Source organism: Rhinoraja longicauda, chromosome 16 (genome assembly GCF_053455715.1).
Source record: "Rhinoraja longicauda isolate Sanriku21f chromosome 16, sRhiLon1.1, whole genome shotgun sequence".
Taxonomy (NCBI): domain Eukaryota; kingdom Metazoa; phylum Chordata; class Chondrichthyes; order Rajiformes; family Arhynchobatidae; genus Rhinoraja; species Rhinoraja longicauda.
In genome coordinates this window covers 31,908-281,841 of record NC_135968.1, presented here as the reverse complement: position 1 = coordinate 281,841, position 249,934 = coordinate 31,908, and the positions used below count along the sequence as shown (strand labels likewise).

Here is a 249,934-nt window from a genome sequence, read left to right as displayed (position 1 = left end):
ATGTAAATCATGTGCAATGTGATGAATATGTTTTTTTATACAAGAAACTGTTGAATGAGATATTTAAAGATTTAAAGATGTCAGAGTTTGCATGAGATGTCAAGATAAATTAATTTACACCGTTCAAATAGACTACTCAGTAATTAACTCAGATTAGAATGAATATGTACATGTAGGTACCTTAATTTCTTTTCAGCATAACACATTAATTGAACCAATGTAAAAATAAATACACGTACATCATTTGATGTTCATCATATCATATCATATATATACAGCCGGAAACAGGCCTTTTCGGCCCACCAAGTCCGTGCCGCCCAGTGATCCCCGCACATTAACACTATCCTACACCCACTAGGGACAATTTTTACATTTACCCAGCCAATTAACCTACATACCTGTACGTCTTTGGAGTGTGGGAGGAAACCGAAGATCTCGGAGAAAACCCACGCAGGTCACGGGGAGAACGTACAAACTCCTTACAGTGCAGCACCCGTAGTCAGGATCGAACCTGAGTCTCCGGCGCTGCATTCGCTGTAAAGCAGCAACTCTACCGCTGCGCTACCGTGCCATGTGGTAGAACATGACCCCCCTCCCCAGGCACTTTCCCCTGCAACCGCAGTAGATGCAACACTTGTCCCTTTACCTCCCCCCTCGACTCCATCCAAGGACCCAAACAGTCTTTCCAGGTGAGACAGAGGTTCACCTGCACCTCCTCCAACCTCATCTATTGTATCCGCTGTTCCAGATGTCAACTTCTCTACATCGGTGAGACCAAATGCAGGGTCGGCGATCGTTTCGTTCAACACCTTGGCTCAGTCCGCCTTAACCAACCTGATCTCCCGGTGGCTGAGCACTTCAACTCCCTTTCCCACTCCCAGTCTGACCTTTCTGTCACGGGCCTCCTACAGTGTCATAGTGAGGCCCACCGCAAATTGGAGGAACAGCACCTCATATTTTGCTTGGGCAGCTTACAGCCCAGCGGTATGAACATCGACTTCTCCAACTCTAGATAGTTCCTCTGTCCCTCTCTTCCCTCCCCCCTTCCCAGCTCTCCCACTGTCTTCCTGTCTCCACCTCTATCCTCTCTTTGTCCCGCCCCCCCCTGACATGTCTGAAGATGGGTCCCGTCCCGAAACGTCACCCATTCCTTCTCTCCCAGATGCTGCCTGACCTGCTGAGTTACTCCAGCATTTTGTGATACCCTCATCCATGTGGTCACAATGTCAAAGCCATCCTATCTGCTTCCCAAAGCTTCAACAGTTCAAGAGGATGACCTTGGGATGGCCAATAAACTACCTGTGATCTTGACAAACTGAAATGAAATTGAGGCTAAAAAAGGGGTGGAGGGCGAGAATTTTTTTGATCTGCAACAAGAAAAGCAGTCTACCTTGTACATGGAAACAACACATCCTGCAGTCTCCTTTCATATATCACACATCTGAAGAAGGGTCTCAACCCGAAACGTCACCCATTCCTTCTTTCCAAAGATGCTGCCTGTCCCGCCGAGCTACTACAGCATTTGGTGTCTACCTTCGGTGTAAACCAGTCTCTGCAGTTCCATCATTGACTTGGAAGCACATACCTGCTCCAGGGGTTTCACCAACAGGTCATGTGGAAATTAATGTAGACATGTGGAGGAAGTAGGGAACGGATTTTAACTCCACGGATCCTCCCCGCACAAAGACTATACTTGACTTGGTGTACTATGTTTACACATTCTGTTGTGCTGCTGCAAGTAAGAATTTCATTGTTCTATCTGGGACATACTACGATAAAACACAAGATAGATCTAAAATGCCGGAGTAACTCAGTGGGACAAGCAGCATCTCCGGAGAGGACTGGGTGACGTTTCAGGTCGAGACCCCTCTTCAGACTGATGTCAGGGGAGAGGGAGATACACAGATAAGGAAGTGTAGGATGTGAAAATAGGACAAAGGGAATGCTCAAGGAAAAAAATGTAGAATAGATCATTGTTAGCTGGAAGAAGGTAACAACAAAGCAGAGATAAAATACAGTCAGAGACAGCAAGACTGGTCGGAGAACTGGGAAGGGGGTGGAGAGAGAGGAAAAACAAGGGCTACTTTAAGTTAGAGAAGTCAATGTTCACAATGCTTGGGTGTAAGCTGACCATATATGAGCTGCTGTTCCTCCAATCTGCGCCAGGACAGAAAGGTCAGCGTGGGAAAGGGAGGGGGAGTTGCCAAAGTGTGATAAAGATGATAAAACACTCTTGACTCGGTGACCGCGATCATCCAGCAGCGGGTGAGGAGCCGCCGCCCCGCGCTCGGACACGGTGCCCCGCGGCTGAGCTGGTCCCGCGCCGCCCGTTGCCACCCACGCAGGGCGGGGCGGGACAGGGCAGCGTAGTGCGGGACTGCACGAACCCGGCGCCTGTTGCCACCCACGCGGCACAAACCCAGCGCCCGTTGTCACCCACGCGGCACAAACCCGTTGCCACCCGCGTGCTCCGAATATCGTTCCCGCGCCCTGCTGTTCAAACTCGCGCCGATACTTACGTCGCCAACTGCCGCAGCCGCCTTCATGATAGTCAAAAATGACTATGTCTACACTGCATGATGCTGTGTAAATATAATATTCTGGAGTATTTTAGGAACTGTTTTACTTTAATACTGCTTTTACATGGATGTGATTGAATTACAGACAACGTGGATGAACAGGCTCCTGCAACCAAAAGACCAATGACTTCAGCAGAGAAAATGAGGAGACTTTGAGCAAAACGGAAACAACAAGATCCTGACTTTTCTTCTAAGGAGAGTGGAAGCACGGAGCAAGAAACACTTACAAGAAACGACAAAGAGGCAGATGACTGCATATCGCGAAGCTGCTGCTGCAACAAAGCAAAAGTCACATGAAAACAAACTCAAACAGAATTATCAGAAGCTGCACAGAAAGCCGCAAGAGTCCACAGAAAGCTTCTACCCAGGTCACCCAGGAAAAAGGAGGTAATCAGCAACCTGGCAAACAAAGTCATTGCAAACTTCATGTCAAACTTGGTATGAAAGTCATACATTTTCTTTCTTGTCTGAATAAACTTTGAAACAATCACAACACCTTTCTTCTTTTGACCTTTTGACTTAATTAGTTAAAATCATGAACAGCAATAACTAGACAGTTAAGTCTTGTTTAGTACTTCGTGTCCACTACCCACATGCTGCCATATCTGTACATATTTCCTCCATGCGTGTCATGTCACACATGTGACCACCCAAAATGTCACACACGTGACCAGCCGTCATGACCCTAAAGTAATACATTAAAAAATTATTGTAAGAGATTAATCTTATTCATTGCTATTGTCCTACCAACTGAACTATGTATGTCTGCTAAAGATATGAACATTCTAGCTTTTTTACATTTAGAGTTTGTAGGATAAAACTGACGTGCAAAAAATGCTTCTGTGTGAGGTCACACACGTGACCAGTCATATATACAGTAAAGAACAATATACCTGTAATACATTCAGAATTAGAAGAGATGTATTCCACAATTTTTTATATTTTTGCTCACACGCGTGACTAAGTATGGCCCCATCACAGGACTGATGTGGAGGCTTTGGGGAAGGTGCAGAGAGAGTTTACCAGAATGGTTTAAAAACAAGGAACTGCAGATGCTGGTTTACAAAAAAAAGGACACAAATTGCAGGAGGAACTCAGCGGGAACATGCATCATCTCCGGAGAGAAGGAATGGGTGACATTTCAGGTCAAGACTGAAGAGGGTCTCACCCGAAACGTTACCCATTCCTGGCAGCACTTTGTGTCGACCTAAACAGCGCCTATCCACGGCGCGGTGTGCCACCACGCTGGAGGAGCGGGGAAAGGCCTTGGAACAGAGTGGGCAGGTGACGGGCCGCTCGCCGGTGTGGGTACGCCGATGGCTGCCACAGGTGAAACTTGCCACACTCAGTGCACTCAAAGGGTCTCTCTCCGGTGTGTGTCCGCTGATGCTCCCGCAGCCCCCGTGCGCTCTTGAAACGCTTGCCACGGTGGGAAGAGCCGCTCGCCGGCGTGGGCCCGCCGGTGCTGCCGCAGCCCCCGCGAGTTGTCAAATGCCTCACCACAGTACTGGCAGTCGTAGGGCTGGCCACTGGTGTGCATGCGCTGGTGATACAGAACGTGGGAGGCCACGGCAAAGTGCTCGCCTCTCACTGGGCTGGGAATGGGACGGTCTCCGGCGTGCACCCGCTGGTGCCTCAGCAGGTTGGAGGAGCAGATGAAGCCCTTGCCACAGTCGCTGCAGGTGTACGGCCGCTCCCCAGTGTGCAATCGCCGGTGTACCTTTAGTCCAGGCGAGGACTTGAAGCCTTTTCCACAATCGGAGCAGGTGAAGGGTCGCTCACCGCTGTGCACCCGCTGGTGCCTCTGCAGGCTAGTGGCGCGGGTGTAGCCCTTGCCGCACTGGGCGCAGGTGAAGGGGTGCTCGCCGGTGTGGATGTGCCGGTGCTCCAGCAGGCTGTAGGAGTGGGTGAAGCCCTTGCCGCAGTCGCTGCAGGTGTACGGCCGCTCCCCGGTGTGCAATCGCCGGTGCACCTTTAGTCCCGGCGATGACTTGAAGCCCTTGCCGCAGTCTGAGCAGGTGAAGGGCCGCTCACCGCTGTGCACCCGTTGGTGTGCCCGCAGCCCTGACGGCTGGGAAAAGCCCTTGCCGCAGGTGGAGCACCCAAAGTGCTTCTCGCCCGTGTGCGCCCGCCGGTGGTTCTTCAGGTCCTGCGCCGTCTTGAAGGTCTTGCTGCAATCGGAGCAGTCGAAGGGACGTTCTCCCGTGTGCACCCGCCGGTGGGTCTCCAGGAGGCATGGGTGCTGCCAGGCCTTGCCACACTCATCGCACTCATAACGCTTCTCCTTGTTGGGCCCCGACATATGGTCCTACACTGAAGCTCGGCCCGCACACCGAGCAGATGAGGGGGGGCTCACTGGCACCCTGGCCGGCCTCAATGGCCACTCACATCCCCATCTCTCCGTCCACAGCAACGGCTCCTAAATCCTGCAGGAGGGCAATACAGAGGGTTAACAAGCTGGCAAACAGGACATTACTAACACGGACATCACTAGTGTTTGAAGTGGGGGGGAGGGGATCAGGGGGGTGTGGGGAGGAGGGGGTGAAGGGGGAGTGGGGGGAAGAGGGAAGGGGATGTTTTTTGGGTCTCGACCCTTCTGGAGACTTGAAACGTCGCCTATCCACGTTGACCAGAGATACTCCCTGTCCTGCTATGTTACTCCAGCACTCTGTCTTTTTGTGCGTGAACCAGCATCTGCAGTTCCAGGCTTTGCCACACACGCCGCACTTATAACGCCTTTCCTTGTTGGTCCCCGTCATGTGGTCCTCCATCGAAGCTCAGCTCGCACACCGAGCAGAGGGGGGGGCTCACCGGCACCCTGGCCGCCCTTAATGGCTGCTCACGTCACCGTCTCTCCGTCCACAGTAACAGCTCCTAAACCCGGCAGGCGGGGAACACAGAGGGTCAACAAGCTGGCAAACAGGACATTACTAACACGTGAACATCAGTAGTGCTCGAAGGGGGTGAGGGATCGGGGGGTGTGTGGGGAGGGTGAAGGGGGAGTGAGGGGCATGAGGGAGTGCGGGGAGTGGGGGGTTAGGGGTGTGGAGGTAAGTGGGAGATTGAGGGAAGTGGGGGAAGTCACGTCAGGGCAGCAGCATGCATCATGGTAAGAAGTTCACAGAGTTCTGGAGTCACTCAGCGGGCCGGGTAGCGTCTGTGGAGAACATGGATAGGGGACGTTTTTTGGGTCACGACCTTTCTGCAGACCTGAAATGTCCCCTATCCACATTGACCAGAGATGCTGCCTGATCTGCTATGTTACTCCAGCACTCTGTGTCTTTTTGTGTATGAACTAGCATCTGCAGTTCTTTGTGTCTCCCAAAGATAGGCACAAAGTGCAGGGGGAAAAAAAGTCACAACCGCAGGGCAGGGGTATGTCACGGCTGGCAGATGTACAAGCTCGACGCAGTGCCCAGATGCTTGACGCTCCCAGGTCGGTGCGTCCCCCCCTTCTCCCCTTTGACTCACCTCCTCCTCACCCCCTCCCTTCCCCTCCACTCTCACCCCCGTCTTGTCTTGTCGATACTGCACCAACCGATGCTGTTGGGCTATAAACATGCAGGCAGTTGCAGATTTAAAATTTAGTGTTTGCAACAGTTTAAAAGATTTACTATCAGCAGCAGATTTTACATGCGGTGGCAAAGGATCCCAAACAGGGATGGTTCTGGGGTACAGAATGTAGCCGAAACTGCTTTATTGGTCTGGATGGTTATATAATTCAAGGATTGGTTTAGTCGAGTTCCTCGTCTGATTGTATGAAAGATGGGCAATGTTGGATGGAGTTAATGAGTGGGTTTATATGTAGACAGCAGTGAGCCTGGTAATTATATGGCGTCTTTGGAGGGCCCTCCTCCCCCTCCCCTTCAAGCACTAGTGATGTTCACGTGTTAGTCATGCCCTGTTTGCCGGCTTGTTGACCCTGTGTTCCCCTCCTGCAGGGTTTAGGAGCCGTTGTTGCGGACAGTGCGCCGCGGCCTTCAACCGACAGCGGTCGCTGCAGACAGAGGAACAAATTCGGTGCGTCGCGACCTCCCGCCGCCAGGGGGCGCTGAGATCGGAGGACCCGTGGGCGCCTAGACCTCCCTCCCTCACATCCCCCCGCGCCCGCACACCTCGGTCCCCGGCTCCTCGGGACGGCGGCCGCAGGAGCGCACTCGAGAATAAAGGAGGGGGTGGGGGGGAAGGACGCGGCGGCGGCACTGAGCGAGCGGAAGCCTCGTCCCGTCGCGCCTCACGTGACCGGTGACCAGGTCCCGCCACCTCTCTGACGGGCAGCGCCAGCGGCCAATGGGAGCAGGTCTCGCCTCCGACGTCACAAAGGACCAGGGACCGTACCCTCCCAGCGTCCGACCAATCAGAACCGTGTCCCGGTCCCCTTTCCCCCCCCGGGCGCAGTTGAGCACGTCCTATAGGTTGAGCAGCGGCCCCGCCCCTCGGACAGACAGCGCCCTCCACCAATCGCAGCCTCCCACCCTTCCCTAGCAATGGTTGCCTGGGCACTGCCGGCCAATCAGGGGCCACGTCCCGCCCCCGGGCCCCCAGAAACTGTAGCGGGGCAGCGGGAGCGCTGGTGCTTCAGCAGGTTGGAGGAGCGGGTGAAGGCCTTGCCGCCCTGTGCGCGCAGGGGAAGGGGCGCTCGCCGGTGTGCAGGCGTCAGTGCACTTTCAAATCCGGCATCGACTTGAAGCCTCAGCCCCGACGAATTCAAAAAGCTCTGGCCGCGGTCGGAGCAGTGGAAGGGGGTGGAAAGGGGGGGAGTGGGGGTGAAAGGAGGTTGAGGGGAGTGGGGGAAGGAGGGGAGAGGGAGAAGCGGAGGGGGGAGGGGGCAAGTGGGGGGGGGGGGGGCTGCACCGACCTGGGGGCGCCGAGCAGCATCTGGGCACCGCGTTAAGCCGCCTGCACGTCCGCCAGCCAGCCGCCCAGCGCCGTGCGTGCGGATGATGTCACGCGCGGGTGGGAGGATCTGCGTAGTGCCCGGATGCTCGGCACCCCCATGTTGGTGCGGCCTTCCCCCTCACAAATCCACCCACCTCACAGCCCCAGACCCCTCCTCCCCACTCGTCCACTGCCCCCCCCCCCCCCCCTTCAAGCACTAGTGATGTTCACGTGTTAGTAAAGTCCTGTTGACCCCCTGTGTTCCCCTCCTGCAGGGTTTCGGAGCCGTTGCTTTGGACGGAGAGACGGGGACGTGAGCAGCCATTGAGGGTGGCCAGGGTGCCGGTGAGCCTCCCCCCCCCCCCCATCTGCTCGGTGTGCAGGCGCAGTTTCGTTGGAGGATCACATGACGAGGCCCAGCAAGGAGAAGCGTTATAAGTGCGACGTGTGTGGCAAGGCTTGGCATCAGCCAGGCCTGCTCGACACCCACCGGCGGGTGCACACGGGAGAGCGCCCCTTCGACTGCCCCGACTGCAGCAAGACCTTCAAGACGGCGCAGGAGCTGAAGAAGCACCGGCGGGTGCACACGGGCGAGAAGCCCTTCACCTGCTCTACCTGTGGCAAGACCTTTGCCCGGTCGTCGGGGCTGAGGGAGCACCGGCGGGTGCACAGTGGTGAGCGGCCCTTCACCTGCTCTGACTGCAGCAAGACCTTCAAGACGGTGTGGGGCCTAAAGATACACCTGAGGGTGCACACGGGCGAGAAGCCCTTCACCTGCTCCACTTGTGGCAAGAGCTTTGCCCAGACGTCGGGGCTACATCATCACCAGCGGGTGCACACGGGCGAGAGGCCCTTTAGCTGCTCCAACTGTGACAAAAGCTTTTCATCGTCGTCGTGGCTGCGGGCGCACCAGCAGGTGCACACCGTTGAGTGGGCCTTCACCTGCTCCGACTGCGGCAAGGGATTCAAGACGATCCCGGAGTTGAAGGTGCACCGGCGGGTGCACACCAGGGAGCGGCCGTACACCTGCAGGGACTGCGGCAAGGGCTTCGCCCGCTCCGATGGCCTGCTGAAGCACCAGCGCATCCACACCGGCGAGCGCCCATTCACCTGCACCCAGTGCGGCAAGAGATTCACCCAATCTTCCAACCTACTAAAGCACCAGCGGGTGCACGCCCGGCGGACGCCCCTTCACCTGCGCCCAGTGCGGCAAGGGCTACACCAGCTCCTCCCAGCTGCTAAAGCACCAGTGGGTGCACGCCGGCGACCATCCGATCCCCAGCCCGGTGAGTGGAGAGCGCTTTACCATGGCCCTCCCTGCCCTGTCTCACCAGCCCGTGCACACCAATGCCCAACCCTAAAACTGCCAGTACTGCAGTATGGCGTTTTACAGCTCGTGGGGGCTGTGGCAGCACCGGAAGCCCCACGACGGCAAGCGGCACTTCCCACTGCGGCAAGCGTTTCAAGAGTGATCCATATCCTTCCATTCCCTGTATATCCATGTGCCCGTCTAAAAGCCTCTTAAACACCCAGTGGCACAGCGGTAGAGTTGGAATGAATGTAAATTTTCCCCAGTGTGCGTAGGATAGTGATTGTGTGCGGGGATCGCTGGTCGGCACGGACTTGAAGGGCCTGTTTCCATGCTGTATCAATAAAGTCTAAAGCACATGGGGACTGTAGGAGCACCAGTGGTTACACACCGGAGAGACACCCTTTGTGTGTGCCGAGTGTGGCAAGGGTTTCACCCACATGTCCAGCCTGTGGCAGAACTAGCATACCCAAAGCGGTAAGCGTCTCTTCCCCTGCCCGTCCTGTGGTAAGGGCTTCACCTGCTGGAGCACCGTCGGGTCCACACCGGTGAGCACCCCTTCACCTGTCCGCTCTGGCAAGGCCTTTCCCGCACCTCCAGCCTGCTGGCTCACCACGCCGTGGATAGACCCAAAATACTGCAAGGAATGGGTAACGTTTTGGGTCGAGACCTTTTTCAGTCTCGACCCGAAACATCACCCATTCCTTCTCTCTGGAGATGCTGCCTGTCCTGCTGAGTTACTCCAGCATTTTGTGTCAATAGACAATAGGTGCAGGAGTAGGCCATTCAGCCCTTCGAGCCAGCACCGCCATTCAATGCGATCATGGCTGATCACTCTCAATCAATACCCCGTTCCTGCCTTCTCCCCATACCCCCTCACTCCGCTATCCTTAAGAGCTCTATCCAGCTCTCTCTTGAAAGCATCCAACGAACTGGCCTCCACTGCCTTCTGAGGCAGAGAATTCCACACCTTCACCACTCTCTGACTGAAAAAGTTCTTCCTCATCTCCGTTCTAAATGGCCTACCCCTTATTCTTAAACTGTGGCCCCTTGTTCTGGACTCCCCCAACATTGGGAACATGTTTCCTGCCTCTAATGTGTCCAATCCCCTAATTATCTTCTATGTTTCAATAAGATCCCCCCTCATCCTTCCAAATTCCAGTGTATACAAGCCCAATCGCTCCAGCCTTTCAACATACGACAGTCCCGCCATTCCGGGGATTAACTTAGTGAACCTACGCTGCACGCCCTCCATAGCAAGAATATCCTTCCTCAAATTTGGAGACCAAAACTGCAAACAGTACTCCAGGTGCGGTCTCACCAGGGCCCGGTACAACTGTAGAAGGACCTCTTTGCTCCTATACTCAACTCCTCTTGTTATAATAATAATAATATATTTTTATTTTTATTGTTATGAAGGCCAACATTCCATTGGCTTTCTTCACTGCCTGCTGTACCTGCATGCTTCCTTTCATTGACTGATGCACTAGGACACCCAGATCTCGTTGAACTCCCCCTCCTCCTAACTTGACACCATTCAGATAATAATCTGCCTTTCTATTCTTACTTCCAAAGTGAATAACCTCACACTTATCTACATTAAACTGCATCTGCCATGTATCCGCCCACTCACACAACCTGTCCAAGTCACCCTGCAGCCTTATTGCATCTTCCTCACAATTCACACTACCCCCCAGCTTAGTATCATCTGCAAATTTGCTAATGGTACTTTTAATCCCTTCGTCTAAGTCATTAATGTATATCGTAAATAGCTGGGGTCCCAGCACCGAACCTTGCGGTACCCCACTGGTCACTGCCTGCCATTCCGAAAGGGACCCATTTATCCCCACTCTTTGCTTTCTGTCTGTCAACCAATTTTCTATCCATGTCAGTACCTTACCCCCAACTAAAAAGGCAATACGGGGAGAAAAGATGAGGTACGAGGGTAAACTAGCCAATAATATAAAGGAGGATAGCAAAAGTTTTTTTAGGTACGTGAAGAGGAAAAAAATAGTCAAGGCAAATGTGGGTCCCTTGAAGACAGAAGCAGGGGAATTTATTATGGGGAACAAAGAAATGGCAGACGAGTTAAACCATTACTTTGGATCTGTCTTCACTGAGGAAGATACACACAATCTCCCAAATGTTCTAGGGGCCGGAGAACCTAGGGTGATGGAGGAACTGAAGGAAATCCACATTAGGCAGGAAATGGTTTTGGGTAGACTGATGGGACTGAAGGCTGATAAATCCCCAGGGCCTGATGGTCTGCATCCCAGGGTACTTAAGGAGGTGGCTCTCGAAATAGTGGAAGCATTGGAGATCATTTTTCAATGTTCTATAGATTCAGGATCAGTTCCTGTGGATTGGAGGATAGCAAATGTTGCCCTAATACCATGTGCCCTAATTTTGCCCACTAATCTCCTATGTGGGACCTTGTCGAAGGCTTTCTGAAAGTCGAGGTACACCACATCCACTGACTCTCCCCTGTCAATTTTCCTAGTTACATCCTCAAAAAATTCCAGTAGATTTGTCAAGCATGATTTCCCCTTCATAAATCCATGCTGACTCGGAATGATCCTGTTACTGCTATCTAAATGCTCAGCAATTTCGTCTTTTATAATTGACTCCAGCATCTTCCCCACCACTGATGTCAGACTAACTGGTCTATAATTACCCGTTTTCTCTCTCCCTCCTTTCTTAAAAAGTGGGATAACATTTGCTATCCTCCAATCCACAGGAACTGATCCTGAATCTATGGAACATTGAAAAATGATCTCCAATGCTTCCACTATTTCGAGAGCCACCTCCTTAAGTACCCTGGGATGCAGACCATCAGGCCCTGGGGATTTATCAGCCTTCAGTCCCATCAGTCTACCCAAAACCATTTCCTGCCTAATGTGGATTTCCTTCAGTTCCTCCATCACCCTAGGTTCTCCGGCCCCTAGAACATTTGGGAGATTGTGTGTATCTTCCTCAGTGAAGACAGATCCAAAGTAACGGTTTAACTCGTCTGCCATTTCTTTGTTCCCCATAATAAATTCCCCTGCTTCTGTCTTCAAGGGACCCACATTTGCCTTGACTATTTTTTTCCTCTTCACGTACCTAAAAAAACTTTTGCTAGACTCCTTTATATTATTGGCTAGTTTACCCTCGTACCTCATCTTTTCTCCCCGTATTGCCTTTTTAGTTAACTTTTGTTGCTCTTTAAAAGAGTCCCAATCCTCTGTCTTCCCACTCTTCTTTGCTAGGCTTTGTCCAGCCCCCATTTTTTTATTCCAGTTTTCTCCCTCGACACCATCAGTCCAAAGAAAGGTCCCAACCCAACATGCCGCCTGTCCATTCTCCTCCAAAGTGCCGGTATAACTCAGTAGGTCGGCCATCCGTGGTGGGAGACGGATGGAGAAGTGTTCCCAATATCAGCCCCCCTTGGCTCTGTCGACAATGCGGTGTCCATTCTTGGGAATTTGGCGCTCTGATGAGCTCCGGCAGCCCTGCACCCCTGCCTGTGTAGCAAAGCAGGAAAAAGGAACTGTGAAATATAAGTAAGATCTTTTCATTAAGCCCTAAGGAAAGGCACAAAGTACTAGAGTAACTCAGCAGGTCAGGCAGCAACCCGGGAGAACATGGACAGGTGATGTTTTGATCCGGGACCCTTCTTCAGATCGGTCTGAAGAAGGGTTCCAACCCGAAACGTCGCCTATCCACGTTCTTGAGGGATGCGACCTGACCTGCTGAATTATTCTGGCATAAGTGTCTCTGCTATGAACCGGCATCTGGGGTTCCTTGTTATTACAAACCCCAAGGAACAGTGGTTTGTGTGTTCTGCGGCTGGTATCTGGTTTATCATCCGTCATCAAAAGAGCATCTATATACTAAAACTCTCGTTCATTCGTTCGTTTGTTCCTGAACTACAGCCAAAACGGTGCACAATAGCGTGACAATTTTAGGCCCACCTTACTCACCGTAGTCACTTTGATGGTAATGGAAGAAGTTTCATTGAAATCAGAGTTATATTTTTAAAGTTATTCACACTTTAAAGGTTTTTAATAACCGTGCATGCGCAGTCGCGGGGCCCCAACACTTACGTAAGATGGCCGCCAGATCCGTGCCTTTTCTTACGTTAGATGGCCGACAGGTGACTGCGCGTGCGCAGTTGGGGGAGGGTTGCCTTTTTTTCATCAGCTCCCGTGCGTGTGCAGTTGGGGGAAGGGTCGTCATTTTGCGTTCAGCTCCCACTTCCCGCGTGACGCCCGATTGGTCCACGTCCCACGTGAAGGGAGCGTCACCGCTCCCGCTCTGAGCTGCGGGCGTCTCCTTCGCCGCCATCACCACTCAGACCTCTGCATTTTCAAAGAAGCATTTTGATTGAGATTTATTTTATTTCAAACAGAAAAATGGCATTTTGATTTAATGCTTCCATCTCGATGAATAAATAGTATTTTATTTAGAAGTTAATATATACGTCCTGATGAATATCTCTCTTTTTTACATCAGGAGGGAGCAAACGCCACAGCGCGGTCAAGGAAGGAACGCCACAAAGTCATTGAGAGGCGGTGAGGAGCAGAAAGGAACAAGAGAGGCGACAAGAAATAATTGAAAATGTCGAGGATCAACAGGAAAGAACGCAAAACAGAAACTGACGTTACTAAAATAAATCTCATCTTTAACGCCCAAATTGGTGTTATGTTTTGTTATTCACATTTTAAACTTTAATAAGTCCCTTTTCCACTTGCTGTGCCTGTCAGCCACGCATGCGAAGTAATACCTCCGTGTTCGCCGTCACAATGGAAACGTGACGGGCGGGAACGGCGGCGCTGCTGGAGAGCCCCTAAGAATGGAGGAGGTGGGATAAGGAGGGATGCAGTGGGATGGGAGTGGGTGGGGGTGGAGGGGGGGGGATAAGGGGCGAATGAGTGGGGGGGGGGGAGGGGAGGGTGTCAGGCCACCGCAGAACAAAACACCATTTTAAAGAAAAATCGATTTTCATTGAGATTTTCTTTTCAAAGCCATTTATTTTAAAGAAAGAACGCGATTTTCCTACGTCACAATGGCAACCCGAGTTGTGAGCCGAACGGGTCCACTTGGTCTAGAAGAAACATAAAATTATGAAAGGAATGGACAGGGTAGATGCAGGAAATATGTTCCCGATGTTGGGGGAGTCCAGAACCAGGGATCACAGTTTAAGAATAAGAGGTCTGCCATTTAGGACTGAGATGAGGAAAAACTTTTTCACCCAGAGAGTTGTGAATCTGGAATTCTCTGCCACAGTAGGCAGTGGAGGCCGATTCAATGGATGTTTTCAAGAGAGAGTTAGATTTAGCTCTTGGGGGTAACTGAATCAAGGGATATGGGAAGAAAGCAGGAACGGGGTACTGATTGTGGATGATCAGCCATGATCATATTTTATTAGCCAAGTTATATTTTGCAACATACGAGGAATTTGATTTGCCATATAGTCATACCAATAAAAAGACACACAAAACACATTTTAACATAAACATCCACCACAGTGACTCCACATCCCTCACTGTGATGGAAGGCAAAAAAAAAAGTAGAATCTCTTCCCCTCTTTGTCCTCCTGCGGTCGGGGCACTTGAACCTTCCGTTGTCGAGGTGATCTTGGCTCCCATAGCTGGCGGCCAGGCCTCCTGCGTCGGGGCGGTCAAGCTCCGGCATCCGGGGATCTCAGCACCCTGCGCCGTGCGATCAGACCCAGGGTCGGGGCTCATCGAACATCCTGCTTCATTAGTTTGTTGTCCTGCACACCGACCGAGAGGCGATGAAATCGCCCGTTCACACACAGCCACCAGAGCAAACAGTGCACATGTGGTGATGACAAACGCAATATCCAGTCCAGAATAGTGCAAGATTGTGTTGTACAAAGCACGGGGTAGCACGGACAAGAGGGGCCGAAGGGCCTCTCCGGGCAGGGTGACCACCGGCGCTGTCTGTGTGGAGTTTGCATGCTCCCCACACCCCCCCCCCGGTGGTGGACTGGATGCGGGTCGGGGCAGAGGAGGCAAGCTCAGCCTTCCAAGCCTCAATCCGAGCACAGCCTTCCTCCCACGCATCCTAGCCCCGATGGGCCGAGTGCCGCCGCCATTCCTCCACAGTCAATAACTTGGGGGAAAAACACAGAAAAACACAGAAGAACCCCTCAGGGAATGCCCCTGCCCTGCCTTTGAAATCAAGCCTTCACAATTGTGCATGATCAGTTAGCATTTTTCTTTATTTTTAATATATACAGATGCTCCTCGACTTACGATATTCTGACTTTACGATGGTGCAAAAGCGATACACATTCAGCACGGTAGAGTTGCAGCGCCGGAGATCCGGATTCCATTACGACCATGGGTGCTGTCTGTATAAAGGGTGGAGAACGAGATGCCACCATTCGGAGTTGAGGGGGAATGGCCGGGGTACAGGAAGCAGTGACTCCGGATTAATCCCGAAGCCTTTTGCCAGCGAGAAGACAGAGGAATGACGAAGAGATACCGCTCGAAGGGGTGGCTGTCGATGGCTGGTCAGGTGGTCCAGGCGGGTGTAGCCCTTAACACTGGATGGCAGGGGAAGGGACGCCTCACCTCTGTGGGTACGCCGGTGCTGCCACAGGCTGGACATATGGGTGAACAATCCCTGTTCCAGACGTACACTGGCCCCATCCCCGAACTCTACCTCCGCTACATCGACGACTGCATTGGTGCTACCTCTTGCACCCATGCAGAACTCACTGACTTCATACACTTCACCTCCAATTTCCATCCTGCCCTTAAATATACCTGGACTATCTCTGACATCTCCCCCCCGTTTCTGGACCTCACCATCTCCATCACAGGAGACAGACTAGTGACGGACATTTACTACAAGCCCACCGACTCGCACAGCTATCTGGACTACACTTCTTCCCACCCGGTCCCCTGCAAAAAGTCTATCCCCTACTCCCAATTCCTCCGTCTACGCCGCATCTGCGCCCGGGATGAGGTGTTTCAGACTAGGGCTTCCGAGATGTCCTCGTTCTTCAGAAAACGGGGCTTCCCCTCCTCCATTATAGATGAGGCTCTCACTAGGGTCTCTTCTACATCCCGCAGCTCCGCTCTTGCTCCCCCTCCCCCCACTCGCAACAAGGACAGGATCCCCCTCGTTCTCACCTTCCACCCCACCAGCCAGCGGATCCAACATATCATCCACCAACATTTCCGTCACCTACAACGGGACCCCACCACTGGCCATATCTTCCCATCCCCTCCCCTTTCTGCGTTCCGCAGAGACCGTTCCCTCCGTAACTCCCTGGTCCACTCGTCCCTTCCTACCCAAACCACCCCAACCCCGGGCACTTTCCCTTGCAACCGCACGAGATGCAACACCTGTCCCTTTACCTCCCCCCTCAACTCCATCAAAGGACCCAAACAGTCTTTCCAGGTGAGACAGAGGTTCACCTGCACCTCCTCCAACCTCATCTATTGCATCCGCTGCTCTAGATGTCAACTTATTTATATCGGCGAAACCAAGCGCAGGCTCGGCGATCGCTTCGCTGAACACCGCATTAACGCAACTGATCTCCCGGTGGCCCAGCACTTTAACTCCCCCTCCCATTCCCAGTATGACCTCTCTGTCATGGGCCTCCTCCAGTGCCATAGTGAGGCCCGCCGGAAATTGGAGGAGCAGCACCTCATATTTCGCCTGGGCAGTTTGCAGCCCGGTGGTATGAACGTCGACTTCTCCAACTTCAGATAGCTCCTCTGTCCCTCCCTTCCCCTCCTCCTTCCCAGATCTCCCTCTATCTTCCTGTCTCCACCTATATCCTTCCTTTGTCCCACCCCCGACATCAGTCTGAAGAAGGGTCTCGACCCGAAACGTCACCCATTCCTTCTCTCCCGAGATGCTGCCTGACCTGCTGAGTTACTCCAGCATTTTGTGAATAAATGGGTGAAGCCCTTGCCACACTCGGCGCACACAAAGGGTCTCTCTCCGGTGTGTATTCGCTGGTGCTCCCACAGCCCCCATGCGCTTTAGTCCTTAGAGATACAGCGCGGGAACAGGCCCTTTGGTCCACCGAGTCCGCACTGACAGGCGATCCCTGCACACTAACACTATCCTTCACACACTGGGGACAATTTACATTTTTTCAAGCCAATCAGGCAACAAACCTGCACGTCTTTGAAGTGTGGGAGGAAACCGGAGCACCCGGAGAAAACCCACGCAGGTCACGGGGAGAATGTTCAAACTCTGTACAGACAGCATGCGTAGTCAGGATGGAACCCGGGTCTATGGCGCCGTGAGGCAGCAACTCTACCGCTGCGCCACTGGGTGTTTAAGAGGCTTTTAGACAGGCACAAGGATATACAGGGAATGGGGGGATATGGATCACTCTTTTAACGCTTGCCGCGGTGGGAAGAGCCGCTCGCCGACGTGGGCCCGCCGGTGCTGCCGCAGCCCCCGCGAACTGTCAAATGCCTCACCGCAGTACTGGCAGTCGTAGGGCCGGCCACTGTTGTGCACGGGCTGGTGAGACAGGGCGTGGGAGGCCACGGCAAAGCGCTCTCCACTTATTGGGCTGGTGATGGGACGGTCGTCGGCGTGCACCCGCTGGTGCTTCAGCAGCTTGGTGGAGCAGGTGTAGCCCTTGCCGCACTGGGTGCAGATGAAGGGGCGCTCACCGGTGTGGACGCGTAGGTGCTCTAGCAGGTTGTTGGAGCGGCTGAAGCCCTTGCCGCACTCGCTGCAGGTGTACGGCCGCTCACCGGTATGCAAATGCCGGTGAACCTTCAGGTGCTGCGATGACTTGAAGCCCTTGCCGCAGTCGGCGCAGGTGAAGGGCCGCTCGCCGGTGTGCACCCGCTGGTGCTTCAGCAGTTTGGAGGAGCTGTTGAATGCCTTGCCACACTGGGCGCAGGTGAAGGGACGCTCCCCGGAGTGCAGGCGCCAGTGCATTTTCAACTGTGGCATCGACTTGAAGCCCTTACCGCAGTCGCTGCAGGTGTAGGGCCGCTCACCGCTGTGCACCCGCCGGTGCACCTTCAGCTCCGACGACGACTTGAAGCCTTTGCCACAGTCAGAGCAGGTGAAGGGCCGCTCACTGCTGTGCACCCACCGGTGCTGCCTCAGCCCTGAAGACTGGGCAAAGCACTTGCCGCAGGTGGAGCAGTCAAAGGGCTTCTCGCCCGTGTGCACCCGCTGGTGATCCCTCAGCGACGATGACCGCGCAAATCTCTTGCCGCAGGTGGAGCAGACAAAAGGCTTCTCGCCCGTGTGCACCCGCCGGTGGATCTTCAGGTCATTTGTCGTCTTGAAGCACTTGCTGCAGTCGGAGCAGCCAAAGGGCCTCTCGTCGGAGTGCACACGGTTGTGCCGCAGCAGGGTCTCGTAGCGGGTGAAGATCTTGCCGCACTCTGAGCAGTCGAAGGGGCGTTCTCCTGTGTGCACCCGTTGGTGGTTCTCCAGCCGGCACGGGTGATGCCAGGCCTTGCCACACACTTCGCATTCATAACGCTTCACGTTGTTGGGCCCCGTCATGTGGTCCTCCACCGAGCACCTTGGCCGCCCTCAATGGCCGCTCACGTCCCCGTCTCTCTGTCCACAGCAACGGCTCCTAAACCCTGCAGGAGGGGAACACAAAGGATCAACAAGCTAGCAAACAGGATATTACTAACAAATGAACATAACTGGTACCTGAAGGGGGTTAGGGGGGGTGAGGGTGGGGGGTAGGGGATGAGGGTGGGGGTTGGGGGTGAGGGTGGGGCGAGAGTGTGGGGTAGAGGGTAGAGTTGCCAACTTCCTAATTCCCAAATACGGGACAAGATGACGTCAAAGCCCCGCGCCTCACGTGACCTCGCCCAGCCAGCGGCCACGTGCTCCCGCTCCACCAATGGCGGCCGCCCGGACCGGGAGGCGGGTTGCTACGCAACCTCCGTTAGGCGTCGTGCGCCCTGCACTGTGACGTGTCCAGAACAGGTAGGCACAGGTTTTAACCAGCTTCTGCAGGTTTTTTTACCCGTCAGATTCCGGGCTTACAGACCCTCCCCCGGGCCTAATACAGGACAAAGGAGGCCACTTGTTGGAGGCGAGGAGGGAAGTGGGGGTCGAAGGATGAGGGGTCTGGGGAGTGTGGATGGGTGATGGTGTAGGGGAGGGGGGGGGTCTGAGGGGGTGAGGGGGGGCCGCACTGACCTGGGGGCGCCGAGTATCCCAATTCTGGGGCGGGGGGGGTGGGACACGGCCGAGTGCGGGATCGCGGCTGTGATTAGCGGAGGGCGCTGTCTGTCCGAGGGACGGGACTGCAGCTCGACCTATAGGACGGGCTCACCTGCGCCGGGGGGGCGGGTTCACAGCCCTGATTAGTCGGACGCCGGGAGGGACGGTACCTGGTCCTTTGTGACGTCGTGGCCAGGGAGGCGGGCCCTGCTCCCATTGGCCCGTTGCGCTGCCCGTCAGAGGAAGGGGGTGCGGAATCTGATTGGTGGTCACGTGAGGCGGGCCGAGGTCTCGGCTCGTTCAGCTCAGGTGGGGAACAGCCGCTGCTGTCGTCGTCGCCGCCACTTGGCCCCGCGACTTTCCCCCCACCCCCTCCTCCCTTCCCGAGGGCGATCCTGCGGCCGGCGACCCGAGGAGCGGGATGTGAGTGAATGGGGGAGGGAAGGAGGTCTGGGCACCCTCTTGTCCTCCGATTGCAGCGCCCCTTGGCGGCGGGAGGGCGCGATACAGCGTCTCTGGTCAGTCGGTCGCAGCGCCCCTGGCGGCGGGTGGGTTTAGTTTAGTTTATTTTCATGTGAGTTGAGGTGCAGTGAAAAGCTTTCTTGCGTGCTAACCAGTCAGCAGAAAGGCAACACATGATTACAATCGACCCGTCCTCAGGTCGGTGCGGTGCCCCCTCACGAGCTTCCCCTCGACCCCCCCATCCCCACTCCCCCCCCTGACCCTCTCAACCCCACCCTCCCTCACTTCCCCCTCAACCCCCACCCTCACACCCTGATCCCCACCCCCTATCCCCCCCACCCTCCCCCTCACCACCTTTCCCCGCCTCCTTCAAACGCTAGTGATGCCAGCTTGTTTACCCGCTGTGTTCCCCTCCTGCAGGGTTTTGGAGCCATTGTTGTGGGTGGAGAGACGGGGACGTGATTGGCCATTGAGGGCGGCCAGGGTGCCGGTGAGCTCCCCCATCTGCTCGGTGTGCGGGCTGAGCTTCGGTGGAGGACCACATGATGGGGCCAAACAAGGAGAAGCGTTATAAGTGTGACGTGTGCGACAAGGCCTGGCAGCACCCGAGCCAGCTGGAGACCCACCGGCGGGCGCACACGGGAGAACGTCCCTTCGACTGCTCCGATTGCACCAAGACCTTCAAGACGGCGCGGGACCTGAAGATCCACCGGCGGGCGCACACGGGCGAGAAGCCCTTCACCTGCTCCACCTGCGGCAAGGGCTTTGCCCAGTTGTTGGGGCTACAGCGGCATTGGCGGGTGCACACGGGCGAGAAGCCGTTTGACTGCTCCACCTGCGGCAAGAGCTTTGCCAGGTCATCGGGGCTGTGGGAGCACCGGCGGGTGCACAGCGGTGAGCTGCCCTTCACCTGCTCCGACTGCGGCAAAGGCTTCAAGTCGTCGCCGGACCTGTTGATGCACCGGCGCCTGCACACCGGGGAGCGGCCGTACACCTGCAGTGACTGCGGCAAGGGCTTCACTGGCTCCAAAAACCTGCTGAAGCACCGGCGCACCCACACCAGTGAGCGCCCCTTCACCTGCGACCAATGCGGCAAGGGCTTCGCCCAGTCCTCCAACCTGCTGGGGCACCAGCGCATCCACACCGACGAGCGTCCCTTCACCTGCGCCCAGTGTGGCAAGGGCTTCACCCGCTCCTCCCACCTGCTAGAGCACCAGCGGGTGCACAGTGGTGAGCGGCCCTTCACCTGCTCCGACTGCGGCAAGGGCTTCAAGTCGAGGCCGGACTTGAACGTGCACCGGCGCCTGCACACCGGGGAGCGGCCGTACACCTGCAGCGACTGCGGCAAAGGCTTCACCCGCTCCAACAACCTGCTGAAGCACCAACGCATCCACACCGGCGAGCGCCCCTTCACCTGCGCCCAGTGCGGCAAGGGCTTCACCTGTTCTACGAGGCTGCTGAGCCACCAGCGGGTGCACGCCGGCAACCGTCCCACCCCCAGCCCAGCGAGTGGCGAGGGCTTTGCCGTGGCCTCCCACGCCCTTTCTCAACAGCGCCTGCACACCGGTGGCCCGCCCTACGACTGCCAGTATTGCAGTGAGGCGTTTGACAGCTCGCGGGGGCTGCGGCAGCACCGGCGGGCCCACGCCGGCGAGCGGCTATTCCCACCACATCAAGTGTTTCAAGAGCGCACGGGGACTGCGGGAGCACCAATGGATACACACCGGAGAGAGACCCTTTGAATACGCTGAGTGTGGCAAGGGTTTCACCCGGCATGCCCAGCCTATGGCAGCACCGGCAAACCCACGCCGGGGAGCGCCCCTGCCCGTCCTGTGGCAAGGCCTTTACCCGCTCCTCCAGCCTGCTGGCACACCTTGCCGTGGATGGGCGCTGTTTAGGTAGGCACAAAATTCAGACCCTATTCAGACTCGACCCGAAACGTCACCCATTCCTTCTCTCCAGAGATGCTGCCTGTCCCGCTGAGTTACTCCAGCATTTGTGACCTTTTTTGTAAATCAGCATCTGCAGTTCCTTATTATTAAATCATTCTGGTAAACCCTCTCTGCACCTTCCCCAAAGCCTCCCCATCAGTCCTGTAATGGAGTGAGCAGAACTGTATGCAATACTCCAAATGCTACCTGACCGATGTCCCTTAAAGCTGCATGTATACATTCCTCTCTCCTTGTCTCACACCTTTTTATCTGCTTGTTTTCTCTCACCTGTCACTCACTCCACCCATCTGCTGATCATCTGTTAATATCGTGTCAGTCTGAAGGGTCCCGACCCGAAATATCGCCTATCCATGTTCTCCAGAGATGTTGCCTGACCCGCCAAGTTACTCCAGCACTCCATGAAATGTCACCTATCCATGTTCTCCACAGACGCTGCCTGACCCGCCGAGTTACTGCAGTACTTCGTGTTCGAGTCATAGAGTGATACAACGTGGAAACAAACTCTTTCGCCCAACTTGCCCACACCGGCAAACATGTCCCAGCTACACTAGTCCCACCTGCCCGCGTTTGGGCACCCTATCCATGTCCCTCCAAACCTGTCCTATCCATGTACCTGTCTATAACTGTTTCTTAAACGTTGGGATAGTCCCAGCCTCAACTACCTCCCCTGGCAGCTCGTCCCAGCCTTAACTACCTCCCCTGGCAGCTCGTTCCATACACCCACCACCCTTTGTGTGAAAAAGTTACCCCTCAGATTCCTATAAAATCCTTTCCCCTTCACCTTGAAACTCTGTCCTCTGGTCCTCGATTCACTCTGGGCAAGAGATTCTGTGCATCCAACTAAATTGTTGAGACCTGGTGAGACCGCACCTGGAGTACTGTGTGCAGTTTTGGTCTCCAAATTTGAGGAAGGATATTCTTGCTATTGAGGGCGTGCAGCGTAGGTTCACTAGGTTGATTCCCGGAATGGCGGGACTCGTATGTTGAAAGGCTGGAGCAATTAGGCTTGTATACACTGGAATTTAGAAGGATGAGGGGGGATCTTATTGAAACGTATAAGATAATTAGGGGATTGGACACATTAGAGGCAGGAAACATGTTCCCAATGTTGGGGGAGTCCAGAACAAGGGGCCACAGTTTAAGAATAAGGGGTAGGCCATTTAGAACGGAGATGAGGAAGAACTTTTTCAGTTAGAGAGTGGTGAAGGTGTGGAATTCTCTGCCTCAGAAGGCAGTGGAGGCCAGTTCGTTGGATGCTTTCAAGAGAGAGCTGGATAGAGCTCTTAAGGATAGCGGAGTGAGGGGGTATGGGGAGAAGGCAGGAACGGGGTACTGATTGAGAGTGATCAGCCATGATCGCATTGAATGGCGGTGCTGGCTCGAAGAGCTGAATGGCCTACTCCTGCACCTATTGTCTATTGTGTTCTCTGCAAGATTCCAGCATCTGCAGTTTCTTGTGTCTCCCTCACCTGTATCCACCTATCACTTCTGAAGAAGGTTCTTAACCTGAAATGTCACCCATTCCTTCTCTCCAGAGATGCTGCCTGTCCCGCTGAGTTACTCCACCATTTTGTGTCCACCGACCACCTGCCAGGCTTTGTCCAGCCCCCATCTCTCTTTTCCATCTTCCTCCCTCTACCCTCTCTGATCAGTCTGAAGAAAGGTCTAGACTCAAAACGTCATCTGTCCATTCTCACTAAAGCGGTGGAGGAACTCAGTGGGTCAGGCCGCATCTGTGGAGGGAAGGGAATCTAAGACGATTTCCTGGTTACTCCAGGAGATTGTGTCTCTTTGTAAACCAGCATCTGCTGTTCGTTATACCGAGACTAGGCATGCATTTCACCCGACACTTGCACTCAGTCCGCCAAGGCCTGCTGGATCTCCCGGTTGCCAACCATTTTAACTCCCCTTCCCACTCCCACACTGATCTGGGCCTCCTCCATTACCAGAGTAAGGTGACACGCAAACTGGAGGAACAGCACCTCATAGCTCACAGCCCAATGACATGAACATTGAATTCTCCAAATTAAGGAGACCACCCCCCACCTCCTGATCAAGTCCTGGAGTCTGTCCCGACCTCATCTCTTTGTTCCAGCTTTATCCCCCAACTCCATCAGTCTAAAGAAAGGCCCTGACCTGACACGTCGCCTGTCCATTCCCCTCCAAAGTGCCGGTAGAACTCAGCAGGTCAGCCATCCGTGGTGGGAGACGGATGGAGAAGTGTTCCTAATATCAGCCCTCCTTGGCCCCGTCGAGGAGCAGACAATCAACAGTACCAGCATCTTCTCATTCATGCTGTCCTCAAGTGAAAATGCAAAAAGTGGGCCAAGCTGCCCACAGCCGACTGCTCACAGTACCAGCTGGCTGCGACTGGCCCGAAAACTAATAATAATAATAATAATATATTCCTTTATTCACTAAGGAAGACATAAAAAGTCTGCCGGAAATAGCGGGGGACCGGGGGTCTAATGAGATGGAGGAACTGAGGGAAATCAAGGTTAGTCGGGAAGTGGTGTTAGGTAAATTAAATGGATTAAAGGCAGATAAATCCCCAGGGCCAGATAGGTTGCATCCCAGAGTGCTTAAGGAAGTAGCCTCAGAAATAGTGGATGCATTAGTGATAATTTTTCAAAACTCTAGATTCTGGATTAGTTCCTGAGGACTGAAACATAGAAACATAGAAAATAGGTGCAGGAGTAGGCCATTCGGTCCTTCGAGCCTGCACCGCCATTCAATATGATCATGGCTGATCAGCTCAGTAACCTGTACCTGCCTTCTCTCCATACCCCCTGATCCCTTTAGCCACAAGGGCCATGACTGGAGGGTAGCTAATGTAACCCCACTTTTTAAAAAGGGAGGGAGAGAGAAAACGGGGAATTATAGACCAGTTAGCCTAACATCGTAGTGGGGAAAATGCTAGAGTCAGTTATTAAATATGTGATAGCATCACATTTGGAAAGTGGTGAAATCATCGGACAAAGTCAGCATGGATTTACAAAATGCAAATCATGTCTGACGAATCTTATAGAATTTTTCGAGGATGTAACTAGTAGAGTGGATAAGGGAGAACCAGTCGATGTGTTGTATCTGGACTTTCAGAAGGCCTTCGACAAGGTCCCACATAGGAGATTGATGTACAAACTTAAAGCACACGGTATTGAGGGTTCAGTGTTGAGGTGGAGAGAAAATTGGTTGGCGGACAGGAAGCAAAGAGTAGGAATAAACGGGTCCTTTTCGGAATGGCAGGCAGTGACTAGTGGGGTACCGCAAGGCTCAGTGCTGGGACCCCAGTTATTTACAGTGTATATTAATGATTTGGACGAGGGAATTGAATGCAACATCTCTAAGTTTGCGGATGACACGAAGCTGGGTGGCAGTGTTAGCTGCGAGGAGGATGCTAGGAGGCTGCAGAGTGACTTGGATAGATTAGGCGAGTGGGCAAATGCATGGCAGATGCAATATAATGTGGATAAATGTGAGGTTATCCACTTTGGCGGCAAGAACAGGAAAGCAGTGTATTACCTGAATGGTGACCGATTAGGAGAAGGGGAGATGCAATGTGACCTGGGTGTCATGGTGCACCAGTCATTGAAAGCAAGCGTGCAGGTGCAGCAGGCAGTGAAGTAAACGAATGGTATGTTGGCATTCATAGCAAGAGGATTTGAGTTTAGGAGCAGGGAGGTTCTACTGCAGTTGTACAGGGCATTGGTGAGACCGCACCTGGAGTATTGTGTGCAGTTTTGGTCTCCTAATCTGAGGAAAGACGTTCTTGCCTTAGAGGGAGTACAGAGAAGGTTCACCAGATTGATCCCTGGGATGGCGGGACTTTCATATGAAGAAAGACTGGATAGACTGGGCTTATACTCGCTGGAATTTAGAAGACTGAGGGGGGATCTTATAGAAACATATAAAATTCTTAAGGGGTTGGAGAGGCTAGATGCGGGAAGATTGTTCCCGATGTTGGGGGAGTCCAGAACCAGGGGTCACAGCTTAAGGATAAGGGGGAAGTCTTTTAGGACCAAGATGAGAAAACATTTCTTCACACAGAGAGTGGTGAGTCTGTGGAATTCTCTGCCACAGAAGGTAGTTGAGGCCAGTTCATTGGCTATATATAAGAGGGAGTTAGATGTGGCCCTTGTGGCTAAAGGGATCAGGGGGTATGGAGAGAAGGCAGGTACAGGTTACTGAGCTGGATGATCAGCCATGATCATATTGATCCCTTTAATATCTCAGCGCCCGGTGCGACTCGGCCGCGGGGACTTCCATCCCCTTGCGGGGACTGTGCGGGTCGGTCGGGGACGAGCTGTCTGTCCGTGGGCGTGGGGAAGAGAGTGGAAGTTTTGTTGCCTCCATCACAGTGAGGGGGTGTTTGGAGTCACTGTGATGGACGTTATGTGTTGGGGTCATGTGTCTTGTGTTCTTTTTTGTGTGTGACTGCTATGTGTTTCGTTCGGTACCTTGGTACCGAATGACAAATAAAGCTCTGTTGAATGGAGGTGCAGGCTCGAAGGGCCGAATGGCCTACTTCTGCACCTATTTTCTATGTTTCTATGTTATTTGTCCCAAACCGGGGAAATTTACAGTGTTACAGCAGCAAAGTGGAGAGCAAGAGATCATTCATTATAAATAAAAGATACGTAAATTGTCATCAGTTTTCTGTGCGTTCATAGCCGTTGTTGACTGGTCTGCTGAGAGCAGTGCTGGTTGTGCAGTCTCACAGCAGCGGGAAGGAAGGACCTCCTATATCTCTCCTTCGCGCACTTGGGGTGAAGGAGTCTGTCACTGAAGGAGCGTCTCAGTGCAGTGACAGTGTCCTGCATGGGGTAGGAGTCATTGTCGAGCAGCGATGTTAGCTTTGCCATCATCCTAAAGTGTTTTTTTTAAAGAAAGTCTTGACGCAATTGTGCCTTACTTAACAAATAAAGCAAGTTTCTCCCGACCTCACTGTGTTCTTCAGAATTTTTCAGAATTCATGTTGTGCTTTCAATAATGAAAGAAAAATGCCAGCCATCTCCAGAAATGATGAAAAATGATTCTCGCCTCCATGCATATCTGTAGCCGTGGGGCAGTCGGACACGTCCCCACTACTTCAAAGACAGTTCCTGCAGTTGGGAATATTGGGGGGGTGAGTGGGTGAGGGGAGGGGGCGCCGCGCCCACCTGGGGGCGCCTGACATCAGGCAAACGTTGCTAGGGCGGGGTGGGCGGCTCCGATTGGCAGAGGGCGCTGTCTGTCCGAGGTGCGGGGCTGCGGCTCGACCAAGAGGTCGCGGCTCTGATTGGTCGGACACCAGAAGGAGGCGGTTCCTGGTCCTTTGTGATGTCGGGAGAGGGGATGGAGTGGGTGAGGGGAAAAGGGATTGAGTGGGTGAGGGGAGGGGAGAAGGGATGGAGTGGAAGGGTGGGAAGATGGAGTTGGTGAGTGGGGGGGAGGAGGGGGGATGGTGTGGGTGGAAAAGGAGGGGGATGGAGTGGGGGGGGGTGGGCAGTGGATGTGGGCAGTGGATGGGAGGGAGCTTTGGGCCCAAAGAGTGGCTGTCGCATCCGCACCTGCACGGTTAGGGGTGGGTTGCCATTTTGTGTTCTGCTCCAGCGCGTGCGCAGTTGGGGGAGGGTTGCCATGTTGTCTTCAGCTCCAATGCGTGCACAGTTGGGGGAGGGTTGCCATTTTGTGATCGGCTCCGACCTCACGCTCGACTGTCCCAGGGCCCACGTGAGGGAAGCGCCAGCACTCCCCATTGTTCGCTAGCGCGTCCTGATTTGCTCCTGCCGCTCGCATTCATTGGCCACAACCTCCCACTCGACGCCCGATTGACCTGGGTCCTCAAGTCACGTTGAATGATTGGCTCCGACCTCCCTCTTGACGACCAATTAGTCCGGGTCCGACGTTGGGGGAGCGGTTTCTTCCTACTCAAAGCAACTGTCGTTGCAGTCGAGCTGACGCTGCTGCTGAATGAGGATACAGTCTCGAGGATTTCCAAGAGGGGATTTTAACCATAAAAAGCAAAAACATTCCAGATAAGATTTATATTATTTTTAAGGGAAAAAAACCATTTATTTTAAAGAACAAACGCGATTTTCCCATGTCACGATGGGAACCCAAAGAGGAATGGGCCCAACTGGTCCACTTGGTCTAGTATCTCTATATTAAAATTGTGTGTCTTTTTTTTCATCAACAGCAAAGAGACATCGAGAGGTGGTGAGGAGCAGAAGGGAACAAGAGACGACAAGAAAGGACTGAACATGTAGAGGGTCAATGAGAAAGAATGCAAAACAGAAACTGATAAGTTACTAAAATAAATCTCATCTTTAGCGTTCAAATTGTTGTTATATTTTGAGTTATTCATATTTTAAACTTTAATAAATCCCTTTTCCACTTGCTGTGCATGTGCAATAATACCTCCGTGTTTGATGTCACAATGAAAACCCGGCAGGCTGGAATGGCGCCCCCGCCAGAGAGTCCCTACGAATGGAGGGGGGGGGAGTGAGGAGGGATGGAGTGGGTGAGTGGGGGTGGAAGGGGGGGAGTGGGTGGGGAAGGAGGGGGGATGAGTGCAATTTTTATTGAGATTTTATTTTTAGTAAAGCCATTTATTTTAAAGAAAAAACACGATTTTCCCACGTCACAATGGCAACCCAATGAGTTGTGGGCCCAACGAGTCCAATTGGTCTAGTTATTCCCAAAAATATGTATCTGTACACTGTGGATGGCTCAATTGTAATCACGTTTAGTCTTTCCGCTGACTGGATAGTGTCGTGGTTTTCTTCAGCTTCGAAATTAAGACAGGCGACACGGAGAATTCTTCGAGAAGTTAAAAGCCTTTATTTGCAAACAACGGCTGGAACAATCAGGAAGTCAACCGCATGACTGCCCTGACTGTCCACTTAGTACATCGGGCAGTCTATGTTTATAGGATTATTCCAAACCTTATCTTCTTTACATTACCTCATACCCACATTCCTGCTCTATAATAATTCATTCTTTTGCAGTCCTCCTGTCTGATCTGCCGCCATTAAATCCCATTTACTGCCTTACCCTTATCTTAATACTCTTATCTCTTCACACTTCGCCTCCCTTATTTCCCTGCTAGTCCATCCCTCACATCCATCCATCACCCCAAGGCCTATGTCTTTCCATTCAAATATGACAAGGCAAAGAGATAATGGTATACAGGCAATCTCTAAGTCAAAGGTTACCAAAGTAGGAATGCCTAAGGATTAAGTCTAAGGACCAAATATGCAATAAGGGATCTAAGGACTGCTAACTGAGGAATAATGCCAGGCTAACTGCAAAATTGTCCCAAATGTGTGTAGAATGGAGCTAGTGTACGGGGTGATCACTGGTCGGCGAGGACTAGGTGGACCTAAAATCTAAACAATACGGGGTGACTTGGCCTCCACCGCCGTCTGTGGTAATGAATTCCACAGATGCACCAGCCTCCGGCTAAAGAAATTCCTCCTCATCTCCTTTCTAAAGGCAAGGGTGGGAAAGGCGGAGAGGGTTAGGGCCAGACGCGGGCATGTGGGACTAGCTTCGATAGGCATGGCTGTGTGTTTCTGTGCTGTGGGGCTGACGGGGCTCAACAGGGTAGTAGTTTAATGCTTCAGCCTGCAGCGACCCAGGAGAACTGCACTCCAGATGCTTAATTAGTTTGTTGTCCTACACACCGACCGGGAGGCGATGAAATTGCCCAGCCACCAGAGCAAACTGTGAACATACGGTGATGACAAACGCAATATCAAGTGCAGAAAAGAGCAAGATTGTGTTGCACAAAGCCCGGGGTAGCACGGACGAGAGGAGCCAAAGGGCCAGTCCCCGGGCAGTGCGACCACCGACGCTGTCCGTGTGGAGTTTGCCCGCTACTCCCCCCCGAGGTGCACTGGGTGCTTGTCGGGACAGGGGAGGCAAGCTCAGCCTTCCTCCCGCGCATCCTAGCCCCGAAGGGGCCGAGTGCCGCCACCATTTCACCCCAGAAAACAAAAGAGGGGAAAAACATTGTAGAAACCTCTTCCACCCCCCCCCCCCCCACATCCCCCAGGGAATGCCCCTGCCCTGCCTTTGAAGTCAAACAATAGACAATAGGTGCATGAGGAGGCCATTTGGCCCTTCGAGCCAGCACCGCCATTCAATGTGATCATGGCTGATCATTCTCAATCAGTACCCCGTTCCTGCCTTCTCCCCATACCCCCTGACTCTGCTATCCTTAAGAGCTCTATCCAGCTCTCTCTTGAATGCATTCAGAGAATTGGCCTCCACTGCCTTCTGAGGCAGAGAATTCCACTCTCTGACTGAAAAAGTTTTTCCTCATCTCAGTTCTAAATGGCCTACCCCTTATTCTTAAACTGTGGCCCCTTGTTCTGGACTCCCCCAACATTGGGAACATGTTTCCTGCCACTAACGTGTCCAACCCCTTAATAATCTTATACGTTTCGATAAGATCTCCTCTCATCCTTCTAAATTCCAGTGTATAACAGCCTAGTCGCTTTAGTCTTTCAACATATGATAGTCCCGCCATTCCGGGAATTAACCTAGTAAACCTACGCTGCACGCCCTCAATAGCAAGAATATCCTTCCTCAAATTTGGAGACCAAAACTGCACACAGTACTCCAGTTGCGGTCTCACTAGGGCCCTGTACAACTGCAGAAGGACCTCTTTACTCCTATACTCAACTCCTCTTGTTATGAAGGCCAACATTCCATTGGCTTGCTTCACTGCCCGCTGTATCTGCATGCTTCCTTTCAGTGACTGATGCACTAGGACACCCAGATCTCGTTGTACGTCCCCTGTTCCTAACTTGACACCATTCAGATAATACTCTGCCTTCCTATTACCACCAAAGTGGATAACCTCACACTTATCCACATTAAACTGCATCTGCCATGCATCCGCCCACTCACACAACCTTGTCCAAGTCACCCTGCAACCTCATAGCATCTTCCTCACAGTTCACACTGCCACCCAGCTTTGTATCATCTGCAAATTTGCTAATAGTACTTTTAATCCCTTCATCCAAGTCATTAATGTATATTGTAAATAGCTGCGGTCCCAGCACCGAGCCTTGCGGTACCCCACTAGTTACTGCCTGCCATTCTGAAAGGGACCCATTTATCCCAACTCTTTGCTTTCTGTCTGTCAACCAATTTTCAAACCTTCACAATTGTGCACGATCAGTTAGCATTTTCAATATATACAGATGCTCCTCGACTTACGATGCTTCGCTTTACGATATTTCAACTTTACGATGGTGCAAAAGCGATACTCGTTCGGCAGGTAGAGTTGCTGCCTTACATCGAATGCAGCGCTGAAGACCCGGTTTCGATCCCGACTATGGGTGCTGTCTGTACGGATTCTGCACGTTCTCCCCGTGGGTTTTCTCTGAGATCTTAGGTTTCCTCCCACAATCCAAAGATGTTCCAGGTTGTAGGATATTTGGCTTGGTAAATGTACGTTATAATAATAATAATAATAATGTATTACATATATATAGCGCTTTTCATACACTCAAAGACGCTTTACAGGGATTTAAAGAACATAGGGAAGTGAATAAATAGATAAATAAGTAAACGAACAGAGAAAGGAGACAGAAGGTGAGGTGACCTTCAGTGGTTGAAGGCAGTACTGAACAGGTGAGACTTCAGTGATGTTTTGAATGTGGTGAGTGAGGAGGAGTCTCTGACGGTTTGGGGTAGTGAGTTCCATAGGGTGGGAGCAGCGATGGAGAAAGCCCTGTCCCCCCAGGATCTGAGTTTGGTCCGGATGGGGGGGGATAGGAGATTGGCAGCAGCAGAGCGGAGGGTGCAGGTGGGAGTGTGCCTGTGGAGGAGGTCAGTCAGGTAGGATGGGGCCAGGTTACGGAGGGCTTTGTAGGTCATGAGGAGGATTTTGTACTGGATTCTCTGGGGGATGGGGAGCCAGTGGAGTTTGTATAGGACGGGGGTGATATGGTCACGGATCGGGGTGTGGGTGAGTAGACGGGCAGCGGAGTTTTGAATGTATTGAAGTTTACTGATGATTTTTGAGGGTGCGCCATAGAGGAGGCTGTTGCAGTAGTCCAGACGGGAGGTGATGAAGGCGTGGATGAGGGTTTCTGCAGCTGTGGAGGAGAGGGATGGACGGAGACGGGCAATGTTTTTGAGGTGGAAGAAGGCTGTCTTTGTGATGTGTTTGATGTGTTTGTCGAAGGAGAGGGTTTGATCCAAGATTCCGGATGTGAGGGGAGGTGGATACTGGGAGACCATCAATATTGAGGATGAAGTTTTGGGTGGATTTGGTGAGCGTTTTTGGACCAATGATGATGATTTCAGATTTGTTGCAGTTGAGTTTGAGGAAATTTTGAGGAAATTTGATTGAAGCCAAGATTTTATTTCAGTGATGCAGTTTGTCAGTGTAGAGTGTGTGGTGGTGGAGATTGACTTGGTGGAGATGAGGAGCTGGATATCATCGGCGAAGCAGTGGAAGTTGAGACCATGACGGCGGATTAATTGACCAAGGGGGAACAGGATGAAGAGGAGGGGGCCAAGGACTGAGCCTTGGGGGACACCTTGGGGGAGGGGAGCGGTGGGGGATTTACAGTTGTTAATGGAGATGAACTGGTGCCTGTCAGAGAGGTAAGATTTGAGGTAAGATTTGAACCAGGATAGGGCTGTGCCGGTGATGTTATGCCCATTATGCCCATATACGTATTCATCTCACAACAACCCCCTAATGTCCAAAAATAATACAGCAAAATACAAAATAATATAATATGCAAAGACAGCTAATAAGCACAAATGGCTCCTACACATAGGTTAGGTGGCTATGTTTGGTATGTTAGGTGTATTAAATGCATTTTCTACTTACGATACTTTGGATTTACGATGGGTTTATCGGAATGTAATCCCATTGTAAGTCGAGGATCATCTGTATATAGAAGCTTATCACAGTATAACACTGATTATTTGGGGGCCTATCCACATTTTTTTTTTGCGTAAAAAAAGACATTTATTTCATTGGAATACAACTTGGCTCCAAAGGGTTAACAAGCAAAAGTCCTTGTTTACCGCCGCCGGAGTCTGGCGGCCGTCCAAGGGCGGAGAGCGAGATGCCACCGTTCGGAGTTGAGGGGGAACAGCCGGGGAACGGGAAGCGGTGACTCCGGATTAATCCCGACGCCTTTCGCCAGCGAGTAGACAGAGGAATGACGAAGAGATGGCGCTCGGGGGGGGGGGTGGCTGTTGATGACTGGTCAGCTCGGACCTTGCATCCCATCCCGACAGGGCCAAGGAGGGCTGATATTGAGAACACTTCTCCATCCGTCTCCCACCACGGATGGCTGACCTGCTGAGTTCAACCGGCACTTTGGAGGGGAATGGACAGGTGACGTGTTGGGTCTGGACCCTTCTTTGGACTGATGGAGTCGGGGGAGAAAGCTGGAAAAAAGAGATAGGGGCTGGACAAAGCCTGGCAAATGCTAGGTGGACACAAAATGCTGGAGTAACTCAGCGGGACAGGCAGCATCTCCAGTGAGAAGGGATGGGTGACGACTGAAGAGGGACTCGACCCGAAATGTTACCCATTCCATGCAGCATTTTGTGTATACCTAAACAGCACCTATCAATGTAGCGGTGTGCCTGCACACTGGAGGAGCGGGAAAAGGCTTTGCCACAGAGCAGGCAGGTGAAGGGACGCTCACCGCTGTGGGTACGCCGGTGCTGCCACAGGCTGGACATGCGGGTGAAACCCTTGCCACACTTGGCGCACACAAAGGGTCTCTCTCCATCCGCTGGTGCTCCCGCAGCCCCCGTGCACTTTAGACTTTAGAGGTACAGGGTGAAAACAGGCCCTTCGTCCTGAGTCCATGCCAACCAGTGATCCCCGCACACCAATACTATCCCACACACACTGGGGACAATTTGCATTTACACCCAAGCCAAAATTAGCCTATAGACCCGCAGGTCTTTGGATTGTGGTAGGAAACCAGAGCACTTGGAGAAAACACACGCAGGTCACAAACTCTGTACAGACAGCACCCGTAGTCAGGATGGAACCCGGGTCTCTGGCACCGTGAGGCAGCAACTCTACCACTGCGCCACTGGGTGTTTAAGAGGCTTTTAGACAGGCACATGGATATACAGGGAATGGAGGGATATGGATCACTCTTGAAACGTTTGCCGCGGTGGGAAGAGCCGCTCGGCGGCGTGGGCCCGCCGGTGCTGCCGCAGACCCCGCGAGCTGTCAAACGTCTCACCACAGTACTGGCAGTCGTTGGGCTGGCCAGTGGTATGCACGTGCTGGTGAGACAGGTCATGGGAAGCCACGGCAAAGCGCTCTCCACTCACCGGGCTGGGGATGGTACGCTTGCTGGCGTGCACCTGCTGGTGCCTCAGTAGCTTGGAGGAATTGGTGTATCCCTTGCCACACTGAGCGCAGGTGAAGGGGAGCTCGCTGGTGTGGAGTGGATGAGCTGGTGCTCCAGCAGGTTGTGGAAGCGGGTGTAGCCCTTGCCGCAATTTCTGCAGGTGTAAGGCCGCTCCCCGGTGTGCTGGGGCCGGTGCACTTTCAGTTCTGACGACGACTTAAAGCCTTTGCCACAGTCGGAGCAGGTGAAGGGCCGCTCATCGCTGTGCACCCGCTGGTGCGTCCACAGCCCCGATGCCTGGGTAAAGCTCTTGCCGCAGGTGGAGCAGACAAAGGGCTTCTCGCCCGTGTGCACCTGCCGGTGGATCTTCAGGTCATTCATCCTTTTGAAGCGGTTGCTGCAGTCGGAGCAGCCAAAGGGCCTCACGTCAGAGTGCACGAGGTTGTGCCGCAGCAGGGTCCTGTAGCAGGTGAAGTTCTTGCCGCACTCCGAGCAGTCGAAGGGGCGTTCTCCGTGTTGGGTCTGGACCCTTCTTTGGACTGATGGAGTGGGGGGAGAAAGCTGGAAAAAAAGAGATAGGGGCTGGTCAAAGCCTGGCAAGTGATAGGTGGACACAAAATGCTGGAGTAACTCAGTGGGACAGGCAGCATCTCCAGTGAGAAGGGATGGGTGACGACTGAAGAGGGACTCGACCCGAAATGTTACCCATTCCATGCAGCATTTTGTGTATACCTTCTTCCACCTCAAAAACATCGCCCGTCTCCGTCCATCCCTCTCCTCCACAGCTGCAGAAACCCTCATCCATGCCTTCATCACCTCCCGTCTGGACTACTGTAACAGCCTCCTCTATGGTTCTCCCTCAAAAATCATCAATAAACTCCAATATATCCAGAACTCCGCTGCCCGTCTACTCGCCCACTCCCCGACCCATGACCATATCACCCCCATCCTCTACAAGCTCCACTGGCTCCCCATCCCCCAGAGAATCCAGTACAAAATCCTCCTCATGACCTACAAAGCCCTCCATAACCTGGCCCCATCCTACCTGACTGACCTCCTCCACAGACACACTCCCACCCGCACTCTCCGCTCTGCTGCTGCTAACCTCCTGTCCCCCCCCCCATCCGGACCAAACTCAGATCCTGGGGGGACAGGGCTTTCTCCATCGCTGCTCCCACCCTCTGGAACTCACTACCCCAAACCGTCAGAGACTCCTCCTCACTCACCACATTCAAAACATCACTGAAGTCTCACTTGTTCAACACCGCCTTCAATCATTGACCGTCGCTCCACCTTATTCATCCTTTTCTGTTCGTTTATTTATTTATCTTTATGTTATATCTAATATGTAAAGCGTCTTTGGGTTTCTAGAAAAGCGCTATATAAATGTAATGCATTATTATTATTATTATACCTAAACAGCACCTATCAACGTAGCGGTGTGCCTGCACACTGGAGGAGCGGGAAAAGGCTTTGCCACAGCAGGCAGGTGAAGGGACGCTCACCGCTGTGGGTACGCCGGTGCTGCCACAGGCTGGACATATGGGTGAAACCCTTGCCACACTTGGCGCACACAAAGGGTCTCTCTCCATCCGCTGGTGCTCCCGCAGCCCCCGTGCACTTTAGACTTTAGAGGTACAGGGCGAAAACAGGCCCTTCGTCCCGAGTCCATGCCAACCAGTGATCCCCGCACACTAATACTATCCCACACACAATGGGGACAATTTGCATTTACACCCAAGCCAAAATTAGCCTATAGACCCGCAGGTCTTTGGATTGTGGTAGGAAACCAGAGCACTTGGAGAAAACACACGCAGTTCACAAACTCTGTACAGACAGCACCCGTATTCAGGATGGAACCCAGGTCTCTGGCACCGTGAGGCAGCAACTCTACCACTGCGTCACTGGGTGTTTAAGAGGCTTTTAGACAGGCACTCTTGAAACGTTTGCCGCGGTGGGAAGAGCCGCTCGGCGGCGTGGGCCCGCCGGTGCTGCCGCAGCCCCCGCGAGCTGTCAAACGTCTCACCACAGTACTGGCAGTCGTTGGGCTGGCCAGTGGTATGCACGCACTGGTGAGACAGGTCGTGGGAAGCCACGGCAAAGCGCTCTCCACTCACCGGGCTGGGGATGGTACGCTTGCTGGCGTGCACCTGCTGGTGCCTCAGTAGCTTGGAGGAATTGGTGTATCCCTTGCCACACTGAGCGCAGGTGAAGGGGAGCTCGCTGGAGTGGATGAGCTGGTGCTCCAGCAGGTTGTGGAAGCGGGTGTAGCCCTTGCCGCATTCGCTGCAGGTGTAAGGCCGCTCCCCGGTGTGCTGGGGCCGGTGCACTTTCAGTTCTGACGACGACTTGAAGCCTTTGCCGCAGTCGGAGCAGGTGAAGGGCCGCTCATCGCTGTGCACCCGCTGGTGCGTCCGCAGCCCCGATGCCTGGGTAAAGCTCTTGCCGCAGGTGGAGCAGACAAAGGGCTTCTCGCCCGTGTGCACCTGCCGGTGGATCTTCAGGTCATTCATCCTTTTGAAGCGGTTGCTGCAGTCGGAGCAGCCAAAGGGCCTCACATCAGAGTGCACGAGGTTGTGCCGCAGCAGGGACCTGTAGCAGGTGAAGTTCTTGCCGCACTCCGAGCAGTCGAAGGGGCGTTCTCCCGTGTGGGTCCGCCGGTGGGTCTCTAGTAGGCCCGGCTGCAGCCAGGCCTTGCCACACACGTCGCACACATAACGCTTCTTCTTGTTGTGCTCCGTCATGTGGTCCTCCAACAAAGCTCAGCCACCGAACAGATGGGGGGGGGCTCACCGGCACCCTGGCCACCCTCAATGACCGCTCTCGTCCCCGTCTCTCTGTCCACAGCAACGACTCCTAAACCCTGCAGGAGGGTCAACAAGCTGGAAAACAGGACATTATTGACTTGTGAACATCACTAGTGCTTAGCGGGTGGGGGGGGTAGGGGGTGAGGGGGTCGGAGGGTGCAGGGGGAAGGAGGGAGGGAAAGGTGAAGCGAGGGGGGAATGAGGGAGTGGGGAGGGGGAATTTGGGAAGTCACGTTGGGGGGCGGCATGCTTCATGGGAAGAAGGTCACTGGGTGCTAGAGTGACTCATCGTGTTGGGCAGCGTCTGTGGAGCATACGGATAGCAGACGTTTTTTGGGTCACGACCCTTCTGCAGACCTGAAACGTCGCCGATCCACGTTGACCAGAGATGCTGCCTGACCTGCTATGTTACTCCAGCACTATGTGTCTTTTTGTGTATGAACCAGCATCTGCGGTTCCTTGCGTCCGCCAATGATGGGCACAAAGTGCTGGGTAAAAAATACGTCACTGTGCAGGGCGGTTGGCTGGCGGACGTTCGGGCGGGCGGCTCGACACGATGCCCGAATGCTTGTCGCCCCCAGGTCGGTGCAGTCCCCCCCTCACCCCCTGCCTCCACTCTCACCCCCCTGCCCCCTGTTCATGTGTTAGTAATGTCCTGTTTGCCAGCTTGTTGCTGTCGACGGTCCGCCGCGGCCTTCAATCGAGTTTGCGGATGACACGGAGCTGGGTGGCAGTGTTAGCTGCGATGAGGATGCTAGGAGGCTGCAGAATGACTTGGATAGATTAGGAGAGTGGGCAAATGCATAGCAGATGCAATATAATGTGGATAAATGTGAGGTTACCACTTTGGCGGCAAGAACAGGAAAGCAGAGTATTACCTGAATGGTGGCCAATTAGGAAAAGGGGAGATGCAACGTGACCTGGGTATCATGGTGCACCAGTCACTGAAAGCAAGTGTGCAGGTGCAGCAGGCAGTGAAGAAAGCGAATGGTATGTTAGCATTCATAGCAAGAGGATTTGAGTATAGGAGCAGGGAGGTTCTGCTGCAGTTGTACAGGGCCTTGGTGAGACCGCATCTGGAGTATTGTATACAGTTTTGGTCTCCTAATCTGAGGAAAGACATTCTAGCCTTAGAGGGAGTACAGAGAAGGTTCACCAGATTGATCCTTGGGATGGCAGGACTTTCATATGAAGAAAGACTGGATAGACTGGGCTTGTACTCGCTGGAATTTAGAAGACTGAGGGGGGATCTTATAGAAACATATAAACATATAAAATTCTTAAGGGGTTGGAGAGGCTAGATGCAGGAAGATTGTTCCCGATGTTGGGGAAGTCCAGAACCAGGGGTCACAGCATAAGGATAAGGGGGAAGTCTTTTAGGACCGAGATGAGAAAACATTTCTTCACACAGAGAGTGGTGAGTCTGTGGAATTCACTGCCACAGAAGGTAGTTGAGGCCAGTTCATTGGCTATATTTAAGAGGGAGTTAGATGTGGCCCTTGTGGCTAAAGGGATCAGGGGTATGGAGAGAAAGCAGGTACAGGCTACTGAGCTGGATGATCAGCCATGATCATATTGAATGGCGGTGCAGGATCGAAGGGCCGAATGGCCTACTCCTGCGCCTATTTTCTATGTTTCTATGACAGTGGTCGCTGCAGACAGAGGAACAACGACGGTGCGTCGCGGCCTCCCGCCGCCAGAGGGCGCGGCAATCGGTGGACCTCCTGCCCCCCCTCATTCACTCACATCCACCCCCCCCCACCCCGCGCCCGCACGCCTCGTGCTCCGTCTCCTCGGGTCGGCGGTCGCAGGAGCGCCCTAGGGGGTGAGGGAAAATACGCGGGGCCAAGCGGCAGCGACCGCGTCTGTTTCCCACCTGAGCTCCCAGCGCTGAGCGAGCGGAGGCCTCGTCCCGCCTCACGTGACCGGCCACCAGGTCCCACCCCTCCCCACTTGACGGGCAGCGCCAGTGGCCAATGGGAGTGAGTCCCGCCTCCCCGCCCCAGACGTCACAAGGAACCCGCTAACCGCCCCCTCCCGGCGTCCGCCCAATCAGAGCCGCGTCCCCGTCCCCCTGACGCAGATCAGCGCATCCTATAGGTCGAGCGGCACCCCGCCCCTCGCTGTAGCCGCACCCCCCGCCCCAGAAGCGGGAGCTCGGCGGTGCCCGGATGTTCGGCGCCCCCCCTCACACATCCAACTCCCCCTCCACCTTCCCCCCCCCTCCACCTTCCCCCCCTTCCCACTCCCTCACCCCCAGACCCCTCACCCTTCCCCCCCACTACCTCACCCCTCGACCTCCACTTCCCTCCTCGCCCTCCAAACCCCTCGACTTTCAGAAGGGACCGCCTTTGTCCTGTATTAGGCCCGGGGAAGGGGTAGGGGCGCTGTGGGCACGAACGCTGACGGGCAAAAACCTGCAGATGCTGGTTAATATCTGTGTCTATCTGTTCCGGACAGTGTCGGCCCAAACGCCCGAGCAACGCCTAACGTATGTTGCATAGCAACCCGCCTCCCGGCCCGGGTGGCCGCCATTGGTGGAGCGGGAGCACGTGGCCGCCGGCTGGGCGAGGTCACGTGGGGCGCGGGCTGTGACGTCACCTTGTCCCGTATTTGGCATGAGGAAGTTGGCAACTCTACCCCCCTCTCTCATCCCCTACCCCCCCAGCCTCATCACCCCCTCCCCCCCCCCCCCCCCAACATCACCCCCTATCCTCTTCAAGCACTGTCAGCTTGTTGATCCTCTGTGTTCCCCTCCTGTGGGGTTTAGGAGCCATCATTGCGGACGGAGAGACGGGGGCGTGAGTGGCCTTTGAGGGCGGCCAGGGTGCCGGTGAGGACCCTCCCCCCCAATCTGCTCGATGTGCGGGCTGAGCTTCGGTGGAGGACCACATGACGGGGCACAAAAAGAAGCGTTATGTGTGCGACGTGTGTGGCAAGGCCTGGCAGCACCCATGCTTGTTGGAGATCCACCGGCGGGTGCACACGGGAGAACCCCCTTTCGACTGCTCGGAGTGCGGCAAGAACTTCACCTGCTACAGGACCCTGCTGCGGCACAACCGCGTGCACTCTGACGAGAGGCCCTTTGGCTGCTCCGACTGCAGTAAGTGCTTCAAGAGGATGTATGACTTGAAGATCCACCAGCGGGTGCACACGGGTGAGAAGCCCTTTGTCTGCTCCACCTGTAACTTCTTCACCTGTAACTTCTTCACCTCGCCTAGGCTCTCCGGACGCGGTGGGGGCTTAGCCACTGTGTTTAAGAAACATTTCAACTGCCGCCTCCTGAATGCTGATCATTTCTCCAGTTTCGAGGTGCAACTAATTAAAGTAGGCCTAGCCTATCCCCTCTTAATTATTCTTGTGTATCGCCCACCAAAAATGCATAAGGACTTCATCACCCAATTTGCTGATCTGATTTCTAACATTTTGCCCAAATTTGACCAGATCATGATTCTTGGTGACTTTAATATTCATGTTTGCTGTCCCACTAAGCCTCTTGTGAGTGAATTTATGCACCTGGTTGAGTCCATCAATCTGACTCTTCACACCATGGGACCCACTCACAAGTTAGGCCATACTCTCGACCTAGTGTTATCGTCCGGATTCCCAATCAACAACATTGAAACTACTGAAGCCTGTCTATCGGACCACAGCGCTATCATTTTTGACGCATCTCTGCCTTTATCTCCCGCAAAATCTCATCTCCCTGTTCGCTACTCCCGCGACATAAATTCATTGACTGCCAGTAAATTCTCCGAGGCTCTCACAGCTGCCCCCAACATCTGCACCATTGAGGCCTCTCCCCCCCATCTCAGCACTGAAGATCTCGCCTCTTTAGTTAATATCACTTGCTCTTCCATCCTGGATTCTATCGCTCCCCTTAAAATGAAAAAGCCTAAGCCCAAAGGTCGGCCGTGGCTCAATGACACCACCAAAGCCCTAAGAAGGGAGTGCAGAAAATCAGAAAGGAGGTGGAAATGTGACAAGCTTCAAATTTCCTTCGAAATTCTGAGAAACAATCTTCTCAAATACCAGGAAGCAGTAAAGTCTGCTAGAGCACAATACTTCTCCGACCTTATTTCCAAAAACTCTCATAATTCCAAGGTCCTATTTAGAACAATTACCTCTGTCATATGTCCCGCCCCCAGTACCAGGTTAGTTGGGTCCCCTGCTAAGTGCGATGAATTCGCTAAATTTTTCACCAACAAAGTTGAGAACATTAGAATGAACATTTCCCCTCCCACCCATGACCTAGCTGTCTCACTAGTCTGTTCATCTAAATTGGACTGCTTCCAACCCGTCACTCTATCCTCCCTTGCAAAGCTTGTCTCTGCTATGAAACCTGCAACCTGCCCCCTTGATCCTGCCCCCACTGCCCTTCTGAAGGATGTCATTGCAATAGCCGGTCCCAGCATCCTCTCTATTATCAACAGTTCTCTGGCCACTGGCACTGTTCCAACCAGTTTCAAGCACGCGGTGGTCCAGCCCCTACTGAAAAAACCTAACCTAGACCCCACCTTGCCTAGCAACTACAGACCCATTTCCAAACTGCCATTCCTGTCAAAAGTCCTTGAAAAGGCAATTCTAAACCAACTGGTGCCCTACCTGCACCAATACACCATCCTGGAAAGTTTCCAGTCAGGTTTCAGAGCCCACCACAGCACAGAGTCTGCCTTGTTGAAGGTACACAACGACCTGCTTCTCGCCATCGACACCGGCGACTGTGCAATCCTGCTCCTTCTCGACCTCAGCGCAGCGTTCGATACAGTGGACCACACCATCCTTATTGACCGTCTCCGGTACGCGGTTGGCATTGATGGCACTGCCCTGAGCTGGTTCGCTTCGTACCTCAAAGATAGGAGTTTCGCCATCAACATAGGCAGTTATTCCTCTGCTCCAGCTAGCCTCTCCTGCGGAGTTCCACAAGGCTTCATCCTAGGCCCCATTCTCTTCTCTCTATACATGCTCCCCCTTGGCCAAATCATTCAAAGGCACGGCATTTCTTTCCACTGCTATGCCGATGACACTCAGCTTTACCTCCCCCTGAAACCCAACAACCAGTCAAATTTAAACAGCCTCTTACACTGCCTTGAGGACATAAAATGTTGGATGGCACAGAACTTCCTCCAATTAAATGAGAGCAAGTCTGAGGTCATCCTATTCGGCCCCCCCCGACTCCATCAAATCGATAACAGGCAGTCTTGGAAGTCTATCCTGCCTAGTCAAACCGCATGTCAAAATCCTCAGCATGATATTTGACTCTGCATTAAAATTTGATAAGCAAGTCAACGCTGTGGTAAAAGCCAGCTTCTTCCAACTTCGAACCATAGCTAAAATCAAACCTTTCCTCCAATTCGACGACACAGAAAAAATCATTCACGCTTTCATTTCCTCCCGCCTAGACTACTGCAACTCCCTATACACTGGGATCAGCCAATCTTCCCTGTCCCGCCTGCAACTGGTCCAAAACGCCGCAGCGAGACTCCTGATGGGTACCCGTAAAAGGGACCACATCACCCCGATTCTGGCCTCTCTCCACTGGCTCCCTGTACGGTACAGAATCAACTTCAAGCTCCTCCTATTCACGTATAAAGCCCTAAATGGACATTCCCCCCCCCCCACATCAAAAATCTTCTAACCCCCCTCTCTAACTCCAGGTCCCTCAGGTCGGCCGACTTGGGGCTACTCACTATCCTGCGGTCTAGGCTTAAGCTCAGGGGTGACCGCGCTTTTGCGGTTGCAGCTCCTAGACTGTGGAACAGCATCCCTATCCTCATCAGAACTGCCCCCTCCATCGACTCCTTTAAGTCCAGGCTCAAAACCTATTTCTACTCCCTAGCGTTTGAGGCTCATTGAGGAGGCGCTGTGAACTGTTTGCGTGCTACTGTATGTTTCATTTTTTTAAATTTATTTTTTTCTTCTTTTTTTTTTCTTTCCTTAGTACCTAATCAGATGTACAGCACTTTGGTCAACGTGGGTTGTTTTTAAATGTGCTATACAATTAAAATTGACTTGACTTGACTTGACCTGCGGCAAGAGCTTTACCCAGTCGTCAGGGCTGCGGACGCACCAGCGGGTTCACAGCGGTGAGCGGCCCTTCATCTACTCCGAGTGCGACAAAGGCTTCAAGTCGTCGTCGGAACTGAAGGTGCACCGGCGCCTGCACAGCGATGAGCGCCCCTTCACCTGCGCCCAGTGTGGCAAGGGCTTCACCCACTCCTCCAACCTGCCGAGGCACCAGCGCCCCTACACCTGCAGCGACTGCAGAAAGGGCTTCACCTGCTCCAAACACCTGCTGGTGCACCAGCGCACCCACACCGGCGAGCGCCCCTTCACCTGTGCCCAGTGCGGCAAGGGCTTCACCCACTCCTCCAATCTGCTGAGGCAACAGCGGGTTCACGCCGGTGACCGTCCCATCCCCAGCCCGGTGAGTGGCGAGCGCTTTGCAGTGGCCTCCCACGCCATGTCTCACCAGCACGTGCACACCAGTGGCCAGCCCTACGACTGCCAGTACTGCGGTGAGGCGTTTGACAGCTCGTGGGGGCTGCGGCAGCACCGGCGGGTCCACGCCGGCGAGCGGCTCTTCCCACCGCAGCAAGCGTTTCAAGAGTGATCCACATCCGTCCATTCCCTGTATATCCATGTACCTGTCTAAAAGCCTCTTAAACACCCAGTGGTGCAGCGGTAGATTTGCTGCCTCACGGCGCTAGGTTCCATCCTGACTACGGGTGCTGTCTGTACGGAGTTTGCTCCGGTTTCCTCCCACACTCCAAAGATGTGCGGGTTTGTAGGTTAATTGGCTTGGTATAAATGTAAATTGTCCCCAGTGTGTGTTGGGTAGTGTTAGTGTGCGGGGATCGCTGGTCGGCGAGGATTCGGTGGGCCAAAGGGCCTGTTTCCGCGCTGTATCACTAAAGTCTAAAGCGCACGGGGGCTGCGGGAGCACCAGCGGATACACACCGGAGAGAGACCCTTTGTTTGCGCCGAGTGTGGCAAGACCCACTTCAGTCTCATCCCTTCTCTCTGGAGGTGCTGCCTGTCCCGCTGAGTTACTCCAGCATTTTGTGTCCACCTATCACTTGTCAGACTTTGTCCAGCCCCCATTTCTTTTTTCCAGCTTTCTCCCCCGACTCCATCAGTCCAAAGAATTGTCCCGACCCGACACGTCGCCTGTCCATTCCCCTCCAGAGTGCCGTTAGAACTCAGCAGATCAGCCATCCGTGGTGGGAGATGGATGGAGAAGTGTTCCTAATATCAGCCCTCCTTGGCCCTGTCGACAATGCGGTGTCCATTCTTGGGATGGGATGCAAGGTCCAAAGCTAGATAGAGCTCTTAAGGATAGCGGAGTCAGGGGGTATGGGGAGAAGGCAGGTACGGGGTACTGATTGAGAACGATAAGCCATGATCACATCAAATGGCGGTGCTGGCTCGAAGGGCCGAATGGCCTCCTCCTGCACCTATTATCTATTGTCAAACTGACCAATCATCGATACCCCTTCCCTGGGTCACCATCTCTTTGTCATTCCTCTGTCTTCTTCTCACTGGCGAAAGGCGTCGGGATTAATTTTTACATTTACCAAGCCACTTAACCTACAAACCTGCACGTCTTTGGAGTGTGGGAGGAAACCGAAGATCTCGGAGAAAACCCACACAGGTCAAGGGGAGAACGTACAGACTCCATACAGACAGCGCCCGTATTCGGTATTGAACTCGGGTCTCTGGCACTGCATTCGCTGTAAGGCAACAACTCTACCGTGCCGAATGTGTATCGCTTTTGCACCATCGTAAAGTTGAAATATCGTAAATCGAAGCATCGTAAGTCGAGGAGCATTTGTATATATTAAAAAAAAGAAAAATGCTAACTGATCGTGCACAATTGTAAAGGTTTGATTTCACAGACGGCAGGGGAATTCCCTGTGGGGTTCAGGGGGGTGGAAGAGGTTTCTTCTGTGTTTTTCCCCTCAGTTGTTGTCTAGGGAGGAATGGCAGCGGCACTCGGCCCGTCGGGGCTAGGATGCGCGGGAGGAAGGCTGAGCTCGGATTGAGGCTTGGAAGGCTGAGCTTGCCTCCCCTGCCCCGCCCCGCATCCACTCCACCACGGGGGGGGGGGGGGGGGAGCTTGCAAACTCCACATGGACAGCATTGGTGTTCGCCCTGACTGGAGACAGTTCCTTCGGCCCCTCTCGTCTGTGCTACCCCGGCTTTGTGCAACACAAATTGCACTGTTCTGCACTGTATATTGCGTTTATCATCACTTTGATAGGTAGGGTACGGACATGGATAGAAAGTTGGTTGACAGACAGAAAGCAAAGAGTGGGGATAAATGGGTCCCTTTCAGAATGGCAGGCAGTGACTAGTGGGGTACCGCAAGGCTCGGTGTTGGGACCGCAGCTATTTACAATATACATCAATGACTTAGCAGCAATCAGCAGCAGCAGCAGTAGCAGCAGCTTGGGAAGTATTGTGTGGAGATAGTAAGGAGTAAGACCTGTGTGATCTCCCGGACAAGTTTCGATCACCTAGCTTGGGGTCGGAGAGGAATTTCCCGGATTTTTTTCCCCAAATTGGCCTGGGTTTTTTTATCCGGTTTTTCGCCTCTCCCAGGAGATCACTCAGTTCTTTTGGGTGGGCGGTTGGAGCGGGTGGAGCAGCGGCCGGGCGGTAGGTTTAGTAACCGAGCACGGGGCTTTGTTTGGAGAGTATGAGTGCCAGGGCAGTTTATTGTTCTGGGTGTCGGATGTGGGGAATCTGGGAGTCTGATAGTCTTCCAGACATCCACATCTGCGCCAGGTGCGATGAGATGGCGCTCCTAAGGGACCGTATTAGGAACCTGGAGCGGCAGATTGATGACCTCCGTCTGGTTAGGGAGAGTGAGGAGGTTATAGAGAGGAATTATAAAGAGGTGGTCACTCCAAGACCACGGGAGGTAGACAAGTGGGTCACGGTTAGGGGGGGCAAGGAGCAGAGGCAGGGACGAGAGAGTACCCCAGTGGATGTACCCCTTGGTAATAAATACTCCTGTTTAGGTGTTGTTGGGGAGTATAGCCTACCTGGGGGCAGCGACGGCGCCCGGGCCTCTGGCACGGAGTCCGGCCCAGTTGCTCAGAAGGGTAGGGAAAGGAAGAGGAGATCGATAGTAATAGGGGACTCTATAGTGAGGGGGTCAGATAGGCGATTCTGTGGACCCAGTCGGGAGACCCGGATGGTGGTTTGCCTCCCTGGTGCCGGTGTCCGTGATGTGTCTGAGCGTGTCCAGGATATCCTGAAAGGGGAGGGAGAGGAGCCAGAGGTCGTGGTACATATAGGTACCAACAATATAGGTAGGATAAGGGAAGAGGTCCTGAAAGGAGAATTTAGGGGGCTAGGAAGAGAGTTAAAAAAAGGACTAGGTAGAGGATTGAAGTGTAGGACATCTAAGGTTGTAATCTCTGGATTACTCCCTGTGCCACGAGCTAGTGAGTATAGAAATAGGAGGATAGAGCAGTTTAATGTGTGGCTCAGGAGTTGGAGCAGGGGGGAGGGATTCGTTTTTCTGGATAATTAGGCCTGTTTCTGGGAAAGGTGGGAACTGTATAGGCCGGACGGTCTCCACCTTAACCAGAGGGGGACCAATATCCTGGCGGGGAGGTTTGCTAGCACTGTTGGGGAGGGTTTAAACTAATTTGGCAGGGGGTTGGGATACAGCATGGAGCTAGTATAGGGGGTGAGGAGAAGGAAAATATAGAGGGAAAAACTGGTCAGATTGGGAGGCAGAACAAATTTCCCCCAGCACAATGGGGTAGGGCAAGTCTGAACGGCATTTATTTTAATGCAAGGAGTATTGGAAGCAAGGGGGATGAATTGAAGGTGTTACTGAACACATGGGAGTACGACATTGTTGCCATTACGGAAACATGGTTGAAGGAAGGGCAGGACTGGCAGCTCAATATTCCAGGGTATAGAATCTTCAGGAGAGACAGAGAGCAGGGAAAAAGGGGAGGGGGTGTTGCAGTATTAATCAAAGAATCTATTTCTGCTGTAAGAAGGGATGACATATTAGTGGGTTCCTCAAATGAGGCTATTTGGGTGGAATTGAGAAATAGAAAAGGGGCATGCACCTTACTGGGTGTATACTACAGACCCCCAAACAGTCAGAGAGAAATAGAAGAACATATTTGTAGGCAAATCTCGGGGGGGTGTGAAAACAACAGGGTAGTAATAGTAGGGGATTTCAACTTCCCGAATATTGATTGGGATAGCCAAAGTGTCAAGGGCCCTGAGGGTGCAGAGTTCCTAAGGGTCATCCAGGAGGGCTTTTTGAGCCAATATGTTGAAAGTCCAACAAGGGAGGGGGCGGTATTGGACTTAATCTTGGGAAATGAGGCCGGACAGGTGGTTGAAGTGTCAGTGGCAGAGCATTTTGGTGACAGTGATCACAATTCAGTGATATTTAAGGTGGTAATGGAAAAGGATAAAGAGGGACCAGAGGAAAGAGGAAAATTTCTAAATTGGGGCAAGGCCGATTTTAATCTGATAAGGCAGAAGTTGGCCCTGGTGGAGTGGGATCAGCTTCTCATGGGGAGGACCGCATCAGAACAGTGGGAGTCATTCAAAGGAATAATTGAAAAAGTACAGAGGAAGCATGTTCCCCTAAAGTTTAAGGGTGGGACAAACAAGTCCAAAGAACCTTGGATGCCGAACGATATAGTAGGATTGATTCGAAAAAAAAGGGGGGCTTTTGGAAGGCGTAAAGAACTTAAGGCACAGACATCATTAGAGGAATACAGAAGGTGTAGGGCGGTTCTTAAAAAAAGAAATTAGGAGAGCAAAAAGGGGCCATGAGATAGCTCTAGCGGGCAAAATAAAAGAAAATCCCAAAGTGTTCTATAAGTATATCAAGGATAAGAGGATAACGAGGGAAAGAGTGGGGCCCATCAGGGACCATAGTGGAAAGCTGTGTGTGGAGCCAGAGGATGTAGGAGATGTTTTAAATGAATTTTTTGCATCTGTTTTTACGAGGGAGGAGGGCGATGCGGACTTAGAAATGGAGCAGGAGGGTTGTGATGTTCTTGAGCATATTGCTATTGACAGGGAGGCGGTGCTGGAGGCTCTGGCAGGCTTAAAAGTGGATAAGTCTCTGGGCCCTGACGAGATGTATCCCAGGATGCTGAGAGAGGCAAGGGAGGAGATTGCGGGGGCTCTGGCACAAATTTTCAGAGCCTCTCTTGCAACAGGGGATGTACCGGAGGACTGGAGGATAGCTAATGTGGTGCCATTATTTAAAAAGGGCAGTAGGGATAAACCTGGGAACTACAGGTCGGTGAGTCTGACATCGGTGGTGGGGAAATTGCTAGAAAAGATTCTGAGGGACAGAGTCAGTCTTCACTTGGAGGATCGAGGGTTAATTAAGGATAGTCAACATGGCTTTGTTAAGGGAAGGTCGTGTCTGACTAACTTGATTGAATTTTTTGAAGGGGTGACCAAGGAGGTAGATGGGGGTAGTGCAGTGGATGTGGTATACATGAATTTCAGTAAGGCTTTTGACAAGGTCCCACACAGGAGACTAGTCAAGAAGGTAAGAGCCCATGGGATCCAGGGCACCGTGGCAAAATTACTGGCTTAGTGACAGAAGGCAGAGGGTGATGGTAGAAGGGTGCTTCTGTGACTGGAGGCCGGTGTCCAGTGGGGTGCCGCAGGGATCGGTGTTGGGTCCCTTACTGTTTGTAATCTACATAAATGATCTGGATGTCAACGTACAGGGCATGATCAGCAAGTTTGCATCATGGTCTAGTTTGGCTCAGCCACCAAGCACGACACCCAGAGGCTGCAACGAATCATTCGATCAGCTGAGAGGGTTGTTGGCTGCAACCTTCCCCCCATTGACAAACTGTAGACTGCAAGGACCAGGATGCGAGCGGGCAAGATCATCTCTGACCCCTCTCACCCTGGCCACAAACTCTTTGAAGCACATCCCTCTGGAAGGCGACTCCAGACTGTCACAGCAGCCACAACCAGTCATAAAAGCAGCTTTTTTTCCGTGAGTAGTAGCTCTACTCAATAACTAAATGTCTGTAGTCTCTTTTTGCTCTGGTTTGTTTCACTCTCACGTTTAAACCATAATGTTGTATTCTTAATGTTTTAATGGTTTTATGCTTTATTCTTATTTTTTTACCGTATGTTTGTGTTGTTACTTGCGAGTGGAGCATCAAGGCACATTCCTTGTATGTGTACATACTTAGCCAATAAACTTATTCATTCATTCATTCATTCGTTCCATTAAACAAATAAAATACAACAGCGGCCAAACGATATTCCCAACTGCAGGAACAATCTTTGAAGTAGTGGGGAGGTGTCCGACTGCCCTACGGCTACAGATATGCATGGAGGTGAGAATAATTTCTGATCATTTCTGGAGATGGCTGGCATCTTCTTTCATTACTGATAGCACAACATGTATTCTGAAGATTTCCGAAGAACACCGTGATGTCAGGATAAACTTGCTTTATTTGTTACGTAGGCACAAATGCGTCAAGACTTTCATTTAAAAAAAAACACTTTAAAATGCCGTTAGGTTTTCGGGCCAGTCGCATCCAGCTGGTACTGTGAGCAGTCGGCTGTTGGCAGCTTGACCCACATTTTACATTTTCACTCGGGTACAGTATGAATGAGAAGATGCCAGTACTGTTGATTGTCTGCTCCTCGACAGGGCCAAGGGGGGCTGATATTAGGAACACTTCTCCATCCATCTCCAACCGCAGATGGCTGAATTCTACCGGCACTTTGGAGGGGAATGGACAGGCGACGTGTCGGGGCGGGTCCCCTCTTTGGACTGATGGAGTCGGGGGAGAAAGCTGGAACAAACAGATGGGGTCGGGACAGACTCCAGGACTTGATTAGGAGGTGGGGGGTGTCTCCTTAATTTGGAGAATTCAATGTTCATGTCATTGGCCTCTGAGCTATGAGGTGCTATTCCTCCAGAACCTCACTCTGGCAATGGAGGAAGCCCAGGACAGAAAGACCAGTGTGCGAGTGGGAAGGGGAGTTAAAATGTTTGGCAACCGGGAGATCCAGCAGGCCTTGCCGGACCGAGCGCAAGTGTCGGGTGAAATGCACGCCTAGTCTAGGTACAAGGAACAGCAGATGCTGGTTTACAAAGAGACACAATCTCCTGGAGTAACTTGCACCTATGGAGAGCACGGACAGGCAACATTCTAGGTCAGGACCCTTCTTCAGACTGCTTGGTGTGGGGGGTGGAGAAAGTTGGGAAGGAGAGGTGGGAGTGGTCGCCTTAGATTCCTTTCCCTCCACAGATGCGGCCTGAACCACTGAGTTCCTCCACCGCTTTCGAGAGAATGGACAGACAAAGTTTTGTGTCAGGACCCTTCTTCAGACTGATCGGAGAGGGTGGGGGGAGGAAGCTGGAAATGAGAGATGGGGGCTGGACAAAGCCTGGCAGGTGGTCGGTGGACACAAAATGCGGGACAGGCAGCATCTCTGGAGAGACGGAATGGGTGACGTTTCAGGTTGAGAAGTGATAGATGGATATAGGTGAGGGAGACACAAGAAACTGCAGATGCTGGAATTTGGCAGAGAACACAATTTAGTTAGAGGCACAGAATCTCTTCCCCAGAGTGGAGTAATCGAGGACCAGAGGACAGAGGTTCAAGGTGAAGGGGAAAAGATTTAATAGGATTCTGAGGGGTATCATTTTCACACAAAGCGTGGAATGGAACGAGCTGCCAGGGGAGGTAGTTGAGGCTAGGACTATCCCAATGTTTAAAAACATTCATAGACAGGTACATGGATAGGACAAGTTTGGAGGGATATGGACCAAACGAGGGGCAGGTGGGACTAGTGCAGCTGGGACCTTGGCCGAAGGGCCTGTTTCCACGCTGTATCATTCTATGACTACACAAAGTGCTTTAGTAACTCGGCAGGTGAGCCAGCATCTGCGGTGAACATGGATAGGTGACGTTTCATGTCAGGAGCCAACTTCAGACTGACACTATGGTAACAGATGAGGGGGTGATCGGCAGATGAGTGGAGTGAGTGACAGAGGCGAGAGAAAACAAACAGTTAAAAGGGTGTGAGATAAGGATGTATACGTGCAGCTTTAAGGGATATTGGTCAGGTAGCATTTGGAGTATTGCATACAGTTCTGGTCACACCATTACTGGACTGATGTCGAGGCTTTGGGGAAGGTGCAGAGAGGGTTTACCAGAATGGTTTCAAAACAAGGAACTGCAGATGCTTGTTTACAAAAAAGGACACAAAATACTGGAGTAACTCAGTGTCTCTGGAGAGAAGGAATGGGTGATGTTTCAGGTCAAGACTGAAGAGGGTCTCGACCTGAAACGTGACCCATTCCTTGCAGCATTTTGTGTCGCCATAAACAGCGCCTATCCATGGTGTGGCGTGCCAGCAGGCTGGAGGAGCGTGAAAAGGCCGTGCCACCGAGCGGGCAGGAGATGGGGCGCTCGCCGGTGTGGACCCGCCGCTGCTACAGCATGTGTTCCAGGCTTGTGAAGCCCTGACCACAGGACGGGCAGGGGAACGGATGCTCACCGCTGTGGGTACTCTGGTGCTGCAACACAGGCTGAACATGCGGGTGAAACCCTTGCCACATTCGGCGCACTCAAAGGGTCTCTCTCCGGTGTGTATCCGTTGGTGCTCCCGCAGCCCGTGTGCTCTTGAAACATTTGCCGCGGTGGAAAGAGCCGCTCGCCGGCGTGGGCCCGCCTGTGCTTCTGCAGCCCCCGCGAGCTGTCAAACGCCTCACCGCAGTACTAGCAGTCGAAGGGCTGGCCACTGGTGTGCACGCACTGGTGAGGCAGGGCGTGGGAGGCCACGGCAAAGCGCTCGCCACTCACGGGGCTGGGGATGGGACGGTGGCCAACGTGCACCCGCTGGTGCCTCAGCAGCTTGGAGGAGCTGGTGTAGCTCTTGCCACACTGGGTGCAGATGTAGGGGCGCTCGCCGGTGTGGGTGCGCTGGTGCACCCGCAGCGTGGAGGACTGGGTGAAGCCCTTGCCACAGTCGGCGCAGGTGAAGGGGCGCTCGCCGGAGTGGATGCGTTGGTGTGCCAGCAGCGTGGAGGACTGGGTGAATCCCTTCCCGCACTCGGCGCAGGTGAAGGGGCGCTCAGCGGTGTGGATGCGTTGGTGCTGCAGCAGGCTGGAGGGATGGGTGAAGCCCTTGCCACACTGGGCGCAGGGGAAGGGGCGCTCCTCGGTGTGCAGGGGCCAGTGCCCTTTCAACTCTGGCATCGACTTGAAGCTTTTGCCGCAGTCGCTGCAGGTGAAGGGCCGCTCCCCGGTGTGCAGGCGCCGGTGCACCTTCAGTTCTGGCGACGACTTGAAGCTTTTGCCGCAGTCGGAGCAGGTGAAGGGCCGCTCACCGCTGTGCACCCGCCGGTGCTGCCTCAGCCCCGACGACTGGGCAAAGCTCTTGCCGCAAGTGGAGCAGGTGTAGGGCTTCTCACCCGTGTGCACCCGCCGGTGGATCTTCAGGTCCTGAGCCGCCTTGAAGGTCTTGCTGCAGTCGGAGCAGTCGAAGGGGCGTTCTCCCGTGTGCACCCGCTGGTGGGTTTCTAGCTGGCTCGGCTGCTGCCAGGCCTTGCCGCACACGTCGCACACAAAACGCTTCTCTTTATTGGGCTCCGTCATGTGGTCCTCCGCTGAAACTCAGTCTGCACACCGAGCAGATGAGGGAGGAGCTCACCGGCACCCTGGCCGCTCTGAATGGCCGCTCACATCTCCGTCTCTCCATCCACAGCAACGGCTCCTAAACCCTGCAGGAGGGGAACACAGAGGGTCAACAAGCTGGCAAACAGGATATTACTAACACATGAGCATCACTAGTGCTTGCACCCGCACGCACCGCGCCATGACGTTACCGTCCCTGCCATGGCACAGTCACGTGTTGGGGGCCGGCATGCATCATGAGAAGAAAGTCACAGAGTGCTGGAGTCACTCAGCGGGTCGGGCATCGTCTGCGGAGTCACGACCCTTCTGCAGACCTGAAACGTCGCCTATTCACGTTGACCAGAGATGCTGCCTGACCTGCTATGTTACTCCAGCACTCTGTGGCTTTTTGTGTTTGAACCAGCATCTGCAGCTCCTTGTGTCTGCCAAAGATAGACTCAAAGTGCCGGTGAAAAAATACGTCGCGGCGCAGGGCAGGCGGCTCCTCCCCTCCCCCCCCCCCCCCCTCCCCCCCCCCCCCCCCCCCTCCCCATGATGTCCTGTTTGCTAGCTTGTTGACCCTGTTCCCCTCCTGCAGGGGGCGGGATGGGGAGTAGAGTGGGGGAAGGAGGGGAGAGGGGCTGTGGGGAGAGGGATAAGAGAGGGAGAGTTGGTGAGGAAGCAAGGGGGGGGAAGGGGGACGAGGGCGGTGAAAGTGAGGGGAGGGGGAGCAGCGGAGAGGGAAGTGGGGGGGGGGCCGCACCAACCTGGGGGCGCCGAGCATCCGGGCACCGCGCCGAGCCGCCCTCACGTCCGCCCTGCGCCGTGAAAGGGGCGGGACGTCATGGCGCGTGAGTGTGACGTCACGGCGCAGGGCGGTTCACGCGCGGGTGGGAGGATCAGTGCGGTGCCCGGATGTTTGGCGCCTCCAGGTCGGTGCGGCCTTCCCCCTCACACACACACTCACACTCTCCTCACACACACACACTCCCCTCACACACACACACTCCCCACACACTCACACTCCCCACACACTCACACACTCCCCACACACTCACACACTCCCCACACACACACACACACTCCCCACACACTCACACACTCCCCTCACACACTCACACTCCCCCCACACACACACTCCCCACACACTCACACACACTCCCCACACACTCACACACTCCCCTCACACACACACACACTCCCCACACACTCACACACTCCCCTCACACACACACACTCACACTCCCCCCACACACACACACTCCCCACACACACACACACTCCCCACACACTCACACACTCCCCTCACACACACACACTCCCCACACACTCACACACTCCCCTCACACACACACACTCCCCACACACCACACACTCCCCTCACACACACACACTCCCCACACACTCACACACACTCCCCTCACACACACACACTCCCCTCACACACACACACTCCCCACACACTCACACACTCCCCTCACACTCACACACACCACTCACACAAACACACACTCCCCTCACACACACTCCCTCACACACTCCCCTCACACACACTCCCCTCACACACACACACACTCCCACACACACATACACTCCCCTCACACACACACACACTCCCCTCACACACACACACACTCCCCTCACACACACACACTCCCCTCACACACACACACTCACACTCACACTCCCCCCACACACACACACTCCCCTCACACACACACACTCCCCTCACACACTCCACTCACACACTCCCCCCACACACACACACACTCCCCTCACACACACACACACTCCCCTCACACACACACACACTCCCCTCACACACTCCACTCACACACTCCCCCCACACACTCACACTCCCCCCACACACACACACTCCCCTCACACTCACACACTCCCCTCACACACACTCCCCCACACACACACACTCCCCCACACACACACTCACTCCCTCACACACTCCACTCACACAAACACACACTCCCCTCACATACACTCCCCTCACACACTCCCCTCACACACACTCCCCTCACACACACTCCCCTCACACACTCCCCTCACACACACACACTCCCCTCACACACACACACCCCTCACACACACACTCACACTCCCCTCACACACACACTCCCCTCACACTCCCCTCACACACACACTCCCCTCACACACACACACACACACTCTCCCCTCACACACACACACTCCCCTCACACACACACACACACACTCCCCTCACACACACACACACTCCCCTCACACACATTACCCCCTCACACACACACTCCCCTCACACACACACATACCCCTCACACACACACCCCTCACACACACACACACCCCTCACACACACGCACTGCCCTCACACACACACCCCGTTCACACAAACACTCCCACACACACTCCCTCACATACACACACCCCTCACACACACACACTCCCCTCACACACACTCCCCTCACACACACACCCCTCACACACACACCCCTCACACACACACACACCCCTCACACAAACACCCCCACACACACTCACCTCACACACACTCCCCTCACACACACACCCCTCACACACACACACTCCCCTCACACACACTCCCCTCACACACTCCACTCACACACACACACACTCCCCTCACACACACTCCCCTCACACACACTCCCCTCACACACACACACACTCCCCTCACACACACACTCACACACTCCCCTCACACACACACACACACTCCCCTCACACACACACACACTCCCCTCACACACACACACTCCCCTCACACACACACACCCCTCACACACACACTCACACTCCCCTCACACACACACACACTCCCCTCACACACACACTCCCCTCACACACACACACTCACACTCCCCTCACACACACACTCCCCTCACACACACACTCCACACACACACACACTCCCCTCACACACACACACACTCCCCTCACACACATACCCCCCTCACACACACACACTCCCCTCTCACACACACATACCCCTCACACACACACCCCTCACACACACACACACCCCTCACACACACGCACTGCCCTCACACACACACCCCGTTCACACAAACACTCCCACACACACTCCCTCACATACACACACCCCTCACACACACACACTCCCCTCACACACACTCCCCTCACACACACCCCTCACACACACACCCCTCATACACACACCCCTCACACAAACACCCCCACACACACTCCCCTCACACACACACACCCCTTACACACACACACCCCTTACACTCACACACACACACCCCTCACACACACACACACCCCTCACACACACACCCCTCTCACACACACACACACCCCTCACACACACACACACTCCCCTCACACACACACTCCCCTCACACACACGTCTCACACACACTCCCCTCACACACACACTCCCCTCACACAAACACCCCTACACATTCACACACACCCTCACACACACTCCCCTCTCACACACACACTCTCCCCTCACACAAACTCTCCTCACACACCCCCCACACACACACACCTCACACACACACACCCTCACACACACACCCCCCTCACCCCCCACACACACACTCCCCTCACACACACCCCACACACACACACCCCTCACACACACACCCCTCACACACACTCCTCACACACAAACCCCTCACACACACACACCCCCCACACACACACACCCCACACACACACACCTCTCTCACACACACACCCCTCACACACACACACACACCTCTAACACACATACACATACACACACTCACACCCCTCCCAGACACACACACCTCTCACACACACCCCCCACCCCCACATATCCCCCTCACACATCCCCTAACCCCCACACACCGTCCATTCACAGACACACACCCCCACACACACACCCTTCACACACACACACCCTCACACACGCCCCCTTACACACAAAAACCCCTCACACACACACACCCTCACACACACACACCCTCACACACACACACATCCACCCTCACATACACCCCTCAAACACGCACACACCCCCCACACACCCTTCGTCCCCTCCACTTTTCCCACTTCCCTCATCCAGACCCACATTTCTCGACCTCCACCCAACCGTACTCCCTCAACCCACCCCTCTCCCATCACCACCTCCCCCCTGATCCACTCACCCCCCTTCAAGCACTAGTGATGTTCCCGTTTTAGTCATGGCCTGTTTGCCAGCTTGTTGACCCTCTGTGTTCCCCTCCTGCAGGGTTTAGGAGCCGTTGCTGTGGACGGAGAGAGGGGGACGTGAGCGGCCATTGAGGGCGGCCAGGGTGCCGGTGAGCCCCCCCCCCCCCCCCCCATCTGCTCGGTGTGGGGGCTGAGCTTCGGTGGAGGACCACATGACGGAGCCCAACAAGAAGAGTTATGAGTGCGACGTGTGTGGCAAGGCCTGGCAGCACCCATGCCAGCTGGAGACCCACCGGCGGGCGCACACGGGCGAGAAGTCTTTCATCTGCCCCACCTGCGGCAAGAGCTTTGCCCGGTCGTACGGACTACAGCGGCACCAGCGGGTGCACACGGGTGAGAAGCCCTTCGGCTGCTCCACCTGCGGCAAGAGCTTTGCCCGGTCGTACGGACTACAGCGGCACCAGCGGGTGCACACGGGCGAGAAGCCCTTCGGCTGCTCCACCTGCGGCATGAGCTTTGCCCGGTCGTCGGGGCTACGGCGGCACAACCGCATGCACTCCGGCGAGAGGCCCTTCGGCTGCTCCGACTGCGGCAAAGACTTCACCCGCCAGGACAGCCTGCTGCGGCACTACCTCGTTCATTCCGGTGAGCGGCCCTTCGACTGCTCCGACTGCAGTGAGACCTTCAAGATGGAGCAGGAGCTGAAGGTTCACCGTCGGGTGCACAGCTGTGAGTTCCCCTTCACCTGCTCCGACTGCGGCAAGGGCTTCAAGTCGTCGACGGACCTGCTGATGCACCGGCGGCTGCACACCGAGGACCGGCCCTACACCTGCAGCGACTGCGGCAAGGGCTTCACCCGCTCCAAAAGCCTGCTGGAGCACCAACGCATCCACACCGGTGAGCGCCCCTTCACCTGCGCCCAGTGCGGCAGGGGCTTCATCCGCTCCAACAGTCTGCTGAAGCACCAGCGCACCCACACCGGTGAGCGCCCCTACATCTGCACCCAGTGCGGCAAGGGCTTCACCAACTCCTCCAACCTGCTGAGGCACCACCAGGTGCATGCCGTCGACCGTCCCATCCGCAGCCCGGTGAGCGGCGAGCACTTTGCCGTGTCCTCCCACGCCCTGACTCACCAGCGCTGGAACACCAGTGGCCAGCCCTACGACTGCTAGTACTGCGGTGAGGCGTTTGACAGCGGCAGCACCGGCAATCCCACGCCGCCAAGCGGCTCTTCCCATTTCAAGAGTGATCCATATCCCCCCATTCCCTGTATATAATGTGTCTGTCTAAAAGCCTCTTAAACACCCAATGGCGCAGCGGTAGAGTTGCTGCCTCACGGTGCCCAGAGACCCGGGTTCCATCCTGTCTACATGCTGTCTGTACGGAGTTTGCACGTTCTCCCTGTGTCCTGCATGGGTTTTCTCCGGGTTCTCCGCTTTATTCCCACACTCCAAAGACGTGCGGATTTGTAGTTTAATTGGCATGGTATAAATGTAAATTGTTCCCAGTGTGTGCAGGATAGTGTTAGTGTGCGGGGACCGCTGGTCGGCGAGGATTCGGTGGGACGAAGGGCCTGTTTCCGCGCTGTATAACTAAAGTCTAAAGTGCACGGGGGCTGTGGGAGCACCAGCGGATACACACCGGAGAGAGAGCCTTTGTGTGCGCCGAGTGTGGCAAGGGTTTCACCCGCATGTCCAGCCTGTGGCAGCACCGGCGTACCCACAGTGGTGAGCGTCCCTTCACCTGCCCGTCCTGTGGTAAGGGCTTCACCCGCCTGGACCCCCTGCTGGAGCACCGGCGGGTCCACACTGGCGAGCGTCCCTTCACCTGCCCGCTCTGTGGCAAGGCCTTTGCCCGCTCTTCCAGCCTGCTGGCACACCGCGCCGTGGATAGGCGCTGTTTAGGTCGACACAAAGTGCTGGAAGGAATGGGTAGCGTTTTGGGTCGAGACCCTCTTCAGATGCTGCCTGTTCCGCTGAGTTACTCCAGCATTTTGTGTCCACCTATCACTTGCCAGGCTTTGTCCAGCCCCCATCTCTTTTTTCCAGCTTTCTCCCCCGACTCCATTAGTCCACAGAAGAGTCCTGACCCGACACGTCGCCTGTCCATTCCTCTCCACAGTGCCGGTAGAACTCAGCAGGTCAGCCATCCGTGGTGGGAAACGGATGGAGAAGTGTTCCCAATATTAGCCCCCCTTGGGCCTGTCGACAATGCAGTGTCCATTCTTGGGATGGGATGCAAGGTCCAAGCTGACCAGTCATGGACAGCCCCCCTCCCTCGAGCGCCATCTCTTCGTAATTCCTCTGTCTTCTCGCTGGCGACAGGCGTCGGGATTAATCCGGAGTCACCGCTTCCCGTCCCCCGGCCGTTCCTCCCTCAACTCCGAACGGTGGCATCTCGCTCTCTGCCCGCAAGACTCTGGCGGCGGTAAACAAGGACTTTTGCTCATGAACCCAATTTCAATGACAAAAATGTCTTTTTTTAAACAAAAAAAAGTCGTTCGGCCCCTAAATAATCAATGTTATCCTACGATGGGGTTACGTTTCGATAATCCCATCGTAAATTAAAAATATTGTAAGTTAAAAATGCATTTAACACACCTAACCTACCAAATATCATAGCCACCTAACCTACGGTTTCTACTGAATGTCGAATTTAGTTTAGTTTAGTTTCGAGATACAGCGCGGAAACAGGCCCTTTCGGCCTACCAACTCCGCACCGACCAGCGACCACCCCGCACATTAACACTATCCTATAGCCACCATGGACAATTTTTACATTTACCAAGCCAATTAACCTACAAACCTGTACGTCTTTGGAATGTGGGAGGAAACTGAAGATCTCCGAGAAAACCCATGTAGGTCACGGGGAGAACGTGCAGACATCTAACAGACTGCACCCGTAGTCGGTATTGAACCCGGGTTTCCAGCCCTGCATTCGCTGTAAGGTAGCAACTCTACCGTGCCGAATGTGTTTCGCTTTTGCACCAGTCGAAGCATCGTAAGTCGAAGCATCGTAAGTCAGGCGCATCTGTATATATTAAAAAAAGTGTTAACTGATCGTGCACAATTGTGAAGGCTTGATTTCAAAGGCAGGGCAGGGGCATTCCCTGAGGGGTTCGGGGGGGGGGGTGTTGGAAGAGGTTTCTTCTGTGGTTTTCCCCTCAGTTGTTGTCTGGGGAGGAATGGCGGCGGTACTCGGCCCGTCGGGGCTAGGATGTGTGGGAGGAAGTTTGAGCTCGGATTGAGGCCTGGAAGGCTGAGCTTGCCTCTCCTGCCCCGAAGCGCATCCAGTCCACCACGGGGGGAGTGTGCAAACTCCACACGGACAGCGTCGGTGGTTGCCCTGCCTGAAGACAGGCCCTTTGGCCCCTCTCGACCGCGCTACCTCGGTCTTTGTACAACACAATCTTGCCGTGTTCTGCACTGGATATTGCGTTTGTCATCACCGTATGTACACTGTTTTCTCTGACGGCTGCGTGTGAACGGGCGATTTCATCGCCTCCCGGTCGGTGTGCAGGACAACAAACTAATGAAACATCTGGAGTGCAGTTCTCCTGGGTCGCTGCAGGCTGAAGCATCAAACTACTACCCTGTTAAGCCCCATCAGTCCCACAGCACAGAAACACACAGCCATGCCTATCATAGCTGGTCCCACATGCCCGCGTCTGGCCCTAACCCTCTCTGTGTTTCCCACTCATGCCTTTAGACAATAGGTGCAGGAGGAGGCCATTCGGCCCTTCGAGCCAGCACCGCCATTCAATGTGATCATGGCTGATCATTCTCAATCAGTACCCCATTCCTGCCTTCTCCCCATACCCCCTGACTCCGCTATCATTAAGAGCTCTATCTAACTCTCTCTTGAATGCATTCAGAGAATTGGCCTCCACTGCCTTCTGTGGCAGAGTATTGCACAGATTCACAACTCTCTGACTGAAAAGGTTTTTCCTCATCTCCGTTCTAAATGGCCTACCCCTTATCCTTAAACTGTGGCCCCTGGTTCTGGACTCCCCCAACATTGGGAACATGTTTCCTGCCTCTAACGTGTCCAACCCCTTAATAATCGTATACGTTTCGATAAGATCCCCTCTCATCCTTCTAGAAAGGAGATGAGATGGAATTTCTTTAGCTGGAGAGTGGTGAGTCTGTGGAATTTATTGCCACACACAACGGTGGAGGCCAAGTCACCGGGTATTGTTTAGATTTTAGAGATACTGCGCGGAAACAGGCCCTTCGGCCCACCTAGTCCTCGCCGACCAGTGATCTAGCTTCATCCTACACACATTAGGGACGATTTTACAATTTTGCAGAAGCCAATTAACCTACAAACGTCTTTGGAGTGTGGGAGGAAACCGGAGCACCTGGAGAAAACCCACGCAGATCACAGGGAGAACGTGCAAACTCCGTACACACCGCATCTGTAGTCAGGACGTAACCCGGGTCTCTGGCGCTGTGAGGCAGCAACTCTACTGCTGCACCACCTTTTAAAGCGGAGATTGACAGAAGCTTGATTGGTACGGGTGTCAGTGGTTGTGGGGAGAAGGCAGGCGAATGGGGTTGAGAGTGATAGGTCAGTCATGAATGAATGGTGGAGCAAACCCGATGGGCCGAATGGCCTAATTCTGCTGCTCTGACTTTTGAACCAGTCCAAACACCTTTTAAAGGTTGTAACTATATCTGCCTCCCTGCACCTCCTCCGGCAGCTCGTTCCACATACCCACCACCCTCAGGTTTTTGTTGCGTGCCATCCAGTCAGCGGAAAGATTAAACATGATTACAATCGAATCGTCCACAACGTTCAGATACATAATTTTGGGTATAATGTTTAATGCAAGTACAGGGATAGGTGAGGTTTCGGGTCGGGACCCTCCTTCAGTCTGATTGTAGTTGGGGAAGGAAGCTGTAAAGGAGGAGAGGGTGGGACAAAGCCGCACTTGCACCTCCTCCAACCACATCCACTGGATCCATTCTTCAAGATGTGGACTCTTAAATATCGGCGAGACCAAACGCAAACTGAGCGATCATTTCGCGGAACACCTTCGCTCAGCCCGCCTGAACCAACCTGATCTCCCGGTTGCTGGACACTTTAATTCTCCTTCCCATTCCCATGCAGAGCTTTCTGTCCTCAGTCTCCTCCATTGTCAGAGTGATGCTCAACACAAATTGAAGGAACAGCATCTCATCTCAGCAGCTTATGGCCCAGTGGTATGAATGTTGATCTCTCTCACTTCAAGTAGCCCCTGCATTCTTTCTTTCTCTTTCTTTCTTTCTCCCTCTCTCTCTCTCTCTCTCTCTCTCTCTCTCTTTCTCTCTCTCTTTCTCTTTCTTTCTCTCTCTCTCTTTCTCTCTCTCTTTCTCTCTCTCTTTCTCTCTCTCTCTCTCTCTCTCTCTCTCTCTCTCTCTCTCTCTCTCTCTCTCTCTCTCTCTCTCTCTGCCAAACTCTCGGTTTGTTTGTGTGTATATGTGTACCTTGCCCACTACACAGCCAAAACGGTACATGATAGCGCCACAATTTTAGACCCACCCTACACACCATTCCCCTATGGTGTGAATAAACCCACTTTCGTTACTTTTTAAAAACAATTTACCTTATAAACTTTAATAAATCCGCCTCCTCCCGGAGGACCAGCGGGAGGAATGGCGCCCGTCCCGGTCTGCCCCACGCCTGACCTTCCTCCCATACTGCAGCGCACCTCAGAGGCTCTGGCAGAGGGTCTAACAAGATGGCCGTCGCCTGCCGCTCACAGCAGGAGAAATGCGGCCGTGGTCAGTGCCTTCTCCCTGTCCACTCTCGCCCACCCACGGCCCCGGGAGACGATCCCCGCCCGGCAACGAGTCCATGCTGTTCCCCCCATTCCCCACAGCAGATTGCAGCCGAGCTGCAGGAGACGCTTCGGTCTCGCAAGAGAAACAGGCCTGATGTCACTGCTTTTCCCCTCTTCCCCCCTTGCTGGCAGACGACCACGGGGGCACTCCCCGCCCGGCAACGGCTCCATGGTTGGGCCGGGGGGGGGGATGGGAGGGGAGGGATGGAGCGGGAGGAGGGGGCTGGGGGGGAGGAGGGAGGGAGAGGAGCGAGAGGGGAGGGAAGGATGGGGAGGACTGAAGGGGATGGGGAGGGAGTCGGGGGGATGGAGAGGGATGAGGGAAGGGGTGAAGGGAAGGGGTGCGGGAGAGGGGGATGGAGCGGTAGGAGGGGGCTGGGAGGGATGGTGGGACGGAGGGGGGAGCAGAGACGGAGGGGGAGAGGGGAGGGAGGGAGGGGTGAAGGGGATGGGTTGAGGGGGAGGGAGGAATCCGATGATCACAATGAATGGCGGTGCTGGCTCGAAGGGCCAAATGGCCTCCCCCTGCACCTATTTTCTATGTCTGTGTTAAGTTAGGTGGCGATGATGTTTGGTAGGTGTTTAAATGGTGTATTAAATGCATATTTTCGATTTACGATGGGTTTATCGTAACGTAACCACAATCGTAAGTCGAGGAGCATCTGTATATAGAAGAAAGCTTATCATGGGATAACACTGATTATTTCAGAGCCTAACGGCATTTTTTTGGCTTAAAAAAGACATTTATTTAATTGGAATACAACTTGGCTCCAAAGGGTTAACGAGCAAATGTCCTGGTTTACCGCTGCCGGAGTCTGGCGGCCGTCTAAGGGCAGGGAGCGAGATGCCACCGTTCGGAGTTGAGGGAGGAACGGCCGGGGGACGGGAAGCGGTGACTCCGGATTAATCCCGACGCCTTTCGCCAGCGAGAAGAAGACAGAGGAATGACGAAGAGATGGCGCTCGAGGGGGGGGGGGGGGGGGGGGGGGGCTGTCGATGAATGGTCAGCTCGGACCTTGCATCCCATTCCCAAGAATGGACACCGAGGACTGATATTGGGAACACTTCGCCATCCGGTTCCCACCACGGATGGCTGACCTGCTGAGTTCTACCGGCACTTTGGAGGGGAATGCACAGGAGACGTGTCGGGTCGGGACCCTTCTTTGGACTGATGGAGTCGGGGGAGAAAGCTGGAAAAAAGAGATGGGGCTGGACAAAGCCTGGCAAGTGATAGGTGGACACAAAACGCTGGAGTAACTCAGTGGGACAGGCAGCATCTCCGGAGAGAAGGGATGGGTGACGTTTCGGGTCGAGACTGAAGAGGGTCTCGACGCGAAATGTTACCCATTCCATGCAGCATTTTGTGTCTGCCTAAACAGTGCCCATCCACAGCGTGGTGTGCCAGCAGGGTGGAGGAGTGGGCACAACGCTAGCCTCACAGCGGGCAGGTGAAGGGGCGCTTGCCGGTGTGTATCCGCTGGTGCCCCAGCAGCCCCCGTGCGCTTTAGACTTTAGGGATGCAGCGCAAAACAGGCCCTTCGGCCCACCAAGTCCGTGCCAACCTGCGATCCCCGCACGCTAACACTATCCTACAACACTAGGGAAAATTTACATTTATACCAAGCCAATTAACCTACAAACCTGCACGTCTTTGGAGTGTGGGAGGAAACCGGAGCACCCAGCGAAAACCCACGTAGGTCACGGGGAGAACATGCAAACTCCGAACAGACAGCACCCGTAGTCAGGATAGAACCCAGGTCTCTGGCACCGTGAGGCAGTAACTCTACCGCTGCGCCACTGGGTGTTTAAGAGGCTTTTAGACAGGTACATGGATATACAGGGAATGGAGGGGTATGGATCACTTTTGAAACACTTGCTGTGGTGGGAAGAGCCGCTCGCCGGCGTGGGCCCGCCGGTGGTGCCGCAGTCCCCGCGAGCTGTCAAACGCCTCACCGCAGTACTGGCAGTGGTAGGGCTGGCCACTGGTGTGCACGGGCTGGTGAGACAGGGAGTGGGAGGCCACGGCAAAGCGCTCACCATTCACCGGGCTGGGGATGGGACGGTCGCCGGCGTGCACCCGTTGGTGCCTCAGCAGCCTGGCAGAGCGGGTGTAGCCCTTGCCGCACTGGGTGCAGGTGAAGGGGCGCTCGCCGGTGTGGGTGTGCCGGTGCTGCAGCAGGTTGTTGGAGCGGGTGTAGCCCTTGCCGCACTGGGCGCAGGTGAAGGGGCGCTCACCAGTGTGGGTGCGCTGGTGCTCCAGCAGGTTGTTGGAGCGGATGAAGCTCTTGCCACAGGTCGCTGCAGGTGTACGGCCGCTCCCCGGTGTGGATGCGCTGGTGCATCAACAGGTCCGTGGACGACTTGAAGCCCTTGCCGCAGTCGGAGCAGGTGAAGGGCCGATCACCGCTGTGCACCCGCTGGTGAACCTTCAGCCCCGACAACCGGGCAAAGCTCTTGCCGCAGGTGGAGCAGGTGAAGAGCTTCTCTCCCGTGTGTGCCCGTCCGTGGGTCTTCAGCGCCTGCACCGTCTTGAAGGTCTTGCCGCAATCAGAGCAGTCGAAGGCGCGTTCTCCCCTGTGCACCCGCCGGTGGGTCTCCAGCTGGCATGGCTTCTGCCAGGCCTAGCCACACAGGTCGCACTCATAACGCTTCACCTTGGTGGGCCCCGTCATGTGGTCCTCAGCCCGCACACCGAGCAGATGGGGGGGGGGGGGGGGGGGGGCTCACTGGTACCCTGGCCGCCCTCAATGGCCGCTCATGTCCCCGTCTCTCCGTCCACAGAAACGGCTCCGAAACCCTGCAGGAGGGGAACACAGAGGGTCAACAAGCTGGCAAACAGGACATTACTAACACGTGAACATCACTAGCATTTGAAGGGGGTGTTGGGTTAAGGGGGGAAGTGGGGATGTCACGTGGGGGGCGGAGGCTGCATGCATCATGGGAAGAAGGTCACCGAGTGCTGGAGTCACTCAGCGGGTCGGGCAGCGTCTATGGAGAACACGGATGGGGACATTTTTCGGGTCATGGCCCTTCTGCAGACCTCAAACGTCGCCGATCCACGTTGACCAGAGATGCCGCCTGACCTGCAATGTTATTCCAGCACGCTATGTCTTTTTGTGTATGAACCAGCATCTGCAGTTCCTTGTCTGCAAAGATCGGCACAAAGTGCTGAGGAAAAAATACTTCACGGCGCAGGGCGGATGGCTGGCGGATCGACGCGGTGCCCAGATGCTTGGCGCCCCCAGGTTGGTGCGGGCCCCCCCTCTTCTCGCACTTGCTTCCTCACCCCCCATCACCCCCTCCTCTCCCCTCCCCTCACTTCCACCGTCCTCATCCCCCCCTCCACTTCCCCCATTACCTCATCACCTCTTCCTTCCTTCCCCTCTCTTCTCTCCCTCACCCCCTCCACTCCCCCTCTCCTACCCCTCACGCCCCCTTCACTCCCTCCTCCTCCCCCCTTCCCTCCCCTCCCCCCTTCAAGCACTAGTGATGTTCACGTGTCAGTAATGTCCTGTTTGCCAGCTTGTTGACCCTCTGTGTTCCCCTCCTGCAGGGTTTAGGAGCCGTTGCTGTGGACGGAGAGAGGGGGACCTGAGCGGCCATTGAGGGCGGCCAGGGTGCCTGTGAGCCCCCCCCCCATTTGTTCGGTGTGCGGGCTGAGCTTCGGTGGAGGACCACATGGCGGAGCCCAACGAGGAGAAGCGTTATGCGTGAGAGGGGCTGAGCGAGTGAGGGGGAAGGGGTAGGACGGGGGAGGTGGTGAAGCGGCAAGGAGGGAGGAAGTGGGATGAGGGCGGTGGAAGTGAGGGATGGGGGGGTGATGGGGCAAGTGGACGGAGAGTGGGGGGTGTGAGGGGAGGGGGATGACGGGGCAATTGGGGGGCTGGTGGGGGGATGTGTGAGGGGAGGGGGTGATGTGGCAAGTGAGGGGTGTCAAGTCAAGTCAAGTCAAGTCAATTTATTTGTATAGCACATTTATAAACAACCCACGTTGACCAAAGTGCTGCACATCTGACTAGGAAAAAAAAAGAAACATACAGTGGCAGGCAGCCAAACACAACGGCGCGGCCATCTTGAACAAAATGTTAATTCAATCACCCACAGTCCAACAATAAAAGCACTAAACAGGCACCCAAATTACCCAACCCCAAAAACCCCCCAAAACACAGTCCAACAATAGAAGCATTAAATAGGCATTCAAATCACACACCCTAAAACCCCCAAAAACACAGTCCAACAATAAAAACATCAAACAGGCACTCAAACCACCCAACCCCCAAAAAAAACACACAAAAAAGAAACATCCATCAAAGAAACATCCATCACAGTGAGTCTCCTCCAGTCCTCTCTCTCCTCACTGTGATGGAAGGCCACAATGTCTTTCCCTTCTCCCGCTGTCCTCGCCCGCAGCCAGGTTGTTGTGGTTGCAGGCCGCACCGGACGGTCCACAGCGGGCCAAGCCCAAGGCGCGTCGCGTCGCAGCCGCTCCCGCAGCCTCCGAAGACGGCAGGCTCCGCCGATGATAAGTCCGATCCGGGGCGGGCGAACACGCTGCTGCTGCCGCTGTTGTTGCACGTCGGGGCGGTCGTGGCTCCCGACATTGAAGCCCCCGCCCAGCAGAGAAATATCCCGTGTGAGAGGGAGGGGGTGATGGGGGGGCAAGTGGGGAGGCTGGTGGGGGGATGTGTGAGGGGAGCGCGTGATGGGGCAAGAGGGGGTTGTGTGAGGGGAGGGGGGTGATGGGACAAGTGGGGGGGAGTGAGAGGGGATGTGTGCGGGGAGGGGGGGGTAACGGGGGGCAAGTGGGGGGTGTGTGAGAGGGGAGGGGGTGGGGGTGCGAGTGACGTGGGGCAAGTGGGGGGTGTGAGAGGGGAGGGGCATGTGTGAGGGGTGGGGGTGATGGGACAAGTGGGGGGTGTGAGAGGGGTGGGGCATGTGTGAGGGGTGGGGGTGATGGGACAAGTGGGGGGGGCCGCACCGACCTGGGGGCGCCGAGCATCCGGGCACCGCGCCGAGACGGTGACGTCACGGCGCCGTGCGTGCGAATGCCATCACGGCGCAGGATGACGTCAGGCGCAGGGCGACGCACGCGTGGGCGGGGGCAGAGGGACCGGAGGAGCCGACTCTCTCTCTACCAAAGGCACTAGAGGAGCAAGATGGACCACTCCGTTGTCATCGCCCGTACGGAAGTGCGGTCCGCAATCGAACGGAACGTCCGCCATTTCAGTAAGCAAACCCCGCCGTAGGCTCTGCCTCTCGCAGTGTAACCAGTGTTGTGGGGGAACATTATGTGTGGTGATACCATAATAATGTAGAATATATCTCATCTATCAACTCACAGATTTTTGTTATTTTTCTATTTAAATGTTTCTGCAAGTTTCTGCCGACTAAAATGGCGCCGTGGCATACTGTGGTTTTTAGGGTCGAGTGGTCTATCGTGCTCCGCTCTAGCATCTTTGCTCTCTACCCTCTCCCTCTCTCTCTCTCTCTCTAGCCACTCCTCTCTCTCTACCCCCTCCTCTTTCTCTCTACCCCTCTCTCTAACCCCTCTCTCTCTCTCTACCCCCTCCTCTCTCTCTACCCCTCTCTACCCCCGACCTCTCTCTCCCAGCGCCAGCGAGATCTGCGCCACTCTTCCTTGGACCCATCTCCCTCTAGCGCAGCGAAGTAAGAATAAACACAAGTGTTGTAGTTGTTCAGAAGCCCCACAACCCTGGGGTGGGCAGCGGTGGTGGCGTCGAGGAGGAAAGTTTCCTTAGGTTTGTTGTTTGCGAGGGGGCGCTACGACCTCTCGCCTTGTCCCCCCCGGCTCTGGGTCGGTGGCGATCCGCTCCCTGGTGAACCTTCGCCGGAGCTGCTGCCTCCAGTCCCCGCCCATGATCACATTGAATGGTGGTGCTAGCTCAAAGGGCCGAATGGCCTACTCCTGCACCTATTGTCTATTATCTCAGCTGCGGTTCCACGGGTCCGGGACAAGTTAGAGTCGGGGAGAGTTATGGGGAACTCGCCGCCTAAAGCAAAAAACCCCACAAAATCATCGTAGTTTTTACTAATTAACCATATATACACCAAATGAACAGTTTTGAAAACAGTATTTTCTGACCTATACGGAGAAAAACGGGAAAAAAACATCAATGTTTGCTGGATTTTGGTCCTTGAAAATGGGATTTTTGGACCTAAAAAGTCCTTGAATTTTTTGCTGTTCCAAGTGTACGAACCCTGATGGCTGATCACCATCTCCGTGGATAGGCGCTGTTTAGGTCGACACAAAATGCTGCAAGGAATGGGTAACGTTTTGGGTCGAGACCCTCTTCAGTCTTGATCTGAAACGTCACCCATTCCTTCTCTCCGGAGACGCTGCCTGTCCCGCTGAGTTACTCCAGCATTTTTTGTCCACCTATCACTTGCTCGGCTTTGTCCAGCCCCCATCTCCTTGTTCCAGCTTCCTGCCCTGACCCCATCAATCCAAAGAAGGGTCCCGACCAGACACGTCGCCTGCCATTCCCCTCCAAAGTGCCGGTAGAACTCAGCAGGTCAGCCATCTGAGATGGCAACCATAGAAACATAAAAAATAGGTGCGGGGGGGCCATTCGGTCCTTCTCACCTCAGTTTTAAATGACCACCCCTTTATTCTAAGACTGTGGCCCCTGGTTCTGGACTCCCCCAACATTGGAAACATTTTTCCTGCATCTAGCTTGTCCAGTCAATAGACAATAGGTGCAGCAGTAGGCCATTCAGCCCTTCGAGCCAGCACCACCATTCAATGTGATCATGGCTGATCATTCTCAATCAGTACCCCGTTCCTGCCTTCTCCCCATACCCCCTGACTCCGCTATCCTTAAGAGCTCTATCTAGCTCTCTCTTGAAAGCATTCAGAGAACTGGCCTCCACTGACATCTGAGGCAGAGAATTCCATAGTCCTTTTATAATTTTATGTTTCGATAAGATCCCCTCTCATCCTTCTAAACTCCAGTGAATACAAGCCTAGTCTTTTCAATCTTTCAGCACGGTGGCGCAGCGGTAGAGTTGCTGCCTTACAGCGAATGCAGCGCCGGAGACTCAGGTTCGATCCTGACTGTGGGTGCCATCTGTACGGAGTTTGTACGTTCTCCCCATGACCTGCGTGGGTTTTCTCCGAGATCTTCGGTTTCCTCCCACACTCCAAAGACGTACAGGTATGTAGGTTAATTGACTGGGTAAATATAAAAATTGTCCCTAGTGTGTGTAGGATAGTGTTAATGTGCGGGGACCGCTGGGCAGTGCGGACTCGGTGGGCCGAAGGGCCTGTTTCCACGCTGTATCTCTAAATCTAACATCTAAATCCTCGTATGTCAGTCCCGCCATCCCAGGGATCAATCTCGTGAACCTACGCTGCACTGCCTCAATTACAAGGATGTCCGTCCTCAAATTAGGAGACCAAAACTGTACACAATACTCCAGATATAGTCTCTAAGGCCCTGTACAACTGCAGAAGAACCTCTTTACTCCTATACTGAAATCCTCTCATTATGAAGGCCAACGTGCCATTAGCTTTCTTCACTGCCTGCTGTACCTGCACGCCAACTTTCAGTGACTGGTGTACAAGGACACCCAGGTCTTGCTGCACTTCCCCCTTACCTAACCTGACACCATTGAGATAATAATCTGCCTCCTTGTTTTTGCCACTAAAGTGGATAACCTCACATTTATCTACATCATATTGCATCTGCCCACTCACTCAACCTGTCGAGGTCACCCAGCAACCTCCTAACATCCTCTTCGCAGTTCACACTGCCACCCAGCTTTGTGTCATCTGCAAACTTGCTTGTGTTACTTCTAATTCCATCATCCAAATCATTAATATTTTCTGGTAAATAGTTGCTGCCCAAACACCGAGCCTTGCGGCACTCCACTCGCCACTGCCTGCCATTCTGAAAATGACCCATTTACTCCTACTCTTTGCTTCCTGTCTGCCAACCAATTCTCTATCCATGTCAACACCCTACCCATAATACCATGTGCTCTAATTTTGCTCAGCAATCTCCCGTGTGGGAACTTTTCAAAGGTATCTAGATACACTACACCCACTGGCACCCCTTCATCCATTTTACTTGTCACATCCTCAAAAATGTAATTGTTTGCTATCAAAAAGGTATGTTGTGCAGTGTGTATAAGAATTGCCCTTTTTCTTCTGCAACATTGGGTTAGAAAAAGGTGACAGTCTTCATTCACTAGGATCTGACCACAATTGAATCTATGGATCATATTGTGTACAGCAAATCCATTATTTCTCAGTCATACCTTCCGGTACAAATCATCAGTCTCTTCATAAAGGCAAGAGTGGGCATGTTACGAAAGAAACTCCTCAGAGGAAACATTTCCTAATCTAATAACAGTATAACAGTATAACAGAGCTTTATTTGTCATTCGGTACCAAGGTACCGAACGAAACTACATAGCAGTCATACAAAAAAGAACACAAGACACATGACCCCAACACAAACGTCCATCACAGTGACTCCAAACACCCCCTCACTGTGATGGAGGCAATAAAACTTCCACTCTCTTCCCCACGCCCACGGACAGACAGCTCGTCCCCGACCGACCCGCACAGCCCTGCAAGGGGATGGAAGTCCCCGCGGCCGAGTCGCACCGGGCGCTGAAACGTCTCGCGGCCGAGCCGGGCGATGGAAGACCCCGCGACCAAGCCTTGCGCAGCTAAGTCCTGTGGCCGAGCCGCACCGGGCGATGTTAAGTCCCGCGGCCGAGCCGCACCAGCGATGTAAAGCCCCGCGGCCGAGCCGCACCAGCGATGTAAAGTCCCGCGGCCGAGCTGCACCGGGCGATGTTAAGCCCCGCGGCCGAGCTGCACCGGGCACTGTTAAGTCCAGCGGCCGAGCTGCACCAGCGATGTAAAGTCCCACGGTCGAGCCGCACCAGCGATGTAAAGTCCCGCGGCCGAGCTGCACCAGCGATGTAAAGTCCCGCGGCCGAGCTGCACCGGGCACTGTCAAGTCCAGCGGCCGAGCTGCACCGGGCACTGTTAAGACCAGCGGCCAAGCTGCACCAGCGATGTTAAGTCCAGCGATCGAGCCGCACCAGCGATGTAAAGTCCCGCGGCCAAGCCACACCGGGCGATGAAAAGTCCAGCGGCCAAGCCGCACCGGGCACTGTTAGGCCCCGCGGCCGAGCCGCACCCCGCGCCGTGAGGAAGAGACCTAAAAGAGAAAAGTTTCCCCTAAATAAACAAATAAAATACCACAGCGGCCTAACGATATTCCCAACTGCAGGAACTATCTTGGAAGTAGTGGGGACGTGTCCGAATGCCCTACGACTGCAGATATGCATGGAGGCGAGAATCGTTTCTCATCGTTTCTAGAGATGGCTGGCATCTTCTTTCATTATTGATAGCTCAACGTGAATTCTGAAGCATTCTGAAGAATACAGTGAGGCCAGGAGAAACTTGCTTTATTTGTTACGTAAGGCACAAATGCGTCAAGACTTTTTGAAAAAAAACCTATAAACTGCCTTTAAGTTTTGGGGCCAGTTGCAGCCAGCTGGTACTGTGAGCAGTCGGCTGTGGGGCCAGTCACAGCCAGCTGGTACTGTGAGCAGTCGGCTGTGGGGCCAGTCGTAGCCAGCTGGTACTGTGAGCAGTCGGCTGTGGGGCCAGTCGTAGCCAGCTGGTACTGTGAGCAGTCGGCTATGGGGCCAGTCACAGCCAGCTGGTACTGTGAGCAGTCGGCTGTGGGGCCAGTTGCATCCAGCTGGTACTGTGAGCAGTCGGCTGTGGGGCCAGTCGCATCCAGCTGGTACTGTGAGCAGTCGGCTGTGGGGCCAGTCACAGCCAGCTGGTACTGTGAGCAGTCAGTCGGCTGTGGGGCCAGTCACAGCCAGCTGGTACTGTGAGCAGTCGGCTGTGGGGCCAGTCGCATCCAGCTGGTACTGTGAGCAGTCGGCTGTGGGGCCAGTCACAGCCAGCTGGTACTGTGAGCAGTCAGTCGGCTGTGGGGCCAGTCGCAGCCAGCTGGTACTGTGAGCAGTCGGCTGTGGGGCCAGTCACAGCCAGCTGGTACTGTGAGCAGTCAGTCGGCTGTGGGGCCAGTCGCAGCCAGCTGGTACTGTGAGCAGTCGACTGTGGGGCCAGTCACAGCCAGCTGGTAGTGTGAGCAGTCGGCTGTGGGGCCAGTCGCAGCCAGCTGGTACTGTGAGCAGTCGGCTGTGGGGCCAGTCACAGCCAGCTGGTACTGTGAGCAGTCAGTCGGCTGTGGGGCCAGTCACAGCCAGCTGGTACTGTGAGCAGTCAGTCGGCTGTGGGCAGCTTGGGCCACTTTTTTCATTTTCACTCAGGTACAGTATGAATGAGAAGATGCCGGTACTATTGATTGTCTGCTCCTCGACAGGGCCAAGGAGGGTTGATTTAGGTACACCTCTCCATCTGGTTCCCACCATGGATGGCTGACCTGCTGAGTTCTACCGGCACTTTGGAGGGGAATGGACAGGCAACGCATCGGGTTGGGATTCTTCTTTGGACTGATGGAGTCGGGGGGGAAAGCTAGAACGAAGAGATGGGGTCGGGACAGATTCCAGGATTTGATTAGGAGGTTGGGGGGGGGGGGGGGGGGGGGTCTCCTTAATTAGGAGAATTCAATGTTCATGTCATTGGCTGTGAGCTATGAGGTGCTGTTCCTCCAGTTTGCGTGTCACCTCACTCTGGCAATGGAGGAGGCCCAGGACAGAAAGATCAGTGTGGGAGTGGGAAGGGGAGTTAAAATGGTTGGTAACCGGGGGATCCAGCAGGCCTTGCCGGACCCCGAGCGCAAGTGTCGGGTGAAATGCAGCCTAGTCTAGGTACAAGGAACAGCAGATGCTGGTTTACAAAGAGACACAATCTCCTGGAGTAACTTGCACCTCTGGAGAGCACGGACAGGCAACATTCTAGGTCAGGACCCTTCTTCAGACTGCTTGGTGTGGGGGGGTGGAGAAAGTTGGGAAGGAGAGGTGGGAGTGGTCGCCTTAGATTCCATTCCTTCCACAGATGCGGCCTGACCCACTGAGTTCCTCCACCGCTTTCTAGGGAATGGACAGATGGTGTTTTGAGTCAGGACCCTTCTTCAGACTGATCGGAGAGGGTGGGGGGTGGAAGCTGGAAAACAGAGATGGGGGCTGGACAAAGACTGGCAAGTGATGGGAAGACACAAAATGGTGGAGTAACTCAGCAGGACAGGCAGCATCTCTGGAGAGAAGGAATGGGTGATGTTTCTAGTTGGGACCCTTCTTTAGAAGTGATAGGTGGATATAGGTGAGGGAGAAACAAGAAACTGCAGATGAGAGTGGTGGCAGTGAAGAAAGCTAATGGCATGATGGCCTTTATGACAAGAGGAGTTGAGTTCTGGAGCAAAGAGGTCCTACTGCAGTTGTACAGGGTCCGAGTGAGACCGCACCTGGAGTACTGTGTGCAGTTTTGGTCTCCAAATTTGAGGAAGGACATTCTTGCTATTGAGGGAGTGCAGCATAGGTTTACTAGGTTAATTCCTAGAATGGCCGGACTGTCTTATGTTGAAAGACTGGAGCGACTAGGCTTGTATACACTGGAAGTTAGAAGTTGAGTGGAGATCTTATCGAATCATATAAGATTATTAAGGAGAACATGGATTTTAGATTTTGAGATACAGGGCGGAAACAGGCCCTTCGGCCCACCGAGTCCGCGCCGCGCTGCGATCCCCACTCATTAACACTATCCCACACACACTAGGGACAATTTTTACATTTACCCAGTCAATTAACCTACATACCTGTACGTCTTTGGAGTGTGGGAGGAAACCGAAGATCGCGGAGAAAACCCATGCAGGTCACGGGGAGAACGTACAAACTCCGTACAGACGGCGCTCGTAGTCAGGATCGAACCTTGAATCTCCAGCACTGCATTCGCTGTAAGGCAGCAACTCTACCGCTGCGCCCTCGTGCAGGTAACTCGGCGGGTCAGGCAGCATCTCTGGAGAAGATGGATAGGTGACGTTTCTCAGAGTGCTGGAGTAACTCGGCGGGTCAGGCAGCATCTCTGGAGAACATGGATCGGTGATATTTCGGGTCTGGACCCTTCTTCAGACTGACACTATGTTAACAAATGAGGGGGCAGATGGGTGGCGTGAGTGAGCGGCGAGAGAAAACAAACAGATAATAGACAATAGGTGCAGTAGGAGGCCATTCGGCCCTTCGAGCCAGCACCACCATTCAATGTGATCATGGCTGATCATTCTCAATCAGTACCCCGTTCCTGCCTTCTCCCCATACCCCCTGACTCCGCTATCCTTAAGAGCTCTATCTAGCTCTCTCTTGAATGCATTCAGAGAATTTGCCTCCACTGCCTTCTGAGGCAGAGAATTCCACAGATTCACAACTCTCTGACTGAAAAAGTTTTTCCTCATCTCAGTTCAAAATGGCCTACCCCTTATTCTTAAACTGTGGCCCCTGGTTCTGGACTCCCCCAACATTGGGAACATGTTTCCTGCCTCTAACGTGTCCAACCCCTTAATAATCTTATACGTTTCGATAAGATCTCCTCTCATCCTTCTAAATTCCAGTGTATACAAGCCTAGTCGCTCCAGTCTTTTAACATATGACAGTCCCGCCATTCCGGGAATTTACCTAGTAAACCTACGCTGCACGCCCTCAATAGCAAGAATATCCTTCCTCAAATTTGGAGACCAAAACTGCGCACAGTACTCCAGGTGCGGTCTCACTAGGGCCCTGTACAACTGCAGAAGGACCTCTTTGCTCCTATACTCAACTCCTCTTGTTATGAAGGCCAACATTCCATTGGCTTTCTTCACTGCCTGCTGTACCTGCATGCTTCCTTTCAGTGACTGATGCACTAGGACACCAGATCTCGTTGTACGTCCCCTGTTCCTAACTTGACACCATTCAGATAATACTCTGCCTTCCTATTCTTACCACCAAAGTGGATAATCTCACACTTATCCACATTAAACTGCATCTGCCATGCATCCGCCCACTCACACAACCTGTCCAAGTCACCCTGCAACCTCATAGCATCTTCCTCACAGTTCACACTACCACCCAGCTTTGTATCATCTGCAAAGGGTGTGAGATAAGGAGAGAGGAATGTATAAGTGCAGCTTTAAGGGACATTGGTCAGGTAGCATTTGGAGTATTGCATAGAGTTCTGGTCACTCTGTTACAGGACTGATGTGGAGGCTTTGGGGAAGGTGCAGAGAGGGTTTACCAGAATGATTAAAAAAAATAAGGAACTGCAGATGCTGGTTTACAAAAAAGGACATAAATTGCTGGAGTAACTCAGCGGGTCAGGCAGCATGTCCGGTGAAAAGGAATCTGTGATGTCTCTCTTCAGTTTCGACCCGAAATGTTACCCATTCCTTGCAGTATTTTGTGTTTACCTAAACAGCGCCTATCCACGGCACGGTGTTGCCAGCAGGCTGGAGGAGTGGGCAAAGGCCTTACCTCAGGACAGGCAGGTGAAGGGGCGCTCGCCCGTGTGGGTGCGCTGGTGCTGCAGCAGCACGGTGGACTGGGTGAAGCCCTTGCCGCACTGGGCGCAGGTGAATGGCCGCTCGCCGGTGTGGATGCGCTGGTGCACCCGCAGATTGGAGGACTGGGTGAAACCCTTGCCGCAGTCGCTGCAGGTGTACGGCCGCTCCCCGGTGTGCACCAGCCGGTGCACCTTTAATTCCGGCATCGACTTGAAGCCCTTGCCGCAGTCGGAGCAGGTGAAGGGCCGCTCGCTGGTGTGCAGGCGCTGGTGCTTCAGCAGGTTGGAGGAGTGGGTGAAGGCCTTGCCACACTGGGCGCAGGTGAATGGGCGCTCGCCGGTGTGCAGGCGCCGGTGCACCTTCAGCCCCGACGACGACTTGAAGCCCTTGCCGCAGTCGCTGCAGGTGAAGGGCCGCTCATCGCTGTGCACCCGCCGGTGCCGCCTCAGCACCGACGACTGGGCAAAGCTCTTGCCACAGGTGGAGCAGCTAAAGGGCTTCTCGCCCGTGTGCATGCGCCGGTGAGACAGGGCGTGGGAGGCCACGGTAACGCACTCTCCACTCACCGGGCTGGGGATGGGACGGTCGCCGGCGTGCACCCGCTGGTGCCTCAGCAGGTTGGAGGAGCAGGTGTAACCTTTGCCGCACTGGGCGCAGGTGAAGGGGCGCTCACCGGTGTGGATGTGCCGGTGCTCCAGCAGGCTGTTGGAGCGGGTGAAGCCCTTGCCACAGTTGCTGCAGATGTACGGCCGTTCCCCGGTGTGCAGGAGCTGGTGCACCTTCAACTCTGTCATCGACTTGAAGCCCTTGCCGCACTGGGTGCAGGTAAAGGGGCGCTCGCCTGTGTGCAGGCTCCTGTGCACCTTCAGGTCCGGCATCAACCTGAAGCCCTTGCCGCAGACGCTGCAGGTGAAGGGACGCTCACCGCTGTGCACACGCCGATGCTGCCGCAGCCCTGACGACTGGGCAAAACTCTTGCCGCAGGTGGAGCAGGTGAAGGGCTTCTCGCCCGTGTGCACCCGCTGGTGGGTCTCCAGCTGGCACGGCTGATGCCAGGCTTTGCCACACACCTCGCACTTATAACGCTTCTCCTTGTCGTGCCCCATCATGTGGTCCTCCACCGAAAATCAGCCCGCACACCGAGCAAATGGGGGGGGGGGGGGGGAGCTCACCGGATCCCTGGCCACCCTCAATGGCCGCTCACGTCCCCATTTCTCCGTCCACAGCAACGGCTCCTAAACCCTGCAGGAGGGGAACATAGAGGGTCAACAAGCTGGCAAACAGGACATTACTAACACAAGAACATCACTAGTGCTTGAAAGGGTGAGTGGGGGTGAGGTGGTCTGGGGGGAATGGGAGTGTTGGGGGAGGGGGAGTGCGGTGTCAGGTGGGTGAGGAGTGAATTGGGGAAGAGTGGGAAACAAAGAGTGTGGGGGGGGGGGAGGGGTGTCAGGGGAGGTTTTGGAACAATAGACAATAGGTGCAGGAGTAGGCCATTCAGCCCTTCGAGCCAGCACCGCCATTCAATGCGATCATGGCTGATCACTCTCAATCAGTACCCCGTTCCTGCCTTCTCCCCATACCCTCACTCCGCTATCCTTAAGAGCCCTATCCAGCTCTCTCTTGAAAGCATCCAACGAACTGGCCTCCACTGCCTTCTGAGGCAGAGAATTCCACACCTTCACCACTCTCTGACTGAAAAAGTTCTTCCTCATCTCCGTTCTAAATGGCCTACCCCTTATTCTTAAACTGTGGCCCCTTGTTCTGGACTCCCGACTTGGAGGGCCGAAAAGGCCTGTTTCCGGCTGTAGATATATGATATGATGATATGATATGATATGATTGGGAACATGTTTCCTGCCTCTAATGTGTCCAATCCCCTAATTATCTTATATGTTTCAATAAGATCCCCCCTCATCCTTCTAAATTCCAGGGCGGCTCGATACGGTGCCTAGATGCTCGGCTCCCCCAGGTCAGTGCGCCCCCCCACCCTTCTTCCCCCCCACACCCGAAACCCCTCGACCCCCACACCGTCCCCCACCCCAACCCGACACCCCAGGGTGAGGGTTTGTCTGGGGGTCAGGGTGTGGGAGGTGAGGGGATGTGTGAGGGGAGGGGGGAAGGAGGGGAGAGGTGGTGAGAGGCAGGGAGGGAGTGGGGAAGGGGGATGAGGGCGGTGGAAGTGAGGGATGGGGGTGTGAGGGTGATGGGAGAGTGAGGGGGCAAGTGGGGGGGGCACCGACCTGGGGGCACAGAGCATCCAGGCACCGTGCCGTGCCGCCCGCACATCCGGCAGATCCGTGGCAGGGTGGGGCGGTTACGTCACAGAGCCCTGCGCGTGGATGACGTCACGCTGCCGATCGGCTCTCGCGCGGGTGGGAGCAAAGATACTAGAGGAGCAAGATAGACCACTCGACCCTAAAAACCGCAGTATGTCACGGCGCCATTTTAGTAGGTAGAAACTTGCAGAAACATTTAAAAAGAAAAGTAACAAAAATCTGTGAATTGATAAATTCTGCATATGCTGCATTTTTAATGGTATAATAATATATTCCTTTATTCGTCCCACACCGGGGAAATTTACACATTACAACACACATGCTGTTTATCACCACACATACTGTTCCCCCATTACGCTGAGAGAGGCAGAGCAAACGGCGGGTTTTGCCTACTAAAATAGCGGACGTCACGCTCCATTGCGTACTACTCTTCAGTACAGGCAATTTCAACGGAGTGGATCAACTTGTTCCTCTAGTATCTTTGGTGCGGTCTTTCCCCCCTCACACACACCCCTCTTTTTCACCCAGAGTTGTGAATCTGTGGAATTCTCTGCCTCAGAAGGCAGTGGAGGCCAATTCTCTGAATACATTCAAGAGAGAGCTAGATGGAGCTCTTAAGGATAGCGGAGTCAGGGGGGTATGGGGAGAAGGCAGGAACGGGGTACTGATTGAGAATGATCAGTCATGATCACATTGAACGGTGGTGCTGGCTCGAAGGAATAAAATAGCCTCCTCCTGCACCTGTTTTCTATGTCACTTATGACCTTATACAGTGAGAAACCTTGTCTCCGCGCTGGAGTCACACAAGTCTTCCACTCAGCGTAATTCCCTTTATCCCGTATCCGGACACAGCGGACGGGTCGGTTGTAATCGCGTGTTGCCTTTCTGTTGACCGGTTAGCACGCAACAAAAAAGCACCTCGGTGCACGTGACAATAAACTAAACTCAACCCTCCCGTCGCCAGGGGGCGCTGCGCCGCGGCCTCCCGCCGCCAGGGGCGCTGCAATCCGAGGATCAGAGGGCGCCCAGACCTCTTTCCCTCCCTCCCTCATTCACTCACATCCCGCTCCTCGGGTCGCCGGCCGCAGGACCGCCCTCGGGAAGGGAGGAGGGGGTGCGGAAAAGTAGTGGTGGCGGAGCAGCGACGGCTGTTCCCCACCTGAGCTCCCGGCGCTGAGTGACCACAGGCCACATACTGTGGGCGGAGGCCTCACGTGACCGGTGACCCGTTCCGCCCCAACCCCACTGACGGGCAGCACCAGCGACCAATGGGAGCCGGTCCCGCCTCCCCGGCCCTAACGTGACGAAGGACCAGGTACCGCACCCTCCCGGCCTCCGGCCAATCAAAGCCATGTCCCCGCCCCCGGCCAGCGCGTCCTATAGGTCGAGCCGCTTCCCCGCCCCTCGGACAGACAGTGCCCTCCGCCAATCACTGCCGGACCCGCTGAGTTGCTCCAGCACTCTTTGAAACGTCACCTGTCCATGTTCTCCACAGATCCCGCCTCCAGCACGTTGTGTCTTTTTGTGTAAGAACCAGCATCTGCAGTTCCTTGTGGCTGCCAAAGATCGGCACAAAGTGCTGGGGGAAAAATATGGGAACGTTTCAGGTCGGGGCACTTGGCTACTTGTCAAATTTGTTCGAGTTGAGAAATGTTATTCTCTGATTTTAGTTAACTATCCAACAATCTACGTCCCTTTTATTGATAGCGGTATGAATATTGATTTCTCTAACTGCAAGTAACCCTTACATCCCCCTCTCTCCATCCGTCCCCCACCCAAGTGACCAGCTTCAAAGTCATCTTGTTGAGTCTCATTGTCTGTAACTCGATTTCTCCGAGCTCACAGCTAACAATGGCCTGTTTCCTTTAACATTGCCATTTTTTTGCATATCCTTAGTGCCTGCTTTGTTCTGTCATTTTCACACCTCACCCTTCCTTATTATCTGTAGTCTGCGTTTGGTCTCGCTGATGTATCAGAGTCCACATCTTGAACAACGGATCCAATAGATGAGGTTGGAGGATGTGCAAGTGAGGCCTTGTCCCACCCTCACCTCCCTTACAGCTTCCTTCCCCGACTACAATCAGACTGAAGGAGGGTCCCGGCCCGAAACCTCACCTATCCATGTACTTGCATTAAACATTATACCCAAAATTATGAATCTGTACACTGTGGATGGCTCGATTGCAATCATGTTTAGTCTTTCCGCTGACTGGATAGCACAAACAAAAATCAGAGGGGGGGGGGGGGGGGGGGCGGGGAGGGTATGTGGAATGAGCTGCCTGAGGAAGTGGAGAACCAGGGGCCACAGTTTAAGAATAAGGGGTAGGTCAAGACTGAAGTGGGTCTCGACCCAAAATGTCACCCATTCCTGGCAGCATTTTGTGTTTACCTAAAGAGCGCCTATCCACGGCGCGGTGTGCCAGCAGGCTGGAGGAGCGGGCAACGGCCTTGCCACAGGACAGGGAGGGGAAGGGGTGCTCACCACTGTGGGTACGCCGGTGCTGCCACAGCCTGGATATGCGGGTGAAACTCGCCACACTCAGCGTAGTCAAAGGGTCCCTCTCCGGTGCGTAGCCGCTGATGCTCCCGTAGCCCCCGTGCGCTCTTGAAACGCTTGCCGCGGTGGGAAGAGCCGCTCATCACCGTGGGCCCTCCGGTGCTGCCGCAGCCCCCGCGAGCTGTCAAACACCTCGCCGCAGTCCTGGCAATCGTAGGGCTGGTCACTGGTGTGCACACGCTGGTGAGACAGAGCGTGGGAGGCCACGGCAAAGCACTCGCCACTCTGGGGATGGGACGGTCACCGGCGTGCACCCACTGGTGCCTCAGCAGCTTGGAGGAGCAGGTGTAGCCCTTGCCTCACTGGGCGCAGGTGAAGGGGTGCTCACCGGTGTGGATGCGCTTGGTGGACTTGGGTGAAGCCCTTGCCGCAGTCGTTGCAGATTTACGGCCGCTCCCCGGTGTGCACCCGCCGGTGCAGCTTCAGGTCTGGCATCAACTTGAAGCCCTTGCTGTAGATGGAGCACATGAAGGGCCGCTCACCGCTGTGCACCTGCCAGTGTACCTTCAGTTCCGATGACGACTTGAAGCCTTTGCTGCAGTCAGAGCAGGTGAAGGGCCGCTCGTCGGTGTGCACCTGCTGGTGCATCAGCAGCTTGGAGGAGCTGGTGAAGCCCTTGCCACACTGGGCACCGGTGAATGGGCGCTCGCCGGTGTGCAGGACCTGGTGCACCTTCAGCTCCGGCATCGACTTGAAGCCCTTGCCGCAGTTGGAGCAGGTGAAGGGCCGCTCACCACTGTGCACCCGCTGGTGTGCCTGAAAAGGTTAAATGCTTTAAATACATAATAGATGCATGAGGGGATACAGGACTGTTTTTTCTAGCTTCGTAATTCCTCTTTAGCAGGCGTTCTCTAGTGGGGAAGTGCTAGACAAACCCAGACTGCTGGGCATGGGCTGCTGTATCTTGGAACCAGGACTAATGCCTTTAGAAATATGTCTTTCCTGTTCTTCCTCTGATGTACCTGGCTGTGTAAGAGAGACAATCTCAGAGTTGCCAGGAAGGTGTTAACGAACTACAGCATTTTGGGACCATGACTAATGTTTTAAGGAATATGTCTTTTTGATCTTTACAGTATAAAACATCCGGTCCAGTCTTTGTTCTGGGGAGTGGTGACTCTCGACAGTCAAGTCATAGTTGGGTACTTGATTGATGTACATCCCGAAACCCCCGCTGTCTGATCAACCAGTAAAGCTTGCGCTGGTTAACCTAACCCATTGTGTGTTGTCTGTTTTAAGAAGAAGCGAACTTTAACATACCTTCAGTTGCGATGACAACTTGAAGCCTTTGCTGCAGTTGGAGCAGGTGTAGGACCGCTCACCGGTGTGCACCCGCTGGTGCTTCTGCAGGTTGGAGGAGCTGGTGTAGCCCTTGCCACATTGGGCGCAGGTGAAGGGGCGCTCGCCAGTGTGGATGCGCTGGTGCTCCAGGGGGCTGTTGTTGCGGGTGAAGCCCTTGCCGCAGTTGCTGCAGGTGTACGGCCGCTCCCCGGTGTGCAGGAGCCGGTGCACCTTCAAATGCGGCATCTTCAAAAGCGTTATGAATGTGAGGTGTGTGGCAAGGCCTGGCATCAGCCGTGCCAGCTGGAGACCCACCAGCGGGTACACACGGGAGAACGCCCCTTCGACTGCCCACCGGCAACCACCGGTGCACCTTCCGTTCCGATGACGACTTGAAGCCTTTGCCGCAGTCGGAGCAGGTGAAGGGCCGCCCGCTGTTGTGCACCCACTGGTGCGTCAGCAGATTGGAGGAGTGGGTGAAGCCCTTGCCACACTGGTCGCATGTGAAGGGGCACATGCCGGTGTGCAGGAGCCAGTGCACTTTCAACCCCGACATCGACTTGAAGCCTTTACCGCAGTCGCTGCAGGTGTACGGCCAATCCCCGGTGTGCACCCGCTGGTGCTGGCATAGCACGGAAAAGTGGGCAAAGATCATGCCGCAGGTGAAGGGCTTCTTGACCGTGTGCACCCGCTGGTGCTTCTTCAGGTCCTGCGCTGTCTTGAAGGTCTTGCTGCAGTCGGGGCAGTCGAAGGGGCGTTCTCCCGTGTGTACCCGCTGGTGGGTCTCCAGCTGGCAAGGCTGATGCCAGGCCTTGCCACACACCTCACATTCATAACGCTTTTCCTTGTTGGGCCCCGTCATGTGGTCCTCCACCGAATATCAGCCCACACACAGAGCAGATGGGGTGGGGGGCTCACCGGCACCCTGGCCGGCCTCAATGGTCACTCACGTCCCTGTCGCTCCGTCAACAGCAACGGCTCCTAAACCCTGCAGGAGGGGAACACGGAGGGTCAACAAGCTGGCAAACAGGACATTACTAACAAGTGAACATCACAAGTGCTTGAAAAGGGGGGGGGGGAAAGGAGAGTGGGGGTGAGGTAGTCAGGGGGGATGGGGGTCAGGGGAGGGTTGAGGGAGTGGGGGAGCGGGAGTGCGGTGTCAGGGGGGGTATGAGGAGGGAATTGGGGAGAGTGGGGATCAAAGGGTCTGGGGGGGAGGGGTGTCGGGAGAGGTTTTGGCGCAGGGCGGCTCGATACGGTGCCCGGATGCTCAGCGCCCCCCCACACCCTTCTAGCCTTTCCCCACTCACCCCCCAGACCCCTTGACCCCCAACACCTCTGCAGGGTGAGGGGGGGGTTGTATGGGGGTCAGGGTGAAGGGATGTGTGAGGGGAGGAAGGAGGTGAGAAGTGGTGAGGAGGCAGGGGGGAGTGGGGAAGGGGATGAGGGCGATGGAAGTGAGGAATGGGGGGGTGTGAGAGGGGAGGGGGTGATGGGGCAAGTGGGGGGGCCCGCACCGACCTGGGGGTACCGAGCATCAGGGCACCGCGCCGAGTTGTCCGCACGTCCGCCAGAGCCGTGGCAGGGAGGGGGCGGTGACGTCATGGCGCCGTGCGAGTGGATGAAGTCACACCGCCGGGCGGCTCACACATGGGCGGGAGCAAAGGTACTAGAGGAGCAAGATAGACCACTCGACCCTAAAAACCGCAGTCTGTCACGGCGCCATTTTAGTAGGAAGAAACTTGCAGAAAACATTAAAAATGAAAAATAACAAAAATCTGTCATTGATAGATGATGCATATTCTGCATTTTTATGGTATCACCACACATACTGTTCTCCCACAACACTGATTACACTGCGAGAGGCAGAGCGAATGGCAAGTTTTGCTCACTAAAGTGGCGGATGTTACGCTCCATTGCCTACTAAACTTCAATAGACAATAGGTGCAGGAGTAGGCCATTCGGCCCTTCGAGCCAGCACCACCATTCAATGCGATCATTGCTTGATGATCATGGCTGATGATTCTCAATCAATACCCCGTTACTGCCTTCTCCCCATACCCCCCGACTCCGCTATCCTTAAGAGCTCTATCTAGCTCTCTCCTGAATGCATTCAGAGAATTGGTCTCCACTGGGTTCTGAGGCAGTGAATTCCACAGATTTATAACTCTCTGAAAAAGTTTTTCCTCATCTCCGTTCTAAATGGCCTACCCCTTATTCTTAAACCCGCAGCTTACAGGAGCGGGTGAAACCCATGCCGCACTGGGCACAGGTGAATGGACGCTCGCCGGTGTGGATGCGCTGGTGCTCGAGCAGGCTGTCAGAGCGGGTGAAGCCCTTGCCACAGTCGCAGGTGTAGGGCCGCTCCCCGGTGTGCAGGAGCCAGTGCACCTTCAACTCCTGTTTCGACATGAAGCCCTTGCCGCAGTTGGAGCAGGTGAAGGGCCACTTGCCAGTGTGCACCAGCTGGTGCCTCAGCAGGTTGGAGGAGTGGGTGACGGCCTTGCCACACTGGGCGCAGCTGAAGGGGCGCTCGCCTGTGTGCAGGCGCCGGTGCACTTTCAACTCCAGAACCAGGGGCCACAGTTTAAGAATAAGGGGTCGGCCATTTAGAACGGAGATGAGAAAAAACGTTTTCAGTCAGAGAGTTGTAAATCTCTGGAATTCTCTGCCTCAGAAGGCAGTGGAGGCCAATTCTCTGGATGCTTTCAAGAGAGAGCTAGATTGAGCTCTTAATGATAGCGGAGTCAGGGGGTATGGGGAGAAGGCAGGAACAGGGCAATGATTGTGAATGATCAGGAATGATCACATTGAATGGCGGTGCTGGCTCGAATGGCCTACTCCTGCACCTATTGACTATTGTCTATTGCTTTCTGCGGTGGGAAGAGCCGCTCGCCAGTGTGGGCCCGCCGTTGCTGCCGCTGCACCCGCGTGCTGTCAAACGCCTCACCGTAGTACTGGCAGACGTAGGGCTGGCCACTGGTGTGCACGCGCTGGTGAAACAGGGCGGGGAGGCCACGGCAAAGCGCTCGCCACTCACCGGGCTGGGGATGGGATGGTCGCCGGCGTGCACCCGCAGGTGCCTCAGCAGCTTACAGGAGCGGGTGAAACCCATGCCGCACTGGGCACAGGTGAAGGGACGCTCGCCGGTGTGGATGCGCTGGTGCTCGAGCAGGCTGTCAGAGCGGGTGAAGCCCTTGCCACAGTCGCTGCAGGTGTAGGGCCGCTCCCCGGTGTGCAGGAGCCGGTGCACCTTCAACTCCTGCTTCAACTTGAAGCCCTTGCCGCAGTTGGAGCAGGTGAAAGGCCGCTTGCCAGTGTGCACCAGCTGGTGCCTCAGCTGGTTGGAGGAGTGGGTAACGGCCTTGCCACACTGGGCGCAGCTGAAGCGGCGCTCGCCTGTTTCAACTCCAGCATCGACTTGAAGCTCTTGCCGCAGTCGCTGCAGGTGTACGGCCGCTCACTGCTGTGCACCCGCCGGTGCTGCCCCAGCCCCGACAACTGGGCAAAGCTGGTGTAGGGCTTATCGCCCGTGTGCACCATCTGGTGGATCTTCAGGTCCTGCGCCGTCTTGAAGGTCTTGCTGCAGTCGGAGCAGTCGAAGGGACATTCTCTCGTGTGCACCCGCTGGTGGGTCTCCAGCAGGCACGGGTAAGGCCAGGCCTCGCCACACACGTCGCATTCATAACGCTTCTCCGTGTTGTGCCCGCCATGTGGTCCTCCACCGAAGCTCAGCCCGCACACCGAGCAGAGGGGGGGGGGAGGGGGCTCACCAACGCCCTCAATGGCCGCTCATGTCCCCGTCTCTCTGTCCACAGCAACGGCTCCTAAACCCTGCAGGAGGGGAAAACTCTTGCCGCAGGTGGAGCAGGTGAAGGGCTTCTCGCCCGTGTGCACCCGCTGGTGGGTCTCCAGCAGGCCCGGCTAGTGCCAGGCCTTGCCACACACCTCGCACTTATAACGCTTCTCCTTGTCGTGCCCCATCATGAAAATCAGCCCGCACACCGAGCAGGTTGGGGGGGGGGGGGCGGGGGCTCACCGGATCTCTGGCCACCCTCAATGGCCGCTCACGTTTTCATTTCTCCGTCCACAGCAACGGCTCCTAAACCCTGCAGGAGGGGAACACAGACGGTCAACAAGCTGGCAAACAGGACATTACTAACACGTGAAGATCACTAGTGTTTGAAAGGGGGGGGGGGTGCAGGAGGTGTGAAGTGGTCGGCGGGGGGGGGGGGGGGTGAGGTGGTCAGGGGAGCATTGTGGGAGTGAGATGTCAGGGGTGTGGGGGGTGAGGAGGGAATTGGGGGAGAGTGGGGGTCGTAGGGTATCGGGGGAGGGGTGTCGGGGAGGTTTTGGCGCAGGGCGGCTCGATGTGGGAACTGGATGCTCGGCGCCCCCAGGTCGGTGCGCCCCCCCACCCATCTCGCACACCCCCCAGACCCCTCGACCCCCCACACCCTTCGCCCACCCCACATCCCTCCCCTGACACCATTCCCCCCCAGGGTGAGGATGGGGCTGTGTGAGTGGAGAAGGAGGGGAGAGGTGGTGAGGAGGTGGGGGAGAGTGGGGAAGGGGGATGAGGGAGGCGGACGTGAAGGGTGTGAGAGGGGATGTGTGAGGGGAGGGGGTGATTGGAGTGTGAGGGGGCAAGTGGGGGGGGGGGGGGGCGCCGAGCATCCGGGCACCGCGCCGAGCCAACCGTACGTTCGCAAGCGCAGGGGAGGCGGTGACGTCATGGCGCTGTGCACGGGCATGGCGCTATGACGTCACGCCGCCGGGCGGCTCACACGTGGGCGGGAGGAAAGATACTAGAGGAGCAAGATAGACCACTCGACCATAATAAGCGCAGTATGTCACGGTGCCATTTTAGTAGGCAGAAACTTGCAAACATGAATTAAAAGAAAACCCCCAAAAAAACTGAATTGATAGATGATAGCCACTCATGAAGTGTTTGCTCTGTAATCAACCAGAACCAGGAGAGGACGCGAGGCCGAGCGGCGGCGACGGCTGTTCCCCATCTGAGCTCCCGGCGCTGAGCGAGCGGAGGCCTCACGTGACCGACGACCAGATCCGGCCCCTCCACACGGACGGGCAGCGCCTGTGGCCAATGGGGCCGGACAGCAACGTCATAAACTACCAGGTACCGCCCCTTCCGGAGTCCAGCCAATTAGAGTCGAGTCCCCGCCCACCCGGCGTAGTTGAGAGCGTCCTATAGGTTGAGCCGCTGCCCCGCCGCTCGGACAGACAGCGCCCTCCGCCAATCGCTGCCGGACCCGCTGAGTTGCTCCAGCACTCGAGTCAAACGTCACCTGTCTATGTTCTCCACAGATCCCGCCTCCAGCACGTTGTGCAGCAGATGCTGGTTTACAAAGGGACACAATCTCCGGGAGTCACTTGCTCCTCTGGAGAGCACAGACAGGCAACATTCTAGGTCAGGACCCTTCCTCACACTGCTTGGTGTGTGGGGGGGAGGGGTGGAGAAAGTTGGAAAGGAGAGGTGGGAGTGGTCACCTTAGATTCCCTTCCCTCCACAGATGCGGCCTGACCCACTGAGATCCTCCACCACTTACAACGCAATGGACAGACGACGTTTTGAGTCAGGACCTTTCGTCAGACTGATGGGGGGTGGAAGCTGGAAAATAGAGATGGGGGCTGGACAAAGCCTGGCAGGTGATCGGTAGACACAAAATGCTGGAGTAACTCAGCGGGACAGGCAGCATCTCTGGAAAGAAGGAATGGGTGATGTTTCAGGTTGAGACCCTTCTTTAGAAGTGATATAAGGATATAGGTGAGGGAGACACAAGAAACTGCAGATGCTGGAATCTGGCAGAGAATGTAATATAGTTAAAGGCACAGAATCTCTTTCCCAGAGTGGGGTAATCGAGCACCAGAGGACATAGGTTCAAGGTGAAGGGGAAAATATTTAATAGGAATAGAAAACATAGAAACATAGAAAATAGGTGCAGGAGTAGGCCATTTGGCCCTTCGAGCCTGCACCGCCATTCAATATGATCATGGCTGAATATCCAGCTCAGTACCTGGGGATGATCAAGGATGGGACAGGCTGAAGGGCTCCACCCATTGGAGGGGATGCTGCTACTTAGCGTATATTGTCCCTCATATGAGAGCCATGCAGCATTTGGCTGAAATATACACTCCCTTAAGGTCCAAACGAGGTATCTCAGAGTCTGAACGATTCTGGATGATTGCCTTTCCCTTCTATGGCACAGCCCGCATCTCACGCAAACTGATTAACATGGCCTCTGCAATGTAAAAGTTGGCAAATGCCACTGCTGGTGCATTTGTGGATACTCAGAAAGCCATCACCTCTGACGGCTGAGGTAGTAGCCCTCCGTACCGTGCCACTGCAGAACCGTATGGCATTAGTCTTCATTTTAGCAGCAAATGGGGGGATCTGTGCAGTAGAAACATAGAAAATAGGTGCAGGAGTAGGCCATTCGGCCCTTCTAGCCTGCACCGCCATTCAATATGATCATGGCTGATCATCCAGCTCAGTAGCCTGTACCTGCCTTCTCTCCATACCCCCTGATCCCTTTAGCAAAAAGGGCCACATCTAACTCCCTCTTAAATATAGCCAATGAACTGGCCTCAACTACCTTCTGTGGCAGAGAATTCCACAGACTCACCACTCTCTGTGTGAAGAAATGTTTTCTCATCTCGGTCCTAAAAGACTTCCCCCTTATCCTTAAGCTGTGACCCCTGGTTCTGGACTCCCCCAACATCGGGAACAATCTTCCCGCATCTAGCCTCTCCAACCCCTTAAGAATTTTATATGTTTCTATAAGATCCCCCCTCAGTCTTCTAAATTCCAGCGAGTACAAGCTCAGTCTATCCAGTGTTTCCTCATATGCAAGTCCCGCCATCCCAGGGATTAATCTGGTGAACCTTCTCTGTACTCCCTCTAAGGCAAGAACGTCTTTCCTCAGGTTAGGAGACCAAAACTGCACACAATACTCCAGATGCGGTCTCACCAAGGCCCTGTACAACTGCAGCAGAACCTCCCTGCTCCTAAACTCAAATCCTCTTGCTATGAATGCCAACATACCATTTGCTTTCTTCACTGCCTGCTGCACCTGCATGCTTGCTTTCAATGACTGGTGCACCATGACACCCAGGTCACGTTGCATCTCCCCTTCTCCCAATCGGTCACCATTCAGGTAATACTCTGCTTTCCTGTTCTTGCCGCCAAAGTGGATAACCTCACATTTATCCACATTATATTGCATCTGCCATGCATTTGCCCACTCGCCTAATCTATCCAAGTCACTCTGCAGCCTCCTAGCATCCTCCTCGCAGCTAACACTGCCACCCAGCTTCGTGTCATCCGCAAACCTGGGTGTCATCTGAGGGATAACTTTTTCACACCAAGGGAGGAATGGAACGAGCTGCCAGGGGAGGTAGTTGAGGCTGGGACTATCCCAACGTTTAAGAAACAGTTATGGACAGGTATATGGATAGGACAGGTTTGGAGGGATTTGGACCAAACGCGGGCAGGTGGGACATGTTGGCCGGTGTGGGCAAGTTGGCTGAAAGGCCTGTTTCCACGCTGTATCACTCTATGACTCTAACACAAAGTGCTGCAGTAATTGGGCGGGTCAGGCAGCATCTGTGGAGAACATGGATATGTGACGTTTCAGAGTGCTGGAGTAACTCGGCGGGGCAGGCAGCATCTGTGGAGAACATGGATAGGTGACGTTTCACAGAGTGCTGGAGTAACTCGGTGTGTCAGGCAGCATCTCTGGAGAACATGGACCGGTGATATTTCGGGACTGATGTGGAGGCTTTGGGGTAGGTGCAGAGAGGGTTTACCTGAATGGTTTAAAAACAAGGAACTGCAGATGCTGGTGTACAAAAAAGGACACAAAATGCTGGAGTAACTCAGTGGGACAGGCAGCATCGCCGAAGAGAAGGAATCGGTGACGTTTCGGTTTAAGACTGAAGTGGGTCTCGACCCGAAAAGTCACCCATTCCTTGCAGCATTTTGTGTTTACTACGGCGCGGTGTTGCCTGCTGGCTGGAGGAGGTGGCAAAAGCCTTGCCACACGGCGGGCAGGTGAAGGGACGATCGCCGCTGTGGGTACACTGGTGCTACCACAGGCTGGACATGCTGGCAGTGGTAGGGCTGGCCACTGGTGTGCCCACGCTGGTGAGACAGGGCGTGGGAGGCCACTGCAAAACCCTCTCCACTCACCAAACTGGAGATGGGACGGTCGCCGGTATGCACCCGCTGGTGCCTCAGCAGCTTGGGGTTGCTGGGGTAGCCCTTGCCGCACCGGGCGCAGGTGAAGGGGCGCTCGCCGGTGTGAATGTGCCGGTGCTCCAGCAGGCTGCTGGAGTGGGTGAAGCCCTTCCCTTTATCCCGTATCCGTACACAGCGGACGGATCGGTTGTAATCGCGTGTTGCCTTTCTGTTGACCGGTAAGCACGCAATAAAAAAGCACCTCGGTGCACGTGACAATAAACTAAACTCAACCCTCCCACCGCCAGGGGGCGATGCGGCCGGCTGTCCAGAGACGCAGCACCGCGGCCTCCCGCCGCCAGGGGGCGCTGCAATCCGAGGACCAGAGGGCGCCCAGACCTCCTTCCCTCCCTCATTCACTCACATCCCGCTCCTCGGGAAAGGAGGAGAGGGCGCGGGAAACTTAAATCAACTTTGCCACCAATATTCCCTTTACCCTCGGACGATAAGGGAATGGAATATGCCGCCACCCAACACACGCGCCGCTCCCGATGTTCAGACATTTAAAAAGGGGATTGAGCAACTGGATCTCCTCAACTTGGTCAAAAAGGCCAATTCAAAATTTAATCACTGCTCTACTCACTCCGACCTGCGCGAGATAACCACTTACGAGGTGTTTGCGCAGTAATCAACCAGAACCAGGAGAGGACGCGGGGCCGAGCGGCGGCGGCGACGGCTGTTCCCCACCTGAGCTCCCGGCGCTGAGCGAGCGGAGGCCTCACGTGACCGGTGACCAGATCCCGCCCCTCCACACTGACGGGCAGCGCCAGATGGCACAAAGGATCAGGTACCGCCCCCTCCCTGTGTCCGGCCAATCAGAGCCGTGTCCCCGGCGCAGGTCAGCGCGTCCTATAGATCGATCGGCTGCCCCGCCTCCCGGACAGACAGCGCCCTCCGCCAATCGCTGGCTGCTTGTCAAACTGTTCGAGTTGAGAAATGTCATTCTCTGATTTTAGTTACTATCCAACTATCTACGTCCCTTTTATTGATAGCGGTATGAATATTGGTTTCTCTAACTTCAAGTAACCCTGACATCCCCTCTCTCTCCATCCGTCCCCCACCCATGTCATACCAGCTTCAAAGTCATCTTGTTGAGTCTCATTGTAACTCGGTTTCACCGAACCCACAGCTAACCTAACCTAGTTTCCTTTAACATTGTCAATTTTTTGCATATCCTTAGCATCTGCTTTGCTCTATCATTATCACACCTCACCCTTCCATATCTGTAGTCTGCGTTTGGTCTCGCCGATGTACAAGAGTCCACATCTTGAACAACGGATCCAGTAGATGAGGTTGAAGAGGAGCAAGTGCGGCTTTGTCCCACCCTCACCTCCCTTCCAGCTTCCTTCCCCAACGACAATCAGACTGAAGGAGGGTCCTGACCTGAAACCTCACCTATCCATGTACTTGCATTAAACATTATATGCAAAATTATGTATCTGTACACTGTGGATGGCTCGATTGTAATCATGTTTAGTATTTCCGCTGACTGGATAGCACACAACAAAAACCAGAGGGTGGCGGGTATTTGGAATGAGCTGCCGGAGGAATCTTTGACAGGTTCATAAGTCAGAACAGCAGAATTAGGCCATTTGGCCCATCAAGTTTGCTCCACCATTCAATCATGACTGATCTATCTTTCTCTCTCAACCCCATTCTCCTGGCATGGGTGAGAAAAGCAGGGAGGGTTAGGGCGAGGCGCGGGCATGAGGGACTAGCTTCGATAGGCATGGCTGTGTGTTTCTGTGCTGTGGGACTGATGGGGCTCAACAGGGTAGTAGTTTGATGCTTCAGCCTGCAGCTACCCAGGAGAACTGCGCTCCAGATGCTTCATTAGTTTGTTGTCCTGCACACCGACCGGGAGGCGATGAAATCGCCCGTTCACACGCAGCCACCAGAGCAAACGTTGTACATACGGTGATGACAAACACAATATCCAGTGCAGAACAGTGCAAGATTGTGTTGCACAAATCCAAGGATAGCACAGACGAGATAGGCCGAAGGGCCTGTCTCCAGGCAGGACAACCACTGATGCTGTACGTGTGGAGTTCGCACACTCCCCTCCCCCCCCCCCCCCTGTGGTGGACTGGATGCGGGTCAGGGCAGGGGAGGCAAGCTCAGCCTTCCAAGCCTCAATCCGAGCTCAGCCTTCCTCCCGCTCACCCTAGCCCCGACGGGCCGAGTGCCACCGCCATTCCTCCCCAGACAACAACTGGGGGGAGAAACACAGAAACCTCTTTCAAACCCTCGAAATCCACAGGGAATGCCCCTGCCCTGCTTTTGAAATCAAGCCTTCACAATTGTGCACGTTTTTTCTTCTTTTTTTTAATAGATACAGATGCGCCTCGACTTATGATATTTCAACTTTACGATGGTGCAAATGCGATACACGTTCGGCACAGTAGAGTTGCTGCCTTACAGCGAATACAGCGCCGGAGACCCGGTTCGATTCCGACTACGGGTGCTGTCTGCACGTTCTCCCCGTCACCAGCGTGGGTTTTCTCTGAGAGCTTTGGTTTCCTCCCACACTCCAACGACATGCAGGTTTGTAGGTTACTCGGCTTGGTAAATGTAAAGATTATCCCTAGTGTGTGTAGGTTAGTGTTAATGTGCGGGCTGATCGCTGGTCGGCGCAGACCCGGTGGGTCGAAAGGGCCAGTTTCCATAATGTATCTCTAAACTAAACTAAACATTCAGTAGAAATCGTAGGTTTGGTAGGTTAGGTGTATTAAATGCATTTTTGACTGACGATACTTTTGGAACGTAAGTCGAGGAGCATCTGTATATAGAAGAAAACTTATCATGGGATAACACTGATTATTTGGGGGCCTATCTAAAAAAAAATTGTGTAAAAAAGACATTTATTTAATTGGAATACAACTTGGCTCCAACGGGTTTACGAGCAAAGGTCCTCGAAGGGCCGAATGTCCTACTTCTGCACCTATTTTCTATGTTTCTATGTTTACCGCTGCCGGAGTCTTGCGGCCGTCCAAGGGCTGAGAGCGAGATACCACCGTTCGGAGTTGAGGGGGAACGGCCGGGAGATGGGAAGCGGTGACTCTGGATTTATCCCGACACCTTTCGCCAACGAGAAGACAGAGGAATGACGAAGAGATGGCGCTCGAGGGGGCGGGGGGGGAGGGCAGTCGATGACTGGTCAGCTCAGACCTTGCATCCCATCCCAAGAATGGACACTGCATTGTCGACAGAGCCAAGGAGGGCTGATATTAGGGACACTTCTCCATCCGGTTCCCATCACGGATGGCTGATCTGCTGAGTTCTACCGGCACTTTGGAGGGGAATGGACAGGCAACTTGTCAGGTCGGGACCCTTCATTGGACTGATGGAGTCGGGGAGGAAAGCTGGAACAAAGTGATGGGGTCGGGACAGATTCCAGGACTTGATTAGGAGGTGGGGGGGTGGTCTCTTTAATTTGGGGAATTCAATGTTCATGTCATTGGGCTGTGAGCTGAGGTGCTGTTCCAACAGTTTGCGCGTCACCTCACTCTGGCAATGGAGGAGGTCCACGACAGAAAGGTCAGTGTGGGAGTGGGAAGGGGAGTTAAAATGGTTGGTAACCGGGGTTCCAACTGGACTTGGCGGAACGAGTGCAAGTGTCGGGTGAAATGCAGCCTCGTCTACGTACATGGAACAGCAGATGCTGGTTTACAAAGAGACACAATCTCCTGGAGTAACTTACACCTCTGGAGAGCATGAACAGGCAACATTCTAGGTCAGGTCCTTTCTTCAGACTGCTTGGTGTGGGGGGGTGGAGAAAGTTGGGAAGGAGAGGTGGGAGTGGTCGCCTTAGATTCCCTTCCCTCCACAGATGCGGCCTGACCCACTGAGTTCCTCCACCGCTTTCTAGGGAATGGACAGACGACGTTTTGAGTCAGGACCCTTCTTCAGACTAATCGGAGAGGGTGGGGGGGAGGAAGCTGGAAAAGAGAGATGGGGGCTGGACAAAGACTGGCAAGTGATGGGAAGACACAAAATGCTGGAGTAACTCAGCGGGACAGGCAGCATCTCTGGAGAGAAGGAATGGGTGACGTTTCTAGTTGAGACCCTTCTTCAGAAGTGATAGGTGGATATAGTTGAGGGAGACACAAGAAACTGCAGATGCTGGCAGTGAAGAAAGCTAATGGCATGTTGGCCTTCATAACAAGCGGAGTTGAGTATAGGAACAAAGAGGTCCTTCTGCAGTTGTACAGGGCGCTAGTGAGACCGCACCTAGTACTGTGTGCAGTTTTGGTCTCCAAATTTCAGGAAGGTCATTCTTGCTATTGAGGGAGTGCAGCGTAGATTCACTAGGTTAATACCCAAAATGGTAGGGGTGTCGTATGTTGAAAGACTGGAGCGACTAGGCTTGTATACACTGTAAGTTAGAAGGAAGAGAGGGGATCTTTTTGAAACATAAGATTATTAAGGGATTGGACACTTTAGAGTCAGGAAACATGTTCCCAATGTTGGGGGAGTCCAGAACCAGGGGCCACAGTTTAAGAATAAGGGGTCGGCCATTTAGAACGGAGATGAGAAAAAACGTTTTCAGTCAGAGAGTTGTAAATCTCTGGAATTCTCTGCCTCAGAAGGCAGTGGAGGCCAATTCTCTGGATGCTTTCAAGAGAGAGCTAGATTGAGCTCTTAATGATAGCGGAGTCAGGGGGTATGGGGAGAAGGCAGGAACAGGGCAATGATTGTGAATGATCAGGAATGATCACATTGAATGGCGGTGCTGGCTCGAATGGCCTACTCCTGCACCTATTGACTATTGTCTATTGCTTTCTGCGGTGGGAAGAGCCGCTCGCCAGTGTGGGCCCGCCGTTGCTGCCGCTGCACCCGCGTGCTGTCAAACGCCTCACCGTAGTACTGGCAGACGTAGGGCTGGCCACTGGTGTGCACGCGCTGGTGAGACAGGGCGAGGAGGCCACGGCAAAGCGCTCGCCACTCACCGGGCTGGGGATGGGATGGTCGCCGGCGTGTACCCGCAGGTGCCTCAGCAGCTTACAGGAGCGGGTGAAACCCATGCCGCACTGGGCACAGGTGAAGGGACGCTCGCCGGTGTGGATGCGCTGGTGCTCGAGCAGGCTGTCAGAGCGGGTGAAGCCCTTGCCACAGTCGCTGCAGGTGTAGGGCCGCTCCCCGGTGTGCAGGAGCCGGTGCACCTTCAACTCCTGCTTCAACTTGAAGCCTTTGCCGCAGTTGGAGCAGGTGAAAGGCCGCTTGCCAGTGTGCACCAGCTGGTGCCTCAGCTGGTTGGAGGAGTGGGTAACGGCCTTGCCACACTGGGCGCAGCTGAAGCGGCGCTCGCCTGTTTCAACTCCAACATCGACTTGAAGCTCTTGCCGCAGTCGCTGCAGGTGTACGGCCGCTCACTGCTGTGCACCCGCCGGTGCTGCCCCAGCCCCGACAACTGGGCAAAGCTGTTGCCGCAGTCGGAGCAGGTGTAGGGCTTATCGCCCGTGTGCACCATCTGGTGGATCTTCAGGTCCTGCGCCGTCTTGAAGGTCTTGCTGCAGTCGGAGCAGTCGAAGGGACATTCTCCCGTGTGCACCCGCTGGTGGGTCTCCAGCAGGCACGGGTAAGGCCAGGCCTCGCCACACACGTCGCATTCATAACGCTTCTCCGTGTTGTGCCCCGCCATGTGGTCCTCCACCGAAGCTCAGCCCGCACACCGAGCAGATGGGGGGGGAAGGGGGCTCACCGGCACCCTGGCCGCCCTCAATAGCCGCTCATGTCCCCGTCTCTCTGTCCACAGCAACGGCTCCTAAACCCTGCAGGAGGGGAACACAGACGGTCAACAAGCTGGCAAACAGGACATTACTAACACGTGAAGATCACTAGTGTTTGAAAGGGGGGGGGGGGGGGGCAGGGGGTGTGAAGTGGTCGGCGGGGGGGGTGAGGTTGTCAGGGGGATGAGGTGGTCAGGGGAGCATTGAGGGAGTGGGAGTGAGATGTCAGGGGTGTGGGGGGGTGAGGAGGGAATTGGGGGGGGAGTGGGGGTCGTAGGGTATGGGGGGGAGGGGTGTCGGGGAGGTTTTGGCGCAGGGCGGCTCGATGTGGGAACTGGATGCTCGGCGCCCCCAGGTCGGTGCGCCCCCCACCCATCTTGCACACCCCTCGACCCCCCACACCCTTCGCCCACCCCACATCCCTCCCCTGACACCACTCCCCCCCAGGGTGAGGATGGGGCTGTGTGAGTGGGGGAGAGAGAGGAAGGGGGATGAGGGAGGCGGAAGTGAAGGGTGTGAGAGGGGATGTGTGAGGGGAGGGGGTGATTGGAGAGTGAGGGGGCAAGTGGGGGGGGGGGGCGCCGAGCATCCGGGCACCGCGCCGAGCCAACTGCACGTTCGCAAGCGCAGGGGAGGCGGTGACGTCATGGCGCTGTGCACGGGCATGGCGCTATGACGTCACGCCGCCGGGCGGCTCACACGTGGGCGGGAGCAAAGATACTAGAGGAGCAAGATAGACCACTCGACCATAATAAGCGCAGTATGTCACGGTGCCTTTTTAGTAGGCAGAAACTTGCAAACATGAATTAAAAGAAAAAAACAAAACTGAATTGATAGATGATAGCCACTTATGAAGTGTTTGCTCTGTAATCAACCAGAACCAGGAGAGGACGCGAGGCCGAGCGGCGGCGACGGCTGTTCCCCATCTGAGCTCCCGGCGCTGAGCGAGCGGAGGCCTCACGTGACCGACGACCAGATCCGGCCCCTCCACACGGACGGGCAGCGCCTGTGGCCAATGGGGCCGGACAGCAACGTCATAAACTACCAGGTACCGCCCCTTCCGGAGTCCAGCCAATTAGAGTCGAGTCCCCGCCCACCCGGCGTAGTTGAGAGCGTCCTATAGGTTGAGCCGCTGCCCCGCCGCTCGGACAGACAGCGCCCTCCGCCAATCGCTGCCGGACCCGCTGAGTTGCTCCAGCACTCTTGTCAAACGTCACCTGTCTATGTTCTCCACAGATCCCGCCTCCAGCACGTTGTGCAGCAGATGCTGGTTTACAAAGGGACACAATCTCCGGGAGTCACTTGCTCCTCTGGAGAGCACAGACAGGCAACATTCTAGGTCAGGACCCTTCCTCACACTGCTTGGTGTGCGGGGGGGAGGGGTGGAGAAAGTTGGAAAGGAGAGGTGGGAGTGGTCACCTTAGATTCCCTTCCCTCCACAGATGCGGCCTGACCCACTGAGATCCTCCACCACTTAAGACGCAATGGACAGATGACGTTTTGAGTCAGGACCTTTCGTCAGACTGATGGGGGGTGGAAGCTGGAAAATAGAGATGGGGGCTGGACAAAGCCTGGCAGGTGATCGGTAGACACAAAATGCTGGAGTAACTCAGCGGGACAGGCAGCATCTCTGGAAAGAAGGAATGGGTGATGTTTCAGGTTGAGACCCTTCTTTAGAAGTGATATAAAGATATAGGTGAGGGAGACACAAGAAACTGCAGATGCTGGAATCTGGCAGAGAACGCAATTTAGTTAAAGGCACAGAATCTCTTTCCCAGAGTGGGGTAATCGAGCACCAGAGGACATAGGTTCAAGGTGAAGGGGAAAATATTTAATAGGAATCCGAGGGGTAACTTTTTCACACAAAGGGTGGAATGGAACGAGCTGCCAGGGGAGGTAGTTGAGGCTGGGACTATCCCAACGTTTAAGAAACAGTTATGGACAGGTATATGGATAGGCAGGTTTGGAGGGATGTGGACCAAACGCGGGCAGGTGGGACATGTTGGCCGGTGTGGGCAAGTTGGCTGAAAGGCCTGTTTCCACGCTTTATCACTCTATGACTCTAACACAAAGTGCTGCAGTAATTCGGCGGGTCAGGCAGCATCTGTGGAGAAAATGGATAGGTGACGTTTCACCGAGTGCTGGAGTAACTCGGTGTGTCAGGCAGCATCTCTGGAGAACATGGATCGGTGATATTTTGGGTCGGGACCCTTCTTCAGACTGACACTATGTTAACAGATGATGGGGTGATGGCAGATGGGTGGCGTGAGTGAGAGGCGAGAGAAAACAAGCAGATAAAAGGGTGTGAGATAAGGAGAGAGGAATGTATACGTGCAGCTTTAAGGGACATTGGTCAGGTAGCATTTGGAGTATTGCACAGTTCTGGTGACTCCTTTACAGGACTGATGTGGAGGCTTTGGGGAAGGTGCAGAGAGGGTTTACCTGAATGGTTTAAAAACAAGGAACTGCAGATGCTGGTGTACAAAAAAGACACAAAATGCTGGAGTAACTCAGTGGGACAGGCAGCATCGCCGAAGAGAAGGAATCGGTGACGTTTCGGGTTAAGACTGAAGTGGGTCTCGACCCGAAAAGTCACCCATTCCTTGCAGCATTTTGTGTTTTGGGCTGGCCACTGGTGTGCACACGCTGGTGAGACAGGGCGTGGGAGGCCACTGTAAAACGCTCTCCACTCACCAAACTGGGGATGGGACGGTCGCCGGTGTGCACCCGCTGGTGCCTCAGCAGCTTGGGGTTGCTGGGATAGCCCTTGCCGCACTGGGCGCAGGTGAAGGGGCGCTCGCCTGTGTGGATGTGCCGGTGCTCCAGCAGGCTGCTTGAGCGGGTGAAGCCCTTGCCGCAGTCGCTGCAGATGTACGGCCGCTCCCCGGTGTGCAGGACCTGGTGCACCTTCAAATCCGGCATCGACTTGAAGCCCTTGCAGCAGTCGGAGCAGGTGAAGGGCCGCTCACCGCTGTGCACCCGCCGGTGTATCTTCAGTTCCGATGACGACCTGAAGCCTTTGCCGCAGTCGGAGCAGGTGAAGGGGCGCTCGCTGGTGTGCACCCGCTGGTGCTTCAGCAGGTTGGAGGAGAGGGTATAGCCCTTGCCGCACTGGGCGCAGGTGAATGGGCGCTCGCCGGTGTGGATGCGCTGGTGCTCCAGCAAGCTGTTGTTGCGGGTGAAGCCCTTGCCGCAGTCACTGCAGGTGTATGGCCGCTCGCCGGTGTGCAGGACTTGGTGCACCTTCAAATCCGGCATCGACTTGAAGCCCTTGCCGCAGTTGGAGCAGGTGAAGGGCCGCTCACTGCTGTGCACCCGCTGGTGTGACCTCAGATACCAGGACGTCTTGAAGCTCTTGCCGCAGTCGGAGCAGGTGAAGGGGCGCTCGCTGGTGTGCACCCGCTGGTGCTTCAGCAGGTAGGAGGAGAGGGTGAAGGTCTTGCCACACTGGGCGCAGGTGAATGGGCGCTCGCCGGTGTGGATGCGCTGGTGCTCCAGCAGGTTGTTGTTGCGGGTGAAGCCCTTGCCGCAGTCGGAGCAGGTGAAGGGCTTCTCGCCCGTGTGCACCCGCCGGTGGATCTTCAGGTCCCGCGCCGTCTTGAAGGTCTTGGTGCAGTTGGAGCAGTCGAAGGGGCGTTCTCCCGTGTGCACCCGCTGGTGGGTCTCCAGAAGGCACAGGTGCTGCCAGGCCTTGCCACACACCTCGCACTTATACCGCTTCTCTTTGTTGGGCCCTGTCATGTAGTCCTCCACCGAAGCTCAGCCCACACACCGAGTAGATGGGGGGGGATCACCGGCACCTCAATGGCTGCTCACGTCCCCGTCTCTCCGTCCACAGCAACAGCTCCTAAACCCTGCAGGAGGGGAACACTGAGGGTCAACAAGCTGGGAAACAGGACATGACTAACACGTGAACAGTGTTTGAAGGTGGGTGGCAACGGGGAGTGGGGGTGAGGTGGTCAGGAGAGGGGGGGTGAGGTGGACAGGGGGTCAGGGGAGGGTTGAGGGAGTGGGGGACGTGTTAAAGTTCGGTTCTAAAAACAAACAACAACACAAACAGTTAAAGGTAAACCAAGCAAAGCTTTAATTATCGTCAGACGGGAGTGGGGGGGATCAGTGCTTAGGGTGAATGACTATACTCAGCACTCCCCGTGCTTCCGCTCAAAGATACAGCATTTTCACAGCATTTTTATACAAAATTTGCAGCAAGAATGTTTAACATTTCCATCAAATCAATCACAAACTGTATCGAACACAATATACTTGACACCCTACAGTCATAAAATATTCCACACAATAAGCCATTAGTCGAAAGTAAGGATCCTTATCATACCCAGGTCTTGTTTACACAGTCTCACAAGTAGTCAACAGTTAACCACATCCTAATCTTAACGAGAGCATTGTCCATCGTCTTTCCCAGACATCCTTCCCAGGCATAACACGATATACCGCTCTACAGGCTCCAGGAATCTCAATGTTTGATACATCCTGCCTGATGCAATTTTGCAAACATCAGCTATTCAGGACCCAAAGTTCAGGCTCATCCTGTTCATTCATTCTACCATTTTATTATTTCTGTGGTTTCCAGGGATTGTTAAGTTTCAGCTACCAGACACATCATTGGCCAAGCATCCTATTATGCAAATAGCCATTAACTCTTTCAGAGGGGGAGTTTGGTGTCAGGGGTGTGGGGGGTGAGGAGGGAATTGGGGGACAGTGGGGGTCGAAGGATGTGGGGGGGAGGGGTTTCGGGGGAGGTTTTGGCGCAGGGCGGCTCGATGCGGTAAACGGATGCTCGGCACCCCAGGTTGGTGCGCCCCCTCCCACCCTTCTCCCCTTCCCCCACTCACCCCCCAGACCCCTCGACCCCCCACACCTCTCGACCCGCACCCTCGACCACCCCACACACCTCCCCCGACACCCCAGTGTGAGGGGGGATTGTGTGGGGGTCAGGGTGAGGAGAGGGGGGGAAGGAGGGGAGAGGTGGTGAGGAGGCGGTGGGGGAGTGGGGAACCGGGATGAGGGCGGTGGAAATGGAGAGGTGTGAGAGGGGATGTGTGGGGGGAGGGGATGATGGGGGGGGGGGTTGAGGGGGCAAGTGGGGAGGGAAGCAGCGACCTGGGAGCCGAGCTTCCAGGCACCGCGTCAAGCCGCCCTCCAGCTCCGTGGCAGGGGAGGCGGTGACGTCACGGCACCCTGCACGCGGATGACGTCCCGCCGCCGGGCGGTTCACATGTGGGCGGCTGTAAGGAGTTTGTACGTTCTCCCCGTGACCTGCGTGGGTTTTCTCTGAGATCTTCGGTTTCCTTCCACACTCCAAAGACGTACAGGTATGTAGGTTAATTGGCTCGGTAAATGTAAAAATTGTCCCTAGTGGGTCTAGGATAGTGTTAATGTACGGGGATCGTTGGACGGCACGGACTTGGAGGGCCAAAAAGGCCTGTTTCCAGCTGTATATATATGATATGATATGTCATGGCGCTATTTCAGTAGGCAGAAACTTGCAGAAACATTTTAAAAGAAAAATTGATACATGATATATTCTGCATTTTTATGGTATCACCACACATACTGTTCCCCACAACACTGATTACACTGCGAGAGGCAGAGTAAATGGAGGGTTTTGCCTACTAAAATGGCGGATGTTACGCTCCATTGCGTGCTGCACTTCCGTACAGGCGATTTCAAAGGAGTGGTTCAGCTTATTCCTCTAGTATCTTTGGTGCGGTATTCCCCCCTCACACACACACACCCTTTTTCATCCTGAGAGTTCTGAATTTGTGGAATTCTCTGCCACAGAAGGTTGTGGAGACCAATTCACTGGATTAATTTAAAAGAGTTAGATAGAGCTCTCGGGGCTAGTAGAATCAAGTGACATGGGGAGAAGGCAGGCACGGGTTGCTGATTGTGGATGATCAGCCAAAGGGGTCACAGTTTAAGGATAAGGGGGAAGTCTTTTAGGACCGAGATGAGAACGTTTTTTTCACAGAGTGGTGAATCTGTGGAATTCTCTGCCACAGAAGGTAGTTGAGGCCAGTTCATTGGCTATATTTAAGAGGGAGTTAGATGTGGCCCTTGTGGCTAAAGGGATCAGGGGGTATGGAGAGAAGGCAGGTACGGGATACTGAGTTGGATGATCAGTCATGATCGCTGGACTTTAACACCGCCCGGTGCAACTCGGCTGCGGGACTTAACACCGCCCGGTGCGGCTCGGCTGCGGGACTTTTCACCGCTGGTGCGGCTCGGCTGCGGGACTTAGCTGCGCAAGGCTTGGTCGCGGGCCTTTCTTCACCCGGTTCGGCCGCGAGACGTTTCAGCGCCCGGTGCGGGGACTGTGCGGGTCGGTCGGGGACGAGCTGTCTGTCCGTGGGCGTGGGGAAGAGAGGGGAAGTTTTGTTGCCTCCATCACAGTGAGGGGGTGTTTGGAGTCACTGTGATGGACGTTTGTGTTGGGGTTATGTGTCTTGTGTTCTTTTTTTTTTCTATGACTGCTATGTAGTTTCGTTCGGTACTTCGGTACCGAACGACAAATAAAGCTCTGTTATCATATTGAATGGCGGTGCAGGCTCGAAGGGCCAAATGGGCACCTCGTGCACCTGTTTTCTACGTCACTTATGACCTTATACAGGAAGAAACCTTGTCTCCGCGCTGGAGTCACACAAGTCTTCCACTCAGCGTAATTCCCTTTATCCCGTATCCGGACACAGCGGACGGGTCGGTTGCAATCGCGTGTTGCCTTTCTGTTGACCGGTTAGCACGCAACAAAAAGGCATCTCGGTGCACGTGACAATAAACTAAACTTAACCTTCCCGCCGCCGGGGGCGCTGCGGCCGGCTGACCAGAGACGCTGCACCGCGGCCTCCCAACGCCAGGGGGCGCTGCAATCTGAGGACCAGAGGGCGCCCAAACCTCCTTCCCTCCCTCATTCACTCACATCCCGCTCCTCGGGTCGGCGGCTGCAGGACCGCCCTCGGGAAGGGAGGAGGGGGCGCGGGAAACTTCAATAAACTTTGCCACCAATATTCCCTTTACCCTCGGACGGTAAGGGAATGGAATATGCCGCCACCCAACACACGCGCCGCTACCGATGTTCAGACATTTAAAAAGGGGATTGAGCAACTGGATCTCCTCAACTTGGTCAAAAAGGCCACTTCAAAATTTAATCACCGCTCTACTCACTCCGACCTGCGCGAGATAACCACTTATGAGATGTTTGCGCAGTAATCAACCAGGACCAGGAGAGGACGCGGGGCCGAGCGGCGGCGGCGACGGCTGTTCCCCACCTGAGCTCCCGGCGGTGAGCGAGCGGAGGCCTCACGTGACCGGCGCAGGACCAGATCCCGCCCATCCACACTGACGGGCAGCGCCAACGGCCAATGACAGCAGGTCCCGCCTTCCAGGCCGCAACATCACAGTGTCAGGTACCGCCTCCTCCCGGAGTCCGGCCAATCAGAGCCGCGTTCTGGCCCACCCGGCGTAAGTCTGCGCGTCCTATAGGTCGAGCCGCTTCCCCGCCCCTCGGACAGACAGTGCCCTCCGCCAATCTGCAGTTCCTTGTGGCTGCCAAAGATCGGCACAAAATGCTGGGGAAAAAATATGGGAACGTTTCAGGTCGGGGCACTTGGCTACTTGTCAAATTTGTTCGAGTTGAGAAATGTAATTGTCTGATTTTAGTTAACTATCCAACAATCTACGTCCCTTTTATTGATAGCGGTATGAATATTGATTTCTCTAACTGCAAGTAACCCTTACATCCCCTCTCTCTCCATCCCTCCCCCACCCAAGTTATACCAGATTCAAAGTCATCTTCTTGAGTCTCATTGTCTGTAACTCGATTTCACCGAGCCCACAGCTAACAATGGCCTGTTTCCTTTAACTGTCATCTTTTTGCATCTCCTTACCGTCATCTTGGTTCTGTCATTTTCACACCTCACCCTTCCCTGTCTGTAGTCTGCATTTGGTCTTGCCGATGTATAATAGTCCACATCTTGAACAACGGATCCAGTGGAGGAGGTGCAAGTGAGGCTTTGTCCCACCCTCACCTCCCTTTCACAACTACAATCAGACTGAAGAAGGGTCCCGACCCAAAACCTCTATCTAAAACGCAATATCATGTGCGGAACAGTGCAAGATTGTGTTGCACAAAGCCTAGGGTAGCACAGCCTAGATGGGCCTGTCTCTGGGCACTGCGACCACCGATGCTGTCCGTGTGGAGTTTGCATGCTCCCCCCCCCCCCCCCCCCCCCCCGTGGTGGACTGGAAGCGGGTTGGGGTAGGGGAGGCAAGCTCAGCCTTCCAAGCCTCAATCCGAGCTGTCTTCCTCCCGCGTAACCTAGCCCCGACGAGCCGAGTGTTGCCGCCATTCCTCCCCAGACAACTGGGGGGAAAAACACAGAAGAAACCTCTTCCAACCCCCCGAACCCCTCAGGGAATGCCCCTGGCCTGCCTTTGAAATCAAACCTTCACAATTGTGCACGATCTTTCTCTTTTTTAAATATATACAGATGCGCCTCCACTCACGATATTTCAACTTTACGATGGTGCAAAAGCGATACACTTTCAGCACAGTAGAGTTGCTGCCTTACAGCGAATGCAGCGCCGGAGACCCGGTTCGATTCCGACTACTGGCGCTGTCTGCACGTTCTCCCCGTCACCTGCGTGGGGTTTCTCCAAGATCTTCGATTTCTTCCCGCACTCCAACGACGTGCAGGTTTGTACGTTAATCGGCTTGGTAAATGTAAAAATGATCCATAGAGTGTGTAGGTTATTGTTAATGTGCGGGCTGATCGCTGGTCGGCGCGGACACGGTGGGCCGAAAGGGCCAGTTTCTGTGATGTATCTCTAGACTAAACATTCAGTAGAAACTGTAGGTTAGGTGGCTATGATGTTTGGTAGGTTAGGTGTATTAAATGCATTTTTGACTTAGGATACTTTCGATTTACGATGGGTTTATCAGAAAGGACCCTATTGTAAGTCAAGGAGCATCTGTATATAGAAGAAATCTTATCACGGGATAACACTGACTATTTGGGGGCATATCTACATTTTATTTGTGTAAAAAAATACATTTATTTAATTGGAATACAACTTGGTTCCAACGGGTTAACGAGCAAAAGTCCTTGTTTACCGCCGCCGGAGTCTTGCGGCCGTCCAAGGGCGGAGAGCGAGATGCCACCATTCGGAGTTGAGGGGGAACGGCCGGGGGACGGGAAGCGATGACCCCGGATTAATCCTGACGCCTTTCACCAGCGGGAAGACAGAGGAATGACGAAGAGACGGCGCTCGAGGGGGGGGGGGGGGGGGGGCTGTCGATGACTGGTCAGCTCAGACCTTGCATCCTATCCCAAGAATGGACACCGCATTGTCGACAGGGCCAAGGAGGGCTGATATTGGGAACACTTCTCCATCCGGTTCCCACCTCGGATGGCTGACCTGCTGAGTTCTACCGGCACTTTGGAGGGGAATGGACAGGCAACGTGTCGGGTTGGGACCCTTCTTTGTACTGATGGAGTCGTGGGGGGGGGGGGGGAAGCTGGAACAAAGAGATGGGGTCGGGACAGATTACAGGACTTGATGTCATGTCATTGGGCTGTGAGCTATGAGGTGCTGTTCCTCCAGTTTGCGTGTCACCCCACTCTGGCAATGGAGGAGGCCCACGACAGAAAGATCAGTGTGGGAGTGGGAAGGGGGGTTAAAATGGTTGGCAACCGGGGGATCCAGCAGGCTTTGGCGGACCGAGCGCAAGTGTCGGGTGAAATGCACGCCTAGTCTAGGTACAAGGAGCAGCAGATGCTGGTTTACAAAGAGACACAATCTCCTGGAGTAACTTACACCTCTGGAGAGCACAGACTGGCAACATTCTAGGTCAGGACCTTCTTCAGACTGCTTGGTGTGGGGGGGTGGAGAAAGTTGGGAAGGAGAGGTGGGAGTGGTCGACTTAGATTCCCTTCCCTCCACAGATGCGGCCTGACCCACTGAGTTCCTCCACCGCTTTTTAGGGAATGGACAGATGACGTTTTGAGTCAGGACCCTTCTTCAGACTGATCGGAGAAGGTGGGGGGAGGAAGCTGGAAAAGAGAGATGGGGGCTGGACAAAGACTGGCAAGTGATGGGAAGACACAAAATGGTGGAGTAACTCAGCGGTACAGGCAGCATCTCTGGAGAGAAGGAATGGGTGACGTTTCTTGTTGAGACCCTTCTTCAGAAGTGATAGGTGGATATAGTTGAGGGAGACACAGGAAACTGCAGATGCTGGCAGTGAAGAAAGCTAATGGCATGTTGGCCTTTATGACATGAGTTGAGTATTGGAACAAAGAGGTCCTTCTGCAGTTGTACAGGGTCCTAGTGAGCCGCACCTGGAATACTGTGTGGTGTTTTGATCTCCAAATTTGATGAAGGACATTCTTGCTATTGAGGGAGTGCTGCCTATGTTCACTAGGTTAATTCCCGGAATTGCGGGACGCTCGTATGTTGAAAGACTGGAGCGACTAGGCTTGTATACACTGGAATTTAGAAGGATGAGAGGGGATCAATAACATAATATAATAATAATAATATATTCCCACACCGGGGAAATTTACTGTGTTACAGCACATAAGATTATTAAGGGATTGGACATGTTAGAGGCAGGAAACATGTTCCCAATGTTGGGGGAGTCCAGAATCAGGGGCCACAGTTTAAGAATAAGGGGTAGGCCATTTAGAACGGAGATGAGGAAAACCTTTTTCAGCCAGAGTTGTAAATCCATGGAATTCTCTGCCTCAGAAGGCAGAGCCCAATTAGAAACATAGAAACCTAGAAAATAGGTGCAGGAGTAGGCCATTCGGCCCTTCGAGCCTGCACCGCCATTCAATATGATCATGGCTGATCATCCAGCTCAGTAGCCTGTACCTGCCTTCTCTCCATACCCCCTGATCCCTTTAGCAAAAAGGGCCACATCTAACTCCCTCTTAAATATAGCCAATGAACTGGCCTCAACTACCTTCTGTGGCAGAGAATTCCACAGACTCACCACTCTCTGTGTGAAGAAATGTTTTCTCATCTCGGTCCTAAAAGACTTCCCCCTTATCCTTAAGCTGTGACCCCTGGTTCCGGACTCCCCCAACATCGGGTACAATCTTCCCGCATCTCGCCTCTCCAACCCCTTAAGAATTTTATATGTTTCTATAAGATCCCCCCTCAGTCTTCTAAATTCCAGCGAGTACAAGCCCAGTCTATCCAGTCTTTCCTCATATGAAAGTCCCGCCATCCCAGGGATCAATCTGGTGAACCTTCTCTGTACTCCCTTTAAGGCATTCTTTGGATGCTCTCAAGAGGGAGCTAGATAGACCTCTTAATGATAGCGGAGTCAGGGGGTATGGGAAGAAGGCAGGAACAGAGCACTGATTGTGAATGATCAGCCATAATCAGATTGAATGGCGGTGCTGGCTCGAATGGCCTACTCCTGCACCTATTGACTATTGTCTATTGCTTCCCGCGGTGGGAAGAGCCGCTCGCCGGCGTGTGCCCGCCGGTGCTGCCGCAGCCCCCGCAAGCTGTCACACGCCTCACCGCAGTACTGGCAGACGTAGGGCTGGCCACTGGTGTGCACACGCTGGTGAGACAGGGCGTGGGAGGCCACGGCAAAGCGCTCACCACTCACCGGGCTGGGGATGGGACGGTCGCCGGCGTGCACCCGTTGGTGCCTCAGCAGCTGGGAGGAGCTGGTGCAGCCCTTGCCGCATTGGGCACAGGTGAAGGGGCGCTCGCCGGTGTGGGTGCACTGGTGCTCCAGCATGCTGTCGGTGCGGGTGAAGCCCTTGCCGCAGTCGCTGCAGGTGTAGGGCCGCTCCCCGGTGTGCAGGCGCCGGTGCACCTTCAACTCCTGCTTCGACTTGAAGCCCTTGCCGCAGTTGGAGCAGGTGAAGGGCCGCTCACTGCTGTGCACCCGCTCATGTACCTTCAGTTCCGATGACGACTTGAAGCCCTTGCCGCAGTCGGAGCAGGTGAAGGGCCGCACGTCGGTGTGCACCCGCTGGTGCCTCAGCAGGTTCGAGGACTGGGCGAAGCCCTTGCCACACTGGGCGCAGGTGAAGGGGCACTCGCCGGAGTGGGTGCACTGGTGCCCCAGCAGGCTGTCGGAGCGGGTGAAGCCCTTGCCGCAGTCGCTGCAGGTGTAGGGCCGCTCCCCGGTGTGCAACCGCCGGTGCACCTTCAACTCCTGCTTCGACTTGAAGCCCTTGCCGCAGTTGGAGCAGGTGAAGGGCCGCTCACCGCTGTGCACCCGCTGGTGTGCCTTCAATTCCGATGACGACTTGAAGCCCTTGCCGCAGTCGGAGCACGTGAAGGGCCGCTCGTCGGTGTGCACCCTCTGGTGCCTCAGCAGGTTCGAGGAGTAGGCGAAGCTCTTGCCACACTGGGCGCAGGTGAAGGGGCACTCGCCGGAGTGCACCCGCTGGTGCTGCAGCAGGTGGGAGGAGAGGGTGAAGCCCTTGCCACACTGGGCGCAGGTGAAGGGACACTCGCCGGAGTGCACCCGTTGGTGCTGCAGCAGGTGGGAGGAGAGGGTGAAGCCCTTGCCACACTGGGCACAGGTGAAGGGGCGCTCGCCAGCGTGCAGGCGACAGTGCAATTTCAACTCCGGCATCGACTTGAAGTCTTTGCCGCAGTCGCTGCAGGTGTACGGCCGCTCACCGCTGTGCACCAGTCGGTGCACCTTCAGGTGCTGCGACGACTTGAAGCTCTTGCCACAGTCGGAGCAGGGGAAGGGCCGCTCACCGCTGTGCACCCGCCGGTGGTACCGCAGCCCCGACAACTGGGCAAAGCTCTTGCCGCAGGTGGAGCAGGTGAAGGGCTTCTCGCCCGTGTGCACCCGCCGGTGCCTCTTCAGGTCCCGCGCATTCTTGAAGGTCTTGCTGCAGTCGGAGCAGTCAAAGGGGCGTTCTCCCGTGTGCGCTCGCTGGTGGGTCTCCAGCTGGCACGGCTGATGCCAGGCTTTGCCACACACCTCGCACTCATAACACTTCTCTTTGTTGGGCCCCATCATGTGGTCCTCCACCGAAAATCAGCCCGCACACCGAGCAGATGGGGGGGGGGGGGGGCTCAACGGCACCTTGGCCGCCCTCAATGGTCGCTCACCTCTCCGTCCACAGCAACAGCTCCTAAACCCTGCAAGAGGGGAACACAGAGGGTCAACAAGTTGGCAAACAGGACATTACTAACACGTGAATATCACTAGTGCTTGAAGGAGGGGGTGGGGAAGGGGGAGTGGGGGTGAGGTGGTCAGGGGGGAAGGTTGTTGAGGGAGTGGGGGAGAGAGAGTGCGGTGTCAGGTGTGTGAGGAGGGAATGGGGGGAGAGTGGAGATCGAAGGGTGTGGGGGGAGGTTTTGGCGCAGGGCGGCTCGAAAAGGTGCCCGGATGCTCGGCACCCTCAGGTTGGTGCGCTCCCCAACCCTTGTCCCCTTCCCCCACTCACCCCCCAGGCCGCTCGACCCGCACCCTTGCCCACCCGACACCCCTCTTTCCCCAAGGTGGAGGGGGGTAGTCTGGGGGTCAGGGTGAGGGGAGGGGGGAAAGGAGTGGAGAGGTGGTGAGGAGGCGGGGGGGGGGAGTGGAATGAGGGCAGTGGAAGTGGGGGATGTGAGGGGTGGGGGTGATGGGAGAGTGAGGGGGCAAGTGGGGGGTCGCATCGACCTGGGGGCGCCACGCAGCCAGGCACCGCGTCGAGCCGCCCGCACCGTGGCAGGGGAGGCGGTGATGTCATGGTGCCGTGCACGCAGATGACGTCATACCACTGGGCGGCTCACGCACGGGCGGGAGCAAAGATACTAGAGGAGCAAGATAGACCACTCCACCCTAAAAACCGCAGTATGTCACGGTGCCATTTTAGTAGGCAGAAACTGCCAGAAACATTTAACAAGAAAAATAACAAAATTCTGGAAATTGATAGATGAGATATATTCGGCATTTTTATGGTATCACCGCACATACTGTTCCCCCCACAACACTGATTACACTGCGAGAGGCAGAGCGAAAGGCGGATTTTGCTTTCTACAATGGCGGACGTTACGCTCCATTGCGTACTACACGTCAGTACAAGCGATTTCAACGGAGTGGTTCAGCTTGTTACATAGAAACATAGAAAATAGGTGCAGGAGGAGGCCATTTGCCTCTTCGAGCCAGCAACGCCATTCCTTTAGTATCTTTGGTGCGGTCCTTCCTTCACCCAAAGAGTTGTGAATTTGTGGAATTCTCTGCCACAGAAGGTTGTGGAGGTCAATTCACTTGATGAGTTAAAAAGAGAGCACTCAGCGTAATTCCCTTTATCCCGTATCCGATCACAGCGGACGGATCGGTTGTAATCGTGTGTTGTCTTTCTGTTGACCGGTTAGCACGCAACAAAAAAGCACCTCGGTGCACGTGACAAGGAACTAAAGTCAACCCTCCCGCCGCCAGGGGGCGCTGCAGCCGGCTGACCAGAGACGCTGCACCGCGGCCTCCCGCCGCCAGGGGGCGCCCAGACCTCCCTCATTCACTCACATCCCGCTCCTCGGGTCGGCGGCCGCAGGACCGCCCTCGGGATGGGAGGAGAGGGTGCGGAAAACTTCAATAAACTTTGCCACCTTTACTCGAGGACGGTAAGGGAATGGAATATGCCGCCACCCAACACACGCGCCGCTCCCGATGTTCAGACATTTAAAAAGGGGATTGAGGAACTAGATCTCCTCAACTTGGTCAAAAAGGCCACTTCAAAATTTAATCACCGCTCTACTCACTCCGACCTGCGCGAGATAACCACTTATAAGGGTGTTTGCGCAGTAATCAACCAGGACCAGGAGAGGACGCGGGGCCGAGCGGCGGCGGCGACGGCTGTTCCCCACCTGAGTTCCCGGCGCTGAGCGAGCGGAGGCCTCACGTGATCGGCAACCAGATCCCGCCCCTCCACACTGACCGGAAGCGCCAGCGACCAATGGGAGCCAGTCCTGCTCCTTCCCCACTGACGGCCAGCGGCCAATGGGAGCCGGCCCTGCACCTCCACCACTGACGGGCAGCACCAGCGACCAATGGGAGCTGGGTTCACGACTCCCCCACTGACGGGCAATGCCTGAGGCCAATGTCAGCAGGACCCGCTTCCCGGGCTCCAACGTCGCAAAGTACCAGGTACCTCCCCTCCCGAAGTCCGGCCAATCAGAGCTGCGTCGCCGCCCCCGGCGTAGTTGAGCGCGTCCTATAGGTCGAGCCGTTGCCCTGCCCCTCGGACAGACCAATCACTGCCGGACCCGCTGAGTTGCTCCAGCACTCTGTGCAACGTCACCTGTCCATGTTCTCCACAGATCCCGTCTCCAGCACGTTGTGTCTTTTTGTGTAAGAACCAGCATCGGCAGTTCCTTGTGTCTGCCAAAGATGGGCACAAAGTGCTGGGGAAAAAATATGGGAACGTTTCAGGTCGGGACACTTGGCTACTTGTCGAACTCTGTTCGAGTTGAGAAATGTCATTATCTGATTTTAATTAACTATCCAACAATCTACGTCCCTTTTATCGATAGCGGTATGAATATTGATTTCTCTAACTCCAAGTAACCCTGACATCCCCTCTCTCTCCATCCCTCCCCCCACCCAAGTTATACCAGCTTCACTGTCATCTTGTTGAGTCTCATTGTCTGTAACTCGATTTCATCGAGCCCACAGCTAACAATGGCCTGTTTCCTTTAACATTGTCATCTTTTTGCATCTCCTAAACGGCTCCTAAACCCTGCAGGAGAGAAACACAGAGGGTCAACAAGCTGGGAAACAGGACATGACTAACACGTGAACATCACGCGTGTTTGAAGGTGGGTGGGCGTGAGGTGGTTATTGGGGAAGTGGGTCAGGGGAGGGTTGAGGGAGTGGGGGAGGTGTTAAAGTTTGGTTATTAAAACAAACAATTAAAGATAAACCAAGCAAAGCTTTAATTATCGTCAGACAGGAGTGGGGGGACCAGTGCTAAGGGTGTATGACCATATTTAGCTGAAAGAGTTAATGGCTATAACTTTGCATGATAAGATTCTTGACCATAATAAAATGGTAGAATGAATAAAAAGCCTGAACTCTGAATAGCTGATGTTTGCAATATTGCACCTGGCAGGATACAAGTCCTAAATCTGGTGCACCAGGCTGATAGTACATCCCCCTTTTGCTTGCGGAGGACGTCTTGGAATGATGAGCACAATGATGAGAACGATGTAGTTAATTGCTGACTGATTGTGGAATTATGCAAACATGACCACCTGTGGTATATAAGGATCCTTACCTTTGACTAATGACTTTGTGTGAAATATTTTATGACAGTAGAGTAATAAGAATATTGGGCAGGAAACAATCTGTTATTAATTGAAGGAAATGTTGTGTTAAACATTCTTGCTGCAAATTCTGTAAAAAAATGCTATGAAAATGCTGTATCTGAGAGTGGAAGGAAGGGGAGTGCTGAGTATGGTCATATACCCGTAGCAATGATCCCCCCCACTCCCGTCTGACGATAATTAAAGCTTTGCTTGGTTTACCTTTAACTGTTTATGTTGTTGTCTGTTTTAAGAAATGAACTTTAACATTGGCGTCGTCGGCAGGATCTCGCTGGGACCAACAACAGATGACTGAGTAAAAGGCTGCAGAGTAACCGGGACCGGATGGGGAGCAAATAGAGCTCTAGTCGGACCCCTTGAGACCGACCTCCCAAAGAAGCTCCCGGGAACACTGTGGTCCCTCGTCAGGAGGTTGACCTGGTTTCAGCCGAGATCCTTAGAAACAGACAACGAAGGTAAGACCTGACGCTAATTAAGAGATTTTTGCTACAGGGAAAGTAGTCGGCAATTGGCTATAGCAAACTCAAAAGGTTTGTCGTTAATTAGGATGAGGAATAATTTGGATAAGAGTGACGGGGGAACACCCATGCAACACATGTGTTATAATAAAGATTCTAGAATATTAAGTTATAAGTTAACCAAACGTTTGGGTGATGAGTCTGGGCCAGTTGAAGGAACATGGGATGTAGAAACTGGTATCAAGGCAGAAATGTCAATTTGGGAAAAAGATGCAGGAAAGAAATGTAAAGAAAATAATTAATGGATGGAAGAGTGAGGCAGGAGATGTGAGAGAGGAGTTGGATGGATAATGCATGTGAGAAGGGGATTGAGTTGAGAAATAAGGATGGAACTATGAAAGAATGGAAGGTGCTCCAGATAGTGTCCGTGGGCAGAACAAAAAAGAACTACAAAAAAGAGCGCGCTCTGAGCATTGATAAAAAGAGCTCAGAACCAAAACAATTAGTAGCTAAGAAAAAAACTGGTACCAGTAATTCCTCCGGAGACCCTATGTCTGGCATGACAACCCTTTTTGCTAGTGAAGATGAGGAGGGTCCCACATGGAGGAGACCTCCTCCATATGCCCCACCAGTAGGTGGCAATGCCCTTATTGAAATAGAGGCACCATTAGTGGCTCACCATTAGAGACAGCATGGATTTACGAAGGGGAAATCATGCTTGACTAATCTTCTGGAGTTCTTTGAGGATGTAACTAGGAAAATTTTACAGGCGAGAGCCGGTGGATGTGGTGTACCTTGACTTTCAGAAAGCCTTTGACAAGGTTCCACATAGGAGATTAGTGGGCAAAATTAGAGTACATGGACTTGGAGGTAGGACACTGACATGGATAGAAAATTGGTTGACAGATAGAAAGCAAAGAGTGGGGATAAATGGGTCCCTTTCAGAATTGCAGGCAGTAACTAGTGGGGTACCGCAAGGCTCGGTGCTGGGACCGCAGCTATTTACAATATACATTAATGACTTGGATGAAGGGATTAAAAGCACCATTAGCAAATTTGCAGATGATACAAAGCTGGGTGGTAGTGCGAACTGTGAGGAAGATGCTATGAGGTTGCAGGGTGACTTGGACAGGTTGTGTGAGTGGGCGGATGCATGGCAGATGCAGTTTAATGTGGATAAGTGCAAGGTTATCCACTTTGGTGGCAAGAATAAGAGGGCAGATTATTATCTGAATGGTGTCAAGTTAGGAAAAGGGGGCGTACAACGAGATCTGGGTGCCCTAATGCATCAGTCACTGAAAGGAAGCATGCAGGTACAGCAGGCAGTGAAGAAAGCCAATGGAATGTTGGCCTTCATAACAAGGGGAGTTGAGTATAGGAGCAAAGAGTTCCTTCTGAAGTTGTACAGGGCCCTAGTGAGACCGCACCTGGAGTAGTGTGTGCAGTTTTGGTCTCCAAATTTGAGGAAGGATATTCTTAGGTTTATTAGGTTAATTCCCGGAATGGCGGGACTGTCATATGTTGAAAGAATGGAGCGACTAGGCTTGTATACACTGGAATAAACGGGTCCTTTTCAGAATGGCAAGCAGTGACTAGTGGGGTACCGCAAGGCTCAGTGCTGGGACCCCAGCTATTTACAATATATATTAATGATTTGGACGAGGGAATTGAATGCAACATCTCCAAGTTTGCAGATGACACGAAGCTGGTGGGCAGTGTTAGCTGTGAGGAGGATGCTAGGAGGCTGCAAGGTGACTTGGATAGGTTAGGTGAGTGGGCAAATGCATGGCAGATGCAGTATAATGTGGATAAATGTGAGGTTATCCACTTTGGTGGCAAGAACAGGAAAGCAGACTATTATCTGAATGGTGGCCGATTAGGAAAAAGGGAGATGCAACGAGACCTGGGTGTCGTGGTACACCAGTCATTGAAAGTAGGCATGCAGGTGCAGCAGGCAGTGAAGAAAGCGAATGGTATGTTGGCATTCATAGCGAGGGGATTTGAGTATAGGAGCAGGGAGGTTCTGTTGCAGTTATACAGGGCATTGGTGAGACCACACTTGGAGTATTGCGTACAGTTTTGCTCTCCTAATCTGAGGAAAGACATTCTTGCCATAGAGGGAGTACAAAGAAGGTTCACCAGATTGATTCCTGGGATGGCAGGACTTTCATATGAAGAAAGACTGGATAGACTCCACTTGTACTCGCTGGAATTTAGAAGATTGAGGGGGCGATCTTATAGAATTCTTAAGGGGTTGGACAGGCTAGATGCAAGAAGATTGTTCCTGATGTTGGGGAAGTCCAGAACAAGGGGTGACAGTTTAAGAATAAGGGGTAGGCCATTTAGAACGGAGATGAGGAAGAACTTTTTCAGTCAGAGGGTGGTGAAGGTGTGGAATTCTCTGCCTCAGAAGGCAGTGGAGGCCAGTTCGTTGGCCAGCCGTATGTTGAAAGGCTGGAGCGATTGGGCTTGTATACACTGGAATTTAGAAGGATGAGGGGGGATCTTATTGAAACATATAAGATAATTAGGGGATTGGACACATTAGAGGCAGATAACATGTTCCCAATGTTGGGGGAGTCCAGAACAAGGGGCCACAGTTTAAGAATAAGGGGTAGGCCATTTAGAACGGAGATGAGGAAGAACTTTTTCAGTCAGAGGGTGGTGAAGGTGTGGAATTCTCTGCCTCAGAAGGCAGTGGAGGCCAATTCGTTGGATGCTTTCAAGAGAGAGCTGGATAGAGCTCTTAAGGATAGCGGAGTGAGGGAGTATGGGGAGAAGGCAGGAACGGGGTACTGATTGAGAGTGATCAGCCATGATCGCATTGAATGGCGGTGCTGGCTCGAAGGGCTGAATGGCCTACTCCTGCACCTATTGTCTATTGTCTATTGACAGTTTAAGGATAAGGAGGAAGTCTTTTAGGACCGAGATGAGAAAGTTTTTTTTCACACAGAGAGTGGTGAATCTGTGGAATTCTCTGCCACAGAAGGTAGTTGAGGCCAGTTCATTGGCTATATTTAAGAGGGAGTTAGATGTGGCCCTTGTGGCTAAAGGGATCAGGGGGTATGGAGAGAAGGCAGGTACAGGATACTGAGTGGGATGATCAGCCGTGATCATATTGAATGCTGCAGGCTCGAAGGGCCGAATGGCCTACTCCTGCACCTATTTTCTATGTTTCTATGAATTTAGAAGGATGAGAGGGGATCTTATCGAAATGTATAAGATTATTAAGGGGTTGGACACGTTAGAGTCAGGAAACATGTTCCCAATGTTGGGGGAGTCCAGAACAAGGGGCCACAGTTTAAGAATAAGGGGTAGGCCATTTAGAACAGAGATGAGGAAAAACGTTTTTAGTCAGAGAGTTGTGAATCTGTGGAATTCTCTGCCTCAGAAGGCAGTGGAGGCCAATTCTCTGAATACATTTAAGAGAGAGCTAGATAGAGCTCTTAAGGATAGCGGAGTCAGGGTGAATGGGGAGAAGGCAGGAACGGGGTACTGATTGAGAATGATCAGCCATGATCAGATTGAATGGCGGTGCTGGCTCGAATGGCCTACTCCTGCACCTATTGACTATTGTCTATTGCTTCCCGCGGTGGGAAGAGCCGCTCGCCGGCGTGTGCCCGCCGGTGCTGCCGCAGCCCCCGCAAGCTGTCACACGCCTCACCGCAGCACTGGCAGACGTAGGGCTGGCCACTGGTGTGCACACGCTGGTGAGACAGGGCGTGGGAGGCCACGGCAAAGCGCTCACCACTCACCGGGCTGGGGATGGGACGGTCGCCGGCGTGCACCCGTTGGTGCCTCAGCAGCTGGGAGGAGCTGGTGCAGCCCTTGCCGCATTGGGCACAGGTGAAGGGGCGCTCGCCGGTGTGGGTGCACTGGTGCTCCAGCATGCTGTCGGTGCGGGTGAAGCCCTTGCCGCAGTCGCTGCAAGTGTAGGGCCGCTCCCCGGTGTGCAGGCGCCGGTGCACCTTCAACTCCTGCTTCGACTTGAAGCCCTTGCCGCAGTTGGAGCAGGTGAAGGGCCGCTCACTGCTGTGCACCCGCTCATGTACCTTCAGTTCCGATGACGACTTGAAGCCCTTGCCGCAGTCGGAGCAGGTGAAGGGCCGCACGTCGGTGTGCACCCGCTGGTGCCTCAGCAGGTTCGAGGACTGGGCGAAGCCCTTGCCACACTGGGCGCAGGTGAAGGGGCACTCGCCGGAGTGGGTGCACTGGCTGTCGGAGCGGGTGAAGCCCTTGCCGCAGTCGCTGCAGGTGTAGGGCCGCTCCCCGGTGTGCAACCGCCGGTGCACCTTCAACTCCTGCTTCGACTTGAAGCCCTTGCCGCAGTTGGAGCAGGTGAAGGGCCGCTCACCGCTGTGCACCCGCTGGTGTGCCTTCAATTCCGATGACGACTTGAAGCCCTCGCCACAGTCGGAGCAGGTGAAGGGCCGCTCGTCGGTGTGCACCCTCTGGTGCCTCAGCAGGTTCGAGGAGTAGGCGAAGCTCTTGCCACACTGGGCGCAGGTGAAGGGGCACTCGCCGGAGTGCACCCGCTGGTGCTGCAGCAGGTGGGAGGAGAGGGTGAAGCCCTTGCCACACTGGGCGCAGGTGAAGGGACACTGGCTCGAAGGGCCGAATGGCCTCCTCCTGCACCTATTGTCTATTGTCTCCCTTATACCCCCAAATTCCAAAGGGGAAGCCAGGGGAGAAGTAAGGGCACGAGACTAAGAAGATGCAGGTGCGGGAACAGAATCTGAAAAAGAGGAGGATAGGAAAGACGGGAAAAGCGGAGGCAGTGATATCAAATGACCGGTGGCATACTTTTCGGTCAGGTTAGATGCAGTAGCTCGTGAATATCCCCCACGCACCCAGACCTTGCCTGGATTACACACTTGTGTAGTTGCGTTAATGAATGCAGGCCAAACCAAATACCTCACCCAGGCATGATTGGGAAGGTATGAGTTTACGCTTTTAAATAATCCTAACCTGATATTTACAATTAATCCATTAGTATTTTTGACATAGCCACAGGAGTAGTGACGATTTCAAAACCCCCTCTCAGCACAACAAACGGAACTCTTTGTGCTAACTTGTGCATGCATTCTAGCCAAGGACAAATGTATCGACATCTATATAGACTCCAGGTATGCATTCGGAGTAGCCCATGATTTTGGAGCGCTATGGCAACACCGAAGATTTTTCACTTCTGTGGTAACACCAATTAAGAATGTTCTATTCGTCAGTAACCTCCTCAATTGGCCATTATAAAATGTAACCCCCATACAGGGGGAGACGATCCCTTCGACAAGGGAAATGCCTATGCAGAACAGGATGCAGCCTGTACATCACATAACGTGGTACCCCCAGGACATACAGAACTAGTAAATAGAACGGTCTTGCCAGACATGAGGGAGTTTTAATTATCGTCAGACGGGCGTGAGGGGACCAGTGCTAAGGGTGTATGACCATACTCAGCACTCCCCGTGCTTCCGCTCAAAGATACAGCATTTTTATACAGAATTTGCAGCAAAAATGTTTAACACAACATTTCCTTCAAATCAATCACAAACTGTATCGAACATAATATACTTGACACCCTACAGTCATAACATATTCCACACAATAAGTCATTAGTCGAAGATAAGGATCCTTATCATACCACAGAAGGCCTTGTTTACACACTCCCACAAGTAGTCAACAGTTAACCACATCCTAATCTTAACGAGAGCATTGTCCATCGTCTTTCCCAGACATCCTTCCCAGGCATAACAGGATGAACCGCTCTACAGGCTGCAGGAATAACATTGTTTGTTACATCCTGCCTGGTGCAATTTGCAAACATCAGCTATTCAGGACCCAAAGTTCAGGCTCATCCTGTTCATTCATTCTACCATTTTATTATTTCTGTGGTTTCCAGGGATTGTAAGTTTCAGCTACCAGACACATCCTTATGAGCAATTACCATTCCTCCACTTACAACAATATAGAAGCCCCAAAAGCATAGTGGCCAAGCATCCCATCATGCAAAGTTAATAGCCATTAATTCTTTCATTCCCACCTTTTATCATCTCATGATAACATTAAAGCCCTCGTGAGGCACAGAGTGATCGTGTACATTTAATCATAAACAATAGAACAATTAACAACAGAATCGAGCCATAATGTAAGATGGTTCCCCAAAAGTTTCCAAAGAAACTGAATTGCCGTGGACCCCAGGGGGCACCCTTGTCATTATAATGGTGCATTTCTTTCACGACCTTCTTGATCTTATTTACTTCTTGAGATATGTGGGCAGCTAGGTCAGTGATGTTTGAGGATTCATCGGGGATGTAGGTACAACACTCTTGTCCAACTACTGCACAGATCCCCCCCTTTTGCTGCTAAAATGAAGTCTAATGCCACACGGTTCTGCAGTGGCACGGTACGGAGGGCTACTACCTCAGCCGGTACGGAGGGCTACTACCTCACCCGTCACAGAGGAGATGGCTTTCTGCGTATCCGCAAATGCATCAGAAGCGGCATTTGCCAACTTTTCCATTAAAGAGGCCATGTTAATCAGTTTGCGTGAGATGCGGGCTGTGCCATAGAAGGGAAAGGCAATCATCCAGAATCGTTCAGACTCGAAGATACCTCGTTTGGACCTTAAGGGAGTGTATATTTCAGCCCTTCAGCCTGTCCCATCCTTGATCATCCCCAGGTAGCAGCCCAGGTAGCCAGGGATCTGCTCATGATCCACATACATAATGAGTACCGTTCAGCGGCCAGGATTGTCCTGTATGCCAAATTGAGGTGCAATTGCGGCTTCCCAAAGACACCCCATTACCCTCCATGTGACAATGGCAAATGGCATCGACCTGGGGGCGCCGAGCTTCCAGGCACCGCGCCGAGCTGCCCGCACACCCGCCAGCTCCGTGGCAGGGGAGGCGGTGATGTCACAGCGCCGTGCGCAAGGATGGCGTCACGCCATCGGGCGGCTCAAGCGTGGGCTAGAGCAAAGATACTAGAGGAGCAAGATCGACCACTCGACCCTAAAAACCGCAGTCAGTAACTGTGCCATTTTAGTCGGCAGAAACATTTTAAAAGAAAAAAAAAATCTGTGAATTGATACATGATATATTCTGCATTTTTATGGTATCACCACACATACTGTTCCCCCACAGCACCAATTACACTGCGAGAGGCCGAGCAAACGGCGATTTTTGCCTACTAAAATGGCGGACGTTACTTTCCATTGTACTCTTGGCGATTTCATAGGATTGGTTCTGCTTGTTCCTCTAGTATCTTTGGTGCGGTCTTCCCCCCTTACACACACCACCCTTTTTCATCTCGAGAGTTGTGAATTTGTGGAAATTCTCTGCCACAGATGGTTGTGGAGGCCAATTCACTGGATGAATTTAAAAGAGAGTTAGATAGAGCTCTCGGGGCTAGTGGAATCAGGCGATATGGGGAGAAGGCAGGCACGGGTTACTGATTGTGGATGATCAGCCATGATGACAATGAATGGCTATGCTGGCTCAAATGGCCTCTTCCTGCACCTATTTTCTATGTTTTCTGTCACTTATGACCTTATACAGGGAGAAACCTTGTCTGCGCGCTGGAGTCACACAAGTCTTGCACTCAGCGTAATTCCCTTTATCCGGTATCCGTACACAGCGGACGGATCGGTTGTAATCGCGTGTTGCCTTTTTCTGTTGACCGGTTAGCAAGCAACAAAAAAGCACCTCGGTGCACGTGACAATAAACTAAACTCAACCCTCCCGCCGCTAGGGGGCGCTGCGGCCCGCTGACCAGAGACGCTGCACCGCGGCCTCCCGATGCCAGGGGGTCGCTGCAGCGGACAACCGAAACGTCACCCATTCATTCTCTCCTGAGATGCTGCCTGACCTGCTGCGTTACTCCAGCATTTTGTGAATACCTTCGATTTGTACCAGTATCTGCAGTTATTTTCTTATATTATCCTTCCCTCCCTCATTCACTCACATCCCGCTCGTCGGGTCGGCGGCCTCAGGAAACTTCAATAAACTTTGCTACAAATATTCCCTTTACCCTCGGACGATCAGGGAATGGAATATGCCGCCACCCAACACACGCGCCGCTCCCGATGTTCAGACATTTAAAAAGGGGATTGAGCAACTGGATCTCCTCAAATTGGTCAAAAAGACCCACTTCAAAATTTAATCACCGCTCTACTCACTCCGACCTGCGCGAGATAACCACTTATGAGGTGTTTGCGCAGTAATCAACCAGGACCAGGAGTGGACACGGGGCTGAGCGGCGGTGGCTGTTCCCGCCCCATCCCGCCCCATCACCACTAACGGACAGCGCCAGCAGGTCCCCCTTCCCGGGCCTCAACATTCCAAAGTATCAGGTACCGCCCCCCCTCCCTGAGTCCAGCCAATCAGAGCCGCGTACCCGCCCCCCATGTAGTTGTGCGCGTTCTATAGGTCGAGCTGCTACCCCGCCCCTCGGACAGACAGCGACCTCCGCCAATCGTTGCCTGAGCCGCTGAATTGCTCCAGCACTCGGTGAAACGTCACCTGTCCATGTTTTCCACAGACCCTTCCTCAGACTGCTTGGTGTGGGGGATGGAGAAAGTTGGGAAGGAGAGGTGGGAGTGGTCATCTTAGATTCCCTTCCCTCCACAGATGCAGCCTGACCCACTGAGATCCTCCACCGCTTTAGTGAGAATGGACAGATGACGTTTTGAGTCAGGACCCTTTTTCAGACTGATCGGAGGGTGGGGTGTGGAAGCTGGAAAAGAGTGATGCAGCTGGACAATGCTTGGCAGGTGATCGGTGGACACAAAATGGTGGAGTAACTCAGCGGGACAGGCAGCATCTCTGGAAAGAAGGAATGGGTGATGTTTCAGGTTGAGACCATTCTTCAGAAGTGATAGGTGTATATATGCGAGGGTGACACAAGAAACTGCAGTTGTTGAAATCTGGCAGAGAACACAATTTAGTTCGAGGCACAGAATCTCTTGCCCAGAGTGGGGTAATCGAGGACCAGAGGACATGGGTTCAAGGTGAAGGGGAAAAGATTTAATAGCAATCTGAGGGGTAACCTTTCACACAAATGGTGGAATGGAACGAGCTGCCAGGGGAGGTAGTTGAGGCTAGGACTATCCCATTGTTTAAGAAACAGTTATGGATAGGTACATGGATAGGATAGGTTTGGAGAGATGTGGACCAAACGGGGGCTGGAGGGACTAGTGTAGCTGGGACATGTTAGCCAGTGTGGGCAAGTTGGCCGAAGGGCCTGTTTCCACGCTGTATCACTCTATGACTCTAACACGAAGTACCGCAGAACTCAGCGGGTCAGGCAGTATCTGTGGACAACATGGATAGGTGATGTTTCACAGAGTGCTGGAGTAACTCAGCGGGCCAGGCAGCATCTGTGGAGAACATGGATAGGTGATGTTTCAGAGTGCTGGAGTAACTTGGTGGGTCAGGCAGCATCTCTGGCGAACATGGATCGGTGATATTTTGGGTCGGGACCCTTCTTCAGACTGACACTATGTTAACAGATGAGGGGGTGATCGGCAGATGGGTGGCGTGAGTGAGAGGCGAGAGAAAACAAGCAGATAAAAGGTGTGAGATAAGGAGAGAGGAATGTATACGTGCAGCTTTAAGGGATATTGGTCGGGTAGCATTTGGAGTATTGCACACAGTTCTGGTGACTCCATTACAGGACTGATGTGGAGGCTTTGGGGAAGGTGCAGAGAGGGTTTACCAGAATGGTTTAAAAACAAGGAACTGCAATACGTCAGCCCCGGAATGGCGGGGCTGTCGTATGTTGAAAGGCTGGAGCAATTAGGCTTGTATACACTGGAATTTAGAAGGATGAGGGGGGATCTTATTGAAACATATAAGATAATTAGGGGATTGGACACATTAGAGGCAGGAAACATGTTCCCAATGTTGGGGGAGTCCAGAACAAGGGGCCACAGTTTAAGAATAAGGGGTAGGCCATTTAGAACGGAGATGAGGAAGAACTTTTTCAGTCAGAGAGTGGTGAAGGTGTGGAATTCTCTGCCTCAGAAGGCAGTGGAGGCCAGTTCGTTGGATGCTTTCAAGAGAGAGCTGGATAGAGCTCTTAAGGATAGCGGAGTGACGGGGTATGGGGAGAAGGCAGGAACGGGGTACTGATTGAGAGTGATCAGCCATGATCGCATTGAATGGCGGTGCTGGCTCGCAGGGCTGAATGGCCTACTCCTGCACCTATTGTTTATTGTCTATTGCAGATGTTGGTTTACCAAAAAGGACAGAAAATGCTGGAGTAACTCAGTGGGACAGGCAGCATCTCCGGAGAAGGAATCAGTGACGTTTCGGGTTGAGACCGAAAAGTCACCCATTCCTTGCAGCATTTTGTGTTTACCTAAACAGTGCCTATCTACGGCGCGGTGTTGCCAGCAGGCTGGAGGAGGGGACAAAGGCCTTTCCACACGGCAGGCAGGTGAAGGGACGCTCGCCGCTGTGGGTACAATGGTGCTGTCACAGGCTGGACATGCTGGCAGTGGTAGGGCTGGCCACTGGTGTGCACACACTGGTAAGACAGGGCGTGGGAGGCCACTGCAAAACCCTCTCCACTCACCAAACTGGGGATGGGACGGTCGCCTTTGTGCACCCGCTGGTGCCTCAGCAGCTTGGGGTTGCTGGGATAGCCTTTGCCGCACTGGGCGCAGGTGAAGGGGCGCTCGTCGGTGTGGATGTGCCTGTGCTTCAGCAGGCTGCTTGAGTGGGTGAAGCCCTTGCCGCAGTCGCTGCAGATGTACGGCCGCTCTCCGGTGTGCAGGACCTGGTGTAGCTTCAAATCCGGCATCGACTTGAAGCCGTTGCCGCAGTCGGAGCAGGTGAAGGGCCGCTCGCTGGTGTGCACCCGCTGGTGCTTCAGCAGGTAGGAGGAGTGGGTGAAGGTCTTGCCGCACTGGGCGCAGGTGAAAGGGCGCTCGCCGGTGTGGATGAGCCGGTGCTCCAGCAGGTTGTTATTGCGGATGAAGCCCTTTCCGCAGTCGCTGCAGGTGTACGGCCGCTCCCTGGTGTGCAGGACCTGGTGCCCCTTCAATTCCGGCATCGACTTGAAGCCCTTGCCGCAGTCGGAGCAGGTGAAGGGCCGCTCACCGCTGTGCACCCGCTGGTGTGATTTCAGTTCCGATGACGACCTGAAGCCTTTGCCGCAATCGGAGCAGGTGAAGGGCCGCTCGCTGGTGTGGATGCGCTGGTGCTTTAGCAGGTAGGAGGAGAGGGTGAAGGTCTTGCCACACTGGGCACAGATGTACGGCCGCTCCCCGCTGTGCAGGACCTGGTGCACCTTCAAATCCGCCATCAACTTGAAGCCCTTGCCGCAGTCGGAGCAGGTGAAGGGCCGCTCACTGCTGTGCACCCGCTGGTGTGACTTCAGATCCCAGGACGTCTTGAAGCCCTTGCCGCAGTCGGCGCAGGTGTACGGCCGCTCTCCGGAGTGCAAGCGCCGGTGCGGATTCAACTCCGACATCGACTTGAAGCCTTTGCCGCAGTCGCTGCAGGTGTACGGCCGCTCCACAGTGTGCACCAGCCGGTGCCTCTTCAGTGCTGACAACAACTTGAAGCTCTTGCCGCAGTCGGAGCAGGTGAAGGGCCGCTCACCGCTGTGCACCCGCCAGTGCTGCTTCAGCGCGGACAACTTGGCAAAGCCCTTGCTGCAGTTGGAGCAGGTGAAGGGCTTCTCGCCCGTGTGCACCCGCCGGTGAATCTTCAGATCCGATGATGACTTGAAGCCTTTGCCGCAGTCGGAGCAGGTGAAGGGCCGCTCACCGCTGTGCACCCGCTGGTGTATCTTCAGTTCTGATGTCGACTTGAAGCCGTTGCCGCAGTCGGAGCAGGTGAAGGGCCGTTCGCTGGTGTGCACCCGCTGGTGCCTCAGCAGGTAGGAGGAGTGGGTGAAGGTCTTGCCACACTGGGCGCAGGTGAATGGGCGCTCGCCGGTGTGGATGTGCTGGTGCTGCAGCAGGTTGTTGTTGCGGAAGAAGCCCTTGCCGCAGTCGGAGCAGGTGTACGGCCGCTCCCTGGTGTGCAGGACCTGGTGCGCCTTCAATTCCGGCATCGACTTGAAGCCCTTGCCGCAGTTGGAGCAGGTGAATGGCCGCTCACCGCTGTGCACCCGCTGGTGTGACTTCAGTTCCGATGACGACTTGAAGCCTTTGCCACAATCGGTGCAGGTGAAGGGCCGCTCGCTGGTGTGGATGCGCTGGTGCTTCAGCAGGTAGGAGGAGTGGGTGAAGGCGTTGCCACAGTCGCTGCAGGTGTACGGCCGCTCCCCGCTGTGCAGGACCTGGTGCACCTTTAAATCCGGCATCAACTTGAAGCCCTTGCCGCAGTCGGAGCAGGTGAAGGGCCGCTCACTGCTGTGCACCCGCTGGTGTGACTTCAGATCCCAGGACGTCTTGAAGCCCTTGCCGCAGTCGGCGCAGGTGTACGGCCGCTCTCCGGAGTGCAAGCGCAGGTGCGGATTCAACTCCGACATCGACTTGAAGCCTTTGCCGCAGTCGCTGCAGGTGTACGGCCGCTCCACAGTGTGCACCAGCCGGTGCCTCTTCAGTGCTGACAACAACTTGAAGCTCTTGCCGCAGTCGGAGCAGGTGAAGGGGCGCTCACCGCTGTGCACCCGCCAGTGCTGCTTCAGCGTGGACAACTGGGTAAAGCCCTTGCCGCAGGTGGAGCAGGTGTAGGGCTTCTCGCCCGTGTGCACCCGCCGGTGGATCTTCAGGTCCTGCCCCGTCTTGAAGGTCTTGGTGCAGTCGGAGCAGTCGAAGGGGCGTTCTCCCGTGTGCACCCGCTGGTGGATCTCCAGAAGGTACAGGTGATGCCAGGCCTTGCCACACACCTCGCACTTATAACGCTTCTCCTTGTTGTGCCCCGCCATGTGGTCCTCCACCAGTAAGCTCAGCCTGTGTAGGTGGTGGGGGCTCACCGGCACCCTGGCCGCCCTCAATGTCCGCTCACGTCCCCGTCTCTCCGTCCACAGCAACGGCTCCTAAACCCTGCAGGAGGGGAACACAGAGGGTCAACAGGCTGGCAAACAGGACATTGCTAACACATGAACATCACCAGTGTTTGAAGATGGGTGGGGAAGGGGGTCTGGGAAGGGTTGAGGGAGTGGGGGAGGTGTTAAAGTTCGGTTCTTAAAAGAAACAACAACATAAACAGTTAAAGGTAAAAAAGCAGAGCTTTAATTATCGACAGACGGGAGTGGGGGGACCAGTGCTAAGGGTGTATGACCATACTCAACAGCATTTTTATACAGAATTTGCAGCAAGAATGTTTAACACATTTCCTTCAAATCAATCACGAAGTGTATCGAACACAATATACTTGACACCCTAGTCATAAAATATTCCACACAATAAGTCATTAGTCGAAGGTAAGGATCCTTATCATACCACAGAAGGTCTTGTTTACACACTCCCACAAGTAGTCAACAGTTAACCACATCCTAATCTTAACGAGAGCATTGTCCATCGTCTTTCCCAGACATCCTTCCCAGGCATAACAGGATATACCGCTCGACAAGCTTTAGGAATCACATTGTTACATCCTGCCTGGTGCAATTTTGCAAACATCAGCTATTCAGGACCCAAAGTTCAGGCTCATCCTGTTCATTCATTCTACCATTTTATTATTTCTGTGGTTTCCAGGGATTGTAAGTTTCAGCTACCAGACACATCCTTATGAGCAATTAGCATTCCTCCACTTACAACAATATAGAAGCCCCAAAGGCATAATGGCCAAGCATCCCATCATGCAAAGTTAATAGCCATTAACTCATTCATTCCCACCTTTTATCATCTCATGGTAACATTAAAGCCCTCGTGAGGCACAGAGTGATCGGGTACATTTAATCATAAACAATAGTACAATTAACAACAGAATCGAGCCATAATGCAAGATGGTTCCCCAGTGGTTTCCAAAGAAACTGAATGGCCGTGCACCCCAGGGGGCACCCTTGTCATTATAATGGTGCATTTCTTCCCCGACCTTCTTGATCTTATTTACTTCTTGAGATATGTGGGCAGCTAGGTCAGTGATGTTAGAGGATTCATCGGGGATGTAGGTACAACACTCTTGACTGGGAGAAATTCAGAGTCCAGCAGAGGAGGACAAGGGGCTTAATTAGGAAAGGGAAAATAGATTATGAGGGAAAACTGGCAAGGAACATAAATACTGACTGCAAAAGCTTTTAGAGATATGTCAGGAGAAAAAGATTAGTTAAGACAAATGTCGGTCCCTTGCAGTCCAAAACAGGTGAATTGATCATAGGGAACAAGGAGACGGCAGACCAATTGAACAAATACTTTGGTTCTGTCTTCACTAAGGAGGACATAACCCGTCTTCTGGAAATAGCGGGGGACCGGGGGTCTAATGAGATGGAGGAACTGAGGGAAATCCAGGTTAGTCGGGAGGTGGTGTTAGGTAAATTAAATGGATTAAAGGCAGATAAATCCCCAGGGCCAGATAGGCTGCATCCCAGAGTGCTTAAGGAAGTAGCCTCAGAAATAGTGGATGCATTAGTGATAATTTTCAAAACTCTTTAGATTGTGGAGTAGTTCCTGAGGACTGGAGGGTAGCTAATGTAACCCCACTTTTTAAAAAGGGAGGGAGAGAGAAAACGGGGAATTATAGACCAGTTAGCCTAACATCGGTAGTGGGGAAAATGCTAGAGTCAGTTATTAAAGATGTGATAGCATCACATTTGGAAAGTGGTGAAATCATCGGACAGTCAGCATGGATTTACCAAAGGCAAATCATGTCTGACGAATCTTATAGAATTTTTCGAGGATGTAACTAGTAGAGTGGATAAGGGAGAACCAGTCGATGTGTTATATCTGGACTTTCAGAAGGCCTTCGACAAGGTCCCACATAGGAGATTGGTGTACAAACTTAAAGCACACGGTATTGAGGGTTCAGTGTTGAGGTGGATAGAAAATTGGTTGGCGGACAGGAAGCAAAGAGTAGGAATAAACGGGTCCTTTTCGGAATGGCAGGCAGTGACTAGTGGGGTACCGCAAGGCTCAGTGCTGGGACCCCAGTTATTTACAGTGTATATTAATGATTTGGACGAGGGAATTGAATGCAACATCTCTAAGTTTGCGGATGACACGAAGCTGGGTGGCAGTGTTAGCTGCGAGGAGGATGCTAGGAGGCTGCAGAGTGACTTAGATAGATTAGGCGAGTGGGCAAATGCATGGCAGATGCAATATAATGTGGATAAATGTGAGGTTATCCACTTTGGCGGCAAGAACAGGAAAGCAGAGTATTACCTGAATGGTGACCGATTGGGAGAAGGGGAGATGATGGTGCACCAGTCATTGAAAGCAAGCATGCAGGTGCAGCAGGCAGTGAAGAAAGCGAATGGTATGTTGGCAGTCATAGCAAGAGGATTTGAGTTTAGGAGCAGGGAGGTTCTGCTGCAGTTGTACAGGGCCTTGGTGAGACCGCACCTGGAGTATTGTGTGCAGTTTTGGTCTCCTAATCTGAGGAAAGACGTTCTTGCCTTAGAGGGAGTACAGAGAAGGTTCACCAGATTGATCCCTGGGATGGCGGGACTTTCATATGAGGAAAGACTGGATAGACTGGGCTTGTACTCGCTGGAATTTAGAAGACTGAGGGGGGATCTTATAGAAACATATAAAATTCTTAAGGGGTTGGAGAGGTTAGATGCGGGAAGATTGTTCCCGATGTTGGGGGAGTCCAGAACCAGGGGTCACAGCTTAAGGATAACGGGGAAGTCTTTTAGGACCGAGATGAGAAAACATTTCTTCACAAAGAGAGTGGTGAGTCTGTGGAATTCTCTGCCACAGAAGGTAGTTGAGGCCAGTTCATTGGCTATATTTAAGAGGGAGTTAGATGTGGCCCTTTTTGCTAAAGGGATCAGGGGGTATGGAGAGAAGGCAGGTACAGGCTACTGAGCTGGATGATCAGCCATGATCATATTGAATGGCGGTGCAGGCTAGAAGGGCCGAATGGCCTACTCCTGCACCTATTTTCTATGTTTCTACTGCACAGATCCCCCCATTTGCTGCTAAAATGAAGACTAATGCCATACGGTTCTGCAGTGGCACGGTACGGAGGGCTACTACCTCAGCCGTCAGAGGTGATGGCTTTCTGAGTATCCACAAATGCACCAGCAGTGGCATTTGCCAACTTTTACATTGCAGAGGCCATGTTAATCAGTTTGCGTGAGATGCGGGCTGTGCCATAGAAGGGAAAGGCAATCATCCAGAATCGTTCAGACTCTGAGATACCTCGTTTGGACCTTAAGGGAGTGTATATTTCAGCCAAATGCTGCACGGCTCTCATATGAGGGACAATATACGCTAAGTAGCAGCATCCCCTCCAATGGGTGGAGCCCTTCAGCCTGTCCCATCCTTGATCATCCCCAGGTAGCAGCCCAGGTAGCCAGGGGTCTGCCCATGATCCACATACATAATGAGCACCGTTCAGCGGCCGGGATGGTCCCGTATGCCAAATTGAGGTGCAATTGCTGCTTCCCATAAACACCCCGTTACCCTCCATGTGACAATGGCAAATGGCATCGGCTAGTCAGTGAGTGTAAATGGCCAATTTAAGTCGTGGTATGTTCCCCACTCTAGCCTCTTTCATCATCCAGCGTGGTCCAAATGGTGGTGTATACCATCCTGCAAAAATTGCTTTGTTTCTTACCCTCGATCCAGGTACATACACCCCTGTATTATCGGGACCTGTACGATATTGGCCTCCACCTACACAGCCACTACCCTGGAGACATTATGAAAACAATAAGCAGCTTGGATCTCTGTAAGATTAAAGGGAATGGGTAAGAGAGGTATCCCTGCCCCACTAGTCTGGGGATCTTGGGTACACACCCAGCACTGATATTGCTGTGGAAAGCAAACTCATAACTCAAGGACAAAAATACATTTTCCTCTCCAGTCCAGCCCCCCTGGGCCAGACGCAGGATAACAAGAAGAATCAACAGTCTCATATTTTATCTTTCAATTTTACAATACGCTTGCAATCGGTCTGGTCTATCCAGCGAGGGTTGTTTTTGACTTTAACGACGATTGGTGTGGTGAGTGTTGTAGATCGTGACCTATTAACAGAAACAGTCAGACAACCGAGTTCGTTTAACCTCTTTATTCTACTCACCCAGGTGGGGAGAGCCTAGGCACCGGAGCGTTCAGAAACTCTCAGGCAGTTAGTGTAGTCTTTCTCTGTGAAAACTTACATTCACACACATTTTATACCCGTAATACATGTGCCAGTACGTTTGCATTGCTGCCTTATATGGCAAGTTTACAATGTCCTATAAATCTTTATGTGTCCTTCGGGACCTCTGTGTCCATCGTGATCTTCTTTCTTGGGAACAAAGGGCAGTCCATGTGGCAAGATGTTCTTCTTAACACTTCAAAGCTTTGAACGCCGGTTGCTGATATCAGAAGATGCGATCAGCCATAAACCTACATGCTGACAAACAGGATGCCTCAGCAATATAACCAAGCTGGAATCTTTGACACTCCTGCAATAGCACCCACATAGCTGCTTACCCAATGTTAACCCTTACAGTGAGTAGTACTTGGTACGGCCCTTTCCAGCACTCGCCTAACTTTTTCTGATCCCAATTTCGTATCATCACGTAGTCACCAGGCTGGACCTTTTCTCCTGCGTCTCCGTCAGGCATCGGCCTTTGGGACTCTTTTACTTGTAAGTGTAATGCTGACAGAATACGGGTTAGTTGCTGAACATAGGTTATTATTTCATCATTCAGTGCATGCAAATCTAGGGTTCCTTCATATGGTCTACTAGCTCCCCAAGGAGTTCTCTGGCGTTTACCATAAATAATTTCTGCAGGGGATAACTTTGTTACATTATGGGGAGTTACTCGCATTTCAAACAAAGCTAAAGGTAATACCTTAATCCATGTCTGGCCCATTTCTCCCATTAACTTTGTAATCTTATTCTTAAGGGCTCCATTGGCTCTCTCAACCATACCTGAAGCCTAGGGTGATGTACACAGTGAAACTTGTCTGATGTTAAAATATGCACATAATTCTTTGTTAACAGTTGCAATAAAATGTGGACCATTATCAGAACTTATAACAGTCGGCAGCCTGAATCTCGGAATATTTTCTCTAAACAACAACGTCACAGTAGTTTCAGCAGTATTATTAGTGGTTGGCAGAGCTTTAATCCACCTACTAAACAAATCCAATATGACTAAACAATATTTATAGCAATGGCCCCGTGGCATTTCAATAAAATCAATCTGAATACATTCAAACAGTCGTGCTGGCATCGGTGCCACCCCGGAGGGTTCTTTAATAGATTTGCCCGAATTGTATTTCTGGCAAATCCTGCATTCAGAGGCTTGCTTTAGAGCCCCCTGCCGAATTTGTGCATGCCACCACGTTTCTTTCTTCATCTTAATCATTCCCTCCTTTCCAGCATGTGTAAGGGAGTGGATATTGGTTAGAAGGGTGGGTAAGAATGCATCAGGTACACAAACTTGTCCAAGAGGGGTGAGCCAAAGTCCCGTGTTCCCACAGAAGTGAGAAATCCTTGGTGTTGCCATAGCGCTCTTTTCCTATCCTCTTCTTCGCATTCTGTTCCTACACCTGCATCTTCTTCGTCTCGTGCCCTTACTTCTCCCCTGTCTTCCCCTGTCGGAATTTTGGGGTATAAGGGAGCCACTAATGGTGCCTGTATTTCAATAAGGGGACTGGCACCTACTGGTGGGGCTTATGGAGGAGGTCTCTCCTAGAAAGCCTTTGATAAAGTCCTGCACGGGAGATTGGTGACTAAAAAATGGGAGCACATGGTATTGGGGGTAGGGTGTTGACATGGATAGAAAATTGGTTGGCAGACAGGAAGCAAAGAGTAGGAGTAAACGGGTCCTTTTCAGAATGGCAGGCAGTGGCGAGTGGAGTGCCGCAAGGCTCGGTGTTAGGGCCGCAACTGTTTAGCATATATATTAATGATTTGGAAGAGGGAAGTAGAAGCAACACTAGCAAGTTTGCGGATGACACAAAGCTGGGTGGCAGTGTAAACGGTGAAGAGGATGTTTGGAGGTTGCAGGGTGACCTGGACAGGTTGAGTGAGTGGGCAGGTGCGTGGCAGACGCAGTAATAATATAAATGTGAGGTTATACACTTTGGCGGCGGAAATAAGGAGGCAGATTATTATCTCAATGGAGTTAGGTTCGAAGGGCCGAATGGCTTACTCCTGCACCTATTTTCTATGTAAGAGGGAGGTGCAGCGAGACCTGGGTGTCCTTGTACACCAGTCACTGAAAGTTGGCGTGCAGGTGCAGCAGGCAGTGAAGAAAGCTAATAGAATGTTGGCCTTCATAACAAGAGGATTTCAGTATAGGAGTAAAGAGGTTCTTCTGCAGTTGTATAGGGCCCTGGTAAGATCACATCTGGAGTATTGTGTACAGTTTTGGACTCCTAATTTGAGGAAGGACATCCTTGTAATTGAGGCAGTGCAGCGAAGGTTCACGAGATTGATCCCTGGGATGGCGGAACTGACATATGAGGAAAGATTGAAAAGACTAGGCTTGTATTCACTGGAGTTTAGAAGGATAAGTGGGGATCTTATAGAAACATATAAAATTATAAAAGGACTGGACAAGCAAGATGCAGGAAAAATATTCCCAATGTTGGGTGAGTCCAGAACCAGGGGCCACAGTCTTAGAATAAAGGAGAGGCCATTTAAAACTGAGGCGAGAAAAAACTTTTTCACCCAGAGAGTTGTGAATTTGTGGAATTCTCTGCCACAAAGGGTAGTGGAAGCCAAATCACTGGATGGATTTAAGAGAGAGTTAGATAGAGCTCTAGGGGCTAGTGGAATCATGGGGTCTCAGCTGCACAGAGGCAGAGAGGAAAGCTCTTCAGCGGGTAGTCCATAGAGTTCAGAGGACTATCGGAACACAGCAACCAGCCTTGGAGGGCATCTACAACACACGATGCCTCAGAAAAGCCACCAGCATCCACAAAGACTCTTCACACCCCTGCAACAGTCTGTTCGAACTTCTACCATCGGGCAGACGATACAGGACCTTCTACCCCCGCACCTCCAGACTCAGGAACAGCTTCATCCCAAGGGCCATAGCTGCTATGAACCGGTCCTGCTGGTCACATCGCACAATGAACCGGCACAGATCTACTTACACTTTATTCTGTTTTAAAACTGTTAAATTAATACTGACTAGCTAATTAATTTATTGCATCATATGGGAGGCGCATTCCTAATCTCGTTGTACCCCTGTACAATGACAATAAAGATATATTGTATTGTATATGGGGAGAAGGCAGGCACGGGTTATTGATTAGAGACGATCAGACATGATCACAATGAACGGTGGTGCTGGCTGAAAGGGCCGAATGGCCTCCTCCTGCACCAATATTCTATGTTTCTATGTCTCCTCCATGTGGGACCCTCCTCATCTTCACTAGCAAAAAGGGTTGTCATGCCAGACATAGGGTCTCTGGAGGATTTACTGGTACCAGGTTTGTTCTTAACTACAAATTGATTTGGTACTGAGCTCCTTTTATCAATGCTCTGAGCGCACTCTTTTTTAGTTCTTTTTTCTCTTCTGCCCACCGACACTCAATCTGGAGCACCTTCCATTCTTTCATAGTTCCATCCTTATTTCTCAACTCAATCCCCATCTCACATGCATTATCCATCCAACTCCTCTCTCGCATCTCCTCCCTCTTCTTTTCTGCCTCACTCTTCCATTCTTTAATTTCCCATTTCTTTCCTGCATCTTTTTCCCAAATTGACATTTCTGCCTTTTTAACAGTTTCTACATCCCATGTTCCTCCAACTGGCCAAGACTCATCACCCAATCGTTTGGTTAATTTATAACTTAATATTCTATAATCTTTATTATAACACATGTGTTGCACAGGCGGTCCCCCATCATTCTTATCCAAATTATTCCTCATCTTAATTTACGACAAACCTTTTGAGTTTGCTCTACCCCATTGCCGACTACTTTCTCAGTAGCAAAACCATACACCATGTTAATTTACGATAGGTCTTACCTTCGTTGTCTGTTTCTAAGGCTCTCGGCTGAAACCAGGTCAACCTCCTGACGAGGGACCACAGTGTTCCAGGGAGCTTCTTTGGGAGGTCGGTCTCAAGGGGTCCGACTAGAGCTCAATTTTCTCCCCATCCGGTTACTCTGCAGCCTCTTACTCAGTCATCTGTTGTTGGTCCCAGCGAGATCCTGCCGACTACACCAATGTTAAAGTTCGGTTCTTAAAACGAACAACAACACAAACAGTTAAAGGTAAACCAAGGAAAGCTTTAATTATCGTCAGACGGGAGTGGGGGGATCAGTGCTAAGGGTATATGACCATACTCAGCACTCCCCTTGCTTCCGCTCAAAGACACAGCATTTTCGCAGAATTTTTATACAGAATTTGCAGCAAGAATGTTTAACACAACATTTCCTTCAAATCATTCACAAACTGCATCAAACACAATATAGTTGACACCCTGCAGTCATAAAATATTCCTCACAATATGTCACTAGTCGAAGGTAAGAATACCACAGAAGGTCTTGTTTACACACTCCCAATAAGTAGTCAACAGTTAACCACATCCTAATCTTAACGAGAGCATTGTCCATCGTCTTTCCCAGACATCCTTCCCAGGCATAACAGGATGAACCGCTCTCCTGGCTTTAGGAATAACATTGTTTGTTACATCCTGCCTGGTGCAATTTGCAAACATCAGCTATTCAGGACCCAAAGTTCAGGCTCATCCTGTTCATTCATTCTACCATTTTATTATTTCTGGTTTCCAGGGATTGTAAGTTTCAGCTACCAGACACATCCTTATGAGCAATTAGCATTCCTCCACTTACAACAATATAGAAGCCCCAAAAGCATAGTGGCCAAGCATCCCATCATGCAAAGTTAATAGCCATTAACTCTTTCATTCCCACCTTTTATCATCTCATGATAACATTAAAGCCCTCGTGATGGCTTTTAATCATAAACAATAGAACAATTAACAACAGAATCGAGCCATAATGTAAGATGGTTCCCCAGAGGTTTCCAAAGAAACTGAATGGCCGTGCACCCCAAGGGCCACCCTTATCATTATAATGGTGCATTTGTTCCCCGACTTCCTTGATCTTATTTACTTCATGAGAAATGTGGACAGCTAGGTCAGTGATGTTAAGAGGATTCATCGGGGATGTAGGTACAACACTCTTGTCCAACTACTGCACAGATCCCCCATTTGCTGCTAAAATGAAGATCTAATGCCATACGGTTCTGCAGTGGCACGGTACGGAGGGCTACTACCTCACCCGTCAAAGAGGAGATGGCTTTCTGCGTATTCGCAAATGCACCAGCAGTGGCATTTTCCAACCTTTTCCATTGCAGAGGCCATGTTAATCAGTTCACGTGAGATGCGGGCTATGCCATAGACGGAAAGGCAATCATCCAGAATTGTTCAGACTCTCAGATACCTCGTTTGGACCTTAAGGGAGTGTATATTTCAGCCAAATGCTGCACGGCTCTCATATGAGGGACAATATACGCTAAGTAGCAGCATCCACTCCAATGGGTGGAGCCCTTCAGCCTATCCCATCCTTGATCATCCCCAGGTAGCAGCCCAGGTAGCCAGGGGTCTGCCCATGATCCATATACGTAATGAGTACCGTTCAGCGGCCGGGATGGTCCCATATGCCAAATTGAGGTGCAATTGCTGCTTCCCAAAAACACCTCAAAACTTCCCAAAAACGGGCTTGCCCCCCCACCACCCCCACATCAAAAATCTTCTGACCCACCACTCTATCTCCAGGTCCCTCAGGTCGGCCGACCTGGGGCAACTGACTATCCCATGGTCAAGGCTTAAGCTCAGGGGTGACCGCGCTTTTGCGGTTGCAGCTCCTAGACTGTGGAACAGCATCCCTCTCCCCATCAGAACTGCCCCCTCCATCCACTCCTTCAACTCCAGGCTCAAAACCTATTTCTACTCCCTAGCGTTTGAGGCCCTCTGAGGGGGCACTGTGAACTGTTTATGTCAGTGCTGATATGTTTGTGTGCCATTGTATGTTTGTTCTTAGTAACTGAACTGATGTACAGCACTTTGGTCAACATGGGTTGTTTGTAAATGTGCTATACAAATAAAATTGACTTGACTTGACCCCGTTACCCTCCATGTGACATTGGCAAATGGCACCGACTAGTCAGTGAGTGTGAATGGCCAATTTAAGTCGTGGTATGTTCCCCACTCTAGCCTCTTTCATCATCCAGCGTGGTCCAAATGGTGGTGTATACCATCCTGCAAAAATTGATTTGTTTCTTACCCTCGATCCAGGGACATACATCCCTGTATTATCGGGACCTGTACGATATTGGCCTCCACCTACACAGCCACTACCCTGGAGACATTATGAAAACAATAAGCAGCTCGGACCTCTGTAAGATTAAAGGGAATGGGTAAGAGAGGTATCCCTTCCCCACTAGTCTGGGGATCTTGGGTACACACCCAGCACTGATATTGCTGTGGAAAGCAAACTCATAACTCAAGGGCAAAAATACATTTTCCTCTCCAGTCCAGCCCCTCTGGGCCAGACGCAGGATAACAAGAAGAATCAACAGTCTCATATTTTATCTTTCAATTTTCCAATACGCTTGCAATCGGTCAGGTGTATCCAGCGAGGGTTATTTTTGACTTGGTGTCGTGTAAGAGAGAGTTAGATAGAGCTCTAGGGGCTAGTGGAATCAAGGGATCTCAGCTGCACGGAGGCAGAGAGGAAAGCTCTTCAGCGGGTAGTCCATAGAGTTCAGAGGACCATCGGAACACAGCTGCCAACCTTGGAGGGCATCTACAACACACGATGCCTCAGAAAAGCCACCGGCATCCACAAAGACTCTTCACACCCCTGCAACAGTCTGTTCAAACTTCTACCATTGGGCAGACGATACAAGGCCTTCTACGCCCGCACCTCCAGACTCAGGAACAGCTTTATCCCCATGGCCATAGCTGCTATGAACCAGTCCTGCTGAGCCGGATGGTCACATCGCACAGTGAACCGGCACAGATCTACTTGCACTTTATTCTGTTTTAAAACTGTTCTAATTTCTTTCATTGGGTTGTTTAAATTAATACTGACTAGCTAATTAATTCATTGCATCGTATGGGAGGCGCATTCCCAATCTCGTTGTACCCCTGTACAATGACAATAAAGATATATTGTATTGTATTGTATAACGGGAGAAGCCAGGCACGGGTTACTGATTGTGGACGATCAACCATGATCACAATGAATGCCGGTGCTGGATGAAAGTGCAGAATGGCCTCCTCCTGCACCAATATTCTATGTTTCTATGTCTCCTCCATGTGGGATCCTCCTCATCTTCACTAGCAAAAAGGGTTGTCATGCCAGACAGGGTCTCAGGAGGGTTTTCTGGTACCAGGTTTTTTCTTAACTACTAATTGTTTTGGTTCTGAGCTCCTTTTATCAATGCTCTGAGCGCGCTCTTTTTTAGTTCTTTTTTCTTCTTGCTCCTCTGCCCACCGACACTGAATCAGGAGCACCTTCCATTCTTTTATCGTTCCATCCTTATTTCTCAACTCAATCCCCTTCTCACATGCATTATCCATCCAACTCCTCTCTCACATGTCCTCCCTCTTCTTTTCTGCCTCACTCTTCCATTCTTTAATTATTTTTTCCATTTCTTTCCTGCATCTTTTTCCCGAATTGACATTTCTGCCTTTTTAACAGTTTCTACATCCCATGATTCTCCAACTGGCCAAGACACATCACCCAAACGTTTGGTTAAATAATAACTTAATATTCTATAATCCTTATAATAACACATGTGTTGCACGGGCGGTCCCCCGTCATTCTTATCCAACTTATTCCTCATCTTAATTTACGACACCCCTTTTGAGTTTGCTCTATCCCATTACCAACTACTTTCTCAGTAGCAAAACCATTCACCATCTTATAGACAATAGGTGCAGTAGTAGGCCATTCGGCCCTTCGAGCCAGCACCACCATTCAATGTTATCATAGCTGATCATTCTCAATCAGTACCCCGTTCCTGCCTTCTCCCCATACCCCCTGACTCCGCTATCCTTAAGAGCTCTATCCAGCTCTCTCTTGAATGCATTCAGAGAATTGGCCTCCACTGCCTTCTGAGGCAGAGAATTCCACAGATTTACAACTCTCTGGCTGAAAAAGTTTTTCCTCATCTCCGTTCTAAATGGCCTACCCCTTATTCTTAAACTGTGACCCCTGGTTCTGGACTCCCCCAACATTGGGAACATGTTTCCTGCCTCTAACGTGTCCAACCCCTTAATAATCTTATATGTTTCGATAAGATCCCCTCTCATCCTTCTAAATTCCTAGCAGCTCGTCTTTCAACATATGACAGTCCCGCCATTCCGGGAATTAACCTAGTAAACCTACGCTGCACGCCCTCAATAGCAAAAATATCCTTCCTCAAATTTGGAGACCAAAACTGCACACAGTACTCCAGGTGCAGTCTCACTAGGGCCCTACACAACTGCAGAAGGACCTCTTTGCTCCTATATTCAACTCCTCTTATATATATATGCCTTTATTGTCATTGTACGCAAGGTACAACGAAATTAGAAGTGCTACAGCTGATCGCTGGTGCGGTGCGGCTCGGCCGCTGGACTTAACAGTGCCCGGTGCGGCTCGGCCGCGGGACCTAACATCGCTGGTGCGGCTCGGCCGCTGGACTTAACAGTGCCTGGGCCGCGGGGCCTAACATCGCCTGGCGCGGCTTAGCCGCGGGACTTTTCATCGCTGGTGCGGCTCGGCCGCTGGACTTAACATCGCCCGGTGCGGCTTGGCCGCGGGGCCTTCCATCGCCCGGTGCGGCTCGGCCGTGGGGCCTAACATCGCCCGGTGCGGCTCGGCCGCGGGACTTAGCTGCGCACGGCTCGGTCGCGGGGCCTAACATCGCCCGGTTCGGCCGCGAGACGTCTCAGCGCCCGGTGCGACTCGGCCGCGGGGACTTCCATCCCCTTGCGGGGACTGTGCGGGTCGGTCGGGGACGAGCTGTCTGTCCGTGGGCGTGGGGAAGAGAGTGGAAGTTTTGTTGCCTCCATCACAGTGAGGGGTGTTTGGAGTCACTGTGATGGATGTTTGTGTTGGGGTCATGTGTGTTGTGTTCTTTTTTGTGTGTGACTGCTATGTAGTTTCGTTCGGTACCTTGGTACCGAATGACAAATAAAGCTCTGTTGTTGTTGAACTGATAACAGTGCGACAGTGCATATCTTTCAAAGACAATTGCACAGACATACGAACCAACACAACAAATACCAGTATCAATAAAAAACCAATTTAAAAACCTAATAAATAATGAATGAGTTTTACACCTAAAATTCTAAAAAAAGTTTCTTTTTTAAAATGTGCGACGAAAATGAGAGTAGTCAAGTCATGTGCTTCCGTTCACTGTTCTTATGGCCCAGGGTAAGAAACTGTTTTTGAGTCGATTTGTCCTGGCCCTTAGGCTCCTGTAGCACCTCCCAGAGGGCAGGAGAGCAAACAATTGTTATGAAGGCCAACATTCCATTGGCTTTCTTCACTGCCTGCTGTACGTGCATGCTTCCTTTCAGTGACTGATGCACTAGGACACTCAGATCTCGTTGTACGTTCCCTTTTCCTAACTTGACACCATTCAAATAATAATCTGCCCTCTTATTCTTACCACCAAAGTGAATAACCTCGCACTTAACCACCAGCACCTTAACCACCAACGCACCTGCTCCCCCTCAAACCACCTGCCCCCCCTTATCCTGTCAGACCCTGCCTCAATTCTCCCCAATCTCCACCACCGACCTCTCTGACCTCTTCACAGGAATAAAAACTGCCACCTGCTCTCTGGACCCCATCTCCTCCAGCTTTATAGACAATAGACAATAGACAATAGGTGCAGGAGTAGGCCATTCAGCCCTTCGAGCCAGCACCGCCATTCAATGCGATCATGGCTGATCACTCTCAATCAGTACCCCGTTCCTGCCTTCTCCCCATACCCCCTCACTCCGCTATCCTTAAGAGCTCTGTCCAGCTCTCTCTTGAAAGCATCCAACGAACTGGCCTCCACTGCCTTCTGAGGCAGAGAATTCCACACCTTCACCACCCTCTGACTGAAAAAGTTCTTCCTCATCTCCGTTCTAAATGGCCTACCCCTTATTCTCAAACTGTGGCCCCTTGTTCTGGACTCCCCCAACATTGGGAACATGTTATCTGCCTCTAATGTGTCCAATCCCCTAATTATCTTATATGTTTCAATAAGATCCCCCCTCATCCTTCTAAATTCCAGTGTATACAAGCCCAATCGCTCCAGCCTTTCAACATACGACAGTCCCGCCATTCCGGGAATTAACCTAGTGAACCTACGCTGCACGCCCTCCATAGCAAGAATATCCTTCCTCAAATTTGGAGACCAAAACTGCACACAGTACTCCAGGTGCGGTCTCACCAGGGCCCGGTACAACTGTAGAAGGACCTCTTTGCTCCTATACTCAACTCCTCTTGTTACGAAGGTCAAGGTCTGCCTTCCTGCTCTCTCTCCACTTATCACTGCAACAATAAACTCCTCCCTGTCCACTGGCATCGTCCCGCCATCCCTCAAAAGCGCTGCTGTCACCCCCATTCTGAAAAAACCTGGTCTAAACCCTGACACCCCAAACAACTTCAGACCAATCTCCAACCTACCCTTTCTGTCCAAAGTTTTGGAACGTGCTGTAGCTTCCCAACTCAAATACCACCTCTCTACCAATAACCTGTATGAAACTTTCCAATCCGGATTCCGCTCAAACCACTGTACTGAAACTGCGCTCCTCAAAATCACAAACGACATTCTCCTCTCCTCCGACGCTGGCAACCTCAACATCCTCATCCTACTTGACCTCAGCGCCGCCTTTGACACCATAAATCACTCCATTCTCCTCACCCGACTTGAAACCTCCCTTAACATCACCGGCACAGCCCTATCCTGGTTCAAATCTTACCTCTCTGACAGACACCAGTTCATCTCCATTAACAACTGTAAATCCCCCACCGCTCCCCACCCCCAAGGTGTCCCCCAAGGCTCAGTCCTTGGCCCCCTCCTCTTCATCCTCTACCTGTTCCCCCTTGGTCAATTAATCCGCCGTCATGGTCTCAACTTCCACTGCTTCGCCGATGATATCCAGCTCCTCATCTCCACAAAGTCAATCTCCCCCACCACACACTCTACACTGACAAACTGCATCACTGAAATAAAATCTTGGCTTCAATCAAATTTCCTCAAACTCAATCATCACTGGTCCAAAAACGCTCACCAAATCCACCCAAAACTTCATCCTCAACATTGATGGTCTCCCAGTATCCACCTCACCTCACATCCGGAATCTTGGAATCATCTTTGATCAAGCCCTCTCCTTCGACAAACACATCAAACACATCACAAAGACAGCCTTCGTCCACCTCAAAAACATTGCCCGTCTCCGTCCATCCCTCTCCTCCACAGCTGCAGAAACCCTCATCCACGCCTTCATCACCTCCCGTCTGGACTACTGCAACAGCCTCCTCTATGGCGCACCCTCTAAAATCATCAGTAAACTTCAATACATTCAAAACTCCGCTGCCCGTCTACTCACCCACACCCCGATCCGTGACCATATCACCCCCCGTCCTTTATAAACTCCACTGGCTCCCCATCCCCCAGAGAATCCAGTACAAAATCCTCCTCATAACCTACAAAGCCCTCCATAACCTGGCCCCATCCTACCTGACCGACTTCCTCCACAGGCACACTCCCACCTGCACCCTCCGCTCTGCTGCTGCCAATCTCCTATCCCCCCACATCCGGACCAAACTCAGATCCTGGGGGGACAGGGCTTTCTCCATCGCTGCTCCCACCCTATGGAACTCACTACCCCAAAACGTTAGAGACTCCTCCACACTCACCACATTCAAAACATCGCTGAAGTCTCACCTATTCAGTACTGCCTTCAACCACTGAAGGTCACCTCACCTTCTGTCTCCTTTCTCTGTTCGTTTATTTATTTACTTATTTATCTATTTATTAATTTCCCTATGTTCTCTAAATCTCTGTAAAGCGTCTTTGAGTATATGAAAAGCGCTATATAAATAAAATACATTATTATTATTATTATTACTTATCCACATTAAACTGCATCTGCCATGCATCCACCCACTCACACAACCTTTCCAAGTCACCCTGCAACCTCATAGCATCTTCTTCACAGCTCACACTACCACCCAGATTTGTATCATCTGCAAATTTGATAATGGTACTTTTAATCCCTTCATCCAAGTCATTAATGTATATTGTAAATAGCTGCGGTCCCAGCACCGAGCCTTGCACTACCCCACTAGTCACTGCCTGCCATTCTGAAAGGGACCCATTTATCCCCACTCTTTGCTTTCTGTCTGTCAACCAATTTTCTATCCATGTCAGTACTCTACCCCCAATACCATGTGCTCTAATTTTGCCCACTGATCTCCTATGTGGAACCTTGTCGAAGGCTTTCTCAAAGTCGAGGTACACCACATCCACCGGCTCTCCCCTGTTCATTTACCTAGCTACATCCTCAAAAAATTCCAATAGATTAGTCAAGTATGATTTCCCCTTCGTAAATCCATGCTGACTCGGAACGATCCTGTTACTGCTATCCAAATGCTCCACAATTTCGTCTTTTATAATCGACTCCAGCATGTTCCCCACCACTGATGTCAGACTAACTGGTCTATAATTTCCCGTTTCCTCTCTCCCTCCTTTCTTAAAAAGTGGGATAACATTAGCTACCCTCAAATCCACAGGAACTGATCCTGAAACCATAGAACATTGAACATTGGGCAGCACGGTGGCACAGCGGTAGAGTTGCTGCCTTACAGCGAATGCAGCGCCAGAGACTCAGGTTCGATCCTGGCTACAGGCACCGTCTGTACGGAGTTTGTACGTTCTCCCCGTGACCTGCATGGGTTTCCTCCGAAATCTTCGGTTTCCTCCCACACTCTCTGGCCACTAGAACATCTGGGATATTGATTGTATCTTCCTTAGTGAAGACAGATCCAAAGTACCAGTTCAACTCGTCTACCATTTCCTTGTTCCCCATAATAAATTCCCCTGCTTCTGACTTCAAGGGACCCACTATTTTTTTCCTCTTCACGTACCGAAAAAAGCTTTTACTATCCTCCTTTATATTATTGGCTAACTTACCCTTGTACCTCATCTTTTCTCCCCGTATTGCCTTTTTAGTTATCTTCTGTTGCTCTTTAAAAGACTCCCAATACTCTGGCTTCCCACTCTTCTTTGCTATGATATACTTCTTCTCTTTTATTTTTATGCTGTCCTTGACTTCCCTTGTCAGCCATGGGTGCCTCTTACTCCCCTTAGCATATTTCCTCCTCTTTGGGATAAATTGATCCTGCACCTTCTGCATTGTTCCCAGGAATACCTGCCATTGCTGTTCCGTCTTCCCTGTCTTCCACCGTCTTCCCTGCTAGGACCTAGGGCCTCCTTCCAGTCAAATCTGGCCAGCTCCTGCCTCATGCCTCTGTAATCCCCTTTGCTATACTGTAATACTGACACTTCCGATTTTCCCTTCTCCCTCTCAATTTGTAGAGTAAAACTTGTCATATTGTGATCACTGCATCTTAATTTACGATAGGTCTTACCTTCGTTGTCTGTTTCTAAGGATCTCGAATGAAACCAGGTCAACCTCCTGACGAGGGACCACAGTGTTCCTGGGAGCTTCTTTGGGAGGTCGGTCTCAAGGGGTCCGACTGGAGCTCAATTTTCTCCCCATCCAGTTACTCTGCAACCTCTTACTCAGTCATCTGTTGTTTGGTTCCAGCGAGATCCTGCCGACTACGCCAATGTTAAAGTTCGGTTCTTAAAACAGACAACACAAACAGTTAAAGGTAAACCAAGCAAAGGTTTAATTATCGTCAGACGGGAGTGGGGGGACCAGTGCTAAGGGTGTATGGTGTACGACCATACTTAGCACTCCCCTTGCTTCCAGACGGCATTTTTATACAGAATTTGCAGCAAGAATGTTTAACACAACATTTCCTTCAAATCAATCACAAACTGCATCGAACACAATATACTTAACAGCCTACAGTCATAAAATATTCCACACAATAAGTCATTCGTCGAAGGTAAGGATCCTTATCATACCACAGAAAGTCTTGTTTACACACTCCCACAAGTAGTCAACAGTTAACCACGTCCTAATCTTAACGAGAGCATTGTCCATCGTCTTTCCCAGACATCCTTCCCAGGCATAACAGGATATACTGCTCTACAGGCTTTAGGAATCTCATTGTTTGTTACATCCTGCCTGGTGCAATTTTGCAAACATCAGCTATTCAGGACCCAAAGTTCAGGCTCATCCTGTTCATTCATTCTACCATTTTATTATTTCTATGGTTTCCAGGGATTGTAAGTTTCAGCTACCAGACACATCATATCATATATCATATCATATATATACAGCCGGAAACAGGCATTTTCGGCCCACCAAGTCCGTGCCGCCCAGCGATCCCCGTACATTAACACTATCCTACACCCACTAGGGACAATTTTTACATTTACCCAGCCAATTAACCTACATACCTGTACGTCTTTGGAGTACATCCTTATGAGCAATTACCATTCCTCCACTTTCAACAATATAGAAGCCCCAAAAGCAAAATGGCCAAGCATCCCATCATGCAAATGGCCATTAACTCTTTCCGAGGGGGTGTTCGGTGTCAGGGGTGAGGAGGGAATTGGGGGAGAGTGGGGGTTGAAGGGGGAGGGGTCTTGGGGGATGTTTTGGCGCAGGGCGGCTCGATGTGGTAACCGGATGCTAGGCATCCCAGGTCGGTGCGCCCCCTCCCACCCTTCTTCATCCCGAGAGTTGTGAATTTGGGGAATTCTCTGCCACAGAAGGTTGTGGAGGCCAATTCACTGGATGACTTTAAAAGAGAGATAGATAGAGCCAGTAGAATCAAGAGAAATGGGGAAAAGGCAGGCACGGGTTACTGATTGTGGATGATCAGCCATGATCACAATGAATGCCGGTGCAGGCTCGAAGGGCCAAATGGACTCCTCCTGCACCTATTTTCTATGTTTTCTGTCACTTATGACCTTATACAGTGAGAAACCTTGTCTCCGCGCTGGAGTCACACAAGTCTTCCACTCAGCGTAATTCCCTTTATCCCGTATCCGGACACAGCGGACGGATCGGTTGTAATCGTGTTTCCTTTCTGTTGACCGGTTAGCACGCAACAAAAAGGCATCTCGGTGCACGTGACAATAAACTAAACTCAACCCTCCCGCCGCCAGGGGGCGCTGCGGGCGGCTGACCAGAGACGCTGCACCGCGGCCTCTCGTCGCCAGGGGGCGCTACAACCCGAGGACCAGAGGGCGCCCAGACCTCCCTCCTTCCCTCCCTCATTCACTCACATCCCGCTCCTCGGGTCGGCGGCTGCAGGACCGCCCTCGGGAAGGGAGGAGGGGGCGCGGGAAACTTCAATAAACTTTGCTACCAATATTCCCTTTACCCTCGGACGGTAAGGGAATGGAATATGCCGCCACCCAACACACGCGCCGCTCCCGATGTTCAGACATTTAAAAAAGGGATTGAGGAACTAGATCTCCTCAACTTGGTCAAAAAGGCCACTTCAAAATTTAATCACCGCTCTACTCACTCCGACCTGCGCGAGATAACCATTTATGAGGTGTTTGCGCAGTAATCAACCAGGACCAGGAGAGGACGCGGGGCCGAGTGGCGGCGGCGACTGCTGTTCCCCACCTGAGCTCCCGGCGATGAGCGAGCGGAAGCCTCACGTGACCGGCGACCAGATCCCGCCCATCCACACTGACGGGCAGCGCCATTGGTCAATGGGAGCCTGCCCCGCTCCCCTCCCCCCCACTGACGGGCAGCGCCTGCGGCCAATGCCAGCAGGTCCCGCCTCCCGTCACAAAGTGCCAGGTGTATAAGAAAATAACTGCAGATGCTGGTACAAATCGATTTATTCACAAAATGCTGGAGTAACTCAGCAGGTCAGGCAGCATCTCGGGAGAGAAGGAATGGGTGACGTTTCAGGGTCGAGACCCTTCTTCTTCAGACCCCCTCCAGCCAGTTGACCCCCAGTACTCCCCACATCGGTCCTCATGCCCCCCTCTGCCCAGCTAACCCACCACCCCCCCACCATACATCCCCTCCACCTGCCCCCCTGCCTCCATCCGACCCCAACCCCCACCTTTGCCGGGTGTTCACCATCCCCCCTGACCTCCCCCTTTCAGACACCGAACGGTCGGTCCTCAGCAGAGGCCTTACCTTTGTTCCCCTCCGCCCCCACATCAACGAGTTCCGCGTCCGCCATGACGTGGAGCTCTTCTTCCGCCGCCTCCGCCTCCGAGCCTTTTACCATTGCAAGGAGTCCCGACCCCGCACTGATGACCCCTTCTCCCGTCTCCAACGGACCCCCTTCACTTTTACCCCCCAGTATGGCCTACTACCCTCACTAGAACTTTTTATCTCAGACTGCCGGCGTGACATCAGCCGCCTCAAATTTTCCACTCCCCTGACTAACTCCAACCTCTCCCCTCCTGAACGTGCAGCCCTCCACTCACTCCGCAACAACCCGGACTTAATAATTAAACCCGCTGACAAGGGAGGGGCTGTGGTAGTCTGGCGTGCTGACCTCTACCGCACCGAGGCCAGACGACAACTATCAGACACCTCTTCCTACCTATCCCTGGACCATGACCCCACCGATAAACACCAGACCTTCATCAGCAGCACCATCACCGACCTCACCAACTCCGGCGATCTACCCCTCAGTGCCTCCAATCTCATAGTTCCCCAGCCCCGCACGGCCCGATTCTACCTCCTACCCAAAATCCACAAACACAACTGTCCCGGCAGACCCATTGTCTCTGCCTGCTCATGCCCCACCGAACTTATCTCTACCTTCCTCGACTCCATCCTATCCCCCCCTGGTTAAATCCCTCCCCACCTACGTCCAAGACACCTCACACGCTCTCCATCTCCTGGATAACGTCCGGTTCCCAGGCCCCCACTCCCTCATTTTCACCATGGATGTCCAGTCACTCTACACTTCCATCCCCCACAAGGATGGTCTCGAAGCCCTCCGTTTCTTCCTCGACCGTAGAACCAGCCAATCCCCATCGACCAACACTCTCCTCCGCCTAGCAAAGCTGGTTCTTACACCTGAAGAAGGGTCTCGACCCGAAACGTCACCCATTCCTTCTCTCCCGAGATGCTGCCTGACCTGCTGAGTTACTCCAGCATTTTGTGAACAAAGTGCCAGGTACCGCCCGCCCGGCATCCAGCCAATCACAGTCGCGTCCACGCCCCGGCGTGGGTGAACGCGTCCTATAGGTTAATACGCTGCCCCGCCCCTCGGACAGACAGCGGCCTCCGCCAATCGCTGCCTGAGCCGCTGAGTTGCTCCAGCACTCTGTCAAACGTCACTTGTCCATGTTCTCCACAGATCCCGCCTCCAGCACGTTGTGCAGCAGATGCTGGTTTACAAAGAGACACAATCTCCTGGAGTCACTTGCACGTCTGGAGAGCACAGACAGGCAACATTCTAGGTCAGGACCCTTCCTGGTGGGTGGAGAAAGTTGGGAAGGAGAGGTGGGAGTGGTCACCTTAGATTCCCTTCCCTCCACAGATGCGGCCTGACCAACTGAGATCCATTAGAGGTAATGGACAGATGACATTTTGAGTCAGGACCCTTCTTCAGACTGATCGGAGGGTGGGGGGATGGAAGCTGGAAAAGAGTAATGGGGGCTGGACAAAGCCTGGTGGAGTAACTCAGCGGGACAGGCAACAGGTAGTTGAGGCTAGGATTATCCCAACGTTTAAGAAACAGTTATGGACAGGTACACTGGAATTTAGAAGGATGAGGGGGGATCTTATTGAAACATATAAGATAATTAGGGCATGGACACATTAGAGGCAGGAAACATGTTCCCAATGTTGGGGGAGTCCAGAACAAGGGGCCACAGTTTAAGAATAAGGGGTAGGCCATTTAGAACGGAGATGAGGAAGAACTTTTTCAGTCAGAGAGTGGTGAAGGTGTGGAATTCTCTGCCTCAGAAGGCAGTGGAGGCCAGTTCATTGGATGCTTTCAAGAGAGAGCTGGATAGAGCTCTTAAGGATAGCGGAGTGAGGGGGTATGGGGAGAAGGCAGGAACGGGGTACTGATATAGAGTGATCAGCCATGATCGCATTGAATGGCGGTGCTGGCTCGAAGGGCTGAATGGCCTACTCCTGCACCTATTGTCTATTGACAGGTTTGGAGGGATGTGGACCAAAAGCGGGGAGGTGGGACTAGTGTAGCTGGGACATGTTGGCCGGTATGGGCAAGTTGGCCGAAGGGCCTGTTTCCACGCTGTATCACTCTATGACTCTAACAAGAAGTACAGCAGAACTCAGCGGGTCAGGCAGCATCTGTGGACAACATGGATTGGTGACGTTTCACAGAGTGCTGGAGTAACTCAGCGGGTCAGGCAGCATCTGTGGAGAACATGGATCAGTGATATTTCGGATCGGCACCTTTCTTCAGACTGACACTATGTTAACAGATGAGGGGATGATTGGCAGATGGGTGGCGTTAGTGAGAGGCGAGAGAAAACAGACAGATAAAAGGGTGTGAGATATGGAGAGAGGAATGTATACGTGCAGCTTTAAGGGACATTGGTCAGGTAGCATTTGGAGTATTGCATTTGGAATCTGCCTGACCTGCTGAGTTACTCCAGCATTTTGTGAATCTGCCTGACCTGCTGAGTTACTCCAGCATTTTGTGAATTGTACCAGCATCTGCAGTTATAGTCTGAAGAAGGGTCTCGACCCGAAACGTCACCCATTCCTTCTCTCCCGAGAAGCTGCCTGACCTGCTGAGTTACTCCAGCATTTTGTGAATAAATCGATTTGTACCAGCATCTGCAGTTATTTTCTTATACTTTGGAGTATTGCATACAGTTCTGGTGACTCCATTACAGGACTGATGTGGAAGCTTTGGGGAAGATCCAGAGAGGGTTTACCTGAATGGTTTAAAAAGACGGAATTGCAGATGCTGGAGTAACTCAGTGGGACAGGCAGCATCTCCGGAGAGAAGGAATCGGTGACGTTTTGAGTTGAGACTAAAGTGGGTCTCGACCCGAAAAGTCACCCATTCCTTGCAGCATTTTGTGTTTACCTAAACAGTGCCTATCTACGGCGCGGTGTTTATAGAAACATAGAAAATAGGTGCAGGAGTAGGCCATTCGGCCCTTCAAGCCTGCACCGCCATTCAATATGATCATGGCTGATCATCCAGCTCAGTAACCTGTGCCTGCCTTCTCTCCATACCCCCTGATCCCTTTAGCCACAAGGGGCACATCTAACTTCCTCTTAAATATAGCCAATGAACTGGCCTCAACTACCTTCTGTGGCAGAGAATTCCACAGACTCACCACTCTCTGTGTGAAGAAATGTTTTCTCATCTCGGTCCTAAAAGACTTCCCCCTTATCCTTAAGCTGTGACCCCTGGTTCTGGACTTCCCCAACATTGGGAACAATCTTCCCGCATCTAGCCTCTCCAACCCCTTAAGAATTTTATGTTTCTATAAGATCCCCCCTCAGTCTTCTAAATTCCAGCGAGTATAAGCCTAGTCTATCCAGTATTTCTTCATATGAAAGTCCTGCCATCCCAGGGATTAATCTGGTGAACCTTCACTGTACTCCCTCTAAGGCTAGAATGTCTTTCCTCAGATTAGGAGACCAAAACTGTACACAATACTCCAGGTGCGGTCTCACCAAGGCCCTGTACAACTGCAGCAGAACCTCCCTGCTCCTACACTCAAATCCTCTTGCTATGAATGCCAACATACCATTCGCTTTCTTCACTGCCTACTGCACCTGCACGCTTGCTTTCAATGACTGGTGCACCATGACACCCAGGTCACGTTGCATCTCCCCTTATCCTAATTGGCCACCATTCAGGTAATACTCTGCTTTCCTGTTCTTGCCGCCAAAGTGGATAACCTCACATTTATCCACATTATATTGCATCTGCCATGCATTTGCCCAATCTATCCAAGTCACTCTGCAGCCTCCCAGCATCCTCCTCGCAGCTAACACTGCCACCCAGCTTCGTGTCATCCGCAAACTTAGAGATGTTGCATTCAATTCCCTCGTCCAAATCATTAATATATATTGTAAGTAACTGGGGTCCGAGCACCGAGCCTTGCGGTACCCCACTAGTCACTGCCTGCCATTCCGAAAAGGACCCGTTTATTCCTACTCTTTGCTTCCTGTCCGCCAACCAATTCTCTATCCACCTCAACACTGAACCCCCAATAGCGTGTGCTTTAAGTTTGTACACCAATCTCCTATGTGGGACCTTGTCGAAGGCCTTCTGAAAGTCCAGATATAACACATCCACTGGTTCTCCCTTATCCACTCTACTAGTTACATCCTCGAAAAATTCTATAAGATTCGTCAGACATGCTTTGCCTTTGGTAAATCCATGTTGTCTTTGTCCGATGATTTCACCACTTTCCAAATGTGATGCTATCACATCTTTAATAACTTATTCTAGCATTTTCCCCACTACTGATGTTAGACTAACTGGTCTATAATTCCCCGTTTTCTCTCTCCCTCCCTTTTTAAAAAGTGGGGTTACATTAGCTACCCTCCAATCCTCAGGAACTACTCCAGAATCTAAAGAGTTTTGAAAAATTATCACTAATGCAGCCACTATTTCTGGGGCTACTTCCTTAAGATCTCTGGGATGCAGCCTATCTGGCCCTGGGGATTTATCTGCCTTTAATCCATTTAATTTACCTAACACCACTTCCCGACTAACCTGGATTTCCGTCAGTTCCTCCATCTCATTAGACCACCGGTCCCCTGCTATTTCTGGCAGATTGTTATGTCTTCCTTAGTGAAGACAGAGCCAAAGTAGTTGTTCAATTGGTCTGCCATCTCCTTGTTCCCTATGATCAATTCACCTGTTTCCGACTGCAAGGGACCTACATTTGTCTTAACTAGTCTTTTTCTCTTCACATACCTGTTGCCAGCAGGCTGGAGGAACGGGCAAAAGCCTTGCCACACAGCGGGCAGGTGAAGGGGCGCTCGCCGCTGTGGGTACACTGGTGCTGCCACAGGCTGGACATGCTGGCAGTGGTAGGGCTGGCCACCGGTGTGCCTGCGCAGGTGAGACAGGGCGTGGGAGGCCACTGCAAACCTTCTCCACTCACCGAGCTGGGGATGGGACGGTTGCAGGCGTGCGCCCGCTGGTGTCTCAGCAGCTTGGGGTTGCTGGGGTAGCCCTTGCCGCACTGGGTACAGGTGAAGGGGCGCTCGCCAGTGTGGATGCGCTGGTGCTCCACAAGGCTGCTGGAGTGGGTGAAGCTCTTGCCGCAGTTGCTGCAGATGTACTGCCACTCCCCGGTGTGCAGGACCTGGTGCACCTTCAAATCCGGCATACGACTTGAAGCCCTTGCCGCAGTCGGAGCAGGGGAAGGGCCGCTCACCGCTGTGCACCCACCAGTGCTTCCTCCTCGCGGACAACTGGGCAAAGCTCTTGCCGCAGATGGAGCAGGTGTAGGGCTTCTCGCACGTGTGCACCCGCCGATGGATCTTCAGGTCCCGCACCATCTTGAAGGTCTTGGTGCAGTCAGAGCAGTCGAAGGGGCGTTCTCCCGTGTGCACCCACTGGTGGGTCTCCAGAAGGCACAGGTGATTCCAGACACCTCGCACTTATAACGCTTCTCCGTGTTGTGCCCCGCCATGTGGTCCTCCACCGAAGCTCAGCCCACACACCGAGCAGATGGGGGGGCGGCTCACCGGCACACTGGCCGCCCTCCATGACCGCTCACGTACCCGTCTCTCCGTCCACAGCAACGGCTCCAAAACCCTGCAGGAGGGGAACACAGAGGGTCAACAAGCTGGCAAATAGGACATAGACAATATAGACAATTCGGCCCTTCGAGCCAGCACCACCATTCAATGTGATCATGGCTGATCATTCTCAATCAGTACCCTGTTCCTGCCTTCTTCCCATACCCCCTGACTCCGCTATCCTTAAGAGCTCTATCTAGCTCTCTCTTGAATGCATTCAGAGAATTGGCCTCCACTGCCTTCTGTGGCAGTGAATTCTACAAATTTACAACTCTCTGACTGAAAAAAGGTTTTCATCATCTCCGTTCTAAATGGCCTACCCCTTATTCTTAAACTGTGGCCCCTGGTTCTGGACTCCCCAACATTGGGAACATGTTTCCTGCCTCTAACGTGTCCAACCCCTTAATAATCTTATGTTTTGATAAGATCCCCTCTCATCCTTCTAAATTCTAGTGTATACAAGCATAGCCGCTCCAGTCTTTCAACTTATGACAGTCCCGCCATTCCGCGAATTAACCTAGTAAACCTACGCTGCACGCCCTCAATAGCAAGAATATCCTTCCTCAAATTTGGAGACCAAAACTGCACACAGTACTCCAGGTGCAGTCTCACTAGGGCCCTGTACAACTGCAGAAGGACCTCTTTGCTCCTATACTCAACTCCTCTTGTTATGAAAGCCAGCTTTCTTCACTGCCTGCTGTACCTGCATGCTTCCTTTCAGTGACTGATGCACTAGGACACCCAGATCTCGTTGTACATCCCCTTTTCCTAACTTGACACCATTCAGATAATAATCTACCTGATAGTAATCGTGTGTTGCCTATCTGCTGTCTGGTTAGCACGGAACAATAAACTAAACTCAACCCTCCCGCCGCCAAGGGGCGCTGTGGCCGGCTGACCAGAGATGCTGCACTTGCTTCTTGGTCCTCCAAAATATTCCAAATGGAATTTAAACTGGAGGTGGCGGAGTATGGGCTTCAGGAAGAAGGGCTTCTTGGAGAATAGCTGCCTTAAATTTAGTTGCATCTGGTTGAATAACTATAATAGGGTGAAGACTATTCCATGCTTTAATTGTGCACGGGAAGAATGAATTGCTGTACACATCTGTCTTGATAGCTGGTATCTCAAATTGAATTGAATGCCCTCATCTACTCCTGATAGGTTTGGGTTTGGTGTAGATGTGCTAATCTATGTCGAGCTGACCATTTAACATTTTGTAAAAACAGGTCAAACGGTGGGCTTTACGTTTGTCTTGGAGAGTGTTCCACCCCAATGAATTTAGAAGTTCGGTAACACTCGCTTCTCTCTCATAGGTATTTGTAACAAAACGTGCTGCCTGTCTTTGGACACGTTCGATGGAAGAAATGTTTTTCATTGTGTATGGGTCCCATGCTGCAACTGCCTAGTCCAAATGTGGTCTAACAAGGGTGAAGTATAACTTCTCCTTGATAGAAGTTGAACAATGATAAAAGTTGCGTCTCAGAAAATTTAGGGCACCTGTTACTCCCGCCGCCAGGGGGCGCTGCGGGCGGCTGGCCAGAGACGCTGCATCGCGGCCTCCCGACGCCAGGGGGCACTGCCATCGGAGGACCAGAGGGCGCCCAGACCTCCCTCCCTTCCCTCATTCACTCACATCCCGCTCCTCGGGTCGGCTGCCGCAGGACCGCCATCGGGAAGGGAGGAGGGGGTGCGAGAAACTTCAATAAACTTTGCTGCCAATATTCCCTTTACCCTCGGATGATAAGGGAATGGAATATGCCGCCACCCAACACACGCGCCGCTCCCGATGTTCAGACATTTAAAAAGGGGATTGAGCAACTAGATCTCCTCAACTTGGTTAAAAGGCCACTTCAAAATTTAATCACCGCTCTACTCACTCCGACCTGCGCGAGATAACCACTTGTGAAGGTTTTTTGCGCAGTAATCAACCAGAACCAGGACGCGGGGCCGAGCGGCGACGGATGTTGCACACCTGAGATCCCGGCGCTGAGCGAGCGGAGGCCTCACGTGACCTGCGACCAGATCCCGCCCCTCCACAATTGACGGGCAGCGCCAGCGGCCAATGGGTGTAGGACCCGCCTCCCGGTCTCAACGTCAGAAACTATAAGAAAATAACTGCAGATGCTGGTACAAATCGATTTATTCACAAAATGTCCCACCCCCGACATCAGTCTGAAGAAGGGTCTCGACCCGAAACGTCACCCATTCCTTCTCTCCCGAGATGCTGCCTGACCTGCTGAGTTACTCCAGCATTTTGTGAATAAATCAACGTCAGAAAGTGCCAGGTACCGCCTCCTCCGGGAGTCCCGCCAATCAGAGCCGCATTCCCGCCCACCCGGCGCAGGTGTGCGCGTCCTATAGGTCGAGCAGCTGCCCCGCCCCTCGGACAGACAGCGCCCTCCACCAATCGCCGCCGGAACCGCTGAGTTGCTCCAGCACTCTAATGAAACAATAGACAATAGGTGCAGGAGGCCATTCGAGCCTGCACCACCATTCAATGTGATCATGGCTGATCATTCTCAATCAGTACCCCGTTCCTGCCTTCTCCCCATACCCCCTGACTCCGCTATCCTTAAGAGCTCTATCTAGCTCTCTCTTGAATGCATTCAGAGAATTGCCTTCCGAGGCAGTGAATTCCACAGATTTACAACTCTCTGACTGAAAAAGTTTTTCCTCATCTCCATTCTAAATGGCCTACCCCTTATTCTTAAACTGTGGCCCCTGGTTCTGGACTCCCCTAACGCCACCTGTCCATGTTCTCCACAGATCCTGCCTCCAGCTCCTTGTGTCTTTTTGTGTAAGAACCAGCATCTACAGTTCCTTGTGTCTGCCAAAGATGGGCACAAAGTGCTGCGGAAAAAATATGGGAACGTTTCAGGTCGGGACACTTGGCTACTTGTCAAACTCTGTTCGAGTTGAGAAATGTAATTCTCTGATTTTAGTTAACTATCCAACAATCTATCTCCCTTTTATTGATTGCAGTATGAATATTGATTTCTCTAACTTCAAGTAACCCTGACATCCCCTCACTCTCCATCCCTCCCCCACCCATGTCATACCAGCTTCAAAGTCATTTTGTTGAGTCTCATTTTAACTCGATTTCACCGAGCCCACAGCTAACACTGGCCTGTTTCCTTTAACATTGTCATTTTTATGCATATCATTACGGTCTGCTTTGTTCTATCATTTTCACACCTCACCGTTCCCTGTCTGTAGTCTGCGTTTTGGTCTCGCCGATGTACGAGTCCACATCTTGAACAGCGGATCCAGTAGATGAGGTTGGAGGAGGTGCAAGTGCGGCTTTGTCCCACCCCCACCTCCCTTCCAGCTTCCTTCCCCAACTACAATCTGACAGGAGGGTCCCGACCCGAAACCTCACCTATCCATGTACTTGCATTAAATATTATACGCAAAATTATGTATCTGTACACTGTGGATGGCTCGATTGTAATCATGTTTAGTATTTCCGCTGACTGGATAGCACAAACAAAAACCAGAGGGTGGCGGGTATGTGGAACGAGCTGCCAGAGGAAGTGGGGGGAGGCAAATAGTCACAATCTTTAAAAGGTCTGGACGGGTTCATCAGTCAGAGCAGCAGAATTAGGCCATTTTGCCCATCAAGTTTGCTCCACCATTTCAATTATGACTGATCTATCTTTCTCTCTCAACCCCATTCTCCTGTCATGGGTGGGAAAGGCAGGGTTAGGGCCAGACACGGGCACGTGGATAGGCATGGCTTCGATAGGCATGACTGTGTTTCTGTGCGGTGGGACTGACAGGGCTCAACAGCATAGTAGTTTGATGCTTCAGCCTGCAGCGACCCAGGAGAACTGCGCTCCAGATGCTTCATTAGTTTGTTGTCCTACACACCGACCGGGAGGCGATGAAATCGACCGTTCACACGCAGCCGCCAGAGCAAACGTTGTACATACGGTGATGACAAACGCAATATCCAGTACAGAACAGGGCAAGATTGTGTTGCTCAAATCCCAGGGTAGCACGGACGAGATAGGCCAAAGGGCCTGTCTCCGGGCAGGGCGACCACCCACGTTGTACGTGTGGAGTTCGCACACACCCCTCCCCCCCTCCCTGTGGTGGCTATGGATGCAAGTCGATGCAGGGGATACAAGCTCAGCATTCCAAGCCTCAATCCGAGCTCAGCCTTCCTCGCGCTCACCCTAGCCCCGATGGGCCGAGTGCCGCCGCCATTCCTTCCTAGACAACAACTGAGGGGAAAACACAGAAACCTCTTCCAACACCCCGAACCACTCAGGGAATGCCCCTGCCCTGCCTTTGAAATCAAGCCTTCACAATTGTGCACAATTTTTAAAACTTTTTTTTAATATATACAGGTGAGCCTCGACTTACGAAGCTTCGACTTACGATATTTCGACTTTACGATGGTGCAAAAGCTACACATTCAGCACGGTGGAGTTGCTGCCTTACAGCAAATGCAGCGCCGGAGACCCGGGTTTGATCTCGACTATGGGTGCAGCCTGTAAGGAGTCTGCACGTTCTTCCCGTCACCTGCGTGGGTTTTCTCCGAGATCTTCGGTTTCCTCCCACACTCCAACAACGTGCAGGTTTGTAGGTTAATTGGCTTGGTAAATGTAAGAATTGTCCCTAGTGGGTGTAGGACAGTGTTAATGTGCGGGGTTAATCCTTGGTTGGCGCGGATCCAGTGGGCCGAAAGAGCCTTTTCCACGCTGTATCTCTAAACTAGACTAAACTAAACATTCGGTATTAAATTGTAAGTTAGGTGGCTCCGATGTTTGGTAGGTTAGGTGTATTAAATGCATTTTCAACTTACAATACTTTCAATTTACGATGGGTTTATTGGAACGTAACCCCAGCGTACGTCAAGGAGCATCTGTATATAGATGGAATTTAGAAGGATGAGAGGGGATCTTATTGAAACATAAGATTATTAAGGGATTGTACACATTAGAGGCAGGAAACATGTTCCCAATGTTGGGGGGTCCAGAACCTGGGGCCACAGTTTAAGAATAAGGGGTAGGCCATTTAGAACGGAGATGAGGTTAAAACTTTTTCAGTCAGAGTTGTAAATCTGTGGTATTCTCTGCCTCAGAAGGCAGTGGAAGCCAATTCTCTGGAAGCTTTCAAGAGAGCTCGATAGAGCTCTCAAAGATAGCGGAGTCAGGGGGGTATGGGGAGAAGGCAGGAACGGGGTATAGATTTTGAATGATCAGCCATGATCACATTGAATCATGGTGCTGGCTCGAAGGGCCGAATGGCCTACTCCTGCACCTATTGACTATTGTCCATCGCTTGCCGTAGTGGGAAGAGCTGTTCGCCAGCGTGGGCCCGCCGGTGCTGACGCAGCCCCCGCGAGCTGTCAAACTCCTCACCGCAGTACTGGCAGTCGTAGGGCTGGCCACTGGTGTGCACGCGCTGGTGAGACAGGGTGTGGGAGGCCACGGCAAAGTGCTCACCACTCACCGGGCTGGGGATGGGACGGTCGCCGGTGTGCGCCTGCTGGTGGCTCAGCAGCTTGGAGGAGCTGGTGTAGCCCTTGCCGCACTGGGCGCAGGTGAAGGGGCGCTCGCCGGTGTGGGTGCGCTGGTGTTCCATCAGGCTGTCAGAGCGGGTGAAGCCCTTGCCACACTGGGCGCAGGTGAAGGGGCGCTCCCCGGTGTGCAGGCGCTGGTGAACCTTCAGGTGCTGCGACGACTTGAAGCCTTTGCCGCAGTCGGAGCAGGTGAAGGGCCGCTCACTGGTGTGCACCCGCTGGTGCTGCCTCAGCCCCGACGACTGGGCAAAGCTCTTGCCGCAGGTGGAGCAGCCAAAGGGCTTCTCGCCCGTGTGCATGCGCTGGTGAGTCAGGGCGTGGGAGGCCACGGCAACGCGCTCGCCACTCACCGGGCTGGGGATGGGACGGTCACCGGCGTGCACCTGCTGGTGCCTCAGCAGGTTGGAGGAATGGGTGTAGCCCTTGCCACACTGGTCGCAGGTGAAGGGGCGCTCGCCGGTGTGGATGCGCTGGTGCTCCAGCAGGTTGTTGTTGCGGGTGAAGCCCTTGCCGCAGTCGCTGCAGGTGTACGGCCGCTCCCCGGTGTGCAGCACCTGGTGCACCTTCAACTCCGGCATAGACTTGAAGCCCTTGCCGCAGTTGGAGCAGGTGAAGGGCCGCTCACCACTGTGCACCCGCTGGTGTACTTTCTGTTCCGATGACGACTTGAAGCTCTTGCCGCAGTCGGCGCAGGTGAAGGGCCGCTCGCCGGTGTGCACCCGTTGGTGCTTCAACAGGTTGGAGGAGTGGGTGAAGCCCTTGCCACACTGGGCGCAGGTGAAGGGGCGCTCGCCGGTATGCAGGCGCCAGTGCAGTTTCAACTCCGGCATCGACTTGAAGCCTTTGCCGCAGTCGCTGCAGGTGTACGGCCGCTCACCGCTGTGCACCCTCCAGTGCACCTTCAGTACCGACGATGACTTGAAGCTCTTGCCGCAGTCGGAGCAGGTGAAGGGCCGCTCACCGCTGTGGACCCGTCGGTGCTGCCGCAGCCCCGACAACTGGGCAAAGGTCTTGCCGCAAGTGGAGCAGGTGAAGGGCTTCTCGCCCGTGTGCGCCCGCCGATGGATCTTCAGGTCCCGCGCCGTCTTGAAGGTCTTGGGGCAGTCGGAGCAGTCGAAGGGACGTTCTCCCGTGTGCATCCGCCGGTGGGTCTCCAGCAGGCCCGGCTGGTGCCAGGCCTTGCCACACACCTCGCATTCATAACACTTCTCTTTGTTGGGCCCCGTCATGTGGTCCGCCACCGAAAATCAGCCCGCACACTGAGTAGTTGTGGGGGGGGGGGCTTATCGGCACCCTGGCCGCCCTCAATGGCCGCTCACGTCCCCGTCTCTCCGTCCACAGCAATGGCTCCTAAACACTGCAGGAGGGGAACACAGAGGGTCAACAAGCTGGCAAACAGGACACGTGGACATCATTAGTGCTTGAAGGGGGGGTAAGGGGAAGTGGGGTGAAGTGGTCAGGGAGAGGAGGGGTCAGGTGGTCTGGAGGAGTTGGGGTTAGGTGGTCAGGAGGAGGGGGGGTGAGGTGGTCAGGGGGGAAAGGGGTCAGGCGAGGGCTAAGTGAGTGGGAGTGCGGTGTCAGGGGTGTGGGGGGCGAAGAGGGAATTGGGGAGTGGGGGTCGAAGGGTGTGGGGGGGAGGGGTGTCGGGGGAGGTTTTGGCACAGGGTGGCTCGATACGGTGCCCCCAGGTCAGTGCGCCCCCCCCCACCATTCTCCCCTTCCCCCACTCACCCCCGATCCCCCACATCTCTCGATCCGCACCTTAGCCCACCCCACATCCCTCCCCCAACACCCCTCCCCCCCAGGGTGAGGGGGGGGGTTGTGTGGGGGGTCAGGGTGAGGGGGTGTGTGAGGGGTGTGTGGTGGGGGTCAGTGTGTTAGGGGTGTGCGTGAGGGGGGGTGAGTGAGGGGGGATGGGGGAAGGAGAGAGGTGTTCAGGAGGCGGGGTGGGGAAGGGGGGTGAGGGCTGTGCAAAGGGGGTGTGAGAGGGGATGTGTGGGGGGAGGGGGGGTGAGGGGGAAGCACTGACCTGGGGGCACCGAGCATCCAGGCATCGCGCCGAGCTGCCCGTACGTCTGTCAGCGCCGTGGCAGGGGAGGCGTTGACGTCACGGCGCCGTGCGCGCGGGTGACGTTCCTCCGTAGTGCGCGGTGATGACGTCACGCCACCGTGTGCGTCGATAACATCGCGCCGCCGGGCGGCTCACGCGCGGGCGGGAGCAAAGATACTAGAGGAGCAAGATAGACCACTCGACCCTAAAAACCGCAGGCGGTCACGGCGCCATTTTAGTAGGCAGAAACTTGCAGAAACATTTTAAAAAGAAAAATAACAAAAATCTGTGAGTTGATAAGATGAGATATATTCTGCATTTTTCTGGTATCACCACACATACTGTCCCCCCCACAACACTGGTAACACTGAGACGAGAGGCAAAGCCAACGGCGGGGTTTGCTTACTAAAATGGCGGAAGTTCCCCTCCATTGCGGACCGCACTTCAGTACGGGCGATGACAACGGAGTGGTTCAGCTTGTTGCTCTAGTATCTTTGGACGGGAGGCTCGGCGACCCCCCACATACACACACACCTCACCCACCCCCATACACACACACACCCCATACCCATACACACCCCTCACACACACACCCCTCACATACATACACACCCACACACACCCCCATACACACACCTCTCACACACATACACACCCTCCCATATACGCACACACCCTCCCATATACGCACACCCCCATACACCCACACACATACCCCCCTCACACACATCCCTCACACCCCCCACCCACACACACCCCCATCACACACAACCCTCACACACACACTCTTTAACATCCCCCTCACAAACACCCTCACACTTACACACCCCCTCACACTCCCTCACCACTTCATGCTCCCACACACCACTCACATCCCCACACCCCTCACACATCCCACCCCACACCCCCTCACACATCCCCACACCCTCCCACACGCACCTCACACATCCCCCCTCCCACACTCCCTACCCCTTTTCCCCATTTCCTCCTTGCCTCACTTCCCCCTCACCCAAACATCCTGACCCCCCTGCCCACTCCCTCACCCCACCTTTCACCCTCCTCCCCCAAACCCCTCGACCCACAACCTCCCCCCCCTGACCCCCTCACCCGCACACCCGATCCCCCACTCGCCTCCTCCTCCCCCTTCAAGTACTAGTTATGTTCACTTGTTAGTGATGTCGTTTGCCAGCTTGTTGACCCTCTGTGTTCCCCTCCTGCAGGGTTTAAATGCCGTTGCTGTGGACGGAGAGACGGGGACGTGAGCGGCCATTGAGGGTAGCCAGGGTGTTGGTGAGCCCTCCCCCTACCAGATCAGTGTGCGGGCTGAGCTTCGGTGGAGGACCACATGACAGGGCCCAACCAGGAGAAGCGTTATGAGTGCGACGTGTATGACAAGGCCTGGAATTAGCTGGGCCTGCTGGAGACCCATCGGCAGGTGCACAAGGGAGAACGCCCCTTCGACTGCTCCACCTGTGGCAAGAACTTTGCACGGACGTCAGGGCTGTACTCACCGCAGTACTGGCAGTCATAGGGCTGGCCACTGGTGTGCAGGCGCTGGTGATACTGGGCGTGGGAGGCCACGGCAAAGTGCTCGCCACTCACCGGGCTGGGGATGGGACGGTCGCCGGCGTGCACCCGCTGGTGTCTCAGCAGGTTGCAGGAGCGGGTGAAGCACTTGCCGCAGTCGCTGCAGGTGTACGGCCGCTCCCCGGTGTGCAGGCGCCGGTGCACCTTCAATTCCGGCGACGACTTGCAGCCTTTGCCACAGTCGGAGCAGGTGAAGGGCCTCTCACTGCTGTGCATCCGCTGGTGCTGCCTCAGCCACGACCACCGGGCAAAGCTCTTGCTGCAGTCGGTGCAGTCGAAGGGGCGTTCTCCCGTGTGCAGAACCAGGGCCACAGTCTGAGAATAAAGGGGAGGCCATTTAAAACTGAGGTGAGAAGGAACGTTTTCACCCAGAGTTGTGAATTTGTGGAATTCTCTGCCACAGAAGGCAGTGGAGGCCAATTCACTGGATGAATTTAAAAGAGAGTTAGATAGAACTCGAGGGGCTAGCGGAATCAAGGGATATGGGGAGAAGGCAGGCACAGGATACTGAGTGTGGATCACAAAGAATGGCAGTGCTGGCTCAAAGGGATGAGTGGCCTCCTCCAGCACCTATTTTCTATGTTTCTATGGCTGATGCCAGGCCTTGCCACATACATCGTATTCATAACGCTTCTCCTTGTTGGGCCCCATCATGTGGTCCTCCACCGAAGCTCAACCCGCACACCGAGCAGTTGGAGGGGGGGCTGACCGGCACCCTGGCTGCCCACGTCCCCGTCTCTCCTTCCACAGCAACGGCTCCTAAGCCCTGCAGGAGGGGAACCTCTATCTGTAATAGAGGACAGCGGGTCAACAAGCTGGCAAACAGAACATTACTAACACGTGAGCATCACTAGTGCTTGAAGGGGGGGAGGGGAGCGGGGGTGAGGGAGCGAGGGGGGGTGTGTGGGGGGGGGGGGGGGGGGGGGAGTGAGGGGATGTGTGAAGGGGGTTTGTGTGAGGGGGGGGGGGGTGTGTATGAGAGGTGTTATGGGGAAACAGTATGTGTGGTGATACCATAAAAATGCAGAATATATCTTATCTATCAATTCACAGATTTTTGTCATTTTTCTTTAAAAATGTTTCTGCAAGATTCTGCCTACTAAAATGGCGCCGTGACATTCTGCGTTTTTTGGGTCGAGTGGTCTATCTTGCTCCTCTAGTATCTTTGCTCCCGCCCGTGCGTGAGCCGCCCGGCACGGCGCCATGACATCACCTCCTCCCCGCCACGGCACTGGCAGACGTGCGGGCGGCTCGGTGCCCGGTTGCTCGGCGCCCCCAGGTCGGTGCGCCCCCCCACTTGCCCCCTCAACCCCCTCTCACACCCTCCATCCCCCACTTCCACCGCCCTCATCCCCCTTCCCCACCGCCTCCTCTCCACCTCTCCCCCACTCCCCTGCCTCACCCTGACCCCCACACAACCCCCCACTCACCTTGGGGGGGGAGGGATGTCGGGGGAGGGGTGGGCGAGGGTGCGGGTCGAGAGGTGTGAGGGGGAAGGGGAGAAGGTTGGGGGGGCGCACCGACCTGGAGGCGCTGAGCATCCGGTTACCACATCGAGCTGCCCTGTGCCAAAACTTTCCCCGAGACCCCTCCCCCCACACCCTTCGACCCCCACTCTCCCCCAATTCCCTCCGAACTCCCCACACCCCTGACACCGAACTCCCTCTCTGAGAGAGTTAATGGCTATTTGCATGCTGGGATGTTTGGCCATTATGCCTTTGGGGCTTCTATTGTTGTAAGTGGAGGAATGCTAATTTCTCATAAGGATGTGTCTGGTCACTGAAACTTACAATCCTTCCCAACCGCCCAATCCTTCCCAGACACATCATTATGAGCAATTAGCATTCCTCCACTTACAACAATATAGAAGCCCCAAAAGCATAATAGCCAAACATCCCATCATGTCATGTTAATAGCCATTAACTCTTTCATTCCCACCTTTTATCATCTCATGATAACATTAAAGCCCTCGTGAGGGCTTTTAATCATAAACAATAGAACAATTAACAACAGAATCGAGCCATAATGTAAGATGGTTCCCCAGAGGTTTCCAAGGAAACTGAATGGCCGTGCACCCCAAGGGCCACCCTTATCATTATAATGGTGCATTTGTTCCCCGACTTCCTTGATCTTATTTACTTCATGAGAAATGTGGACAGCTAGGTCAGTGATGTTAAGAGGATTCATCGGGGATGTAGGTACAACACTCTTGTCCAACTACTGCACAGATCCCCCATTTGCTGCTAAAATGAAGATCTAATGCCATACGGTTCTGCAGTGCCACAGTACGGAGGGCTACTACCTCACCCGTCACAGAGGAGATGGCTTTCTGCGTATTCGCAAATGCACCAGCAGTGGCATTTGCCAACCTTTTCCATTGCAGAGGCCATGTTAATCAGTTCACGTGAGATGCGGGCTGTGCCATAGAAGGGAAAGGCAATCATCCAGAATTGTTCAGACTCTGAGATACCTCGTTTGGACCTTAAGGGAGTGTATATTTCAGCCAAATGCTGCACGGCTCTCATACAAGTCAAGTCAAGTCAAGTCAAGTCAAATTTATTTGTCACATAAACATACTCGATGTGCAGTGAAATGAAAGTGGCAATGCCTGCGGGTTGTGCACAAAAAGAATTACAGTTACAGCATATAAATAAAGTTAATAAGTTACTAAACATAGCACAAAAAGTGTCGACAAAAATTTAGTCTCTGGGGTTATAAAAATTGACAGTCCTGATGGCCTGTGGGAAGAAGCTCTGTCTCATCCTCTCCGTTTTCACAGCGTGACAGCGGAGACGTTTGCCTGATCGTAGCATCTGGAACAGTCCGTTACTGGGGTGGCAGGGGTCCCTCATGATCTTGCTTGCTCTGGATCTGCACCTCCTGATGTATAGGTCCTGCAGGGGGACGAGTGTAGTTCCCATGGTGCGTTCTGCCGAACGCACTACTCTCTGCAGGGCCATCCTGTCCTGGGCAGAGCTGTTCCCAAACCAGACTGTAATGTTGCCGGACAGGATGCTCTCTACAGCCCCAGAGTAGAAGCAATGAAGGATCCTCAGCGACACTCTGAATTTCCTCAGTTGTCTAAGGTGGTAAAGGCGCTGCTTAGCCTTACCCACCAGTGCGGCAATGTGCGTTGCCCACGTCAGATCCTCTGCGATGCGGACTCCCAAGTATTTGAAACTGCTCACCCTATCCACAATAGACCCATTTATCTCGAGTATACGAGGGAAAATATACGCTAAGTAGCAGCATCCACTCCAATGGGTGGAGCCCTTCAGCCTATCCCATCCTTGATCATCCCCAGGTAGCAGCCCAGGGGTCTGCCCATGATCCACATACGTAATGAGTACCGTTCAGCGGCCGGGATGGTCCCGTATGCCAAATTGAGGTGCAATTGCTGCTTCCCAAAAACACCTCAAAACTTCCCAAAAATGAGCTTGCCCCCCCACCACCCCCACATCAAAAATCTTCTAACCCACCACTCTATCTCCAGGTCCCTCAGATCGGCCGACCTGGGGCAACTGACTACCCCGTGGTCAAGGCTTAAGCTCAGGGGTGACCGCGCTTTTGCGGTTGCAGCTCCTAGACTGTGGAACAGCATCCCTCTCCCCATCAGAACTGCCCCCTCCATCCACTCCTTCAACTCCAGGCTCAAAACCTATTTCTACTCCCTAGCGTTTGAGGCCCTCTGAGGGGGCACTGTGAACTGTTTATGTCAGTGCTGATATGTTTGTGTACCATTGTATGTTCGTTCTTAGTAACTGAACTGATGTACAGCACATTGGTCAACGTGGGTTGTTTTTAAATGTGCTATACAAATAAAATTGACTTGACTTGACCCCGTTACCCTCCATGTGACAATGGCAAATGGCATCGGCTAGTCAGTGAGTGTGAATGGCCAATTTAAGTCGTGGTATGTTCCCCACTTTAGCCTCTTTCATCATCCAGCGTGGTCCAAATGGTGGTGTATACCATCCTGCAAAAATTGATTTGTTTCTTACCCTCGATCCAGGGACATACATCCCTGTATTATCGGGACCTGTACGATATTGGCCTCCACCTACACAGCCACTACCCTGGAGACATTATGAAAACAATAAGCAGCTCGGACCTCTGTAAGATTAAAGGGAATGGGTAAGAGAGGTATCCCTTCCCCACTAGTCTGGGGATCTTGGGTACACACCCAGCACTGATATTGCTGTGGAAAGCAAACTCATAACTCAAGGGCAAAAATACATTTTCCTCTCCAGTCCAGCCCCTCTGGGCCAGACGCAGGATAACAAGAAGAATCAACAGTCTCATATTTTATCTTTCAATTTTCCAATACGCTTGCAATCGGTCAGGTGTATCCAGCGAGGGTTATTTTTGACTTGGTGTCGTGTAAGAGAGAGTTAGATAGAGCTCTAGGGGCTAGTGGAATCAAGGGATCTCAGCTGCACGGAGGCAGAGAGGAAAGCTCTTCAGCGGGTAGTCCATAGAGTTCAGAGGACCATCGGAACACAGCTGCCAACCTTGGAGAACATCTACAACACACAATGCCTCAGAAAAGCCACCGGCATCCACAAAGACTCTTCACACCCCTGCAACAGTCTGTTCAAACTTCTACCATCAGGCAGACGATACAAGGCCTTCTACCCCCGCACCTCCAGACTCAGGAACAGCTTCATCCCCATGGCCATAGCTGCTATGAACCAGTCCTGCTGAGCCGGATGGTCACATCGCACAGTGAACCGGCACAGATCTACTTGCACTTTATTCTGTTTAAAAACTGTTCTAATTTCTTTCATTGGGTTGTTTAAATTAATACTGACTAGCTAATTAATTTATTGCATCGTATGGGAGGCACATTCCCAATCTCGTTGTACCCCTGTACAATGACAATAAAGATATATTGTATTGTGTTGTATATGGGGAGAAGGCAGGCACGGGTTACTGATTGTGCACGATCAGCCATGATCACACTGAATGCCGGTGCTGGCTGAAAGGGCAGAATGGCCTCCTCCTGCACCAATTTTCTATGTTTCTATGTCTCCTCCATGTGGGATCCTTCTCATCTTCACTAGCAAAAAGGGTTGTCATGCCAAACAGGGTCTCCGGAGGATTTTCTGGTACCAGGTTTTTTCTCAACTACTGATTGTTTTGGTTCTGAGCTCCTTTTATCAATGCTCTGAGCGCACTCTTTTTTTGTTCTTTTTTCTTCTTGCTCCTCTGCCCACCGACACTGAATCAGGAGCACCTTCCATTCTTTTATCGTTCCATCCTTATTTCTCAACTCAATCCCCTTCTCACATGCATTATCCATCCAACTCCTCTCTCACATGTCCTCCCTCTTCTTTTCTGCCTCACTCTTCCATTCTTTAATTATTTTTTCCATTTCTTTCCTGCATCTTTTTCCCGAATTGACATTTCTGCCTTTTTAACAGTTTCTACATCCCATGTTTCTCCAACTGGCCAAGACACATCACCCAAACGTTTGGTTAAATAATAACTTAATATTCTATAATCCTTATAATAACACATGTGTTGCACGGGCGGTCCCCCGTCAGTCTTATCCAACTTATTCCTCATCTTAATTTACGACAACCCTTTTGAGTTTGCTCTATCCCATTGCCAACTACTTTCTCAGTAGCAAAACCATTCACCATCTTATGATGTTGTAGGGATCACTGAGACATGGCTACAAGAGTACCAGGGCTGGGAACTGAATATTCAGGGGTACACAACGTATAGAAAAGACAGACAGGTGGGCAGAGGGGGTGGGGTTGCTCTGCTGGTAAGGAATGATATTCATTCCCTTGCAAGGGGTGACATAGAATCAGGAGATGTTGAATCAGTATGGATAGAAATGAGGAATTGTAAGGGTAAAAAGACCCTAATGGGAGTTATCTATAGGCCCCCAAACAGTAGCCTCGACATAGGGTGCAAGTTGAATCAGGAGATAAAATTGGCGTGTCACAAATGTAATGCTACGGTGGTTATGGGAGATTTGAACATGCAGGTAGACTGGGAAAATCAGGTTGGAAATGGACCCCAGGAAAGAGAGTTTGTAGAGTGCCTTCGAGATGGATTCTTAGAACAGCTTGTACTGGAGCCTACCAGGGAGAAGGCAATTCTGGATTTAGTGTTGTGTAATGATCCTGATCTGATAAGGGGACTAGAGGTAAAAGAGCCATTAGGAGGCAGTGATCACAACATGATAAGTTTTACTCTGCAAATGGAAAGGCAGAAGGGAAAATCGGAAGTGTCGGTATTACAGTATAGCAAAGGGGATTACAGAGGCATGAGGCAGGAGCTGGCCAAAATAAGAGCACATGGTATTGGGGGTAGGGTACTGACATGGATAGAAAATTGGTTGACAGACAGAAAGCAAAGAGTGGGGATAAATGGGTCCCTTTCGGAATGGCAGGCAGTGACAAGTGGGGTACCGCAAGGTTCGGTGCTGGGACCCCAGCTATTTACGATATACATTAATGACTTAGATGAAGGGATTAAAAGTACCATTAGCAAATTTGCAGATGATACTAAGCTGGGGGGTAGTGTGAATTGTGAGGAAGATGCAATAAGGGTGCAGGGTGACTTGGACAGGTTGTGTGAGTGGGCGGATACATGGCAGATGCAGTTTAATGTAGATAAGTGTGAGATTATTCACTTTGGAAGTAAGAATAGAAAGGCAGATTATTATCTGAATGGTGTCAAGTTAGGAAGAGGGGATGTTCAACGAGATCTGGGTGTCCTAGTGCATCAGTCACTGAAAGGAAGCATGCAGGTACAGCAGGCAGTGAAGAAAGCCAATGGAATGTTGGCCTTCGTAACAAGAGGAGTTGAGTATAGGAGCAAAGAGGTCCTTCTACAGTTGTACCGGGCCCTGGTGAGACCGCACCTGGAGTACTGTGTGCAGTTTTGGTCTCCAAATTTGAGGAAGGATATTCTTGCTATTGAGGGCGTGCAGCGTAGGTTCACTAGGTTAATTCCCGGAATGTTGAAAGGCTGGAGCAATTAGGCTTGTATACACTGGAATTTAGAAGGATGAGGGGGGGATCTTATTGAAACATATAAGATAATTAGGGGATTGGACACATTAGAGGCAGGATACATGTTCCCAATGTTGGGGGAGTCCAGAACAAGGGGCCACAGTTTAAGAATAAGGGGATGGCCATTTAGAACGGAGATGAGGAAGAACTTTTTTAGTCAGAGTGGTGAAGGTGAGGAATTCTCTGCCTCAGAAGGCAGTGGAGGCCAGTTCGTTGGATGCTTTCAAGAGAGAGCTGGATAGAGCTTTTAAGGATAGCGGAGTGAGGGGGTATGGGGAGAAGGCAGGAACGGGGTACTGATTGAGAGTGATCAGCCATGATCGCATTGAATGGCGGTGCTGGCTCGAAGGGCTGAATGGCCTACTCCTGCACCTATTGTCTATTGTCTATTGAGTAGGCCATTCGGCCCTTCAAGCCAGCACCACCATTCAATGTTATCATGGCTGATCATTCTCAATCAGTACCCCGTTCCTGCCTTCTCCCCATACCCCCTGACTCCGCTATCCTTAAGAGCTCTATCCAGCTCTCTCTTGAATGCATTAAGAAAATTGGCCTCCACTGCCTTCTGAGGCAGAGAATTCCACAGATTTACAACTCTCTGGCTGAAAAAGTTTTTCCTCATCTCCGTTCTAAATGGCCTACCCCTTATTCTTAAACTGTGGCCCCTGGTTCTGGACTCCCCCAACATTGGGAACATGTTTCCTGCCTCTAACGTGTCCAACCCCGTAATAATCTTATATGTTTCGATAAGATCCCTTCTCATCCTTCTAAATTCCAGTGTATACAAGCCTAGCAGCTCCAGTCTTTCAACATATGACAGTCCCGCCATTCCGGGAATTAACCTAGTAAACCTACGCTGCACGCCCTCAATAGCAAGAATATCCGTCCTCAAATTTGGAGACCAAAACTGCACACAGTACTCCAGGTGCAGTCTCATTAGGGCCCTACACATCTGCAGAAGGACCTCTTTGCTCCTATACTCAACTCCTCTTATATATATATGCCTTTATTGTCATTGTACGCAAGGTACAACGAAATTAGAAGTGCTACAGCTGATAACAGTGCGACAGTGCATATCTTTCAAAGACAATTGCACAGACATACGAACCAACACAACAAATACCAGTATCAATAAAAAACCAATTTAAAAACCTAATAAATAATGAATGAGTTTTACACCTAAAATTGTTTTTTTTAAAAACTTTTTTTAAATGTGCGACGAAAATGAGAGTAGTCAAGTCATGTGCTTCCGTTCACCTGCCACTGTATGTTTCTTTTTTTTCCTAATCAGATGTGCCGCACTTTGGTCAACGTGGGTTGTTTTAAAATGTGCTATACAAATAAAATTGACTTGACTTGACTGTTCTTATGGCCCAGGGAAAGAAACTGTTTTTGAGTCGATTTGTCCTGGCCCTTAGGCTCCTGGAGCGCCTCCCACAGGGCAGGAGAGCAAACAATTGTTATGAAGGCCAATATTCCATTGGCTTTCTTCACTGCCTGCTGTACGTGCATGCTTCCTTTCAGTGACTGATGCACTAGGACACTCAGATCTCGTTGTACGTTCCCTTTTCCTAACTTGACACCATTCAAATAATAATCTGCCCTCTTATTGTTACCACCAAAGTGAATAACCTCGCACTTATCCACATTAAACTGCATCTGCCATGCATCCACCCACTCACACAACCTTTCCAAGTCACCCTGCAACCTCATAGCATCTTCTTCACAGCTCACACTACCACCCAGCTTTGTCTCATCTGTAAATTTGCTGATGGGACTTTTAGTCCCTTCATCCAAGTCATTAATGTATATTGTAAATAGCTGCGGTCCCAGCACCGAGCCTTGCGCTACCCCACTAGTCACTGCCTGCCATTCTGAAAGGGACCCATTGATCCCCACTCTTTGTTTTCTGTCTGTCAACCAATTTTCTATCCCTGTCAGTACCCTACCCCCAATACCATGTGCTCTAATTTTGCCCACTGATCTCCTTTGTGGAACCTTGTCGAAGGCTTTCTCAAAGTCGAGGTACACCACATCCACCGGCTCTCCCCTGTTAATTTACCTAGCTACATCCTCAAAAAATTCCAGTAGATTAGTCAAACATGATTTCCCCTTCGTAAATCCATGCTGACTCGGAACGATCCTGTTACTGCTATCCAAATGCTCCGCAATTTCGTCTTTTATAATCGACTCCAGCATCTTCCCCACTACTGATGTCAGACTAACTGGTCTATAATTTCCCGTTTTCTCTCTCCCTCCTTTCTTAAAAAGTGGGATAACATTAGCTACCCTCCAATCCACAGGAACTGATCCTGAAACCATAGAACATTGGGCGGCACGGTGGCGCAGCGGTAGAGTTGCTGCCTGACAGCGAATGCAGCGCCAGAGGCTCAGGTTCGATCCTGGCTACGGGCACCGTCTTTACGGAGTTTGTACGTTCTCCCCGTGACCTGCATGGGTTTTCTCCGAGATCTTCGGTTTCCTCCCACACTCCAAAGACGTACAGGTATATAGGTTAATTGGCTGGGAAAATGTTTTAAAAAAATTGTCCCTAGGGTGTAGGATAGTGTTAATGTGCGGGGATTGCTGGGTGGCGCGGACCCGGTGGGCCGAAGGGCCTGTTTCCGCGCTGTATCTCTAAATCTAAAATGATCACCAATGCGTCCACAATTTCAGAGCCACCTCCTTAAGTACCCTGGGATACAGACCACCAAGCCCTGGGGATTTATCAGCCTTCAGTCCCATCAGTCTATCCAACACCATTTCCTGCCTAATGTGAATCTCCTTCAGTTCCTCCGTCACCTTAGGATCTTCTGGCCACTAGAACATCTGGGAGATTGTTTGTATCTTCCTTAGTGAAGACAGATCCAAAGTACCAGTTCAACTCGTCTACCATTTCCTTGTTCCCCATAATAAATTCCCCTGCTTCTGACTTCAAGGGACCCACTATTTCTTTCCTCTTCACATACCTAAAAAAGCTTTTACTATCCTCCTTTATATTATTGGCTAGCTTACCCTTGTACCTCATCTTTTATCCCCGTATTGCCTTTTTAGTTATCTTCTGTTGCTCTTTAAAAGACTCCCAATACTCTGGCTTCCCACTCTTCTTTGCTATGATATACTTCTTCTCTTTTATTTTTATGCTGTCCTTGACTTCCCTTGTCAGCCATGGGTGCCTCTTACTCCCCTTTGCATCTTTCCTGCTCTTTGGGATAAATTGATCCTGCACCTTCTGCATTGTTCCCAGGAATACATGCCTTTGCTGTTCCACCGTCTTCCCTCTCTTCCACCGTCTTCCCTGCTAGGACCTAGGGCCTCCTTCCAGTCAAATCTGGCCAGCTCCTGCCTCATGCCTCTGTAATCCCCTTTGCTGTACTGTAATACTGACACTTCCGATTTTCCCTTCTCCCTCTCAATTTGTAGAGTAAAACTTGTCATATTGTGATCACTGCATCTTAATTTACGATAGGTCTTACCTTCGTTGTCTGTTTCTAAGAATCTCGAATGAAACCAGGTCAACCTCCTGACGAGGGACCACAGTGTTCCTGGGAGCTTCTTTGGGAGGTCGGTCTCAAGGCGTCCGACTGGAGCTCAATTTTCTCCCCATCCGGTTACTCTGCAACCTCTTACTCAGTCATCTGTTGTTTGGTCCCAGCGAGATCCTGCCGACTACGCCAATGTTAAAGTTCGGTTCTTAAAACAGACAACACAAACAGTTAAAGGTAAACCAAACAAAGGTTTAATTATCGTCAGACGGGAGTGGGGGGACCAGTGCTAAGGGTGTATGGTGTACGACCATACTTAGCACTCCCCTTGCTTCCAGACAGCATTTTTATACAGAATTTGCAGCAAGAATGTTTAACACAACATTTCCTTCAAATCAATCACAAACTGCATCGAACACAATATACTTAACAGCCTACAGTCATAAAATATTCCACACAATAAGTCATTCGTCGAAGGTAAGGATCCTTATCATACCACAGAAAGTCTTGGTTACACACTCCCACAAGTAGTCAACAGTTAACCACGTCCTAATCTTAACGAGAGCATTGTCCATCGTCTTTCCCAGACATCCTTCCCAGGCATAACAGGATATACTGCTCTACAGGCTTTAGGAATCTCATTGTTTGTTACATCCTGCCTGGTGCAATTTTGCAAACATCAGCTATTCAGGACCCAAAGTTCAGGCTCATCCTGTTCATTCATTCTACCATTTTATTATTTCTGTGGTTTCCAGGGATTCTAAGTTTCAGCTACTAGACACATCCTTATCAGCAATTACCATTCCTCCACTTTCAACAATATAGAAACCCCAAAAGCAAAATGGCCAAGCATCCCATCATGCAAATAGCCATTAACTCTTTCAGAGGGGGTGTTCGGTGTCAGGGGTGTGAGGAGGGAATTGGGGGAGAGTGGGGGTTGAAGGGGGAGGGGTCTTGGGGGATGTTTTGGCTCAGGGCGGCTCGATGTGGTAACCGGATGCTAGGCACCCCAGGTCGGTGCGCCCCCTCCCACCCTTCTCCCCTTCTTCATCCCGAGAGTTGTGAATTTGGGGAATTCTCTGCCACAGAAGCTTGTGGAGGCCAATTCACTGGATGAATTTAAAAGAGATAGATAGAGCTCTAGGGGCTAATAGAATCAAGAGAAATGGGGAAAAGGCAGGCAAGGGTTACTGATTGTGGATGATCAGCCATGATCACAATGAATGCCGGTGCTGGCTCGAAGGGCCAAATGGCCTCCTCCTGCACATATTTTCTATGTTTTCTGTCACTTATTACCTTATACAGGGAGAAACCTTGTCTGCGCGCTGGAGTCACACAAGTCTTCCACTCAGCGTAATTCCCTTTATCCCGTATCCGTACTCAGCGGACGGATCGGTTGTAATCGTGTGTTGCCTTTCTGTTGACCGTTAGCACGCAACAAAAAAGCACCTCGGTGCACGTGACAATAAGCTAAACACAACCTCCCGCCATCAGGGGGCGCTGCGGTCGACTGACCAGATACGATGCACCGCGGCCTCCCGCCGCCAGGGGGCGCTGCAATCCGAGGACCAGAGGGCGCCCAGACCTACCTCCCTCCCTCATTCACTCACATCCCGCTCCTCGGCGGCCGCGGGACCACCCTCGGGAAGGGAGGAGAGGGTGCAGAAAACTTCAATAAACTTTGCCACCTTTACCCTATGCCGCCACCCAACACACGCGCCGCTCCCGATGTTCAGACATTTAAAAAATGGATTGAGGAACTAGATCTCCTCAACTTGGTCAAAAAGGCCACTTCAAAATTTAATCACTGCTCTACTCACTCCGACTTGCGCGAGATAACCACTTATGAGGTGTTTGCGCGGTAATCAACCAGGACCAGGAGAGGACGCGGGGCCGACTGGCGGCGGCGACTGCTGTTCCCCACCTGAGATCCCGGCGATGAGCGAGCGGAGGCCTCACGTGACCGGCGACCAGATCCCGCCCCTCCACCCTAAAGGGCAGCGCCATCGGCCAATGGGAGCCTGCCCCGCTTCTCCCCCACTGACGGGCAGCGCCTGCGGCCAATGCCAGCAGGTCCCGCCTCCCGTCACCAAATGCCAGTTACGGCCCCCGTCCGGCATCCAGCCAATCACAGTACAGTCCACGCCCCGGCGTGGGTGAACGAGTCCTATAGGTTAATACGCTGCCCCGCCCCTCTGACAGACAGCGGCCTCCGCCAATTGCTGCCTGAGCCGCTGAGTTGCTCCAGCACTCTGTCAAACGTCACTTGTCCATGTTCTCCACAGATCCCGCCTCCAGCACGTTGTGCAGCAGATGCTGGTTTACAAAGAGACACAATCTCCTGCAGTCACTTGCTCTGCTGGAGAGCACAGACAGGCAACATTCTAGGTCAGCACCCTTCCTCACACTGCTAGGTGTGGGGGGTGGAGAAAGTTGGGAAGGAGAGGTGGGAGTGGTCACCTTAAATTCCCTTCCCTCCACAGATGCGGCCTGACCCACTGAGATCCATTAGAGTTAACCGACAGATGACATTTTGAGTCAGGACCCTTCTTCAGACTGATCGGAGGGTGGGGGTGTGGAAGCTGGAAAAGAGTAATGGGGGCTGGACAAAGCCTGGTGGAGTAACTCAGCGGGACTGGCAACGGGTAGTTGAGGCTAGGACTATCCCAACGTTTAAGAAACAGTTATGGACAGGTACATGGACAGGACAGGTTTGGAGGGATGTGGACCAAACGTGGGGAGGTGGGACTAGTGTAGCTCGGACATGTTGACCGGTATGGGCAAGTTGGCCGAAGGGCCTGTTTCCATGCTGTATCACTCTATGACTCTAACAAGAAGTACAGCAGAACTCAGCGGGTCAGGCAGCATCTGTGGACAACATGGATAGGTGACGTTTCACAGAGTGCTGAAGTAACTCAGCGGGTCAGGCAGCATTTGTGGAGAACATGGATCAGTGATATTTCGGATCGGGACCTTTCTTCAGACTGACAGTATGTTAACAGATGAGGGGATGATTGGCAGATGGGTGGCATTAGTTAGAGGCGAGAGAAAACAGGCAGATAAAAGGGTGTGAGATATGGAGAGAGGAATGCATACGTGCAGCTTTAAGGGACAATGGTCAGATAGCATTTGGAGTATTGCATACAGTTCTGGTGACTCCATTACAGGACTGATGTGGAAGCTTTGGGGAAGGTCCAGAGAGGGTTTACCTGAATGATTTAAAAAGACGGAATTGCAGATACTGGAGTAACTCAGTGGGACAGGCAGCATCTCCGGAGAGAAGGAATCGGTGACGTTTTGAGTTGAGACTGAAGTGGGTCTCGACCCGAAAAGTCACCCATTCCTTGCAGCATTTTGTGTTTACCTAAACAGTGCCTATCTACGACGCGGTGTTTATAGAAACATAGAAAATAGGTGCAGGAGTAGGACATTCGGCCCTTCAAGCCTGCACCGCCATTCAATATGATCATGGCTGATCATCCAGCTCAGTAACCTGTGTCTGCCTTCTCTCCATACCCCCTGATTCCTTTAGCCACAAGGGCCACATCTAACTCCCTCTTAAATATAGCCAATGAACTGGCCTCAACTACCTTCTGTGGCAGAGAATTCCACAGACTCACCACTCACTGTGTGAAGAAATGTTTTATCATCTCGGTCCTAAAAGATTTCCCCCTTATCCTTAAACTGTGACCCCTGGTTCTGGACTTCCCCAACATTGGGAACAATCTTCCCGCATCTAGCCTCTCCAACCCCTTAAGAATTTTATATGTTTCTATAAGATACCCCCTCAGTCTTCTAAATTCCAGCGAGTATAAGCCCAGTCTATCCAGTCTTTCTTCATATGAAAGTCCTGCCATCCCAGGGATTAATCTGGTGAACCTTCACTGTACTCCCTCTAAGGCTAGAATGTCTTTCCTCAGATTAGGAGACCAAAACTGTACACAATACTCCAGGTGCGGTCTCACCAAGGCCCTGTACAACTGCAGCAGAACCTCCCTGCTCCTACACTCAAATCCTCTTGCTATGAATGCTAACATGCCATTCGCTTTCTTCACTCTAAAGAGTTTTGAAAAATTATCACTAATGCATCCACTATTTCTGGGGCTACTTCCTTAAGCACTCTGGGATGCAGCCTATCTGGCCCTGGGGATTTATCTGCCTTTAATCCATTTAATTTACCTAACACCACTTCCCGACTAACCTGGATTTCCATCAGTTCCTCCATCTCATTAGACCCCCGGTCCCTTGCTATTTCCGGAAGATTGTTTATGTCTTCCTTAATAAAGACAGAACCAAAGTAGTTGTTCAATTGGTCTCCCATCTCCTTGTTCCCTATGATTAATTCACCTGTTTCCGACTGCAAGGGACCTACATTTGTCTTAACTAGTCTTTTTCTCTTCACATACCTGTTGCCAGCAGGCTGGGGGAACGGACAAAAGCCTTGCCACACAGCGGGCAGGTGAAGGGGCGCTCGCCGCTGTGGGTACACTGGTGCTGCCACAGGCTGGACATGCTGGCAGTGGTAGGGCTGGCCACTGGTGTGCCCGCGCAGGTGAGACAGGGCGTGGGAGGCCACTGCAAACCCTCTCCACTCACCGAGCTGGGGATGGGACGGTTGCCGGTGTGCGCCCGCTGGTGTCTCAGCAGCTTGGGGTTGCTGGGGTAGCCCTTGCCGCACTGGGTGCAGGGGCGCTCGCCGGTGTGGATGCGCTGGTGCTCCAGCAGGCTGCTGGAGTGGGTGAAGCCCTTGCCGCAGTTGCTGCAGATGTACGGCCACTCCCCGGTGTGCAGGACCTGGTGCACCTTCAAATCCGGCATCGACTTGAAGCCCTTGCCGCAGTTGGAGCAGGTGAAGGGCTGCTCACCGCTGTGCACCCACCAGTGCTTCCTCCGCGCTGGCAACTGGGCAAAGCTCTTGCCGCAGATGGAGCAGGTGTAGGGCTTCTCGCCCGTGTGCACCCGCTGGTGGATCTTCAGGTCCCGCACCGTCTTGAAGGTCTTGGTGCAGTCAGAGCAGTCGAAGGGGCGTTCTCCCGTGTGCACCCGCTGGTGGGTCTCCAGAAGGCACGGGTGCTGCCAGGCCTTGCCACACAACTCGCACTTATAACGCTTCTCCGTGTTGTGCCCCGCCATGTGGCCCTCCACCGAAGCTCAGCCCACACACCGAGCAGATGGGGGGGCGGCTCACCGGCACCCTGGCCGCCCTCCATGACCGCTCACGTACCCGTCTCTCCGTCCACAGCAACGGCTCCAAAACCCTGCAGGAGGGGAACACAGAGGGTCAACAAGCTGGCAAATAGGACATAGATAATATAGACAATTCGGCCCTTCGAGCCAGCACCACCATTCAATGTGATCATGGCTGATCATTCTCAATCAGTACCCAGTTCCTGCCTTCTTCCCATACCCCCTGACTCCGCTATCCTTAAGAGCTCTATCTAGCTCTCTCTTGAATGCATTCAGAGAATTGGCCTCCACTGCCTTCTGTGGCAGTGAATTCTACAAATTTACAACTCTCTGACTGAAAAAAGGTTTTCATCATCTCCGTTCTAAATGGCCTACCCCTTATTCTTAAACTGTGGCCCCTGGTTCTGGACTCCCCAACATTGGGAACATGTTTCCTGCCTCTAACGTGTCCAACCCCGTAATAATCTTATATGTTTCGATAAGATCCCCTCTCATCCTTCTAAATTCCAGTGTATACAAGCCTAGCAGCTCCAATCTTTCAACATATGACAGTCCCGCCATTCCGGGAATTAACCTAGTAAACCTACGCTGCACGCCCTCAATAGCAAGAATATCCGTCCTCAAATTTGGAGACCAAAACTGCACACAGTACTCCAGGTGCAGTCTCATTAGGGCCCTACACATCTGCAGAAGGACCTCTTTGCTCCTATACTCAACTCCTCTTATATATATATGCCTTTATTGTCATTGTACGCAAGGTACAACGAAATTAGAAGTGCTACAGCTGATAACAGTGCGACAGTGCATATCTTTCAAAGACAATTGCACAGACATACGAACCAACACAACAAATACCAGAAGGACCTCTTCGCTCCTATACTCAACTCCTCTTGTTATGAAAGCCAGCTTTCTTCACTGCCTGCTGTACCTGCATGCTTCCTTTCAGTGACTGATGCACTAGGACACCCAGATCTCGTTGTACATCCCCTTTTCCTAACTTGACACCATTCAGATAATAATCTACCTTCTTATTCTTACCACCAAAGTGGATAACCTCACACTTATCCACATTAAACTACACCTGCCATACATCCGCCCACTAACACAACCTGTCCAAGTCACCCTGCAACCTCATAGCATTTTCCTCACAGCTCACACTACCACCCAGCTTTGTATCATCTGTAAATTTGCTGATGGGACTTTTAGTCCCTTCATCCAAGTCATTAATGTATATTGTAAATAGCTGCAGTCCCAGCACCGAGCCTTGCGGTACCCCACTAGTCACTGCCTGCCATTCTGAAAGGGACCCATTTATCCCCACTCTTTGCTTTCTGTCTGTCACCCAATTTTCTATCCATGTCAGTACCCTACCTCCAATACCATATGCTCTAATTTTGCCCACTGATCTCCTATGTGGATCTTGTCGAAGGCTTTCTGAAAGTCGAGGTACACCACATCCACTGGCTCTCCCCTGTCAATTTTCCTAGTTACATCCTCAAAAAATTCCAGAAGATTAGTCAAGCATGATTTCCCATTCGTAAATCCATGCTGACTCGGAAAGATCCTGTTACTGCTATCCAAATGTTCCGCAATTTTGTCCTTTATAATTGACTCCAGCATCTTCCCCACCACTGATGTCAGACTAACTGGTCTATAATTTCCCATTTTCTCTCTCCCTCCTTATCCTCCAATCCACAGGAACTGATCCTGAATCTAGAGAACATTGGAAAATGATCACCAATCTGTCCACAATTTCTAGAGCCACCTCCTTAATAACTCTGGGATGCAGACTATCAGGCCCTGGGGATTTATCAGCCTTCAGTCACATCAGTCTACCCAACACCATTTCCTGCCTAATGTGAATCTCCTTCAGTTCCTCCATCACCCTAGGATCTCTTGCCACTAGAACATCTGGGAGATTGTTTGTATCTTCCTTAGTGAAGACAGATCCAAAGTACCGGTTCAACTCATCTGCCATTTTCTTGTTCCCCATAATAAATTCCCCTGCTTCTGACTTCAAGGGACCCACATTTCCCTTTACTATTTTTTTCCTCTTCACATACCTAAAAAAGCTTTTACTATCCTCCTTTATATTATTGGCTAGCTTACCCTCGTACCTCATCTTTTCTCCTCGTATTGCCTTTTTAGTTATCTTCTGTTGCTCTTTAAAAGATTCCCAATCCATTGGCTTCCCACTCCTCTTTGCGATGATATACTTCTCTTTAATTTTTATGCTTGTCTTCCCATCTAGGGCCCCCTTCCGGTCAACTCTGGCCAGCTCCTGCCTCGTGCCTCTGTAATCCCCTTTGCTATACTGTAATACTGACACTTCCAATTTTCCCTTCTCCCTTTCAATTTGCAGATTAAAACTTATCATTTTGTGATCACTGCATCCTAATGGCTCTTTTACTTTGAGTTTTCCCTTATCAGATCAGGTTCATTACACAACACTAAATCCATGACTAACACGTGAACATCACTAGTATTTGAAGGTGGGTGGGGAAGGGGGAGTAGGGTAGAGGTGGTCAGGGGAGGGTTGAGGGAGTGGGGGAGGTGTTAAAGTTCGGTTCTTAAAACAAACAATAACACAAACAGTTAAAGGTAAACCAAGCAAAGCTTTAATTATCGTCAGACGGGCATGGGGGGACCAGTGCTAAGGGTGTATGACCATACTCAGCACTCCCCGGGGTGCTTCCGCTCAAAGATACAGCATTTTCGCAGCATTTTTATACAGAATTTGCAGCAAGAATGTTTAACACAACATTTCCTTCAAATCAATCACAAACTGTATCGAACACAATATACTTGACACCCTACAGTCAGAACATATTCTACACAATAAGTCATTAGTCGAAGATAAGGATCCTTATCATACCACAGAAGGTCTTGTTTACACACTCCCACAAGTAGTCAACAGTTAACCACATCCTAATCTTAACAAGATTGTCCATCGCCTTTCCCATGTGACCTTATACAGGGAGAAACCTTGTCTCGGCGCTGGAGTCACACAAGACTTGCACTCAGCGTAATTCCCTTTATCCCGTATCCGTACACAGCGGACCGATCGGTTGTAATCGTGTGTTGCCTATCTGCTGCCTGGTTAGCACGCAACAAAAAAGCACCTCGGTGCACGGAACAATAAACTAAACTCAATCCTCCCGCCGCCAAGGGGCGCTGTGGCCGGCTGACCAGAGATGCTGCACTTGGTTCTTGGTCCTCCAAAATATTCCAAATGGAATTTAAACTGGAGGTGGCGGAGTATGGGCTTCAGGAAGAAGGGCTTCTTGGAGAATAGCTGCCTTAAATTTAGTTGCATCTGGTTGAATAACTATAATAGGGTGAAGACTATTCCATGCTTTAATTGTGCACGGGAAGAATGAATTGCTGTACACATCTGTCTTGATAGCTGGTATCTCAAATTGAATTGAATGCCCTCATCTACTCCTGATAGGTTTGGGTTTGGTGTAGATGTGCTAATCTATGTCGAGCTGACCATTTAACATTTTGTAAAAACAGGTCAAACGGTGGGCTTTACGTTTGTCTTGGAGAGTGTTCCACCCCAATGAATTTAGAAGTTCGGTAACACTCGCTTCTCTCTCATAGGTATTTGTAACAAAACGAGCTGCCTGTCTTTGGACACGTTCGATGGAAGAAATGTTTTTCATTGTGTATGGGTCCCATGCTGCAACTGCCTAGTCCAAATGTGGTCTAACAAGGGTGAAGTATAACTTCTCCTTGATAGAAGTTGAACAATGATAAAAGTTGCGTCTCAGAAAATTTAGGGCACCTGTTACTCCCGACGCCAGGGGGCGCTGCGGGCGGCTGGCCAGAGACGCTGCATCGCGGCCTCCCGACGCCAGGGGGCACTGCCATCGGAGGACCAGAGGGCGCCCAGACCTCCCTCCCTTCCCTCATTCACTCACATCCCGCTCCTCGGGTCGGCTGCCGCAGGACCGCCATCGGGAAGGGAGGAGGGGGTGCGAGAAACTTCAATAAACTTTGCTACCAATATTCCCTTTACCCTCGGATGATAAGGGAATGGAATATGCCGCCACCCAACACACGCGCCGCTCCCGATGTTCAGACATTTAAAAAGGGGATTGAGCAACTAGATCTCCTCAACTTGGTTAAAAAGGCCACTTCAAAATTTAATCACCGCTCTACTCACTCCGACCTGCGCGAGATAACCACTTGTGAAGGTTTTTTGCGCAGTAATCAACCAGAACCAGGACGCGGGGCCGAGCGGCGGCGGCTGTTTCCCACCTCAGCTCCCGGCGCTGAGCGAGCGGAGGCCTCACGTGACCTGCGACTAGATCCCGCCCCTCCACAATTGACGGGCAGCGCCAGCGGCCAATGGGAGTCGAGCAGCGCCAGCGGCCAATGGGTGCAGGACCCGCCTCCCGGTCTCAACGTCAGAAAGTGCCAGGTACCGACTCCTCCGGGAGTCCCGCCAATCAGAGCCGCATGCCCGCCCACCCGGTGCAGGTGTGCGCGTCCTAAAGGTCGAGCAGCTGCCCCGCCCCTCGGACAGACAGCGCCCTCCGCCAATCGCCGCCGGACCCGCTGAGTTGCTCCAGCACTCTAATGAAACAATAGACAATAGGTGCAGGAGGAGGCCATTCGGCCCTTCGAGCCTGCACCACCAAACAACGTGATCATGGCTGATCATTCTCAATCAGTACCCCGTTCCTGCCTCCTCCCCATACCCCCTGACTCCGCTATCCTTAAGAGCTCTATCTAGCTCTCTCTTGAATGCATTCAGAGAATTGCCTTCCGAGGCAGTGAATTCCACAGATTTACAACTCTCTGACTGAAAAAGTTTTTCCTCATCTCCATTCTAAATGGCCTATCCCTTATTCTTAAACTGTGGCCCCTGGTTCTGGACTCCCCTAACGCCACCTGTCCATGTTCTCCACAGATCCTGCCTCCAGCTCCAATAGTCAATAGTCGTTTATTTGTCACATACAAATGTGTAGTGAAATGAAACATTACCCGCAGTTGAAACACTAAGACCAATAAGAATAATCAATAAAAATGCAATAACACATACAATCATACACTAACACCAAACAAAAGAAACATCCATCACAGTTAGTCTCCTTCAGTCCCTTCTCACTGTGATGGAAGGCCAGAATGTCTTTTCTCTTCCCTGCCGTCTTCTCCCGAGGTCAGGCTGTTGAAGTTGCCACGTCGGGGCGGTCGGGGCTCCCGACATTGAAGCCCCCGCTGGGCGGTGAAAATCCCGCGCCTTGTGTATTTTTGTGTAAGAACCAGCATCTACAGTTCCTTGTGTCTGCCAAAGATGGGCACAAAGTGCTGCGGAAAAAATATGGGAACGTTTCAGGTCGGGACACTTGGCTACTTGTCAAACTCTGTTCGAGTTGAGAAATGTAATTCTCTGATTTTAGTTAACTATCCAACAATCTATCTCCCTTTTATTGATAGCAGTATGAATATTGATTTCTCTAACTTCAAGTAACCCTGACATCCCCTCACTCTCCATCCCTCCCCCACCCATGTCATACCAGCTTCAAAGTCATTTTGTTGAGTCTCATTTTAACTCGATTTCACCGAGCCCACAGCTAACACTGGCCTGTTTCCTTTAACATTGTCATTTTTATGCATATCATTACGGTCTGCTTTGTTCTATCATTTTCACACCTCACCGTTCCCTGTCTGTAGTCTGCGTTTTGGTCTCGCCGATGTAAGAGTCCACATCTTGAACAGCGGATCCAGTAGATGAGGTTGGAGGAGGTGCAAGTGCGGCTTTGTCCCACCCCCACCTCCCTTCCAGCTTCCTTCCCCAACTACAATCTGACAGGAGGGTCCCGACCCGAAACCTCACCTATCCATGTACCTGCATTAAATATTATACGCAAAATTATGTATCTGTACACTGTGGATGGCTCGATTGTAATCATGTTTAGTATTTCCGCTGACTGGATAGCACAAACAAAAACCAGAGGGTGGCGGGTATGTGGAACGAGCTGCCAGAGGAAGTGGGGGGAGGCAAATAGTCACAATCTTTAAAAGGTCTGGACGGGTTAATCAGTCAGAGCAGCAGAATTAGGCCATTTTGCCCATCAAGTTTGCTCCACCATTTCAATTATGACTGATCTATCTTTCTCTCTCAACCCCATTCTCCTGTCATGGGTGGGAAAGGCAGGGTTAGGGCCAGACACGGGCACGTGGATAGGCATGGCTTCGATAGGCATGACTGTGTTTCTGTGCGGTGGGACTGACAGGGCTCAACAGCATAGTAGTTTGATGCTTCAGCCTGCAGCGACCCAGGAGAACTGCGCTCCAGATGCTTCATTAGTTTGTTGTCCTACACACCGACCGGGAGGCGATGAAATCGACCGTTCACACGCAGCCGCCAGAGCAAACATTGTACATACGGTGATGACAAACGCAATATCCAGTACAGAACAGGGCAAGATTGTGTTGCTCAAATCCCAGGGTAGCACGGACGAGATAGGCCAAAGGGCCTGTCTCCGGGCAGGGCGACCACCCACGTTGTACATGTGGAGTTCGCACACACCCCTCCCCCCTCCCTGTGGTGGCTATGGATGCAAGTCGATGCAGGGGATACAAGCTCAGCATTCCAAGCCTCAATCCGAGCTCAGCCTTCCTCGCGCTCACCCTAGCCCCGATGGGCCGAGTGCCGCCGCCATTCCTTCCTAGACAACAACTGAGGGAAAAACACAGGAACCTCTTCCAACCCCCCGAACCCCTCAGGGAATGCCCTTGCCCTGCCTTTGAAATCAAGCCTTCACAATTGTGCACAATTTTTTTAACTTTTTAAAAATATATACAGGTGAGCCTCGACTTACGAAGCTTCGACTTACGATATTTCGACTTTACGATGGTGCAAAAGCAATACACATTCAGCACGGTGGAGTTGCTGCCTTACAGCGAATGCAGCGACGGAGACCCGAGTTTGATCTCGACTATGGGTGCAGCCTGTAAGGAATCTGCACGTTCTCCCCGTCACCTGCGTGGGTTTTCTCCGAGATCTTCGGTTTCCTCCCACACTCCAACAACGTGCAGGTTTGTAGGTTAATTGGCTTGGTAAATGTAAGAATTGTCCTTAGTGGGTGTAGGACAGTGTTAATGTGCGGGGCTGATCCTTGGTTGGCGCGGATCCAGTGGGCTGAAAGAGCCTTTTCCACGCTGTATCTCTAAACTAGACTAAACTAAACATTCGGTATTAAATTGTAAGTTAGGTGGCTACGATGTTTGGTAGGTTAGGTGTATTAAATGCATTTTCAACTTACAATACTTTCAATTTACGATGGGTTTATTGGAACGTAAACCCATCGTACGTCAAGGAGCATCTGTATATAGATGGAATTTAGAAGGATGAGAGGGGATCTTATTGAAACATAAGATTATTAAGGGATTGGACACATTAGAGGCAGGAAACATGTTCCCAATGTTGGGGGAGTCCAGAACCTGGGGCCACAGTTTAAGAATAAGGGGTAGGCCATTTAGAACGGAGATGAAGTTAAAACTTTTTCAGCCAGAGTTGTAAATCTGTGGTATTCTCTGCCTCAGAAGGCAGTGGAAGCCAATTCTCTGGATGCTTTCAAGAGAGAGCTCGATAGAGCTCTCAAAGATAGCGGAGTCAGGGGTGTATGGGGAGAAAGCAGGAACGGGGTATAGATTTTGAATGATCAGCCATGATCACATTGAATCATGGTGCTGGCTCGAAGGGCCGAATGGCCTACTCCTGCACGTATTGACCATTGTCCATCGCTTGCCGCAGTGGGAAGAGCTGTTCGCCAGAGTGGGCCCGCCGGTGCTGCCGCAGCCCCCGCGAGCTGTCAAACCCCTCACCGCAGTACTGGCAGTCGTAGGGCTGGCCACTGGTGTGCACGCGCTGGTGAGACAGGGTGTGGGAGGCCACGGCAAAGTGCTCACCACTCACCGGGCTGGGGATGGGACGGTCGCCGGTGTGCGCCCGCTGGTGGCTCAGCAGCTTGGAGGAGCTGGTGTAGCCCTTGCCGCACCGGGCGCAGGTGAAGGGGCGCTCACCGGTGTGGATGCGCTGGTGCTCCCGCAGCTTGATGGACTGGGTGAAGCCCTTGCCGCAGTCGCTGCAGGTGTAGGGGCGCTCCCAGGTGTGCAGGCGCTGGTGAACCTTCAGGTGCTGCGACGACTTGAAGCCTTTGCCGCAGTCGGAGCAGGTGAAGGGCCGCTCACTGGTGTGCACCCGCTGGTGCTGCCTCAGCCCCGACGACTGAGCAAAGCTCTTGCCGCAGGTGGAGCAGCCAAAGGGCTTCTCGCCCGTGTGCATGCGCTGGTGAGACAGGGCGTGGGAGGCCACGGCAACGCGCTCGCCACTCACCGGGCTGGGGATGGGACGGTCACCGGCGTGCACCTGCTGGTGCCTCAGCAGGTTGGAGGAATGGGTGTAGCCCTTGCCACACTGGTCGCAGGTGAAGGGGCGCTCGCCGGTGTGGATGCGCTGGTGCTCCAACAGGTTGTTGTTGCGGGTGAAGCCCTTGCCGCAGTCGCTGCAGGTGTACGGCCGGTCCCCGGTGTGCAGCACCTGGTGCACCTTCAACACCGGCATAGACTTGAAGCCCTTGCCGCAGTTGGAGCAGGTGAAGGGCCGCTCACCACTGTGCACCCGCTGGTGTACTTTCTGTTCCGATGACGACCTGAAGCCTTTGCCGCAGTCGCTGCAGGTGTACGGCCGCTCGCCGCTGTGCACCCTCTGGTGCTTCAACAGGTTGGAGGAGCGGGTGAAGCCCTTGCCACACTGGGCGCAGGTGAAGGGGCGCTCGCCGGTATGCAGGCGCCAGTGCAGTTTCAACTCCGGCATCGACTTGAAGCCTTTGCCGCAGTCGCTGCAGGTGTACGGCCGCTCACCGCTGTGCACCCTCCAGTGCACCTTCAGTACCGACAATGACTTGAAGCTCTTGCCGCAGTCGGAGCAGGTGAAGGGCCGCTCACCGCTGTGGACCCGTCGGTGCTGCCGCAGCCCCGACAACTGGGCAAAGGTCTTGCCGCAGGTGGAGCAGGTGAAGGGCTTCTCGCCCGTGTGCGCCCGCCGGTGGATCTTCAGGTCCCGCGCCGTCTTGAAGGTCTTGGGGCAGTCGGAGCAGTCGAAGGGACGTTCTCCCGTGTGCATCCGCCGGTGGGTCTCCAGCAGGCCCGGCTGGTGCCAGGCCTTGCCACACACCTCGCATTCATAACACTTCTCTTTGTTGGGCCCCGTCATGTGGACCGCCACCGAAAATCAGCCCGCACACCGAGCAGTTGTGGGGGGGGGCTCATCGGCACCCTGGCCGCCCTCAATGGCCGCTCACGTCCCCGTCTCTCCGTCCATAGCAACGGCTCCTAAACACTGCAGGAGGGGAACACAGAGGGTCAACAAGCTGGCAAACAGGACAAGTGGACATCATTAGTGCTTGAAGGGGGGGGCAAGGGGAAGTGGGGTGAAGTGGTCAGGGAGAGGAGGGGTGAGGTGGTCAGGGAGAGGAGGGGTCAGGTGGTCAGGAGGAGAGGGGTGAGGTGGTCAGGAGGAGGGGGGGTGAGGTGGTCAGGGGGGAAAGGGGTCAGGCGAGGGCTAAGTGAGTGGGAGTGCGGTGTCAGGGGTGTGGGGGGCGAAGAGGGAATTGGGGAGTGGGGGTCGAAGGGTGTGGGGGGGAGGGGTGTCAGGGGAGGTTTTGGCACAGGGTGGCTCGATACGATGCCCCCAGGTCAGTGCGTTCTCCCCTTCCCCCACTCACCCCCCCCCCCCCCCCCGATCCCCCACATCTCTCGATCCACACCTTAGCCCACCCCACGTCCCTCCCCCCCCAGGGTGAGGGGGGGGGTTGTGTGGGGGTTAGGGTGAGGGGGTCAGTGTGTTAGGGGGGTGCGTGAGGGGGGGTGCGTGAGGGGGGGTGGGGAGAGAGGTGTTCAGGAGGCGGGGTGGGGAAGGGGGTGAGGGCTGTGGAACGGGGGTGTGAGAGGGGATGTGTGGGGGGAGGGGGGGTGAGGGGGAAGCACTGACCTGGGGGCGCCGAGCATCCGGGCACCGCGCCGAGCTGCCCGTACGTCCGTCAGCGCCGTGGCAGGGGAAGCGTTGACGTCAAGGCGCCGTGCGCGCGGGTGACGTTCCTCCGTAGTGCGCGGTGATGACGTCACGCCGCCGTGTGCGTCGATGACGTCGCGCCGCCGGGCGGCTCACGCGCGGGCGGGAGCAAAGATACTAGAGGAGCAAGATAGACCACTCGACCTTAAAAACCGCAGGCGGTCACGGCGCCATTTTAGTAAGCAGAAACATTTTAAAAAGAAAAATAACAAAAATCTGTGAGTTGATTAGATGAGATATATTCTGCATTTTTCTGGTATCACCACACATATTTTCCCCCCACAACACTGGTAACACTGAGGCGAGAGGCAAAGCCAACGGCGGGGTTTGCTTACTAAAATGGCGGAAGTTCCCCTCCATTGCGGACCGCACTTCAGTACGGGCGATGACAACGGAGTGGTTCAACTTGTTGCTCTAGTATCTTTGGACGGGAGGCTCGGCGACCCCCTACATACACACACACCTCACCCACCCCCATACACACACACACCCCTCACACACACACACACCCCTCACACATACACACACCCCTCTCACATACACACACCCCCCTCACACACCCCATACACACCCCCCTCACACACACACACCACACCCACACACCCCTCACACACAACCCCCACAAACACACCCTCACACACACACTCTTTAACATCCCCCTCACACACACATGCCCTCAGACTCACTTACACACCCCCTCACACCACTCACATACACCCCCCTCACACATCCCCCCTCACACACTCCCTATCCCTTTTCCTCCTTCCCTCACTTCCCCCCTCACCCACACATCCTGACCCCCCTGCCCACTCCCTCACCGCCCCTTTCACCCTCCTCCCCCCAAACCCCTCGACCCCCAACCTCCCCCCCCTCACCCGATCCCCCACTCGCCTCCTCCTCCCCCTTCAAGCACTAGTTATGTTCACTTGTTAGTGATGTCGTTTGCCAGCTTGTTGACCCTCTGTGTTCCCCTCCTGCAGGGTTTAAATGCCGTTGACGGGGACGTGAGCGGCCATTGAGGGTAGCCAGGGTGTTGGTGAGCCCTCCCCCTACCAGATCAGTGTGCGGGCTGAGCTTCGGTGGAGGACCACATGACAGGGCCCAACCAGGAGAAGCGTTATGAGTGCGACGTGTATGACAAGGCCTGGAATTAGCTGGGCCTGCTGGAGACCCATCGGCAGGTGCACAAGGGAGAACGCCCCTTCGACTGCTCCACCTGTGGCAAGAACTTTGCACGGACGTCAGGGCTGTACTCACCGCAGTACTGGCAGTCATAGGGCTGGCCACTGGTGTGCAGGCGCTGGTGATACTGGGCGTGGGAGGCCACGGCAAAGTGCTCGCCACTCACCGGGCTGGGGATGGGACGGTCGCCGGCGTGCACCCGCTGGTGTCTCAGCAGGTTGCAGGAGCGGGTGAAGCACTTACCGCAGTCGCTGCAGGTGTACGGCCGCTCCCCGGTGTGCAGGCGCCGGTGCACCTTCAATTCCGGCGACGACTTGCAGCCTTTGCCACAGTCGGAGCAGGTGAAGGGCCTCTCACTGCTGTGCATCCGCTGGTGCTGCCTCAGCCACGACCACCGGGCAAAGCTCTTGCTGCAGTCGGTGCAGTCGAAGGGGCGTTCTCCCGTGTGCACCCGACGGTGTTTCTCCACTGGCATGGCTGAGGTAGGACTTACTTATAATTGAGGCAGTGCAGCATAGGTTTGATCTGGGATGGCAGGACTGTCATATGAGGAAAGATTGAAAAGACTAGGCTTCTATTCACTGGAGTTTAGAAGGATGAGAGAGGATCTTATAGGGACATTTAAAAGGACTGGACAAGCTAGGTGCAGAAAAAATGTTCCCAATGTTGGGGGAGTCCAGAACCAGGGCCACAGTCTGAGAATAAAGGGGAGGCCATTTAAAACTGAGGTGAGAAGGAACGTTTTCACCCAGAGTTGTGAATTTGTGAAATTCTCTGCCACAGAAGGCAGTGGAGGCCAATTCACTGGATGAATTTAAAAGAGAGTTAGATAGAACTCGAGGGGCTAACGGAATCAAGGGATATGGGGAGAAGGCAGGCACAGGATACTGAGTGTGGATCACAAAGAATGGCAGTGCTGGCTCAAAGGGATGAGTGGCCTCCTCCAGCACCTATTTTCTATGTTTCTATGGCTGATGCCAGGCCTTGCCACATACATCGTATTCATAACGCTTCTCCTTGTTGGGCCCCGTCATGTGGTCCTCCACCGAAGCTCAACCCGCACACCGAGCAGTTGGAGGGGGGGCTGACCGGCACCCTGGCTGCCCACGTCCCCGTCTCTCCTTCCACAGCAACGGCTCCTAAGCCCTGCAGGAGGGGAACCTCTATCTGTAATAGAGGACAGCGGGTCAACAAGCTGGCAAACAGAACATTACTAACACGTGAGCATCACTAGTGCTTGAAGGGGGGGAGGGGAGCGGGGGTGAGGGAGCGAGGGGGGGTGTGTGGGGAGGGGGGGGGGAGTGAGGGGATGTGTGAAGGGGGTTTGTGTGAGGGGGGGGGGGGTGTGTATGAGAGGTGTTATGGGGAAACAGTATGTGTGGTGATACCATAAAAGGTTGGGGGGGCGCACCGACCTGGAGGCGTCGAGCATCCGGTTACCACATCGAGCTGCCCTGTGCCAAAACTTTCCCCGAGACCCCTCCCCCCACACCCTTCGACCCCTACTCTCCCCCAATTCCCTCCGAACTCCCCACACCCCTGACACCGAACTCCCTCTCTGAGAGAGTTAATGGCTATTTGCATGCTGGGATGTTTGGCCATTATGCTTTTGGGGCTTCTATGTTGTAAGTGGAGGAATGCTAATTGCTCATAAGGATGTGTCTGGTCACTGAAACTTACAATCCTTCCCAACCGCCTTCCCAACTTTCTCCACCCCCCACACCAAGCAGTCTGATGAAGGTTCCTGACCTCTGCTCTCCAGAGGTGCAAGTGACTCCAGGAGATTGTGTCTCTTTGTAAGATTATTAAGGGGTTGGACACATTAGAGGCAGGAAACATGTTCCGAATGTTGGGGGAGTCCAGAACCAGGGGCCACAGTTTAAGAATAAGGGGTAGGCCATTTAGAACAGAGATGAGGAAAAACGTTTTCAGTCAGAGAGTTGTGAATCTGTGGAATTCTCTGCCTCAGAGGGCAGTGGAGGCCAATTCTCTGAATGCATTCAAGAGAGAGCTAGATAGAGCTCTTAAGGATAGCGGAGTCAGGGGGTATGGGGAGAAGGCAGGAACGGGGTACTGATTGAGAATGATCAGCCATGATTACATTGAATGGCGGTACTGGCTCGAAGGGCCGAATGGCCGACTCTTGCACCTATTGTCTATTGTAAACCAGCATCTGCTGCACAACGTGCTGTTGGCGGGATAACATGAAGAAAGGTCTCGACCCGAAACGTCACCCATTCCTTCTCTCCTGACTAGCTGAGTTACTCCAGCATTTACTGAATGAATACCTTCGATTTATACCAGCATCTGTAGTTATTTTCTTATATTACACAGAGGTCTGAAGCCACTCAGCGGCTCAGGCAGCGATTGGCGGAGGGCGCTGTCTGTCCCAGGGGCGGGGCAGCGGCTCGATCTATAGGACGTGATCAACTACGCCATGGGTGGAAGACGCGTCTCGGATTGGCTGAACTCCGGCAGGGGGAGGTACATGGCATTTTGTGACGTTGAGGCCCGTAATGCAGGACCTGCTGGCATTGGCCGGTGGCGCTGTCGGTCAGTGGGGGAGGGGCGGGACCGGCTGCTATTGGCTGCTGGCGCTGCCCGTCAGTGGCGGAAGGGCGGGAGCGGCTCCTATTCGCCGCTGGCGCTGCCCGTCAATTGCGGAAGGGGTGAGACACGCTCCCATTGGCCGCTGGCGCTGTCCGTCAGTGAGGATGGGCGGGATCTAGTCGCTGGTCACGTGAGGCCTCTGCTCGCTCAGCGCCGGGAGCTCAGGTGGGGAACAGCCGTCGCCGCCGCCGCTCGGCCCCGCGTCCTCTCCTGGTCCTGGTTGATTACTGCGCAAAAAAGCCTCATAAATGGTTATGTCGCGCAGGTCGGAGTGAGTAGAGCGGTGATTAAATTTTGAAGTGGCCTTTTTGACCAAGTTGAGGAGATCTAGTTGCTCAATCCCCTTTTTAAATGTCTGAACATCGGTAGCGGCGCGTGTGTTGGGTGGCGGCATATTCCATTCCCTTACCGTCCGAGGGTAAAGGGAATATTGATGGCAATGTTTATTGAAGTTTCCCACGCCCCCTCCTCCCTTCCCGAGGGCGGTCCTGCGGCCGCCGACCCGAGGAGCGGGATGTGAGTGAATGAGGGAGGGAAGGAGGTCTGGGCGCCCTCTGGTCCTCGGATTGCAGCGCCCCCTGGCGCCGGGAGGCCGCGGTGCAGCGTCTCTGGTCAGCCGGCCGCAGCGCCCCTGGCGGCGGACGGTTGAGTTTAGTTTATTGTCACGTGCACCGAGGTACTTTTTTGTTGCTTCTTAACCGGTCAACCGAAAGGCAACACACGATTACAACCAATCCGTCCGCTGTGTCCGGATACCGGATAAAGTGAATTACGCTGAGTGGAAGACTTGTGTGACTCCAGCGCGGAGACAAGGTTTCTCCATGTATAAGGTCATAAGTGACAGAAAATATAGAAAATAGATGCAGGAGGAGGCCATTTGGCCCTTCGAGCCAGAACCGCCATTCATTGTGATCGTGGCTGATCATCCACAATCAGTAACCCGTGCCTGCCTTCTCCCCATATCACTTGATTCCACTAGTGAGAGCTCTATCTAACTCTCTTTTAAATTCATCCAGTGAATTGGCCTCCACGCCCTTCTGTGGCAGAGAATTCCACAAATTCACAACTCTCAAGATGAAAAAGGGGAGCGTGTGTGAGGGGGGAAGACCGCACCAAAGATACAAGAGGAACAAGCTGAACCACTCCTTTGACATCGCTTATACTGAAGTGTAGTACGCAATGGAACATAACGTCCGCCATTTTAGTACGCGAAACCCGCTGTTTGCTCTGCCTCTCGCAGTGTAATCAGTGTATGTGTGGTGATACCATAAAAATGCAGAATATATCATGTATCAATTCGCAGATTTTTTTTTCTTTTAAAATGTTTCTGCCGACTAAAATGGCGCCGTGACATACTGCGGTTTTTAGGGTCGAGTGGTCGATCTTGCTCCTCTAGTATCTTTGCTCTCGCCCACGTGTGAGCCGCCCGGCGGCGTGACGTCATCTGCGCGCACGCCACTGTGATGTCACCGCCTCTCCTGCCACGGAGCTGGCGGACGTGCGGGCGGCTCAGCGCGGTGCCTGGAATCTCGGCGCCCCCAGGTTGAACCCATTTGCCATTGTCACATGGATACTACTTAGCGTTTCTTGTCCCTCATATGAGAGCCGTGCAGCATTTGGCTGAAATATACACTCCCTTAAGGTCCAAACGAGGTATCTCAGAGTCTGAACGATTCTGGATGTTTGCCTTTCCCTTCTATGGCACAGCCCGCATCTCACGCGAACTGATTAACATGGCCTATGCAATGGAAAAGGTTGGAAAATGCCACTGCTGGTGCGTTTGCGGATATTCAGAAAGCCATCTCCTCTTTGACGGCTGAGGTAGAAGCCCTCCGTACCGTGGCACTGCAGAACCGTATGGCATTAGACTTCATTTTAGCAGCAAATGGGGGGGGATCTGTGCAGTTGTTGGACAAGAGTGTTGTACCTACATCCCCGATGAATCCTCTAACATCGCTGACCTAGCTGCCCACATTTCTCAAGAATTAAATAAGATCAAGAAGGTCGTGGAAGAAATGCACCTGTAAGGGTTAACATTGGGTAAGCAGCTATGTGGGTGCTATTGCAGGAGTGAAAATGTTCCAGCTTGGTTATATTGCTGAGGCATCCTGTTTGTCAGCTTGTGGCACGGTTTATGGCTGATTGCATCCTCTGATATCAGCAACCTGCGTTCAAAGCTTTGATCTGTTAAGAAGAACATCTTGCCACATGGACTGCCCTATGTTCCCAAGAAAGAAGAGGTCACATAGGTCAAGGTGGACACGGAGGTCCCGAAGGACACATAAAGATTTATTAGGACATTGTAATCTTGCCGTATAAGGCAGCAATGGAAAAGTACTGGCACATGTATTAGAGGTATAAAGTGTGTGTGAATTTGAGTTTTCGGAGAGAGAGAGGCTACACTAGCTGCCTGAGCGTTTCTGAACGCTCCAGTGCCCAGGCTCTCTCCCACCTGGGTGAGTAGAATAAATAGGTTAAACGAATTCTGTTGTCTGACTGTTTCTGTTAATAGGCCATGAACTACAACACACCATTATAATGACAAGGGTGCCCCCTGGGGCGCCTGGCCATTCAGTTTCTTTGGAAACCTCTGGCTCGATTCTGTTGTTCTATTGTTTATGATTAAATGTACCCGATCACTCTGTGCCTCACGAGGGCTTTAACGTTACCATGAGATGATAAAAGGAGGGAATGAAAGAGTTAATGGCTATTAACTTTGCATGATGGGATGCTTGGCCATAAACTTTGGGGCTTCTATATTGTTGTAAGTGGAGGAATGCTAATTGCTCATAAGGATGTGTCTGGTAGCTGAAACTTACAATCCTTGGAAACCACAGAAATAATAAAATGGTAGAATGAATGAACAGGATGAGCCTGAACTTTGGGTCCTGAATAGCTAATGTTTGCAAAATTGCACCAGGCAGGATGTAACAATGTGTTTCCAAAAGCCTGCAGAGCGGTTCATCCTGTTATGCCTGGGAAGGATGTCTGGGAAAGACGATGGACACTGCTCTCGTTAAGATTAAAATGTGGTTAACTTAGACAATAGACAATAGGTGCAGGAGTAGGCCATTCGGCCCTTCGAGCCAGCACCGCCATTCAATGTGATCATGGCTGATCATTCTCAATCAGTAGCCTGTTCCTGCCTTCTCCCCGTACCACCTGACTCCGCTATCCTTAAGAGCTCTATCTAGCTCTTTCTTGAATCTCTCTCTCTTTCCTCCCACATCCCAAAGACATGCAGGTTCGGAGGTTAATTGGCTTGGAGTAAATGTTAAAATTGTCCCTAGTGTTTAAGATGGTGTTAACGTGTGCGGGTCGCTGGTCAGTGGGGACGGTGGGCCTGTTTTCGCACCGTATCTCTAAACTCTAAATTTTAAATTGTATATTATCCCCAGTGTGTGTTAACTCCGAATGCAGTGTGACCAGTGCCGTATTAAAACCTCAGTTGACTACTTGTGGGAATGTGTAAACAAGACCTTCTGTGGTATGATAAGGATCCTTACCTTCGACTAATGACTTATTGTGTGGAATATTTTATGACTGTAGGGTGTCAAGTATATTGTATTCGATACAGTTTGTGATTGATTTGAAAGACTTGTGTTAAACATTCTTGCTGCAAATGCTGTATAAAAATGCTGCGAAAAAGGTGTATCTTTGAGTGGAAGCACGGGGAGTGCTATGTTAAAGTTTGTTTCATAAAACAGACAACATAGACAGTTAAAGGTAAACCAAGCAAAGCTTTAATTATCGTCAGACGGAAGTCAGCGGGTCAGGCAGCATCTCAGCATAGCAGCAGCAGCAATCAGCAGTAGCAGCAGCAGCAGCAGCAGCAATCAGCAGTAGCAGCAGCAGCAATCAGCAGCAATCAGCAGCAGCAGCAATCAGCAGCAGCAAGCAGCAGTAGCAAGCAGCACCTAGCTGTGTTGCTTGGGAAGTAGTGTGTGGGGATTGTGTGGGGATTGTGTGGGGATTGTGTGGGGATTGTGAGGAGTAAGACCTGTGTGATCTCCCGGACTAGTTTCGATCGCCTAGCTTGGGGTCGGAGAGGAATTTCCCGGATTTTTTCCCAAATTGGCCTGGGTTTTTTATCCGGTTTTTCGCCTCTCCCAGGAGATCACTCAGTTCTTTTGGGTGGGCGGTTGGAGTAGCGGCCGGGCGGTAGGTTTAGTAACCGAGCGCGGGGCTTTGTTTGGAGAGTATGACTGCCAGGGCAGTTTTTTGTTCTGGGTGTCAGATGTGGGGAATCTGGGAGTCTGATAGTCTTCCAGACATCCACATCTGCGCCAGGTGTGACGAGATGGGGCTCCTAAGGGACCGTATTAGGAACCTGGAGCGGCAGATTGATGACCTCCGTCTGATCAGGGAGAGTGAGGAGGTTATAGATAGGAGTTACAGGGAGGTGGTCACTCCTAGACCACGGGAGGTAGACAAGTGGGTCACTGTTAGGGGGGGCAAGGAACAGAGGCAGGGACTAGGGAGTACCCCGGTGGCTGTACCCCTTGGAAATAAGTACTCCTGTTTAAGTACTGTTGGGGGGGACAGCCTACCTGGGGGCAACGACGGTGCCCGGGCCTCTGGCAAGGAGTCTGGCCCTGTTGCTCAGAAGGGTAGGGAAAGGAAGAGGAGAGCAGTAGTAATAGGGGACTCTATAGTGAGGGGGTCAGATAGGCGTTTCTGTGGATGCAGTCGGGAGACCCGGATGGTGGTTTGCCTCCCTGGTGCCGGTGTCCGGGATGTGTCTGAGCGTGTCCAGGATATCCTGAAAGGGGAGGGAGAGGAGCCAGAGGTCGTGGTACATATAGGTACCAACAATATAGGTAGGATAAGGGAAGAGGTCCTGAAAGGAGAATTCAGGGGGCTAGGAAGAGAGTTTAAAAAAAAGGACTTCCAAAGTAATAATCTCAGGCTTACTGCCTGTGCCACGCGATAGTGAGAATAGGAATGGAGTGAGGTGGAGGATAAATACGTGGCTGAGGAACTGGTGCAGGGAGCAGGGTTTCAAGTTTCTGGATCATTGGGACCTCTTCTGGGGGAAGTATGACCTGTACAAAAAGGACGGGTTGCATCTGAACCCGAGGGGAACCAATATCCTGGCGGGGAGATTTGCTAAAATAACTGCGGAGACTTTAAACTAGTACGGTTGGGGGGAGGGACTCAAACACAGATAGCTAATAGGCAGTGTGTGAGGCAGGAGGCAGAAAAGGGAAACACTCAGACCCAATATGCAGGAGAGAAAGAAGGGAAAAGAAATAAACTGAGAATAAGAAATGATAGGTCCCTTAAATGTGTATATTTTAATGCTAGGAGCATTGTAAGAAAGGTGGATGAGCTTAGAGCCTGGATTGACATCTGGAAGTATGATGTTGTGGCGATCAGTGAAACATGGTTGCAGGAGGGTTGCGATTGGCAATTAAATATTCCAGGATTTCATTGTTTCAGATGTGATAGAATCGGAGGGGCAAGAGGTGGGGGTGTTGCATTGCTTGTCAGGGAGGATATCACAGCAGTGCTTTGGCAGGACAGACTAGAAGGCTCGATTAAGGAGGCTGTTTGGGTGGAACTCAGAAATGAGAAAGGTTTAGCAACACTTATAGGGGTGTATTATAGACCGCCAAATAGGGAACGAGAATTGGAAGAGCAAATATGTAAGGAGATAGCAGATATTAGTAGTAAGCACAGAGTGGTGATTGTGGGTGATTTCAATTTTCCGTATATAGACTGGGAATCACATTCTGTTAAAGGGCTGGATGGTTTGGAGTTTGTAAAATGTGTGCAGGATAGGTTTTTGCAGCAATACGTAGAGGTGCCTACCAGAGAAGGGGCAGTGTTGGACCTCCTGTTAGGAAATGAGATGGGTCAGGTGACGGAGGTATGTGTTGAGGAGCACTTTGGGTCTAGTGATCATAATGCCATTAGTTTCAATATCATTATGGAGAAGGTCAAATCTGGACCAAGGGTTGAGATTTTGGATTGGAGAAAGGCTAATTTTGAGGAGATGAGAAAGGATTTAAAAGGAGTGAAATTGAAATTGTTGTTTTATGAAAAGGATATAATAGAGAAATGGAGGATATTTAAAGGTGAAATTTTGAGAGTACAGAGTCTTTATGTCCCTGTTCGGTGGAAAGGAAAGAATAATAATTTGAAAGAGCCATGGTTTTCCAGGGAAATTGGACACTTGGTTCGGAAAAAGAGGGAGATATACAATAAATATAAGCGGCAGGGAGTAAATGAGGTTCTTGAGGAATATAAAGAATGTAAAAGGAATCTTAAAAAGGAAATTAGAAAAGCGAAAAAAAGATATGAGGCTGCTTTGGCAAGTAATGTAAAAGTAAACCCCAAGGGGTTCTACAGATATGTCAATAGCAAAAGGATAGTGAGGGATAAAATTGGTCCATTAGAGAGTCAGAGTGGACAGCTATGTGCTGAGCCGGAAGAAATGGGGGAGATATTAAACAATTTCTTTTCTTCGGTATTTACCAAGGAGAAGGATATTGAATTATGTGAGGTAAGCGAAACAAGTAGAGTAGTGATGGAAATTAGGAGGATTAAAGAAGAGGAGGTACGGACACTTTTGAAGAATATAAAAGTGGATAAGTCTCCAGGTCCTGATAGGATATTCCCTAGGACATTGAGGGAAGTTAGTGCAGAAATAGCAGGGGCTATGACGGAAATATTTCAAACGTCATTAGAAACAGGGATGGTGCCGGAAGATTGGCGCATTGCGCATGTTGTGCCTTTAACATATAACATATAACATATAACAACTACAGCATGGAAACAGGCCTGTCCGGCCCTACCAGTCCACGCCGACCATTCTCCCTGACCTAGTCTCATCTACCTGCACTCAGACCATAACCCTCCAATCCCCTCCTATCCATATACCTATCCAATTTACTCTTAAATAATAAAATCGAGCCAGCCTCCACCACTTCCACCGGAAGCCCATTCCGTACAGCCACAACCCTCTGAGTAAAGAAGTTCCCCCTCATGTTACCCCTAAACCTTTGTCCCTCAATTCTGAAGCTATGTCCCCTTGTTGGAATCTTCCCCACTCTCAAAGGGAAACGCCTACCCACGTCAACTCTGTCCGTCCCTCTCATAATTTTAAAAACCTCTATCAAGTCCCCCCTCAACCTTCTACGCTCCAAAGAATAAAGACCCAACCTGTTCAACCTCTCTCTGTAGCCTAAGTGCTGAAACCCAGGCAACATTCTAGTAAATCTCCTCTGTACCCTCTCCATTTTGTCGACATCCTTCCTATAATTTGGCGACCAGAACTGCACACCATACTCCAGATTCGGCCTCACCAATGCCCTGTACAATTTCAACATTACATCCCAACTTCTATACTCGATGCTCTGATTTATAAAAGGTTCTAAAAGTAAACCTAGCAATTATAGACCTATTAGTTTGACGTCTGTGGTGGGAAAATTAATGGAAAAGATACTTAGGGACAATATATATAATTATTTGGATAATCAAGGCCTGATTAGAAACAGTCAACATGGATTTGTGCCTGGAAGGTCATGTTTGACTAATCTTCTTGAATTTTTTGAAGAGGTTACCAGGGAAATTGATAAGGGCAAGGCTGTGGATGTTGTCTATATGGACTTCAGTAAGGCATTTGACAAGGTTCCACATGGAAGGTTGATTAAGAAGGTTAAATCGTTGGGTATTAATAGTGAGGTTGCAAGATGGATTCAACAATGGCTGAATGGGAGATACCAGAGGGTAACGGTTGACAATTGTATGTCAGGTTGGAGGCCAGTGTCTAGTGGAGTGCCCCAAGGATCTGTGTTGGGTCCACTGTTGTTTGTCATTTACATTAATGATCTGGATGATGGTGTGGCAAATTGGATTAGTAAATATGCAGATGATACTAAGATAGGTGGAGTAGTTGATAGTGAGGTAGATTTTCAAAGTCTACAGAGAGACTTGGGCCTTTTGGAAGGGTGGGCTGAAAGATGGCAGATGGAGTTTAATGCTGATAAGTGTGAGGTGCTGCATTTTGGTAGGACAAATCAAAATAGGACGTACAGGGTAAATGGTAGGGAATTGAGGAATGCAGTGGAACAGAGGGATCTGGGAATAACTGTGCATTGTTCCCTGAAGGTGGAATCTCATGTGGATAGGGTGGTGAAGAAGGCGTTTGGTATGCTTGCCTTTATAAATCAGAGCATCGAGTATAGAAGTTGGGATGTAATGTTGAAATTGTACAGGGCATTGGTGAGGCCAAATCTGGAGTATGGTGTGCAGTTCTGGTCGCCAAATTATAGGAAGGATGTCGACAAAATGGAGAGGGTACAGAGGAGATTTACTAGAATGTTGCCTGGGTTTCAGCACTTAGGCTACAGAGAGAGGTTGAACAGGTTGGGTCTTTATTCTTTGGAGCGTAGAAGGTTGAGGGGGGACTTGATAGAGGTTTTTAAAATTTTGAGAGGGACGGACAGAGTTGACGTGGGTAGGCTTTTCCCTTTGAGAGTGGGGAAGATTCCAACAAGGGGACATAGCTTCAGAATTGAGGGACAAAGGTTTAGGGGTAACATGAGGGGGAACTTCTTTACTCAGAGGGTTGTGGCTGTATGGAATGGGCTTCCAGTGGAAGTGGTGGAGGCTGGCTCGATTTTATTATTTAAGAGTAAATTGGATAGGTATATGGATAGGAGGGGATTGGAGGGTTATGGTCTGAGTGCAGGTAGATGAGACTAGGTCAGGGAGAATGGTCGGCGTGGACTGGAAGGGCCGGACAGGCCTGTTTCCATGCTGTAGTTGTTATATGTTATATGTTATATATGGGGGGATCATTGCTACGGGTGTATGACCATACTCAGCACTCCCCTTCCTTCCACTCTCAGATACAGCATTTTCGCAGCATTTTTATACAGAATTTGCAGCAAGAATGTTTAACACAACATTTCCTTCAAATTATTAACAGATTGTTTCCTGCCCAATATTCTTATTACTCTACTGTCATAAAATATTTCACACAAAGTCATTAGTCAAAGGTAAGGATCCTTATATACCACAGAAGGTCATGTTTGCATAATTCCACAATCAGTCAGCAATTAACTACATCGTTCTCATCATTGTGCTCATCATTCCAAGACGTCCTCCGCAAGCAAAAGGGGGATGTACTATCAGCCTGGTGCACCAGATTTAGGAGTTATATATATCCTGCCAGGTGCAATATTGCAAACATCAGCTATTCAGAGTTCAGGCTTTTTATTCATTCTACCATTTTATTATGGTCAAGAATCTTATCATGCAAAGTTAATAGCCATTAACTCTTTCAGCTAAATATGGTCATACACCCTTAGCACTGGTCCCCCCACTCCTGTCTGACGATAATTAAAGCTTTGCTTGGTTTACCTTTAACTGTTTGTGTTGTTGTTTGTTTTAAGAACTGAACTTTAACACCTCCCCCACTCCCTCAACCCTCCCCTGACCCCCTTTCCCCCTGTCCACCCCACCTCCAGTCCCCCTTCCCCACCAACCTTCAAACACACGTGTTAGTCATGTCCTGTTTCCCAGTTTGTTGACCCTCTGTGTTCCCCTCCTGCAGGGTTTAGGAGCCGTTGCTGTGGACGGAGAGACGGGGACGTGAGCGGTCATTGAGGGCGGCCAGGGTGCCGGTGAGCCGCCCCCCATCTACGCGGGCTGAGCTTCGGTGGAGGACCACATGGCGGGGCACAACCAGGAGAAGCGTTATAAGTGTGAGGTGTGTGGCAAGGCCTGGAATCACCTGTGCCTTCTGGAGACCCACCAGCGGGTGCACACGGGAGAACGTCCCTTCGACTGCTCCGACTGCACCAAGACCTTCAAGAAGGCGGAGGACCTGAAGATCCACCGGCGGGTGCACACGGGCGAGAAGCCCTACACCTGCTCCACCTGCGGCAAGAGCTTTGCCCGTTTGTCTGCGCGGAAGAAGCACTGGTGGGTGCACAGCGGTGAGCGGCCCTTCACCTGCTCCGACTGCGGCAAGGGCTTCAAGTCGATGCCGGATTTGAAGGGACACCAGGTCCTGCACACCGGGGAGCGGCCGTACATCTGCAGCAACTGCGGCAAGGGCTTCACCCGCAACATCAACCTGCTGGGGCACCAGCGCATCCACACCAACGAGCGCCCATTCACCTGCGCCCAGTGTGGCAAGACCTTCACCCTCTCCTCCTACCTGCTGAAGCACCAGCGGGTGCACACCAGCGAGCGGCCCTTCACCTGCTCCGACTGCGACAAAGGCTTCAGGTCGTCATCGGACCTGAAGATACACCAGCGGGTGCACAGCGGTGAGCGGCCCTTCACCTGCTCCGACTGCAGCAAGGGCTTCAAGTCGGCATCGGAACTGAACGTACACCGGCGGGTGCACAGCAGCGAGCGGCCGTACACCTGCTCCGATTGCGGCAAAGGCTTCACCCGCAACAACAACCTGCTGGATCACCAGCGCATCCACACCGGCGAGCGCCCATTCACCTGCGCCCAGTGTGGCAAGACCTTCACCCTCTCTTCCTACCTGCTGAAGCACCAGTGGGTGCACACCAGCGAGTGCCCCTTCACCTGCCCCGACTGCGGCAAGGGCTTCAAGTCGTCCTGGTATCTGAGGACACACCGGCGGGTGCACAGCGGTGAGTGCCCCTTCACCTGCTCCGACTGCGGCAAGGGCTTCAAGTCTATGCCGGATTTGAAGCTGCACCAGGCCCTGCACACCGGGAGCGGCCGTACACCTGCAGCGACTGTGGCAAGGGCTTCACCCGCTCCAGCAACCTGCTGGAGCACCAACGCATCCACACCGGTGAGCGCCCATTCAATAAATAGACAATAGTTGCAGGAGTAGGCCATTCGGCCCTTCGAGCCAGCACCACCATTCAATGTGATCATGGCTGATCATTCTCAATCAGTACCCCGTTCCTGCCTTCTCCCCATACTCCCTGACTCCGCTATCCTTAAGAGCTCTATCTAGCTCACCTGCGCCCAGTGTGGCAAGGGCTACACCCTCTCCTCCAACCTGCTGAAGCACCAGCGTGTGCACACCAGCGAGCGGCCCTTCACCTGCTCCGACTGCGGCAAGAGCTTCAAGTCGATGCAGGATTTGAAGGTACACCAGGTGCTGCACACCGGGGAGCAGCTGTACACCTGCAGCAACTGCAGCAAGGGCTTTACCCGCAACAACAGCCTGCTGGAGCACCAGCCCATCCACACACGGCGAGCGCCCCTTCATCTGTGCACCAGGGCGGCAAGGGCTACCCAGCAACCCCAAGCTGCTGAGGCACCAGCGGGTGCACGCCGGCGATCGTCCCATCCCCACCTCGGTGAGTGTAGAGGGTTTTGCAGTGGCCTCCCATGCCCTGTCTCACCAGCGCGTGCACACCAGTGGTCAGCCCTAAACACAAAATGCTGCAAGGAATGGGTGACTTTTCGGGTCGAGACCCACTTCAGTCTCAACCCGAAACGTCACCGATTCCTTCTCTCCGGCGATGCTGCCTGTCCCACTGAATTACTCCAGCATTTTGTGTCCTTTTTTGTAAACCAGCATCTGCAGTTCCTTGTTTTTAAACCATTCAGGTAAACCCTCTCTGCACCTTCCCCAAAGCCTCCACATCAGTCCTGTAATGGAGTCACCAGAACTGTATGCAATACTCCAAATGCTACCTGACCAATGTCCCTTAAAGCTGCACGTAAACATTCTCTCCTTATCTCACAACCTTTTATCTGCTTGTTTTCTCTCGCCTCTCACTCACGCCACCCATCTGCCATCACCCCATCATCTGTTAACATAGTGTCAGTCTGAAGAAGGGTCCTGACCCGAATATCACCGATCCATGTTCTCCAGAGATGCTGCCTGACATGCCGAGTTACTCCAGCACTGTGAAACGTCACCTATCCGTGTTGTCCACAGATACTGCCTGACCCGCTGAGTTCTGTGGCACTTCGTGTTAGAGTCATAGAGTGATACAGCGTGGAAACAGGCTCTTCGGCCAACTTGCCCACACCAGCCAACATGTCCCAGCTGCACTTGTCCCACCTGCCCGTGTTTGGTCCATATCCCTCCAAACCTGTCCTATCCATGTACCAATCCATAACTGTTTCTTAAACGTTGGGATAGTCCTAGCCTCAACTACCTCCCCTGGCAGCTCGTTCCATACACCCATCACCCTTTGTATGAAAAAGTTACCCCTCAGATCCCGATTAAATATTTTCCCTTTCACCTTGAACCCATGTCCTCTGGTCCTCGATTACCCCACTCTGGGCAAGAGATTCTGTGCCTCTAACTAAATTGTGTTCTCTGCCAGATTCCAGCATCTGCAGTTTCTTGTGTCTCCCTCTCCTATATCCATCTATCACTTCTGAAGAAGGGTCTCAACCTGAAACATCACCCATTCCTTCTCTCCAGAGATGCTGCCTGTCCTGCTGAGTTACTCCACCATTTTGTGTCCACCGACCACTTGCCAGGCTTTGTCCAGCCCCCATCACTCTTTTCGAGCTTCCACCCCCCCACCCTCCGATCAGTCTGAAGGGTCCTGACTCAAAACGTCGTCTGTCCACTGCCTCTAAAGCAGTGGAGGATCTCAGTGGGTCAGGCCACATCTGTGGAGGGAAGGGAATCTAAGGTGACCACTCCCACCTCTCCTTCCCAACTTTCTCCACCCCCACACCAAGCAGTCTGAAGAAGGGTCCTGACCTAGAATGTTGCCTGTCTGTGCTCTCCAGAGGTGCAAGTTACTCCAGGAGATTGTGTCTCTTTGTCAACCAGCATCTGCTGCACAACGTGCTGGAGGCGGGATCTGTGGAGAACATGGACAGGTGACGTTACACAGAGTGCTGGAGCAACTCATAAGTGGTTATCTCGCGCAGGTCGGAGTGAGTAGAGTAGTGATTACATTTTGGCACTGAAAGAAGAGGAAGAATAGAGGAGAAGACAATTAGATTACAAGAAGAGGAGTGATCAATTGAAAATTGGGAAAGAACGATTGGAGCTGGAGTCTAAAATGACAGCAGCCAAGACAAAGCTAAGTGTACTTAGCGCTCCAAGATCAAGAAGCAGCTCGATAGTATCCGATAAGATGAGTTCTTATTCAGGACGAGGAGCTGTCCTAAGCCAGTTGCCAGTTGGACGGGAACCATCCACGACTGAACCCTGGCCTGAATGGGAGCCACAGGTTGTTAGACCAAAGCAAACAACCTGGAGACCATTGGTTAAAGCCAGTGGTACGGCACACTTTGCCCCACATCCACATCAAGGAAGCAAAACAGGGTTTCATGAACCGAGGGATGAGCAGGGACGTGCTCGCACTAAATCCCCGGAACGTCATGATAGAGACCAACGTTATTTATGTGAGCTATTACGGAAGCAAAGTTTAGCGACCGAACTTCTGGCCAAACAAAATCTTTCTTCTACCCTACCGGCAAGAGACATTCCTGTGTGTGATGGTGATCCCTTGCAATATCAACCTTTTATCAAGGTATTTGAGAGAGGAGTAGAAAGGAAGACTGACGATGAAAGTGGTCGTTATCATATTCTGGAACTATATACGAGAGGACTAGCCAGAGAATTAGTTCGTAGCTGTCAACATTTGCATCCCGACCAGAGCTATAAGGAGGCAAGAAGATTACTTGAAGAACATTTTGGCCATGAACAGAAGATTGCCGCTGCTTATATATCCAGAGCACTGGCCTGGCCAATCATCAAGCCAGGTGATATAAAGGCTTTACAAGCGTTCTCATTGTTGGTGTTTTTTTGTTAAAAATGAAATAAATCACAATGAATATTGATGAGGCCAAAACACCAGCAGCTGGTAAAGGCCCTACCTTCGGTAAGTCAAGAGAGAAGCTGAGGATGACCAAAAGCAGTTTCGCTCTGGCTGCCGAACCCATGGAAGAACAGGCCCAAGGGAACCTGACAACTAAAGGAGAGAAAGCTGACTCACCTATTGGCAAGCAGCAAGATCCTTGTCTGTTCTGCAACATGAGGGGGTCACACACTGGAGAAGTGTCGGCAGACCAAAAAGAAGGAACTAAAGGAGAGAAGAGAATTTATAAAAGTGAATAGAATTTGTTTTGGATGTTTGAAAGAAGGTCATATGAGCAGAAATTGCAAGAATCGTTTGACTTGTGCTGTATGCAAAGGAGAGCATCCTGAGATACTTCCTTTTGAACAGAAGGACAAAGCAGGGAAACCTGAGCAACCAGCCAAGGAAAAGGCGAGCCAGAGTGACGCCACTCCTCTTTCTCCGATGTGTGGACATATCGGGGCCGGTGAAGAAACTTGCATCTTCTCGATCGTACCAGTGCAAGTGAAGAGCTACAATGGGAGCACAGTGTTGCAAACGTACGCTTTCTTGGATGGTGGAAGTTCAGTTACTTTCTGCACCGAAAGCCTGGTAAGAAGGCTGAAGGTCTCAGGACAAAGGAATAAGTTTACCCTGCATACCATGAATCATGAGAAGTCTATAACCAGTTGTGTTATTTCTGGTTTGGAAATATCTGGTCTGGACAGCAATGATTTTGTTCAACTACCAGACATGCTTACCAGTATGACCATTCCTGTTTCACGGTTAAGCATTCCGAGACAGGAAGACCTGGGTCAATGGCCTTATTTGAAGAATATCAAGATAACTGAAATAGACTCTGGTATTGACTTACTCATAGGAGCTAATGATTCCAAGCTATTGGAACCTTTGGAAGTGGTCCACAGCAAAGAAGATGGACCATTTGCCATGAAAACCTTGTTGGGATGGGTTATTTGTGGTCTAAATAGAGAGGACCATGACAACAGCATTGGAAAAGGGTTTCCTACAGCAGTTGTTAATCGAATATCCATTGTTAATCTGGAAGAACGTCTGGTCAAACAATACAACCATGACTTCAATGAAGAAACCAGCAAGGACAAGGAAGAAATGTTGAGAGAAGAGGTAAAGTTCATGGATATTATGAAAAGTCCGGGAGCAGAGCAAGGATGCCCGTTGGCTGAGAAGAAAAGTAAGTGTTAATTTAAGTGAGAAGTCAGGTAAATTGGACAATCAGGCAATTTAATTGGTGATATAAGCAAGACTTGCAAAAGGGTGCAGCCCTGTTCGGGTGCAGCCCAGTGAGGGAAGTGCCCAGTGAGAAAAGTGCGAGTCTTTGGCTGCGAGTCTTCGGCGAGGAGGCAGAGGTGAGGAGGTTACAATTGTTTTAAGCCAGAACTGTTTATAGACACAAGGTAATGGCGGAAAAGTTGGTGCAGTGTGTTTCCTGCAGGATGTGGGAAGACAGGGACGTCGCTGGAGCTTCTGGGAGCTACACCTGCAAGAACTGTGTCCAGGTGCAGCTCCTGAAGGGACGTGTGGTGGAGTTGGAGAGGCAGTTGGATGACCTCAGGGCCATCCGGGAATGCGAGAGTTTCCTCGACAGGACCTATTGTGAGGCTGTCACGCCAAGGGTCCAGGTCGAGCGAAGGTGGGAGACTGTTTCAGGGGGGAGTGGACGAGGACTACAGGAGACCCCAGTGGCTGTGCCTATTGTAAATAGGTATACCCTCTTGGGAACTGTCGGGGCAGAAGACGTTTCCAGTCCGAGTGGCGGACCTGTTGGCAAGGATACTCGACAGGTGAGACCGAAGTCAGGAAGAGCCGTAGTGGTCGGTGACTCCATCGTCCGAGGGACGGACAGAAGATTCTGTGGCAGCAGGAGAGACTTGAGGATGGTCTGATGCCTCCCTGGTGCAGGGTTCAACACATCACGGACCGGCTTCAGAAAATCCTAGTGAGGGAAGGCGATCAACCTGAAGTTGTTGTGCATGTGGGCACGAATGACGTCGGGCGGAAGAGGAAGGAGGTGCTACAGCGGGAGTTTAGAGAGTTGGGAAAAACACTGAGAAGTAGGACGTCGAAGGTGGTTATCTCTGGACTGCTACCGGTACCTCGTGCTGGTGAGGCCAGGAACAGAGAGATAGAGGGTATGAATTTATGGCTGAGGGGCTGGTGCAGAGAGCAGGGATTTAGATTTCTGGACCACTGGGATCTCTTCTGGGCTAGGGGTGACTTGTACAAAAGGGACGGGTTACATCTTAACAGCAGGGGGACAAACATTCTGGCAGGCAGGTTTGCTAGTGTGACACCTGTGGCTTTAAACTAAGTATTGGGGGGGAGGGGTTAACAAATTGTGAATATGAAGATGAGGTAAAAAAAGGGAATACAGGAGATATTGCAAAAGACTCTCGGAAGAATGGGAACAGAAGTTCTAGAGGAGAAAAGAAATTAAGGGCAGGGCCAATTGTGACCGATGTGAGAGGGGAGGTAAATACAGAAGTTAAAGTGTTGTACTTAAATGCGCGTAGTATAAAAAATAAAGTGGATGAGCTTGAGGCTCAGTTAGTCATGGGCAAGTATGATGTTGTAGGGATCATTGAGACATGGCTACAAGAGGACCAGGGCTGGGAACTGAATATTCAGGGGTACATAACGTATAGAAAAGACAGACAGGTGGGCAGAGGGGGTGGGGTTGCTCTGATGGTAAGGAATGATATTCATTCCCTTGCAAGGGGTGACATAGAATCAGGAGATGTTGAATCAGTATGGATAGAAATGAGAAATTGTAAGGGTAAAAAGACCCTAATGGGAGTTATCTATAGGCCCCCAAACAGTAGCCTCGACATAGGGTGCAAGTTGAATCAGGAGATAAAATTGGCGTGTCAAAAATGTAATGCTACGGTGGTTATGGGAGATTTGAACATGCAGGTAGACTGGGAAAATCAGGTTGGAAATGGACCCCAGGAAAGAGAGTTTGTAGAGTGCCTTCGAGATGGATTCTTAGAACAGCTTGTACTGGAGCCTACCAGGGAGAAGGCAATTCTGGATTTAGTGTTGTGTAATGATCCTGATCTGATAAGGGGACTAGAGGTAAAAGAGCCATTAGGAGGCAGTGATCACAACATGATAAGTTTTACTCTGCAAATGGAAAGGCAGAAGGGAAAATCGGAAGTGTCAGTATTACAGTATAGCAAAGGGGATTACAGAGGCATGAGGCAGGAGCTGGCCAAAATTGACTGGAAGGAGGCCCTAGCAGGGAAGACGGTAGAACAGCAATGGCAGGTATTCCTGGGAATAATGCAGAGGTTGCAGGATCAATTTATTCCAAAGAGGTGGAAAGACTCTAAGGGGAGTAAGAGACACCTGTGGCTGACAAGGGAAGTCAGGGACAGCATAAAAATTAAGGAGAGGAAGTATAGCATAGCAAAGAAGAGTGGGAAGACAAAGGATTGGGACTTTTTTAAAGAGCAACAAAAGTTAACTAAAAAGGCAATACGGGGAGAAAAGATGAGGTACGAGGGTAAACTAGCCAATAATATAAAGGAGGATAGCAAAAGTTTTTTTAGGTACGTGAAGAGGAAAAAAATAGTCAAGGCAAATGTGGGTCCCTTGAAGACAGAAGCAGGGGAATTTATTATGGGGAACAAAGAAATGGCAGACGAGTTAAACCGTTACTTTGGATCTGTCTTCACTGAGGAAGATACACACAATCTCCCAAATGTTCTAGGGGCCGGAGAACCTAGGGTGATGGAGGAACTGAATGAAATCCACATTAGGCAGGAAATGGTTTTGGGTAGACTGATGGGACTGAAGGCTGATAAATCCCCAGGGCCTGATGGTCTGCATCCCAGGGTACTTAAGGAGGTGGCTCTAGAAATAGTGGAAGCATTGGATATCATTTTTCAATGTTCTATAGATTCAGGATCAGTTCCTGTGGATTGGAGGATAGCAAATGTTATCCCACTTTTTAAGAAAGGAGGGAGAGAGAAAACGGGTAATTATAGACCAGTTAGTCTGACATCAGTGGTGGGGAAGATGCTGGAGTCAATTATAAAAGACGAAATTGCTGAGCATTTGGATAGCAGTAACAGGATCATTCCGAGTCAGCATGGATTTACGAAGGGGAAATCATGCTTGACAAATCTACTGGAATTTTTTGAGGATGTAACTAGGAAAATTGACAGGGGAGAGTCAGTGGATGTGGTGTACCTCGACTTTCAGAAAGCCTTCGACAAGGTCCTACATAGGAGATTAGTGGGCAAAATTAGGGCACATGGTATTGGGGGTAGGGTACTGACATGGATAGAAAATTGGTTGACAGACAGAAAGCAAAGAGTGGGGATAAATGTGTCCCTTTCGGAATGGCAGGCAGTGACCAGTGGGGTACCGCAAGGTTCGGTGCTGGGACCCCAGCTATTTACGATATACATTAATGACTTAGACGAAGGGATTAAAAGTACCATTAGCAAATTTGCAGATGATACTAAGCTGGGGGGTAGTGTGAATTGTGAGGAAGATGCAATAAGGCTGCAGGGTGACTTGGACAGGTTGTGTGAGTGAGCGGATACATGGCAGATGCAGTTTAATGTAGATAAGTGTGAGGTTATTCACTTTGGAAGTAAGAATAGAAAGGCAGATTATTATCTGAATGGTGTCAAGTTAGGAGGAGGGGGAGTTCAACGAGATCTGGGTGTCCTAGTGCATCAGTCAATGAAAGGAAGCATGCAGGTACAGCAGGCAGTGAAGAAAGCCAATGGAATGTTGGCCTTCATAACAAGAGGAGTTGAGTATAGGAGCAAAGAGGTCCTTCTACAGTTGTACCGGGCCCTGGTGAGACCGCACCTGGAGTACTGTGTGCAGTTTTGGTCTCCAAATTTGAGGAAGAATATTCTTGCTATGGAGGGCGTGCAGCGTAGGTTCACTAGGTTAATTCCCGGAATGGCGGGACTGTCGTATGTTGAAAGGCTGGAGCGATTGGGCTTGTATACACTGGAATTTAGAAGGATGAGGGGGGATCTTATTGAAACATATAAGATAATTAGGGGATTGGACACATTAGAGGCAGGAAACATGTTCCCAATGTTGGGGGAGTCCAGAACAAGGGGCCACAGTTTAAGAATAAGGGGTAGGCCATTTAGAACGGAGATGAGGAAGAACTTTTTCAGTCAGGGAGTGGTGAAGGTGTGGAATTCTCTGCCTCAGAAGGCAGTGGAGGCCAGTTCGTTGGATGCTTTCAAGAGAGAGCTGGATAGAGCTCTTAAGGATAGCGGAGTGAGGGGGTATGGGGAGAAGGCAGGAACGGGGTACTGATTGAGAGTGATCAGCCATGATCGCATTGAATGGCGGTGCTGGCTCGAAGGGCTGAATGGCCTACTCCTGCACCTATTGTCTATTGTCTATTGTTCGGCAAGGATAACAGATGGACATTATTGTCTGGACTTACCTTTCAAGCAGGAGAATACCAGCATGCCGAACAATCGGTGCATTGCAGAACAGCGTATCCAGAGCTTGAAACGCAAGTTTAATAAGGATGAAAAGTTTTGCAGTGAATACACATCTTTCCTCACGGAAATGATCAATAGTGATTATGCTGAAAGGGAACCAATGGACCAGCTGAACCGTAATGATGGGAAACTCTGGTACATCACTCATCACGGGGTGTGTCACTCGAAGAAAGGAACCTTTAGAGTGGTCTTTGACTGTGCGGCAGTCTTTAAAGGGACATCACTTAACTGCGGGCTGCTACAAGGTCCAGACCTAACTAACTCACTCATTGGAGTTCTCATCAGATTCAGGCAAGAGCTGGTTGCTTTGATGGCGGATATTAATGCAATGTTTCATCAGGTCAAGGTATGTTGACTATCTGCGATTTCTGTGGTGGCCTGATGGTGATGTGCAGCAAGATCTTGTGGAATACCGGATGAAGGTACATCTTTTCGGAGCCGTGTGGTCACCAAGTTGTGCAAACTTTGCATTGAGAAAAACTGCTGAAGACAACGGAGCACACTTTTCGGAAGAGGTGATAGACACTGTGATGAACAGTTTCTATGTGGATGACTGTTTGAAGTCCATGCCTTCGGAACTAGAAACAGTCCGGATGGTAAAAAACCTGACTGACATCTGCCAAATGGGAGGATTTACGCTATCGAAGTCGATCAGTAATAGCCGTGCTGTACTAGCATCCATTCCTCAAGCAAGTAGGGCTAAAGAGATCAAGGAGTTGGACTTGGATCAGGACACTCTGCTGATGGAGAGAGCACTAGGATTGTACTGGTGCGTGGAAACCGATAGGTTCAAGTTCAAAATTGCTGTACAGGAACGACCATGCAACAGACGTGGCATCCTGGCAGTAATTGGCTCTATTTACGATCCTCTAGGATGTCTGGCACCATTTACTCTGCCTGCTAAGTTGATTATGCAGGAACTCTGCAAGGAGAAGCTTGGTTGGGATGACGATATATCCCAAACTTTCCATCAGAAGTGGACAGGATGGCTGATGGATCTTGACAAGATTGCAGATTTTGAGGTGGACCGTTTGGTCAAATCAGAAATGTACAGCTACACCACTTCTCGGATGCAAGTGAAAGTGGTTACGGCACTGTTTCATATCTGAGACTGGAAAATCGCAGTAAGAAAGTGCATGTTGCATTTGTAATGGGTAAGGCCAGAGTGGCACCATTAAAACAGATGACGATTCCCAGAATGGAACTTACAGCTGCAGTCTTAGCTGTTAAAGTCAATGTAATGCTGCAAAAAGAATTACAGCTTCAGCTAGACAAATCCATATTCTGGACTGATAGCACAACAGTGCTTAAATACATCAACAATGAAAACGAACGCTTTCAGACGTTTGTAGATAGCAGGATTGCTTTCGTGAGGGATGTTACTGATGTATCGCAATGGAGATATGTTAGTACGAAGGAAAATCCCGCAGATGAAGCCGGAGGACTAACGACAGACCGCTTCTTAAACTGGAAAAGAAGAAGGCTGAAAACTCCTGGCTGATGGGCAAAATATTGGTGACTATATCGGACGCACGCGGGCACGTGCGCACCGTTCGGCTGCAGACTAAGAACAATATCTTGGAAAGACCGATAACCAAGATATGTCTGCTACTGGAAGCTGATACTTGACTTAACATGGACTGATGATTTTGTTGATTGAATACTGTAATAGATTAGACACCAATGAAAAGTGCATGCTTCGATTATGTATGGAGTTGGTTATTTTGGCTCCTCTTTTTTGTGTATTAGTAAGTCAAGTCAAGTCAAGTTTATTTGTCACACACACATAAATGTGCAGTGAAATGAAAGGTTACCCACAGTCCAACAACAAGAGCAATAAAAGTAAGCAATAACACACACAATCAAACAAAAAGAAACATCCATCACAGTGAGTCTCTTCCAGTCCCCTCCTCACAGTGATGGAAGGCCAGAATGTATTTTCTCTTCCCTGCCGTCTTCTCCCGCAGTCAGGCTGTTGTAGTTGCCACGTTCCAGGCTGCGCCGGATGATGAAAGGTCCGCGGCGGGCCGACCACGATCCGGGGCGGACGAAGACGAAGCCGCTGCATGTCGGGGCGGTCGGGGCTCCCAACATTGAAGCCCCCGCCGGGCAGAAATAATCCCGCGGTCTATTTCAGGCCGCGCCGGACGGTGAAAAGTCCGTGGTGGGCCGACCCAAGCCCCGCGACTCGGGGCAGGCGAAGACGCTGCCGCTGCCGGAGCTCCCGATGTCGACCCCCACCCAGGGGCCTGCGAGCTTCCGACGTCCCCGCGGCCGGAGCCTCCACAGGCGAGTCCAAGGTGGAGGCCGCCAGCTCCAGGTACATAATTGTTACGCTATACACTTATAACAATTAGGGGCCGGTGTGTAGGAGCCATTTTGCATTTATTAGTTTTTTTTGCTTATTAATATTATTACCTTGTATCCTGCTGTAGTCTGGACACGAGTTAATGCAATGCTTACTTTGGGGCTGGGCGGAGGTTAGAGTGCGGGCAGTTGGGTACGTGCTGGCAGAGAGTGGGTGTGAGCCAAGGAAGTGCTGACAGAGGGTCAGCCAGAGGCTCCGCCAAAAGATTTATTAGCCAAGATTAATACAAACAACAAAGTAATATCTGGCAACCAGTATCGATCGCATAGACTGTGGTAAGATATGGAATTTTACCTAGCAATTAATAACCAGTCGATGACAAGAGATATGCCAATATGTTTATTGCACCTTCAAATAAAGAAGACTGACTATTAAATGTCAAGGAGGATCTCTGTGATTATTTGTTCGAGTCATTACGCTTATGCAAGTGGCAGCTTGGGAGCTAACTGATATAGACGAGAAGCTGGCCGCTACACAGACAATGAGACGCAACAAGATGACTTTGAAGCTGGTATGACTTGGGTGGGGGAGGGATGGAGAGAGAGGGGAGTGGAAGTGCAGGGAGTGCTATGTTAAAGTTCGTTTAATTAAAACAACAACATAAACAGTTAAAGGTAAACCAAGCAAAGCTTTAATTATCGTCAGACGGGAGTGGGGGGATCAGTGCTAAGGGTGTATGACCATACTCAGCACTTCTGGCCAACACCACCATTCACTGTGATCATGGCTGATCATCCACAATCAGTAACCCGTGCCTTCCTTCTCCCCATATCACTTGATTCCACTATCCAGCTCTCTTTTAAATTCATCCAGTGAATTGGCCTCCACAACAATTGACAATAGGTGCTGGAGTAGGCCATTCGGCCCTTCGAGCCAGTAACACCATTCAATGTGATCATGGCTGATCATTCTCAATTAATACCCCGTTCCTGCCTTCTCCCCATATCCCCTGACTCCGCTATCCTTAAGAGCTCTATCTAGCTCACTCTTAAATGCATTCAGAGAATTGGCCTCCACTGCCTTCTGAGGCAGAGAATTCCACAGATTTACAATTCTGACTGAAAAAGTTTTTCCTCATCTCCGTTCTAAATGGCCTACCCCTTATTCTTAAACTGTGGTCCCTGGTTCTGGACTCCCCCAACATTGGGAACATGTTTCCTGCCTCTAACGTGGCCAACCCCTTAATAATCATATGTTTTGATAAGATCCCCTCTCATCCTTCTAGATTCCAGTGTGTACAAGACTAGTCTCTAGTCTTTCAACATACGACAGTCCCGCCATTCCGGGAATTAACATAGTAAACCTACGCTGCACGCCCTCAATAGCAAGAATATCCTTCCTCAAATTTGGAGACCCAAACTGCATACAGTACTCCAGGTGCGGTCTCACTAGGGCCCTGTACAACTGCAGAAGGACCTCTTTGCTCCTATACTCAACTCCTCTTGTTAGGGCCGTGAGAGGGGAAGACCGCACCAAAGATACTAGAGGAACAAGCTGAACCACTCCTTTGAAATCGCCTGTACTGAAGTGTAGTACGCAATGGAGCGTAACGTCCGCCATTTTAGTAGGCAAAACCCGCCGTTTGCTCTGCCTCTCGCAGTGTAATCAGTGTTGTGTAATCAGTATGACTGTATGTGGTGATATCATAAAAATGCAGAATATATCATGTATCAATTCACAGATTTTTTATTTCTTTTAAAAAGTTTCTGCCTACTAAAATGGCGCCGTGACAAACTGCGATTTTTAGGGTCGAGTGGTCTATCTTGCTCCTCTAGTATCTTTGCTCCTGCCCACGCGTGAGCCGCCCGGCGGCGTGACGTCACCCCCTCCCCTGCCACGGAGGTGGCAGACGTGCAGGCGGCTCGGCGCGGTGCCTGGAAGCTCGGTGCCCCCAGGTCGCTGCGGCCCCCCTCCAGTTGCCCCATCGACCCCCCCCATCATCCCATCCCCCCACATATCCCCTCTCACACCCCCTTCATCCCCCTTTTCCACCGACCTCATCCCGCTTCACCACTCCCCCCCCTGCCTCCTCACTACCTCTCCCCTCCTTCGCCCCTCCCCTCACACATCCCCTCACGGTGGCGCAACAGTAGAGTTGCTGCCTTACAGCAGTGGAAGTCAATATCGTACAGGTCCCAATAATACAGGGGTGTATGTCCCTGGATCGAGGGTAAGAAACAAAGCAATTTTTGCAGGATGGTATACACCACCATTTGGACCACGCTGGATGATGAAAGAGGCTAGAGTGGGGAACATACCACGACTTAAATTGGCCATTCACACTCACTGACTAGTCGATGCCATTTGCCATTGTCACATGGAGGGTAACGGGGTGTTTTTGGGAAGCAGCAATTGCACCTCAATTTGGCATACGGGACCATCCCGGCCGCTGAACGGTACTCATTATGTATGTGGATCATGGGCAGACCCCTGGCTACCTGGGCTGCTACCTGGGGATGATCAAGGATGGGACAGGCTGAAGGGCTCCACCCATTGGAGGGGATGCTGCTACTTAGCGTATATTGTCCCTCATATGAGAGCCGTGCAGCATTTGGCTGAAATATACACTCCCTTAAGGTCCAAACGAGGTATCTCAGAGTCTGAACGATTCTGGATGATTGCCTTTCCCTTCTATGGCACAGCCCGCATCTCACGCGAACTGATTAACATGACCTCTGCAATGGAAAAGTTGGCAAATGCCACTGCTGGTGCGTTTGCGGATACTCAGAAAGCCATCTCGTCTTTGACGGCTGAAGTGGTAGCCCTCCTTACTGATGCACTGCAGAGCCGTATGGCATTAGACTTCATTTTAGCAGCAAAAGGGGGGATCTGTGCAGTAGTTGGACAAGAGTGTTGTACCTACATCCCCCATGAATCCTCTAACATTACTGACTAGCTGCCCACTTTTCTCATGAAGTAAATAAGACCAAAGACGTACAGGTATTTGAAGATGAGGTAAAAGGAAATACAGGAGATATTGCAAAAGACTCTCGGAAGAATGGGAACAGAAGTTCTAGAGCGGAAAAGAAATTAAGGGCAGGGCCAATTGTGAACGATGTGAGAGGGGAGGTAAATACAGAAGTTAAAGTGTTGTACTTAAATGCGCGTAGTATAAAAAATAAAGTGGATGAGCTTGAAGCTCAGTTAGTCATGGGCAAGTATGATGTTGTAGGGATCACTGAGACATGGCTACAAGAGGACCAGGGCTGGGAACTGAATATTCAGGGGTACACAACGTATAGAAAAGACAGACAGGTGGGCAGAGGGGGTGGGGTTGCTCTGATGGTAAGGAATGATATTCATTCCCTTGCAAGGGGTGACATAGAATCAGGAGATGTTGAATCAGTATGGATAGAAATGAGAAATTGTAAGGGTAAAAAGACCCTAATGGGAGTTATCTATAGGCCCCCAAACAGTAGCCTCGACATAGGGTGCAAGTTGAATCAGGAGATAAAATTGGCGTGTCAAAAATGTAATGCTACGGTGGTTATGGGAGATTTGAACATGCAGGTAGACTGGGAAAATCAGGTTGGAAATGGACCCCAGGAAAGAGAGTTTGTAGAGTGCCTCCGAGATGGATTCTTAGAACAGCTTGTACTGGAGCCTACCAGGGAGAAGGCAATTCTGGATTTAGTGTTGTGTAATGATCCTGATCTGATAAGGGGACTAGAGGTAAAAGAGCCATTAGGAGGCAGTGATCACAACATGATAAGTTTTACTCTGCAAATGGAAAGGCAGAAGGGAAAATCGGAAGTGTCGGTATTACAGTATAGCAAAGGGGATTACAGAGGCATGAGGCAGGAGCTGGCCAAAATTGATTGGAAGGAGGCCCTAGCAGGGAAGACGGTAGAACAGCAATGGCAGGTATTCCTGGGAATAATGCAGAGGTTGCAGGATCAATTTATTCCAAAGAGGTGGAAAGACTCTAAGGGGAGTAAGAGACACCTGTGGCTGACAAGGGAAGTCAGGGACAGCATAAAAATTAAGGAGAGGAAGTATAACATAGCAAAGAAGAGTGGGAAGACAGAGGATTGGGACTCTTTTAAAGAGCAACAAAAGTTAACTAAAAAGGCAATACGGGGAGAAAAGATGAGGTACGAGGGTAAACTAGCCAATAATATAAAGGAGGATAGCAAAAGTTTTTTTAGGTACGTGAAGAGGAAAAAAATAGTCAAGGCAAATGTGGGTCCCTTGAAGACAGAAGCAGGGGAATTTATTATGGGGAACAAAGAAATGGCAGACGAGTTAAACCGTTACTTTGGATCTGTCTTCACTGAGGAAGATACACACAATCTCCCAAATGTTCTAGGGGCTGGAGAACCTAGGGTGATGGAGGAACTGAAGGAAATCCACATTAGGCAGGAAATGGTTTTGGGTAGACTGATGGGACTGAAGGCTGATAAATCCCCAGGGCCTGATGGTCTGCATCCCAGAGTACTTAAGGAGGTGGCTCTAGAAATAGTGGAAGCATTGGAGATCATTTTTCAATGTTCTATAGATTCAGGATCAGTTCCTGTGGATTGGAGGATAGCAAATGTTATCCCACTTTTTAAGAAAGGAGGGAGAGAGAAAACGGGTAATTATAGACCAGTTAGTCTGACATCAGTGGTGGGGAAGATGCTGGAGTCAATTATAAAAGACGAAATTGCTGAGCATTTGGATAGCAGTAACGGGATCATTCCGAGTCAGCATGGATTTACGAAGGGGAAATCATGCTTGACAAATCTACTGGAATTTTTTGAGGATGTAACTAGGAAAATTGACAAGGGAGAGTCAGTGGATGTGGTGTACCTCGACTTTCAGAAAGCCTTCGACAAGGTCCCACATAGGAGATTAGTGGGCAAAATTAGGGCACATGGTATTGGGGGTAGGGTACTGACATGGATAGAAAATTGGTTGACAGACAGAAAGCAAAGAGTGGGGATAAATGTGTCCCTTTCGGAATGGCAGGCAGTGACCAGTGGGGTACCGCAAGGTTCGGTGCTGGGACCCCAGCTATTTACGATATACATTAATGACTTAGACGAAGAGATTAAAAGTACCATTAGCAAATTTGCAGATGATACTAAGTTGGGGGGTAGTGTGAATTGTGAGGAAGATGCAATAAGGCTGCAGGGTGACTTGGACAGGTTGTGTGAGTGGGCGGATACATGGCAGATGCAGTTTAATGTAGATAAGTGTGAGGTTATTCACTTTGGAAGTAAGAATAGAAAGGCAGATTATTATCTGAATGGTGTCAAGTTAGGAGGAGGGGGAGTTCAACGAGATCTGGTTGTCCTAGTGCATCAGTCAATGAAAGGAAGCATGCAGGTTCAGCAGGCAGTGAAGAAAGCCAATGGAATGTTGGCCTTCGTAACAAGAGGAGTTGAGTATAGGAGCAAAGAGGTCCTTCTACAGTTGTACCGGGCCCTGGTGAGACCGCACCTGGAGTACTGTGTGCAGTTTTGGTCTCCAAATTTGAGGAAGGATATTCTTGCTATGGAGGGCGTGCAGCGTAGGTTCACCAGGTTAATTCCCGGAATGGCGGGACTGTCGTATGTTGAAAGGCTGGAGCGATTGGGCTTGTATACACTGGAATTTAGAAGGATGAGGGGGGATCTTATTGAAACATATAAGATAATTAGGGGATTGGACACATTAGAGGCAGATAACATGTTCCCAATGTTGGGGAAGTCCAGAACAAGGGGCCACAGTTTGAGAATAAGGGGTAGGCCATTTAGAACGGAGATGAGGAAGAACTTTTTCAGTCAGAGGGTGGTGAAGGTGTGGAATTCTCTGCCTCAGAAGGCAGTGGAGGCCAGTTCGTTGGATGCTTTCAAGAGAGAGCTGGATAGAGCTCTTAAGGATAGCGGAGTGAGGGGGTATGGGGAGAAGGCAGGAACGGGGTACTGATTGAGAGGGATCAGCCATGATCGCATTGAATGGCGGTGCTGGCTCGAAGGGCTGAATGGCCTACTCCTGCACCTATTGTCTATTGTCTATTGTCTATTGGTATGTAGGTTAATTGTCTGGGTACAATGTAAAAAGTTGGCCCTAGTGTGTTGTGTAGGATAGTGTTAATGTGCGGGGATCGCTGGGCGGCGTGGACTCGGTGGGCCGAAGGGCCTGTTTCCGCACTGTATCTCTAAATCTAAAATCTAAATCAAGAAGGTTGGGGAAGAAATGCACCATTAAAATGACACGGGTGGCCCTCTGGGGTGAATAGACATTCAGTTTCTTTGGAAACCTCTGGGGAACCATTTAACATATGGCTCGATTCTGTTGTTAATTGTTGTATTTTTTATGATTAAATGTACCCGATCAATCTGTGCTTCACGAGGGCTTTAGTGTTATCATGAGATGATAAAAGGATGGAACGAAAGAGTTAATGGCTATTAACTTTGCTTGATGGGATGCTTGGCTATTATGCTTTTGGGGCTTCTATATTGTTGTAAGGGGAGGAATGCTAATTGCTCATAATGATGTGTCTGTTTAGCTGAAACTTACAATCCCTGGAAACCACAGAAATAATAAAATAGTAGAATGAATGAACAGGATGAGCCTGAACTTTGGGTCCTGAATAGCTGAAGTTTGCAAAATTGCACCAGGCAGGATGTAACAATGTGATTCCTAAAGCCTGTAGAGCGGTATATCCTGTTATGCTTGGGAAGGATGTCTGGGAAAGACGATGGACAATGCTCTCGTTAAGATTAGGATGTGGTTAACTGTTGACTACTTGTGGGAGTGTGTAAACAAGACCTGTGTATGATAAGGATCCTTACCTTCGACTAATTACTTTATTGTGCGGAATATTTTACGACTGTAGGGTGTCAAGTATATTGTGTTCGATACAGTTTGTGATTGATTTGAAAGACTTGTTGTGTTAAACATTCTTGCTGCAAATTCTGTATCCAAATGCTGCGAAATGCTTTATCTTTGAGCGGAAGCACGGGGAGTGCAGAGTATGGTCATAAACCCTAAGCACTGGTCCCCTCACGCCCGTCTGACGATAATTAAAGCTTTGCTTGGTTTACCTTTAACTTTTGTGTTGATGTTTGTTTTAAGAACCGGACTTTAACACCTCCCCCACTCCCTCAACCCGTCCCAGACCCCCTTCCCCCCTGACCACCTCACCCTCCCTCCCCTGACTACCTCACCCCCACTCCCCCTTCCCCACCCCCCTTCAAACACTAGTGATGTTCACGTGTTAGTCATGTCCTGTTTCCCAGCTTGTTGACCCTCTGTGTTCCCCTCCTGCAGGGTTTAGGAGCCGTTGCTGTGGACGGAGAGACGGGGACGTGAGCGGTCATTGAGGGCGGCCAGGGTGCCGGTGAGCCCCCCCCATCTACGCGGGCTGAGCTTCGGTGGAGGACCACATGGCGGGGCACAACAAGGAGAAGCGTTATGTGCGAGGTGTGTGGCAAGGCCTGGAATCACCTGTACCTTCTGGAGACCCACCAGCGGGTGCACACGGGCGAGAAGCCCTACACCTGCTCCACCTGCGGCAAGAGCTTTACCGAGTTGTCCGCTCTGAAGCAACACTGGTGGGTGCACAGCGGTGAGCGGCCCTTCACCTGCTCCGACTGCGGCAAGGGCTTCAAGTCGATGCCGGATTTGAAGCTGCACCGGCGCCTGCACACCGGGGAGCGGCCGTACACCTGTAGCGACTGCAGCAAGGGATTCACCCGCATCAACAACCTGCTGGGGCACCAGCACATCTACACTGGCGAGCGCCCCTTCACCTGCGCCCAGTGCGGCAAGGGCTACCCCAGCAACCCCAAGCTGCTGAGGCACCAGCGGGTGCACGCTGGCGACCGTCCCATCCCCAGCTCGGTGAGTGGAGAGGGTTTTGCAGTGGCCTCCCAGGCCCTGTCTCACCAGCGTGTGCACACCAGTGGCCAGCCCTACCACTGCCAGCATGTCCAGCCTGTGACAGCACCATTGTACCCACAGCGGCGAGCGTCCCTTCACCTGCCTGCCGTGTGGAAAGACCTATGTCCCCTCATCCAGCCAGCTGGCAACACCGCGCCGTAGATAGGCACTGTTTAGGTAAACACAAAATGTTGCAAGGAATGGGCGACATTTCGAGTCGAGACCCACTTCAGTCTCAACCCGAAACGTCACCTATTCCTTCTCCGGAGATGCTGCCTGTCCCACTGAGTTACTCCAGCATTTTGTATCCTTTTTTGTAGACCAGCATCTGCAGTTCCTTGTTTTTAAACTGTAATAAAGTGCTTAAGTCCACGCTAAGATACAACGCATCATTTTATTGAAGCACTTACATCATAGGACCTGCAGTACATTAAAGCTCCGAGCTGCTACATCTACTGCCTGACGTAGGCGAGTTCTTAATATTATAAAGCACCTACTAGGCGGGACTACTACTAACAAGCACTACGATTGGCTAGCATGCAATAGCCCATCTCCATCTCTTCTTGTAGAAATAAAGAAACAACGGTAGCTTAAGCAATGAAAAACAAAAATGTGAAGAATATACTAGCAAAGTTACACAAAATCGCCATATCTAACGGGTGGCCTACAAACCCGTCCGGCCCTCATGCGGTAAGAGACCGCCTCACCTCCTTTCGCGGGAGAACAAGGGGAGGAGAGTGGGGACGCAACAGGCGACTTGACAGGATTAGTGGGAGATGACATGGGCGCGCCAGGCACCGACCGACACGGGGAACCCGCGGCAGGAACAACGGTTGGTGATGAATCAACTGTGGGAGTGAACACAAGATGCGGGGCGTCAGGACCCGGAGTCGCAGGACGCGGTTCCTTCACCGGAAGGATGTGTTGACGGTTGCGTCTGTAGATGACCCCGTCCACTTCGACCAGGTATGAACGTGGCTCCTTGGAAGGGCCGTAAATGTGTCCCAGTCGTGCGTGGCCCTTGTCGGTTTGCAGACGAACCACTTGTCCACGTGCAAGAGGTGTGAGTGGCTTACTGGACTTGTCGAAGAACCGCTTCTGTGTGTCCCGTTGACGTTGTAGTTGCCTCTGCACCACGGGCGGAGACTGAACATGCGGCTGGAGTAGCTGCTGGGAGACAGGCAGGGGAGCACGGGTTTGGCGAGACATCAGTCGCTGGGCTGGCGAGCCTAGGACAGGATCCCGTGCAATGTTCCGTAGATTGAGTAAGTCCAGGTATACGTCGGATTTGGCAAGGTAAGCTCGTTCCATGAGTTGTTTCGCACTCCGGACGGTGCGTTCGGCGAGCCCATTGGACTGCGGGAATTCGGGGCTGCTGGTAATGTGTTGGAAGTCCCATCGTTTAGCAAAGTTCTTAAATGCTTGGCTGGTGAATTGCCTACCGTTGTCAGACTGAATACGTGCAGGGGATCCATGTATGGAGAGGTGCCGTTGCAGCTTCTCGATCACAGCCTCCGAGGAAATGGTCTGCAGAAGGTCTATCTCGAACCAGCCCGAGTAAGAGTCAACCAAAACCAGGTAGTGTTTTCCGTGCCATTCGAAGATGTCGGTAGCCAACGAGGACCACGGAAGAGGCGGGACCGGTTGGGGCAGTAGGGGCTGCTTCTGCTGATGTGGTGCCAGGCTGTTGCAGACAGCGCACGTTTTGGTTCTTCCACGTATGTATTTAGTCATCCCGGGCCAGTAAAACATGCTTTGTGCCCGTTGAAGTGTTGCCTCCGCGCCGAGGTGACCCCTGTGGACGTCGTTGTAGTATTCGTCCCGGAGTGCAGCTGGAACCACCGCTTTGTGGCCCTTGACTATGATTCCGTCCTGGAGCACTAGTTCGTCGCGAACCAGGAAGTAGGGGCGTATCTCAAGCGGGGTGTTTGACTGTTTGTGGGGGCCAACCGCCCCGTATGACTGTGGACAGCAATTGTAAAGTCTCATCAGCAGCCATGTGTTCGGCAAGGCGGCGTAAACGATCAGTCGGCACAAACTAGACCTTCATGACCGAAAACTCATCCTGTTCGGAGAGGTGCTGTTCATTGATTCTGCGCGGGGCTCTGGATAGCGTGTCTGCTATGTGCATGTCTTTACCTTTCTTGTAGACGATCTGGAAATCAAAGCGCTGCAGCTGCATTATCATCCGTTGCAATCGTGCTGGGGCAGCGTGAATCGGCTTGTTAAAAATAGTGACCAGCGGCTGGTGGTCAGTCTCAATGGTAACGGTCTTGCCAAAGATGAAGTCCTTGAATTTGGTGCAGGCGAAAACCACTGCGAGCAGTTCCTTTTCGATCTGTGCATAACGCTGCTCGGTGTCAGTCAGAGTACGGGATGCATACGAGACGGGCTTGAAGCCGCCATCAGTCGTGGTCTGCAGGCACGCAGCGCCTAGCCCGTACTGGGACGCATCGCAGGTGATGGTAACCGGTAGCTCCAGATCAAAATATGAAAGGGTTGGTGCGCTAGCTAGCTGTAGCTTGAGGGTGCCAAAAGCCCTTTGGTGCTGCTGGTACCAGGACCACGTCGTGTCTTTGTGTGTCAGTTCGCGCAGGAGGGCTGATAATTCGCTAAAGTTGGGGATAAACTTCCCCAAGTAGTTAACCATGCCGAGGAATCGTTGTAAACTCACAACGTCAGTAGGAACCGGCAGTTCATTGATGGCTGCAGTTTTAAGTGGATCTGGTCGGGGACCGCTGCTGGTGAAAACATGTCCGACGTAAGTGACCTTAGGAAGGCGAAACCTGCACTTTAGTGGATTCAGTTTGAGATTAATGTCCCTGGCGCGGTCGAGTACACGCTTCAGATTAGCATCGTGTTCAGCCAGGTCGCGACCGTAGACAAGAATATCATCAACGATGATGGCGCAAGGGTACTCTGCAAACAACTGTTCCATAGTACGTTGGAAAACTTCGCTGGCGGAGTTGATGCCGAAGGGCAACCTCAGAAATTTGAAGCGGCCAAAAGGTGTGGCAAAAGTAGTGAGGTTGGATGAGTCCGGGTCAAGTGGAATCTGCCAAAAGGAGCTTTTGGCATCCAGGACTGAAAACACTGCTGCGTTACCAATCTGTGCAGCGACATCTTCTGTGGTTCGCATAGGGTAGTGAGGGCGCTTGATAGCAATATTAAGATCTCTGGGATTGATGCAGATGCGGATCTCCTGTTTGTTTTTCTTAGTTGCGACGACCATGGTGGAAACCCAATCAGACGGGTCAGTTACTTCGGCAATAACACCCATTGAGACCATGCGTTTGAGTTCGTTGTGTACTCTGTCACGCATGGCATGTGGAACCCGATGTGGCGCTCGGACCACAGGTGTGACGGTAGGATCAACAGTGATGCGATATTTGGCAGGCAGCGTGCCCAGTTCATCATCAAGGCGGTCTTTGTAGTGAGGAAGTAGTTGTTGAGTAGGCTCATCAGCGAGGCATAGTTTGTGGACCGCGCGTCCGAAAAACGCCAGGCCTAGATCGTGGCATGCGTTGATACCGAGCAACGTCTCTGAATTTGATTTCACAATGTAAAACGGCAGGGTGCGGGTCTGCTCATCAACAGTGCACTTTAAATGAGCTTTTCCAAGTGGGTGCAGGATCTCTCCCCCATAAGCCCGAAGCATTGAGGAGGCTTTATCTATACGTTCGGCATTTCGAATTTTGTTGAACTCAGTTAATGATATGACGTTGACCTTTGCGCCCGTGTCTACCTTGGCGAGTAGAGGCCTGTTATTTACGAACACAGTTACTTCAGGGTCAAGTAGCTTGTTAGACGAAGGGAGGAGGGAGTGAATAGCGGAGCTGTTATCTGCACTGAGATTAACGTTATGTTGCTGGCGTGGGCTGAAGTGGACAGGAACAGCATGGGAAGCAGTAATCTCTGAAATACGGCAGGAGTGGATAGCCTGGTTTAGGGTCAACTCAGTGTTGCGAAGCAGCTCAGCTCTCAGTTTGCTATCAATCATGCCCCCTACCAGCTTATCTCGAACAAGTTCGTCCCGCAACTCACCAAATCGACAGCGCGCAGCCATGTGGCGGAGGTCACTAATAAATTGTTCAATCGGTTCATCAGCCTGCTGCAAACGAGCATAGAACTTTGTTCTTTCAATTATATGGTTCGAAGGCATATCACACAGTTCTCTGAATTTCTTGAGTAGAACCGCAGGGTCATCTATAGTCTCGGCAGGAACGAGGACCTGGCCGTTGTCACCCAAAACAGCTGGAGCAAAAACGAAGTTGTCAGCTCGGTTCATAGCCTCAGGACCCGCAAGGTTGAGTAAAACAGATGCACGCACATCAAGAGGGTCATTGCGATGAACGATGCGAGCATAATGAGTGTAGTCACGCTCGAAAAGACGCCAACGTTCAGCAATGTCTAAATCAAAGATCAGAGGGTCTGGGCGACGACACGAATTAGCCATAATGGAGATAACAGGAGCAAACTAAATAAAGAAAATAAAACCCGATAAACACAGAGGAGTAGGTCCGAATTGACTCTGATACCATGTAATAAAGTGCTTAAGTCCACGCTAAGATACAACGCATCATTTTATTGAAGCACTTACATCATAGGCCTGCAGTACATTAAAGCTCCGAGCTGTTACATCTACTGCCTGACGTAGGCGAGTTCTAAATATTATAAAGCACCTACTAGGCAGGACTACTACTAACAAGCACTACGATTGGCTAGCATGCAATAGCCCATCTACATAAACCATTCTGGTAAACCGTCTCTGGACCTTCCCCAAAGCCTCCACATCAGTCCTGTAATGGAGTCACCAGAACTGTGTGCAATACTCCAAATGCTACCTGACCAATATCCCTTAAAGCTGCACGTATACATTCCTCTCTCCTTATCTCACACCTTTTTACCTGCTTGTTTTCTCTCGCCTCTCACTCACGCCACCCATCTGCCGATCACCCCCTCATCTGTTAACATAGTGTCAGTCTGAAGAAGGGTCCCGACTCGAAATATCACCGATCCATGTTCTCCAGAGATGCTGCCTGACACACCGAGTTACTCCAGGACTCTGTGAAACGTCACCTATCCATGTTCTCCATAGATGCTACCTGACCGGCTGAGTTGCTCCAGCACTCTGTGATACATCACCTATCCCTGTTGTCCACAGATGCTGCCTGACCCGCTGAGTTCTGCGGCACTTCGTGTTAGAGTCATAGAGTGATACAGCATGGCAACAGGCCCTTCGGCCAACTTGCCCACACCAGCCAACATGTCCCAGCTACACTAGTCCCACCAGCCCGCGTTTGGTCCACATCCCTCCAAACCTATCCATGTACCTGTCCATAACTGTTTCTTAAACGTTGGGATAGTTCCGAGCCTCAACTACCTCCTCTGGCAGCCCGTTCCATTCCACCCTTTGTGTGAAAAAGTTACCCCTCAGATTCCTATTAAATATTTTCCCCTTCACCTTGAACCGATGTCCTCTGGTCCTCGATTACCCCACTCTGGGCAAGAGATTCTGTGCCTCGAACTAAATTGTGTTCTCTGCCGGATTCCAGCATCTGCAGTTTCTTGTGTCTCCCTCACCTATATCCTTCTATCACTTCTAAAGAAGGGCCTCAACCTGAAACATCACCCATTCCTTCTTTCCAGAGATGCTGCAAAATGTAGAGTTACTCCAGCATTTTGTGTTTACCGATCACCTGCCAGGCTTTGTCCAGCCTCCATCACTCTTTTCCAGTTTGGACCCCCCACCCTCTGATCAGTCTGAAGAAGGGTCCTGACTCAAAACGTCATCTGTCCATTGCCTCTTAAGTGGTGGAGGATCTCAGTGGGTCAGGCCGCATCTGTGGAGGGAAGGGAATCTAAGGTGACCATTCCCACCTCTACTTCCCAACATTCTCCACCCCCCACACCTAGCAGTGTGAGGAAGGGTCCTGACCTAGAATGTTGCCTGTCTGTCCTCTCCAGAGGAGCAAGTGACTCCAGGAGATTGTGTCTCTTTGTAAACCAGCATCTGCTGCACAACGTGCTGGAGGCGGGATCTGTGGAGAACATGGACAGGTGACGTTTGACAGATGCTGGAGCAACTCAGCGGCACAGGCAGCGATTGGCGGAGGGCGCAGTTTGTGCGAAGGGCGGAGCAGCGGCTGGACCTATAGAACGGGCTCAACTACATCGGGGCGGGGCTCTGATTGGTTGGATGCCGGGAAGGGGCCGACCAAGTGCTTTGTGACGTCTGTTGCGGGAGGCGGGACCTGCTGTTAATGGCCGCGGGCGCTGTCCGTCAGTGGGGGAGTGGCGGATCCGCTTTCCATTGGCCGCTGGCGCTGTCGGTTAGTGGGAGAGTAGCGGACCCGACTCCCATTGGCCGCTGTCGCTGTCCGTCAGTGTGGAGGGGCGGGATCTGGTCGCCGGTCACGTGAGGCTTCCGCTCGCTCAGCGCCGGGAGCTCAGGTGGGGAACAGCCGCCGCCACTCGGCCCCGCGTCCTCTCCTGGTCCTGGTTGATTACTGCGCAAACACCTCATAAGTGGTTATCTCGCGCAGGTCGGAGTGAGTAGAGCAGTGAATAAATTTTGAAGTGGCCTTTTTGACCAAGTTGAGGAGATCTAGTTCCTCAATCCCTTTTTTAAATGTCTGAACATCGGGAGCGGCGCGTGTGTTGGGTGGCGGCATATTCCATTCCCTTACCGTCCTCGAGTAAAGGGAATATTGGTGGCAAAGTTTATTGAAGTTTTCCGCACCCCCTCCTCCCTTCCCGAGGGCGGTCCTGCAGCCGCCGACCCGAGGAGCGGGATGTGAGTGAATGAGGGAGGGAGGTCTGGGCGCCCTCTGGTCCTCGGATTGCAGCGCCCCCTGGCGGCGGGAGGCCGCGGTGCAGCGTCTCTGGTCATTCGACCGCAGCACCCCCTAGCGGCGGGAGGGTTGTGTTTAGCTTATTGTCACGTGCACCGAGGTGCTTTTTTGTTGCGTGCTAACCGGTCAACAGAAAGGCAACACACGATTACAACCGATCCGTCCGCTGAGTACGGATACGGGATAAAGGGAATTACGCTGAGTGGAAGACTTGTGTGACTCCAGCGCGCAGACAAGGTTTCTCCCTGTATAAGGTAATAAGTGACAGAAAACATAGAAAATATGTGCAGGAGGAGGCCATTTGGCCCTTCGAGCCAGCACCGGCATTCATTGTGATCATGGCTGATCATCCACAATCAGTAACCCGTGCCTGCCTTTTCCCCATTTCTCTTGATTCTACTAGCCCCTAGAGCTCTATCTATCTCTCTTTTAAATTCATCCAGTGAATTGGCCTCCACAACCTTCTGTAGCAGAGAATTCCCCAAATTTACAACTCTCGGGATGAAGAAGGGGAGAAGGGTGGGAGGGGGCGCACCGACCTGGGGTGCCTAGCATCCGGTTACCACATCGAGCCGCCCTGAGCCAAAACATCCCCCAAGACCCCTCCCCCTTCAACCCCCACTCTCCCCCAATTCCCTCCTCACCCCCCACATCTCTGACACCGAACCACCCCTCTGAAAGAGTTAATGGCTATTTACATGATGGGATGCTTGGCCATTTTGCTTTTGGGGTTTCTATATTGTTGAAAGTGGAGGAATGGTAATTGCTGATAAGGATGTGTCTGGTAGCTGAAACTTACAATCCCTGGAAACCACAGAAATAATAAAATGGTAGAATGAATGAACAGGATGAGCCTGAACTTTGGGTCCTGAATAGCTGATGTTTGCAAAATTGCACCAGGCAGGATGTAACAAACAATGAGATTCCTAAAGCCTGTAGAGCAGTATATCCTGTTATGCCTGGGAAGGATGTCTGGGAAAGACGATGGACAATGCTCTCGTTAAGATTAGGACGTGGTTAACTGTTGACTACTTGTGGGAGTGTGTAAACAAGACTTTCTGTGGTATGATAAGGATCCTTACCTTCGACGAATGACTTATTGTGTGGAATATTTTATGACTGTAGGCTGTTAAGTATATTGTGTTCGATGCAGTTTGAGATTGATTTGAAGGAAATGTGTTAAACATTCTTGCTGCAAATTCTGTATAAAAATGCTGTCTGGAAGCTGAGTGCTAAGTATGGTCGTACACCATACACCCTTAGCACTGGTCCCCCCACTCCCGTCTGACGATAATTAAACCTTTGCTTGGTTTACCTTTAACTGTTTGTGTTGTCTGTTTTAAGAACCGAACTTTAACATTGGCGTAGTCGGCAGGATCTCGCTGGGACCAAACAACAGATGACTGAGTAAGAGGTTACAGAGTAACCGGATGGGGAGAAAATTGAGCTCCAGTCAGACCCCTTGAGACCGACCTCCCAAAGAAGCTCCCAGGAACACTGTGGTCCCTCGTCAGGAGGTTGACCTGGTTTCATTCGAGATTCTTAGAAACAGACAACGAAGGTAAGACCTATCGTAAATTAAGATGCAGTGATCACAATATGACAAGTTTTACTCTACAAATTGAGAGGGAGAAGGGAAAATCGGAAGTGTCAGTATTACAGTATAGCAAAGGGGATTACAGAGGCATGAGGCAGGAGCTGGCCAGATTTGACTGGAAGGAGGCCCTAGGTCCTAGCAGGGAAGACGGTGGAAGAGAGGGAAGACGGTGGAACAGCAAAGGCATGTATTCCTGGGAACAATGCAGAAGGTGCAGGATCAATTTATCCCAAAGAGCAGGAAAGATGCAAAGGGGAGTAAGAGGCACCCATGGCTGACAAGGGAAGTCAAGGACAGCATAAAAGTAAAAGAGAAGAAGTATATAGCAAAGAAGAGTGGGAAGCCAGAGTATTGGGAGTCTTTTAAAGAGCAACAGAAGATAACTAAAAAGGCAATACGGGGAGAAAAGATGAGGTACAAGGGTAAGTTAGCCAATAATATAAAGGAGGATAGTAAAAGCTTTTTTAGGTATGTGAAGAGGAAAAAAATAGTGGGTCCCTTGAAGTCAGAAGCAGGGGAATTTATTATGGGGAACAAGGAAATGGTAGACGAGTTGAACTGGTACTTTGGATCTGTCTTCACTAAGGAAGATACAAACAATCTCCCTGATGTTCTAGTGGCCAGAAGATCCTAAGGTGACGGAGGAACTGAAGGAGATTCACATTAGGCAGGAAATGGTGTTGGATAGACTGGTGGGACTGAAGGCTGATAAATCCCCAGGGCTTGGTGGTCTGTATCCCAGGGTACTTAAGGAGGTGGCTCTGAAATTGTGGACGCATTGGTGATCATTTTAGATTTAGAGATACAGCGCGGAAACAGGCCCTTCGGCCCACCGGGTCCGCGCCACCCAGCAATCCCCGCACATTAACACTATCCTACATCCTAGGGACAATTTTTTAAAAACATTTTCCCAGCCAATTAACCTATATACCTGTACGTCTTTGGAGTGTGGGAGGAAACCGAAGATCTCGGAGAAAACCCATGCAGGTCACGGGGAGAACGTACAAACAGACGGTGCCCGTAGCCAGGATCGAACCTGAGCCTCTGGCGCTGCATTCGCTGTAAGGCAGCAACTCTACCGCTGCGCCACCGTGCCGCCCAATGTTCTATGGTTTCAGGATCAGTTCCTGTGGATTGGAGGGTAGCTAATGTTATCCCACTTTTTAAGAAAGGAGGGAGAGAGAAAACGGGAAATTATAGACCAGTTAGTCTGACATCAGTAGTGGGGAAGATGCTGGAGTCGATTATAAAAGACGAAATTGCTGAGCATTTGGATAGCAGTAACAGGATCGTTCCGAGTCAGCATGGATTTACGAAGGGGAAATCATGCTTGACTAATCTACTGGAATTTTTTGAGGATGTAGCTAGGTAAATTAACAGGGGAGAGCCGGTGGATGTGGTGTACCTCGACTTTGAGAAAGCCTTCGACAAGGTTCCACAAAGGAGATCAACAGTTCAACAACAGAGCATTGGCCGCAGGCGCTGCCCGTCAGTGGGGGAGGAGCGGGGCAGGCTCCCATTGACCGATGGCGCTGCCCGTCAGTGTGGAGGGGCGGGATCTGGTCGCCGGTCACGTGAGGCTTCCGCTCGCTCATCGCCGGGAGCTCAGGTGGGGAACAGCAGTCGCCGCCGCCACTCGGCCCCGCGTCCTCTCCTGGTCCTGGTTGATTACTGCGCAAACACCTCATAAGTGGTTATCTCGCGCAGGTCGGAGTGAGTAGAGTAGTGATTAAATTTAGAAGTGGCCTTTTTGACGGAGTTGAGGAGATCTAGTTGCTCAATCCCCTTTTTAAATGTCTGAACATCGGTAGCGGCGCGTGTGTTGGGTGGCGGCATATTCCATTCCCTTATCGTCCGAGGGTAAAGGGAATATTGGTGGCAAAGTTTATTGAAGTTTCCCACGCCCCCTCCTCCCTTCCCGAGGGCGGTCCTGTGGCCGCTGACCCGAGGAGCAGGATGTGAGTGAATGAGGGAGGGAAGGAGGGAGGTCTGGGCGCCCTCTGGTCCTCAGATTGCAGCGCCCCTGGCGGCGGGAGGCCGCGGTGCAGCGTCTCTGGTCAGCCGCCCGCAACGCCCCCTGGCGGCGGGAGGGTTGAGTTTAGTTTATTGTCACGTGGACCGAGGTACTTTTTTGTTGCGTGCTAACCGGTCAACAGAAAGGCAACACACGATTACAACCGATCCGTCCGCTGCGTACGGATACGGGATAAAGGGAATTACGTTGAGTGCAAGACTTGTGTGACTCCAGCGTGGACACAAGGTTTCTCACTGTATAAGGGCATAAGTGACATAGGAAACATTGAAAACAGGTGCAGGAGGAGGCCATTTGGCCCTTCGAGCCAGCACCGTCATTCATTGTGATCGTGGCTGATCATCCACAATCAGTAACCCGTTCCTGCCTGCTCCCCATAATCACTTGATTGCACCAGCCCCATGAGCTCTATCTAACTCATTTAAATTCATCTAGTGAATTGGCCTCCACAACTTTCTGTGGCAGAGAATTCCACAAATTCACAACTCTCGAGGTGAAAAAGGTGGGGTGTGTGTGAGGGGGAAGACCGCACCAAAGATACTAGAGGAACAAGCTGAACCACTCCTTTGAAATCGCCTGTACTGAAGTGTATGCAATGGAACGTAACGTTCGCCATTTTAGTATGCAAAACCTGCCGTTTGATCTGCCTCTCGCAGTGTAATCAGTGCTGTGGGGGAACAGTATGTGTGGTGATACCATAAAAATGCAGAATATATCCTGTATCAATTCACAGATTTTTTTTCTTTTAAAATGTTTCTCCAAGTATCTGCCGACTAAAATGGCGCCGTGACATACTGCGGTTTTTAGGGCCGAGTGGTCTATCTTGCTCCTCTAGTATCGTTGCTCTCGCCCACGCTTGAGCCGCCCGGTGGCGTAATGTCATTCGCGGGCACGGTGCCGTGACGTCACCGCCTCCCCTGCCACAGAGCTAGCGGACGTGCGAGCGGCTCGGCGTGGTGCCTGGAAGCTCGGCGCTCCCAGGTCGAAGCCATTTGCCATTGTCACATGGAGGGGAACGGGGTGTTTTTGGGAAGCAGCAATTGCACCTCAATTTGGCATACGGGACCATCCCGGCCTCTGAACGGTGCTCATTATGTATGTGGATCATGGGCAGACTCCTGGCTACCTGGGCTGCTACCTGGGGATGATCAAGGATGGGGTAGGCTGAAGGGCTCCACCCATTGGAGGGGATGCTGCTACTTAGAGTATATTGTCCCTCATCTGAGAGCCGTGCAGCATTTGGCTGAAATATACACTCCCTTAAGTTCCAAACGAGGTATCTCAGGTCTGAACGATTCTGGATGATTGCCTTTCCCTTCTATGGCACAGCCCGCATACATACAGAATACAAAATACAGAGCTTTACTGTCATACCGAGATACCGAATGAAATTACATTTCCAGCAGTCACAGAACACAACAAAAAAGAAAAGAACACAAGACACACGACCCCAACACAAACATCCATCATAGTGACTCCAAACACCCCCTCACTGTGATGGAAGGCAACAAAACTTCCACTCTCTTCCCCCATGCCCACGGACAGACAGCTCGACCCCTACTGAGGCGACTGACCCGCACAGCCCCCGCAAGGGGATGGAAGTCCCCGCGGCCGAGCCGCACCGGGCGCTGAAACGTCCCGCGGCCGTACCGGGCGATGAAAGGCCCCGTGGCCGAGCCGCGCTGGGCGCTGTTAAGTCCCGTGGCCGTACCGGGCGCTGTTAAGTCCCGCGGCCGCGCCGGGCGAAGTTAGGTCCCGCGGCCGAGCCACGCCGGGCGATGGAAGGCCCCGCGGCCGAGCCGCGCCGGGCGATGGAAGGCCCCACCGGGCGATGTTAGGTCCCGCTGTCGCGCCGGGCGATGGAAGTCCCCGCGCCCGAACCGCGCCGGGCACTGAAACGTCCCGCGGCCGTACCGGGCGATGGAAGGCCCCGTGGGCGATGTCACGCGAACCGATTAACATGGCCTCTGCGATGGAAAAGTTGGCAAATGCCACTGCTGGTGCGTTTGCGGATATTCAGAAAGCCATCACCTCTTTGACGGCTGAGGTAGTAGCCCTCCGTACCGTGGCACTGCAGAACCGTATGGCATTAGACTTCATTTTAGCAGCAAATGGGGGGATCTGTGCAGTAGTTGGACAAGAGTGTTGTACCTACATCCCCAATGAATCCTCTAACATCACTGACCTAGCTGCCCACATTTCTCAAGAAGTAAATAAGATCAACGAGGTTGGGGAAGAAATGCACCATTATAATGATAAGGGTGGCCCCTGGAGTGCATGGCCATTCAGTTTCTTTGGAAAGCTCTTGGGAACCATCTTACATTATGGCTCAATTCTGTTGTTAATTGTTGTTCTATTGTTTATGATTAAATGTACCCGATCACTCTGTGCCTCACGAGGGCTTTAATGTTACCATGAGATGATAAAAGGAGGGAACGAAAGAGTTAATGGCTATTAACTTTGCATGATGGGATGCTTGGCTATTATGCTTTTGGGGCTTCTATATTGTTGTAAGTGGAGGAATGCTAATTGCTCATAATGATGTGTCTGCTAGCTGAAACTTACAATCCCTGGAAACCACAGAAATAATAAAATGGATGAACAGGATGAGCCTGAACTTTGGGTTCTGAATAGCTAATGTTTGCAATATTGCACCAGGCAGGATGTAACAATGTGATTCCTAAAGCTTGTAGAGCGGTATATCCTATTGTGCCTGGGAAGGATGTCTGGGAAAGACGATGAACAATGCTCTCGTTAAGATTAGGATGTGGTTAACTGTTGACTACTTGTGGGAGTGTGTAAACAAGACCTGTGGTATGATAAGGATCCTTACCTTCGACTAATAATAATAATAATAATAATAATAAACATTTATTTTTTATAGCGCTTTTCCAAGTGCTCAAAGACGCTTTACAAAAACACTCAAGACATAAAAACAAACAAACGAACTGTCCTGACGGAGAAGCGGCGAACAAATAGCGCCAGCGTCCTCTCATGTCAGGGTCCGGCAGTAGACAATAAAGAACACAAGACACACAATTACAATTTTTAACACAAACAGCCATCACAGTGATTGCTCCAGGCACACCCTCACTGTGATGGAAGGCAAAGAAAAGTCTTATCTCCTCCTCATTCTTCTCCCGTGGTGCCACGATGCGATCGAGACTCCCACAATAATGACTTATTGTGTGGAATATTTTATGACTGTAGGGTGTCAAGTATATTGTGTCCGATACAGTTTGTGATTGATTTGAAGGAAATGTTGTGTTCAACCTTCTTACTGCAAATTCTGTATAAAAATGCTGCGAAAAAGGTGTATCTTTGAGTGGAAGCACGGGGAGTGCTATGTTAAAGTTCGTTTCATAAAACAGACAACAACATAAACAGTTAAAGGTAAACCAAGCAAAGCTTTAATGATCGTCAGACGGGAGTGGGGGGGATCAGTGCTAAGTGTGTATGACCATACTCAGCTTCCACTCTCAGATTCAACATTTTCGCAGCATTTATATACAGAATTTGCAACAAGAATGTTTTAACACATTTCCTTCAATTTAATAACAGATTGTTTCCTGCCGAATATTCTTATCACTCTACTGTCATATAATGTTTCACACAAATTCATGAGTCAAAAGTAAGGATCCTTATTATACCACCGAAGGTCATGTTTGCACAATTCCACAATCAGTCAGCAATTAACGACATCGTTCTCAACATTGTGCTCATCATTCCAAGACGTCCTCCTCAACCAAAAGGCGGAATGTACTATCAGTCTGGTGTACAAGATTTAGGAGTTATATATATCCTCCCAGGTGCAATATTGCAAACATCAGCTATTCAGAGTTCAGGCTTTTTATTCATTCTACCATTTTATTATGGTCAAGCATCTCATCATGCAAAGTTAATAGCCATTAACTCTTTCAGCGAAATATGGTCATACACCCTTAGCACTGGTCCCTTCACTCCCATCTGACGATAATTAAAGCTTTGCTTGGTTTACCTTTAACTGTTTGTGTTGTTGTTTGTTTTAAGAACCAAACTTTAACACCTCTCCCACTCCCTCAACGCTCCCCTTCCCCCCTCCCTCAACCCTCCCCTTCCCCCCTCCCTCAACCCTCCCCTTCCCCCCTAACCACCCCACCCCCACTCCCCCTTCCCCACCCACCTTCAAACACGCGTGATGTTCACGTGTTAGTCATGTCCTGTTTGCCAGTTTGTTGACCCTCTGTGTTCCCCTCCTGCAGGGTTTAGGAGCCGTTGCTGTGGACGGAGAGACGGGGACGTGAGCGGTCATTGAGGGCGGCCAGGGTGACGGTGAGCCCCCCCCATCTACGTGGGCTGAGCTTCGGTGGAGGACCATATGGCGGGGCACAACAAGGAGAAGCGTTATAAGTGCGAGGTGTGTGGCAAGGCCTGGCAGCACCTGTGCCTTCTGGAGACCCACCAGCGGGTGCACACGGGCGAACGTCCCTTCGACTGCTCCGACTGCACCAAGACCTTCAAGACGTTGCAGGACCTGAAGATCCACCGGCGGGTGCACACGGGCGAGAAGCCCTACACCTGCTCCACCTGTGGCAAGAGCTTTGCCCAGTTGTCTGCGCGGAGGAAACACTGGTGGGTGCACAGCGGTGAGCGGCCGTTCACCTGCTCCGACTGCGGCAAGGGCTTCAAGTCAATGCCGGATTTGAAGCTGCACCAGGTCCTGCACACCGGGGAGCGGCCATACACCTGCAGCGACTGCGGCAAGGGCTTCACCCGCAACATCAACCTTCTGGAGCACCGGCGCATCCACACCGGCGAGCGCCCATTCACATGCGCCCAGTGTGGCAAGACCTTCACCCTCTCCTCCTACCTGCTGAAGCACCAGCGCATCCATACCAGCGAGCGGCCCTTCACCTGCTCCGACTGCGACAAAGGCTTCAGGTCGTCATCGGACCTGAAGATACACCAGCGGATGCACAGCGGTGAGCGGCCCTTCACCTGCTCCGACTGCAGCAAGGGCTTCAAGTCGGCATCGGAACTGAACGTACACCGGCGGGTGCACAGCAGCGAGCGGCCGTACACCTGCTCCGACTGCGGCAAGGGCTTCACCCGCAACAATACCCTGCTGGATCACCAGCGCATCCACACCGGCGAGCGCCCATTCACCTGCGCCCAGTGTGGCAAGACGTTCACCCTCTCCTCCTACTTGCTGAAGCACCAGCGGGTGCACACCAGCGAGTGCCCCTTCACCTGCCCCGACTGCGGCAAGGGCTTCAAGACATCCTGGTATCTGAGGTCACACCAGCGGGTGCACAGCAGTTAGCGGCCCTTCACCTGCTCCGACTGCAGCAAAGGCTTCAGGTCGTCATCGGAATTGAAGCTACACCAGCGGGTGCACCAGGTCCTTCACACCGGTGAGCGGCCGTACACCTGCAGCGACTGCGGCAAGGGCTTCACCCACTCCAGCAACCTGCTGTAGCCACGGCACATCCACACTGGCAAGCGCCCCTTCACCTGCGCCCATTGCGGCAACCCCAAGCTGCTGAGGCACCAGCGGGTGCATGCCGGCCACCATCCCATTCCCAGCTCGGTGAGTGGAGAGCGTTTTGCAGTGGCCTCCCAGGCCCTGTCTCACCAGCGCGTGCACACCAGTGGCCAGCCCTACCACTGCCAGCATGTCCAGCCTGTGACAGCACCATTGTACCCACAGCGACATTGTCCCTTCACCTGCCCGCTGTGTGGCAAGGCCTTTTGCCCGCTTCTCCAGCCAGCTGGCAACACCGCGCCGTAGATAGGCGCTGTTTAGGTACACACAAAATGCTGCAAGGAATGGGAGACTTTTCGGGTCGAGACCCACTTCAGTCTCAACCCGAAGTGTCACCGATTCCTTCTCCGGAGATGCTGCCTGTCCCACTGAGTTACTCCAGCATTTTGTGTCCTTTTTTGTAAACCAGCATCTGCAGGTCCTTGTTTTTAAACCATTCTGGTAAACCCTCTCTGCACCTTCCCCAAAGCCTCCACATCAGTCCTGTAATGGAGTCACCAGAGCTGTGTGCAATACTCCAAATGCTACCTGACCAATGTCCCTTAAAGCTGCACGTATACATTCCTCTCTCCTTATCTCACACCCTTTTATCTGCTTATTTTCTCACACCTCTGTCACTCACGCCACCCATCTGCCGATCACCCCCTCATCTGTTAACATAGTGTCATTCTGAAGAAGGGTCCCGACCCGAAATATCACCTATCGATATTCTCCACAGAAGCTGCCTGACCAGCTGAGTTACTCCAGCATTCTGTGAAACATCACCTATCCATGTTATCCACAGATGCTGCCTGACCCACTGAGTTCTGCTGTACTTCTTGTTAGTCATCGAGTGATACAGCGTGGAAACAGGCACTTCGACCAACTTGCCCACACCGGCCAACATGTCCCAGCGACACTATTCCCACCTGCCCGCGTTTGGTCTACATCTCTCCAAACCTGTCCTATCCATGTACCTGTCCATAACTGTTTCTTAAACATTGGGGTAGTCCGAGCCTCAACTACCTCCCCTGGCTACTCGTTCCATTCCACCCTTTGTGTGAAAAAGTTACCATTCAGATTCCTATTAAATCTATTCCCCTTCACCTTGAACCCATGTCCTCTGGTCCTCGATTACCCCACACTGGGCAAGAGATTCTGTGCCTCCAACTAAATTGTGTTCTCTGCCAGATTCCAGCATCTGCAGTTTCTTGTGTCTCCCTCACCTATATCCATCTATCACATCTGAAGAACGGTCTCAACCTGAAACATCACCCATTCCTTCTCTCCAGAGATGCTGCCTGTCCCGCTGTTACTCCAGCATTTTGCGTCCATCGATCACCTGCCAGGCTTTGTCCAGCCCCCATCTCTCTTTTCCAGCTTCCACCCCCCACCCTCCGATCAGTCTGAAGAAGGGTCCTGACTCAAAACGTCATCTGTCCATTCCCTGTAAAGTGGTGGAGGATCTCAGTGGGTCAGGCCGCATCTGTGGAGGGAAGGGAATCTAAGGTGACCACTCCCACCTCTCCTTCTCAACTTTCTCCACCCCCCACACCTAGCAGTGTGAGGAAGGGTCCTGACCTAGAATGTTGCCTGTCTGTGCTCTCCAGAGGTGCAAGTGACTCCAGGAGATTGTGTCTCTTTGTAAACCAGCATCTGCTGCACCACGTGCTGGAGGCGGGATCTGTGGAGAACATGGACAGGTGACGTTTGACAGAGTGCTGGAGCAACTCAGCGGCTCAGGCAGCGATTGGCGGAGGGCGCTGTTTGTCCGAGGGACGGGGCAACAGCTCTACCAATAGTATAAGAAAATAACTGCAGATGCTGGTACAAATCGATTTATTCACAAAATGCTGGAGTAACTCAGCAAGTCAGGCAGCATCTCGGGAGAGAAGGAATGGGTGACGTTTCGGGTCGAGACCCTTCTTCAGACTGATGTCGGGGGTGGGACAAAGGAAGGATATAGGTGGAGACAGGAAGATAGAGGGAGATCTGGGAAGGAGGAGGGGAAGGGAGGGACAGAGGAGCTATCTGAAGTTGGAGAAGTCGGCGTTCATACCACCGGGCTGCAAACTGCCCAGGCGAAATATGAGGTGCTGCTCCTCCAATTTCCGGCGGGCCTCACTATGGCACTGGAGGAGGCCCATGACAGAGAGGTCAGACTGGGAATGGGAGGGGGAGTTAAAGTGCTGGGCCACCGGGAGATCAGTTGCGTTAATGCGGACCGAGCGCAGGTGTTCAGCGAAGCGATCGCCGAGCCTGCGCTTGGTTTCGCCGATATAAATAAGTTGACATCTAGAGCAGCGGATGCAATAGATGAGGTTGGAGGAGGTGCAGGTGAACCTCTGTCTCACCTGGAAAGACTGTTTGGGTCCTTTGATGGAGTTGAGGGGGGAGGTAAATGGACAGGTGTTGCATGTCCCCCTCCCATTCCCAGTCTGACCTCTCTGTCATGGGCCTCCTCCAGTGCCATAGTGAGGCCCGCCGGAAATTGGAGGAGCAGCACCTCATAATTCGCCTGGGCAGTTTGCAGCCCGGTGGTATGAACGTCGACTTCTCCAACTTCAGATAGCTCCTCTGTCCCTCCATTCCCCTCCTCCTTCCCTGATCTCCCTCTATCTTCCTGCCTCCACCTATATCCTTCCTTTGTCCCACCCCCGACATCAGTCTGAAGAAGGGTCTCGACCCGAAACGTCACCCATTCCTTCTCTCCCGAGATGCTGCCTGACCTGCTGAGTTACTCCAGCATTTTGTGAATAAATCGAGCTCTACCAATAGGACGAGCTCAACTGGGACGGGGACGCGGCTCTGATTGGCCGGACTCCGGAAGGGGGTGGAACCTAGCACTGACGTTCTTGCCCAGGAGGCGGGACCTGGTCCCATTGGCCGTTGGCGCTGCCCGTCAGTGTGGAGGGGCGGGATCTGGTCGTCGGTCACGTGAGGCCTCCGCTCGCTCAGCGCCGGGAGCTCAGGTGGGGAACAGCCGCCGCTCGGCCCCGCGTCCTCTCCTGGTCCTGGTTGATTACTGCGCAAACACCTCATAAGTGGTTATCTCGCGCAGGTCCGAGTGAGTAGAGCGGTGATTAAATTTTGAAGTGGGTCTTTTTGACCAATTTGAGGAAATCCATTTGCTCAATCCCCTTTTTAAATGTCTGAACATCGGGAGCGGCGCGTGTGTTGGGTGGCGGCATATTCCATTCCCTTACCGTCCGAGGGTAAAGGGAATATTGGTGGTAAAGTTTATTGAAGTTTCCCGCGCCCCCTCCTCCCTTCCCGAGTCACAACCGAAAGGCAACACACGATTACAACCGATCGGTCCGCAGTGTCCGGATACGGGATAAAGGGAATTACGTTGAGTGCAAGACTAGTGTGACTCCAGCGCGGACACAAGGTTTCTCACTGTATAAGGTCATAAGTGACGTCGAAAACATAGAAAATAGGTGCAGGAGGAGGCCATTCGGCCCTTCGAGCCTGCACGCACCGCCATTCATTGTGATCGTAGCTGATCATCCACAATCAGTAATCCGTGCCTGCCTTCTCCCCATATCACTAGAGCTCTATCTAACTAACGTCACCCATTCCTTCTCTCCCGAGATGCTGCCTGACCTGCTGAGTTACTCCAGCATTTTGTGAATAAGTCGATTTGTACCAGCATCTGCAGTTATTTTCTTATATCACTTTTAAATTAGTCCAGTGAATTGGCCTCCACAACCTTCTGTGGCAGAGAATTCCACAAATTCACAACTCTTGGGATGTAAAAGGGGGGTGTGTGTGAGGGGTGGGGTGTGTGTGAGGGGGGAAGGACCGCACCAAAGATACTAGAGGAACAAGCTGAACCACTCCTTTGAAATCGCCTGTACTGAAGTGTAGCACGCAATGGAACTTAACGTCCGCCATTTTAGTAGGCAAACCCCGCCGTTCGCTCTGCCTCTGGCAGTGTAATCGGTGTTGTGGGGGAACAGTATGTGTGGTGATACCATAAACATGGAGAATAGATCATGTATCAATTCACAGATTTTTTTTTCTTTTAAATGTTTCTGCAAGTTTCTGCCTACTAAAATGGCGCCGTGACCGACTGCTCCTCTAGTATCTTTGCTCCCGCCCGCGTGTGAGCCGCCCGGCGGCGTGACGTCATCCACGCTCACGGCGCCATGACGTCATCGCCTCCACTCGCACTTCCTTCACTTCCACCGCCCTCATCCCCCTTCCCCACTCCCCCCCCCCGCCTCATCACCACCTCTCCTCCTTCCCCCCTCCCCTCACACATCCTCATCCCCACTCCCTCCCCCCCTTCAAACACTAGTGATGTTCACGTGTTTGTAATGTCCAGTTTGCCAGCTTGTTGACCCTCTGTGTTCCCCTCCTGCAGGGTTTAGGAGCCGTTGCTGTGGACGGAGAGACGGGTATTCAGCGGCCATTGAGGGCGGCCAGGGTGCCGGTGAGCCCCCCCCCCCATCTGCTCAGTGTGCGGGCTGAGCTTCAGTGGAGGACCACATGGCGGGGCACAACAAGCAGAAGCGTTATGAATGCGGTGTGTGTGGCAAAGCCTGGCCGTACCCCTGCCAGCTGGATATCCACCAGCGGGTGCACACGGGACAACGTCCCTTCGACTGCTGTTACTGCAGCAAGAGCTTTGCCCAGTTCTCGGGGCTGCGGACGCACCAGCGGGTGCACAGCGGTGAGCGGCCCTACACCTGCTCCGACTGCGGCAAGGGCTTCAAGTCGTCGACGGTATTGAAGATGCACCGGCGGCTGCACACCGGGGAGCGGCCGTACACCTGCAGCGACTGCGGCAAGGGCTTCAAGTCTCTGCGAGAGATGATACTGCACCAGCGTCGGCACACCAGGGAGCGCCCCTTCACCTGCGCCCAGTGCGGCAATGGCTACACCCTCTCCACCAACCTGGTGAGGCACCAGCGGGTGCACGCCGGCAACCGTCCCATCCCCAGCCCGGTAAGTGGTGAGCGCTTTGCCGTAGCCTCCCAAGCCCTGTCTCACCAGCGCGTGCACACCAGTGGCCAGCCCTACGACTGCCAGTACTGCGGTGAGGGGTTTGACAGCTCGCGGGGGCTGCGGCAGCACCAGCGGGCCCACGCCGGCGAGCGACTCCCCACAGCGGCAAACAATAGTCAATAGGTGCAGGAGTAGGCCGTTCTAGCCAGCACCGCCATTCAATGTGATCGTTCCTGATCATGCACAATCAGTACCCCATTCCTGCCTTCTCCCCATACCCCCTGACTCCGCTATCATTAAGATCTCTATCTCTCTCTTGAAATCATCCAGAGAATTGGCCTCGACTGCCTTCTGAGGCAGAGAATTCCACAGATTTACAACTCTCTGACTGAAAAAGTTTTTCCTTATCTCCGTTCTAAATGGCCTACCCCTTATTCTTAAACTGTGGCCCCTGGTTCTGGACTCCCCCAGCATTGGGAACATGTTTCCTGCCTCTAACGTGTCTATCCCCTTAATCTTATACGTTTCGATAAGATCCCCTCTCATCCTTCTAAATTCCAGTGTATACATATCATATCATATATATACAGCCGGAAACAGGCCTTTTCGGCCCTCCAAGTCCGTGCCGCCCAGCGATCCCCGTACATTAACACTATCCTACACCCACTAGGGACAATTTTTACATTTACCCAGCCAATTAACCTACATACCTGTACGTCTATACAAGCCTAGTCGCTCCAGTGTTTCAACGTACGACAGTCCCACCATTCCGGGAATTAACCTAGTGAACCTATGCTGCGCTCCCTCAATAGCAAGAATGTCCTTCCTCAAATTTGGAGACCAAAACTGCACACAGTACTCCAGGTGCGGTCTCACTAGGACCCTGTACAACTGCAGAAGAACCTCTTTGTTCCTATATTCAACTCTTGTCATAAAGGCCAACATGCCATTAGCTTTCTTCACTGCCAGCATCTGCAGGTTCTTGTGTCTCCCGCACCTATATCCACCTATCACTTCTGAAGAAAGGTCTCATCTAGAAACGTCATCCATTCCTTCTCTCCAGAGATGCTGCCTGTCCCGCTGAGTTACTCCAGTATTTAATGTCTTCCGATCACTTGCCAGTCTTTGTCCAGCCCCCATCTCTCTTTTCCAGCTTCCTCCCCCCACCCTCTCCGATCAGCATGAAGAAGGGTCCTGACTCAAAACGTCATCTGTCCATTCCCTCGAAAGCGGTGGAGGAACTCAGTGGGTCAGGCCGCATCTGTGGAGGGAAGGGAATCTAAGGCGACCGCTCCCACCTCTCCTTCCCAACTTTCTCCACCCCCACACCTAGCAGTCTGAAGAAGGGTCCTGACCTAGAATGTTGCCAGTCTGTGCTCTCCAGAGGTGCCAGTTACTCCAGGAGATTGTGTCTCTTTGTTATCCAGCATCTGCTGCTCCTTGTACCTAGACTAGGCGTGCATTTCACCCGACACTCGCGCTCAGTCCACCAAGGCCTGCTGGATCCCCCGGTTACCAACCATTTTAACTCCCCTTCCCACTCCCACACTGATCTTTCTATCCTGGGCCTCCTCCATTGCCAGAGTGGGGTGACACGCAAACTGGAGGAACAGCACCTCATAGCTCACAGCCAATGACATGAACATTGAATTCTGCAAAGAAGGGTCCCGACCCGACACGTCGCCTGTCCATTTCCCTCCAAAGTGCCGGTAGAACTCAGCAGGTCAGCCATCCGTGGTGGGAACCGGATGGAGAAGTGTTCCTAATATCAGCCCTCCTTGGCCCTGTCGAGGAGCAGACAATCAACAGCACCGACATCTTCTCATTCATTCTGTAACCAAGTGAAAATGCAAAAAGTGGGCCAAGCTGCCCACAGCCGACTGCTCACAGTACCAGCTGGCTGCGCCTGGCCCCAAAACTCAAAGGGATTTCAAAGTGTTTTTTTTAAAGAAAGTCGTCGCATTTGTGCCTTACGTAACAAATAAAGAAAGTTTCTCCCTTCTGTGTTCTTCGGAATTCTTCAGAATTCATGTTGTGCTATCAATAATGAAAGAAGATGCCCGCCATCTCCAGCAATGGCAGACGGACACCTCCCCACTACTTCAAAGATAGTTCCTGCAGTTGGGAATTTTGTTTGGCCGCTGTGGTATTTTATTTGTTTAATGGATTTGATTAGATTAGGAAATGTTTCCTGTCCTACAAGGGTCTTTCCTCAGAGGATTTTCTTTCGCAACATGCCCACTCTTGCCTTTATGAAGTGAATGACGATTTGTACTGCAAGGTATGACTGACAAATAATGGATTTGCTGTACAAAATAAGACCCATTGATTCAATTGTGGTCAAATCCTAGTGAATGAAGACTGTCACAATTATCTTACGCAATGTTGCAGAAGAAAAAGGGCAATTCTTACACACGCTGCACAACATACCTTTTTGATAGCAAACAATGTTACTTTTTTTTCAGGCTGTTCCTCACCAATCCTCACTATTTGAAGCCATTTCAGCCTTCAATGATGAACATTGATAATCCCCAGGATTGCGGGACTGTCATATGAGGAAAGATTGGAAAGACTGGACATGTATTCACTGGAGTTTAGAAAGATGAGAGGGGACCTAATAGGGATGTATAACATTTTAAAAGGACTGGACGTGCTAGATGCAGGAAAAATGTTCCCAATGTTGGGGGAGTCCAAAACCAGGGGCCACAGTTTAAAAATAAAGGGGAAGCCATTTAAAACTCAGGTGAGAAGAAACTTTTCCACCCAGAGAGTTGGAAATTTGTGGAATTCTCTGCCACAGAAGGCAGTGGAGGCCAATTCACTGGATGAATTTAAAAGAGAGATAGAGCTATTGGGGCTAGTGGAATCAAGGGATATGGGGAGAAGGCAGGCACGGTTTACTGATTGTGGATGATCAGCCATGATCACAATGAATGGCGGTGCTGGTTCGAAGGGTCAAATGGCCTCCTCCTGCACCTAGTTTCTATGTTTCTAACAGTGTAGGAGTAAAAACTGGTATATAACAAAGGTAATGCCACTGTGGTGAGGGGGGATTTCAAAGGACTGGACGTGTTCGGCCGCTGGACTTAACATCGCCCGGTGCGGCCGCGGGACGTTTCAGTGCCCGGCGCGGCTTGGCCGCTGGACTTAACATCGCCAGCGCGGCTCGGCCACGGGACGTTTCAGTGCCCGGTTTGGCTCGGCTGCGGGACTTAACATCGCCGGCGCGGCACGGCCGCGGGACGTTTCAGTGCCCGGTGCGGCTCGGCCGCGGGACGTTTCAGTGCCCGGCGCGGCTTGGCCGCTGGACTTAACATTGCCAGCGCGGCTCGGCCGCGGGACGTTTCAGTGCCCGGTGCGGCTCGGCCGCTGGACTTAACATCGCCCGGTGCGGCCGCGGGACGTTTCGGTGCCCGGGGCGGCTCGGCCGCGGGGCCTTCCATCCCCTTGCGGGGGCTGTGCGTGTCGGTTGCCTCGGTAGGGGTCGAGCTGCCTGTCCGTGGGTGCGGGGGGGAGAGAGGGGAAGTTTTGTTGCCTCCATCACAGTGAGGGGGTGTTTGGAGTCACTGTGATGGATGTTTGTGTTGGGGTCGTGTGTCCTGTGTTCTTTTCTTTTTTGCTGTGTCTTGTGACTGCTGAAATTTCGTTCGGTATTTATACCGAATGACAATAAAGTTTTGTTATACTGTTATCTGCAGGTAGACTGGGAAAATCATGTTGATTCTGGACCCCAAGAAAGAGAGTTCGTAGAGTGCCTCCGGGATGGATTCTTACAACAGCTTGTACTGGAGCCGACCAGAGAAAAGGCAATTCTGGATTTAGTATTGTACAATGAACCAGATTTGATAAGAAAACTCGAGGTATAGGAGCCTCTTGGAGGTAGTCATCATAACATGATTAGTTTTATTCTGCAATTTGGAAGGTTAAATTGGAAGTGTCAGTGTTGCAGTTGAACAAAAGGGACTCTAAAGGCATGAGAGAGGAGCTCGCCAAGGTCGACTGGAAAGGGATCCTAGCAGGAATGACGGTGGAACAGCAATGGCAGGGATTTCTGGGCATAATCCGGAAGATGCAGGATAAATTCATTCCAAAGCGGAAGAAAGATTCTAAGGGGAGTAGGAGGCAACCGTGGCTGACAAGGGAACTTAGGGATGGAATAAAACAAAAAGAAAAGGTGTATAACAGCAAAGGGTAACAGGAAGCCAGAGGATTGGGAAACTCAAAGGACAACAGAAGGTAACAAAACGGGCAGTACGGGCTGAAAAGATGAAGTGCGAGGGGAAGCTGGCTAAGAATATAAAGAAGGACAGTAAGTGTAGGAAAATAACTGCAGATACTGGTACAAATCGAAGGTATCACAAAATGCTGGAGTACCTCAGCAGGTCAGGCAGCATGAAGGACAGTAAAAGCTTCTTTAGATATGTTAAGAGAAAAAGATTAGCAAAGACAAATGTGGGTCTCTTGAAGGCAGACATGGGTGAAATTATTATGGGTAACAAGGAAATAGCAGAAGAGTTGAACAGGTACTTCGGATCTGTCTTCACTAAGGAAGACACAAGCAATCTCCCAGATGTACTGGAGGACAGAGGATTTAGGGGGATAGAGGAACTGAAAGAAATTTGCATTAGGCGAGAAATAGTATTGGGTAGACTGATGGGACTGAAGGTTGATAAATTACCTGGGCCTGATGGGCTGCATCCCAGGGTACTCAAGAAGGTGGCTCTAGAAATAGTGGACGCATTGGTGATCATTTTCCAATGTTCAATAGATTCTGGATCAGTTCCTGTGGATTGGAGGATAGCTAATGTTATCCCACTTTTCAAGAAATGAGCGAGAGAGAAAACAGACAATTACTGACCAGTTAGCCTGACATCGGTGGTGGGAAAGATGCTGGAGTCAATTATTAATGAGGAAATAACGGCGCATTTGGATAGCAGCAAAAGGATAAGTCCAAGTCCAATTTGAGATGCTGCCTGACCTGCTGAGTTACTCCAGCATTTTTTGAATAAATCGATATGTACCAGCATCTGCAGTTATTTTCTTATAGTCCAAGTCAGCATGGATTTATGAAAGGGAAATCATGCTTGACTAATCTGGAATTTTTTGACGATGTGACAAGTAAAATGGATGAAGGGACCAGTGGATGTAGTGTATCTAGACTTTCAGAAAGCCTTTGATAAGGTCGCACACGGGAGATTTGTGAGCAAAATTAGAGCACATGTTATTGGCGGTAGGGTGCTGACATAGAGAATTGGTTGGCAGACAGGAAGCAAAGAGTAGGAGTAAATGGGTCCTTTTCAGAATGGCAGGCAGTGGCGAGTGGAGTGCCGCAAGGCTCGATGCTGGGGCCGCAACTATTTACCATATATATTAATGATTTGGATGAAGGAATTAGAAGGAACACTAGCAAGTTTGCAGATGACACAAAGCTGGTAAACTGTGAAGAGGATGTTAGGAGGTTGCAGGGTGACCTGGACAGGTTGAGTGAGTGGGCAGATGTATGGCAGATGCAGTATAATATAGATAAATGTGAGGTTATCCACTTTAGTGGCAAAAACAAGGAGGCAGATTATTATCCCAATGGTGTCAGGTTAGGTACGGGGGAAGTGCAGCGAGTCCTGGGTGCCCTTGTACACCAGTCACTGAAAGTTGGCGTGCAGGAACAGCAGGCAGTGAAGAACGCTAATGGCATGTTGGCCTTCATAACGAGGGGATTTCAGTATAGGAATAAAGAGGTTCTTCTGCAGTTGTACAGGGCCCTGGTGAGACCACACCTGGAGTACTGTGTGCAGTTGTACAGGGCCCTGGTGAGACCACACCTGGAGTACTGTGTGCAGTTGTACAGGGCCCTGGTGAGACCACACCTGGAGTACTGTGTGCAGTTGTACAGGGCCCTGGTGAGACCACACCTGGAGTACTGTGTGCAGTTGTACAGGGCCCTGGTGAGACCACACCTGGAGTACTGTGTGCAGTTGTACAGGGCCCTGGTGAGACCACACCTGCAGTATTGTGTACCGTTTTCTTCTCCTAATTTGAGGAAGATCATCCTTATAATTGAGGCAGTGCAGCGTAGGTTCACAAGATTGATCCCTGGGATGGCGGGACTGTCATATGAGGAAAGATTGAAAAGACTATGCTTGTATGCACTGGAGTTTAGAAGGATGAGAGGGGATCTTATAGAGACATATAAAATTATAAAAGGACTGGACAAGCTAGATGCAGGAAATATTGGGGGAGTCCAGAACCAGGGGCCACAATAAAGGAGAGGCCATTTAAAACTGAGTTGAGAAGGGCCAAATGGCCTCCTTCTGCACCTATTTTTTGTGTTTCTCTAGTTCGCATCACGGATGGCTGACCTGCTGAGTTCTACCGGCACTTTGGAGGGGAATGGACAGGCAACGTGTCGGGTCGGGATGCTTCTTTGGATTGATGGGGTCAGGGCAGGAAGCTGGAACAAAGAGATGGGGCTGGACAAAGCCGAGCAAGTGATAGGTGGACAAAAAATGCTGGAGTAACTTAGCGGGACAGGCAGCGTCTCCGGAGAGAAGGAATGGGTGACGTTTCGGGTCAAGACAAGAGGGTCTCGATCCAAAACGTTACCCATTCCTTGCAGCATTTTGTGTCGACCTAAACAGCGCCTATCCACGGAGATGGTGATCAGCCATCAGGGTTCGTACACTTGGAACAGCAAAAAATTCACGGACTTTCAAGGTCCAAAAATCCCATTTTCAAGGACCAAAATCCAGCAAACATTGATGTTTTTTTCCCGTTTTTCTCCGTATAGGTCAGAAAATACTGTTTTCAAAACTGTTCATTTGGTGTATATATGGTTAATTAGTAAAAACTACGATGATTTTGTGTTTTTTTTTTTTGCTTTAGGCGGCGAGTTCCCCATAACTCTCCCCGACTCTAACTTGTCCCAGAGCCGTGGAACCGCAGCTGAGGTAATAGACAATAGGTGCAGGAGTAGACCATTCGGCCCTTCGAGCTAGCACCACCATTCAATGTGATCATGGGCGGGGACTGGAGGCAGAAGCTCCGGCGAAGGTTCACCAGGGAGCGGATCGCCACCGACCCAGAGCCGGGGACAAGGCGAGAGATCGTAGCGCCCCCTCGCAAACAACAAACATAAGGAAACTTTCCTCCTCGCCGCCACCACCGCTGCCCACCCCAGGGTAGCGGGGTTTCTGAAGAACTACTACAACACTTGTGTTCATTCTTATTTTGCTGCGCTAGAGGGAGATGGGTCCGGGAAAGAGAGTAGAGGAGCGGTGCAGATCTCACTGGCGCTGGGAGAGAGGGGGTTAGAGAGAGTCGGGAGTCGAGGGAGGAGGGGGTAGAGAGAGAGAGGGGGGGGTAGAGAGAGAGGGGGATAGAGGGAGAGGCGTGTGGAGAGAGGGGGTAGACAGAGGGGGGGGTCGAGAGAGCGGATAGAGTGAGGGAGGGGAGAGAGGGGGTAGAGAGCAAAGGTACTAGAGGAGCAAGATAGACCACTCAAGTGAAGAAAGCCAATGGAATGTTGGCCTTCATAACAAGAGGAGTTGAGTATAGGAGCAAAGGTGTCCTCCTGCAGTTGTACAGGGCCCTAGTGAGACCACACCTGGAGTACTGTGTGCAGTTTTGGTCTCCAAATTTGAGGAAGGATATTCTTGCTATTGAGGGTGTGCAATGTAGGTTTACTAGGTTAATTCCCGGAATGGCGGGACGGTCGCATGTTGAAAGACTGGAGCGACTAGGCTTGTATACACTGGAATTTAGAAGGATGAGAGGGGATCTTATCGAAACGTATAAGATTATTAAGGGGTTGGACACGTTCGAGACAGGAAACATGTTCCCAATGTTGGGGGACTCCAGAGCCAGGGGCCACAGTTTAAGAATAAGGGGTCGGACATCTTTTCAGTTAGATAGTTGTGAATCTGTGGAATTCTCTGCCTCAGAGGGCAGTGGAGGCCAATTCTCTGAATGCGTTCAAGAGAGAGCTAGATAGAGCTCTTAAGGATAGCGGAGTCAGAGGGTATGGGGAGAAGGCAGGAACGGGGTACTGATCAGCCATGATCGCATTGAAAGGCGGTGCTGCCTCGAAGGTGCTGGCACCTATTGTCTATTGACCCTAAAAACCGTAATATGTCACGGCGCCATTTTAGTCGGCAGAAACTTGCAGAAACATTTTTAAAAAATAACAAAAATCTATGAGTTGATAGATGAGTTGATATATTCTGCATGTTTATAACATAACATAACAACACTTTATTGTCACTCGGCTTTTTACACCGAACGAAATTTCAGCAGTCACACAAAACACAGCAAAAAAGAAAAGAACACAGGACACCTGACCCCAACACAAACATCCATCACAGTGACTCCAAACACCCCCTCACTGTGATGGAGGCAACAAATCTTCCCCTCTCTTCCCCCCGCACCCACGGATATGCAGCTCGACCCCTACCGAGGCAAACGACACGCACAGCCCCCGCAAGGCCTCGCGGCCGAGCCGCCCTGGGCACCGAAACGTCCCGCGGCCGCACCGGGCGATGTTAAGTCCAGCGGCCGAGCCACACCGGGCACCGAAACGTCCCGCGGCCGAGCCGCACCGGGCGATGTTAAGTCCAGCGGCCAAGCCGCGCCGGGCACTGAAACGTCCAGCGGCCGAGCCGCACCGGGCACTGAAACGTCCCGCGGCCGAGCCGCACCGGGCGATGTTAAGTCCAGCGGCCAAGCCGCGCCGGGCACTGAAACGTCCCGCGGCCGAGCCGCACCGGGCGATGTTAAGTCCCGCAGCCGAGCCGCGCCGGCGATGGAAGGCCCCACGGGCGAGCTGCGCCCCGGGGAAGAGACCTAATAAAAGAAAGGTTTCCCCCGCCCCCCCACCACACATACACAGCCAAAAACAGAAACAAAAACCATCCCAACACCGACACAAACAAAAAAAAAGACAAACAAGACTGCCAGAGAGCCGCAGCCGTTAGGCGCAGCCAACTCCTCCCATGGTATCACCACACATACTGTTCCCCCACAACACTGGTTACACTGCGAGAGGCAGAGCCAACGGCGGGGTTTGCTTACTAAAATGGCGGACGTTCCGCTCCATTGCGGTCCGCACTTCAGTACAGGCGATGACAACGGAGTGGTCCATCTTGCTCTTCTAGTGCCTTTGGTAGAGAAAGAGTCGGCTCCTCCGGTCCCTCTGCCCCCGCCCACGCGTGTGCCGCCCTGCGCCTGACGTCATCCCCACGTACGGCGTCGTGACGTCACCGCCCCTGCGACATGGCGCGGGCGACTCGGCGCGGCGCCTG

The 249,934-nt window shown here is 52.2% G+C and overlaps 11 protein-coding genes and 3 pseudogenes across 32 annotated transcripts; 6 read left to right on the top strand and 8 right to left on the bottom strand.

Annotated features, from left to right (window-relative positions):
- Positions 1-2,620: 2,620 nt before the first annotated feature.
- Positions 2,621-19,367, bottom strand: LOC144601052 (uncharacterized). The gene is made up of 3 exons (XM_078412985.1): positions 19,128-19,367; positions 17,350-18,362; positions 2,621-4,803 (listed from the first exon to the last, which is right to left on the bottom strand). The coding sequence occupies exons 2-3, from the start codon at positions 18,277-18,279 to the stop codon at positions 3,934-3,936; spliced, it is 1,800 nt and encodes a 599-aa protein (XP_078269111.1). The 5' UTR covers positions 18,280-18,362; positions 19,128-19,367; the 3' UTR covers positions 2,621-3,933.
- Positions 7,103-13,434, top strand: LOC144601023 (uncharacterized). 4 transcript variants are annotated; one of them, XM_078412948.1, is made up of 3 exons: positions 7,103-7,164; positions 7,733-8,743; positions 13,261-13,434. In XM_078412948.1, the coding sequence occupies exons 2-3, from the start codon at positions 7,864-7,866 to the stop codon at positions 13,311-13,313; spliced, it is 933 nt and encodes a 310-aa protein (XP_078269074.1). In that variant the 5' UTR covers positions 7,103-7,164; positions 7,733-7,863; the 3' UTR covers positions 13,314-13,434. The 4 variants fall into 4 exon arrangements, with proteins under 4 accessions (XP_078269074.1, XP_078269073.1, XP_078269072.1 ...); XM_078412947.1 differs by having other exon boundaries at positions 7,108-7,234; XM_078412946.1 differs by having other exon boundaries at positions 7,128-7,305.
- On the top strand, positions 19,220-27,662 carry LOC144601016 (uncharacterized). 3 transcript variants are annotated; one of them, XM_078412929.1, is made up of 3 exons: positions 19,220-19,380; positions 19,840-21,317; positions 27,550-27,662. In XM_078412929.1, exon 2 carries the CDS (start codon positions 19,962-19,964, stop codon positions 21,159-21,161), a length of 1,200 nt encoding a protein of 399 aa, XP_078269055.1. In that variant the 5' UTR covers positions 19,220-19,380; positions 19,840-19,961; the 3' UTR covers positions 21,162-21,317; positions 27,550-27,662. The 3 variants fall into 3 exon arrangements, with proteins under 3 accessions (XP_078269055.1, XP_078269057.1, XP_078269056.1); XM_078412931.1 differs by having other exon boundaries at positions 19,235-19,266; XM_078412930.1 differs by lacking the exon at positions 19,220-19,380 and adding an exon at positions 19,390-19,475.
- A 5,447-nt stretch (positions 27,663-33,109) lies between these two features.
- On the bottom strand, positions 33,110-76,655 carry LOC144601059 (uncharacterized; annotated as a pseudogene). The gene is made up of 5 exons (XR_013548233.1): positions 75,587-76,655; positions 64,202-64,751; positions 51,399-52,136; positions 35,827-36,195; positions 33,110-34,270 (listed from the first exon to the last, which is right to left on the bottom strand). The product of XR_013548233.1 is annotated as an uncharacterized LOC144601059 (transcript).
- LOC144601027 (uncharacterized) lies at positions 38,739-44,626 on the top strand. The gene is made up of 2 exons (XM_078412954.1): positions 38,739-39,695; positions 42,541-44,626. Exons 1-2 carry the CDS (start codon positions 39,409-39,411, stop codon positions 43,127-43,129), a joined length of 876 nt encoding a protein of 291 aa, XP_078269080.1. The 5' UTR covers positions 38,739-39,408; the 3' UTR covers positions 43,130-44,626.
- LOC144600880 (uncharacterized) lies at positions 56,437-58,764 on the top strand. The gene is made up of 3 exons (XM_078412762.1): positions 56,437-57,388; positions 57,964-58,264; positions 58,382-58,764. Exons 1-3 carry the CDS (start codon positions 56,546-56,548, stop codon positions 58,762-58,764), a joined length of 1,527 nt encoding a protein of 508 aa, XP_078268888.1. The 5' UTR covers positions 56,437-56,545.
- A 1,278-nt stretch (positions 76,656-77,933) lies between the features above and the next one.
- On the bottom strand, positions 77,934-90,718 carry LOC144601051 (uncharacterized; annotated as a pseudogene). The gene is made up of 8 exons (XR_013548230.1): positions 90,632-90,718; positions 85,801-85,870; positions 82,135-82,749; positions 81,741-81,992; positions 80,892-81,239; positions 80,409-80,824; positions 79,403-79,505; positions 77,934-78,065 (listed from the first exon to the last, which is right to left on the bottom strand). The product of XR_013548230.1 is annotated as an uncharacterized LOC144601051 (transcript).
- Positions 83,982-85,371, bottom strand: LOC144601215 (uncharacterized). The gene is made up of 3 exons (XM_078413193.1): positions 85,302-85,371; positions 84,712-85,220; positions 83,982-84,326 (listed from the first exon to the last, which is right to left on the bottom strand). Exons 1-3 carry the CDS (start codon positions 85,369-85,371, stop codon positions 83,982-83,984), a joined length of 924 nt encoding a protein of 307 aa, XP_078269319.1.
- Positions 90,719-95,140: 4,422 nt separating the features above from the next.
- Positions 95,141-103,034, bottom strand: LOC144601038 (uncharacterized). Of its 3 annotated transcripts, none has more exons than XM_078412977.1 (2): positions 102,936-103,034; positions 95,141-95,792 (listed from the first exon to the last, which is right to left on the bottom strand). In XM_078412977.1, the coding sequence occupies exon 2, from the start codon at positions 95,660-95,662 to the stop codon at positions 95,267-95,269; it is 396 nt and encodes a 131-aa protein (XP_078269103.1). In that variant the 5' UTR covers positions 95,663-95,792; positions 102,936-103,034; the 3' UTR covers positions 95,141-95,266. The 3 variants fall into 3 exon arrangements, with proteins under 3 accessions (XP_078269103.1, XP_078269102.1, XP_078269101.1); XM_078412976.1 differs by lacking the exon at positions 102,936-103,034 and adding an exon at positions 96,632-96,729; XM_078412975.1 differs by lacking the exon at positions 102,936-103,034 and adding an exon at positions 96,498-96,698.
- LOC144601017 (uncharacterized) lies at positions 98,206-125,520 on the bottom strand. Of its 3 annotated transcripts, XM_078412934.1 has the most exons (3): positions 123,101-125,520; positions 116,217-117,126; positions 106,767-108,755 (listed from the first exon to the last, which is right to left on the bottom strand). In XM_078412934.1, exons 1-3 carry the CDS (start codon positions 125,405-125,407, stop codon positions 107,200-107,202), a joined length of 4,773 nt encoding a protein of 1,590 aa, XP_078269060.1. In that variant the 5' UTR covers positions 125,408-125,520; the 3' UTR covers positions 106,767-107,199. The 3 variants fall into 3 exon arrangements, with proteins under 3 accessions (XP_078269061.1, XP_078269058.1, XP_078269060.1); XM_078412935.1 differs by lacking the exons at positions 116,217-117,126; positions 123,101-125,520 and adding an exon at positions 98,206-99,413 and having other exon boundaries at positions 107,689-108,777; XM_078412932.1 differs by lacking the exons at positions 106,767-108,755; positions 116,217-117,126; positions 123,101-125,520 and adding exons at positions 98,206-99,604; positions 102,930-103,060.
- A 2,887-nt stretch (positions 125,521-128,407) lies between these two features.
- On the bottom strand, positions 128,408-165,915 carry LOC144601214 (uncharacterized). The gene is given in 10 exon segments (XM_078413192.1): positions 128,408-130,236; positions 133,569-133,784; positions 143,213-143,429; positions 150,804-151,031; positions 151,033-151,304; positions 151,429-151,462; positions 156,718-158,224; positions 160,441-160,928; positions 161,217-161,284; positions 165,726-165,915. Coding segments are annotated over 8 exon segments (2,811 nt in total). The 3' UTR covers positions 128,408-130,236; positions 133,569-133,784; positions 143,213-143,405.
- Positions 165,916-176,251: 10,336 nt separating this feature from the next.
- Positions 176,252-187,807, bottom strand: LOC144601009 (uncharacterized). Of its 7 annotated transcripts, none has more exons than XR_013548216.1 (5): positions 187,752-187,807; positions 186,323-186,520; positions 183,165-185,671; positions 180,485-181,632; positions 176,252-176,387 (listed from the first exon to the last, which is right to left on the bottom strand). XR_013548216.1 is itself a non-coding variant. In XM_078412916.1 (2 exons), the coding sequence occupies exon 2, from the start codon at positions 185,543-185,545 to the stop codon at positions 184,043-184,045; it is 1,503 nt and encodes a 500-aa protein (XP_078269042.1). In that variant the 5' UTR covers positions 185,546-185,671; positions 186,323-186,712; the 3' UTR covers positions 182,181-184,042. The 7 variants fall into 7 exon arrangements, 1 of the variants encoding a protein (XP_078269042.1); XR_013548215.1 differs by lacking the exon at positions 187,752-187,807 and adding an exon at positions 187,330-187,356; XR_013548217.1 differs by lacking the exon at positions 187,752-187,807 and adding an exon at positions 181,983-182,173 and having other exon boundaries at positions 186,323-186,712.
- Positions 187,808-190,257: 2,450 nt separating this feature from the next.
- On the top strand, positions 190,258-219,229 carry LOC144601018 (uncharacterized). 4 transcript variants are annotated; one of them, XM_078412939.1, is made up of 4 exons: positions 190,258-190,466; positions 199,761-201,501; positions 209,434-211,803; positions 219,091-219,229. In XM_078412939.1, exon 2 carries the CDS (start codon positions 199,878-199,880, stop codon positions 201,012-201,014), a length of 1,137 nt encoding a protein of 378 aa, XP_078269065.1. In that variant the 5' UTR covers positions 190,258-190,466; positions 199,761-199,877; the 3' UTR covers positions 201,015-201,501; positions 209,434-211,803; positions 219,091-219,229. The 4 variants fall into 4 exon arrangements, with proteins under 4 accessions (XP_078269065.1, XP_078269063.1, XP_078269064.1 ...); XM_078412937.1 differs by lacking the exons at positions 209,434-211,803; positions 219,091-219,229 and having other exon boundaries at positions 190,258-190,478; positions 199,761-201,014; XM_078412938.1 differs by lacking the exons at positions 190,258-190,466; positions 209,434-211,803; positions 219,091-219,229 and adding an exon at positions 190,793-190,871 and having other exon boundaries at positions 199,761-201,014.
- A 6,913-nt stretch (positions 219,230-226,142) lies between these two features.
- Positions 226,143-247,489, top strand: LOC144601058 (uncharacterized; annotated as a pseudogene). The gene is made up of 7 exons (XR_013548232.1): positions 226,143-226,810; positions 227,901-228,117; positions 234,427-235,388; positions 235,566-235,652; positions 240,267-240,641; positions 244,340-244,447; positions 246,977-247,489. The product of XR_013548232.1 is annotated as an uncharacterized LOC144601058 (transcript).
- The last annotated feature ends 2,445 nt before the right edge of the window (positions 247,490-249,934 follow it).

What these genes read in the sequence shown, in the direction of transcription:
- LOC144601215 (XM_078413193.1), bottom strand. Translation starts at nt 85,371, where the DNA reads ATGTCCCTTCGACTGCTCCGACTGCAGCAAGACCTTCAAGACGGCGCA. An exon ending in ACCTGAAGATCCACCAGATG is followed by an intron (nt 85,221 to 85,301) that starts GTGCACACGGGC and finishes CACAGCAGTGAG; the next exon opens with CGGCCGTACACCTGCAGCGA. An exon ending in CTACGTCTGCCAGTACTACG is followed by an intron (nt 84,327 to 84,711) that starts GTGAGGCGTTTG and finishes CTGGTTCTGGAG; the next exon opens with TTGAAAGTGCACCGGCGCCT.
- LOC144601052 (XM_078412985.1), bottom strand. Translation starts at nt 18,279, where the DNA reads ATGACGGGGCCCAACAACGTGAAGCGTTATGAATGCGAAGTGTGTGGC. An exon ending in AGCTGCTGAAGCACCAGCGG is followed by an intron (nt 4,804 to 17,349) that starts GTGCACGCCGAC and finishes TGCCTCCTGGAG; the next exon opens with ACCCACCGGCGGGTGCACAC.
- LOC144601023 (XM_078412948.1), top strand. Translation starts at nt 7,864, where the DNA reads ATGACGAGGCCCAGCAAGGAGAAGCGTTATAAGTGCGACGTGTGTGGC. An exon ending in ACCATCCGATCCCCAGCCCG is followed by an intron (nt 8,744 to 13,260) that starts GTGAGTGGAGAG and finishes TTTTTACATCAG; the next exon opens with GAGGGAGCAAACGCCACAGC.
- LOC144601018 (XM_078412939.1), top strand. Translation starts at nt 199,878, where the DNA reads ATGGCGGGGCACAACCAGGAGAAGCGTTATAAGTGTGAGGTGTGTGGC.
- LOC144601009 (XM_078412916.1), bottom strand. Translation starts at nt 185,545, where the DNA reads ATGACGGGGCCCAACAAAGAGAAGTGTTATGAATGCGAGGTGTGTGGC.
- LOC144601038 (XM_078412977.1), bottom strand. Translation starts at nt 95,662, where the DNA reads ATGGCGGGGCACAACACGGAGAAGCGTTATGAATGCGACGTGTGTGGC.
- LOC144601017 (XM_078412934.1), bottom strand. Translation starts at nt 125,407, where the DNA reads ATGGCGGGGCACAACAAGGAGAAGCGTTATAAGTGCGAGGTGTGTGGC. An exon ending in ACCGTCCCATCCCCAGTTTG is followed by an intron (nt 117,127 to 123,100) that starts GTGAGTGGAGAG and finishes CCTTCGAGCCAG; the next exon opens with TGTCCCTTCACCTGCGCCCA. An exon ending in CCAGCGTGTGCACACCAGTG is followed by an intron (nt 108,756 to 116,216) that starts GCCAGCCCTACG and finishes GGCCCAACAAAG; the next exon opens with AGAAGTGTTATGAGTGCGAG.
- LOC144601016 (XM_078412929.1), top strand. Translation starts at nt 19,962, where the DNA reads ATGATGGGGCCAAACAAGGAGAAGCGTTATAAGTGTGACGTGTGCGAC.
- LOC144600880 (XM_078412762.1), top strand. Translation starts at nt 56,546, where the DNA reads ATGACGGAGCCCAACAAGAAGAGTTATGAGTGCGACGTGTGTGGCAAG. An exon ending in ACCTGCTGAGGCACCACCAG is followed by an intron (nt 57,389 to 57,963) that starts GTGCATGCCGTC and finishes TGGGAGCACCAG; the next exon opens with CGGATACACACCGGAGAGAG. An exon ending in CAAAGTGCTGGAAGGAATGG is followed by an intron (nt 58,265 to 58,381) that starts GTAGCGTTTTGG and finishes TCTTTTTTCCAG; the next exon opens with CTTTCTCCCCCGACTCCATT.
- LOC144601027 (XM_078412954.1), top strand. Translation starts at nt 39,409, where the DNA reads ATGACGGGGCACAAAAAGAAGCGTTATGTGTGCGACGTGTGTGGCAAG. An exon ending in GAGAAGCCCTTTGTCTGCTC is followed by an intron (nt 39,696 to 42,540) that starts CACCTGTAACTT and finishes TTGACTTGACTT; the next exon opens with GACCTGCGGCAAGAGCTTTA.